The sequence below is a fragment of the Grus americana genome, chromosome Z (assembly GCF_028858705.1).
Source record: "Grus americana isolate bGruAme1 chromosome Z, bGruAme1.mat, whole genome shotgun sequence".
Classification (NCBI taxonomy): domain Eukaryota; kingdom Metazoa; phylum Chordata; class Aves; order Gruiformes; family Gruidae; genus Grus; species Grus americana.
Genome location: NC_072891.1, coordinates 12,682,269 through 12,970,626, shown reverse-complemented (window position 1 = coordinate 12,970,626; position 288,358 = coordinate 12,682,269). Strand labels below are relative to the sequence as shown.

The 288,358-nt window shown below is 40.6% G+C and overlaps 4 protein-coding genes and 1 non-coding gene across 11 annotated transcripts; 4 read left to right on the top strand and 1 right to left on the bottom strand.

Annotated features, from left to right (window-relative positions):
• Positions 1-110,654: 110,654 nt before the first annotated feature.
• SUB1 (SUB1 regulator of transcription) lies at positions 110,655-126,159 on the bottom strand. Of its 4 annotated transcripts, none has more exons than XM_054809916.1 (6): positions 126,085-126,148; positions 125,097-125,173; positions 124,083-124,155; positions 122,267-122,386; positions 115,962-116,070; positions 110,655-114,159 (listed from the first exon to the last, which is right to left on the bottom strand). In XM_054809916.1, the coding sequence occupies exons 3-6, from the start codon at positions 124,152-124,154 to the stop codon at positions 114,080-114,082; spliced, it is 381 nt and encodes a 126-aa protein (XP_054665891.1). In that variant the 5' UTR covers position 124,155; positions 125,097-125,173; positions 126,085-126,148; the 3' UTR covers positions 110,655-114,079. The 4 variants fall into 4 exon arrangements, with proteins under 4 accessions (XP_054665891.1, XP_054665888.1, XP_054665890.1 ...); XM_054809913.1 differs by having other exon boundaries at positions 126,072-126,125; XM_054809915.1 differs by lacking the exon at positions 125,097-125,173 and having other exon boundaries at positions 126,085-126,159.
• Positions 126,160-134,196: 8,037 nt separating this feature from the next.
• ZFR (zinc finger RNA binding protein) lies at positions 134,197-182,093 on the top strand. Of its 3 annotated transcripts, none has more exons than XM_054809680.1 (20): positions 134,197-134,273; positions 134,588-134,672; positions 153,011-153,293; positions 154,984-155,128; positions 155,941-156,159; positions 157,454-157,701; positions 158,659-158,850; positions 161,020-161,308; positions 162,201-162,394; positions 164,276-164,395; positions 165,343-165,488; positions 166,855-167,017; positions 168,620-168,825; positions 169,066-169,216; positions 170,475-170,616; positions 175,550-175,647; positions 176,464-176,559; positions 179,525-179,636; positions 179,747-179,844; positions 180,576-182,093. In XM_054809680.1, the coding sequence occupies exons 1-20, from the start codon at positions 134,237-134,239 to the stop codon at positions 180,753-180,755; spliced, it is 3,204 nt and encodes a 1,067-aa protein (XP_054665655.1). In that variant the 5' UTR covers positions 134,197-134,236; the 3' UTR covers positions 180,756-182,093. The 3 variants fall into 3 exon arrangements, 2 of the variants coding, with proteins under 2 accessions (XP_054665655.1, XP_054665654.1); XM_054809679.1 differs by having other exon boundaries at positions 161,020-161,320; XR_008574650.1 differs by lacking the exons at positions 175,550-175,647; positions 179,747-179,844; positions 180,576-182,093 and having other exon boundaries at positions 161,020-161,320; positions 179,525-179,560.
• Positions 149,620-149,755, top strand: LOC129199989 (small nucleolar RNA SNORA66). The gene has a single exon (XR_008574782.1). It is a non-coding gene; the product is annotated as a small nucleolar RNA SNORA66 (small nucleolar RNA).
• Positions 182,094-194,899: 12,806 nt separating the features above from the next.
• Positions 194,900-230,094, top strand: MTMR12 (myotubularin related protein 12). 2 transcript variants are annotated; one of them, XM_054809997.1, is made up of 16 exons: positions 194,900-195,091; positions 203,482-203,536; positions 204,712-204,848; positions 206,637-206,709; positions 207,919-208,049; positions 208,715-208,808; positions 211,376-211,499; positions 212,675-212,750; positions 214,512-214,618; positions 216,777-216,901; positions 220,513-220,591; positions 222,253-222,323; positions 223,355-223,527; positions 224,273-224,440; positions 225,313-225,474; positions 226,481-230,094. In XM_054809997.1, the coding sequence occupies exons 1-16, from the start codon at positions 195,032-195,034 to the stop codon at positions 227,063-227,065; spliced, it is 2,220 nt and encodes a 739-aa protein (XP_054665972.1). In that variant the 5' UTR covers positions 194,900-195,031; the 3' UTR covers positions 227,066-230,094. The 2 variants fall into 2 exon arrangements, with proteins under 2 accessions (XP_054665972.1, XP_054665973.1); XM_054809998.1 differs by lacking the exon at positions 194,900-195,091 and adding an exon at positions 195,414-196,543.
• Positions 230,095-252,246: 22,152 nt separating this feature from the next.
• On the top strand, positions 252,247-287,782 carry GOLPH3 (golgi phosphoprotein 3). The gene is made up of 4 exons (XM_054811173.1): positions 252,247-252,728; positions 274,450-274,581; positions 280,572-280,686; positions 283,845-287,782. The coding sequence occupies exons 1-4, from the start codon at positions 252,516-252,518 to the stop codon at positions 284,267-284,269; spliced, it is 885 nt and encodes a 294-aa protein (XP_054667148.1). The 5' UTR covers positions 252,247-252,515; the 3' UTR covers positions 284,270-287,782.
• The last annotated feature ends 576 nt before the right edge of the window (positions 287,783-288,358 follow it).

Below are 288,358 nucleotides of genomic sequence, written 5' to 3'. Positions count from 1 at the left end.
TGCAGCCCAGAAAGCCAACCGTGTCCTGGGCTGCATCAAAAGTAGCGTGACCAGCAGGTCGAGGGAGGTGATCCTGCCCCTCTGCTCTGCTCTGGTGAGACCCCACCTGGAGTACCGCGTCCAGCTCTGTGGGCCCCAGTACAGGAGAGACATTGAGCTGTTGGAGTGAGTCCAGAGGAGGCCACGAAGCTGACTGGAGGGATGGAGCACCTCTGCTATGAGGACAGGCTGAGAGAGTTGGGGTTGTTCAGCCTGGAGAAAAGGCGGCTCCGGGGAGATCTAATTGTGGCTTTCCAGTACCTGAAGGGGCCTACAGGAAAGATGGTGAGGGACTGTTTATCAGGGAGTGTAGTGACAGGACAAGGGGGAATGGGTTTATGCTGAAGGAGGGTCGATTTAGAAAGAAATTCTTCACTGTGAGAGTGGTGAGGCACTGGCACAGGTTGCCCAGAGAGGTTGTGGATGCCCCATCCCTGGAAGTGTTTAAGACCAGGTTGGATGGGGATTTGGGCCATGTGGTCTAGTGGAGGGTGTCCCTGCCCGTTGCAGGGGGGTTGGAACTAGATGATCTTTGAGGTCCCTTCCAACCCAAACCATTCTATGATTCTATGATTCTATGAAATTGGTCTGAATGTGATAAAGAGGAAAATGTTATGATCCTAATAAAGTCAGCTTCTAAATCTGTTTATTAAAGTGAGCTGTAGCTCAGTTTAACATTCATTTTGAGTTTTGATGTCACTACATTGTAAATATCTTGCAGTATAGGTCTAGCCTTTATAACACCTTACACATTGTCAGGGACTTTTTTATTATCACACCGAGAGTAACACCACCTGGAGAAAAAGAAACATGTCTTCTTGAAACAAGGGGGTATCCCAGGTAGTTTCACACAAGAGCCTTTGAAGAAAGAGCTAGGCATGTTTCATGTCAAGACACAACAGAAAACTCATGTTTTCAAGACACAATAGAAATACTGTGTGTCGTTCTCATTCCTCATGTCTGATACAGATGAACTGAACTAGAAGTGCTTCAGTGAAGAGCTAACAGGAGGATCCGAAAGAGAACATGGGAAACAGAAAGAGTTTTGTTTGGCTAAGTCTGAAAGGAGATAGTATTGCTGTCTGCAAACACACAAATAGACATCAGTGGTGGAAAAAAGACAACTTTTGCAGTATTTATACCACGACATACCAAAAGAACCAGCTGGTAAGAACCAGTAGTGAATGACTAAATCTAAACATTCCTCTTTAAAAGACCTTTTGGAAGAGCCTTTCAGAAGGAAGAATCAGGCAAAAAACTTAATTTCTAGATAGGGTTTGATTACATACTATTTTCTGCCCTTCCCTATCATAGCTAGTGAACTAGACTTCATGGTCCCTTCCTGCAGTGTCTTCATACACAACATAGTCATGATTCTCCCATTTAAAAACTTGGAATAGACAACATTTTCAGATGGGTTCAAATATTGATTTTATATCACAAGTTGGAACTTGGGAAAATGTTCTTTCCATATTTTAATTCACAGTTTCTGTCTGTTATTTTAAGTATCAGAAGATATACTTTCTTCTGGATCTACCATGATAATTTTCACCTCTCCATATATGTTAATGATATACAGGAAATAACAAACAGGATTATTTGTCTTCATACAAAGCCAAATAAAATGCAAAGGAAGAGATCAAGAGACTATTCAGACAAGACCAGCAATGTGACAAATCTTATCTAAAGACTGTTCCCATTTGCCAATGTAGACATCTCAGTCCCATAAGCTCATGCAAAACTTCAAACCAAATTGGAACACTAGTTTCTCCATAGAGATTCCAAGTCAAACAATCAATTAAACCCTTATATCTTAGGTTTTAAAATGAATGCTTCACATTCAGCTACCAGTGAAAATACAGATCCTAGCAGAAATTTGTTCCTACCTCTCTGTGTTTTGTTTTCACAAACACCATGTTTCCAGTTCCCACTACTACAATGCTTGTATAACAAAGTTCTCGCCATAGAGTGTATTTTGGCAATGACTAGTTCACCTATGACAGTTAGGCAACAGGTATTATACAAATTGCCTAGTGCTCTTGTGTCACTGGGAGCTTGTGTGCCATTTTGACCTGAATTGCAACAGTGGAATCAAGGTAAAAATGAGACCCTGAAAATTAGTTCAGCTTCAGTGCTTTTCTTCACTAGATACAGTTTTCAAAGGCATGTCCCTTGGTTGTTTAGAATAGTTTTCTAGTAGCAGATTTTAAACTTCAGAAGAAAATATTATGATCAAGTACTCTGACATTTCTGTAGCACAAACCACAAAACTTCATTTACTAATTCCTGCTCTAAGACCATAATTTGTGATGGAGCTAGAGCATTTGTTCAGTCAGTTTCAGTCAGGAATTCAGAATATCAGTTAGTTGCCCTCACAGCAAAAATAAGATCCAATCACTGCATCTTGCCATGCCCATATTAGTGTTTACTTTGTGAAAACTTGCTTTGCTTCTGAAATTCCTTTGTGAGTTGTGCTGTCTGCAAAGAGCTGTAGAGCAGTAACTCCATTTCTTTCACATGGCACCACTTGCATTTTTCTATGTTAATAATAAGGACTGTAAAAAAGTAAATTAGAATAAATTAATTTAGAGAATACACTTCATTTGGGAAGAGATGCACAAGATGATAGTTTGTTTGGGATTTTTACCTGCATGGATTTTATTACGTCCTTTTGTTTAGGTCTAAAACTAGATGGAAACTTCCCTCACACAGCTTTGGTGAGTTACTGGATATATTATAATATCTCAGAATCTTTGGCAATTTCCCAGAAAATCTAGAGGTTGGAGGAGATGAAACAGCATTAGCTGTAAATTAGCATGGCTTCTGCATGACATGATGTGGATGACCACTCCAGTGGAGCAATGAGGAAGCAGAGATTCACAACTACTGGCAAGCTAACTGGAAACGACATTCAAACACTTCTGCACACCAGTATCTGTGTAATATGATTTTTCTCACAGCATTAAACATTACAGAGCCATTGAGAGGAAAACGCACATGTGCAATTGCAAGAAAAAAAATTGTTTAATACATAGAAAATTGACCTCCAAGAAATAAAAATACTGTCAGGGCCAGCTAAGTGTCTGCAAAATGTTCTCAGGATAAGCTGTGAAGACAGGCAAAGACATCCCTCCTGGCCAGTTCAAAAAAGACATCCCTCTTGGGAACCTAAATAATAGCAATCTGGAATCTGCCAGATCCATGGACTACAGTATCTAGACTTCAGCAGCAAAAATCCTGATACATAAAGAAAAAAGAGATCTTATCACCTTTCCCTGAAAGCTTCCCCCTCGGTTATTTTGATGATTGGATGTTTTTTGTAATAGTTAAAAAGAAAAAGCTCTGACCCCTGTGGAATTTGTTAGTTCCCTGCAGCACAAAATGTAGGCTTTATTTTACCAAACTGAGGGCACTTATGTCAGGGATGACAATCTAAGTGGAATTCATTTGCAGAAACAAGATTCAAAAGTGGGCATTAGTCCAGAAGAAGGAAGAGTTCCCAATGGGAACATTTGCAACCTGATGCTTTTGCACATAACAAAAATTAACTCAGCTACCAGTAAATCCACAACCAGTTCCCAGCTTTGAGGAGGTGAAAAAAAAAAATCTCCCTCTCCAGACACTTCCCCTAGACATCCAAGAAAAGCATGTGGGAAATGCACAGAAACACCCACGTGCCTCATCAACACCATTCCACCAAACCTCAGCTCTCATGCTAATGTGAATAATTTCAAAGGATTTCAAAGGTTTTTATACAGATTACTGACATTGGGGTTATGTATAGGATAGGCAACTCTGAAAAAGGTGCCACAAATTACTTGATGCTTCATTTGCTGCTGCTCCTGCCAGGACTGTTACTCTGTTAAAACAATGGATAGCTCAACCCAGAGAAATAAACCATTAGCCACTAACTCAGGAGTAGAAACTAGTAGGGCTTTCTTTTGCTATACTGGGCTGTACGAGGGAACTTAAGGTGGGTTGGCAACTTGCTGTTGATCACACAGGTCACATTCACATCCCCAACTAACGAAGTCAAAACAACCTGGTATGGCACATACAAGGAGTGTGAGATGCAAGATGTGCACTGTCAAAGCCAGAAAGATAAATCTTTTCCACATCTTTCCTTCAACTGCACAAATGAGGAGGCCTTACTGCTTTTGTATGTGACTAAGCTGAGCTGGTTTAATCAAGTGAAGGAAAAGCTACTCACAGCAGCAAAGCTGTGGGCAGTGTATTCAGTCCTTTGGTTGCCATGATTATCAAACTCAGTCAAAATATTTGATGAAAAGTCATTAACTCTGAAGAGTGAGGGAGAATAGCTAACACAGTTACTGTTGAACAAAGATACAGAGTCTACTAGTTGGGAAAAATTTGCAAGTATAGACAAGATTGAGTAGTTGAAGTGATGCAGTGAAATATGTACATACAAGTCAATTTAACAAAGTCACATACCACATAAAAATCCTTTCCAGCACAGTCAGCTTACATGATACAAACTGAACCTTTTGGGCATTTTTGTAATCACAAGAGGGAGGAAAAAAATGGAGGATTTATTTAATTTTAAATAATGGTAAGATTACATAATTATTTAATTTTATTATTTCTGCATTAAAAAGATGCTTTTCAATAATAAAAGAATGCTTTGCCTTACCTTCCATATTATTGTTTTACAATGAGCTCTACAAACTGTAATATCTGGGAGCACTACAGGGCTTCACCTGGGAAATCTTAACACTGAAGGAATATTCTGTGTTGCTGGCACGGTGGCTGCAAAGGACAAAGATGGATTATAGTTATAACCAGGGGATTCAATTCCCATGATTACGAATCCACAGTTAATGATGCAACAAAAATATTCTGCAATAAGTTCCAAATAAGGAAAATCTTGGCTTTGATGCAATTCTAGGTAAAGCAAAGTGCAGAGACAAGGGTTTTCTACTCAAAACTCCTTGCCTCCAACATCTTGGAAATCTAGCACAGAATGCCTTCTGGTGTTATGGGGAGTGAAGCAGGGCTTGCAGAATAGAGTTAAAAATACATCAAGGAAGGCTTGAAGACTCTCTGTGTCAATAAAGTGGTACTAACTATTATTGGCCACACGGCTGTGTGAAAAGTCACCTACTAGCACTTCATTGGTGGCAAAGAAATGGAATGTTAGGTTGCCCCTGTTAGAAGAAAAAAATACAGTTATTGGTATAGTTACATCTGGAATCACCACTCAAGGTCAATTTAAAGAAAATCTACAAAGTAGAAACTTTATATAAATAAATCTTATTTTTAAAAAGAAGGAAAAAAAGGAAGAGGGAGTTCTGCCTGCTGATTTTTTCCTGGAAGACTATTGATGGCTGGAGAACAGGTGGGATTATCACCACAGCAGCATATAAGTAAAACTTAATTATTAGAGAGGGGAAGTGGTTTATTATTTGGACTGTTTAATGCTTTGAGTTATTTTTATTAACACCTACTTAATTCAAACACTGAGAGACACCAGGGAGAAATATCTAATCCATTTTGCATTTCAATGTAGGACTAAGAAAGCTCATAATACACATATGGGACTTCCAAAGAGCCTTTCAGGGACAACAGGAGAGATCAGATTTAATACAGCTGATACTTTTAAAAGGAAAAACATCCATGACTACAACACCCTAAAGAAGTATAAAAGACCTCACAGTTCTTTTTCCTTTTTCTTTTCAGTTCTTTGGCAGGAAGATTTGTAATGCAGGAGGAGCCAATGTCCTGACATTATCTCACAGGATAAGGACAGAGCAGACTGGTACACCACCACACCTACACACCAACAACTTCAGTATTACATTTTGCCACAAGACTTACGTTTCACAGAAGTGTAAGAGCTCACCCTAACTAACCCAGTAGCTGGAGACTGTCAACCAGTTAGATGTCTCCTAGTAGTTTCTAAACTGCCATGAGCATTTTGGTTGCAGGTTCGGAGTCACCCACACACAACAATCATTTCTGCAAGGCCAGGGTCAGGCAATGGCTGACAGCAGAGAGGAAAAAGGGGAGAAAAGGGTACTGAAAAGATAATGAAAGACTCTCAGTTGGCATTGGAGGAGAAAAATCTTTTAGTAGGATAGCATTAAACTAACTTGGCAAAGATGGATACAAAATAGTCAATAGGTTAAAGAACACAATGGAAATACTTAGTGATATTAAAAAAAACTGGGCTAAGGATTAAATCCAGGAAAAAAAGTAGAATAAACATAACTAAAACAGCACTCAACACCTACACATCACAAAACTTCACAAACACATTCTTTTGAAGGCAGAGATTCAGATATGAGACTAAACCAAGTCTCATATCTAATCTAATATTTAGTCTCAACTCAAAACCAGGCACAGGTTAGAAACTAAAATCTGAAGTGTGTCTATAAGTGGGGTAGACAAATACAATTAAGGAGCAGGTGATATGTTTCTGAAGACATTATTGTTAATATGTATTACTTCCCTTTGGCTGTAAGTTTCTAGTAGAAGCTACGTGCTTTCTAAAAGATGCACACAAGACACTAAATAAAATAACCTCCCAAGTTACTAGGATTGTTTCTCTAAATCACAGATCAAGACAGCATGAAGTGTAAAAGACAGGCACTACTACAAGGATAAAGATAGGGCATTACTGTCACCATTACCATTTTGCTCTTCAGAGTTTGAACACTGAAACTTTGCGTGAACTTGCTCTACAGTGAACTTTATTGGCACTGCAGATGAATCAGGCCAAGAGTTCAGAGCATCTAACAGAAAACTTGGATAATCAAAATCAAGTGTTCAAAACAATCCTGACACCAAACCAAACACAGAGATTTATTTACCAGTTACCTCAACAGGACTGCCAAGCAAGTGACTTTCTTCTCCCAAAGCACCCAAGCTGTTTCGGTAACAGAGATGGGCCAGCTTGGCAGCTTCTCTTGTTATTCATTTCTAATTTACAGGAAGTCTGGTGCCTACCAACATTCAGTTTTCTCAGTCTTTGTTTTATACCAAGATCTGTGAATTAACCCCAGAAACGGGTTTTGGGGTTTTTTTGCGGGATTTTTTTGTTGTTGTTTTGATTTTTTGAGTTTGGGGTTTTTTTTGGGGGGGGGGGTTGTTTGTTTTTAGGCTAAAAGCAGCCATAAAGCATTTCTGTTTTCTTTGTCAGAGAAACAGCATTTCCTAATCAATGTCCATTAAGGTAAACATGCCAGCTAGCATTGGCAGCTGTCTCATTTCCCAAATTTTTCACTTCGGACTCAAAATTTGAAAATGCTTAGTAAAAGAAATTTAACAGTCTTATATCATGACTTAAGAACCTTCCATGATTTACCTTTCACAAAGAGGTCATATGGACAAATGTATTGGCACAAACCCAAAATATACACACATTCAAAAAGCCTGCAAGTTTAAGAGAAGTTTCCAACACAGGTAACAGTACAATCATCTTAGATTTTGTATCCTAGTGTGATTTTAATGCTTCTTACCTCAAGTGTTACTTCCTTGTAATCTGTTCCTGCTTTCATACTGCTACCATCTTAACAATTTCATTACATGGATACTGTAAGTAGTCACTAATGTCAGAATCTCATTATGCTGTAAAACAAGACTGATCCTGAACAGCTGACTGTCTCCATACATTGGCTTATCATTAGCATCAATATCTCTAAAATCATAATTAAACCTTGCTTTTCTTAACTTATCAGCATTCACCTTCCTAAAATCCCATGCCTTTATAAGGTCTTTGCCACTGATTTCACCCAGAATGTATGCATGGTACGGTATGGGACAGAGAAGCCTTGCATTTTGTCAGTCCACATTCTTGCTCTTTGATGTTTAAAACAGGTGGAGTTTATGTGATAGCTATAGATAAATAGTGAATGAGGAGACATAAGTTCTAAACAGGCTATGAATATATTTCTGGGTGGGATAGCATTGGGACACCCCATCTGTGGAGCACAAACACCATTCCATCCTACAGTATTCTGAAAATAAATAAACTAATGGTGCTCACCCAAGAAGAACCTGTGAGGATAACTGTAATCACATCTTCAGAGAATAGGGTTCCAGAAGACTGAAAATGAGGATAAAGCAAGGTACTGAGTAGATTAGTTAGCACTGATTATCCTCTACACACCAGAAGAGGCAGAGTCCAGATGAAGGGAAAAAAAATGCAAAACATTGCCTGCTCATATATGTAAAGACTGTCCTACAACGAATACCCACAAGAGTACCAACCTCAGGTCTCATAAGCTTTTCTAAACCCAGTGACTGACTTTGCAACTTTACTAATTTCTTTTCCTGGAAATATCTGTGTGAACCAGCTAAGTGACCAGTAATGCTCATAATGGGAAGGTGAAGGAGAATAACAAGGAACTGAAATTTGCTTTTTAAGCAGTTCTATTCTTTGAGACAGCCCAGTTTAATCAGTTTTTCAATTTGACTGCATTTTACATTCACAGATACTTTACTAATGGTTCAGCAAAAAGAAAACATGAGAGAGAGTAATTTGGGGAGAACCCTGAGACTCAGTCCATTCAGAATCTACTGTGAAACTCCCACTGAGCAGCAATGGAAGAATTAGTTTCTAATTCAATGATGTTTATTTCCTGGTGTTTTCACCATCCACCTTCTACGTTCAGATGACTGCAATCTACCAGATGCCAGAAAAGTATCTTTATTAATCTATGGGGAAAGTAATAATTAAATCCTCAGATTTATATTTTACCCATAGGCATTTTAATATTTGTATCCACAATGACCTAGAGTCTTTCAAGTGACTCACTCATGCCTACAAGGAGGTTCTTCTGTCCACCACAGCTTTTAAGAGTCCTAGACCTTTCCCGAAGGAGCCATAAGAAGCAGCTGTATCTTTCTTCTCAAATAACTAACCCAGGCTCAGGCTTCTCTTTCATGATGTAGCTGGAAGAGAAAGCAGTATAGTAAGTAGAAAAGCACATGGCCAGAATTGTTACAGCAAGAAAGCCATTGTCTGGGAGGAAGGGGATGTGGAGCTGAAGCCCAGCAAGAAGAGGATGGATTGAACCTGGCCCTCTTCCACTCTCTTCCTCAGAATGTAACCTCTGTAACTTTACCACTCTGGGAGAAAGAAGCCGCTGCAAACATGCTCTGAGCATGGCTGCATGACCAGGAAGGAGATAAACACCATCTCATGCACTTCCAAGTAAACAGAGATGTAGTTATTGGGAAGTATAATATTAATATCTTTGGTTCCTACAGATTTTAGGCACCTACAGGATTAGGTAACAGCTGAATAGGGATTTTGAGGATCTAACTGTTGGATTTAGTCACCTAAATCCCACATCAACATCTACGGCCTTTTGTAGATCTAGGCCTTGGTCCAATAGCATCTACTGCTGGGAAACAGAGCAATGTCCTTTGTTAATAATAACAGTGAGGAGAATTATTGCAAAGCAAAGATACATTTTTTACCCTACACAGGATGTAAAGAGAAACAAATGTATTTTCCAATCAGGCAAATAGAGATTAATCTCAATCTTTAGATCATCTGTAGTGCATAGCTTGCTATTTTCTCAGGCCAACTAAAACAGAATGGAGAACTCCTCCAATCAGTTTCGCAATCAGGTTAACAGAATAGTCTTTATTCTTCATGTTAGCAAAATTCTTACAACCTCTGTTAAAACTAGTTTGTTGTTTCTTCAATTTTGTATGAGTCAGGAACACAAAAAATCAGTCTCTAAATAAATCTCAGAAACTAGTAAAAACAAAGCAAGTCCAGAGGGCAAAGCACTCATAAAACAACCAGACAGAACAAACAGGTAGAATTATTTTTTACATAAAGTAAGCCAGCTTGAAAGTTCTCGAAACTTAGCAATATAGTTTGGAGACATTCCCCTTAAATTAATTTTTAGTGAAATAAACCAGGAGAAACAGACAAGCATCTCAGTATGACAACAAACTGCTATCATTGTATTTATCCTAAGTTTCATATGTTCTTTTTTGGAAGGGTCCTTGCCCCCTGAGTGTTTACCAATATCTGAGCAATTAAAAGAATTATGAAAATTTAATATAGCTAGAGGGCCAAATAGATGATGCATATTAGAGTTAACCCTTCTTTTAGCTTTTCCCTGAGTTCCCCAGCCTCCAAGACCTGACTAATTAAATAAATATTTCCAGTGCATTTGGAAATGTGTTCATCAGAGCTCACCCTACAACAGTTTCTTTGCAGGGAATAATGACCAGGGATTTCAAAGTAGTTCAGCAGTCAGTTGCATTTTGAAAATAAGATCAGTGTGTTTAGGTGCCTAAACAAAATGTATTCTTTTACTTAGGCAGCAACCCTTTAAAAAGTCTAAGATGGGGCATCATAAAGGGATCCTAGAAAGAGATAGCCCCCCTAAAACTAAATAAGCCTGTCAGGACATGGGACATTACCCCAGACAGCTGAAGTTCAATGAGATGCATTCCTTTTGTTTGCCTCTGTTTCAATGAACAAAGGCAACAAAAGTTGTAGAGTTTTTCCTATCCTCCTCTGAATGACAGAAATACTTTTCTACCAAATCTGCTAAAATATATTTTAGGTAAGTTTCTTCAGACCCCTCTTGTTTCTGAGGAAAGGACCTTTTTCACTGTTTCAAAGTGATCAAATTTCTCAAAAAGATTTGCAATTTCTAAACAGAACTGTTTCTTAGGAAACAAATTGCTTCTGTACATACTTCTATTTTTTCTCCTGGAAAAATGCATTTATTGCATGAATAGAGCAAAAGGAGCACAGACCTTCCATGAACAGCTCACCACAGCTAATATGCATCACTTGCATTTGAAACATTTTGGAGAATCATTTCTCTCAAAAGGTCTTCTCTGAAAACTTCAGTAAATCTGCCCCAAAGATCTTTCTTTCTTCAGTTTAAGATACCTTAGATAAAACAGAAAAGAGAAGTGCTGGATTAGTCAAATGGCATGAATTGTTTAAATAAAATCTTGCAGGAATTTGTTTTTAAACAGTCAGGCTAGCTGATAAACTTTGTGGACTTCGTTCTGTTTCACTTGCCTTATCCAGAACTCCCCCTCCACAAACTGTACTGTGGTCTTTGTTTCTCTGTGGCTAAAATACATCTTTTATTTGAGAAAATAAAGAAAAAAAATTCTGGAAATGTTGGACATATATGTGAGCATATTCTTGATATTTGCCCCCCAGGTACTTGCCAAGTCTATTAAACAGTCAAATAGTGCCTTTTGCTTTTTCTGGAATTTGCAAATAGTAGGCATTTGTCATGTCTTGTAAGCCTCCACCTTCCCAGAACTGTCATACTGGAAAAGAAAACATATTAAAAGATGCATCTGTACAAGTTAACTTTAAAACAACTTCTAAGCCCACAGTTATAAAAATGGGAAAATATATTTCTCTGCAAAGAAAACTTGCAAGTTAGCTAATCAAACTTTAGCCTCAGGCATTCAGAGAGGTGTCACTTAGGGCTCTTAATGTTGCACACATAAAGTCAGCCTGCAAAAATAGCAGCGGCTTAAGCCATAAATCATAGTGTGACTCCTCTCCACCTTGCCCAGCTGCACATTCAGGGTATTCTGGACTCCAGACTCCAGCACAGCATAGACATACCCAGGCTTGCTTTAGATACACTGATTGAGGCATCTGAATCATTCCAGGCTCGGGAGCACCAAGCATGGACAAATCTAATGTACCCACTTAGCAGGAAAGAGGCAAGGACATTTTAACAGTTCCAGACTCTTTCCCTTCTATATAAAACCAAGAGGTGGTATCTTCCCCATGTTGAAAGAGAGCGCTGAAAAAAATGCTTCTGAAGTTCAGGGGCAACAGCTTTTAGTCCTGTTTTTTCTATACCCTAAGACTGGTCCTGATTTTTAATTTTTGGGTTGAATTGCCAAAGCAGTTGCAAAGCTGCCACAGCAGCCCAATTTCAAATGAGGACAGAGGCTCTGGTTTTATCATTTGTGGAGGGACTTTCCTCACCTTGGTTCAGGCAGCTCAGGGTTAGGCCTCCAACCCCTGGCTTGTTGCCAAAGGTGCCTTTTACAAGCCAGCACAGAGGATCTGGTACTTCTGGGTGGTTCATCCCCAGTGTCTAACTCAGGGGGAGATAAATCAGCACCTGAAGCTGGTGAGAAAATTATTCTGGAATGACTATTTCAGACATAAATAACTAAGTCTCCACAGGTACGTCTCAGACCCTGTTCGACCCAGCCATGTTACTGGGGAACCTGGTGGCTGCAGCTGCCTGTGCGGAGAAGGTGTCCCCCAGGGTCTGGAGGGCCTAGCTCTGGGGTTTGGTCATCGCATCCCCAGGGCAGAAGTTTCTTGAAAAAAAACTTTTGCCCTGCCACTGGCTTCCAGTATTTGCTATTTTTCTCCACTGAAAGGACACTTTTGTTACCATGATGCCAGACCTCTCAGCTGGCTGCTTTGTGTAAACACTTACCCCACACCCCAGGGGGCACTTCCAGGGCAATTCTTTCCGTCGATGGAAAACTGGGAATGAAGTGGGTGTCAGGGGGCCGTTAGAGTCCTGCTCAGCCCAGAGCAACCCCCTGGGGCTGAGGCGGGACATGGCCCCAACCTCCCCACTGCCTGTCCCAGTGGGACAATGGCCACCCTCGGTGGCCAGGGTGCACTCAGCAGCCAGACCCCTGGAGAGGGAATGACCGAGGCCCTGACACTTGTGTCCCCTCTCAGTGAGGGGCATTCCAGGGCCGACAGACACCTGTGCCCAGAGGGACTGAGCATGGCAGCAAGGCAGAGCCTCACCGGCCTCTGCCAGCCCTGTCCATGCCAGATGGGGCTGCTTAAGCTCTGTGGGCTCCTCCAAGGGTGTCCTTGTGCCCCCAAACTGGTACAGAGGCAAGAAGTGGGGCGCACTTAAAAATCCTTATTAAAAAAATCAACAAAATAGGTAAGGCAGATCCCAAAGATCCTGTGCTGCAGATAATCATTTTGCAGAGCAAGTAGCTTTCCTCCTGAATGCAGGCAACATGGCAGCAGGCTGTTCCAAGGAAAGTAGACGCTGGCCTGCCATGAGACAAATAAGAAGGTTTTGAGAAGGAATGAACACCAAAGAATATTTGAGGCTGCAAGATGGGTTGAGATTGTAAAATCAAAGTACCACTGTTTGCTTTGCATGCTCACCCAGCAGACGTGACCTTGGCACATTTTGGCTGGGACTTACCTTTCCTTTGCAATGAAACAAGACTCTGCTCCCTTGCTGAACCACTATTTTTAACAGAAAAAAGAAAAAATGGCAAAAGGTCTTCGTCTTCCCCACCCACCAAATTTGCCATCTGACTATGTTTCTTAAATGTTTAGAAGCATGAAACAGTAAATGTCAGGGATCAGGCCTTTCATATGTTTGTACTGGAGGCAAATCCCAGCACTTCCCAATACCATGTCCAAACTCAGGTTTCAAGTTTAAAGAACCTGGCTGTTAATTGAAGTTTTCACTTTTTTTAAAGGCCTGTATGACTTCAAATACACCATTTCATCATATATTATTTTATCAAATAAAATTAAAGATTGTTGTGATCTTAAAAGAAAAGGCACTCAAAATAGAGAGAACTCTGGTCTCACTGGTATGGTTTAAATTTTTAAGGATTCTAATGCAATATACAAGATTTCTTCCTGTGGGTTTGGTTTTGGGTTGGCTTTTTTTTTTCAGCAGACACCTGCTTGCATGCAGATGGACTAATATGTTCAAGATGTATCATATGTATTTGAGTACATTTAATGGCTGACAGATGGAACTGCTTTCCTTATGGAACATGTAATTTTCAGAAGCTGATTTACCTGTAGGCAGCATCAAAGGAAACTAACAAGGCGACTTCCAGTCCTTATGAGCTGCCAGAATTCATCTGAAGTCACTGAGCTGATGACAAATTACACCAGGCTCTGCAATCTTGATCTGAACACAAAAAACAAAATAGTGACACCTGTTTTATGCCTAGCTTTCCATACTTTTTATGTATTGCCAGCAGCAAAAGAGATTTGCTCTTATACTAAGAATCTGACCACAATTTGTGTAAGCATGCATTTTAATGTGCTGCACACTTCACACCAATACCATCTATTCTCATGTTATTTGCCCAAAATCTTTAGGTTGATTTGTCATTCAGCGACTATTACAACATTTAAATTTCTATATAATCCACAGGGCCCTTTATATCTGCCTTATATTTATATATTAGCCTGCATCATTTGGAGCATTGTCACACACACTGAGAGCATTTTTTTTTCCATGATGGGTTTAGTTATCTCAAAATCTCTGTCATGACTCAGTTTGGTATGACTAACCGTAGATGTACATTGCTAGCCCAAGTCAATGGCAGTATATTTCATCAAACCAATTGTCCGCTGTTTTCAAAGGTCTATGTTACCTCACAAGAGTTCAGTGGTAAACCTTCCAAAATATCATACTTAAATTCAGGAGGGCATGCTGTTGGTAACATCTACAGCTATACAGGAAGCTAGATAGTGAGCATTTATATTTACCTCGTTTACGATTAAACCATTCAGATTGATATAACTATTTAAAACAGTGTAAGTACGCTTGCAAAGAGATTATTAGAAAGCATAAAGATATGTGTGTATCACCTTTTCATAAGGAATTGCAAGAATAGTTTAAGCTTTAGAATAAAATACGAAAGAATTAGATGACTCACAATAAATCTGGAGTTAATATTACTAGTTCCTAAAATATCTGAATAGCATTAATATAATAAATGTGTATTAGTTGAATTGCAATTATCATGTTTTTTCAGCAAGTCACCACCTGGCAATTTCTCACACCATTTAACATGCAGATAGAGGCAGAACAAGCACACAAATCCGGTTGCCTTCTGATGGAATGTTGTTGCAATGAAGTTGGTAGAAAGGTCATTATTTAGAGAGAGAAATCATCTTTCTGTTGTGTACATGTATTGTGTCTAGACCAAAAAGCTTTAAATTATGTTTGGGGATTCCAGGCATCACCACAGAAGTAGAAACATTACTGCTTTGGCTTGTTGTCTCCAGAATGCATTACTTATGGCCTGATAAAAATTACAGTTTCTAACAGGGAAGAAAGTTTACCTGCAAAATGGTTGTAATGTGTTTTTTCTTTTTGTATCTACTATTAAAAAAGTCCTGCCTGTGATAGAGGTTGTTCCTACATTTCTGTGGGAAAAAAATCTTGCTGAAAGAACCCAAACTGCAACACTTATCATACATACCTTCCACAAAGATTGTATTTCTGACAGGGGACAAATAAATTTCCTGTAGATCATTGCAACCAAGTCCTTTGTTTTCTAATTTTTCACTCCCAGATGGAGTGGTTTGTCCATGGCGATCCCTGTGTAAGGACTACGCTAACAGTTCACACCCACACCTATCAAACAGAGATGTGAGCAACAACCCAGAGGAATCAAATGAAGAGTCACACTCACTTTCTGCTGTCTTATGAGCCCACATGTTAGAAAAACATTAGACAAAGGTGAATGGTACCTGTGCTGACATGTAAGGCACGCTGTTGGAGAACAGGAAAGAGGACCAAGCTCCATGCACCCTGCAAGCCCCTGCTCGCTGGCACGGTGGCACTGATACATGCTGCTCCTCCTTGCGGGGCCCTGGAAAGGAAGAAACCGGAGACGAGTTGTGCGTGCACCCTCCAAACAGAGGCAATGCTACGCAGTATGGTGAGCACTGCTTCAAGGTCAAAGAACATTTGTTCTGTGCTCCACTCCATGTGAGGACATATTGTTTTCCTTCAGCCCAGCTTGCGCAGCCTTAAGCAGAGGGTTTAGGGCTTACGTCTAAATGAGCTATTTACACAAAGGGATAACGTGTGGGTCAGGTTCAACAAGAGGCATTAGAATAAGCAGTACAAGACTGCCACGAGATTGAATAAATCCAAATATTACCATATTTTCTGGGAAGAAAATAGACACGACCCAAGAGAAAAAGTGGTCAGAAATCAGAGACGTGTCTGACCTGAGCTGTACATACCACGGTGTTGTTGCTCAGGTTGACATTCCCACCGAATCACTGGCCAGAACAACACTGCTGCTGAATTCAGTCACCGCACTGCAAACCCAGCCGTTACATAATGAGAACTCAGACAATAATCTTTCTAATGCACTGGGTTAATTTTCTTCCCACCCAACTTTCCTATCTCCCCTTTCACTTTATTATTTAAGGATCTATTACCACGGGTTTGTACAGCAATTTAATCATACAAGGCCTGATCTTGTGAGGTGCCGAATACCTTCAGCTAACACTTACCACACATCACTGGAGGAATGTTTTGTCTTCGGCTACATTTTCAGCCTGGCTGTTTCCCCTGTCTTTTCCACGTGTAGGGGTGCTACATGATCCATTTAAAGGGCACCTTCACTGTTCTTTGTATTCCTGATACACAGAATTATTAAAGTAATTGATTTAGTAAAGTAATTAAGCATGTTTATAATTTTAAAAGCAGAGAGTATTTCCACAGACTTCAAGGGAACTATTCATATGTTTAATGCTATTAATTAAATTAAATTCCAGCCAAAATGAGCTCTTTATTTTATTACCTGCTTATATCGTACAGATCCTGAGGACATGGCTAGCACTAGGGAATCACAAAGCTGCAAGGGAGCCTGTGACATCTATTATGTCACACAGCCCCTCTGCAGCAAAATAAACATTGCCGAAGCCAGAAAAACAAATCACCATTTTATACTAATAAGGCACTTCACAAGGGCTTTCCAAAACACTCCACAAAGCAGACGGATTAAATTATGGCATGTTGTTTGCACAGCCGCAAATACATATAATGAAGATCAAGTCCTTGTCCAAAAGAATTTATCACCTGAAACACAACTGCCTGTAGGAAGAACGGGGACAGCTCTTTAACAGCTTTGTGCATTTTAAATTCTTCAAGGACAGAGGTAACTGGTCAATCCATTAGATCTATAAATAACAATAAATAATACACATGTAATTCTGAATTTATTTTAATAAAGAGCTGTCTCATTTACCCAACTGTAACACTTCCATTATAAAGCTGCCAAATTTCATTAGCTTTCTATTTCCAGTCAGACCTGAAAAGGAGGTGCCAGCCACTCAGTAAGAATTGCCAGTTTTGGTTGAACAAAAACATGGGACTACAAGCCAGGTATTTCCAGAGATTAATGAGAAGGATACTGACAAGACACTACAACTGAGATGGGAACTTTCACTGAGAGAGCTAATAGCCCTCTCCAGCTGGAGAGATTACACAGGCAGAAAATCAGGGTTAGGCTGAAGTACTTTAAATGGTAGGTCTTCTGCTAAACTTACCCATTTTGAATTAAACATTACAGAGTTGCCGCCAACAGAGAGAAGGGAAGACAACAACTGTCTGCAGCAGGAGGGGGAAGGAGCAGCGCTGAACAGGGAAAAAGTGATTCCTCCAGCAAATGTGGCTGAAGTGTGGTCATCCCCTTGCTCAAGTGATCCCTTTAAAGCATGATATAACTCATCCACATTGTTCTCTGCAGCTAGAGCAAGCATCTCTTGCTCACCCCTCACCCATAGCTTTCCAGCAGTTATATCCATCAGTAGCAGTTAGTCACAGGTGTCACATTCTTCATGTGACCTTTCTCAGAGAAAACAAGACAGCAGCTCCCCTTATTCAGCGTAAAGCACCACTGGCCTAAGCAGATTTCAAGCAGTCAAGGAGCTGTGCTATGGGCTCTGCAAGCTACCATTGCCTTAAAGACCAAAATAAGCTCTTCAAGCTTCTTGGTGAAGAATTCAGCATCCTTAAAAAAGAAGTACAGTCAATCACATTTGCCAAAAGTCAGTGAAAGGATGAGCTGTTAAACTGAAGCTACTGCATACTAGGCTGGAGCTAGTCCTCAACATTCCCCCTTAGGCAAGCTACCAAGAAGTTTTATACAAGCAAGTGTTCCACTGACTTTGAGAGCCTTCTTTTGTGCATAAGACATCATACAAGCCAAAGACTTCCCAAGGTCTTACCAAAAGCTGTAAAATTATTAGCTGGACACACAGAGTAAACACTATGAATGCGAACAACAGTGTTTGTCCCTAGTTCATATGCATATCTCCTTCTGAGACCATGAAGAATCAAAACAAATCATTATTAAAATCAGAATTAGTGTGTTCTAGCCTCAGGTACAAGGAGATGTCAAGCTAACTTTTTAATTAAAATAAATTTGTGAAATAGTAAATGCTATGAGTAGCATAGCAGTGTTTAACCAGTAACTAATTACAGTGTCTGAAATTTGACCAAAAAATAATTCATGGAACAAATCTTTCAAATGAATTTCTAAAATGTCCGTTAATTTTCCTGGCTATAGTTAAGAAAACAAAATTTCACATTTACCACAGCTCAGCACAGAATCAGATTTTCCAGTAATATTTCTGATAAGTGATTGATGGTTTATATTGTTACCATATGCAGTAGTTAAACATTTGAAAAAGTAAACCTTATAAGAAACCATAGAAGATAATATTTAATTTCCAGTGGGAAGAATTTAAGACTTTCCAGATTAAAGTATCTGTATGCGGAGCGAGTAGATCATGTAAACATGATATAAATGTTTGTAACAGAGTGGTTGTGTAGAGCATCTAAAAGCTATCTAAAACAATTAGCAATGGTTGAAACTAAATAGTCTAGATTTACAAGTTGTAGAATGTTTAAAAATAATAAAATGACATGTTAAGTACAGACAGGAAATACTTTAATGTATTTTGAAAATGCAGACAAACAATGAAATTTTATTACCTGCAGTGAGTTTTATGAAGAAAGAAGTGTACAAAAAGTGCCTATTATCCTTAAACAATATTCTTTCTGGATTTGGATTCCACACAAACTGATTTCATTTCAAAAACTACAGGAAAAATTTCGATTGAACCTTTGCTTTCAACAAAAAGCTAATCACAGTACAGTTCAGTACATCACAGTTCAAATGGCAGGAGGAAACCCAAAGATTCACTCTTAGGAGAATTTTACTTTAGTTGTCCATAAACATTCAATATTTTCATCACAAGGAGGAAATCTTCTAACTTAATGTAGACCTAATCCTCCTAAGTCTCTTCCATCCAGTTCTCCATTTAGAAATAAAGACATGTAACATTTGTTACAACTAGAGGAGAAGCTGGCCCGGTACATGCGTATTAGATGGAATAATTGTGCACGATTTATCTAGCTTTTCTCTTCATGGAAAAGGTTCCAAATGTGCTCAGACTATGACCTGTTGTTGGATCCAACAGAACTGCGTGGAAGGAGAAATGTCAGATCTTCTTCTAATGATCATACATCACTGGTGTTGCAAACCATGTTCCAAGGGAAACAGAGCAGCATTTCAGAGTAGTGCATAGCTGAGTGGCATAACTTTAACTACCAGTCTTTTTAATTTACTCGATCCAGGAATGTTTTCATCTGAATAATTTCATCCAATAGCTTTATTCTTTTCAATATACTATTAAAGAACACAGAGGGCTATAAATTTCATTAGTATTACCACTGAACTTGCCTTTATTTGTTGACTCCATGAAGAAGTTTTGGAGAAAAATAAAAAACATTTTTTTAAAACTCTTTTATGCTGGGAAATGTCTTTTTCTCATAAGATATGTTCTATGGGGTACTTTTTATTCTCCCTCAGTGACACCTGAGTTTATGCAAATGAGCCAATCCTATGCAAGGTGAAACCTTGATTTGAATTGGACAGAATCCTATGCAGACACTCATCCCCTGGAGCCAAATGCTTATTTAGAAAAAAGATATCTTTATCTTTCTTTGAAGACTGGAGTGACGGGAGCACTGACGTTGATAAGGAGGGTAGGGCTGGGAGACAGCTGTTGGACTGACAAAACCAAATCAATGAAACTAGTTTATAAAGCTTTGCAGCCCCGTGCTCTTTCCTCCAATGGTGACAATGACACAAAATACCTGTTCTCTTCTAGGAAGAGAATGGAAACTTTTAAAAAAATCACTTTGTGCTAGGGCTGGCCAAATTGCTGTCTGGGCCAACGATGTGACATTTGTACAGATGAAGCTAGGAACTGGGAAGAAAATTACTTTTTATCTTTTATACTGACCTGGAAATTGATTTCTTTTGGTTTAGATATTCTGCATTAATCTCTTAACCTCAAAGAAAAGTTTCCAAAAACATATACTGGAAAACCAACTGCCTAATTCCTCCATGAGTGAAGCCAATTCAAATGTTGCTTGAGCAAAGACAAAACCCTCGAGATTTTGTCTGGGTTGGTTTCATGACCTGATCCAAACCTGATCGCAGCCAATGGAAGCAGCACCACCACGTTGCTCCAGGCTTCAATCTGCTTTATGCTCCTGATCACTTTTGGTCATCTAATACTTCCTTTACTGGAAGAAAGTGGACAGAAGTTTGGACAGTGGGACAATTCTCACCGTTTTTCCTGGAAACAAGGAGGCTTGTCCTTCAGGAAGAGCAAGAGCTTCAGGAAAGCTTCACAAAGCAAGGTCTTAGCATAGGTGCTGTGAATTGCTACCTGAAGGAACTCCTCTTACTCCACTGAAGGCATGTCAAGCCTGGGAGAGCAGTTTCTAACATAAGCATGGAGGGTAAATGCTGCCCATGACATCCTATATTTGCCTTTGCAATATTTTCACACTGGCGGGGCTGTTAAAAGGAAACTCTTTTTTACCTGTGAGCTGAGAGCATTTCAGCAGCAGTTATTAAGGAACGGGAGAAAAAGAAAAAAGACCAAACTTAGTATCACTGTCACCTTTTAGTTTCATTTTCAGAGTTGATCCTGAGTTTAGCAGTGTCACTGGAAACAATGCAAATAAACCCAGGACAGGAAAGGACTGTTTAATCTGCCACCAAAGTGGTAGCATTTGAATTCTTGTGTAAAACCTCTGAGATTTTAGTAATACTTAAGGCTTATCCAAAAGATATAAACTTTTCAAAATTCTTGCAATTTCTGTCCACAGTTAAATGATCTGCATGATCATAAGAGAAGGCAGAACTTGGAGAATACATTTTATCCTATGAAGACAAGAAATAATCTGCAATTTTCCCTGCTGAATGAGGTACACCTGAATTTCTGCCCCTTGCTTTCTTTAGACTGTACATTTGAACTCTTGCTAGCAAGAAATTTAAATAACTCAAGAACTCTTTTAAGTGGCACTTCTGGATTGTACTGTGTGTTATGGTTTAGCCCCAGCCAGCAAATAAGTACCACGCAGCTGCTTGCTCACTCCTCTCCCCATGGTGGGATGGAGAGGAGAATCAGAAGAAAAAGGTAAAACTCATGGGTTGGGATAAGGACAGTTTAATAGGACAGCAAAGGGAGAGCAAAATGACAACAACAATGCTAATAAAAAAATATACAAAGTAGGTGATACACAACACAATTTGCTCACCACCCAGAAGTCAATGTCCAGCCTGTCCCCAAGCAGTGACCCCTCCTCCCTGGCCAGCTCCCCCCTTATATACTGAGCTTGACATCATATAGTGTCATATATCCCTTTGGCTAGTTTGGGTCAGCTGTCCTGGCTGTGTGTCCCCGCCAGCTTCTTCTGAAAATTAACTCTATCCTAGCCAAAAACCAGGACACTGTGCAATTAATAAACTACAATTTATTATCACAGAATAGCCTAGAGCTTATATGGAACTGAGGTGCGTACACGCATACAACAGCAATGCTACAATCTCTGATTTGAGATGATTATGACTTGTGAATTTTTTATAAAATGACTTATGATGCTCATCTGTATCTTGTATGTAACTGCTCATGCATAAACCTGTATATTAATGACATTTAAAAGCCAAACCCTGTCCTTAGCCATACCTTATATGTAGGTACAAAGGAGTTGTGCTGTGAAGGTAGTGAACATCAGGTGGGACTTCTTTGCAGGTGGAAAATTTTCACAGCTGGTCATTCAGAAATTTGGCTTGCCAGAGGTAAAGACCATTCCTGCTGTCAAATCTAAACCCTGATGCAGAAAGATTCTTGACTACAGGTTTATCAATAAACGTTTGAGTAGACTCACTGGTTTGAATTAGGTATATCCTTAGGAGTATTCCTGGGTTGAAATGAAATGAATTTTAAAATTTTCTTTCCTTTTTTTATATATTATCAAATAAACTACTTATAAGATCATACAGTATTGGTTGCAAAGTGCATTTCTTTCTACAAAGATTCAGCATATAATGCTGTATACCAGTACAACAGATGTCAGTTATCTCAATTACTCAGAAGAAACAGAATAACTTGCAGGAGAAAATTGCAAGAGATTGGGATTTGCAGGCCTTAAGAGAAAGCGAGGTGATAAACATAATGCGCTTAACCAACTACACATAGCCAGCAGTGTGCCCCTGTGGCCAAGAAGGCCAATGGTACCTAGGGGGCATTCAGAAGAGTGGCCAGCAGGTTGAGGGAGGTTCTTCTCTCCCTCTACTCTGCCCTGGTGAGGCCACATGTGGAGTGCTGTGTCCAGTTCTGGGCTCCCCTGTTCAAGACAGACAGGGAACTACTGGAGAGAGTCCAGCGGAGGGCTACGAGGATGGTGAGGGGACTGGAGCATCTCTCGTATGAGGGAAGGCTGAGAGAGCTGGGGCAGTTTAGTCTGGAGAAGACTGAGAGGGGATCTTACCAACACACATAAATATCTAAAGGGTGGGTGTCAAGAGGAAGGGGCCAGACTCTTCTCTGTGGTGCCCAGTGACAGGACAAGGGGCAACAGGCACAAAGTGGAACACAGGAAGTTCCATCTGAACATGAGGAAAAACTTCTTCACTCTGAGGGTGACAGAGCACTGGGACAGGCTGCCCAGAGAGGTTGTGGAGTCTCCTTCTCTGGAGATATTCAAAACCTGCCTGGACGTGATCCTGTGCAACCTGCTCTGGGTGATCCTGCTTTAGCAGGGGGTTGGACTAGATGATCTCCAGAGGTCCCTTCCAACCCCTACCGTTCTGGGATTCTGGGATTCTATGATAACTGAGGCTACTCAGCACCTGTTTTCCCTGGAGCAGACCCAGACACTGCTCAGCACACAAAGCTGTTCCAAACCCAAATCGCACCTTTCAAACCTCACCTTTTCTTTTTGTATTGAGTTTGCGTGGCAAGGTTTTGGTAGCAGAGGGCTACAGGGGTGGCTTCTGCAAGCAGCTGCTAGAAGCTTCCCTCATGTCTAACAGAGCCAATGCCAGCTGGCTCCAAGATGGACCCACCGCTGGCCAAGGCCGAGTCCATCAGCGATGGTGGTAGCGCCTCTGGGATAACAGAGTTAAGGGGAGGAGGGTAACTAGGAGCAGTTTTTTCATCCAGAGAGAGGAGTGAGAAGATGTGAGAGGAACAACTCTGCAGACACCAAGGTCAGTGAAGAAGCAGGGAGAGGAAGTGCTCCAAGCACCAGAGCAGAGATTCCCCTGCAGCCTGTGGAGAAGACTGTGGTGAGACAGGCTGTCTGCCTGCAGCCCATGGAGGTCCATGGTGGAGCAGATATCCCCCTGCAGCCCATGGAGGACCCCCATGCTGGAGCAGGTGGAGACACCTGAAGGAGGCTGTGACCCCATGGGAAGCCCACGCTGGAGCAGGCTCCTGGCCGGACCTGTGGCCCCGTGCAGACAGGAGCCCAGGCTGGAGCAGGTTTGCTGGCAGGACTTGTGACCCCATGGGGGACCCACGCTGGAGCAGTCTGGTCCTGAAGGTCTGCACCCCGTGGAAGGGACCCACGCTGGAGCAGCGCGCGAAGAACTGCAGCCTGTGGGAAGGACTCACGTTGGAGAAGTTGGTGGAGGACTGTCTCCTGTGGGAGGGACCCCACACTGGAGCAGGGGCAGAGTGTGAGGAGTCCAGGAGCCTTTTGTCATATTTTCTCTGCCCTGTGCAGCTGAGGAGGGGAGTGATAGACCAGCTTTGGTGGGCACCTGGCCTCCAGACGGGGCCAACCACAACACTTCTGTAGGTCAGTTCAGAAATATTTTCTACAGTGGGAAGAGCCTGATTTACAGAACACATCCCTAGAACTTCTGCCAGTCTCATCTTCAAAAACTTTCAGATTAGTTATTTTGAAATGAACTATTTCATACATTAAATCAAAACTTCCCTTGAGAACATATCCATCCTATCCAGGTATATGAAGTGTATTTCTGTAAGAAATTACTGGTGCAACTAGATTTACTGCCATTCCCTCATCTTTCTCTGCACCTACCTTCTGTGTTAGGTTTGCTTTTTGATTCCAAATCTTCAGGAAAGTCTTTACAGATTTGGAGAAAGAAACCCAGTGTAAATATCAAATCAGGACCCTTCACTTAAACTTCAGTCCACTTCTGAATCGAAGCTGGGAAATACATATTTGAACCCAAATGGTCAATATTTCCAATTCTAGTAACCTGAACCTAGTCTTTGTAAGGAAATTGCTTTGTGATCTCACAACATTAGATTAATCACTGCTGCTTTTGAGATAAAATACTATGTAGAACTGAAAAACTTACACATTGATGTACAAAATAGTTTGAAATAACAATGTCAGTCTAGCTGGTTCTAAATGTATTTATTACTGTCTGTTTTTCTTTATAAAACCAGGTTCCACTAAAGTGAGCCTTTTGTTTACATATACGGAAAATTGCCCTGAAACAGTAAATCGTCCTTTTCCAAAAGGTTTCAGTTATAATCAGCAGTTGAAGGATGTAGTGTCTCAAGGCTATTGAAAGGTATGCTGGTTATTAAAAAGCCTGATGAGTTTTAAATCATTGCCATAATGGATGTGCTTTAGAAGATGCTGTAAATTTTTTTGATTACACTCATCTCCCATTTCAGACCACTCTACTCTCACTTTCTTAGTAAACAGGCAACACAGGAAGCCTGCTTAAACTGATCTTTTTCTTTGCAAACTATAATACCCTACTTCAAAACCTCAGGAAGGTGATTTCAAAACTTGTCAGCTGTTCAGGAACCTGGACTAATCCGCTGAAATCTACTGACCTCACATATGGAAAATAACCAAGTAGGAACTAAAGTGTATATCCTCTTTGAACTTCCTCTTACAAATTTCAGACTTAAGAAAAAGGCTGAAAAGGAAAAGCATTCTTTCCTATAAACATTAAGCTTTACAATACCATTTGCTTTCCGTTCTCAAATTAAACTGGAGCCCACATTTTGTTATGGTTTTAAATTGTCTGCAATAATAACACCTTTCCCCCTTCTAAAATGTAGAAGGCAAAGCATATCCAGGATCTTAATGTTTGGGGTTGTTTTAAACCACTTAGGAAGTCTGCAGAAACTGGACTCTCACAAATACTTTGCATTGAGAGGAGAATAGGTTCCCAAAAGGAACAAGAGGTCTTTGTTTTGAGTTGTTTAAGATGCAGAACAAAGGAAACACTTTGACAGCAAACAAGCCTTAACAGACCCTAGAAACAACCAGGGTTTTTAAAAAAAATCTTTCTCTTACAGGATATGAAAGAAACAAATTTCACTGCATTCCTCAAGCTTCCTATTTTTTTTTCCCAGGCACTACCTGACATGTTCACAAAGCCACAGAGGACTCCATCCTAATAGATGAGTGCATTCAGCCCTGGCCCGCTCCACCATATCTCTTAGGAATTGTTCAGAGCATTGCACACTCATTTCCAAAGTTCAGCTTCCTGGATATTGGTGTCCTGCTAACTCTCAGCAGACAGTTTTTATTCCATACTGCACAGCTTTCTCCTGTTAAGTGTGGTATCTTTTGCTGAATGCATCCTTTTCCAAACAGACTTCTTTCCCTGAAAGATCAAGCTTTCATTTGTTGTTTTTGTTCCATTCACTGACAGACCAGCTCAGTGTCCTGATATTTCCTCTTCATCGTATTTCCATTGTTTTGTAAAAGCCTTTTGCTGTTCTCTTGTCTCTGCGGTTGGTCCTACATGGCTGAAGTGAGTGGGAGTTTTGCCACCGAATTGCATGGGAGCAGAAACGGATCCTCAAAGCAAGGTAAGCTTGTCAAAGCCCAATTCAGTCTCCTTTCTGAACAGATAGTGCATTTACTCTTCATAGTAACTGATTTTGTTTTCAGCATACATTCTGGTTTCTAGTAAGCATACAATAGTGAAGTGCTGGGAAACCACACAAAAAATTGAACCTGGATAGGCTTTTCAAACTCAGTATCTTTTTTTATCAGTTAAATATATAATTTAAAATAGGGAATTCTATAAAACTATTCTTGACTTCCATCTCCAGAACAGTATTTCAGGCAAGTGAAGAAATCTGCCATTCACATTTGAAGTGTGTTTGAACTGACAGAAAGCTTTCATCCATAAATTCATCCACCATAATGCAAAATTCATCCCTACATCACCTTTGCTTTCTCTCTCTTTTTATAAGAAATAAAAAAGTATGTTTGTTATGAATAAACAGAACTAAGGTAAGCGACTGTCACATAAATGTGCTGGAGCGTGGAGGGAGCCATTTCCTTTATTACACTCCCCACGTCATGTACACGTAGCCGGAACAGATGTATGTGCTCGATTCCTCAGGTAACTACAAGTGTAAGCATGGCTCTGCCCTCCCAAAAAACAGCTGGCATTCCTTTTGACCTCCTCATCTCCTCTGCAAACCAAAAAACTGCCTTTCAGAGTATGTCTCAAGAGGCAAATTAACACTTTCTCCAATATCTGAAGAGAGGCAGCCCCAACACCTCTAGATACTTAAGGCCTCTTGCAGCCAGCCCTCACACAAGCACCTTTTTCCATTCATGATATATAAATAAACATTTATTCATGTGTTTCTTTTGCAGGGTCTGTGGCATTGATGGAGTCATGAGATAAACCCATCAGGAAAAGGCAAATCTTGTGTACTCTTGTCATGAGAGCTGCGTTGATGCAATGTACAGGGCAAAGGCTTGAATTTACAAAACAGGCAACGAGTGAAGGGAATGGGAGAGGAATGGCACCACAGTTGCCAGTTCTGTCTCCTGTACTATCAAGATGTCATGGGGAGTCTCCATGAAAAACACAAGCTATGACGGAGCCAGCAATGATGGACTGACAATGCATTTCGATTTTATGTACCATTGGTAAAATGAAGCCATGAAAAATTTTGCTATGCAAGACATGACCCAGAAAAGCTGCATCAGATGACATTGGAATGCAATCAGTTCTCTCAGCATGAAAGGGCAGCATCTGAAGGTCTTTGTACATCTCAAGACAAGGAACAAGCAGTAGATGGACAACACACAGCATTTGGAAAGCTATATGGTTGTGCATAGATGTGTCGTTTTTTCCATTGCTTGCCAACCTTACCAACTGCCTAGTAATTTTAGGATCATCTGATCATATCTGCATGTATGAGACAGTAACCTCACTCAGTAGTCTGGCTGTCATCGAGCTGGTGGGTTTGCATGATCTCACGTAATCATTTGCACTGGCTCCTGCAAGAGACTTGCTAATAATGAGAAGCTTCAAACTATATTTCCTGTTCTGCCACAGAACAGAAACTTTGTGGGTACAAGAAATGTAAGACTGGCCATGTTCATGCTGATTTACTGAGACAAAATCTCTTCAAAATCATGCAAATATTGGGAAATTTACAAGTTTGAAAATTGATGGGAAACTTGTGCCCAGCCAGAGCCAAGGAGTCCCACGGAGACCTGCTTCTTGGGATACTGCAGTCCTCTGGTCAGCATCCCACAGCACAAGTTCAGCATAACAACATCCAGTTCCAACCAGTGCATGCCAGGACTCTTCAAAGGCACAGTTCCCTACTTCTTCCCTTTCTATAATCATAATACAAGATTCTAAATACTAAAAACTACAGTCTGTGAACTAACTTCTCAAACCAAATTAACCCCTCTGGTGTCCTGCACCACCTGGACCTGCAAACAGTAGCAGATGGCAAAGTTCTGGGGCTCAAACCTTTCCTGGTCTGTCTAGCTACGACGCAGCCTGGACTCTGGGGCAGGTAAAGCAACCAGCTGGCTGCCCACTTCCCTTCCCTTGTGATGTGGACCAGGCAGTGGCAGCTCCCAGGACCCAGCATCACACTGGTTTCATTTTGCCTTCTCTGCCCCTCCCTGCATTCACAAGTCCCCAGGCTTGTTGACAGGAGGCCTTAATGCTGCTGCTGATGTTCAGCTCCTGTCAAAGAAAGCAGCCACGGTTAAATCCTATAATTCAAAATGTCCTTCTTGCGTGGATATAAGAGGAAGCAAAGGAGACATTATTCCCACTGCTATCGCTGAGATCCCATGTTACGTGACAGGGCTGTAGCCGACTGATGCACAGCCCTTCTGCCCTCCCCATCACATCCCATCTGCATATGAATTTTTTTTAACATGTTTGTCTCTCATTTCTTGGAAATTACAACCCAGCAACCTTTAAATAAAGTCTCATTTGATACTGACAGCTCCTTTTTAGAGTAAATAGGGAGTGGGAGCACATGACCTTCGCTACTCAGCCATAATGGCTTTACTTATTTCTGAGCAGTGACTGACAGTAACTGTCTATTACAATACACATTTTGTCAGCGTCTTTTTTTTTTTAGTCTGATTATGTACAAAATTTAACTCTAAAGTGCTTCACTGTACTTTAGTTAAATTTTGCAAAACTTACTTTTGTGGCTGAAGAGAGTAACTGTTTTCTCAGGGGACAAATCTGCCAGACTCCTCCTGACAATGGGAATAAGCCTTATCAACCATGAATCTCTTATAAGATGTTTTGCATCAGTGGGCAAAACCCAAATCTTCCTTGCAGTGATTCAGTGTTGGATGACCGTATGGAGAATGATTTGAACAGTGGCAAGGAGGTGAAAATAGAACCCTCATTATTTCTTTACTGTTTCAATTTTTCAACTTTCACTTGAAAAGGGGATTTTATGCTGACCTGTGATGGTATGTGGAATCTGCCCATACTGACTTTCACCCAGGAGCCAGGAAGGAGCATTCATTTTTCGCATTTTAGAGCCTGGTAACTTGGCAGTGACTGCACCATAGATTTGTTGGCTTTTATTCTGCAGTCACTGTCCTGATCTCAGTGGACCACAAAAACCAGTAGCAGCTCTGAATGTAGTCTCAGCAGGAGGAGCTGTCAGGCTTTACCCTACAGAGCCCATGAGGGCTGACATAGGCCTGACCTCCACTGCTTCACTTGTTGTATGGGTAAACTCAGCATTTCACTTCCAGTGCTATCAGACTTGGACTTTTGACAAGTATTTGCCTGCAATATTAAGGCAAGATCCTGTTGATTTTAGCAATTTTCCAGTCTTGTTTGTTTTGGCGTTGGGAACAAGTCCTACCAACAGTGGTGATCTGATACTATCTCTGAAACATCCCTCATTATCAGAGAACACTGCGGTCAGGGAATAGCAATCGTGTAAAGGAAAGGACTTCCTCTCCCTGCCTCCATTCCAGCTCTTGGAATAATTTTGATGCCAAAGGTAACAAGAGGATGCATGCACTGAAATGCATCAGCATTTGCCCATAGTGTTCTCATATTGTTCAGCAAACTATTCTCTTTGCAAGTAAAGAAACACTTTCCTAAATGATGATAGCAGGATGCAATTGCGTTTGCATGAGCCGAAGCTGCTTGCCTCAGCTGCAATATTTGCTACTACTTTGGCTAGCATTTGTTGCAAAAATATGTTTCTTCCTGCCTCTGTGTTTTCACTCTTTTTTCTTCATACCCCCCCTTTTTTTTTCTTTTAATAATGGTGTATATACACTCAGCAGCTATCATTTCATGCAATATGACCTTTTTTCTGTTTTTTAGCACATAGACTGAGAGCTGAAAATACAGCTAAGATCAACACAGTTTTCAGTCAAAAGATAGGAGTTGTATATTCTGCTTTATTTAAGCACCAAAACACACAATTTGTTTAGCTTCTGCCAAGAATGAGCCCCTGAGCCCCTATTCTCTCCACAGCTTTGCGAACATTTTGAGCTGGCTCTGTAACGTGCCATGGCAGTGCCTGTGTATCAGCCTCCTTGACTTTTGTGTTAAATCCTTGAGGACGAATGGGTAAAAATCCTGTGTTCTGGCACAGAGAGTTTGTGCTTTGTCAGTGTCAGGAGAGGTGAACAAAAATTGCCTTATATGTGAAATAGGAAAGAAGAGGATTTCAGTTAATTAGAGGCAGACCTACTCCCAAGCCTGCTCTCTGAGCTCTAGTGATTTCTAATTATAAAATTCCTCAAAAGATAAGTGTCCTGTATGGAACTCGGTGTGTAGTGCAGCCTACAACAGCCATTGTTGAAACACAGAACAGACCTTGAATTCAGGCAGGGTTTTGGATGAATAACTGTCAGGGGGGATCAGAGCAAAACCTTATAAATGGGTGGAAAGGCCAAAGGGAGAAGTGAACTTCAGACCTGGGAGCATGTGGAGGAAGAGATGTCTCATTATATAGTCATGACCTCAAACTATGTCTGAGGATTTCTTGCTTCCAAACTAAAACTAACTTCCTGCTTGTGGGTGAGGAGTGTTAGAGAAAAAGGACAACCAGCATTTCCTTCTTCTTCCCCCTTTCTGGTATTTCTGGACTTGAACTGTTATTTATTTTGGTCCTCCTTGCAGAACCAACAGGTAGCAAAGTTGAGATCCAAAAAATATAAAAGCAGTTCCTCCATCTCAGCTTGTATACTTGCTATTCAAAAGCTTCACCATCTTTCATAAGACTGCATTGGACAACAGAATGGCAAAGCAATTTTTTTTTTTTCTTCTGGAGAGATAAATGTTGCTTGACATCTGTTTTCTTTAGATTGCAGATAATGCTGTTAGCATTCAGGTTTCTTTGCTTCCTCTTTATTTATCCAATTTAATATATAATAAATAGTAGAAGTCTTTAAAAAATGAAGTTCACTGGTTTAAAATTGCATTGTTTCTTCTGCTTCAGGCTCAAACTCAGAATAGAAAGTTTGAAGGGGCAACTTCTGGTTTACTCAACACTTGTGTCATTCAAGCAATGACAGCAGGACCATGCAATGAAAATCAAGACAGAGTTTTGTAAGAAGAGACTTGGAAGTGACATAAGGTAAAGAAAGGCTTGAAAGAGATATTTTGGAGATTTTTAATTGTTTTATAATACAGCTGAGAGTTTTCTGAAACGTCTTGATTTAAGGCAACAAGACTCATTGCTAATCTCCAGAGAATGGGGAATGGACATCCTCAGTGTTTGCTCCTGCAGTGCAGCCCCAGAGACTCTCTGTAGCAATGACTGGCCCAACATCCACCATTTAAAAAGAAGATGTTTTGCAACAGAAGGGGAGCAAACAAGCCTTAATCTGTATTTTCTTCTAAGGCCTCCATTGGTCTGATGGAGAAACAAGATGTGTTCCCTGTAGACATGCTTCTGGGATCCCCAGACTTCCCTTGGATTTAGTTCATTTCCCTCCCACCCACTCTCTTTGGAAATGAGAACACCTTGTGAACTCCTTGGGAAAAATGGAGGAAAGCTGTTGTGAAGCTTGCTTGTCACAATCCAGCTTCTACATTGGAGAGAAACTAGGAAAAAACTCTCGAGTACAAACAGGTCTGATTTTAGAGCCTGAGCTTATCATGCTTACTTGAAAAAACTCCCACTGAGTGTGTACTGACCACAAAAATAAGGCCATTAGTCTGAAAGAGACAAACTACATTTTACCTCATTATCTCTGAGAATAAAAAGTTACATAGATTTTGGCAAACATAGCCAGATATTTTTTAATGTCTCCTTAAATCTTGCTTAATATACAAATGACACTTGAAAGTACTTTTTATTGCAGTTGGCATTTTACCTAAGGTCATAACAAGTTGCTTCCCTAGTAAAATGTCTTTTTTCCTAACCACAAGGATATAATTCAGGCTCTCAGATTTACCCAAAAAAAAAAAAAAAAAAAAAAAGGTTAAGTGTTAAAGCAGCCCTCTGGGAATAAGAAGTAGGATTTCCCATCGAAGAGAAAGCAGTCACTTCGGTGTGCTGAACTGGCAGGACACCAAGACCTGTAGTACTTCCTACAGACAACTTTCCGATACAACCCTTGAAAGAGGGTTTTTCACCCATTGAGGTAATCTATGATAACAGAAAACTATAAACAAAAGGAAAACAAACCAAAGGAAATCTCTCTGCTAAGACATGAAGTGGCACATTATTTACTGGGAAAGAGCAAAAAGAAAAAGGCAGCACATGGCGATGTACAAGTAGATAACAGGCTCTCCACGGTGCAGAGCCTTGTGCCTACATTTGCACTGCAGGACACATTTGATGCCAGAATAATTCCCAGTAAGCTTTCCATGAACAGTGTGCAGGAAGAAGGGTATATTTGTTTTGAAAAATGGGACTAGCATCTGGTCCCAGTAAAAAAAATTTAGACCCCAGGATTTATCTGTAAATAGAAAATCACCTTAGAATTTAGCCAGTTGCAATCTGGCAGCTTGTTTAGACCATTTCCTCCATGGGACTCTCTCCCTGCCATCAAAATCAAGTGGTGAATCTCAGTCTAGTTTTGCAATTGCTTTCTACACCTTACCACTGTTCCTCTTTTCATATTCTAGTTTGTCTTTTGTGTTTTAAATGTAAACTTTTAGCAAAGCAAAGCCAGTAGTTTGCAAGTCATAGAATCTATGGAGTGCCACCTGCACCCTGCACAAACTCTTCCAGTATACATACGTGTTATACCTTTTTTCTGCACTTATTTGAAGCTGCAATTTCTGCACAGGAACTGGTATACTTTGAACTGCAGCATGTACACTCAGGAAACTCTTTCTTACTGTGTATATGGATCTTTAAAAGTCCTGTGGTCCATATAACAAAGGTAATTAGGAATTGAAGCCAGTTGCATTATAGGCACCTGGCCAACACCAGCACTGTTGAAATCCCAGTTGGTGTTTATCTACAACCTGCAGCTCCTAAACACTTTTGTAATCTGGCGCTGTTTGTGCCAAGAATATTTTGCTGAAATGCTGCAAATACACTGGTTTGGTTCATAAAGGTGATGTACATATTGGGGTTTATACCTATTGTGTAGCTATGCAAGTTCAAATGGTGTGAAACTACTCCCACTGTCTGGGTCAGGAGATAAAGGGACAGGTTACAACGATTTAACCTACAAACACGCAGTAGCAGCTAGACTGGACACAGCCACACTCCACCGTCTTCACTGTGCCTGTGAAATCCAGGAATCCTGCTCCAGGGAAAAGCTGAATTTCACGCAAGCAGATTTTCTAAAAGAAACGTTTCAGAAGTGCCTCAGGCACAGACTCTCAATGCCAGAGCACTTTGGCCTTTCTGAATCCCCTGCAGGCAGTTGCTGGGACAGCGCACACAGTAATTACGCTGACCAGCACCAGGCAAACCACGAGCCTGTCCAGCTCCTGTTCAGACAAATTGCCACATGAAAGCAAGCGGATGAGCTGCAACCATCCTGGCCTCGTGATATACCTAGGGAGAGGAGGGGTCCTAACGTACTTCCCCTTTATCCTCTTTGCAAAGGTCAAATATGTGTTCCCTGTGCCTTTATAGGAGATTACTTCTAACCCAGCAGTTGTAGAACAAAATTACAAATTCCAGATTGTTTCAAACCATCAGTGAACCTGTCCTTGCAACTATTGTCCCAATAAGAAAATGCTTAACTACCTATAAAGCACAAGCTGAAAACAGTCTCTCCTATTAACATTTTTGATGCAATGCCCACTTGGAGTCAGGAGAATGCTGTATAATTCTGCAGACGAAGGAGAAACCACAATCATTTAACTCTGAATGTTTCCTTCTTCCTGTAGCTCTTGTGTACATTTCTTAGCTCATATCCCTAAAAGTTTTTGTTTTTATTTTCAATACCTACATTCCCCTTTACCTACTCTTCTCATCATGTAATGGTTTTCCTTTCCTAACTTCCCCTCTAGAGGATGGCGCCAAGAATGTACTCCCTGCAGAATTTGTATTGGCTTTTATTTTCTTTTAAGTTGTTTTTTTTTTTTAATCTTCTACAGTTGTACATTCCAGTCATATACATTCTTTACACCCCTTCATTATTTATACTGAGTCCCAGTTATTACTGAACATTCCTGTAATTCCCTGCCACGGGCTTATGTACGTCTGCTCTACTGTGGAAAAATTGAGCGAGCTCTTCAGAGCAGTTCCCCTGGATGGTCCAGATATTGCTTCTGTTCTCTCCAACATCACATTGGAATGATATCCTTTAGACTTTTGCTGCTGGGGCTTCACTTTGTTATAGTGGTTTTTTGACACATCATCAGAAGTTCATCTTCTGAAGATCACCTCTGAAAGCAGCAGTCTTAATTCAACGCCATACATAATTCCCTTTTGCCCTAGGATGCTTCAATCCGACCTGCAATTCTGAAAACCTATATTCCTGCTGACTGAAGTATTATCCATGCTTTGCCTTTAACTTCATAAGGAATTTCAAAAACCATTAATAAGCTTCAATTGGTCTAGTACAAGCACAGAGAATGTCAGTCTTAAGATTTTCAAAATTTATGATCCACTTGATAAAAATGAAAGCTAATACTGACATTTATGGCTGAAAAGGTCTTCTCTAAATCAGGCAAGTTGAGATCTGTTGTTAGCATTGGTCAATGAAATGGAATATATATCCTTGTATAGACACACACTGTCTCTCACAGAGTTTAATAGTCATGATTTCTTTCTACTAGAGAGAGTTGAGTGTCTTTGCAGTGTAATTCCTGCCTTCCTAACTCAGTCCGTCCTACACTTTGGGGGTAGGAGGATGTGGGTAGATGGAGTGATGGGGGAACACAACACTCCTTGTGCACTCTTGGCCCCAGAAGGCTCTTCAGAGGCTGAGTGTGCAAGTAAGTTTTCTACAGTCTCTCTCCCAAGATCTCTCCAGTGCTGGTGGAGGAGTTAATAGGGCTGCAACACAGCAAGAAGTAGATTCCCAGGAAAAAGGCAGGCATGGGAAACAATGAGCTGCAAACCAGATTCAGAAGGGGAGAACTAAATCATCCCCTATATAAAGTTTTAAAACTCAATATGTGTTATGTATTAGAATACATAAACATACATACATGTTTATATTCTTTTTTAAACTGTGTCTATGGGGAGTCTGTCTTCTGCATATGAACCTGCCCTGTCTGTGCCCCGTGCTCCTCTCAGCCACTTTCTTTATGTCCATGCAGCATCGTTATGCTATATCGCCTCTCCTCCTCTTCCAAATTTAACCAGCAGCACAGGGCAGATTTATGCAAGAATCACCAACAGCCACCCCAGGAATCATCAGCATACCCCACACTGTATTCTGCAGTAACCACGTAGGAGAGGGTCCAGACCCCATGCAGGTGGACATTGTACATTATACCTCGCAGTCCTCCTCCCTCTGTGGAGACCTCCTCCCACTGTGGCTGATTGGTCACCGTGCACCACGGAAGAGTAGTTTCCTTGGATGGAGGCCACAGAGCATCCAACAGACACGACCCCAATGGCATGAAAGGGTTTGCAGGATGCAGCTTGGGTGATGCAGAGGGCACTGGCCCACGATGCCTCAGGATTTTCTCGTTCTGGGGGCAGGTTTCCAGCAGGAGGGGCATGAAGTCAAACCTCATTGCATAGGAGGCTCTGCGGAGGACTCGGTAGGAAGGGAGGTCCTCCCTGAGACCTCTGGGCAAAACGTACAGTCTGTCCTCTGGCACTGAGAAAGGAAAGACGAAGACACCCCATCTCCCATTCTGACGTCCATGGTTTAATTTCAATGCTCATGTGTTCCAGGTGATTGTTATTCCCCTCAGTGCTTGTGGGCTTTAAAAAAAAAAAAATAACTAGAGAAATACTAAGTTAATTACTGTGGTTATTCAATATGCCTCAGAAGGGAACCACAGTCCCATCTCTCTAGTTCTTCTGGCTGCAAGTCTGTTCCCTCAGCTGCTTTGAATTTTCAGATGGTCTTAGCCAATTATGAAGATATAAAATGATGCAAGGATTGTAAATTCTTTTTACAGAGAATTTAATTGAAGTGCTTGTTTCTATAAAGCTAAGAAACAAACAAACATTTAGACACTTGCTTTAGACAAAATAAACAAATGAGGTACAGTGCATCAAGCCTTACAGGATTTAACTTATGTCTTTATAAGGTGTAAGCAGGACATTGTAAAGCAACTTCCCTTGCTAAAATTCCCAAGTAGGAATTTTATGTGGCTTGTTATTAAATGTTTAGTCTGAATAAGATGAAGGAAGAACTGAGTTGTCACATGTTCTAAATGAGGCCTGCAAAATAGTTGAATCATTTTATTTCTCAGGCATCACGAAGTGGTCAAAGTCTACCAAAAAAGGAGAGAAAAATCAGAGCGGAAACACTTAGGACAATGTTATAAACCACCCATCATTTCATTACAGAAACCTTTGATATATTACACACACGAGGAAAATGCCATTTGTCCCCTTGCAATCATATCTGTCAGATTCTGTTGCAATTATCATGATTAGTGCCTCTGCACAATCTGCTACAGAGACAGTTCAGGTGTCTTTCTGTGTAGTGAAGAAGCTGACTGAAATTCACAATTCTGCTTAGACTTGAACTTGGCTAAGTTGAAGGGCCTGCCTTTCCCCATCATTACTCTTGGCTCAAATGCAATGCTTTTGTGCTCCATCAGGGCCTGGTCTGGCAGATTTAAAATAAAATAATGCAAAAAGTACTTGCTTAATGTGCTGTTTCTCTGATTTTTTCAATAGCTGGGTGGCCATTTGTCAGTAGGAGGCAGCGGGAATGATAGATTGGTTTGTTGGGAGCACATTGTTTATAAAATGTTTTAAATTAGAAACATATCCAGGGATTTGGATGGATGTGATTACAAATTAAAATGCATGTAAAAAATATTATCCCATTTCTCATTTGTTTTGAGACTGGTTTTGTCCTCTACCAAGGAAGTTAAGACAAGGTTTTAAATTCTGGAATTACACTCATTGGCTCTGCAGCACATGAAATGAGAGAGGCAGCAGTACCAATGCTGTACTTAGCTAATAAGCTATAGGACTAATTAGCAGATTCCCAACTGGAAAGAAAAGATATGATCCTACTCACCAGCCTCTGTATTCCTAATTCTGTCAGTAGGTCACAGCCTTATGTCAGCAGCAAGCAACAAAGCCTGTGCTTTCTTGGTACACTTACCAGAAAAGAAAGATGTTGGGAACAAACTTCATATGAGTTTCCTACCGATCATCAGTCTTTTTTTTTTTTATATATATATATATATATACAGTTTTAAATATTAGAACAGCTTCTTCAAGACAACTGAGTCACAATCTTTGGATGGATTGGAGTGACAATCCCATCCTGCTTTCCTACAATACCCGCTGCTGCTGCACCCCAGTGCTGCTGGTGCCGATAGCCCAAACCATGCGTGACAGATCAGGTGTTTTGCAGCTGCTTCTTCAGCCGTCTGGCAATTTCTTGCTCATTAAGAGGCACAGATCCCACCTTTGCCATCACATACACTGTGCCCTTCTTGGGCTTCCCACTGTCACACCTGTGGGTACAGGTCTGGTGTGGGAAGCGAGTATAAATGACTAATGTAAACCTGTGTTTTTAATCAGCTGAGTGCCTATTCGATTAACACTCTCCTTTAAATACTGCCTTCCATGTTCTCTAAAGAAAACATCTTGTGGTTTGTTTTGAAACAGTGTTTTGACAGCTACTCTGCTGAAATGAAATTACAAATGCACATATATATATATACACGAACATTTTCTCCTTTCAGAGTAATCAAATCAAAGCCCCAGATCTACCTACAGCTTTCATTTCTGCAGTGCAGCTGGCAAAGAAAAGAACAAATAAGGCCCCCCCTTTCAGTTATTTGTACGCTTTTTAGATGACCTCCCACATGTAATTTATAATATTCATGAAAATTACCCTGACATTTTCCTATTCTTTATTAAAGCCCGGGAGACCATCACAGTTTCTAGCCATTCAAACAGAAAGTCACACCATTTCTCACACATTCCAAATGGAGCCAAAAAGATGCTGGCAACCCATCAACTACAGAGCAAGCCTGCGAGTGTATTTCCTACAAAATGTGTTTTCCTTACATTAAGATGGTGTGAAGATTTCTAGTTCTTGTAGAGAAACAAAAACAGTCTGTAAAAATCCAGCAACTCAGTAATATTTCAGCATCATGATCAGAGTCAAAATAAAATTCAAAAGGCTGGGCACCTTTCCACGGAAATGAATGCACCGAGCACGGTCTGCAGGGATAGTATACAGGGATCTGAAGAAAGGAAGCTAAGGACCAGCAACAACACCTGCTGTTTGAGGTACCCAGATGTAACACAGTCAGAAGGAATAACCAAATCCTGTCCCAAGTAATCATTTTCAAAGACCATTGAGAAATGGAACAGAATTATTGTACACACAAAAAACACCAGTCTGGCATCAGCAACAGAACTGTAAAAAGGCTATGGATGAATACGTTTTTTTCAGTGAAACACAGGCGAATACAAAGCAAATATCAAAATACTATCATCAAGTGGTGGGTAAGAGGGAGTTACAAAATACAGGAGAAGCCAGAAAACAAGGTCTGCACAACTAGCACACTGATAGGATACAAATCCAGAAATATGTTTTGACTCTACCATGTAAGACAGCAAGGAGGGTGTGAAAGATTTCTTCAAGCATCACAGACACCTCAAGGCTTTGTCAAAAGCTTGGGAGAAACTTTACTTTTTAGCAAAGATTTTTTTCTCTTCTACTTTTCCTGCTCAACAATACTAGTTCCAGTAAAGAGGAGAGGAACAAGTATTAGTGGATATAGTATGTCCATATCTAATGCAATCTTGCTGGCAAAACAGCCAAGAATGGAACATGGTAAATAAAAGAGAACATGAAAAATAAAAGGTATCATCTTACCCTTAAATATGACCATTCCACATCTTGGCTAAAGCACCAGAGCAGGACACTGTGAAGCGTATGTCCTGTGTATTTCTCTACTGTGTATTCATTCCTGCCTTTTGTTTTACTACTTATTGGGGACTGGTTTTCTTAGGGTCTTGTTGCAGATGTAGCTGGATAGACAGCCCACTGAAAAGAAGAATTACCAATTACTTTTTCTTGCCTGCATCCAAGCTTTCCTTTGTCTTTTGGCTTTGGCTGGGAAGGATTTTATAGCTTAAGAAACCACTCTTAAGGTCCCATGCAAAGGCCATTTGCACCGAGGGACAGGAGCAGTCATAAGCAGAACTTCAAGCACTCTTCCTACTGAAAGGCTCAGTAGTCTTTCCTTCAGCTGGAATATCAGCACAAGTTGTCCCCCTGGAAACATGTATTTGAGTGCTAGGACTTGTCCGTGCATTGCCAGCAGCGCTAAGATGATGCTTTTAGCAGAAAATACTGTCAGATAGAATATGTACTGTGTTTATTGAAGCCTCAGGGTTTAGCACACAAAAACCTCTCAAAATCACTAAGGTGCCTCAAAACTTCTTCATAAACCAGCAGAAGAATAGAGTACTGTGTTCCCAACATTATGGATGGAAAAACCTCCCAGAACAAAGTCCCAGACCTTATCACAATTGCTTCCTGAAAGGAAGCAAGGCTAAACAGTGCCCAAGGCCAATCGAAGCCTGCTTGGAAACCTTGTCTCTTGTTGCTCTAGGTATCAAAATAGGAAGTAAACAGCCCAGAAACAGTGCTGAGAATGATTTGGAGGAAGTACGGTTTCCTCTCCCTGCACTTGCTAAGTTCTCTTATCTTTCATGCTCTCAGCATCCCCCCTTCACTCACTGCAGCAAGCAAATGCTGCAGAGGCCTTGCAGAAATGACCTAGAAAAATAACATTTAGGCAAAAAAATCTGTCATGGCTCATGGCTCTGAGAAACCTTGCAATGCTCTGCCTGAGAACAAGAACTTGGAGAGCACTGCGTTAGTGGGGATATCTATTCATCACATCCCTCAGACCCTTTCCATTCAAGGCCCAAGATCTTCACCAAAGATAGACCTCAAGAAGGAGGTGATCTTACACCTTTGCTGAAGATGGAACCTGATTCTGATTTTCACCCTATTTATATACATATGATCACAATGGCTAAAACTCTTTGAAGTACATTATAGGCATCCCTTAATAGGAAAATATTATATTTCTTTAGTTTTCTTTGGATTTTCATTGGATTTGGAAAAAAACAATCCCCAATCTGCCTGATCTCTTAACTAGAGATATCATGTACCAGAGGTAACCAGAGATACGATGGTCTTTTCATCAAAGCTAGAGGCTTTTATGAAAGAATTGACAACAGTAGACCTACTAATAGGAAAGAATGAAGGGCTACACAAGTTGCCAAGGCACCAACCCTACATGTGGAGGCCAGACCAGAGCTGACGCGACAGTGTCACTGGTCTCAGGGTCCAAGTGATCCAAGTTATTACTAGTGCATTAGGGATTTTGGGGTGGCCTTTTGTTTAGAACAAGGAGCAAGGGCATGTTTTTTAAATGCACGTGTGACATTCACATTAGGTAGAGAGTGGTTCAGCTGCAGAGCTGCTAACAGCTCTGACATGATGAAAAAGCGTGATGGATGGAAAGGGGTTCCCAAAAAACTGGAAAAAGCAGAAATGCAGTAGTTTATCAGGGAGAAAAAGAGAAAAAGGAGGAAAGAGAACCCAGTCAGCTTCATTCCAGTTACTAAAAAATATAAGGACAAATAAACAACTGTCTCCAAGATAAGTAGGCAATAAATTACAGGCAACATGTAATTGTTGAGAACAAAGCACATGAAACCACTCCAGTTTTATGACAATAACAGGCATTGTGGGTGGAGAGAAGCAGCAAATGTCATTTATACTGATTTACACAGAACAGTGTCAAAACCCTTACTAGGCTTTCTCAGAAGTTAAGCAAAGAAACATTTTCTGGATGAGTCAATGCTGAAGTGGGTGCTAAACTGGTAGAAATCAGACCAGGTAGGTCTCCGTTTTTCACCGCACGGAAGAATTAAGCAGGAATCCCAGCCACTGTGCCATAGATGGGGACTGATTTGACACTTTCACAACTGATTTGGCCAGCAGGATATAAAACATCATTGTTATTAAATTGCCACTGGCTGGGAGGAGCGGTGAGACAAGCCGCCTGAGAGCCCCAAGGAATTCCCATAGGTAAGAGCGACTGACCACGCAAAGAAAGGAAAAAGAGGTCGCTTGTCCAGAGAAAAGGAAGAGCAACAGAAACGTGGAAATTGCCTTCAAATATGTGAAATGTAAATGCCATGCTGAAGGGCATTCTCCAGGCCTATTTGCCCTCTAGAACACGGATTTAGAGCCCTAAATTTCAGCACAGGAGATGTCAGCTATGGCTTTAGGAGGACTAGGCTAGAGGACCATCTGTGGGCAATTGATACTGCTTGGGGCGTGGGAGTGGCACAACACCCATCTCCCTCCTAGCTCGGTATTTTCTCTGATTTTAATTGCAATGGAACACTTCTGTAAGCCATAAAAAAAGAAGGTAAAATCTGAGGCAAATATGTAGAAGATCTACAGACATTTGGCTTGGACTATTACCATCTGGAAGTTGACTAGTTAAATGAGCAATGAACATTTTTAAAATTTCATTTCAAGTTTTAATTCAAGATCAAGTTTTCACAATGAATCACACAAACATTTGTGGTCAAATATTCCAATACAAAATTACCTATTTTGGAAAAAAAAAAAAAAAAAGAAATTGAATCTGAATGGCAAGCTGAACCAAACTTCCAAACTTTGCATGTGAGTAGTTTTATGAAATTTCACAAAGGAATTTTCATGTCCCACCACTTTTTGCTTTCACTGTTGATTTTTAATATTTAAAATTAAGATATTCAGAAAAACTGAGCTGATGAAACAAAACTTTTATTCTCATCTGCTGTTTCATTTTCTTTAAAATCTCATTACTTCAGTCCTTCTGCCAAACATATATTTTAATTCTGTTATTTTATTAACTGAACAAAACACACTACTGGACAAAAATGCTACATCAAAACTCCGCTGGCTGCTGTTAGAAGACACAAGAGAGTTTTAATGCAATCTGTGGAATATGTGAAATTTTAGCCTTTTCAATATTCTAGAAAATATGAACAAGATTTGCAAAGTATTGTATTGTTAGCTTTTCTTCATCAGCGCACTCACAGATTTTAAGATTTAACACTGGGAACCATTTGAGAATTACAGATTTTTTTATACCCAATGAGGAAACAAACAAAATACTTTTTAAAAGAGAGAAATGGGAACTACAACCATCATAATCTCTGGGGCGAGGAAGGATGATCATCTTCATTTATTTTTTTAAGGAACCAAACTAAACCAGGTCAAATTAAACAAAGAATAATTTAAGGGGAAAAAAGACCATTTTCAGAATACCAGGCCTTTGAGAAAGTCCTGGCACATTGAACAGGCAGAGGCTCATGCCAGTTGTATACTAAATATTAAACCCATATTAGCAAAATTATAAATTTCACACACATGGACTGCATCTCTAAAGACCTGCCAGAAACGAAAGCCAGTTATTCGTAAGGGGAACACGCTCACGTTCGTGTCCAGATTCATTTAGGAACTGGGGCATGCTAGGTACCCAGAGAGCAATCCTGGGACGCTGGAGTTTTCTGTCGAGCAGACATGAAAGGTGAGAAATTGGGTTTTTGCTGGGAGGAAATGGTGGAGCAAATCTTCGTTTTTTCTCCTAAATGTTGCTGCCCTTCTCCAGGCATGACCATGTCTGAAGGAGGAGAAAGAAGCATCCTACAGTCAAAAAGGCTTCATAAGGAGGAGATTTCATAACAAGCATGGAGAGGAGTGTTTTCCTCTCTCCCTTTTTCTCAAAAAAGCTTGAAATAGTATTGGTTTCATCACACTGTAGAAAAGGAATATGTTGAAATATTTAAAAATAAAAGGATTGCAGGATGGAAAAACAGTTTCCTGCCAAGCTTTAATTTTGAGTCCATTAAGTCAAGATATTCTGACCTCACTGTTTAAGTTTCGGATTTACTTGACCAGCCTCTGGGCTTTTGGATGGGAATTACCTACCCTGTGAAAGCAATGATCTGCAAAGCCTTCCCCCGAAATGGCAATGGCAGTATCACGTCAGGAACCTGACTTTGAACCGGGTCAGTGCTCACTGACAGTGGGAAGTTTGAGGGTCTTCAAAAACGCTCCTTTCTTGCAGTCTAAGCCCATGGTGAATACTGTCCTCTTCTTTCTAGGCTCTGTGGTCATCCTGTTGGAGCATACCTTACACAGTTTTATTTGCAGTTCTTTTATATGCAAGGGAAGTTCTTAAAGAAATGTAATTATTGCTGTGAAAGCCACAAATCTTGTGCTGGGAATCCAGGGATCATGTCAGGATTTCAGCTGTATAACAGTTTTCACCGTGCTTTTCTGATAATAAAGTAACTTTTACTACAGAATGGAAGTTGCCCTAGGGCAAAGTAAAATAAGTTATATTTGTATTATATAAAGTGTTTTGTGGTGTGACAAAATATATATATATACACCTTTTTTAAAAGGAGAGAAAAAACTCTTTTAGTTCATGTTTGGAAGTTTAGATTAAGTACCAAGCTTTGATTGAAGGGAGAGCTTAATTTGAACACCTGAACCAACAATGAATATTTCAGAATCCATCCATACATATTGCATTGCTTTTATTTGAAAGTTCAGAAAATAATGGTGGTAAGAATTTAAGTAGCACGTTAAATCTTCAGCCAGTCTTTCCACTCAATATATTTGTTAAAATAATGTGCTGAAGCAGCAGGAATTTATTATTGGGCTTTTTCACACAAGACACACCTTGAATTTTTCCATTCTAAATCTTTTAACAGATGCATAAAGTAGTAAAGTGCTTTGCAGAAAAAGCTTCATATATGATGTGACTTCAAACAGCAACATAATGAAGATATGAAATATCAACTATTGAACTATATTTTGATTAGTTTCAGATTTTCAGTCTAACATTTTTAGGTGTTTTTGACATCAACAATCCTATAAAATAAAACCTGCAACAGACATCAGACTATGGAGAAAAGTCAGTTATCACTAGCGTATATTTGGAGTAAGTTTCTGGTTTGAATTTTTAAAAATTGCTGGTTTAAGCATCACTTTTACAAATTCAAAATGCTGGTATACTAAGGATTTGGCCTAGATCATTTTAAGCTAACATCTCACTGTAGCTCGCCTTGCGTTTGCTGACAAACTGACAGCAGTCGTGTCTGAGACGCAGAAACATCCATTACTGTGACACAAGAAGTTAACTAAAAATGCTTATTTTGTCTGGACAGATGAAGTCAGATGACAACATAGAGAACCTGCAAACCTAATGCCTTACCAGGATAAACAGTGCCTTTGATTTCAGAAGTGTGTGTACAAAATGCCAGAACAGAGGTAGAGGAATCAGACACTCAGGCATGCACATACCGTCTGGGCGCTGCAGCAGGTAGCACTGGCACAGCTTGCAGGTTTGGCTATCACCGCTGGCGTAATGCGGCTGACACGGGAGCTGCCGAAATGGGTGAGATCAGACTTCCTCTTTTGCCTGTTTGCTGCAGCACCCTACGTTGGCTTCTGCCTTATGGGCGGCTTGCCGGCACTCTCCTAAGTACGCCCTGCCTCCTTCTTTACAGAGACAAATGCTTCCCGATGATCGTACACATCAGCTTTGGCTTAAAGACGATAACGTTATGTTACACTAAAAAAGGGCTAAGCTGTTGTGAAACTGCATTTAAATTAAAAAATGTAAGTTTTCTTGATTTTTCAGCATGAGAATTAGTTCTCTACTTACTTATTTATAATCCTGCCTTTCCTCCAGAAGCAGCCTATCATTCATTCTTGGACAAAGCGCATAGAATAACATGTAACTAACTCAGCGCCCACACAGATCAGCTTCCCGGATCAAATCTGAAAAAGGCAGACCCCTGTGAGGCATGTAAGATTCCGGTAATAAGTCTTGGCTTTTGAGATAATGCCTGATGGCTTTTGGTTTCATCTCATAAGTAAAGGGTATAAGAGAATATGCAAGCTGTTCATAAGGATACTGAAATAGAATTCATTGCACATTGAGATGAAACAGCTGTTGAATCAGTAAAGCTAAAAGTAACCTACAATCTTATAACACGGTTTGCAATTTTCACAGCCTATTGTATTGCACCTAGTTAGCTGGGCTGCATATGGTAAGTCATAGTATTACATCAAATTTCCAACACAGCCTCCTCGGCGGTGAAAGAACTGCTGGCTAAAGACTGATACAAAGGAATTACACTTCTGTAGTCTTTTGCATCATACTGAAAGAGTTGTTTTTGTGGAAAGAATAGAAAGAATCTTTTGATAAGGAAATAAGCTACACAGGCAGCAAAAAAAAAAAAAAGTGAATTACACTAATTATGTCACTATTATAGAGTGCTTGTGGAAGCAAATCACGGGGTTTTTTTTTCCCAGCAGGCTACATATTGCTGGGCAGAATCCACTGCCTGTGGGCAAACGGGAAACATTCCTGCCAGTTCAGGGCACGGTTTGCCATTTCATTTAACTCACTGTTTGGAAAAGAGAAACCAAGTGTAAGAAATGCAGAACAATGCTTGCACTCAATCAAGCTTAACCTTGCTAATTTTTGTGTTTTAACCTTGTCAAAGAATCTCTGCTTGAGCAATTAAAGTTTTGGTAAGGTGTCCCAGCTCTAAGAGGTGTTTAGAGTGTGACTTGAGCAACTCTTGGAGTATTTTGTAACAAGAATAATTAGGCAGTGAGGTCAGCATGTGTGAAAACAAAAAAAAAAATTGTTGTTGCATTGTTGCTGTTAAAAATCCCCAAGATGTAAAGATTGTGGAAAGGTTCATCAATCACATGAATTTAAGTAATCATTTGAGATAGAAGATCTGTGCTGCAAAGATTTGGTAGCAACGAGAGCAGATTAAGCTTCTTCAGTGAAGAATTGAACTCTCATCAAGCATGGGAATAAAGGATACTCTAGAATGCAGGTATATCCAAAATGACTGGAAACCTGCAAATGTGATGAATGTTTGATCTGGTTTAGCATCTTAGAAAACCAATGGAAGGATAAATGCAAGAGATCTTTGTTGAATCATTGGATAAAACTGGAGGAGAAAATCTGTGGCAGGAAATGGTTGCGTCTACAACAGATACTGAAACTGCACGAATGAAAAATGGTGCCGTTTTATTGCAGTTAGATTTAAATATCAATGGCTTCATCTGTGGGGGACAAGAAGTAGGTCTGCAAATATATGTTTTACTGTCATTAAAACGTGTACTCTGCCCCAAAGCATGGAAGATAGGTTGCAAGTCCAATAGACAGTCTGCAAAGAATGTGGCAACGGAGAGCAACAAACACTGAACAAAGGACCAGGACATCTAGAAGAACACACAGCTACTTGATTAAATCATCTGGGTAGATTAAATGCCTAAAATATGAGCATTTTCTGGCAAAGCAAATACAGTCAAAGAGGTTGATTTTTTTTAGCCTGTTTGTGCTAGTGCCTGTCACAGATGAGCTTTTAGCCACTGCGCAAGACTTGCTTGGGAATCGGTAAAGTCCCCAGTGAACTGCTTCCCCTTTCTCAGAAGCTACACAAGTTTGCCCTTTACTTAAAATTGCTCCTAAGCTAGAAGCCCACATCCTAGTTTCAAAAAACATGACTTGCTACTTAGGAATGTAAATCACTTTGCATCCATGGAGAAACATGTCAGCCCAAGGAACGGGAGAATGATCCTCCTTGTTCTGCAGCCTCAGGGGCCAGGGGGTGGGTGACCTCCACCCCACGAACAGAAAGCACCCAGCCAAAGGAGCAGGGTGGCGAACGGGGGCAGGTCATTTTGAATTGAATGTGTTTCATTTACACATTGCGAGGGCATGCCCTCCACCAGGCTGCTGGGGGGGAGGGGGGGCAGATGCCCAGACTACTTATAGTGCATTTCAGTTTCTCTTTCAAAAGAGAGCATTTAAGGGCTCTTTTTGCTCCTTTATTTCATATCCATAGGCACCATACATGCAACAGCCTGGCTTGCTGGAAACTCCTGGGGGAGGCAGCAACATTGCACAAAAGGGGGAGCAGAAGCGGTTTTAAAAGGTTTTATCAAATGTTTTAACCCACTAATGGAAAGAGATTATTAGAGTGCTGAAACAAACAGCACGTCACAGTAGGACAGGCAACGGTGTGATGCGCATCAGGAAAGGATGGGGTTGCTCTGAATCCACAGTAATACGTATCAGCCCCTGTGGATCTGTCTCAAACAAATTGTTGTGCAAATGCTGGCCTGGGAGGGCTCAGGGAGGTCGGATATATTCTCATCACCTTGCAAGCAGCGTTAGGGAAGATTCCGAGGACATTTGGTTCCTTGAGACAGACATCAGAAATGTGAAGATGAATAAAGGAGCACTTGCTGGCAAGGCAATTCACAAGGACTGGGCTACCTACTTTTCTCCCTACCACAATCTTTCCTTTTTCTTCTGTAGGCAGAAACATCCAGTTCCCTTCAGTTCTGGCCTGCTTGCCTGCATCTAGATGCAAAGTGTTTGTTGGGGTTGTGGGGGCAGGTACAGAGGCAAATTAGGCAGTATTTTGTAATCTTCTCACCCAGGCACAGACTTGTCCCATATTACTGTGAGGTCTATACTGGCACAGCATATCTAAGGGCAAGAGAATCTTTCGCAGATTTGTTGTGCATCACATAATATTCAAATTGCTAAACCAAAATGTAGAAGTTCATAACCAGTAAAAATTTTATTAAATTCAATAATTGTCACTCAACTAGTTGAAGGATAAATAACATAAGGAAACAATGGACTTAGCAATAGTTACTCTAAAAGAAAATGCACGTTCCCACTTAGCTCTTTCATACATTTGAGGACTGCAAATGACTTATTTACTTTTACTAGATAACACTTACTGATTCTAACAAAGCCAGTAAAACATGGACTGAGTTATGCAGCTGAACAAAGAGAAACAAGTGAATAACGAGTTGAAAAATATATGATTATGTACAACTGTACTATTCATATTTTGGCAATAACTACCAGTCAGCACTGTTGAAGTGTCTTCAACAATGTCAGTAAATAGTTGCTTAAAGCCCAAAATTTAAGTCAGGTATTTTTGAATCAACTGAAGTAGTCTAATCATAAAATCAATTATCATTACTACTGACATGCTTAACTCCATAAATGTGATTATGAAATTTTGCCAAAAGGCTACACGGCATTTCAAGTAAAATTCAATTCCATTACAGCAAACTAAGAGGCAACTTCATATTCAGATCTCTTAGACTAAAGAAGAGACTCAAATGCATAATTAGATCTGATGATAATTGCTTAAAATCTCAACATTATACCACATTAAACTGCTAACAATAGCTTTTAGGAGTCTTTCAAGGAAAGCCTATTCTAAGGTTAACACTAGGATTAAAAAGATAATGTCATATAAAAATTACTGCTCAAGGCTATGGAGTATTCCTATTTACTTGTGTAGATGAACATTTTGACATTATAGAAGTTAGAATAAAGTAACTCCATCCAAAGAGATCAGTACAGTAACATTACAAAATGAGACAGTGTTGCTCACACTGAACTTGCTGCACACACAAACTGGTTTTATGGGACAAAGGTTGGAATTTTAATTTTTTCTGTATTCTGAAAAGCTTATTTCTTTCCCATCAAGAGCATATATGTATTTATTTTGAAACTCAGGGAATTCCTTGTGGAATCTGAAGCAAGAAGTGCTGATTTCTCTGATTTCTCTGGTACTGAGCCAACTGGGTGGACCCCATCCACACGCCAGTTCTCTGAGTGGTCTGTGGGGGGCTGGTCAGAAGAAGAGTAGAGAAACTTTTGGAGAAGGAGAGGTTCCTCGTCTCTCTGATCTTCAGAAAAGCTGATTCTTTCCCAGAATTATTGACAGTTTAAAGGACTGTTTGGAGAAGCACAGTCTTTAGTTGGGGAGTTCATTCCCTGCTCCACAGCCTGCCTAAGAAGAGACTTTGGTTTTAGTTGATGTCTGACTGCTTGAGCCAAGTTCAAGATTTTGCCATGTCCAATTTCTCAAATTCACGCTTTTTTGAAATCTGAAGGTTAACAAAATGGATCATGAGAGAGAACCTGCTGTTGCAGCTGCTGCCCAGAAGCAAATGTCTTCTCCTTATATTCGAGTTCTTCTGTCTTCCCTTCACACATGGGAAGACTGTATTCCTCTTCTGTTAAACAAGCCTGATGTTCATTTTTAAGTATCACAACTATAATTAGTATACCCTAAATAGACTGAAACTCTGCTTGAAATGTCGAACAGCCTAGAAAATTTTGAACATATGATGCAAATGCGTCTGGTTTCTGACTAGCAGCATGTTCTGTCGTTACTTCTCTCAAGACAGAAAAGACATATTTTGATACAATTTTTTGCATTTGTAGCTGAATAAGAATTCCCAAGCAGCAAAAATATCACATAGAGAGAATAGTTGTAAAAAAAAGGTACCTATGCATTCATTTGGAGTTTCCAGCTTTCTTGCAAGAAGTAACTGCAATTTGCATTGTTTTGGAGAAACTGTTCACTCTTAAGAAGTTTCTGTTTCTGAATGAGAATTTCTTAGTGTGTGCATGGCTGATTAAAAATCTGTTGGGTTTTTTTGGGTTTTGGGGTTTTTTTTTACAAATCTCCTATATATATTTGCCTCTTTCAAGTCCATAGGAAACATTACAAACAATAAACACGGCAACGAGCTTGCTGATTGCTAAGTAAGGAAAGATTCTCAAATACTAAGCTTCAGTATTTCAGCAATAACAGTAAGTTCCTGATTGTAGCCTTCCTAAGAGAATCATAAATGTTTTTTGTCAGTGTGTAGTTCCACCATTTGCAACATGATGCCACATTCACAGTAGTATCAAAAGTTCAAATTGTAACACTCTGTTAGGAAGGTTTAAAGCAGTTCTTGGACTGCACTAAAGTATCTGTTTGGTATCAGACAAAAGATCAATCGTTTCCCTGTCAACTGCAATTTACTAACCTGATTTTCTGGATGGCACAACAGAAGATACAACTTACAGAACATAATTGCAGTCATAGAAAAGAAGGCAGAAGCAAATGGCAGTGCTGTTTGTTTGTTCAATTTATTTGATGGTTAAAGCAAGTAATGACATCCCTGCATGCACAAGGAATAGATCGGTGAGGAGAAGACGCAGCCACAGCACAGGAGATCGTAACATTAATTCCTGGTGCTCTGTGAACGCCTGCACAGCTATGACTAGAAAGCAGCATGTAATCCTGGCAGAAATGCTTTGTAGGTTGAGTTCCTCATTTAAAACTAAAGAAAAATATGCTGAGAACATTTATGCATGTGATGCTACAGCAGTATTCATGAGTTGGCTTCTACATGCGTTATCAAGTTCCACCATAAACACAGAACCCTCTTCTTCATATATAACCCCAAAATATTACAAGGCTGTTACATTAACTAATTCCCATCAGTTGTAAATCACTGTGTGAACTATGCCATAAAACTTAATGAGTCATAGGTACCACTCCTGCCTTCAAATCGAATGCAAGTCAGACCTGAACTTGAGTTTAAATGTTTGCTTTCAGATATTTTTTTATTGTTCCCAGAGTTATTGTTTTCTAAATGAGGAATTTTAAAGAAATCAGTAAAGTATGTTGTGAAAGAAGATCAGAAATGTGTGATCAAGTGTGAGAACTGGGATTGAATAATTTTAATGAAAATCATGCTTTTCTATCATTGTTTCTCAGAGGACAATCTGAAAGGACATGAAATTAATCCTCTTTGCCAAAATTAAGCAATGAAACTTCCTAGGGGGATCTTCAGTGGAAGAATATCCAAGCAGAAAAGCCGAGTGTATTTACAGTTCTCTAACCATATGGGAAGCTGTCACATAAAGTTTTATGAGCCTTTTTTGAGATGTTATAATAAGTCTTTGTTAAGCATATTGGAGATAATCTGAACTCTTGAAAGTGTTTTCTAAGTACCATGAACATCAGTGCCCTCCATGTTAGCATGAGTTTTGTAGAAATACAGCAGATACTTTTCCCCTGTTTATACATAAAAAGAAGAGCTCTTTCTTCACATCTAAATGGGACTGTGACCCTCTTCAGCACTGTGTATATTTTTTCAGCATCTAATATGGGTATATAGCCTCTTCACGGAAAGACTGAAACTTGTAAAGTTGAATACTTAGTGAAGCTTAGTGAAGCTTCTCCACTCTTGGTGGAACAAACAGGAATTCCTGCCGTTCTTACAGCTCCTTCCTCCCAAGTTTGTTTGTTATCTCCTGCTAAATTCAGTCTTTGACAAGATGTGAAGCAGATTAAAATCCCCCCTCTCAGTTTGTGATCTCTCAGAAGGTTAGAAGTTCATGAGTTCATTTTTCCTCAATGTTAAAAATACGCCAGAAGGGGAAAACAAAACAAAAAAAAAAGAAGAAAGAGAATACAAAGCTTTCTGACACCTTTCAGGTCAGAAACAAAAAACAAACAGAAACAAAAACAAGGAGAGCACAGACATGTTCATTATCAAGATTGACGCCCTCAGTCTGCCAAACCAGTGGCTATTTAAAGATCTTCTACACCTCATTTCTATGTTCTTCCCTGGTTGACCTTCCCCAGGCCATGGCTAGATAGGGAAAAAATAGTCAAGTGCAAGGAAAAGACCCTTTAATTAGCCATTTCCCTCTGCAAATGGGGTCACCAAAGCTATGAGCTTACTCAGCATCCACCAGTAAAACCTTTTGGTATGAAATCAAGCCATAACCACACACCAGGCTCCCTCTTCCCTTCTTTGAGTTTCTAGCCCCAACCACATCTCTCCCACAGGGACAGCAGCCTCCAAGAGTCCTATCCCAGCAGGGTCAACCCCAAGTCACCTTCCAGCCTGCAGGTCCCTGAGACAGCCTTGGCATTGGGTACAAGGAATAACAGCAGACAAGGACGGAAGTTCACACTGGCTGTGTCTATACTAGGGGGTGATCTGGCAAAGTGAAGGAGCTGGGGCTGAGGACCCTTCAGGGTGTCTTTACTTAGGACTAACTCTGGTCTAGTCCCAGGGACCAAATGCCTGTTTGTGCCTGCAGCTCACTTGAGGCTCTTTTGGCTTAGTATTACCTAAAAGGAGTGCAGTTCATACACCCTAAGACTGCTCCATGATGCAAACCAAAGCACAGTAAGTGGAGTCAAACAGGAAGTTTTCTTCAAAACCACTCTCCTGGTACCCACATCATGCCTAGAGCTCAGGGTCGACCTCTCCCAACAAGTACATCTGCTGTCCTGGGGCAGCAGTTCCCGGAGGGCTCTCTCACCTTCTAACCTCTGTCCTAATCCACACAATATAGCAGGGGGAGACTGACTGACACCAAGGCACTTCATTAACTTCTGTTCCTCATGGACTTTGTTTCTCTCATCCCACTGGGAAATCAAAGCCCAAGATCTGGTTATGCAGAAAAATATTTCTAATCCATTTTTCTCCATGCACCAGGGAGAGGTGGGGATCAACATTAGACAGATAGTTTATTTACTGCATATTGTTTTATCCCCTCCACTTAGCGTGGAGTATTTTGTATGTGAAGGAGAGAGGAAAAGAGCACTTCTCTTTGCTTGTGAAGCTACCATCTTCCAGCAAGCAGCAGACACTCTCACTACATCTCTTTGGGGTTCCGTATGTGAAAAATAAATTCATGGCAATGATTTACACCACTTTCACACTTCTGTTTTTCATTTTAGTCATTTCATTAGGTATCGGTATTGCATACTCTTGGTGACCACTATCTGCACAGTGGGATGAGAGCAAGACCCTGTGATGCCATGGCAGGTCTAGAGGGGAAGGAAGGGGCAGGAACTGTAGCGTTACACAATTATACTTTTTATATATCCACAGTGCCCAAAAACATCATCATCCTTTGAAAGAGAGGGACTTTCTAGGGGGAAGGTAAACAAAGGTGGGGTCTTTAAAGGAGGCTAATTTACTTCACAAACATTTTCAAGCCTTAAAAGAAGACCACCTTACAGCCTTTGGGCAGAAGCCTGACTACAGCAAAACAGCTAAAATGCATTTCACTGAAAGTGAACAAAACCACAAACCTAAGCATTCAAAATAAATCTTGAGAGCATAACATAAACCTTTACCAACAATCCAGTGTCTATTTCAATGACAATCTTGGGCTGCTGTTATTTTAAAGAGAAAATTTTCACAATATACAGTGATATAATACAAACACTGCAATAAGCTTTGCTTTAAATAGGAACTCTGACCCTCTCCATCCTGAAGGGAAAAAAAGGTCACATCATACTTGATCAGAAGAGAGAAGGAGAGGAAGAGTTCCTGGCCCAGGGAATTTGCCTTCTTTTAGCATAGTATGTGCAGACTGTATGTATAACCCTCCCTTTCTTCCAAAATACCTTGGTGACTTGAATGGAAATGCCCTTCTTTCCCCCAGGGACAATCCTGATACCATTTCCTTATGCATGATCTTTGATGTTTCTGCGTGATTCCTAGAAATTGCCCAGCTGCCTGCAGGATACTTCTCCTCTAGGAGTTACTCACCTCCAGGAGCAACACATCCACCTCAACCATCCAGCTTGAAAACATTAAAGCCCTGTTCCTGCACTCACACCGCCTTTCCCTATTTTCCTCCTCTTGCAGCCGCAGGTGCTGTGCAACGTGTTTGGAGTTGCACTGACGTACCCCGACAGACTGACCCTCTGCAGATGCAATGAAAGAGCTCCATGGTGAAAACAAGGGATGACTTTAATTCTCTTACAGTGGGAAATGCGAAATGCACTGTGACTCATACTGCTTCTTTGGCATCAAATCCAGCTGTTACAAACCGCTCTGGAGCAAATGACCAAAGTGTTGGCAAGAGCAGTCTTTGCATCCAATGGACAATTACCCATGGAGCTGTAGCCACTATCCCTTCGTATTCCCATTCCTTTCCCAACCTGTTCTGCCCCAGCATCAGCCTGAGAAACGTGTTTACCCATTCCTCTTCATTCCTAAGGAAATCAAGGGCGGCTGTGATTACCTCCACACAAACTTGTCAGGTTCAAAATGAGAAAAGGTACGACAGCAAAGCAAATCTCACCGTACATTCCTGCTGGAGCTTAAAACAGTTGCTTAGTGATATTAATAAATGCTGTTATTCAATCTGCATGTATAGTAGAAATAAAAAAACCCCAAAACATGAACACTCCACTTCCCCTCGCTACAGCTCCTTTTCTACTACTGTTGGATCAGACCAACATCTTTTCAGTGGGCTCATATAATTCCCTTGTGTCTGGTTCCTCAGAGCTGGGTTCAGTCTATGCACTTTCCTCCATTACCCCACAGCAAGGTTTTCTTGCCTATTGTATAAAGACCTGTGAAATACACATTTGCACAATATATGCAGAAAAACACCCATGGGATGCCTCACTACAAGGTTTCACCGATGACTTTTCCACAAAAACCTGCTGGCCAACTATTTCGCGTCTTGTGATTTCATCCATGGTTGCTAAGAGTAGGTCCAGATCTCCAAAATCTGTTCTGCTATTTCAGCACATATGCCTGGTCATGCTTAAGGCTTCCCCCATTACAGCTCCATCCTTTGCGGTGCTGGTCACCCTACCCACAGCAAACACACAGCTCCAATGTCAGACAGGCCCTCAGACAAGCAAGGCAGCTTCATAGCTTGCTTTCCTCCATGCTCTTCCTTTCAGCCCTTTGATGAGCTTTAACTAGATGGAGGGAAAGGTCAGCATCTCAATGAAGGTGATAGATTATTGCTCAGGGGGCAGAAAGTTTTGTTTCGTTGGGTTTTTTTAGCGTGATCAGCACTGGTGGCAACTGAAAGGAGGACTGAGAGGCAGAATGTCATTTAAACGAAAACCAAATAGCTTATCTACAAAAAAGAGACAACATTTCATGGAGCTGTCAGAATGACACAGGAAAGCAGACCTGTAAGTTAAACGTCTGTGGGTTCTCTCACAGGCTGGTCACTCTTTGAAAGTAATAAACAAAAATTTTGGTTAAAACACAAAAATAACTTCATGATGTTTTGTTGCCACATTTTCAACATGGGGGAGTCTCTGCAGGGTCTGATTGGACAAAAACAGAACTTGCCAACTTGCCTTTCTTCCAACCCTCTGATTCAGTTTCGCAGTATTAAAAAAAAAAAAAAAAGAAAGAAAATCATAATGAGAGGCAAAGATTTTTGACTAACAGGGTCTACATACACGTTTATCCTTTTTCTTCTCTGAGAGACGTCACAGTGATTTTATGATGCTGCTAAGGAGAACCTTTGGCTTGTATTGGTTTGGAAACAGAAATTCTTTGCATATCATAGTCATTAACTAGTCTCGTTAAGAATTACTCAATGTTAACCCTGACCTACATGAATTGGAAACAATTACCCCTTGATACTAAGAGCTTTTTCATTCAATAACCAGAAAAGTTATTTTTCACGCTGGACCACACTTCTAAAAAAAAAAAAAAACAAACCACAAACATGTTTTCCAAACCAGCCTAAATGCAAAAACGAACATTTACCCTAAAAGCAATCTGTTTAAAATGATGCAACATCACTTCTCATAATATATTTGGATCTATTTCAGCAATTGTTGGAGAAAAACAGCGAGTCTTGGAGCTCAGAGCGCCTAAGGGCTGCTGTGGCAAGTTTGCGCCATCCCATTGCTGTGCTCAGAGAGTGTTGTGTCATTGGTATGAGGTACAGCTGCGACATTGGAGGGCTGAGCACGTAGAATTGGGCTTGGCTACATTCCTTGCTGCCCCCACCACGGCACAGATGTGCACCCTTTTCCCCTTGTAGTAAATGCTTGAGCCACCGCCAGCAGCAGGGAGTTTCCCTCTTCAAGGGGAATCGTTCACAGTGTCTCTCTGGTCTAGTTAAGACAGCGAGTGAGGAGTCCAGGGTTTAAGTATCTTCATGTAAGAGATTAACACTACAAGAGCTTGGTGTGCAGAAACAGAAGTTTCAAACTGCATTTTTAAGTAACGAGTCAAGGTGCAGGATAAGGAAAGAGCTGCTGCTCACATCTTTCCAAAAAGTGCTTATTCATATCCGGGCCACATCTCTTGGGTATTTTAAAATGAACATTTTTTTTCTCCACCAACTGAAAGTGATAAAAGTTTCCTATGATTTAAATATGTAATAAGAGCATGACACACAGGATTTCTGGTAAGAATCTGTCTTTTGCCTTCCAGCTCAAACCACAGGATCTCATTCTGAGCTAAGAGATGGATGGATGCCACTGGATGGCAGGTGTCACTGACCAGGGCTGGTAGGACAAGAGGCCGTGGGGTTGCTGCTAGGAGGGGGCACATGAGCATCACTGCTGGACCTGAAACCGTGCGCAGGGATGTAGAAGTGCTACAGCTTGAGCAACTGAACCAAGGGTTTGAGTTTATTTCTAGCCAGGGTCAAGAAATTATTTTAGTCTAGATTAGAAGATTTTTTTTAAGCCTGTACGGGAGGGTTTCTTGGCCTTCTGGGGAGGAATGGTTGAATTGGGGGACAGGCCAGGAGGAAAGAAGCTGGGCTGCAGTAAACTGCAGAGCTGTCAAGGGAGATGTTTCTGAGCCAGAAGGGAAATGAGTTGTGTTAGAAGGGAAGAGTGAGGGTGAAGGAGAGAGCAAGCTGGTGAGGGGGAACTGCTCACATGTGCAGCAAGAGGAGGGAGAATGAGGATGTGGAAATGCTGCCTGCTCTTTGGATTTCACACCCTGGCTTACGCAGCTCTTTCCTAAGGTGAGGTAGCCACAGCAAATAAAACATAAGGAGTGCATCCCACTGCAGAGATACTTCAGCTTCCCCAGCTGAGACAAACTGCTTACTCTGTTTTTCCTTTTAATTTGACATTGTTTGCTAGCTTAGAACTGATCATGAACTTGCAGAAACTTTGCCTGGAAACTGCATGGAAAGGCAAGAGAGTCTTGGCAAGGGATGGCACAGTTGCAAAGCATCTTCCCCAAGTTCCCTAAGCAGAGCTGTGCTCCTCCAGATGCACTGCCCACGCTGTGGAGAGCAGAGTAATGACCTTTCTTCTGCAGCCTGGACCAGATGAGTTTGGGCTTGTTCACAGAGGGTTTGGGGGCACAAGGGAGGAAGGATATTTCAGTCTGTTGATCGTCACCAAGAAAATCTTTCAATAAATGCAAAATTGTTATTTGTTTGGTATTGGACCAGATTGCATCCAGATTCTTCCTCTGTTGGACCTCAGTTGTATTTTATTTCACTTGTGTAACAATCTTGGCCCTGTCTCAGAGGGGTGGATAATTGCCTGGTAAATGGTGGGATGGGACCCCTCAGCACTTCCCCATGCATTGTATGTAGCTTGTACCACAGGGTTTTTTTCCAGGCTTTTTTCAGTGGTGTTATGTCAAAGGGAAAATGTTACATTTTTCACAGTACTTAATACACTGTCACACAAAGACCATTGGGGTCTCATTTTGGCTTCATTCAGCCCATAATTAATTTCTTGCCCCTTTCTCTGAAAGCCATGGATGGGCAACAGTATTTTGCACACAGCAGAGGTCTCTGTGACATGGCTTATACTTGCGCTATGGGTGGAATTTCTCAAGTTAGAATTGAACAAAATAAGTCCCAAAAGCAAAGCCAAGGGTTGGGGGTTTGTGGGTTGGTTTTGGGTTGTGTGGGTTTTTTTTTTTGCTGGGGGTTTCTCCATGTGGGTTCTTTCTGCCACTGTCCCACAGTTAAGAAAAATAATCATCACCACAGTCCCTGAAGCTGCTGCAAAGCTCTGTAGACAGCAGTTGACTCTTTAAGGTAGTTCTCAGGGTCCTGAGGGCACCAGTAAGCTTTACTGACCCTGACCAACCTCCCACAGGACATTCCTGACACCCACAGCGCCCTGAGAGAAGTCAGGGGATGGAGACAAGGATGGAGGCCATTTTCCTAATATTGTCTTGCTTAGGAGGACCAAGAAGCAAGAGCTGTCCTATGGGCTTGGCACCCAGGATACACTTTCTTACTTACCGGGTTCTTCGCGGATTCTGTAAGTGGCTCCTGCTTGTAGCTCCCTACAGAAAACGCGTGGAGGGGATGAGAGTGGGAGCCAGGGGGCAAGTAGCTGAAAGAAATTGCAGAAGAGATTTGAAGAGAATGTAAGAGCACAGCAAACTGTGCTTTTCTGATGGTTACAAACCCAACATATAACAGAAATCCTCTCTTTGCTTCTCAGTCCAGCAACTGATCTTATTGTCATAGAGGTAATTTGTTAAACTCTCATGTCATGAACAGGGTCCTGACCTGACCAATAGCGTGACCCTGGGAAAGCTCAGTCTTGGGTCTGAAGCTCCTACACATTCAAATGGTGCCTGGATGGAAGGCAGTGTTAAAATGTTCACCCCCAAGACACTCCACATGGATGTGACTGTACCTAACCTCAGCAGACCAACGCAGGACTTCAACATGGCTGGAAGGGTCACCTGTTGAGTTTGTGAGCTATTGCTGTTACTCTGCTATTGATGTAGTAACAGCTAAGCAGAGATGTAAAAAGAAGGGCGGATAGTAACAGCTAAGTAGAGAGTAAAGATGTAAAAAGAAGGGAGGGACACCGTTCACCTCCCTCAGGTGGACAAAGCCAAATTTTTGTCCTTATAGCACCACAGGGAAAAAAAATATTTTTCACAATGGCATTGTCTCTTTTTAAATCTTTACAAGGCTTTTAGAAAACACTTGTGTTGCAAAAAGCACTGAAATGATTCAGTAAGGACTGGAAACATGGACCTGTCAGAGGCTGTATCACCAGGTCGTTTGGGATCTTTCTTGGTCCTGCTGAATCTTCTGAGTAAAATCCATCTTCTTCATTTTTCAAACCAAACCCACAGCTTTTAGCAAAAACAATATCTGGGCAAGCCAAGCTGAAAGCCTTTGCGTGGAGCGACGGTGGGAGCGAAGGCGAAGGGCGATAGAGCAGCCAGCGGTGCCATCTAGCTGCTGCGCTGCCTCCGGGTGATGCTCGCTGTGGTGGTGGGCCGTCAGCCTGCATGGACCTTACTAAAATAACTGCTGGTTATTATTCCTTCCGCTGGAAAACAGGTTTGTTTTCATTCGAGACGTGAGATAAAAGACTGGTGTTTCTGCACCAGTTGTGGTTTATTATAGTTTCAATCCATTCTTGTTTTATTCATCTTGCTTCCCTCCTTTCTTCTGATTTCAATCAGTTCCGATTTTAGTCAGATGCTGCTGCGATTGCCTCTAATTCTCTTTCCACCAGTACTGGAAATATTCCCCTCACCCTTCTCACTACCTGCACACCACCAGCCAGCTTTCCCCTCCCTTTGACCTTCCTGGTAATAAATATAACTATTAATTTCACAAAACAGATGTGAGCTCCTGTGTGGTAGTTTCCAGCACCTTTAGAAAAATAAATGGCCAGGGCCACTCCTCAGGCAATCCAGGTGGCCCTGGATTTCACTAACAGCATAACTGTACGTGTTGCCTTTGTCCCCTCTCTGATGTCCCAATAAGCAAGGGATGATCTATCCAAATTTTGGTATTTCTCTGCCACTATTCAAAAATAATATGTGAAGTAACTTAGGCAATTAGAATTTTTTTTAATGCAGATGAGGACTGTTACTCATGAAGGTTTCGGCAGTTCTAAAGAGGATTTAATTTTGAAAGCGTTCACCTCCCAGCAGACTCCATAAGCCACAGAAGACCTCCTGGATGCTCACATCATCCAAGGATCCAGGTTCTAAAGCCATCCAACACCTGTGCAAACAGAGCTAATATTACACAGGCAGTGTGCCCTGCCATAACATCCACCGTGCTGGGCTTCGTGCAAAGGACACACATCTTTCCAAGGGGATCCAAAAGAGTGGTGTTCAGTGATGACAGTGTACCTACATGGTGAAAAACTAACATAAAGTGATCTCAGGTCTCACAACAGCAGCAGAGGTTGCCCAAGTTTCTGCCATGGTTCATTTATCCTGCGGTACACTGAGCTGCCAGCGGTCTGGCCATGGGGGCAGACACTGCGTTTTGATTCATATATGGCAGATGTGAAATATCTGTAACTCAGTTGGAGCTCGTTAGCCACTCATGATTTCTCTGCCTTTTCCAGGAATTGATCTATGCCTGCAGAATATGGCCCGTGCATCTGCCATGGTGTGTGAAATGCAGCCCAAAAGCCAGGGACTGTTCTTGGCACTCAGGAAAAGACCAGCTGGGAGGGGGCTGATGGGCTATCCCTAGAAAATCACATGCTACACAGCATCAGGAGCCCCTTGCTCTAATTTTGCTTGGGGGTTGCCAGTGTCTATCCATTCATTCCTCCGGAACATGACAAAGGAGAGGTGGTGGTGGTGGTGTGATAAAAGAAGGAAATGGATGGCTGAGTTAATGGTAATGACAGACCAGCTCAACCATCCTGAAACCAGGATGGGGCAGGATAAGCTGTTGCTAACACATTTGTCAGAAAACTGAAAACCACATTTATTTGAAGAGGGTGAATACATGTAAATGTGGACAAGCAGAACTCAGAAATGAGCCCTGTAAACCATGCTGTCTGAAGCCCCTCTATGCTAGGAAACCCTTCTACATGACAGGCTGTTCACATTAACCCATTTCTTCAGTATTGATCCCAGTAATTTGCTTCTGGCCTGAAATGCATTTGGCCCTACCTTGAATGTTCATCACTGCTTTGTTTGCGGTACGGGTGATGAAGCAAGGTGTCGGGCTGTGACTGGAGGTAGGACTGGTGGCTTGGCCTTTCATATTGCAGTGAAAGCATGATCCCTTGCATTGTAAGACCCTATTTTCAAGCGCTTATAACGTTGCCAAACTATAACCATTTGGAATGAAATTTTCCATGCCAGGTATCTGCCTCAGGCTGAAGTTTCTGGAAAATATCCACAAACTCAGCCGTTTCCAATAACGAGGGTAAGGAAAAATTCTTTGTTTTGTCCAAGTTAAAAAGCAATTGTGACCTTTTCTTTGAAAAGCTCTGGCACTCCTCTTCCTTGGAGCAGGAACTTGCTAGAGGGTTGCCTTTCATCAGAGATATCCCTTTTGCCCTCCTGAAAATCTGCCCAAATTTGGCTACGTTATGTGCCTTTGGAAAGCTGAATTTGCGCATGCCCAGTGGATAACTAAGAGATTCCTTTCATTGTAGCAGTTGAACCCCTGAAGTTTTCATCCTCCCTGAGCAGATTTCAAGCTCAAGTCAAGCAGGACTTCCCTTGCAGCTTCAGCCACAGACTTCCACAGCCTACGACAGGGCCAGGCACCTGAAAGGAGAGGCAGGACTCCGCCTCTTTTGCACTCTTGGTGATATTCATTGGGGTGAGACAACATGGAGGAGAAAAATTCCTGGATTCAAACGCAGAAAGGACAAAAGCCAGATGTGTGGGTGGTGATGAGGGAGGGGGAGACTTGGGAACCTTCCTGACAAGACAAGCAGAAGGACAGGACCAATGATGGCTCGAGGATGTGGAAAGCAGCGTGGGTTGGAGAGCAGGGCAGTGGTGGGAGGCAGAGGGACATGGTGGTTATGAAGAATGGGTGAAATGAAGCAGGAAGGGAGAGGAAGAGAACCCTTTTCTTACCTGGGAACGTCATTCCTTGCAATGAATCATGGAGCCCAGGGCCAGCATTTTTACCTGCCACATCTAACATGTGAAATGCACAGCCTTGGCCCAGGCACCAAAATGAATATGTATCCTTTACATTAATCTTCACAGCAATTCAGTAAAAAGATAGTCATTTCCTTCACCTCTGAATGATGCTGTAAAAATGGAATTAAAGACCAGTTATATCTGAGAGCTCAGCTTTAAAGACAGAGTGCCATGGGGAAAAAGTGCATTAGAAAATCAATAACTTGATTTAGCGCAGAGCTTGAATAATGGGACATAATAAAAAGGTATTTTATAACAGAGGACAGAGTTGAAATTCCACAGCTAACTTTAATTCTAGCATTTCCTTAGCTGTTTGTTGTTAAGATGTCAAAGTCAGGTATTATGCCTGTAATGTTAACTTTTTTTAATTGTCTACTTTTCTTGGCAATGCTGGCATAGTCCATAGGCACTGACTGCGTGTGCCAGCTTGTGCTTCAAAATGCAGAACAGCAACAAGCATGGGTAGCAATAAAAATTGGGAGCTGGTATTTGGACTGGTTATTTAGACATGAAAAATCTGTGTCAGAAGTTGTTCATAGGGTAAGCAAGACAAGACTGTATCTTCTAGAAGGCTGATTTGGACTGAAGAAAAGAGCTGATTGCTCTGGAAGAGGAGGTGATCCTAGGAAAGTCTCCTCTCAATAGCATTTTCTTCAAGCTTTTTTTTCAAGGATACTTAGAAAGATACATCAAAGAAGCACAATTATCACCATATCATTAGATTTAAATTCACTTTACAGGAGTTTGTATTTCCACCAGAAAATTTCTAGACTCCTGCAAATTAAAAAAAAATAAAATTGAAAAATCTGACTGACATTTTTTGAAAAGAACTTTTGAGTCATCAACATGTGTATGCTAACACAAGGAATAATTACAGACCTCAACATGTATTTGCCTGAAGTTTTTTGTACTGTATTTGCTAAGCGCGTATGGCTCTGCCATAGGCACTTGCATTGTTTCCTAAGATGGGGTCAGGGGATGCTAAGGACAACCCCATGCCTCAAACTTGTGGAGACCCAGCTAACAGCAAGAACTTGTTAACATAAGAATGCTGATAGCACAGTTTGACAATAAAGAAACAATTTTATAATAAAGGGAAAACCTGGCATTTCAATGTTGTAGCAGTCACGTAAGGGGACTTTCTCATTGTTTCACTGTCCAGGGGATGCTTGTGTGTCCTACATCAGTGACTGGGCACAAAACTCCTGTCTTGAAGAGTGACCTCCATCAAGCCCTGCTACCTCCTGCAGCCTCCTGTGCAACAAGAATACTCTCAGCTGCTTGCTGCTTTTGAAAAAAGGCCCTCTGTTTTCATTCAGATCTCTTGCAGTGGCTACCTACATCGCTAGCCTCATTCATGGCCCAGATCCAGAGCCCGTCCCGCTGATGGCCATTGCTTTCTGCCCTTACAGACTTTCCCTGAAGGAGCAAGCATCTCTGTGAAGCCACTGGGCACTGTTTGAGGAGTCTGGCTTGGTGTCTCAAATCTCTTGACGAGACCTATAGGCTGACTCAGAAGTTCCTGTGCAGCCATTCTGCATGCTTTGGTCACTCAAGGTTTCTTTGAAAATCTCCAGACATCATTAGCATACGTTAACGACTGCTTAGCATATGCTAATAGTTCCCAGATGGGAAATGTTGCTCTGCATTGAGTGGGTCCAAAACAAGCGAAGATTTTGAGCGTTACTGAACGGCCTGACATGCATCCATTATCGGCCTAGACACCACAGAGCCTATCGACATGTCACCTAACTGGGTAAGCCAGAGGGAGAAATGGCAGTTTGTCAAAATATTGATTCAGACATGCACAGAAATAGGGAGTCCTGCCCTCGGCCATACTGGCACAAGGTCAGAGCCAGCCTGGAAGGCTGTTGTGTTCTTACTGGGCTGAGGAAACAACGTCTTTTTCTTACATTTATTTTTGGGTTATTTTTGACTGTTTGTGAGGTGCTCAAATATTATGTGATGGAACCTACACAAGCACCGAGGCTGAATAGGGGACATATTTTTTCTTGTGGGAGACATGTCTTATATATGCAAGAGTGGCAGTAATTACTAGGCAATTTTTACCTTAAACCATCACCACCAAAGCAGCCTTTGTAACTATTATTTCCCAAGAGGTCTCTGGACCTGGGAGGCTTTCACAGTTATTTGCATGCCGTTGGGGAGAGGACATTAACTATGCTGAATGTATCCTATCCATCAGCCTTTGAGCAACCATTTGTGCTTTTCTTTATCCAGCGGACTAACTACAGAGGGGCAATAGGGTGTTTTTTTTTCTCACTGTCCTCATTCTTCCAGAGTCAGGATAATTTTTCAAAGCATCAGAAGCTCAAAAGTGCAGGAAACTGCTCACACCACAGTCTGGAGTGTGGGTTCAGCTTGAGTGAATATTCAGATGCTTCTCCAAAGCTTATCTGGCCTAGCCAAAACCTCCTGAATTTACAAAATTGGGCTGGGCATTTTATGAGAACAGGATCTCTTACAAGATTTTCACTATTTCCTCTGCTGACTAGAAAATACCATGAGATCAGCTTGGAAACCAGAATAATTTATTTTGATTAAAAATGGATCATAATGTTTCCAGATCCTAAAAAGATTCAAAGTGAATTGGCTTGTAGCAATCACTTGAAAGTGGAGGAGGATGACTCCTTTTATTTTGCCCTCCTTAATCCAGTTTGCTCTTCTCCAATGGCATCCAAAGTAACTCTACCCTTGGCAGCCGTGTTTCCCATTTCAAACCCAACCCTTCCCTTGATCCGAAGTTGCCTTGCTGCTGCAGCACCTTCTCTTGAAATAAATTATTAACAACTTGTAAATTCTAAGTCAGCAATTATTCTCCAAAAGGTTGAGCAGATCAAATGACTTCCACATCAGCTCAAAGATTCTCCATGAAAAATTAGATGAAAGCACTGGCGTGACTGATCCTGATTCCAGTCCTGCGGCCCAGATTTCAAAGACCACCCTTGGGTTTTGAGGCTGAGGATGGGCAGTCAGATATCTTGAAGCTTTCCATCCAAAGCATTTTCCTATGAAGCTGATGGTTTATCTGCTCTTCTGAGCACATATGTCAGATCTTCAGCCTTTACACTCATTAGAGAGGCCTTTTTGCTGTGTTCACAACTGAGCTGGCTTTATCTCTGCAGCAAGAGCTGAAATGCCATCTCCTAGCAAAGCCTGGATGAAGCTTTGCTGAGAAACATGGCTGGCATTTTTTGGCTGAAGAGGAGGCACAGGAGCTACATCACACCACTCATTATATCTTCACCTGACACACACCACCCAGTCTCCTGGGGAACATTTCAATAGCAAACGTTACTTGCGGTTCTTAGAAACGTTCTCCCAAAGAGTTTGTTTTCCTGTTGTTGCCTGTAAGAAGGAACATAGCCACTCTGGTGACTGAAAACACATGAAATGTAGGTGCCAAATGTGGTGGAGATCAACCTTGCTGTGACCCACAGGCTGGGGCCAGGAAGTCTGCAGTGGCTGCTCATACCTGCTCTGTCTTCCTATTTTCAGTTTGCTTTTATTATTTGTTTCTCCCCTGGTGAGTGGTTGACTTTGATGACCAAGTTGTCCCTTTAATGACCTAGGAGATGGTCAGTACCTAATGGTCATCTGCTTTGCACACAGACTGTCACATTCCCCCATCAGTGCCAATGGGGGTTAATGAAGGTAATCAGAATGGGGCTGCTTTTGCTCCTGTATTGCCAGTTGGGTAAGCTGCAAGGAAAAACATGGATGCATGTGTGTACAGCCTCTTCTAGGAGGCAGTAGCATTTGAGCTTTTTTCACACTCCAAGGAAAGCCAAAGTCAACTTCGAAGAATAAAACACAGTGGCTGTGACTACTTCAGAGAAAAAGTGAGATCTGGCCAGGCCTGGACTGCATCCACACATCACAGCTAGAGAAGCTGCAGCACTGCCATAATGAGAAGCAGCAGCCACTGACCCCACAGAACAACTTAATGTGTAAAAGCTGCTTCAATGTTCTGCTCTGAACTACAGCTTTTTATTTTAAAAATCCTGCTCAATTTCCAAACCTGCAGAGATTAAAGAATTTGGGTGGGGAAGTCTTCCAGGAGCAAACAGATGAGAGAGTAAGTGCACTGGCCGCTTTAATGTATGCAGTAGAGAATAACTGTACAACAGCATTGTAGAGCATTGGTAGGTGATCTGCAATCCTTCTGCCAGTGGCCTCATCTGTACTGCCTGGTTTCCAAACAGTGATGTGTTGAAACCCAAACCTTGGTACCACACCAAGCCTTTGGGAAAACACTTAGATAAGGGATGGTGTTTGGTGTGGTGATTTAAGGTGAACAAGTTGCCATGGGTTTAATTCCACTCCCACATACGTAAATCAAATTGTCCTTTCCAGGGCAACATAGCTAGCTAATGATATACATATACATACATCTATATTTGTGTGAATATATAAAAATGGGGACTCTTTTGGCAAGAAATTACTGAAAACAACCAAGGAAGCTCCCTTTAGCCAGTGGATGGATCACTCTTCCCAGTGCAAATCTGAAACCAAGGAGGCTAACTCAGTTGTTGGATACAGAAACTACAACAGTGGCATCACAGTGACCTATTTTAGACACTGCTGAGGTCAGGAATGAGATGTTGTGTCACCTGCAACCCCAGAAAGATGATGGAATTGTATAGAAAAATGTCTGGAGAATGATTCAGTGAAGAATAAAGATCTTTTTGCTGTAAAATCACCAGACGAATCTATAAAGCCTATTAAACAGAAGGCTTGGGGAAACTTCACTGCAGTCTATAGCCGCAAGTGTTAAGAAGGAAGTGTGCATTTCAGAGAATGCTGTTCTACCTAGCCGAGACAGAATGAGATCCAGTTACTGAAAATAAGTATTAAATCAGCTTCAACTGAAAATGGAAATAAAAACTTAATGATGAATACAGCTATCCACCAAAGCAGTTATATTAGTGAGGTGGACAATATGTTCCTGGAAATGTAAACCAAAATTTACTTTCCTGTAACTCAGGAACACTATTCAAACCAGTTATTAATAAAGGGAATTTTAAACAGCTTAAAGTAAATGATTTCAACACTTTCTGGTCCTACAAATCTGCAACAAAGTTCAGCAATAGAAGATGGTCTTGGGTTTAAGTTGCCTAGTTAGCCCCTATTGCTTGAAACTGAAGCAATATCTTTGAAACTCAGGGGGGGTTATCATAGAATGAATCATAGAATGGTTTGGATTGGAAGGGACCTTAAAGCCCATCTAGTTCCAACCCCCCTGCCATGGGCAGGGACACCCTCCACTAGACCAGGTTGCCCAAAGCCTCATCCAACCTGGCCTTGAACACTTCCAGGGATGGGGCATCCACAACCTCTCTGGGCAACCTGTTCCAGTGCCTCACCACTCTCACAGGGAAGAATTGCTTCCTAACATCTAATCTAAATCGACCCTCCTTCAGCTTAAACCCATTGCCCCTTGTCCTGTCACTACACTCCCTGATAAACAGTCCCTCTCCAGCTTTCCTGTAGGCCCCTCAGGTACTGGAAAGCCACAATTAGATCTCCCCGGAGCCTTCTTTTCTCCAGGCTGAACATCCCCAACTCTCTCAGCCTGTCCTCACAGGAGAGGTGCTCCAGCCCTCTGATCAGCTTCGTGGCCTCCTCTGGACTCTCTCCAACAGCTCAATGTCCTTCTTGTACTGAGGCCCCCAGAGCTGGACACAGTACTCCAGGTGGGGTCTCACCAGAGCAGAGCAGAGGGCAAGAATCACCTCCCTCGACCTGCTGGTCACACTTCTTGTGATGCAGCCCAGGACATGGTTGGCTTTCTGGGCTGCAAGTGCACACTGCCGGCTCATGTTGAGCTTCTCATCAATCAATACCCCCAAGTCCTTCTCCTCAGGGCTGCTTTCAATCCATTCCTCGCCCAGCCTGTAGCTGTGCTTGAGATTGTGCCGACCCACGTGCAGGACCTTGCACTTGGCCTTGTTGAACTTCATGCGGTTCGCACGGGCCCACCTCTCCAGCCTGTCAAGGTCCTTCTGGATGGCATCCCTTCCCTCCAGTGTGTTGACCACACCACACAGCTTGGTGTCGTCAGCAAACTTGCTGAGGGTGCACTCAATCCCATTGTCGATGTCGCCGACAAAGATGTTGAACAGTGCCAGTCCCAGTACCGACCCCTGAGGAACGCCACTCGTCACCGTTCTCCACTTGGACATGGAGCCATTGACCACAACTCTTTGAGTGCGACCATCCAGCCAATTCCTTATCCACTGAGTGGTCCATCCATCGAATCCATGTCTCTCCAATTTAGAGACAAGGATGTCATGTGGGACAGTGTCGAATGCCTTGCACCAGGTCCAGGTAGATGATGTCAGCTGCCCTTCCCTTGTCCACCAACGCTGTAACCCCATCATAGAAGGCCACCAAATTTGTCAGGCACGATCTGCCCCTAGTGAAGCTGTGTTGGCTGTCACCAATCACCTCCTTGTTTTCCATGTGCCTGATCATAGTCTCCAGGAGGGTCTGCTCCATAATCTTGCCAGGCACAGAGATGAGACTGACCGGCCTGTAGTTCCCTGGGTCTTCCTTTTTACCCTTCTTAAAAAAAGGGGTTATGTTCTCCCTCTTCTAGTCAGCGGGAACTTTGCCAGACTGCCAGGACTTCTCAAATATGATGGAGAGTGGCCTGGCCACTTCATCCGCCAGTTCCCTCAGGACCCGCGGATGCATCTCATCAGGTCCCATGGACTTGTGCACCTTCAGGTTCCTTAGATATTCATGAGCCTGATCTTCTCCTACAGTGGCCGGTTCTGCATTCTCCCAGTCCCTGCCTTTGCCTTGTGTGACCTGGGCAGTGTGGCTCAAGCATTTGCCAGTGAAGACTGAGGCAAAGAAGTCATTGAGTACCTCAGCCTTCTCCTTATCCTGGGTAACCAGGTCACCCGTTTCATTCCGGAGGGGACCCACATTTTCTCTCATCCTCCTCTTATCACTAACATACCTATAGAAGCTTTTCTTGTTGTCCTTGACATCCCTGGCCAGATTTAATTCTATCAGGGCTTTGGCTTTCCTAACCTGATCCCTGGCTGCTTGAACAGTTTCTCTGTATTCCTTCCAGGCTACCTGCCCTTGCTTCCTTTTTGTGTTTGACTTTGCCCAGGAGCTCCTTGTTCATCCATGCAGGCCTCTTGGTGTTTTTGCCTGACTTCCTCTTTGTTGGGATGCATCTCTCCTGAGCTTGGAGGAGGTGACCCTTGAATATTAGCCAGCTGTCTTGGGCCCCTCTTCCTTCCAGGGCTTTGTCCCATGGTATTCTACCAAACAGATCCCTGAAGAGGCCAAAGTCTGCTCTGCTGAGGTCCAGGGTAGCTGCCCTGAGGATCCTGAATTCCACCATTTCATGGTCACTGCAGCCAAGGCTGCCCTTGAGCTTCACGTCCCCTACCAGGCCCTCCTTATTGGTGAGAATAAGGTCCAGCATGGCACCTCTCCTCATGGGCTCCTCTATCACTGGGAGGAGAAAGTTGTCATTGACACATTCCAGGAACTTCCTGGATTGCTTGCACTCAGCTGTGTTGTCCCTCCAACAGATGTTGGGGTGGTTGAAGTCCCCCATAAGGACCAAGGCTTGTGAGCGTGAGGCTGCTCCTATCTGCCTATCTGTTATGCTACTGCCTAGGTGTTAAGAAATCATGTAGGTGGATACCGAGCATTTATTCAAATTCCTTTCTGCTGTCCCACCCAAGCTGTTAGAGAGATGCAACATTCCCTGTACATGATGTTGTCAGCACATAGCAAGTAACTGCTGACCACAACAGAGCCTCAGTAAAAGAGCTGCGTACTTTCCCTCCTGAAAGTTGAGGTACAAGTGCTTTAAATATGTATGTCTGTCCTGCAATCGTTCCCTTCAAAGGCAAAGAACTGCCTCTCTCCAAAGAAATCTAGGCAGGGAAAAGGCAAAGCTTTGGCAAGGAAAGACAACTCAAAAGACGGAATTTTATAAAAAGGTGTTTTCTGCAGTTTCCCTTTCCATCAGCCCCAGAAGACCTCTTGCAGCAAAACATGAAGCCCATCTATCATCTGGGACAGCACAGGGCACCCCAGCAGTAAGCAAAGTTCAGAGGGCACAGAGGATTTCTCCTTAACCAAATTATAGTGGAATAAAAAAATCTAAAATACCTAGAAAAATACCTGCAAAACTCAAAGGGGAAGGGAAGAAAAAAGTAACTCAATGGAAGGCTGGACATGTGTTGTCCTCCCTACCAGATCTCTGTCTTGTGTTCTCCTCTCCCACATGCAGCATGGTTCACATTCCTGCTTCTCCTGGTCAGAAAACCTTGACAACAAATTGGTTGACCAGCTTAAGGATCCAGGTGAAGTTTTGGGAAATGCCATTTTTTGGTGCCCTCAGGTGGTACACAAACCTCATAGTTTTTGTGGTAATGTTTAACTGGGACCTTTTCACTGTGAGCTGATAGTTAACATGGATTTCACACCACCGAAAGAATGTGTGAAGTCTACAAAGAAAGACATTGTCTGCTTTGTTTAACAAATGACATTATTTCCCTTCTGCCTAGCAACACATAACAGGGCCAGAGGATTTGTAACGGGGAGCTAGAGGAGCTAGCAGGACAGAGCATTTCAAACTAGCAAATAGACCTCATGCTTTCATTGCACTTTATAGCTTAGATGAGAACTTGTAAAAGGATAAAAAAAGAATGGCTCTGTTAATCCAATAACTGTAAAAGAACTCCATAAACTCAAATGCTTACCATTTCATCAGAACTGTAAGAAAATATAACTTTCAACAGCATTTCAAACCATATATTTTTGAAAGACTAATTGCTTTGCATGTATTTCTGTGCAGACAGTAAGATCGTCACTTTACCATGCCTTTAATTTCCACAGTGAGAACTAATATAATAATGTGGTAATGTTACTGTAAACATTAACAGATCCATAAATCTGGGCCATTTTCTGACACTTCTTCACAGTCATCATAATTCTCATATTATGTCTCTGACATGCTGAAACTGAAAGAATATCTGCATTTTAAGGCCTCCTTATTTTATTCCTTGAAGTTATTAGGCTTGCTTACAGCCAAGCCATATGAGTCGGGCTATGTCATTTGTGTGGAGGGTACAAAGGGACGAGAGCAAGAGGCTGGTAGAGGATTAAGTCTGTCAGCCTGACCAGCAGCTGACTTGTAGGTCTGGTACACACAGTAGAGTTGGGGAGGGGAAAGGGGGACATTGCTATAACATAGATTTGTTTGTCAATCCAGAATGACCTGACGAGATGATAATGCACTGGTGAGACCAGAAAGCATGTCAGGGAACAGCAGGAGCGGGATGCTCTGCAGGGGACAGCAAGCTAGAGCCAGGGGTTACAACAAGGCCCGTAGGGAGGTGACAACACCGGCAGCCCTACCCCACAAGTCCATGGACAGTAGCCAGGGTCAGCTACAGCCCATGGATTGTCAGAGAGGTCCACAGTGATGAGGCAGAGCTAAAGCCAAGCTAAGAAGGCAAGTCAGCAGGCTGGGGTGAGGATGAGCAAGGTGCAAGACTGGGCACTGGCATTCCCAAATACAGGTCAGGTGGGCACCAAGGGTAAGGGCCTGAGCTTGACTGTGGCTGCTAGGCAAAGTGGAGGAGACCCCAGCCAGGCTTCTCACTGCTCTTTTGCGCTGACTTTTTTTCTCAGTGGTCTGATCCCAGGTTGTCCATTTGTATCAGGTGATAGTTGGCCATGAGCCCAGGCAGCCCAAGCCCCAGGAGATGGGGGACGAGGCTGCAGAGCCCCTTGGTGCATGCAGAGCACAGACAACACATATGACTGGATGCCTTTCCAGCTTCTTCCTGGGATGTAAGGGGCAGAGGCATGTTCACATACATCTCTTTGGGTCATTAGATTTGAAGACCTCAGAAGAAGCTCCTGTCAGTGAGGTTTAAAACACCCACATGGAAGTGGCGCTTGGTGCCCCCGCAGCAGATGCTGTGACACATGTGAAATGCAGCTCAGCTCAGGAGGAAACCAGGCAAGTACACAGAAGAGAAATCCATTGAGAGTTAGTAAATAAACAGAAAACACAGCCAGCTGAAGAAATTCCCAAGTTGAAGACAGAGGTTAGAAGGCTGCTCCAGGGAAGCAGCCTATTTGCTTTTCCTGGCTTTGCTCTTCCCTGTCTATCACTTATAGCCACTGCTGGAGACAGGATACTGAGCTGGAGGAGACCTTGGTCTGACCCAGGACAGCTGCTTTGATGAACTTCCTAGTCACACTAACGGCTCAGTTTGATCCCTTTTAAACACAGTTGTTAGAGAGAGATGAGCCTCAGCAAAAGGCTCAGCTGAGACTCATCTTCCTCCATTCATCATATAAAGACCATTCCCTCAGAGTCCCAGTGCTATGTAGGATGGATCTGGGTCCTAATATAATTTCCAATCTTACTGCAAAAATCAAACAATAAAAAATAATTTTCAAAGTCCTTATCTCTTTGAGAATTACACATAAAAGTTTAAATATCTTATTTTCTCAAATAATTGCAAAACTGGACACCTAATTGTAACTCCTGTTGTAAATGATATAGTATTGTAAAAAGCTCATCTGAGAAGACATCTAACAGTATTCTTGATAAGAACAATGCTTAGATATATAATTAAGTTATTCTTTGTACAGACAAATGTTCTTACTTTCTTACACAACTCATCTGATCAGATCACAAATTTTTTGCATAAATATTTTTGTATGCTGTAGACATATATTACATTATCTCCTGTATGTTACAGGTAAGTTCTAAACAAGCATGGCCCTTTGAATTATCACAGTCCCTGTTACTGGTACTGCTTCTTTTATTGCTGTGCCTGAAAAGGCAGGTACCTCATTTACCCCTGCCCAATTAAACAAACTTCATTAGGGACAAGCAAAACAAAGCCCCGAACAATTAAAAATCTCTCTACAAATGGCCTAGCACAGCACATCCCAGCTGGAGCTGCCTGCACCTGGTGGGTCAGAAGACATCAGATCAGATGGTGTCTGCAAAACAGCTAGAAAAACAATAGCGCAAGCACGCACTCACAGCCACACATAGGCAAGGTAACAAAGTGAAGGGAAAAACAAATATTAAATGAACCTTCAAAGCCTGGCCCAGCTTTCATTTAATTGTAAGTGAAAGCCATTATTACAATATAGCACAAGAAGGCTTTGAATTTTTTTTTTCCCAAAACTTGGGATCGTTCTGTGGCCTTTTAAGCACCACAATAAAATTTAAAACAAAAAAAATCATAATGTTCAAGTTCTCTTTTAAAAGCTGGGATTTAGAACTTAGATTAAAATCTAGGCAAGTAGTGCAAGCCCGGGTGTTTGATAATTAAGCAATACATTTAATTTTTTGTCATGGGTAATGCATATACAGGGATGTGGAGCATGCACATACATGCAATGTAGAAGTGAACATTTCTATCGCCCACATCACATGGATTCTGTGATTATTTTAACAGCAGCATTTGTTTTTCCTTATTTCCATTGTTTAATTGGAACAAAAACAGCCTGCAGCTTCATTCACAAAAATCATAAATCTCCCATTTCAGTAGTCTGTTCAGTCGAATTGTGTTCGAGCTCTTGGGCAGTATGAGAACTCAGGCAGTCCAGGAAGTGTTTATGCAGATAAGAGATTTGCAGAGAGAGGAGGGGGGCGGGGAAAGTACACGATTCATGTGGCATTTCAGTTATTGTGGGGCTCAGAGGGATTGCAAAGAGGCCTGTGGGTGCGATAGCACCATGCAACCTTGGTCCTCTTTTAGGGGCTTTCTCCCACGTGAGATACCAGGTAGGTGCACTGAGTAACAGGCTGGGAAGGTTTGGTCTCATGTGCACATCCAGACTCAGGACTGAGAGGCTCCCGGCAGAGCCGTTCACCTGCAGGCAGATCAACAGCGGCGCTGGAGCAAGCATCACGTCAAGAACAGTGAACAGGCAACTTGAGGAGCTGTGAGCACCTTTCATGTTGGCCAGAAAGTTTGTGACGGAAGAGTTAAAGAAATGCACAGCACGTTGTGTGCTGTAAAGTAAACAAAGTGCCAAAGTAAAGAAAAAAGCAATAACTTATCCCTCAGAAGTCATCGATTTCCCCTATTCTCACACTGAGTGCTGCAGCGTCAGGAATCTGTGTCTGCAGCCAGCACCAGGAAATCCTGACTCCTGGGGTCCAGAGCTCAAAGGGATCATTAACTGCAGCAGAATAGCACATAGGCAGGAGCATGGCTGGGAATGAGACAAGCAGGAACCTCATGTGGACAGAAGGAACCCTATAAAAAGGACAATAAATGAAAGAGGGCATCAAGCTAATTCCTCTGCTGCTTTCACACTGGGAAAGTGAGCCACAGCTTCAGAGGGCAATGGGCAGAGAGAGCTGTGAAATAATGTGTCAAGGTGCTGACAGTTTGAACTCTGGGGCATTGAGTTTATGCAGTTATATGCAAGCAGAGAAAAGAGGGGTCTTTCTAAGCTATTAAAATAATAAAGGAAAATTTAGTATTAAAGGTTTCTTGACTAATTAAAGGAATTCGCCACCAAAGTTTCTAAATTAATTTGCTCTGGGAAGTTTTTCAAGGTTGCTGAATCCAATGTAAGAGCACAGCAGTAGAGTGACAAGGGGCTGCCTTCCTACTTGCACACGGTGAGCAAGTAATTTAGTTAAACGCAAGTAATACAGGAAGTTTCCTCAACCCAGCCAGGGGACATGTTGTGATCCTGAAAAGGAAGGTGCTGAAGGAGCACAAAAATTGCATAAATTTCTGATTTCATGGTCCCTGCAAAAGTTGTTAAAAGCTAGGTAAACAAACTTATTTTCCCAGTAGCGTGAATGTAGTGGGAAGTGAAAAGATTAGTTTGATTTAACATGTGACACAACACTTACAAACCATGCTAAGGGCTTAGGCCATGCAGACGGGGTGTTTTTCAAATCATCAAGCTCTTGTAGCCATGTTGCCTCGGCTCTTCAAAACTGAAAATTTTTTAAGGATATTTCAGGATATGTGTTTGAAATGCCTGCCTGCAGATCTGCAGCTGTCACACAAGTAAGGCTGCCTGATGCCTTTCAACAATGAAGGTTGAAGTCAGTGTTGGTTGAATTACACAGATTAACTGAGAGGATGTGGAGATGAAATAAGAGCACCAAAGGACAGTACTATGAAGTCCTGGCCTCTTGATTTATGTAACTAAACAGCACAAATGTAAAAGCAAAGTTTCCAGGTTTGCTATTTGGACTTAGAAAATCTCTACTCAGATACAAAAGGATGTAAAAGTCTATCAAAGTATTTGGACCAAACAGCTATCAAACAGTCCAGAAGAGATAACTGGGGGACAATAAGGCTGGAAGCAAAAATTCACAACAGGAAATACATGTTTAAAATGCAGGTGCTGTATCTGATTGACCAGGGACACAGATAGAGATATTATAGACAAAGTCCTTAACTGAATGTACAGCTGCAGACAAGACTTGATTCTGAGCTTATACCAAAGATACTACACTTTCATATTTGAAGAGACCGGTTTTTAATTATCAATTTAAAATATGCTTTTAGGGGTCCTCATGCTGTCAATCCCATGTTATTGCTTTTCCAGAACTGCCTCACCATAGTTGGATCCTTTATTTATACAGCTCAAGTGAAATGCTGGTCATCCAAGACATCCTCCCAAGGTCCACCATGAGCTCCCAGATGGCTTCAGGTCCAACTGTGACTTTGAGACAACAGCTTGTGGAGCTGTCTATGCGTAGGCCTCATTTCACATAGTGAGAAAAAAAGGGTGATAAAAAGCCAGACTCTTACTCAGATGGTTTATAGTTGACATCATCTTCTCTAGACTGGCTATAGAGGCAAGGGCAAATGCACATGAATCATTTAGGCTACATGCATATACATTCTGCATATGCCCCAGGAGCAAGACAGCGTGCTGGTGGTTATAATCCACCACCAGATTTTCCCAGGCTTTGCCTTGCCTTGTGAAGGAACTAGATGCACTGGGGATTAGCAGGCATGATTTCCCTGTACCCTTCGTGCTGCTCCTCTCTGATAGGTGTGTGCAACTGGACACCCAAACCCTGTGTGGTGGGTTGACCCTGGCTGGAGGCCAGGTGCCCACCAGAGCCACTCTCTCACTCCCCTCATTCACTAAACAGGGGAGAAAAGGCATAACGAAATGCTTGTGGGTCGAGATAAGGACAGGGAGAGATCACTCACTCATTATCGTCACGAGCAAAACAGACCAAACTTAGAGAGGGAATTCATCTAATTTATTACTAGGCAAAACAGAGTAGAGCAATGAGAAAATAAAATCAACTCTTAAAACACTTCCCCCCACCCCTCCCATCTTCCCGGGCTCAACTTCACTCCCGGCTTCAACCTTCCCCCCCTCAGCGGCACAGGGGGACAGGGAGTGGGGGTTACGGTCAGTTCATCACACGGTGTTTCTGCCGCTTCTTCATCCTCAGGGGGAGGACTCCTCTCATCGTTCCCCTGCTCCAGCATGGAGTCCCTCTCACAGGGTGCAGACCTTCAGGAGCAAACTGCTCCAGCGTGGGGTCCCCCACGGGGGTCACAGGTCCTGCCAGCAAACCTGCCCTGGCATGGGCTCCCCTCTGCACAGGTCCACCAGTCTGGCCTGGAACTTGCTCCAGCGTGGGCTTCCCACGGGCCGCAGCCTCCTTCAGGTGCCTTCACCTGCTCTGGCGTGGGGTCCTCCACGGGCTGCAGGTGGAATCTCTACACCCCCTCATCCTTCCTCCATGGGCTGCAGGGGTCCAGCCTGCTTCACCATGGCCTTCACCATGGGCTGCAGGGGGATCTCTGCTCCGGCGCCTGGAGCACCTCCTCCCCCTCCATCTGCACTGACGTTGGTGTCTGCAGAGTTTCTTACATCTTCTCACTCCTCTCTCCGGCTGCAAAAGCTCTCTCTCTAAGTGTTTTTCTTCTTCTTAAATATGTTATCACAGAGGCGCTGATTGGCTTGGCCTTGGCCAGCGGCGGGTCCATCTTAGAGCCGGCTGGCATTGGCTCTGTCAGACACAGGGGGAACTTCTAGCAGCTTCTCCCAGAAGCCACCCCTGTAGCCCCCCCGCTACCAAAGCCTTGCCACACAAACCCAACACACCCTGCTATCTTCTTCACCCATTTCTCCTGTTTCAGTTCAAGTTGGCATCTTCCTTCCAACCTTTACCAGGTCCTGACAAGGGCAGCAATCAGCTTCTTGTTCCTCAGCTACATCTAACACACTAATCACCAAGGGTCATGTTTCCTCTGCTGCTTTCTGTTTGGAAAGTCTCCAACTCAGAGCAGTGAGCGTTACGAGACCACTGTCAGACACACATGCCTACGCTTGAGGTCCCACAGCCTGTGACCTGCTGTAGCAGACTTGCTGACTCCTTGCTGCTGGTTCTGGCTACTTTTCCCTATGTCTACCTTGGAGCTGTTGGGAGGTTTTTTGTTTGATTTGCTCTGTTTACAGAGCAGTCAGCATAGCTGTGCTCCCTTTCCTCACCTGCAGAACAGGAAATCATGCAGTATCTTACTGCAGAGGGAAGAGAGGTCAGTGTCTGTCCAGTGCCTAGAGAGGCTGAAAAGGTTGGACAGCAATGCCACAGCTCTTCTGTAGAGTTCTGAATAAAACCAGAGTCAGGCAGCTGAGCCCAGCAGAATGACTCATGTCATTTGTGTGTTAAAGAGCCTTCAGCCTGACTATCCAGGCAGCAAGGTGCTACTCCTGCCACATCACCCTGCAAATGACTGTGTTTGTTGGCATGCTCACCTGTTTATTTAGGTGTGTGACAGGCTTCCGTTGTTATTTGGATTAAACCTGCCTCATTATGTTCATTCCAAACACTGCTTGCGTGCTGTTTTGTAGACACCTCCTAAACGTGCAGGGCACCAAGGGGATTAATAACATTCATCCAAATGTTTTCCCAGAGGTAAGTGTGAGGAAGAAATATTCATATTGACCTCAGAGACTTGGGATACAGATAGGAGGCATTCACAACATGGAGAGACTTAGGCCTTGATGTGATGGAGGGAGAATATTACATGCCACAGGATTTCAAGCTGGTTTCCTTTTCTGGAGATTCAGTGTTACTCCCTCTAATGCAAGGCCTCAGGGGAGAACTGTTCTGTGTAGTTGCAGCCTACAAGGAAGGGTGTTTGACCACTGCCAAAAAAACGTTCTTCATGTGATGAGTCTCTTCAGAGTATCATCTTACCATCGTCTCTGATCCACAGACTGTCCAGTTCTGCTTATCTTTAATCTATGCTTATCATCTGTGACACCCTAGGTAGTAATACTGACACAGCTGTCCTACTTTGGGAATTCAGTGTTCAAGAGCTTGCAGCAGAGATATTAGGAACAGATGCCACAGATCTTAATTATCTGGAATCAAAAAGGATATCGCTTAGATGCTCACTAATAAGAACCTGTGTTGACGCTCATAATAATGTCAAATCTTTAATTTAAAAAGTAAACTAACATTGGAGGCTGAAGCTGAAAAGGAGGAAGATGTATGTGCAAGGCTTCAGCCAGGCTTCCAGGACCATCAGGACATTCCAGGAGCTGCTGTATTTCAGGACAAATGTTTAAAAGGGCAGTAACATTTGCTGGTGATTGGGTTCCTGACACAGGGACACATTTCAGGCTAGTGAGGACCCATCCTCCAGCCTCAGCCCTTTCATTGCCAAATGCCGAAGGGAGCCAGTCTTCCTGTCCCTGAGCACTACACAGCACAGTGTTCATAGAACTGAGATGCCTCTGACTGACCCCGTGAAGCCCACCTCTGGGGACCTCCTGAAGGCAAGGTCTGGGTTTTGCATAACTGTGTAGCTGGCTCAAGAAGTGGCCTGCTGATGGGGATATAGGAAGACTTGCTGGCTCCCTGCCTCTTGCAGCAGGGGATTGCCACTGCCCAGCACAGCTGACCACCTCCTGGCCAAGCCACCACTCGTTTAGAGCCACTTGTGGCTTCAAAGCCATGAAATTGCCGCTATGTGTGCCACGGAGGCCATTTCCATGCAGTGACTCAGTTACAGCCAAACTCCCTTTTCCTGACTTGCTTCCCCTTTTTCCACTGCCACTTAAAGCCAAGTTTACCTCCTGCATTGGAAGAACTGGACGGAGGTTTCTTCGTACTCCTGATATGGGATTCAGTGTCTGTCACCATGCCATTCCACTCCTTGACACCCTCTTGTGCACCCCATTCTCCCTCAAATACACCAATGTAGAATCAGAAACAGCATTCAGTATATGAGCAGATAAGAAATACATGTCTTCAATAGGTAGTCCCGTGTTATAGTACATGGCATACCTGTATCCGACTGCAATTTGTCTCCTTGGCACTTGAAGCCTTGCTCGTCCTGCCATCTATGCCTGGCTGCTCAGGAGCATCTACCCCAAGTTCTTGTTCTTGCCTGTTTGGCTTGAATACTTCGTTTTCCAGCTGAGAAGATACATCCTTGCCCTCTCCATCCTTGCAGGTCTTCAAGACTTGACTGCCCAAATCCCTGAGTAACCTGATCTAATTAGATCTGCCTAGAGTGGAGATTGGACTAGATGGCCTTCGGAGGTGTCTTCAAATCTAAATCATTCTATGACTGTGGTGTCTGAAATGAAGGTCCAAGAAGACTAGCATTAAGTGAAGTTGGATGATCAAGGATGGGGTTAAACATGCAGCAGAGGAGTGTGAGATACCCCTGAGGCCACACAGCCTGGGAAGGCAAAATGGGGAGGATTTGCACCTGGGTGGCCGAAACACCAGAAGGATGCTTAGCAGGCCATTTGGTGCCAAGAAGGGTGAGGACAGTCTATGATGGGTCTGGTGTCCCTGGTGGAGCCCATCAGTACCAGACAGGAAGTTGAAAAAGCAATCTGAGTATTTGAAAAACTCACCTGAGCATGAATGCAGGCAGGTCATGCGAAAAGGAATAAAAAATTTATCTTTAGTAAGTGCGCTTAAAATCAGCAGGATGGGTTATAAATTTAACACTGCACTTACTTATAAAGATCTGGAACTTCTCTGCTCTTGTTGGATGGATGCAAAACAGCAGTTCAATCCATGGAGAAGGAAGAAGCTAATATGTAATAAACACAGCACAGCCCACTTCCTCAACACAAAAGAAGATTAGACAGGTAGAGACAAGGATTTAAATATAGTTGACTTAACTCTTTCATACTTTGACCAGCACAGTAGTTGCTCACTTTACTTACTGTCTAAGTGCAATCCCAGGTCTGCCATTATCAACTCTAGAAGAGAACAAAATATTACTTACATTATACGGTCAGGTAAGGTTCATGCTATTTTTGGATGAAGACAGGGTGCAGAACCCATGAGTGACTTCATTAAGAAAATAAAGATTTACGAAAAAATTTACCAACATCTGAGTGACGACTGGAAGAGTGCAAAGTTACACTCCCAGAGCCAGTTGGGCATGGGACATAGGGAGATTTTATATGAAGGCCTTTTGGTTTGTTTCTAACAAGAAGTAATTCCATGAGTGGAAATCATGTTTATGACCCTTTTCATAAGCCTTTAAAGCCACTTGTTAGTATTGTACACTAAACAGGATTTCGGCAAAGGAATTACAAAGGAAGAAGTTTAACAATCAGTAAAACACACTTCAAGAACAGAATAAAACATATATACCTTGTGACAATTATCCATAAATAGATTGTTTCAAGCAATGATCCCAAGTGGCAAACATCTGCACTGACAGCTATATTAATGCATCTGCACTTAGATGAAGACAGGGACATGAGACCTTTAACTTCAATTTAGGTTACTTTCCAAAATCAACATTCACCAAACTCCTGTTGGAATGAGCAGGCACGGAGCCAGCATTGCATATTCATACTACTATGTTCAGCTCTTGAAGTTAATGGAAGATCTGACATTAGCTGAAATTGGGGTTTTTCACACACAGCTGATGTCTGGTGAGATTTGGGAATGGTATTTGAAACCAGATGACTCTGAATCTGGGTTGATTTGTTGTGTTGTTAACTTGCATTGTTCATGCTTTTGAAACTTAGTTGTGATAGCTGATAAACCTGTTTTGCTTCCTCGTTTCTTGTTCACCCTTTAGATACATAATTTTACACGTTACTCTAGTGTAATCACACTATATATTAACTGTGACAGTGTCATGCTTGAAATTCATTCCTGGACCTCAGCATTCCCAGAAAAGGCATACAATGGACTGCTTCTTCAGTTATTTTCGTACATCAAGCTGCATAAACTGGGGATGGGATTCTGAAATCAGGTACCTCTTCACTGCAGGACACATGCTTGGTCATCAGCAAAGCCAACCTTGTAGAAGTCCAACTAGCACATCTTCCTACAGGTCTCACCAATTCCAGCACTTAGCTGTCAAAGCTCAATGGTTAGTCTTGTGGGTAGTACGTTGACAGTCCCTGTCCCTTGCCTGCTAACATCCCACCAGCTGAATTTAATTACTGAAATGTAATTACAAGCTCCTAATCAATCTTCCTATTTCTTTGTTCTTTTCCTCAAGGGCTCACACATTTCAATACATTCTGGTCACAAAGTGTGAGGGACTGGGATGAGAAAGAGCATGGGAGTGAGGTAGTTTCGTCCTTCCCCAAAACTACAGTCACCTCAAAACATGCCATATTCTTTACAACAGAAATCGTATTCATCAGAACCCAGGAAAAATCCCTTTGCATGCTGCAGTTTCCCCTTCTGGCAACAATGTGAAAGCCTCTTCTCCAGCTGTGGCTCTAGTTCTCTTGTTTCCTCTTCTCTGGACAATATCATGGGTCTATCTCCAATCATCTCTGGATGGTAATCACCCCAGGTCCCTCGACTGCTCAAGCCGGGGAGATGCACGGTGCATGGTGAGAACAAATAGTTGATTGTCCTGCTCCAGACTGCAGTGATCATGCACAGGTCCGATCGATGCGGATGTCTCTGTAGAGCCCTAATCTGCTGCTTTGCTTTGCCTAAGTTCCTTTCTCTCCCTCCCACATAAAAAACCCACCCTGCTTTAAACTTTCCCCTTTGGTCCTGGCTTTACTTATTTTACACCCTTATTTTTAATTTCGGCCTTGATTAACAACCCCACTCTGCTTTTACCATCTTTCAGCATTCATCACCTAGGTGACCTCCCAATGTCTCCTTTCACATCTTTTGTCTAAAAGCTTCACTCACTATTGTTTTATTAGTTTAACCCCAGGTTGTATTGGTTAAGTGCTTTTCCTCATGTCCGGCAGTTTCTCTTATTGCTACCTCGTTACATAACCCCCCTGTGGATTCTCCATCCATGGAGGTTTTCCAGATTCAATAGTCCTAATCTAAGCAGGAGGCTGGGCTAAATCTTTGGATTACAGGACTTCCATAGGTCTTTCTCCGCCACTGTTTCTGTGATTCCTGTATGACAGCATCTGTAAGGATGCTTTCTGTCTGTCACTCTATATTTGAGATCCCTGAACTATAACATCATAGAGTCTTTGAACTCTAACTTTGTATAGCCTTTCTGCTGTCTTAGGTGTACTTGCTCATGCTCAGAACAAGATCTGCACAGGGACTAAAAGAATTAAGATTTCAATGAAAAAAAGTAGTTCTATAAAAATTGGTAGCTCCACCAGTCTAATGCCAATATGACACTCCTTTGGATTAAGCTGCTCCTTACACGGACAACCTGTCTGCCAGGGATTCGACTTAACAATGCTCTTCCATCACTAGCTCATGCGATTTAAAACTTCCAATGGGCTGTGTCCCTTCCTGCCACCACATACTTGTTTTGCTGTCAGTTCCAGGCTGGAGAGCTGGTGGAATGCATTCTTGCAAAGCCTAATCTTAAAACCATTTAGATTTGTACAAAGTATTGGATCAGTCATGCATCCTAATTCCAGAACTGAGCAGATGGCAGAAAGTGAAACGTATTCTAAGAGAACATATTGGAATGTCATAAGAAGCAATAATGAGTAAAATTTGTTTTCATAGTGAAACATTTAATATGCATGACATAGACTATACAATTACTCACATTCTTAAAATGAAATGCATAAATGTTTCCAGCAGGCATCATCTTCTAACAATTCTTTCAAGTTGATGCCAAAGGGGGAAAAAAAAGAGAAGCTAGTAAAATTGCTGTACAGAACATACCGATATTGTCTCCAAAGCTATCAGACATGTTTTCATGAAAATTAAAGTCAGGTTAAAAGGGAGGCATCCAAAATATATTTTTTCTAAGGGTGGGGAATAAGTAAGTGAATCACGTAAGACCACTGTTTCATGTAAGACATTCTGTTTCCATTAGAGATAGGGCTGTGGACAAGAGCTTCCAAACCTTCTTAATATGTATTTACAATTCCAATTTAGCTTAGGCTAGGTTCAAGTCTGATCAAATGTCCCGTAAGATGTGACCCCAAATGGCTGAATGTTTGCAGAGGAGTGTAAAAGCCTGAATGGTGTATTCTATTAGCGTGGCTTGCAACACCAAAATCTGCCCACATTTAGATAAAGTGCTTACCTCCCAGGTTTACAGAACCCAATGTGAAAAAGCTGACCATCTGCTTTCTGATCGTATTTACATTAATGGTCCCATCCTTGCATACATAGCACTTGAAGCAATCCCAAACACTCTCTAGTCCATAAGCCTCCTCATCTTCCCAGGCTCCTTTATCTGTCTTTTCAGCCACTACCTCTGCACCTTTTTCCAAGCAGTTTTAGAAAATTTGCTCCAATCTCTCTGCTTTAAGAGGTTTATGCTAACTTTACACTGAAATAATCTGTTGTTATTCCCCCACCCCTGCAGCTTTCTGCTTCTCTGTCTAACCGTGCACAAAAAAATATCATTTCTTGTTTATCTATAAAATGCCTGGCATGTGATGGACGCTGACACAAACTAATAATAATGTTTGGTTTGCAGGCTGGGATCATATCTAGGATTTACAAGTGAAAACAAGTTTTTAGATATTGTTCAATATTACTGCATCTACTTCTGAGCAACAGCAGTGATTTCAGGTGGCAACTTGGCAATATCTCAAATGCCTGGACCAGGAACCTTCAAAATGTGATTGACAAAGTGGTCAGTGCAGGTGCGGCACGATTGAGCAGCAGTGAACAAAGATTAAACCAGACCATCTAATGAGCCAGCTGCCTTGAATGCACACACAACCACGCAAAACTAGGCAGTGATGTGCAATCTCATGCCCTGGGCAGGTCTCTGGAAGCTGCAGACTGCAGTGCTTGCTGCAGATTCAACTCTGAAGTTCACGTATCCAAAGTGTGCACAGTGTTCTGTTAATTTTCTATAGGGTTTTTTTTTTTTTTTCAAGACTTCTGCTTGAGGCTGGTAATGATTTTTACTTCAGCAGTTGGTTTTCCTCCTCTGACTGCTATATTACTTTGTTTTTCCAAGGATGCTTTCTGTTTCTTCCACTTACATAGTCTTAATTTGCTCAGTCTTCCTATCATTTGAGATATCAATTGTGGTTGCTAGCTATTGATCGCAGCAGTAAGAGGTTGCTTGCCTACACTTCCAGTTGAACACAAGTAAATATTGTGGAATTAAACCATCTTTGCTCCATTCATTGGCCTTTTCCATGTGGAAGAGGTGGACACTGAAATGGCTGTAGTTTCAACTGCTTTATCCTACATGTCTTCCCTGGAGGGAGCATCTGTCATGGGTAGCAGGAGGTTTACAGCTCACCGTGGAGGTAAGGTGTAGGTCACCCGGACAGACGTCATGAGATGTCTGGTTCTGCCACACACAAATGAATACTAAAGCCATCTGCATGTGTCATACGTGGGGCTTCGTGTCATACCTCAAATCCTATTTAGGAGCAAATAGTAGGTTAATATGTTGCTGAGGTCAATAATTAGAAGGAGGCATTGGCCATGATATAAATCATGGTAAAAGAGCATTATCTCGTGCTGTAAACAGTTGGACCAGACAATCCACCAGCCTCATTAGTACAATTCTCAATGTGACAAATGGTATGTTGATAATGGTGGAGGAATGAAGCATCTATAATTTTCCTTTAGCTTTTCTCACTATAAAAATGCCATATAACATTTCTGCATTGTTTTCTGTTGCTGAGATGACTCATTATACACTAAATTGCCACATAAGTAACTGTGAAATGCTGACCCACTCTGTCTTTACTGCATGTCGTCCAGTCATGTTACCTATGAAGGGTTACAGCTGTAACATCTCCTTGACCTATGCTGTTCATGAAGACAAATGGTCTGCGCTGCTACAGTTCATCCCTAGTTACTCACAGAAAGAGCAGCAAAATGCCTAGAATCAAATAGTAATTGACAGTCTCTGCTGAAAACCAGATCACTACTTCATCATTACAAGATTCAGAGATAATTTCACAAAAGATATGCAAAAAAGCTAAGAACTTTGTTCTCAGGCACTTATGGTCAACCTGTTTCATACCTCTGTGTCTTTTTCTGAATCCTTAGCTCTTCCCTGCATGTTTTCTCCTTTACTCAGTCCAAAATTCTTCAGACAGGGACCGTCTTTCATTTCATGTAAGGAATGTGCCTACTGTGCCCTCAGCCCACCATCTAGCTTGAGGCTGATAAACATAAAGAAATAAAAATATTATTACTAAGAATAATAGAATAATGAGCTGTGGTTAGAAAACTCATTAATGTCATATGCCCCACTGTGTGTCCTGTTTTTGTCCCCTTCTTTGACCGATAACTAGGCATATGAAAGAAGATGCTTGACTCAGGGTTACCCTGCAGAGACTGGTTTGCTATTCTAACCAAGTTCTGGGAATAACAGTACATTTTTCATCTTGGAGAAACAAGATTCAATAATAAAGAATATTAATCAAAGATTGTATTGTGTTCTCATCTTTGGTGAGCCTGAAACCACTTTCCACACTAAAAGAAAATAAATAATTAATAAAGAAAGCTTTTTTTAAAAAAAGAACACAAGCTGAAAAACATCCTATTAAGTTACAAAGTAAAATGTAGTGTGTTTTTATAATAACCTGTGAAGTGTTTATAAATATTGTTTATTTTCAGTACCATGGACCACTGAGCATGCGATAGATGTCAAGGCAGTATCTGATTCATTTTTATAGATACTTTTCTCAGAATACTCGGTTGCATATTCATCCAAGCACACCACATGCCAATTCTTCTCTGTTTGTCATAGTAACCTCAGCCAAATGCCATCTCAGCTGAAGCGAAGTGTCCTGCGAAGACTGGAATGTATCACTCAACTCAAAAAAATAAGAGCTTGTAATGCCAGTGTGTTCACTGTTTTTGGAAGGAAAAGCATCATGTTTTAAAGCATTCAATACGTGCAGGAAGCATACTTCAGGATGCCTCTCCTGGTGTTTTTTGTTTCCCTTACTGCACTGCAGACAGCCCCATGTTGTTATTTCCCCTTTTTTCATATCCTAAGTGTAGTTTCCCTGCTCTAGATACATTCCAGCACAATGGGAAAAATATTTTGTCCTATACTATATATAGTAATTTCCTCTGAAATGCCCTCTCTTGCTGGAGGAAAAAGAGCCTGTGCCTGCCAGCCAGCACGAAGACCCATTTTCCAGCAGTCACACGCAGCAGACAGAGTGCTGCTTGGTTCAGAGACCGTTCATCCAGGAGGAAAGCTGGTGTTAACAGTGGGAAGGTAGCCTCCAGAGCGACACCAGTAAGCCCAGGGGAGCCCTTGTTTCCCATCCCAGCCAGAGGGAAATCAGCAGGTTATAATGTTATAATGCCCTGGTTATAAAACTCAGTCTTCTCTCCTTGGCCAGGCCTGGTTCAAGTACACGTCTCTACATGTCACAGTATATAAATACACAAATAAATCAGAAATTCTTGCTAGTATGACTCTGACTTCTAGTGACGCTAAGCCCCAACACTGTCCAAATAATCAGACACTTTGGCTCTTATTTTTAAGGACATTTAAAAGCCTAACTCTGGCTCTAATGCCCTTCATCTTTTGACACACTAAGCATCTCCTGCAGATCATTGAGCAACCTTAGATGGATTCAAATAGGTTAATTTATTTATTATGTGATCTCCCAAACAACAAGAGCAGAACCGTTCTCCAGGGTTTTACAGCACACTATAGTGAACATTTAAAGCTAAGTTAAGATTTTAACTGCTACACAAAATTCAGGGCAATGGATTATCATCTCCTAAATCTCAGCTTTGCCTTCTTGTGTCTATGTACTAGCCATTTGGCACAGGATAGAAGGTAAGAAAGAGAGTTTTGCTTTGCACAATGCATTTCTGTAACACTTTGTTAATAGGGTCTTAACAGTTTATTGAATTCTATGGAGTTCCCAAATTCCCTCCTTTTATTTGTTCTTCGCTACGTGACAGAGGTACACCTAGTGAAGGGATTCAGCAGCATGCTTAACTTCACTCTGCTCTATATCTGGGTTGTCCTAGAGTGCTCAGCCTTGGCTAGACCCTTCCTTGGATGGTGGGAGCGACCATTAACACGTGACAGACAAATTGAAGTGTAAATAGTATTACAAAGCAAAAGGTAGTAATAAACTTAGATGGACTGTGTGGAGAGTGGCAGATTTATCAGAATATTATTCTGATTCTGATATTATATTTCATTAACCACAAAAATGAGTAGCAAGTGCTCTGCCATGAGATTGCTACTAAATTGTCTTTCAGGGGACATGGTGACTTCCTCTGGGTGTATCCTCAAAGCAACCTGTTACAAGGTACTCAGAGGCTGCCTCTGGCCTCTCTCACACAAGTTCAAGTTGGCCATCAAGCTGTGTGAGCTGTGCTGGTAACCCTCCAGCCCCAATGAGCACAGGATGGAGCCCTGGGGCTTGAAAAACTAACGAAGGGCAAAGGCATCTTGGTCAGGTGATGATTAGTTGTATTGGACTAAACAATTGCACCGCAGCAGAACTGAGTAAAGGGTTCACTAGAGGCTGGTTTTCACCACAAGTTTAACTGCTTTAGCTGGCAAGGTATAGGACAGTGATATAACATTCACAGGGCAGTGAGCACTGCATAAATCCAAAATTGCAGGCAGCTGTAATTGTACCCAGATACACAAGAGTTGCCTTAGTGCAATGTCCCAGTTCCAGTGAGTTTGGACTGGGGGAGATGCCTGAACAAGGGAACCATCAGTAAGGCTCCCACCTTCAGCTGTAGCTAAGAAACAGCCTCCCTCTCCATAACCTGTGTAGTAGCCAGAATTTGGGACTCAGCTCTCAGTCTGTTTGGCCCCCTTCACATCAGTAATAAACACATTGCACGTGCTGTCTACCGCTATCTTGCTATTTGGCAGGAACTCTTTGGAAAAAAAAAAAAGAACATAAACACTCCAACAATACAGAACAATATACTTTTTGGCAGGTCCTTCTTAATCAAATGTGTCTAGGTCTGCAGGCAGAGGGCCCTCTGTGGCCAATGGACATCTTGTAGAGTTGGAGCACGCACCTGGAGGAGACCCAGCCTGCACACTGCATTAGGAGACAGATTAAATCAGTCTTTACTTGGAAATAACCATGGAGAAGTGGCTGGAGACACAGGTGCAGAGTGAGGGATGACAGGAGCTTCCACTGCAACCATAAATCTGGGGGAGAAGCAGATGCCTCACCCCACCCCCAAATCTGACTTTCCCTAAAGTGACTCAAGCCAGGCTGTGTCTCCTCTTTCAGATGTCAGAAAAACCTTCAGCTGCCTACAAACGGGGTACATGGTGGGAACCACCTGGCACTCTGAAAGAGAGGGAAGTGGAAGATTTGTGGAGCTGCAGACTTCCAGGCAAACTTCTTGTGCTTTTAAATTCTCCTCCCAAACACCGTTCCTTCTCTTCTTCTTTGCTCCCTCTTTCCTCCTTCTCCTCACTGGTGGGATGCACTGAAGGGGGAACAGCAGAAGGAGATGGTGGGAGACCTGTTGAGCTGCCCAACCTTTCCTACAGAAAGGTGTCTCACCAAAAAATGTTTCACCAACTGCTCTAGTTTCTTCTTTCAATTAGTTTGAAGAGATGAAAGGGGACCCTTGTCCCCTCACCATCATTCGGCAGAAAAGGGAAGGGAAATCAAGTTGAACACAATGCACACATGACCTCAACTATGAAATTTGTTTGCATGGTTTAAAGGGTTTGGGGGATTTCAAGGCTATCAGTCTCTGCATCTCTGCATGCTCTGGGATCACAGGCACCACCACAGGGCAGCCCTCCCTGCTCTGGGACAATGTCACTGCTGCATCAAGTGCAGTTGGAGCTCAGGTCCACTATTCCCCCTCTCACACTCACCTGTGCATTAGTACAGCTTGTGCTCCTGCTGAATTTCAAGCACAGACATGCCCAAGTTGATAACTTAAGGCAGAAATGATCCCAGATTCCATCACAACCTAATTCATTGATCTTGATAAGCACACAGGACACTGTCGGGCATGGCTTGCACACTGCTGTCACCACGGTATCAGCTATGGTGGAACAGATACCAGATAGACATTACAACTTAAAAGGGAATTGAAAAGTTACTAAGGACAACATAATAATATAGTAAAAACTCTGCCATGTGTCAGTACACCTGCAAGGGTGTCTGCAAACCTGTGACAGTTGTTGGCAATGTTTTCACTGTGCCTCTGTAGCAGGCAGGCTGGTGGGCTACCATTAGCCAGGATTGCTGTGCAAGCATTGCTAATCTGATCTAACTGATCTGTCCCTCTCCAGGCAAGTGTGGTGGCCTATGCAGGAGTGAGTAGCAATGTGAGGGCACATTGAAGCATGTCTTAGTTTTTTTGTTTCTTAGTCATTGAGACTGAAGATCTGGCTGGAGCATCTTGGTTTTGGCCACAAACTTTGGGTCTTGCATCAGCGCAGAGTTGAGATGTGACCGAAGCATGCTCCTGCACGTCAGAGTTCAAAAGTACATCCGTGTTCCCTGGGCCAAGCATAACCTGAGAGCCTCGTTTCCCAAGAAGGAGAACCAGGAAAGATCCTGTAGCCTGGGCTCAGGAATAAAAGGAAGAAGCTTGGAAATTAAACCTGTCTGGGTTTCTTGCATGGGAATACAATGCAATTCCAATGCATTAGCTCTAGTGCTGTCTAAAAGGCAATGCTACAGACTCAGGAGAGCCAAATAAATGCTCTCAGCAACAGTGATGCGAGCCTGAAGTAAGTTTAGTAACTACATTCTTCTGACAACTCAAATTACTCAGTATTTCAATTACAGTAACTGTGGTCTAATAATGATTCTCCTCTCTTAATAGTGTTAGCATATATATGGGAACAATATACATTTTGTTGCAGGTTCATATATGTAGGTAGTTCATATGCTGGACCTAAAAGAGCAAGCACAGTGTCAAGAGATCAAAGAGCTATAGTCTCTCATATATATATTAAATGGTAGAATAAAACTGTGTTCTGAAGGCAGTTTGGTAGAGTATGAAAGGCATTACAAAGGGAAAATAGCTTTCAGAACTTCTGTCCCGCATCAGTGAGGAGTTACTATGTCGTATTTTCCAGCACTAGTATTCTCTAAGCAATGAGACATGTGCCACACAGCTAATTATCTCCACGTCACAGACAGGCACAGTACAGCCATTATTTCAGAAAGCATAAAATTTTATCATATAAACATGAACCAAAGAAAGGTGTTTCCATAAATTTAACTTCTCATCAGGTCTCAGATTCCAAAGTAAAAATCCTCTTGAGTCTTACCAGCTGGGAAAAAAGCTAACATAGTCTGGACATGGTTAAAGTTCAGTCTAACCTTGGCTAAAGAAAGCTGAAAGTCACTTGAGCAGTGTTTCAGGCAACCTCGTACCCTTGCAGACACTTGTCCAAAGAGCCTGGTTTACTGTGCCCAAAGCAGCACCGAGTCCAGGGAAAACAAAATAATAGCCCACATGAGACACTGTCGGTCAGTGACTCCTGGAGATTCATGTAGCCCATAGAGATTAAAAACTGCTGAAACTGAGAAAACAAGTTCTTGTTTCAAGACCATTTGACCGGAATAGCTGATCAGACACCAGCTTTGGCCTTTCCCCCTGGAACTGCAGCAGATTTTCGGTTTCTTTGTTTATGTAAAACAATAGGCTGTAATAGGACCTATTTTCAAAGTCAGTAAGGTAACACTTGGTGCCAGAAGATGAACAAACAGCTCTGATCGCTGAGGAGCTGTTGCAGCAATGCAGTGTTTGAGTCATTTAAGTGGTGAGGAATCGAGTGTGCGTGGTGGGATTTAAGTATGAATTCAATGAAGCAGTCCTGTATGCTGAGTTTGCTGATTTATTTGAAGGAATAATATTATGAGCATCAACAGGAAATCAAGTAATTGGAGACTCATTTTCAGCAATGGGAAAAGCAGCTCTGATCCCATCAATTTTTACTTTGGAAAATATTAAGAAAAATAATTGTCTGTCTTTGCAGAGCAAAAAGTAGAGGGATAAATCCTTTCACTGGGATACAAACTCTAGACATGAATAAAAAGCTGCTGAAGACTATTCCCAATTCCTGTTTGCAGTGAAACCAGGTTTAAGTAGCACATATCTAAGGCAAAAAAGCAAAACTAATCATATGTGAATCAGTTATTTTACCGAATGTAATAGCAAATGAGGGTTGTAATTTCCAAACCAGACAGTGAATTGGATTCTGGTTTCCCAGTGAGCACCAGAGAGATTTGGGCAAAAAAGTTCCTTAAGGTCCTGTGATAAGGGAATTGAAGATTAGCATTTCAGCCTCTGCGAAATATCACATTGACCTAAGACCACCCTTTTAAAACAGTGTAGATGCTGTTACATGGCTAGTATTACACCAAAGTAATCTGCCTGAAGGAAAAGTTGTTTTCTTTCTCATCCCCACTTGAGTCCATGAGTGGGTTCCCACACATCTAAGGTGTGCTGGAGGTCAGTTACCAACTGTGCAGAAGAGGGAGTAAAAGAAAGGATAGTATTATTTCTCTGCCTTTTTGTATTTCACAAGCATAAATACATGAGAAAAGATTGTGACATGTCCAGATGCACATTTTTGCAGAGGCAACAGCACTTCAATCAGATATAAACAATCAAAAGGCTTTGTTTTCCAGGTTAGCATGTTCCTTCTAAAGGCTTTTATTCTTTTAGCTATTCAAAATATGCTATAACAAAGTCAGATTTTACCCATCCTTCATATTCCTTAAACTGATTGAACTTCAGGATGTGGTTTCATGATCAGATAAAGCCAAACTATGCCTACACCACGACCAAACCCAGTGATCTCACTCTCCACCCCATGTCCAGGTCCACATTCCTACTCTTTCCTTCAGCTTCCACGGATATATAGACAGGCAGATACAAGCCGAAACCATCCTAATACTACCTATCCTACCGCCCAAAATTAAAAAAAAAGAATAATTTTCATCTATATAGATTTAGATCTTAATCCATCATCCATTTCTTGTCTGTGCACAGGGTTTCTGGGTCACTCATGCAACCTGGGAGCCCACTCTTGATCCTGCAACTGCAGGCACAATGCTTTGGGACCAGCAACCCCAAACAGGCAGAGACAAGGTCAGAGAACACAGAAGAGGTGAAGAAGATGAGTGAGAATATGTATCACACCGGATGCAGTGAGCTAAGAAAAGGAAAGAATGAAAGACCAAGATACAAATCAAAGACAGTGCAAGAGGCAGTGAGAATAGGTGAGGGCAGGAACCTGATGATAAGGGGAAATGATTTGGCAGAAGGAAGGAGACACAGAGCTATGCACAGCATGCACAGAAATGAAGTTTGCTGAATGCATGAGAAGCAGAAGTGAAGAAAAGCAGCCAGCAAAGACCCTTAGAAGAGAGGTGAGGAAGAGCCAGAGAAAGCTATTTACAGCAGATCTATTTTACTGCTGTGGTTTAACCCCAGCCAGCACTAAGCCCCACGCAGCTGCTTGCTCACTCTCCCCTGATGGGATGGAGGAGAGAATCAAAAGGGTAAAAGTGAGAAGACTCATGGGCTGAGATAAAGACAGTTTAATACGTAAAGCAAAAGCTGCGTATGCAAGCAAAGCAAGACAAGGGATTCATTCCCCACTTCCCACGGGCAGGCAGGTGTTCAGCCATCTCCAGGAAAGCAGGGCTCCATCACACGTAACGGTGACTTGGGAAGACAAACGCCATCACTCTGAACGTCCCCCGCTTCCTTCTTCTTCCCCCAGCTTTATACGCTGAGCATGACGCCATATGGTATGGGATATCCCTTTGGTCAGCTGGGGTCAGCTGTCCTGGCTGTGTCCCCTCCAACTCCCTGTGCACCCCCAGCCCACTCGCTGGTGGGGTGGTGTGAGGAGCAGAAGAGGCCTTGGCTCTGTGTAAGCACTGCTCAGCAGTAACAAAAACATCTCTATTATTAGTAGTATCAGTATATTATTAGTATTATCAACACTGCTTTCAGCACAAATCCAAAACATAGCCCCGTACTAGCTACTATGAAGAAAATTAACTCTATCCCAGCCAAAACCAGCACATAGTCAAAAGGAATGAGAATACACTAAACATTGCTCAGCTTGAATAATGAACTTTATACTTATTAACTTTATTTGTAGGCAGAGAATTACATTCTCTTTGTGCTCTTTCAAAAGTATACACTGACACACACTGAGCACAGCTTAGTGCTTAAATTTTCAGTTGTGTCGTGAAGGGGAGATGCCACTACTCCTGGGTATCTTGCCAGAAAAGGCTGTGGCCTGACCAAGTCAATAAGATTGAAGTCAACAGGATTTTTGCCATTTAATACTTTTCAGTGTTTGACTCTTTCCATGTGAAGACTGATGGTCAACATTAACTAATTAAGAAATGCTGGAATATAAATAAAATGGTGCTGGAAGAGGAGGTTTTACCTTCAGTTTGATTGGTTTCAGGGAAGAAGAGAAAATAATTTAAATTATTAAGAGATAATGAAGATATTACCATTTAGACTAAATTCCTTCCCTTTTTCCCTTAACTTCAAGTCCACCATTTGGGAAAAGTAACTTTATAGCTAAAAGAGCAGTTCTCTTACCCAGCAAACTTAAGAGTGAAAGATGTTGGCAAATTGTACCTCCTGTGGGAAACAGAGGCAGCAGAACAGTTGTTAGAAAGGCTGAAAAGATCAAAAAGAGATCTGAAACATGCCTTGGAAGAAGGATTTTTTTATAAGTCTATTTCCCCTATGTGCAGCCTAGTCTGTACTCTGTCATGCTTATGCTATGTGATATTGTGATGAAAGGTCACATACTGGATGTTCAGTAACATATAAATCTGAAAGAGGAGAATTGACTGCAATTGTCACATTAAGCCTGCATATCCTGAAAAAACAGTGATCATTTTTAAAGATGTCACAAGGCCTCCTTATCACTTTTATTAATGCAATTACTTATTCCTGAATCAGAAATCATGCAAAATATATTATTTCCTTCTAACCACATAATTATTCTTCGCCTTCCTTTCAGCTTGGACAGGCTTGTGGTGCCCGGAAATTCCCAGCCTGGATCAGCCTGTTGACCTCTAATTCAACATCTTGTCTGAAATGCCAGCTGCTTCAAACACCTCTCTGATGGAGGACACCCAACTGCAAGGAAAGCTGCCTCCTGCCTGCATCCCTTACGCACTGGCCTGTGCCCTGCAGAACTATGCCTTTGCTGTCATGCTTGGATACAAAGCATCACCAACTGTCTGCATGTCCTTGTGATAGTTCTCCTATCCTGAGCACACTTAGCTTTTGCTCCACAAGGGAAAGTTGCCCTTTCTTTTCTTTTTTCTTATTACAACCCCTCCATTGTTGCCTTACAGAAAAGCTTGCTACCATTTAGCACTGACTGTAAAACACCAAGTCAGAGAGCATCCTTGTCCCACAGATTTTAAGGCTGATGAATGTCATACTTACATACATACAGCCTGGAAGAGTGTTGTGACCCTCCCAATTTTGCAAAAGTGATGTCGCAGCACTGGGAGCATTTGGGGTGAGCAGCAGCTACATGCTATATGCCCTGAGGTCTGGATTACAAGATGCACCACAAAAATAATAAGTTAGAGACAGAATTTTATACTTAAATTCCTGCTTTTTACTGTGGCACTTGAGGACCCAGGTTATTTAATTAAGTAGCTTCTGTAACTGAAGAGGAAGTAATTGCTCTTTACTCAATATTAAAAATTAATACAAAAGATCCACATGGATCAGATTATTACACAGCTAATAAACTTATTGAGAAAACACCTAAGAGTTATCACACAACTTAGCAGTGATAAAATTCCACAGGATCTGTGGATCAGCTCTGCACAGGAAGCAGGGTGAAAAGAGTCGGAGACACTTGGTCAAATTAAAAGAGATTTAACCTTGAACCAGCTTTAAGCAAAGCCACAGAAAGGCAAATATACATCTGAACATTATTCTAATATTTGTTTAAGAACGAACTAAGACACTGCTCTAGCTACAGCAGGTTTATATGCAGTCATATGTTCCTTAAGTTGCAGATCTTCCAAAAATAAGGAAAATATTATTAAAAGCTGAAAGAAAATATTTTAGAATTATATTTCAACAAGCTAAGAAAAGATACCCAGAGCCAAATTAATCTCTGTTGCCATCACACTGCCCACAACAGAGTCGCATTTGGCAAGTTTTGCATCAGCTTCACCAGCCATGTATCTACATCTTACGAAACTGGAAACTAATGCATGAGCCACATTTCTGGTGCTGTCTACTGTCCTGCAAGTTCATTTGCTTTCACAGGCACTCAAAAGGAAACTTTGCACTTCAGTTCTATCACTGCATAGGTCTGACTTGCCAGTTATCAGAAGAGCAGCCACGAAGCTGGTGAAAGGTCTGGAGCACAAGTCTGATGAGGAGCGGCTGAGGGAACTGGAGTTGGTTAGCCTGGAGAAAAGGAGGCTGAGGGGAGACCTTCTCGCTCTCTGCAACTGCCTGAAAGGAGGTTGTAGCCAGGTGGGGGTTGGTCTCTTCTCCCAAGTAACTAGCGAAAGGACAAGAGGAAATGGCCTCAAGTTGCACCAAGGGAGGTTTAGACTGGATATGAGGAAAAATTTCTTCATCAAAAGGGTTGTCAAGCACTGGAACAGGCTGCCCAGGGAAGTGGTGGAGTCACCATCCCTGGAGGTATTTAAAACATGTGTAGACCTGGCACTTAGGGACATGGTTTAGAAGTGGACTTGGCAGTGCTAGGTTTATGGTTGGACTCGATCTTAAGGGTCTTTTCCAACCTAAATGATTCTACAATTCTATGACTTTATGATTCTTACACATGAGGACCTTGCTTCTCTTCTTTATTAATGAGTGAAGATACAAGACAGGATCTGTAACAGCCCTGATGCTGTTATAAAACTGCCTTCTTGAGTCAGACAAATGGTCTGTTCAGTTCAATATTATTTATCTAGCAGTGGTCAAGAGAACATTATCTAGGGCATGGCTTCATAAGTGCACCACTTTCTGCTGTCAATTTCCCCATCCTTCCCCAGCATCCAGAACCAGGGATGTTAGTGAGCATGTCTTCCTTGTTTTTTTCAGTATCTCTTTAAGCAGCTGCCTTTGTCACATCCTTCAAACCTGCCTCCACCACTCCCTGTGGCTGTAGGTTCCAGAAGTACTTTCCTTCTCCTGTCTTAAAATTCTCTCCAACTAACTTCACCCAGTGCCACCTAGTTCTTGTGTTGTAGGACTTGGAGAACTGCAATCTTCCATTTCATTTATCCACCACCTTCTAGATTTCCTAAATTTAATCATAAACCTCCTCAGCCATCTTTCCACAGACTAGGGAGTCCCAGTCTTTGTTGGGGTCTCACACAGGTGCAGCAACACCATGGATCTGTCTAGATGTCCAAAAACGTTTGCCTTTGAATTAATCTAGTAAACTCCTCAGTTTGTGGCAAGAAGAAACAAGCAAGAATTGCCAATCAGCACAGTAAACGTATGTTCAGGATGAAATCAAGATACAGAGTAGAGACACATAAGGTTTGGTAGGTAATTATTTAAGATCTCATTGCATCTTTGAAATATTTTTTCTAATAGCATACAAAAAAATTCATCACTCCTAATTATGGACTTGCACTAAATGTACCAATATTGTGAGAATATTTATGCTCTTTGGCACAGACAAGATGGATTTTAGCTAAAACAGGAGGTTAGAACACCTTCCACAGAAACTCTGGGAAAGTTGTGATCACAAAACAGCCAGTGGGAATGGCCACCCCGTGCAGATCCTTTGAGATCCTAACCTGGACCTGGGTTATGCTGTCAAAGATGATGATACTCAAAGACTAGCCTTGCCCTGGGAGCAATCAAATTGTAATAAAATCTCTCAGTCATCACCTTGTCACATTAGGCCTTTGCAATTGGGCCTAACGAGGCATTCAGAACAGCCAGGCAATTACCAGCTAGGTAATGCAATCACAGTCACACGTAGTGTACAAAGGTCCTCTAACTGAAATTACCAGTTAGAAATTATCTGTGAGATTCAAATATACAGTGTAGGGATTGCAAAGTAATGAAGTCCACAGCATTTCTAAAACATGTCACAAATGTCTTGACAGTATCTGTGGCAAGGAATAATCTACTTTAGCTTAATGACAAACCTTAACAACATTCTCCACATCACAGGGCTTTTCTAGCGTAAAATACTATTTTGTAAAGCAAATGAGAAACCAGCTGATATTTTTTCCCTTCCAGATTCCTTGCAAAGCTGAGTGTCTAAATGATGCGCACTCACATTTCAGAAGACATCAGCCTCCCAGGCTGAATTCTTATCTGCCAAGTTTTAGCCTGAAAGGTATTTGGGAGAAGGGGACACAAGACCAAATCTAAATTCCACCAAGGATTTTAACAGAAGCACTGACAGCACAACATCATAAATGCAACTCTATCTTCCTGGATGATCCATAAAACCAGCTTTCTTTCTCAATTGCTGCTTTGCTTCTGGTTTGAAATCAGGAACTGCTGAGATGTGCCATTTCCAACTATTACTTGTGTTACTTGCACTCGATGTAAACTCTTCCCGAGGACTCGAGGCCCCATTCCTGCAAGCTGATGCATGTGACCCTGCACAGACTCCCATTATCTTCAACAGGGCTTTGCGTGGGTGTAAGAGTTTGCCTGAACATATCAGTTTGCAAAATCAAAACCTAAGAGACTGCACTTAAGTGCATTTTCATCTCCGTCTCCTCTCCTCCCTGCAGCTGGGCCTTAGTTATCTCTCCCCCTAAGACATCCCTCCTCTTCAACTCAATCAATCAAGGCTCATATCCCAAATTTCTCTTCACCAAACTCCAGACTTTCATGCTCCCCATCTTTTTACTCAACAGGCAATTTTTTCTTTTCCTGATTACCAGCCACCTCTTTTCCCCCATTAAAAGCTCCATCTGCTCCCCAGCAGATCAGCTTAGGATCAGCCTCAGCTCATCATAACCTTCACTCATGAATGAAGCCAGGCCTGAATCATAGCTGACATTTTCATGAACTAGAACAGACACATGATATTTGATTACTCAGACAAGGATTTGACTCTTCAGGGACATACGTTTATGGTCAAATTCTATTCTAGATTAGATTTCTTATGGACTCTTTAAACTTAAAAATACTTTGTTTTACTAAATTCCGTAAAATGCATTTCTAAAGAAAAACTATTTACAGTGTAGCTAGCAATACTGTTCTCTTTCTAGCTTGGCATAATACCCTTCATTTTGAACATTTTATTTCAAGGCCGAACTTAGAAAAACAACCGACTCTACGATACTGAGGATCCTTGACTCTCCATGGTTTCTGAGCCTGGTTTTCCCTCCCTGTGTTGCTGTGATAGTAAGAATCAGGTTTGTTTGCTGTCCTGATTCATAAAACTGTTGCTGGAAATGAAATATTTAGTAGAAATTCAGATTTGTTAAATCTTTCATAAGTGGCTTTTCTAGCCCCAGCTCTGTGCTCTACTTCTCAATGAGTCAATGTTTCACAGAAAGGATGTGGTTGGAAGGGATGTCTGGAGATTGTCTAGTCCAATCCTCTCCTCAAAGGTGGCAGCTAGAGGAGGTTGCCCAGGGTCATGCCCAGATGAGTTTTGAATATCTTCAAGGACGAAGACTCTACAAACTCTCTGGAGAACCTATTTCAGTGTTGGACCGCCCTTGGAATAAAAAAGATTTTGTACGTTTGAATAAAATTTCAAGTATTTCAAGTCTGTACCCATTGTCTCTTGTCCTTTCTCTAAGAGGAGTCTGGCTCTGTCTTCTTTACTCCTCTTCATCAGGGATTATACGCATCGGTAACCCCACCTCAAGCCTTCTCTGCTCCAGGCTGAGCAGACCCAGACCTCTCAGCCTCTCCTCTCACAGGACAGATGCTCCAGTCCCTTTGTCATCTCTGTGGCCCTTCATTGGACTAATTTCAGTAAGCCCATCTCTCTCTCGTACTGGGGGGGAGGGGGGTGCCAGCACCACACCCAGTACTCCAGCTGAGCTTCACCAGTGCGAACCAAGGGAGAAGGACCACTTCCCTTGACCATTTGCCATCACAAATAAAGCTGCTTGTCATCAGGAACAAAGCCACATAACTGAGCTGCCCTTCTGATCTTGGTTCCTTGCCCCTTCTCATTGAGACCCTGAAAATTCAGGTGACTGGTCCTACTGTAGAGTTATTTGCCAGTGCCTTTACTGGACTGGGGCACTCATGAGACGTTTGCCATTTACCAGTTAATCACAGATCTTGCTTCAATCCAAAGAAAAATCACACAAGTGTGCACAGCAAATCCAGAATGACACAGGGGGGAAGGCAGGCATCTTTCCACACTGGTTTCTCCAGCCTCATCCACTATTACTCACTTTCCTGAACCTGCAGCATTTTTGTTTCATAGACATTGTCTGGTTTTCCTTCAGGATAATGCTTAAACTTGTCACTATTTCTGATGGGGCATTTTTCAGATCGGTAATTTTAGATTATATTCTTTTTGCATTTTGTTATTTTTAGAAAACTGGAAAGACAGACCCAATACTGTCTGAGGCCTCACACTGGATGCAAGGTTTCCCTTTATCTCCCCAAATTCTGTACAAGCTGGAAAGCATAAAACACTCTATAATCATTGGGTTTAAAATGTGAGGAGACCCTGGTTTAGTTTTTCACATTTCACTGTAACAAGATAGCCATCTTTTTTCAGCTTCAATTCTCTGTTGGTCAATAAAGGCATTTGCACAGTTATCCTCAGCAGTTACCACTGCTGGAATTCCTAATTACCCAGAACACTTGCTTGCTGAAATGCAATAAGTACTTCTTTGACATAATCCTGATTAACTTAATAGGCAAAGTATGCTCCTAGATTCCCCTCTCATAGTAAAAAACAACTTCAGGAGTAGATTTATTAAAGAAACATGCCTTCCTACTTCTATTGCAGGAAATAGTCACCTGGTTTCTCTGTAGCGTTTTATAATCATCCTGTTTCCTGAAGCTTTCTGTAAGTATACATGGCAAGAGATACATTGATTTAGCTGGACAGTTGCAGGGCTTTTTCAACAAATCCAAGCAACAAAAAAATCCTTTTTCTTTTTTTTCTTTTTTTTTTCCCCAGCTGTCATCCATCAAGAATCACTGGAACTTCAGTAAACTAGTTATCACTAAGAAAACAGACGTACTTCGAAGCCCGACAAACAGTATCTCCTGACTACAATTTACCCAGAGAGGGGCCACACCTGGGGCACCCCAACTCCCTTTTGTCCATCTGCTCTTCTCCCCCAGGCAGCATGCCCACGTGCACCTACTACAAAAAAATGGAATTGCTTAGATATACTGTATCTTGGTTCTATATAATGTCTTCGTGCACCCTAGGGGAAGGTACATGCATTATAACTTCTGAGAAACATAAGAGGTGTAATAAACTCAGTAGGCTGAGGCACTTTCAGATTGATGGGGTTTAAAGTTCAGAGTAGGGATGGAGACTTTCAACATGTCCAGATCTCCCAGCTTTGGAAAAATGCTGAAGGAATTCTACCTGGAGGCCCACAGGGGTAGGAGGTAGATGTATCTCATGTATTCAGATCTATTTCTCTCCATCTTTCCTCCTAATAAACCTATAAAACTAAAAAAGATATTGCAATTTACTACAATTGAAAAAGATGGACAAATTCTGATTTCTTCCATCATTTAATTGGTCAAAGTAAAATGAATTATAATGCACACTTCGCCATTTTTCAGTGCTAATTTTTTTCTCTCCTTTCCCCTCCCAAAACAACAATGTAAATTATATGGGAAAATCTGCATTTATTTCTTTCATAATTACTTCTGGGCTGAGACCAAGTTTCTAAGTGGAAGCAAATTTTTACATCCAAGTTATAACCTCTGAAAAACAGTTTATAATGAGAATGCTGACACAATTTTAAGTGGAGTGACATGAATGGCGCCAATACAATGTAGTCAAAACATGTGGGAAATGAAGTATTTTGTTCCAGAAGTATATGAAATTCCCAACTCAGAATAGAGTATATGTCTGGTATTTACTGGATTCTACCAAACATAACAATTTTGCAAAACATACAAGGGCTTCAGGGAGTATAGGATTCAATCACAATTCAAAACCTCTTCATCTTGGATACATTTGAGACAAAGCAATTCACGAGCCACAGGGGCTAACTTCTTTCCTTCCTCCAGAAACTCAAGTGAGATTCATCCTGAGTGAGTAATGGTAATAGATAAAACAGGAGTTCAGCAAAAGATCTGCCTAGCAGAAGCATTCAAAAGCCCACATAAAATCCAAAATGTTATAAACCACTTAAAGTGATGAACTGTGTAGTAACTATGCAGCATGGGAACCATAACAATATACCAAAAAGGAAGAGAAGGGGAGTTTATGCATCCTTTGCAAATCAGCAGAGGTAGTTTCAACACTGACATGAAGCAGAGCCTGAGATGAGCTACTATCACGTTATTCTTTATTAGTCGTTAAGCACTGATGTTGTATTCAGTTCTTCACCAGAGAGCCCTTGTCCTGATGGATTTACAGTTGCAGGCCCTCTGCCATTTGTTCCAGCCAACTCTTAAGTCGTCTCAAACTCCTAATGTCAAGATGGATAAAGACATCTGCCAACACAAACTCAACGACTGCATGAAACAACACAATGAAGAAATGATACGAGGCTAGAAATAAAGAGTTAATTGCACTTTTACAAATCACTATGGGAAATACAGAAAAAGGAAATGATTAAAAATTATGTGAATGGGAAGAGATGGATTAGGGAAACAGTGGATTAGTCCTTTCCGGAGGACAAGAAAACTGGCAGAGTAGAGAACTGCAGGAGACACTTGTAGAGCTCTACCGAGCATCTTTGATAAGGCAGAAATGGGAAGGAACAGTCATGAAAAGCAAGAGGAGCAAGAGGGGGTGGAAATTGAGTCTTGTACAGGACAGGTAGGTATTGTGCCTCTTGGCCAAAGAGAGCAAACAGAAATTAGGAAAAACTTAATGAGTCACATTTGTCAAAATATGTTGCCCCTTTGCCTTTCTTCCTTCCAGTCCTCAACTGCACTGCCTCACCCCTGGTGCTGATGCAGGCACTCATCTGATTAGAGAGAAGTCATCTTCTCCCCAAAATAAAAATGCTTGCTTATTCCTACTGGCTTGTTTTTCAGCCAAATTAGCAACTTGAAGAGCAATGGAGAAAGGAATGGGATTGCATCTTTTCTGCATCAGTGAGCCATTAAATTGGTTTAGCATACTTGCCCCCCTAGGTGCAGCCCTAACCTGCACACAAAAGCATTCAGCTTTGCTAAGGGGGACTGTGATACAAAAGCATTTTTGCTGGCAGGGACCTGCCTCCCTCACCTCTCTGATAGATCTATGCTTCAATGCAAGTGCAACTCAACTTGAAAAGTCTTCTTATTGAATCTTACTTTGTTCTTAGCTGTTAGCAGTTAGCAATGTCTTTCTCATGAGGACTAAAATGCGGGGAATTATTAGGAAAATTCACCCTGGTATGCTGCTAGCAACATGGGTTTCAATGAGCATTTCACAAATACAAAAGCCTGCAGCCACTTGGCACTAGTTACCAAGTTTCATGTTGTCAGAAATCAACTTCACATTAGCACATTTTAAGCAGGAATGGCCAAGTGGCATCTCGGCTGCTAATATTTAAAATAATGCTGACATCTAGTGGCTGGCTGCACTCAAACACCTCTGTGCTCGCCAAAGCTATTTATTTTCTGCGTGTGTCCAGCATTATTTCTCACCCTTCGGAGGCTCCAGCTGGAAGTGTCACATCCCTCCCAGTCGTGCACTGTTCAAACAGAGAAAATGCATCCTAGTTTTACAGAGATCATAAATTGATTTTTTTTTTAAAAAAAAAAGGGGGCGGGGGGGAAGGAAAGGAAAAAAATATTATTTTTCCCCTGTTGTAGATGGAAATTACCACAGGATAAAAGAAATTAGAAGCCAGATGGTTAAAAGCTGATGGGGCCAAGACTGCAGACAACTGAAACCAAAGAAAACTAGAGAAGAGTCCAGACTTTCCCAGAAATATCAGGTGCTTGAAAATTATCAGATTTGATGCCAGAGTGAGGCACATTGAATAATAACCCAACACCGATTACACCTCAGTGTCTGCTCTAGAGCATCACTGCTCCTGGTCTGAGCAGGCCAGAGATCTTCTGGGTTGAGTGTAAGTGAACGCACCCAGAAGAAGCCAGACGTTGAGAGACCCCAAAGATAACCAAAGAGGAGCCTGAAACCTGGCCAGGGCAAAGATTAACAACATCTTGTCCTGTCTTATCTGCACAGTGAGCTTTTTGTTGACACACCTATAAGATAAAAATCAAATCAAGCTATACAAGGATGAACCTCTTTCTAAGAAAGTTCTGCAAAGACATTCGCGTGGATTTCATTTTGGTCCCGGACTGCAGCTCTGCTCAATTTAGCTGCCAGAAAACTGGAAAAAACTAAATAGATACATCTCCAAGAAATGAACATCACTGCCCTACACACCTCCCATGCTGCATTTGCCTCCTGATGTATTAACAGGTGAGAACAGACCCCTTGCCTATGCAGCATATTTAAATTTTCCAGTATAACTTAAGCATCAGGCTTTTGAAGATGAGACTGGAAAGCTCTGTATATATTCTCATGCTTAGGAAGGCTCTGTATATATTCACATGCTGACTAAACTGTGAGATGGCTTCTCTCTTCAGAGTTATGCAAAATTGGTCTGAAATTTTCTCAAAATGTTGGTTGTTAGAAGAGCACTTGATGATAGAAGAGCGTAGGCCAATCCTTTGTCTTACCCAGTGCAGGAGTAAAACAAATAATCCAGAGATGAGCAAGTCAGCCTTCCTCATGTTGGAAATTGACTTGTGCCATGTTCTAATGACAGAAGGCACATGTTCATCTGGAAACAAGTCATTGAACTAGAGATACACTCCATACAGCTGTTCTTGCATTATTTTTTTCCACGAAGAGTCCAAAGACTCTTGCTCTTACTGTTGCTGTACTTTGCAACAGTACCTTGCCTCATTTCAAAGCAAACTTTGGTGGAAGAAGGCTATTCTCCTATTTCCAGGTGCCAAGGAGTGATGGAGATAACAGGTAACAAAGCAGACAGCAAGATCTCACAGGTGCCATTGCTGTTGCTACCAGTAGCTCAGGACGTGTGTCCACTGGCACGGAGAAGCTGACGGGAGTGAAAGATAGTTTAGGGAGAATTACAAAATGTAGGACCATAGCAAGATTGATGATCATTCAGGAAAACCTGTATGTCATAGAGCAATGAATTCATACTTCACAAAAAATACCATATTTCAGTACCAGAAGAACAGATATGAGTGAAGCCTACCTCATCAGAGGACAAGCCAAGAAACCCACATGCAGTAATCCATCTTCACAAATTTTGCAAAGTTTCGTGTATTTTACAGCAGTAAATGTTCAGTGTTGTCTGAAACAGCGAAGTCCTGAGGCAATAGAGGCACTATGTGGCCTGTGTGATCTGTGCTGGTTTTCATCTTACTGCTCTGGCAACTTTCCTACAGGCTGAAACAAAATTCTTAGCAACAGTAAACACATATGTTATTCTAAATATCTTGAACAATGAACAATGTCTTGTTTTAACATATTGTTCAAAGTAGTCACACCAAGACAAAAATGCATCTGCAAAACATTGGCCAATTAAGTCATCAAATGGAATTGAGACAGGAAAGTTTTCCCTGAGAGCTGAAGACAACTGTTCTCTAATATCCTCAGTCCCATCATTAAGACAATAAGAGGGTGTTATTTCAGACAATGTTTTAATTTCAACACTCGTTACTTTGAAAACAATGACTCAAACCCCTGTCAAAGTATTGACTGAAGGTTCATGTGTCCAGAAGTGGAGGAAAGCCCTCCAACAGACGTTTCATTTCGAAGGGCTGCAACTGCCTCGGGCACACCTGGCAGCCAGGACTACAGAGCCCTCAAACAAGCTTTATTCACAACTATTTGATGTCATAACCCAACACTCTCTCTGAGCTGACTTTACTCTTTTCACAATAGAGTCCTCCATAAAACATGGAGGAGGTTGACCTCTAAAGACCAATAAAATATCAAGGAGGTTTAGAAACACTTTCAGAGTAAAGGATTCCAACCCAATAATGCAGGCCACACACATGTAGTTTTCCAATTCTACAACAAACACTTGCAATGACCTTTCTACTCTACAACATCCAAGAAATCCAAGTGCATGGATTCAGACTTAGTACCTATCACAGGTGATTTATTAAGAGAAGTCATGGTTGTGGTGCTAACTAAAAGGGGTTTATTAATGATTAAACAATGATCAAATGATAATTGATGATTGAATGAAAATGAAATGGTAATCAAATTGTGATTAAGCAATAATTGAGTGGTAATTAAACAGTGATTTGACAATGATTTAAGTGATGATTTAAACAATAATTTAGGCAGCAGTCAAACACTCTGCCTCTCACCACACTTCTAATAATTAAGCTATAGCTGGATATACATATATATACACACACATATATAAATATGTATATATAAATCCCCCTGCTGTACTGGAAAGCTTAACGGGCTTGGGGAGGCTACAGGCATTTATAGCGTAACGTGATGGACCCGTAGTCCAACCCCTCTCCTTTGGTGTTTGCGCAGCTGTGACAGTTTTAGTTTTGTCTAGTCCCAGCTCTGGCTGGTGCTGTTATCTCCTGATAAGACGTGGCTGAGACTCCTTGGTGCCTGAGAAGATGCAGCATAGCACAGTTCTCACAGTTTGTGTTGCTGTCAGCACAGAACTTGCATTTAGTAGCCACTTACACAGAGATTGGTATAAATATTTGTTACACGAAATATAAGTTACTAAAAAGTAATTATTAAAGTTTACCCAGAAAAAAAATCTCACCTCTCTGAAATATCACATACACTGTTGAAGATTTACTAACAGGTTGTCGAACTGTTTTATAGGAAGGTTTTCAATTCAGATCTTGAATAATTTTAAGGTGAAAAGCAGTGATATGAGCATATGCACTGTGCACACACCTGCAGGCCTATGACCTTATTGGCATTACAGAGACGTGGTGGGATGGCTCCTATGACTGGAGTGCTGGGATGGAAGGGTACAGGCTCTTTAGGAAGGACAGGCAGGACAGACGAGGAGGGGTGTCACCCGCTATGTCAATGACCAGCTGGAGTGCATGGAGCTCCACCTGGGGATGGATGAGGAGCCCACTGAAAGCCTATGGGTCAGGATTAAAGGGAGGGCAGGGGCAGGGGACATCATAGCAGGGGTCTGCTACAGGCCACCTAACCAGGGGAACCAAGCAGATGAAGCCCTCTATAGACAGGTAGGAGCAGCCTCACGCTCACAAGCCCTGGTCCTTATGGGGGACTTCAACCACCCCAACATCTGTTGGAGGGACAACACAGCTGAGTGCAAGCAATCCAGGAAGTTCCTGGAATGTATCGATGATAACTTTCTCCTCCCAGTGATAGAGGAGCCCATGAGGAGAGGTGCCATGCTGGACCTTATTCTCACCAATAAGGAGGGCCTGGTAGGGGATGTGAAGCCCAAGGGCAGCCTTGGCTGCAGTGACCATGAAATGGTGGAATTCAGGATCCTCAGGGCAGCGAGGACGGCGCACAGCAAGCTCACTACCCTGGACTTCAGGAGAGCAGACTTTGGCCTCTTCAGGGATCTGTTTGGTAGAATACCATGGGACAAAGCCCTGGAAGGAAGAGGGGCCCAAGACAGCTGGCTAATATTCAAGGGTCACCTCCTCCAAGCTCAGGAGAGATGCATCCCAACAAAGAGGAAGTCAGGCAAAAACACCAAGAGGCCTGCATGGATGAACAAGGAGCTCCTGGGCAAAGTCAAACACAAAAAGGAAGCAAGGGCAGGTAGCCTGGAAGGAATACAGAGAAACTGTTCAAGCAGCCAGGGATCAGATTAGGAAAGCCAAAGCCCTGATAGAATTAAATCTGGCCAGGGATGCCAAGGACAACCAGAAAAGCTTCTATAAGTATGTCAGTGAGAAAAAGAAGATGAGGGAAAATGTGACCCCCCTCCAGAATGAAACAGGAGACCTGGTTACTCAGGATATGGAGAAGGCTGAGGTACTCAACAAATTTTTCCCTAGTCTTCATCGGCAAGTAAGTGCTTGAACCACACTTCCCAGATCACAGAAGTCAAAAGGCAAGGACTGGGAGAATGAAGAACCACCCACTGTATGAGAAGATCATGTTCAAGAATATCTAAGGAACCTGAAGGTGCAGAAGTCCATGGAACCTGATGAGATGTATCCATGGGTCCTGAAGGAATGGGTGGATGAAGTGGCTAAGCCACTACCCATCATATTTGAGAAGTTGTAGCAGTCCAGTGAAGTTCCCACTGACTGGAAAAGGGGTAAAATAAGCTCCATTTTTTAAAAGGGAAAAAAGGAAGACCCTGGGAACATAGACCGGTCTCACCTCCATGCCCGGCAGGATCATAGAGCAGATCCTCTTGGAAACTATGCTCAAGCACATGGAAAATAAGGAGGTGACTGGTGACAGCCAACATGGCTTCACTAAGGGCAAATCATGCCTATCAAACTTGGTGGCCTTCTATAATGGGGTTACAGCATTGGTGGATAAGGGAAGAGCAACTGGTACCGTCTACCTGGACTTGTGCAAAGCATTTGACACTGTCCTGCACGATATCCTTTTCTCTAAATTGGGGAGATATGGATTCGATGGATGGACCGCTCAGTGGATAAGGAATTGGCTGGATAGACACACTCAAAGAGTTGTGGTCAACAGCTTGATGTCCAAGTGGAGATCAGTGACGAGTGGCGTTCCTCAGGGGTCAGTACTGGGACCGGCGCTGTTCAACATCTTTGTCGGCAACATGGACAGGGGGATCAAGTGCATCCTCAGCAAGTTTGATGACAACACCAAGCTGTGTGATGTGGTCAACACACTGGAGGGAAGAGATGCCATTCAGAGGGACCTGGACAGGCTTGAGAGGTGGGCCTTTGCTAACAGCATGAAGTTCAACAAGGCCAAGTGCAAAGTCCTGCACGTGGGTCAGAGCAATTCCAAGCACGACTATAGGCTGGGCAGAGAATGGATTCAGAGTAGCTCTGAGAGAAGGCTGTGGGGGTGATTGATGAAAAGCTCAACATGAGCCAGCAATGTGCACTTGCAGCCCAGAAAGCCAACCGTGTCCCAGGCTGCATCAAAAGAAGTGTGACCAGCAGGTCGAGGGAGGTGATCCTGCCCCTCTACTCTGCTCTTGTGAGACCCCACCTGGAGTACTGCATCCAGCTCTGGGGGCCCCAGCACAAGAAGGAGCTGTTGGAGAGAGTCCAGAGGAGGCCACAAAGCTGATCAAAGGGCTGGAGCACCTCTCCTGTGAGGACAGGCTGAGAGAGTTGGGGTTGTTCAGCCTGGAGAAGAGAAGGCTCCAAGGAGACCTTACTGCAGCCTTCCAGTACCTGAAGGGGCCTACAGGAAAGCTGGAGAGGGACTGTTTATCAGGGAGTGTAGTGACAGGACAAGGGGCAATGGGTTCAAGCTGAAGGAGGGTCGATTTAGATTAGATGTTAGAAAGAAATTCTTTACTGTGAGGGTGGTGAGGTACTGGAACAGGTTGCCCAGAGAGGTTGTGGATGCCCCATCCCTGGAAGTGTTTAAGACCAGGTTGGATGGGGCTTTGGGCAACGTGGTCTAGTGGAGGGTGTCCCTGCCCATGGCAGGGGGGTTGGAACTAGATGATCTTTGAGGTGCCTTCCAACCCAAACCATTCTATGATTCTAAAATTTTCATGGTGCTAAAGACAGTTTAGCATAAACAAACATATTTAACTGTATTTTATGACAATGCTAAAAAAAATAATATAAAGACATATGACAATTCATTGGCCTGTGTTACCATTAGCAGCTGTATCTGCCAACTATCATTAGGATCCAATCATTAAGATATTCCTTGTTTTGTGATAATATGAGTGTAGCCAGAGATGCTTACATTCCAAGAGATGGAATGATGCCTCCAGTCAGAATACAAATAATAGAGGAAATGCAGAAGGAACTGCAGATCTCAGTAAGGGATGGCAAATGGAAAGAAGAGAAAACAACGGAGCTCTGCAGAGCCCTTTCATGTTGAAATTGCTAACAAAACGCTTTGAAGATTACACAGGTCATGTCTACCTCAAGTTTGTTCTCAGTATCTCCCTCAAGTATGTTGTGTGATGATATTTTAGTGAATAGAACAACTTAGGTCGTTCCGTTCCTAAGAAGCAATGGGCTTTATTTTCAACAGACTGAAAATTATTCTGACACATTAGCCTATTAGTTATAGCATAAAACATTTAAACTTTTAAGGTGTGAAACAGTTCTTCTTTAGATAACAAGACAAGAAACAGGGTTATGTAAAATCTTACCATTTCTTTACTTCAGGAGTTTTTCTCTCATTAATTTCTGCCCAAGTGAACTGATAATTAACAGTAGTCTACTGGGCATGCTGGCCAAGGAGGCATAAAATGTTTTTATCAGCCTTATCAAATACACCTACAGATCTCCAAGAACTGCCTGTTCATTACACCAACTTACGCGGTTTTAAAGCAAGCTCTATTCATCCTGAGGCTTGAGAGCCCACCTCCTCCCAAAGGACGTTTTCAAAAAGTTGACTCCTCCACCCAACCTCAGTTCCTAACTCATTCGCCATCCCATCAATGATGAGTATATGGATATGCTGAAAGCAAGTAAGTAGTACAATGAAAACCAAATCAAGCAGATCTTACAAAAATTGTACCATTTTTGTTAAATGAAGCCCAATACCAAGGGAACAAGCTGTCACCACATTCTCAACCTTTAAGTTAACCCCACGACTAACAGCATGTCCCTCTGCCCACGAGGCTAAGCCAAGGACCATTTATTTCTGTTCTTCAGCAGGTGTTTTACATAGCAATATGAAGCTGAGAGCAGGGGAAGGCTTGATTCATAACATGAAAAACATTGCCTATCAGATTCCTCTTCCATACATAGTCACCAGAGCTACAGCTAAAGATCCTATCAAGTAAGTGGATGGCAGTAAACGAGAAACAGGGAGGACGTAATGACGTTCCATCAACCCCAAACTCTATTTCTTCCCTTTGAGCCAAGTAATTTCTGTTTCTGTAGCTATAAATTGTTAAACTAACCAAAATTACTGTTAGGTTCAGGGTTACACTCAGTTAATCCACTCCCTACAGATCAGTCACAGCAAACATGTGAAAAACAAACATCCTTCCTAAAGCAGCCTACACTGACCTAACTGACCAATGATAATAAATAAATGGGTGAGTAGGGGGTTTTTTCTATCTAATCTATGGTTACATTTGTTGTCAGATCAAAAAGAAACTCCACTGAAAAAGATAATCAACCATTTTCTTACGAATAGCAACTTATCAGGCACTTTTCTGTTTGATGTTTGAAAGTGCGTTTGTATCTGCTACTCCCATATTTACATGACATTTCTCCTTCTGTCATAGTGAAAAACTTCTATCCCTCTGGGCTACACAATCAATCCCCCACCTGCAAACATGGACCAAATATAAGATGATTAAATTTTCAAATTTCCAAATTACAACAGTTGAAAAATAAACAGCGGTTTCCATAACAATTTAAGAAAAAAACCCGAGTTTTAGTGCAGCTATATTTCTATTAAAAATAACGCTACGTCAACATAAGTCTTCATTTATTTCCAAGTGTTCAAATTGTTATTACACGTATTCCATTTAACTATTTTTTATTTGCACATTAAGGTAATTACAGTTGGAGGGGTCATATTTGCAGTGGCCTCTCTGCAGTAGATACCACCAGAGCAAAACATGAAACATTCCGCATTGTTAACAATATGACATTTGAGTTACCAGAATTACAATTTTTTTTTTCTAACAGATCACATAAGAAGTACGTAACTGGGGCATTTCCTTGAACAGAAATATCAAACTTAGTACTGCATTTGTTTAATTTCAATATGAACATCTCTACATAAGAGCAACATCATACATGACAGTTTGATTTATCACACATATGGTACTTTGGCAGCTCCAACTGTGATGTATTTTTCCTCCCAAGCTCCATAATAGGTTTAATTTATAAAACATATTGCTAATATGCCCTGCATAAACATAAAGAATCAAACGTATCTTTCTTTTGCCACTTCAATGGGAAAGGGAGCAGTGTTTTCAACTCATCTTACACAGCCTTCTCATACATGCACAATTTTCTTCCATGGACCCCTCTATGTGTTCCCTAACTACCACTTTGTCTGCAAGAAAATAATCTTTATTCAAGAAAATCTGAATTTCCTTCTCAAATTAGAAAGTCTACAGCCATAGACAATTACATGACAAATCACAACCAACTATTTATTTCAAAATAACATTGAATGTGTCAAATTTTTATCAAGTAACAAGCACATCAGTCATCTGAGGTGCAATGAATTCCCTCACAATTCAACTCACCCCGTTTGGAGTTCATTTGTGAAACTGTGGGTTATTTAGTTACCTTTTTTGTCAGACATTCAAACATATGTAAAAGATTGGCTCAGGTAAAATATATGATATGTTATCATTATTACAAGAAGAAATACAATGGGAAGATGGAAAACTACTTTTAAACACACAAGCTAATTGAAATCAAACTGCCCCAAGTTTTCTCAAGTAAAATGGGATAAACAGCTCCTGTAATTATCACCACAAATTCAGTAAGGGGGTTATCTACAATAGGAACTAATAGTTCCTGGTCAACAAATACTAATTTCTTTGAACACTTCTACCATCGGTTTCCACAAGAGAACTAATCACTATATTAAAGCTTTTTCACTTACTCTTCCCCAATAAAATAACTGAATTCTCTACCTTCCTGAACAGTTATATTGTACTCTGACACACAACTGCCATCCACTGACCTACTACCACAGTAATCTAAGTGAGCACAATGTTCCCTCTAATACAATCATGCACTTTAAAGAAGCTGCATGAAAGTTTTGAGATAAAATGGGAGAAATCTGGTTGCAAAATTTCAGATTTGATGGAAAAAATCATGTACACACACCACAAACAAAAAAACCCCACCTATGACCTATTGATAGTGATCTGAAGCAATTTATTGCATTCACTCATCTGTGAAATTTTAGCAGATATTTCATATTCATTCTAGTTGGTCCAAATATCCCTACATGCCTTTAAGTCACTCAAAAAAAGAATGTTGTGCCCAAAAATGCGTCTGCTACCACAAAACATCTCTTCACCCTTTTATTCACCCTCAAGCAGCTCTTAAAAACTCATGATTCCCTGAGCTATTGAAAACCAGATCTTAACTTTATTTGTAATATGTCAACAATGGGCAAGTTAAAAAGTAGGTAGAGGTATCTAATATTTAAATGAAATAATACATATGTAATTTGATGAAGTCACCCTTCCTCACCCTTCAATACCTATTTGTATTGAATTATAAACTCTGCAGCACAAGAACAGTCTGTGTGTGACACTTCCATGCATGTCTGCAATAAACAATTATATTAAGGTATTCCAAAATTAAGCAAATAGTAAATCCTGTTTGTCTACACAAATTGTAAAAATACATTAACATCAAACGGAAAAATTACAGCTGAACCAATTAAGTTGCACACTCACTACAAACTCCTGAAATGTCAATTTTCATGTTGTTTCACCTTCCTTTGATTAACTGAATTAAGTCAGAAAATGAACTCTGCTCCAAAACTTATATTTCTTCACTGAAATCAGTGTCAGCTAGCTTTGATCTTTCACTGTTACCTTCCATAGTGATGTGCCCCTTATCACTCCAAGTTCTACTCAAACATTATATTCTCCCTTCTTCGCTCCATTGTTTGTGACACCTACCAAAAGCCTTTCAACAGGGGCAGCACCTAGTCTAACAGAGCTTTGACCGGAGAGAAGCTTCTCTCACCAGAATAGTACTATGGTTGACAAGTGAAGTTTGTTAGAGTCCTGATACACTATGCACCAGTTCCCCACACTAAGCGCCAAGTATCTTCTGTACAAAAGGTCAAAGAGCTGTGCAAAGGTAAGCCACACAAAGCCAAGGTAAGTGGTTTGGGGAGGCAGTGTGGACAGGGCAGAAGTACAAGAGCCAGACCTTTGGGCTGGAGCAATTTTAACCCTGTTTGACTGTTTAACCCGTGTCACAGCATAGTTTAAGCATTGTTGTTTACACAATACTCTCAAACGAACAGAAGCCCTAAAAAGACAGGTTAACTGTTCTTTTTTACAGAATAACTAGTCAGGAGGTGTTCAAGAATGAATTTAATGCAAAGCTTGAAAAGGGTACCTAACTAATAACCACATCTGGAGCTTTTAAATACTATCTTACTTTGAGGTATATGTCTATTACTGTAGAAGTTTATGCATCACGTTCTAAAATCTAGGGTCCAAGAAAAAAGGCTAATTGTATTTTCTAAGTCAAGCAAGCTATAGAAAACGGGAAGAAATAGCACGTGGCTTGTGTTCAAGTGTTATTGTTTAGCATAACACTTCATGCAAGTGATGCAAAAAAACTATATACTCAGGACTGTTTACATCTGAATAAATAGGGTAGATTAGCAAATACAGCATTTTAAATTATCTACAAAAATGTGTTTTACCAGGTATTCACTGTTTGTATCAAGTCTTAAAGCAGAAAGCTGTCAGGGCAATACCAAAGAGTATGAAATAAAAGAAAAATAATTAAATGGAGGCATTTTAAATCTCCTCAGAAAACAAATTCATATTAACTGTTAACTAAACTGAAACTAAAACAAAGACTAAAGCTATCAGGTGGCCTTATCAGCAAACACCTTCAGTCAAAAAGCCATGAACAAGTATGCTTTACATATTATTTCATTTGTTTATTTTGCACCATGAGGTGAAAACAACACATTTTCTTTTAGTAAAGTATACACAAATAGCCTCACTCAGAATACACTTTTAATGCACATAAAAAAAGTATTCATCTTACAAATTGTTTTGCAATCCAAATATACAATAGCTTGGAAAACAATATTTTAGAAAACAAAAGCCAATGTAAAAAGACTGCTTAAAACAACTAAAATGATAAAAGTTTCTGTATGGCTCTGTCTTTACAGTTTTCTTACTGCATCATCAATATCAGAAATCTGTTCCTTCAGCTGGTTCCACTGTTCTGGATTTAAAGAAATACCTGAAATGCATTAAAAATAAACACTTAAAGAAAATTGTGGTGCAGAATCTTTCATAATTACTATCAACACTAGTTTCATACAAAATTTATGTCGTAACTACTAATGCTTGAGCTACTTCAACAACCGTCTCAGTTACAAAGCAAAATTACTCGTTTGGAACACTTCAGTTTAGCTTATCTCCAGGTAAGTTTAAATTACAAAGAAAATCAGTACAGTGTCAGAAATTCATTCACAAGTCTTAGGCTAAACACAGGAAGTGAAATACAGCTCTGGCTTTGATAGAAGGCAGCATAGAAGCCATGGGTGAGATGTAAGAAATTATCTGTATTCCTCTTAGCTCCTAAAAGCTGTATCTCTGTGGACTGAACTTCTATGCGCTTCTAAAGTACCGCAACTCTGTGGATTTTTTCCTCCTGCTTCTTAAAGCACTGTAAATAATACATACTTCAAGTAACATTTTGGAGAGACTCCATTCCACTCCCTAGCACTCACAAACCAACATGGAAGTTATGTTTTTCACTTAAAGTTCACTACAATTTCTAGTGACAGTTAATCCATAAACATTCAGTGCCCCACAATCCATCTCCTCACTTCTAAATTTGTACTTCAAGCTTGAGTCCAGACACGTTTCCTTTATGCTTTAGTCTCCTCATTCTTCCCCTACAATCTCTGTGCTGACTCTATGCAAGTACAGACTCACAGGCCTACCTCTCATACTCTCTCCAGCAAGGCTCTCCTACTATTTACCCCCAACTCTCCCCGCTCAGTGATCAGGCTTCCCTCATTGCTTTCTCTCTGTAGGTTGAGCAGGACCTCAAAACACAGCAGGTTAAAATCCTTACAAGTTGATCTTTTTTGTTAAGTAGCAACTACAAATCCAAAACAAGAAATACTCCTGTACACTATCAGTACACATGTTCATACAAACCTATTCTCAGTGGTTATTTAACAAATATTGAAAATACTTCTCAAACTTTCCAAATGTCTATTCACTAAGTTGCTCCTGGACATACCAGAAGTATGTAACAAACCTTATGCTGATTCGATATTAAATGTCTTCTATCTCCCAGGCAGAATGTTTCATACCTACCTCTCCCCTTGGCACAATATGCAAAATGATTAAAAGCAGGCTTTTCTAACAGATACAGCATGACATTAAGCAAAGCGCTACTACTGCGACAATCCTCACATCCTCATCTTGCAGGTAGTAAAGTTCTGATAATGGTTGGGTGAAGGCATACCATGAAAAGCAGGTATGGGGGTTGCACTTAAAGGTTCAATGGCTTATGCTGTGCTGCAAATTAGAGAATACTTGAAGTATTGTCACCTCAACTACAATCTTGACACATTTTTTACAAAAATTAGTCACATTAAATGTTTCAATTATTTTAACCTGAAATTTGATAGAAACAGAAGGACATAATTGTTTAAAGAAGTTAACTTTAGCAGAAATGAGTAAGTTAAGTCCTTTCAGTGAATTTTGAAATAAGAAATCCAATTGTAATAGAAAAAAAGAAATTGAGTTAATGGAGGTAAAAAAAAGTATGGCTATGTTTATAGTTCCCATACCACATTTGCTTGTATTTGATGCCTTGCTTTCCATAAATTTTCCATTTAGGAAAACAGGCCAACGAACCCAGCTTGCTTTTCTTTATAAATTCCAGATAAAACTGATAAACTATAAAAAAGTATTACTCTAAAAATATGATGTAGCAATGAAGTATAGAAATCTCATACACAGAGTTGTCCAGGAAACTGCAGACAATGTTTTAATACAAAATAACACAAAGCAGCACAATACCTTTTCTGCCAGGCTTCATTTCACCTTCTTGATCCATCCAATATTCTCTAATATCAATTAAGACTTTCCCTTTAAAATCACGAACACTGACGTACCTCATTTTGCCAATCTGCCAAAACACACACAAGGATCTTTTAGGTATTTACAGATTCACTTTTCCCCAGCAGTATCAGACTCAGATATGTGACCTTGCACACTGCAGCTTATTTTAGACACCAGAGAAACAACTAGATCAAAAGCTTAATCCAGGGTAGTCAGTAGGCTAATAAGTAATGACAATATAAATGGATGAACGACATAAAACGAGTTGAGCATTCAATGCTGAATACAAAAGTAGTTCTCCTAGAATAAAAATACTTGTAAGAAGTGAGCTTATAGAAGCCAATAATATACCGTTTTCTGAAATAAAATTTTGCCTGTATTATAACCATCTTTGCAGCAGTTATAAACAAACAAGGAAAGAAAGAGCTCTACTCCCAAATCTAAATTTTAGTCCATGCAATATGCATAGAAATCAAATTAGATATTCGCATGAGATAATCACAATTTCTATAGGTGCTTTTGTCCGGTTGGGGTTTTTATTTCTTGTTTTAAACACAGTAAATACAGATGGAAATGAAAGTAAGCCACCAACCATGCCTGTTCCCATGTCCTCGTGGCACTTCATTGAAGCTGTGATCAAAAGACTATCTCACTGTAACAGGTGTTCAGAAAAAAATTCCAAATCCTTTAAGTTTACCAGCATGTAGCATAGCATCAAATGACTTCAGAATTCCATAATTTCTGCACCATAGTGGCTCAACAGAATTACACGTGCTTTTTTTTTTTTTTTTGGGGGGGGGGAGGGTAGAGGGACAGGCACACTAATAACAACTATGCATTACACTACATATTGAGGCTTATTAAAGATATTTCCAGTTTTGATTAAAAAATTTGTTCACATAAATTCAAAGTATAATGTGAATTTGAGAATCAGAAATTAGATATAACACAATCAAATACAATTAATGTATAAAAAACTGTGTGCACCTTCTAGATACACTTTATGAAGAAAGAGCACATTCTAAAGTAAACAATTTTAAAACAGATTATTGCTTCCTGATAAAACACTAACTTTAGTTTTCAACTGTCTCAGTTTATGCGTCTTGATGTAATTTAACAAAGACCCAAACACATCTTACTAGCATTGTCTAACCAGAAAGCTTGAACAACTCTCCAATCAACTAAATCAACTAAAATCATCCACAGATGTTTTAAATCATAAGCTGTTATTTCACAAAATATAAACAGGAACACTTTATGTTTGCTTAATTTTTCTTCTTATGCAGATCATGCTAAATGAACTCTAAAACTGATTTTAAACAATTAGGATGTCTTCAGATAGCATAAGCCTGAAGATGTTGTTTTCCTACTTCAAAGCATCCTTTAAAACGTACAAGACATTACAGGGTTTTGATTTATTAAATACTTTCACAGTACTACAAATTTAACATTCAAAATAAGGTATGATACCATGGTAGCTTAGTTCTTTCAGACCAAACTTGGTACCATGCCCAAGTTTGTCAGCACTGCTGGCAAAGTATATCCTAAATAGCCTACACGAACAACATTTCTTCGTTGTACCCTTTAAGACTTCAGTGACTTTTAAGGCCACCTCTAAGAACAGCTTCAAGAAGTAGTACTCCACAAAATCATCTTTTTCCAGGGCTATTAAAGAATATTACCACATTGCCAAGTAATTCCAGATTTGCTCTACGAAATAAAATCTGATACAATATAGCAGATTGCAGCCGCAAATCAGTAAAAAGGTTTAGGATTTTAATTTTAAGGATAAGACTGTATGTCTTAATTCAACTACAGTAAAGCAAGGGGCAATAATGCAAAGTTCACATTTACTCAATCACTAAGTCTACCTTAAATGGAAATGGTTCCATATGAAAATGTTGAATTTAAGTTCGGTTTTACATCACTGTCTAGATTTCAGCAGAATGCTCACATTCAATCTTGAAAGTTTAGTTGAACTCTATGCAAAACAGTTGCCACTGCTAAAACCTTTAAATAGGCTTTTAAAGTACAGTTTCAATTACCATCTAAGGTTAAAAACCTCAACAAAAATCTACATTTAACTATTTAAGTAAATTGATGTTCCTTGATATTCAGTTACCTGCAGTTCTGGCACAGATTAACTTCTGAACAATTCTTTTTTCACACAGCAGCTGATAGTCCTAGAATAATTTCACTGATCTAAGACACCTTTGTATCTCGATAGCCACAGTAGTACTCCAAGGGTTGTATTGACTTACTGCAGCGTAGTTACTGAAGTTCAACTGTCATAGACAAGTTCATACACTTTTTATTAAATATTATGGATCCTTAGATTATACTATTTTATTGAAGTATATAAGTCAGAAGACATTAAAAGCATTATTTCCAGGTTTCTGTTTCTTAGAATAAAATGCAGTGAACTGTGTCTGGGTTCCTTTCACAACTATGCAACTGACTTCCTGTATGAGTTTCAGCAACCACCTTCACCACTTCCATTTCCAGTTTGTCATGATTAAACTGTATACACACTGTGGAAATAGAAACAGCAAAAAAGCATCCTTCTTTCTTAGCTGATAACTGTATGCATAGTATTAGAAGAAGCACAATAAAGAGCCCTGTAAACAGTGCTATCTGCAACACAGCAAATTGATTGTGAAATGCATCAGTGACCACTTAAGTTTCACAATTAACGTGCTAAACCAATCATTTTCCCAGAGGATCATAAACTTAAATATTTATCTACTTTCAGGATCCTGTGATATAAAAAGATATTACTAGGAAACTGAGGAACTTATTTCTCACAAGTCAAAAAGGAAATACAACCCAAACTTTAAATTAAAAAAAAAGGGGGTGGGGAGGCAGGACAACACACAGAAGGATGATTTCAGTGAAATGCACGATCATGCGAGACATGGTTCCACTCTGGATAGTCATTAATACTGTATCCTGACAGCATCAGGACACCTTATCCAAATCAGGCATAGGGAGATGACAGGATTTGTCAAACTTAACTAAAGCACATGATGCAGAGCTCACACTGGCTTGAAGCCATGGACAGGAATCTAACATATCAACCCTAAACCCTTCCATGTTAACACAAATAACGCTCATCCGTAGGGCCTCTAGTAATACATCACAAATGAGAGTAAGATAAACTTCTGCACCCCAGCTGCACTGAAACACTTCAAGAAATTCCAAAGCATACTAGGCTACCTATAAAACCTAAAAAGGCCAAGACAAGTAAATAAATAAAATACACTCCGTCTCTTATACTGAATTAATTCCCTCCTACTTACATTTATACTATTCTTCATAATTAGCTTCAAGGATACCATTACACTAACATTAGTCTCAAAGATAATAAAACATAGATCTTGATGAAAATGCTGAATCTTCTCAATACAGCTGCCACAACAAGCCCTGTATTAACAGAAGCTGTATACCTTAAGAACACAGCCTGAAGGTGTAGAACAAGCAGCCTTTAAGTTTCATGTAGTTTGCTGCCACTCCCACACACGACATGGACACCATAGAACTTCTGACTACCCTATGAATGCTTTACAGCCTGGTTTCCCTAAGTTGAAGCCACGCTTATACTGCAAAGTCAGTTGCACATCAGAGATCATTTTCTTGCCATGGGAAGGGCCCTTAGAGGAGGGGCCACGAAGTTGATCAAAGGGCTGGAGCACCTCTCCTATGAGGACAGGCTGAGAGAGTTGGGGTTGTTCAGCCTGGAGAAGAGAAGGGTCCAAGGAGACCTTACTGCAGCCTTCCAGTACCTGAAAGGGGCCTACAGGAAAGCTGGAGAGGGACTGTTTATCAGGGAGTGTAGTGACAGGACAAGGGGCAATGGGTTTAAGCTGAAGGAGGGTTGATTTAGATTAGATGTTAGGAAGAAATTCTTTACTGTGAGGGTGGTGAGGCACTGGAACGGGCTGCCCAGAAAAGTTGTGGAGGCCCCATCCCTGGAAGTGTTTAAGGCCAGGTTGGATGGGGCTTTGGGCAACATGGTCTAGTGGAGGGTGTCCCTGCCTATGGCAGGAGGGGTGGAACTAGAGGGGCTTTAAGGTTGCTTCCAACCCAAACCACTCTACGATTCTATGAAAGCAGAAAGGAGAGTTTTAGTATTATTAATAGTCCTAGAACAAACAAAACCCTATGTAAAAAATTAATACACAACTAGATCTTCTAACACGCTCTCCTAGGTAGGGAGGAGAGAGGGGAAGTATCCTCAGACCTACAGTGCTATTTCTACACTGAAACAGTTGCATCTTAATTACCACACATAAGCTGATGTAGCATGAAAAAACCTCACAATGCTTCACATAACACAATAAACAATCTAAAAAAAAATTTGTTGTTGATTAACTAAAGGGCAGGCAAAGACTAAGTAACACTGATAGGTCATGGTGATGTTCAAATTTTTTTTTCTTTAGCATACTCAACACTGGAAGAATCTTTTCTTCTCACACTCATAGGAATCCTCTACTGGCTGTTTTTAGCAACTTTTTATTATCTTAGGTCAAAAAGATTGAAAGAAATCAGAGCACACAAATATTTTGCTTTCATTTGAAAGGGTTTGGTTTTGGGGGTTTGTTTTTTTGGTTTGGTTTTTTTCATTGGGCAGCACTAAAAATTTTAACTGCTTTCCCCAAGGCTGGAATTTCTGAACTTACTACAAACATAGCATAAAACTTATACACAGGTGGGGTTTTTTTTTAATTCTAACTGCAGTTCACCTCATGAAGTGTAGAACTGTCTCATTTTTCCTACATGGTTCAAAGCATGCCCCAGCAGAACTAAAAATATTATATTCTTCTTTCAATGGGAAAGTCCAGGCATTGCCTTCAATTGAAGCTTTCCCTCTCAACTACATGTGAAGAGGAAAGTGAGAACTGACTGATGCATTAAAAATAACTGTCCTCTATTACAGTGTCAGTTAAGCAGGTCTTCTCTCTAGAAAATACTTTTTTTGCCGTATTACTTTGCACAGCTACAGCCCAAAACCATTTCTTTTGCCTAACTTGGTGTTGGGGACAACTTATTAGGCACCTCTCCCAGAATGGCAGGAGTTGGAAGGGACCTCCGGATATCATCTCGTCCAAACCCCCTGCTAAAGCAGAAACACCTAGAGGAGGTTGCACAGGACCGCATCCAGGCGGGTTTTGAATCTCTCCAGAGAAGGAGACTCTACCACCTCTCTGGGCAGCCTGTCCCAGTGCTCAGTCACCCTCAGAGTGAAGAAGTTTTTCCTCATGTTCAAATGGAACTTCCTGTGTTCCAGTCTGTGCCAGCTGCCCCTTGTCCTGTCACTGGGCACCACAGAGAAGAGTCTGGCCCCATCCTCTTGACACCCACCCTTTAGATATTTATAGGTATTGATCAGATCCCCTCTCAGTCTTCTCTTCTCCAGGGTAAACAGCCCCAGCTCTCTCAGCCTTTCCTCATATTAGAAATGCTCCAGTCCCCTTATCTTGGTAATACTGTGTCATAAACTTAAGAATGAAAGTCTCTTAAGAATTTAAGTTCCTTTGCAGCCAGCTAGTCAGAGACATTTAGTAAGCCTTGATCCACACCCCTAAAACAGGTCATTTTGAGTTATATACTTTCTTGCATAGCTTTCAGCACACACTGCTACTGCTTCGGCTAACCTCATGAACTGCAATACACTGAATTCACAAATGCATCTTGCTACCAAAAATGTACATTCATCCTATCTTAAAACAAAGAACAATGTCAAAAATTACAGTAGGTTTGGACGTTCAGTGAGAAAAACCTGCATCATAAAACAAAACAACAAGCAAAACTTACTCCAAGACACTGTCTTATAGTACAGGAGCCAAGTTGCCCTTGACCTAGTTAAACAGGAATGAAGAGCCCATACTTTGGTTTCTAAGAACCTTTCTTTCAAGAGCCCTGATTAAAAAAACATTTCCATGTAGACACAGTCCTGATCTAGTATTTACAGTATACTGATGGCAAGTGCTCTATTTACCAACAAAATGACTACTCAGAGTTCTCACAGGGAAAGACATGAGGGTTAGATCAATTCCTACAACTCAGATTCTTTTATTCTGCTGAAACCTGACAATGGTTTTTCTGAGCTGCTCATCTGCATGCTAGCATCGTAATCTCCTTTGGCCAAGGCTTCAGGAAACCAAGCACTATGCTGTCAAGACATTCAGATCACCTTGTAAAATTTATATTGAATATGATGTAACACATTACCTTAACCAGGCTCTAAGAGTCATCAATTTTACCTGAAACATATTCTCGTCTCTGTTACTGCTTTGCTTAGAAGAAGCTGCACCTTTTGAACTCTCACCAGTCTTTTGTTTCTTTACAGGTTTTTCTGGGGCTGCTTGCTTTTTCCGTTTTGCCTTGGAGCAAGAATAAAACAAGAAAAGCATGAACCACAACTTGTTGTAGAAGTCACAAAAAGGTTTATGCTCGGAGTCACAAAATACTACCATGCAATGCACATTATCACCTTCCTTCTGTAAAAGCAAGAATCCAATACTGTACATGTAGACTGGAATTAAAAAAAAACAAAACATCTTCAAATAAGCCTCATTCTGTTCCCAGTGAAGTTTACCATAATACTTTGGCTTTAAAGAGAACTGAATTAGATCAAAATACATTTCAAAATGCCTACTCTTTCTGTGCAGTAATACTGTTGGTTCAGTAGTTTTAATAAAAAATTTGAAGTCTGATGGAAGTTTCACCTTCCTTTCCTCCAAGTACAACAAAAATACACAGGACAGCTTACAACTCTTCTAAAAAAGAAAAAAATAAAGATGAGATAATGAAGAAAGGATCTGGAAATCACCTCTGTCATAGTAGATTTTTTTTAAATCAGCATCAAATCTCTGTCCATTACATATCAATTAAACATGGTTTTAAAACATTCAGACAATACCACGTGTAAATCAGATTACCTGCAGATACTAAAAAGTTACTGTTTCTACTAATGGTTATATAGTAACCGTGCCTGCCCCAGAAAAGAGTAATACAAAGATAGCAAAAATTAGTCTCACCTGCTAGAACCATGTTGTTGGTAACCTCTTAAAGACAAACAGTTTCAACAAATATTGGAGGTTACAACAGAAAAAAAAAAAGCACCTTACTGCCCACTAAAGCAGACTGTTAGACTACATCTTTTCAGGAATAAATTTCCCTATCAAAAAATCATCTGACCATCTTCTATTAAGATTTGACAGAGCATCTAATTTGCAAAGTGCAACCAAGTCACATTTGAAACAATTCAGTAAAGCAGACTGAGTCTCTTCACATACTACACAAAGAGACCCGATGTCTGTGTTACCACCTAGCATTTCTTAAAAAGATAAAATTCACTGGGGTTTTTTTTTCAGTTTTTGCTTGTAATATTACGACTGGTACAGCTATACAAACTTATACATTAACTATTAAAAATAAACGGGAACACTCAATTTATACATTTAAAACAGTCAACATGTTAAAATTAATCAACTCAAAGACATTCAGGTTGGCTCAGCTTTTAAGTGAGAAACTAGCAGGTGCTATTACAGTAAATACAAGAACTTGGAAGAAACAGAGAAGAACACTGTAACAAGATAAGCAAGTGGCACATGGAGGACAAAGCAAGCGGAGGTTTTTGTTTTGGATAAGTAATCCAGATATCAAAAAGCATGCGTGGGGGTGTTTGTCCTCAAAACTAGGCAAATTCTTGCCACCAGGGGCAGCTTACACAGAAGCCTTCTATCACTTGCCATAAAGCAGCAAAGAATTTGAGGAAACTTGTGGTTAGATATATCCTATGGAAAACCCTGAAGAGAGCAAAATGCAACTTCAGAAAAAAGTTTACTGCAAAGCAAAAAGCAAACTATTCACCCAGACTCCGATCTTGGGAGGTGGAGGGTTTTTTTGTTGTTGTAGTTGATGGAAAGGGTGGGAGAAGGGGGTCTTTTGGGTGAAGTGTCTGATAAATCATACGGAATGGCATGCATGTTGTGACACAATGCTCACCTAATTCCTTAACCCCACTCTGAAATACAAGAGTTAATACAGTAGTAATAAACTGCATACAATGTTCACCTTTTTGTCAACTTCACTATCTGAATCACTGGCAGATGAGCTTGAAGACACAAGTTCCTTTGACTTCGGCATTCTAGGAAGAGAAAAATAACATGAGAACACTATACAAGGATAACATCCCATTTCGGCTGGAAAGCCATCTTCAAACCTGTTTGCAAAGGCTCATCTTATTCAAAACCACCCTAAAGACTTGCCTGCCTTTTCATATAAGCTTTAATACACGTAGATGCAATATCACTCTTCCCACTTATACCTCTTCCCCTTTTTGCTGCAACTGCATTAAATGCAGTGGTTTAGTTTCTGAACTGTTTAAAAAGTGATCATTTTTCACCATTTTCATATACGCCCACATATGACAGAAACCACAATGTAAAAAATAAAACACAATACTGTCCTGTAATTGAATTTTTAGTATTACATTCGCAAATATGAACTATCAAGGCCCCAGCATTATCTATACTTTTATGTAGACATTTTGCACAGTTGGTTTGCAAGCAACACACTGCATAATCGTCATATGTGAAGCTAAAGTTCCCATCAATAATACAAAAGGCAGAAAAAACACCTCTGTTACAGTGAACTACAGTATTGCAATTAATATTTCCACTGCAGCTTCAACACATCAGTCACTAGAGTCTATTCATTTGCCAGACAAGTGGACATTCCAACTTTCCTTGAATGCATGCTACCAGGTGTGCTTCTACATCTATCTAGCATGCAAACATGTGGTTAGATACAGCAGTTTGCACATCGTGCCTGCTACTAGAAACTCTCTGTAATAAATAAATAGCTCATTTCTTCTGTCAGAATGAAAATAAGCATCACAGAGAGAAATTGTAAAAAATGAACTACAGCTAGGAAAGGCTAAAATTAAAGCTGCATATCTCAGGAAAGAAAAAGAAATAGCAGTGTTTTCAAACTGCAGTGAAATAAACCATATGCAAAGAAAATAGAGTCTGAATAATGCTAATGGATCAATGTGGTTCTAAAGTAGGATAAGTTCTGTCATAATACCTTGGAGCACAACGATGGAAGCTGTAGTACTGAAAATGAAACAGGGTATGGGGAAGCAGGATGGAGGCAGAGAAGAGCTGTAATGGGACAATGTAAAAATAATTACAGTGATGACATGCAATCGGGAAGCCGAACAAGAAAACACTTGATACGCGGGGGGGGGTGCGGGCACCAGCTGGGATAACCCCAGGGTCTGCATCAGGATGAGGGACTGACAATATGGAGGAAGGTGGAGGTGGAAACTGGAGAAAAAAGAAATGGGGGGGGTGGCAGATGCCCCTCGGGAGAGGCTGGCAGGCAGAACACGAGGAGACACCAAAATACCGGTGAGAGCGGGGGCGGAATGAGACGGGGCAAGCGAGGACGAAGGAAAGGAAGAGGAGAAAGACAAGCGAGGACGAGCTAGGAACACCAGGTAGGCGGATCCCAGCCGCCATTTTCCTCCCCTATTTCTCTTTTTCATGGCTCGTGTTGCCCCCCACAGGAAAGGGGCGAGGGCACGAACGGGGCGGGGGGGGCGGGCAAAGACACCCAGCTCCTCCCGGGGCAGAGTGGCAGCAAGAGCTCTGCAGGTCACCAGCGGCGGAAGAAAGAAAAAGCAGCACCAAAAAAAAAAAAAGGGTCGGGGGTCGTCAGCGGGCAGGGTCAGATCCCGGCGTGGGGGGAACGGTGCCGGGCGGTTCCCCGCCGCCATTTTCTCCCTCACTCAAATCCTCTTTGCCCCCCCAACATGGCAGCTTTTCCTCGACAGCGGCTCCTCCTCCCGCCCCAGGCCCACTCCACAGCGGGGCATCCCTCCCGCAGGGCACAGCGGGCACTCGAAGAAAAGGGGAAGCCTCGCCACACGGTTGCCCAGCGCGCCTCACCCGCGCCCGCCGGGAGGTGCCGGGAGGTACCGAGCCCCACAGAGAGGGTGGGGGGCGGATAAAATGGCGGCGGACCCGGTGGGGCGCAAGGGGAGACCCCAACACTCACGTCCAACACTCGCGTCCGTCTCGCGCGCTGCTCCTCTGCACCGCGAGAGAAACGGAAGTGATGCAGAGTGGAATCCCCGCCCTGTACCACGTGGGAGGGGCGGTGGGGAGGCATTTAAAGGGGACACGTCCCTTTGTTACTCGTTTCGGCCTCCCCCTGCGCGGGCGGGGCGGGGCGGCTCGGGCGGGCAGCAGTGATTGCCTCCCGCGGGAACGGTCCCTGTATCGCCGCCTCATGCCAACTGGGGGCGGCAGAAACGCGTCCTCCGAGGGAAGCTTGTGGGTCTGAGTGCAGGGTCCTGCCCGCATCCCGGCCTAGCCTGGAGCCAGGACCCCTCGGGGATGCGGCCCTGCTGAGGGGAGGCGCCGCCGAGGACGGGCCTTCACCAGCCGCCTGCCCTCGGCTGAGGGGCTGCGAGAGGGGGCCGGGAGCAGGGCCCTTCACGCTTAAATGGAACCCTTCTCCGTAAATGGCTGCCGCCTTTCGCACGCTGCAGACGTTCCTCGATCTCGATCGAAGCCGCCCGGGCAGCAGCCGCGCCCGAGGAGGCGCCGTGAGGCGGTGTCGTTGCGGTGGCTTTGCATAGCGAAACCGCAGCTCCGGGCGGCACCTGAGGCGCTGTTGAGGAAAGCGCCGGTTCCCCTTTCGTTCACCGGGTGACTTGGGCTTCCGTTTCTTCCCGCAGAGCTTTGCGGCAGGGGCTAGCGAGTGTTCGGGCTCCCATGTCTGCAGTGCGCTTGGGTCAGGCGCAGGTCTGAAGCGCTGGGGACTGAAGGTTAGAACAATCTCGGCTCCTGTTTTAAACAGCTACTTTTTAAAAGCCCTCCAAGAAAAAAAAAAAAAAAACAAAATACAAAACAAAAAAATAAACCGACCAAAAAAAGCAAAACCCCAACCCAAAGCCCTCAGAAATACCATCTGACAATCTTGCCTATTTCTGTAGCATGTCTACAACAGAACACCACCCTAGGCGCCTTGCTGATGCTGTCCCTTGCCTCAGGACTTTAAGAGGTGATGGCGGCTTAGTTCATCTAAACAACTATGCAACAGCTTCTCAGACAAACCAAAATGACACCTCTTTGGAGGGGAGGTGGGGATAGGGTCCTCTGACCCCAGCTTTGTGAAAAGAAGACTTTTGGCAGCCTTTGCAAACTGCAGCAGGCCAAGCATGGTGTTGGAGCACGAGTGGTTTCATATTGCGTCTTCCTATGTTACCTGTTTAAGCCTGTACTTTCAGTTTATGATGAGATTTATTAACATTAAAAATATTACCATAGTTGATACAACTTCACACAAAACTAGCACAGCCTGTTACTGTTCACTTATCACCGTTCGCACCAGTGGGTCAGGTAGGTGAGCTTAAGTGTGACAGGATCCCAGTGCTTCAGATACCCATTATCAGTTTAGTTTAGTCCTTTTCTCATTGTTATTACCTCTAGACATGTGCTTCTGCTACCCTGACAATGCAAGCTTTTGGTAAAAAGTGCAAGCAAACTATCAGAAATAGGAAATGGACTCTGGTCCCAGTCCTAGCTTCCGGATAAAGCTATTGTTGGTACAGGTGGAGTGGGGTGGTGGGTGATTGGCCTCTGTAGTTTCAAGAACAAACACCTATTAACAAAGGGTTGAAAATCAAAAGTATTGGGCGTTTTTCAAAATTCATTAACATGGGCCAGAAGGATAAATGTCATGTTTCAAGAGGGGATAATGCCCCATAGTCAGCACGAGCAGCTGCAAGTCCTAAGCAGTGTTTCTGAAAACTTGCCTGAGGTAGAAGAGGTTTTTTAGAAGGGATCCATGAGGTCTGTACAGCCCACAACATGAATTGAGGTAAACTGGCTCTCAGTATGACCTTTTTTCACTTTAGTAGCAGGAAAACAGGAAGTTAATACCAGAAATTAGCAGTGCACTCTTTTAACTAATTCTTGGAAACTGGCTGTTTCATAAGGTGGTTCTGTATCTTGCAAAATGGAAAGAAAAATAGAAAAATATACAGTTCTTACTACATGTATGACCTTTGGAAAATAAAACTATGATTTTTTATACAGAATCAAAGTACAGTAAACCACATGCATGCAAATACAGTAATTATCACCACTGTGCAAATGCTAGGTTTGTCAAGCCACCTAATTGTGCAAGATGAACAGATGATCTTTTAACACTTAATGCTTAACTCCATCACCACCACAAAAAATACTTATTCCACACAAGATAGCCTTCAGATGTGGAATATTAATTTGAATGTACATAGTCATTCTTTTCAAGGCTTTTACTAACTTTTCGTATTAGAATAGTAATGGTAGTTCAGGTCTTTGTAGCTGCTTTGCTTTCTTATAGGTCAACACCTGATACACAGAGAACGGTAAGGTTTTAGGAGCATCATATTCAAATCAACAGTTCTTTTTTCCCTTTTAATCAAGTCCTTGGCCTTGAAATAAATCAAAATGACTAAAAGAAAGAAATTTTGTTGCTGGATCTTAATGAGTTAACTTCTCCCACTTGCAGCATTTCCACCAAAGTAAGCACCAAGTTTATTTTTACAGCTGAATTCCCAAATAACAGGTCAGTGGGGAGAAGACAGTGTTTGCTACAACTGAGGAATTCGTGTTCTGTTTTTTAGTAATGATGGGTTTCTTTGAGAATTATTCTGGTCGTTGAGTATAGTGGCTCTTTGAGCTTTTTGGTAAATTACCATTACTATATTTTATTCTATTTAAAAAGAAGAAAGAAGATACTAAGAAAAGATGCTAGCTTTAGAAAAGTGGGGAAGGAGCCTTAATTTTTCCAAGGTAAATTTCTTGTATTACCTTCTGAATGAGTCATCTGTCCCCCCAAGGGGTATAGTTCACTTTCTGAGCTCTTAAAATAGATTATTGTAATGGATTTGTTCCCTCATCAGACACTTTCCTTCTGTGGCTGCCTTAAAAGGGCTTAAATTCTTCTAGTTACTGCCTGATTGCCTCATTTCATATCACACTTGTCTTTGGCTGAGAAGAATGTTGGAGCATTAGCTTTTTCTTCAAAGAGAAATTTTAGCCTGTAGATTTGAATAGGAATGCTGAAAAATACAAGTTCATGCTTCAGATTACTAACTGCAATTGTTGACTCCTCTAGTTACAAATAGTAGAGCTGGTAGGAAACACATTTTGGGCCAAGCAGAAGGGACAGCTCTTTAAAGTTCTCGTATTAAGTACTTACTAGTTTAAAGGGTGAAGAAATTGGCTGAGGAAGTAGTTACTATCCTGTAATATGGACACTAAGTGTCAGGAAAAAATGAGTAAGGGATGTTGTCAGGCAGTACTGTACTGTAACTGGTTCATTTATCATTTGCATATGATGTGTAATTTGAGTTTGCATTTGGACTTGCATAATTTTGTATTATGCTTGGGTTTGAGTGATGGGTGTTTTATGTTGCAATTTGGTATTCTAAACACCAATAACTTCCACCTATGATTTAGTAAATTATTTTATTAACACTTCTGTTGTTACGATCACTGTTCAACATCTAGATCTTGTTTTTAAAAGGTAACACTTTTTTGCTTTAATCACTTAAAACCTTGCTGAAAACATCTGGTCTTTGTCTTCACTGCTTTAAAAATGTAATTTCACTTTGAAATAAGAAGGTTGATAAGCTGATGAATGTCTTGTCTCTGTAGCTATCTGAAATAACTTCCAGGTGAGCATTGGACTCCTTACACTGATTTTAAACCTCCTGCTATCTAGGGCTTTTACAAAGAGAGCACTAAGTATTAAATTACCTTTTCGGGAAATAAAAGCGCAGCTTTTGTTAACATGGTTAACAAAACCATGTTAGGTTTTTTCCCCTGTTCTGTGTAGGAAAGCTTTAATCCCCTGCTACATCTGCCCTGCCCTCTGGTGGTCACACAAAGGCCAGATGGGGGTCTGGTTTTAAATAAACTGGAAGGTTGCCCCTGAGAAATCTTACCTCCATCTGTTACCAAAAAAGTCCATGTTTGCTCACTTTTAGTGCTTTACAGAGAAGGTGCAAAAGATTTAGAGTTTTGCTCATTGTGTTTCAACTACAGTTTTGCATTCCTGTGGTAGCAGCAGAGATGTGCCTCTTGGACGTTAAAGTAAATAGTAGGATTGGTGACACTGCGTGTTATGTGGTGCTTTGTTCTCACCATATTTTGGAGATCTCTTTTCATATAGATGAAATGAAGGTCACAGATTTGTTTTTCTGAATGCTACCTTGCCATTTTTGTCTGTAACATTTTTAGATGCATTGAACTTTGCACAAATAAAGTACTATTTAATCTCAAATTAAAGTTTTGCATTCCAGTATATGTTTTCATTCTGAAAATTCTTGGCTATTCTTCTGTAATCTTGATAAGAACAATGATGGAGAAGTTTCTTTTTCCTATTTAAAAAAAATATTTTGAATGGTTCACTAAACCTTTTCTGCCTTTCTCCCTGTGCCGCATAATTTGCACTTTATTACTCCATTTATTTTCCTTCCAGCTAAGGATACAGAAACTGGTAAAGTTAAAAATGCCCTAAAGGATCTAATCTGAGTTTTACTGTTTCGTTTTCAAGCAAATCTGATGCACATGTCTTACAGAGATGCAATCTTGTTTTATAACCCACTGAGGTTTTTTAAGTATAGAGTATGAATCTGATCCTGTGAGCATGTAGTAACATAAATAGATGTTATGTAATGGTTCACAAAGTCACCAGGAAGCATCAGGTTCTTATTAGGAAACTGGTGAAGGAAAGACTTGTATAATACCACTGGGGTTTTTTCCCAAGAAAATGGGAAACCTTCTTGGTTTGGGTTTTTTTTTTTGGTCACACTTAGTTTATGAGAAGTCACACTTACTATGTTATTATCTTTTTAAAGTGATATCTGCACTGAAGATTCAATATGCAAAATTCAGCCAGAAAAGTAATCTGAAACTTCTGCTGAAATTGCAGCTGAATCGGGCTGCCAAATGGCAGCTTATGCTCAGACATATGCAGGGCTGAAATCACAACATATAGGGTGGAATATCTGAATTAGAACTACTAAAAGTTACATGGACAAAAGAAATTATGAAACCTAAGACAGAAATCTGTATTGTGAGTAAGAATGGGTTTTTTCCTTCCCCAGCTTGTGGAGCCAAAGGTTGAAAAGAGGGTAAATATTTCAAGTTTATCTCATCAGTGAAGAAGGAATAGGCAATGGCAAGCCCACCCACTTGTAAAATATAGCTTTAGTGGTACAGTGTTAAAAGGTGTGTGAATGTCTATGTGTATATATAGATGCTTCTATTTTTAATGAAGTGTGTATTGAATACTGTGTATTTATCAGTATATTGTAAGGTTTATAACTGAAAAAACTCAAAAGACAGTGGAACAAAGAAAACTTCGATTTCCTTCTTGTCCAAGTACCATGATCTAGTGGTCCAATTATGAACAATTTTTAATAAAAATAAGGAGGGGAAAGTATAGATATCTATCATTTGCGCATCTTGAGTCCTGAGTCTGTTGAGGCTCTCATGGCAGAGGTCAAGCCCTGTAAGTTCTACAGAAGATTTGTGTAGAGCTTTCTCCTGAAGTACTCTTGTATATAACTTCAGGATTAGGGCTTTTGCTTTTATATGCAATAGCAATTAAATGTCTTCGCTCAATAGCCATTTTCTTCACAGAAAAGCAGTTTGAGTAGAAATGCATCACAGAGATTGGAAATTCATTCCCTTTCCCATGCAGGTTCCTTTTCCTATTGTAAAGTTCCTTATCCTTCTGGATAAGAAAGAACAAGAGGTACAGAACTATTTAGTTCCTATGCAAAACTAATAAGAAAGACCAACAAATTATGTTCAGTGAATTGGCAAGGAAGTTTGACATCTTAAGTAGCTATACTTCATATGCTGGTGCAATAATGTAAGCTTTAGATGAGCAATGACTTTCCTTTTATTTGTTTTACAGACAATAATATCTTTGTTGAAGACTTACTGCCTAACATGACTGCAGGTACTGCGGGAGAAGGGAAACCCCTGCTATTGTGAGGACCGTGGGAGATCCTAAGCAGGGGTGTTTTGAGTAGGTGTGGGTTACAGAAAACAAATACTTCTAAAATGATTGCTTTTTAATTAATCCAGAAGTGTTTTATAAGTCTTGATTAGTTTATGAAAAAGGCACATCATAGCACAGACAAAGTACAAAAATGAGATGCAAGTATTTAAGGATTTAAGTTTTGCTTTGTTCAGAGCTTTGAGAGGCATCCACCACTCAGAGGGAAGGATTGCCTAGAAGTGGAACAGAGTCGTAGGGGACACATGCAAATTCAGTCACTTTGAATGAGAGGTTGCACTGGCTGCAATATGCCGCCCAATGGGTTTTATGAACAATCTGATGGACTGCTGGTGTCTAGAAACTTCAGGTGAATGGGCTCTGCATGGGTGAGGCTTTGCCTCCTGTGTACAATAAGCACATGGGAACTATTGCAGAATTAATTTGTGGACATGCATCAGCTGTCGTGCTTTGGGGACAGGTCAGATGATGTGCACATGGTTTTAGTTTGACGACAGCGATGTTGCTCTTCATGTGCCCTTCATTTGCACAGGCTAGAGACCTGGGTGGATAAGAATGAAATGAAATTCAACAAGGGCAAGTGCAGGGTCCTGCACCTAGGGAAGAACAACCCCAAGCACAAGTACAGGTTAGGGGTTGACCTGCTGGGAAGCAGCTCTGCAGAGAAGGACCTGGGGGTCCTGGTGGACAACAAGCTCTCCATGAACCAGCAGTGTGCCCTTGTGGCCAAGAAGGCCAATGGTACCTGGGGGGCATTAAGAAGAGCGCGGCCAGCTGGTCAAGGAGGGTTCTCCTCCCCCTCTACTCTGCCCTGGTGAGGCCACATCTGGAGTACTGTGTCCAGTTCTGGATTGCCCCGTTCAAGACAGACAGGGAACTACTGGAGAGAGTCCAGCAGAGGGCTATGAGGATGATGAAGGGAATGCAGCATCTCTTGTATGAGGGAAGCCTGAGAGAGCTGGGACTGTTTAGACTGGAGAAGACTGAGAGGGGATCTCATCAGCACTTATAGATACCTAAAGGGTGGATGTGAAGAGAACGGGGCCAGACTCTTCTCTGTGGTGCCAAGTGACAGGACAAGGGGCAACAGGCACAAACTGGAACACAGGAAGTTCCATCTGAACATGAGGAAAAACTTCTTCACTCTGAGGGTGACAGAGCACTGGGACAGGCTGCCCAGAGAGGTTGTGGAGTCTCCTTCTCTGGAGAGATTCAAAACCTGCCTGGACGTGATCCTGTGAAACCTGCTCTGGGTGATGCTGTTTTAGCAGGGGGCTGGACTAGATGATCTCGAGAGGTCCCTTCCAACTCCTGCCATTCTGGGATTTGTGTGCAGTTGTGGTGGTGCAGCTAGGGCCCAGGTGAATCTAAAACTGCTTTCAAGTTTAGTCAAGTCCGAGGTCTTGCTGTGAACTCTGCATGCGTGCACTAATCGCAGCTGCTTTTAGCTCCGTGGCCTTGCAAGGGTGCTAACTAGGTACCTGCTGTACACTCCAGGCTTCAGCTGACCATGTGCATGCGTGGGAAAGCCATCAAATACTAACACACGCAGTACGTGTGTGGGGACAAACACTGGTACGTGGCAGGGGCGGCGGTGACCCTCTTCACCTGGCCGCCTGCCACAGGAGCCCCTAGTGCGCTGCGTTGTGCCTTTGCAGGCAAGACTGAGAAACCGTCCGGGAGTCGGCGGGTAGAGGCGTGGTGTGGTTTTGGGTGCGGAACAGCGGATCTCGGAGAGAGGACAGGGACAGGCGAGCCGTACGTGCAGCGCTCCGCCAAGAGCGCCTCTCCATCGCGCCTGGGCCTCAGGGAGCGGGACTACCGCTCCCAGGAGACTTTGCACATCCCGCGCATGCGCATGGGGGGACTCCGCGCCTCGAGCGCGGCGGCGGCGGCTCCCGCGGCAGGCAGCGCGCGGTTCTGCGGGCGGGGGGCGCGGCCACCGCCCAGACTACGACTCCCAGCGGCCCCCGCGCACATCCCGCGCGTGCGCACGGCGCCGGCCTGGCCGCACTTCGCCGTTGTCGCCGTAGGTGGGTGGGTGGGGGGAAGGGAGCGAGCGCGGCGGTGAGGAGGGAGGGGGGGGTGAGAGTTGAGAGTTCAGCCGCCGCTGTCGCTGCCAGCTCGGACTAATGATTCCCATATGCCCGGTAGTTTCGTTCACCTATGGTAAGTAACGGCGCTCCGGGGGTGTGTGTGTGCGTGTGTGTCCGTGTGTGTGTGTCCGTGCGCGCGCGGGGGAGGCGGAGGGGGAGGGGATGCGGCCCGCGGGCGGGGCGGGCGGGGGGGGGGGGGGGGTCCTGAGGCACTGTGTGTGACCTGGCGCTCGCGCGCTTTTTCTGTCTCTTGTCTGTCTGTCCCCCTCTCTTCCTTCCCTCCCCCTCCTCCTCCGCCTCCTTCTCCCCCCTCCTCCTGCTGGGCCTCCTGTCATGGCCCCGACCGCCGCCGTCGCTGCCGCCGCCTCTTGGTTATCGTCGCCACAGTGCCCAGCCGGCTGGGAGAAGATGCCAAAATGGCCACCGGCAACTACTTTGGATTCACCCATAGCGGGGCTGCTGCCCAGTATAGGTAACCACCGCGACCCCTCCCTGCCCTGCCTTTCCCTGCTCCGCCCCTCCCTCTGTCCGGGCCCGCAGACCCCTCTTCCCTCTTCGTCCCGATCCCCTGTCCCTGGCCGGGACCTCCCCGCCCCCTCGGGGTAGAGGGCTCCGGACTGCACCCATCATTCGCCCCCTACGGGGGCCTCTAATGCACCCCGTTCCTTGGGGATGGTTGTGCCTGGGACCCTTCTGCTGGCCTGCCCCACCCGCGGGTGTGTTTTCTTATCCTCCTGGTAAGGGCCTCCCCGTATCCCCAGTGGTATGAGGGTGAAGAGGTGGAGCTGGGCACCGAGGAGGAGAATCAGCAGCAGGATCAGGTCCCGGGGCCCTTAAATTAAAATGGCCACTTGCAGTCAGTACCACCAGTGAGTTACCATCTGCTGTCCCCAGGTCCTTCTCCTCCTTCAGCATTAGGGAAGATGGGATTTGCTCTCCCAGTCTCTGCCACTACTTATGTCGGTATGGGAGATCAGAATCCTTTTTAACATACATTAGAACCCAACCTAGGGGAGACTTGATGGATAAGGGAAGAGTTGAAGCACCAGAAAATGCAAGGGACTTCATTCCATTGAAGCAATGTTATAATCAATGTCTCTAAGAAAGTAGTGAAGATATTTTGATGGCCAGGCATCTTTTAAAAAGATTTCCAGCTTTGATAGATCTAAGACCAGGAGCAGGTCTTCTAGTGGAGCTCGGTGACCTGTAACTGTGCATCTTGTATAGACATAGTGCTGTAAGTCTTTCTATGTCTGTAGTGTTTGTGTGTCCAAATGGTGTATCAGTCTTAAAAAGTAATTGGTAGCACTTACTACCTCACATTTTCTGAAATCAGATTACTTAATTTGGCAAAACCCAGATAAAATCAGGAACATCTTTACAGTTTTGGCTTGCATTGGAATAGCACCTTAAATTCCACATTTGAATCTACGTTATTCATTTCATAAATCTTAAATAAAAACCTTCCTTGACTTCTAAGTCTTGATTAATGGGAAAACCAGAAGAATAAGGCAAATATATGAGAGTTTATTAACAAACAAATGCAGATGTGTGTTACTGTTAACCCGCAAATAAAAATTGCAAACCTGACATAGTTTCAGGAATATATAGTTTTATGAAGGTCTTCAAATGACTCCCAATCTGTTCTTCCTATTCATTTTTCCTGGAAATGGACATGAAGTACATTTACATTGGAGTAAATGATGTTTAATTAATAGTTAAAGGAGAGGATTAAACTTAGCTCATCTTCTAGTTCTTTTAAGATTAGGTGCTGACAGCATGTTTATGTTCTACTTGACAGTTATAATGAAAACTGAGTTGTCATACGGTATGAAGGAGTTTCTAAATAGGATTTTCTTTTTTTTTAAATATAAAAAAATTATCTTTAATCCATATTAATGAGGTCCATATGTCTGCAGTTTTGAAGTGAAAATGAATTTTTAAAATTACTATTCCTTTTATTGTGGAGCTGAGGTGGTCTCTAGACTTAGGAATCTGAACAAGTGATTTGAAATTTCCTTTTGAATTGCAATATAAAACCATGTAATTGGAATGGAATAATGTTCAAGTTCAGAACTTGTTTTCGTAGTTAATTCCAAATGTGTTCTTAAGAAAATGGAAAAACTGCTCAGAAACTTTTTTCTTTGCTATCACAAGTGCAAGATACCATTTAATTTGGTATCAGTAAAATACTTTACATCCTATAAAAGGTGTGTATATTTACCACACCTGAAAGTGAAGAGACACAGCAATCAAAGTTGAAGCAGTCCTTTCGTAAGAATGAATTTAATATTTTGAGCAGAAGACACAGGAGTAGCTTGTTTACAGAGTGCTACAAAATGTATATTCCACTTCAGTATATTTGAGAAAGATAGTGGTGGCAGGAAAGATAATAAAAGATTTAATATTGGAACAAGTCCTCTAAGATTGTTACTAGTATTTGAAGTGACAGTTAATAGACTAATAAAATTCTTTCATTCTTAGAAACCAGGATAAGAGCTCAACAAATGGATATTTATCTGCATAGTTAATACTATAAGGTGAGCCTCATAAATCTACAAAAGTAATTCTGGCCACAAGACTAATCCATGGATTTTAAAAAAGCTGCTCAAAACAGCAAGTTGTTTTAGGAGGGCAAATCAGACGTTTGAAACTGAAGACCTTAGTTCTTTGATATATGCTGTTTAGAAGTCCTAGTGCTGTAGTTTTATAGCAAGTAACAGAATTTTTCATAATTAACATGTTATTGGTCAGATTTTGGTGGTTGTTTCTTGACAAAATGGCTGTAAAAATTCTGACATATTGGGACAACTTTAGTCTGCAACTTTAAAGGATATCAGTGACTGCTCCCTAATGATAGTGTGTAGAATCTGGTTCATTTCAGCACTTAATTCAGCTAAGTGCAAAAAAATCTGTGCAGTTCTTTGTAGGATACATGCCTTTCTTGGAACATCTCAGGGTATGAAACTGCTAAATCTTCAGCTGGAGACATGCAGAAAAAACAACCCCCAAACTTTACGTCAGAAAGAAGAGAATCTAAATAGCTTCTGATAAATAATTTCAAAAAACAGAATAGAATGTTTCAGTTGGAAGGGACCTACAATGATCATCTAGTCCAACTGCCTGACCACTTCAGGGCTGACCGAAAGTTAAAGCATGTTGTTAAGGGCGTTGTCCAAATGCTAAACACTGACAGGCTTGGGGCACGGACCACCTCTCTAGGGAGCCTGTTCCAGTGTTTGACTCCCCTCTTGGTAAAGAAATGCTTCCTAATGTCCAGCCTAAACCACCCCTGACACAGCTTTGCACCATACCCCTGTGTTCTATCACTGGGTACCAGAGAGAAGAGCCCAGCACCTCCCTCCCCACCTCCCCTCCTCAGGGAGCTGCAGAGAGCCGTGAGGTCGCCCCTCAGCCTCCTTGTCTCCAAACTAGACAAACCCAGAGTCCTCAGCTGCTCCTCACAGGACATGCCTTCCAGCCCTCTCACCAGCTTTGTTCTCTCCTCTGGACACATTCAAGGACCTTCCCGTCCTTGTTAAATGGTGTGTCCCAGCACTGCACACAGCACTGCAGGTGGGGCCGCACCAGCGCTGAATACAGTGGGATAACCCCCTCTTTTGGCCGGCTGGTTTTGCTGTATTTGATGTTCCCCCCCAGGATGGGGTTTGCCCTCTGGGCTGCCAGGGCACAGATCTTGGCTGCCCGGATCCCTTTCTGCAGGGCAGCTCTCCAGCCACTCCTCCCCCAGTCTGTACTTGTGCTCAGGGTTACTCTGTCCCAGGTGCAGAATCTGGCATTTGCACTTGTTAAAGTTCATCCCATTAATCATAGACCGATGCTGCGATCTATCTAAATCCCTCTGCAAGGCCCTTTGTCCCTTGAGAGAGTCAACAGCACCTCCCGGTTTGGTATTGTCATCAAACTTGCTAATGGTGCATTCAACTCCTGCATCCAGATCATTGATAAATACATTGAGAAGTGGCCCTGGAACTGAGCCCTGAGGAACACCACTCATGACTGGTCGCCAGCCACATGCAGCCCCATTCCCTACAACCTTTGAGCCCTGCCCTTCAGCCAGTTCTTCACCCAGCACACTGTGAATCCACTCATCCCACAGTTGGACATGTCCAGAGGGATGGTCTGAGGCATAGTATCAAAAGCCTTACTAAAATCCAGAAAAACTGCATCCATTGCCTTCCCTTCATCCACTAAGCAGGTGACCTTGTTATAGAAGGATACCAAATTAGTTAAACAAGACTTACCCTTTGTTAACCTGTGTTGACTGTGCCTGATGATTGCATTGGTCTTTAAACGCCTTTCAGTAGCACTCAGTATGATGATCTCCATAATTTTTCCAGGAACCGAGGTTAGACTAACAGGTCTGTAGTTTTTGGAGTCTTCCCTCATGCCCTTCTTGTAAATTGGAATAACACTGGCTAGCTTCCAGTCAGCAGGGACCTCCCAAGACCTTTGGTAGGTGATCGAGAGAGGTCCTACAGTAACATCTGCTAGCTCCTTCAGTACCCTGGGATGAATCCTGTCAGGCCCCATGGACTTGTGAATATTCAGGTGGTACAACTGGTCCCTTACAATATCAGTGTCCACAAATGGAAAGCCACTGTTCCCACAGCGGTGGTCCTCCCACGCAGAGGACTCAAAGGAGAAAATCTAATGTACTAAGTGATATTTGAAAGGTGCTGGTAATAAAGATTTTCTGTATTTAATTCTAGACTTGCTGGAGACCAGTATAAATCCTGGTGGAATTCCAGTTTCTCAAAATTATAATATTCTAATTAGTAGAGAACTGGGCAATCACCACCCACATGAGGTTTAACAAGGGCAAGTGCCGAATTCTGCACCTGGGAAGGGGCAGCCCTGGCTATACATACAGACTGGGCAATGAGACGCTGGAGACCAGCCGTGCTGAAAGGGACTTGGGGGTCTTGGTCGACAGCAAGTTGAACATGAGTCAACAGTGTGCCCAGGCGGCCAGGAAGGCCAACCGTATCCTGGGGTGCATCAAGCACGGCATTGCTAGCCGGTTTAGGGAAGGGATTGTCCCACTCTACACTGCACTGGTGCAGCCTCACCTCGAGTACTGTGTACAGTTTTGGGCGCCACAGTACAAAAAGGACATAAAACTATTGCAGAGTGTCCAGAGGAGGGCAACAAAGATGGTGAAGGGTCTAGAGGGGAAGATGTATGAGGAGAGGCTGAAGTCCCTTGGTTTGTTCAGCCTAGAGAAGAGGAGACTGAGGGGAGACCTCATCATGGCCTACAACTTCCTCACGAGGGGGAGCGAAGGGGCAGGCGCTGATCTCCTCCCTCTGGTCACCAGTGACAGAACCCGAGGGAACGGCATGAAGCTGCGACGGGGGAGGTTTAGGTTGGATATGAGGAAAAGGTTCTTCACTGAGAGGGTGGTCAGGCACTGGAACAGGGTCCCCAGGGAAGTGGTCACAGCACTGAGCTTGACTGAGTTCAAGAAGCATCTGGGTAACGCGCTCAGTCATATGCTCTGATTCAGCTGGTCCTGTGTGGAGCCAGGAGTTGGACTTGATGACCCTTATGGGTCCCTTCCAACTCAGGATATTCTATGATTCTCTGATTCTATAATAGTAGTGAAGGGACAACATACTAGAACTATAGGGTTCAAGAAATAGCTTCTTGCAATCAACGACTGAAAAGATGATGAAGCTATTATTGCATCGAAATCACTGTGTTTTCCTTGATTCTAGTTTATGCATGGCCACGGTGGATCATTTAAATACATTCTCATCCTTCATAAGAAGGACAAATTAAAATTTGTCCAAGGAGTATAGTCTTAACATTAAATACTCATATTTGAAGCAGTTATAAAGACCAGATTGGTAGCTGCTCAGATGTTAGATCTTGGATTTTGGAAATTCAGGAGTAGTGTGTGCACGAGTTGATAATGTGTTTACTGTTGTAACAGCATAAGCAATATAGTTCCCTGAATTGAGTAGATAAGAAAGGGAATAATGTCTGTCTTTATTAGTTCCTAAATACTAGTTTTCACACAGCACGTTTGAAATCTTAACTTGTTTCATATTTAATCAAAGGCAGCAAAAGAGCTAAGTGCCCTTTAAACCTGTAAATAATGTATTAGAAGCATTCTTGTTCCTTTCAGTGTTGTCACTGCATAAAATTTCCTGCTGCCCCACTCATTCGAAATTCTTTGTGTGCACTACCCGGTAATAATATCATGACTTACTGAGAGAAGCATTAGGTTATGCAAATACCAACACAGGAAGTTTCTCTGAATATTGCAATACCTTTACAATTTGTGCTTTTTGCTAGTGGTGGTGTTACAGCAGGTTATAAATCTGCGTGCAATGCAAACTTCATCTGTTACTTATTTAAGTAACTGTATTAATCTATCAATTTAGGAGCCTGAAATAAATGTGGATTTGGTGATATTAGTCCTCTTTTCTTTACATGTGTGTGCTCTCTAAGTCACTTGAACCACTGTGTGTCTATTCAGTTTGAAACAACCAACCTAATGTTGGCTTGTCTTTCACCTGTAAAAAATACTAGCATTCTTGATGCGGTGCTGGAGAGAGTCATAGTTATTCTTTTATTCTAAAGTGGGCTGATTGAAATGTGGTGATGCTGATGGAGAGATAGGGGCATTCAGAATTATTTGGACAGAGAAATATGCAAATGTGGTAGTCTCGTTTAACTAACCTTATGTTAAGATTTTGGTTTCTGTTAAAAAGATAAACAATCTTCAAGTGTTTGAGTTTCATCTTAAGTGATACTCATACCATGTCCCTTGCTTTAATGAGACAGGTTACAGATGGGAGATTCTTGGGTAGTTAGGAGTGATTTGTTAACTTTTAATTGCCCTCAAGTAGCATGAGTGTGGTGACCCTTCACAGGTAAAGGCAATTTTAGCAGTTCAGGTCCAGAGCAGACCACAGTGCCTGTGAGTTTAGGTTAAGATGCATTCTTCTAGGCAGCCGTATGGAAGAGAACTCTTGTCGTATGGAAGAGAACTCTTGTCGTTATAGCTGTTTTGGAATTCAAGTGCAGTGCATGATGTTACTGGATATTCAAGGCTGGTACAGAACAGCAAAGGAAGGTGAAATGCTGTGAATGGATAAGTTGGCTGTTGAGAATTATTTGGGGTTGGAATGCTTTTTCACGTTTGCCAGTACTTCTAATTAACTTTCCTTTTGTCCTCAGTGTCACCCCCAGTTACCTCTTCTTCAACTAGATACTGGTTTCAAAAGTATTCAGTCTTTCAGAGACATTAGGGCTATAATTCACAGGCCTACTAGCCCAAGCTTAAAGTATCACTAAGCGTAATTCAGACTTGAACTGGTGGATCACAGGAAGATGAGGACAATACTGAGTAGAATTTACGGCTTATTCTGAAGTGAAAATGTACTGCTAGACTTAAACTTCTGTTTAGAAAAGCATTTATTCATCTTGCAGTATTATGTTACATGCACGCCATTCTAAAATGCATGAGGATTGAAAGTAATAGTTTTTTCATAGGATGAACGTATCTATGTCATAGTAGAAAAACTCCAAATATGTTCTTTCTACGAATTTTATGCCTGTGCTATCTTGAGTTCCATCATATCTTAGAGCATACACTTTTTTAGCAAAAGAGACTTCACTGAATATGATAGAGCTGCATGGTTCTGATTCTCTTTTGTTCAACCAATGTTAGTCTTCAGTCCTAAACATGCTCTTCTACCTCACTTAACTGTACATAAGAAGCCTCCAGTAAGCTACTGATGTTTATAAAAAGATTTTGATAGACTTACTTTCAAATTACTGAGGTCCCACCCTCATGTTGGAAGTATGCCAACATTAGAAAAGCAATAAGGGGCTCTGGGTTTGTTAATATGGGCTATATGTCTGTGTTGCAATTGACTAACAATGGGGAGACAGAGGAGGTGCTGGTAATTGGGGAGGAAAGGTGCCTCACTAATCAGAGGAGCCTTTGTCATTTGTAGGTGGGAAGTCTGCCAACTAGTTGAAATTTGCAGCTCATGTCTTCAGAAACAGGGCACTTGGGGAAGCATTTCTGTTAATGGTATAGTTAGGACCTTTGTAGTTGTAACCTCAAAATGGATTGATGGTTGTAGGCTTAGCTGTGGGGTGTTAAATTACATGTAAAATTTTGTCTGCTACTAAAATGCAACAATGGTAGGTTAAAGTATAGTTGCACTATTGGTACTAGAAAAGCAAAGTAATAGCTTAAGGCAGAAATACAGAATGTTTTAAGAATTTAATACAATTTTCCATACTAGTAAAGTTTCTTTTATAGAGAACTTGACAGATTTAGCATTTTTTCTGGTTAACATTTTCACCCTCTGCAAGTCTGCTGAGAACATAAAACTGGGAGGAGTGACTGATATGCCAGAGGGTCATGCTGACATCCAGAGAAGAGAGATTTCGATGGGCTGGAGAAATGGGCTGACAGGAACCTCATGAAGTTCAACAAGGGGAAGTGCAAAGTTCTGTATCCAGCAAGGAACAACGCCTTGCACCAAGAAATGCGGGGGCCACCCAGCTGGAAAGCAGCTTGGCAGAAAAGGACCTGGGGGTCCTGGTGGACAGCCAAGTTGAACATGAGCCAGCGATGTGTTCTTGCAGCAAAGGCGGTGAATGACATCCTGCGCTGCATTAGACAAAGTATTGTCAGCAGGTCGAGGGAGGCGATCCTTCCCCTCTAACTTGGCGCTGGTGAGGCCACAGCTGGAGTCCTGTGTCCAGTTCTGAGCTCCCACTACAAGAGAGACATGGACATGCTGGAGAGAGTCCAACAAGGGGCCCACAAAGATGATGAAGGGGCTGCAGCATCTCTCCTATGAGGAAAGGCTGTGAGAGCAGGGACTGTCTAGCCTAGAGAAGAGAAAGCTGAGGGAGAATCTTCTCAATGTATGTAAATACCTGAGGGAAGGGTGCGAAGAAGAGAGGGCCAGCTCTTTTCAGTGGTGCCCAGTGACATGACCAAAGGCAATGGGCACAAACTGAAACACAGGAGGTTCCCTCTGAACATAAGGAAACACTTTTTAATGTGAGGCCGGCTGAGCACTGGCACAGGTTGCCCAGGGAAGTTCTGGAGTCTCCATCCTTGGAGATACTCAAAAGCTGTCTGGAAGCGGTCCTGTGTGACTGGCTGTAGATGGCCCTCTTTGGATTGGACTCCCAGATGACCCCCAGAGGTCCCGTCCAAGCTCAGCCATTCTGTGATTTTGACAGGGAAAATGTTAGTAGTTGGTACTTTTTCAGGCAGATGTAACATCTCAAACTCACTTCTTTTTGTCTTGTGTGTTACCATTGTGAACATAGCTGTTGACTATACTTCAATGAAATCCATGTGTTGATAATGAAAAAAAGCACTATAGGCAATGAGCTGTCCATTGTATGCAACTAAGTAAAAGGAGGTAGATAGCATACGTTGCATCACTGTTAACAGACACTTGCAGTTACATTGTGATGTTATGTTTAGTGCGTCCAGTTCTGGGCTCCCCAGTTCAAGACAGACAGAGAACTACTGGAGAGAGTCCAGTGGGGGGCTACAGACATGATGAGGGGACTGGAGCTTCTCTCATATGAGGGCAGACTGAGAGAGCTGGGGCTGTGTAGACTGGAGAAGAGAAGACTGAGAGGGGATCTCATCAGCACTTATAGATATCTAAAGGGTGGGTGTCAAGAGGATGGGGCCAGATTCTTGTCAGTGGTGCCCAGTGACAGGACAAGGGACAACAGGCACAGACTGGAACACAGGAAGTTCCATCTGAACGTGAGGAAAAACTTCTTCACTCTGAGGGTGACAGAGCACTGGGACAGGCTGCCCAGAGAGCTTGTGGAGTCTCCTTCTCTGAAGAGATTCAAAACCCGCCTGGATGCGATCCTGTGCAACCTGCTCTAGGTGATCCTGCTTTAGCAGGGTGCTTGGACTAGATGATCTCCAGAGGTCCCTTCCAACCCCTGCCATTCTGGGATTCTGTGATGTACAGTGATGAAAACATTGCAGAATTTGATTGGATTTAAATCAGGTCATGAGACTGAATGTGAAGATTGATAAAGCAGTAACAGTGTTTTGAAAAGATGAGGATATTCATCTTTGAGGTGAGTTATTAATAGCATATGGTTTAGCTATCTAGTAGCAATCAGTGTTTTTTGTAATGGAATGATGCAAGCATGTTTTTAGAAACAAGGAAGAGGAAGGGAATCTCAAAATTGCTACAAAGAACTGTCTTTTTTTAGGCCATGCATAGTTACACCATAGAATACATTACTAGGAGTTGCTGAAATTCAACAGAATTCTAGAGGACACTGCACATTTGCATGCCTTCGGGTCTTTTTGGATTCTTACTGAATTGCATTACAAACAATATTCTGTTCACAAACTTGTGATGGGAAATAATTTTCATTGAAGTTCTGAAAAGATATATTCTGTCTTCATCAAAATTTTATGCCCATCATGAGTGACAGGCTCTAGAAAAAGAAGTAAAGGCACTTGTAAAGTACAACTTAATGTAGTGTGATACTTCATTTCACTATTTTATGCTGTTTATTGTCAAGCATGTTCAGGAAGAAAAAAAGGTTTTGTTTTGTTTTTTTTTTTACTTTGCCCAGGTTCCCATTAACTCACGTGAAACTTCATGTGAACAATTACTCAGTAGTGCCTCTTCCTAGGTTAGGATCTGAAGAAGCAGCAGATTGTAGTGCTTCCTTCAGTTTTTGTAGAGTTAGGTTATACTTGTTTCAGTCTTTAAGCTGAAGGAAGGTTGATTTAGATTAGATGTTAGGAAGAAATTCTTCCCTGTGAGAGTGGTGAGGCACTGGAACAGGTTGCCCAGAGAGGTTGTGGATGCCCCATCCCTGGAAGTGTTTAAGACCAGGTTGGATGAGGCTTTGGGCAACCTGGTCTAGTGGAGGATGTCCCTGCCCACAGCAGGGGGATTGGAATTAGATGATCTTTGAGGTCCCTTCCAACCCAAACCATTCCATGATTCTATGATTCTATCATCTTTGTACCCCTGAAAGAAAAACTGCAAAACTGTAGGTTTTGAGAGTAGCTTAATTATTTTAAGAGTAGCTTAAATATTGTGCTAAGCTAGCCTGAAAATCACTTCTTTAAATGAAAAAAAACCTGCAAGAAATATGTTTTATAAGTTCTAATTTCTGAGGAATCTAGTAGTTTGGGTAGAGACAAAATTGATTTTAGTCCTGATCTTAACTCTCTATCAAAATAGCACTCTTCAGAAAACTGAAACAAAAAACAAAAAAAATATGTTCTTTGCCTCTAGGAAGAGAGTTTTCAGTGTTTGGCACACTAAATGGAGCTGGAATAGCAACAGCATTAATCTGTGTGTTTGTTGATTGTTAGTACAGAGATGCACTGGAGATTAGCATTTTTGTTTTTCTTTGGCTTATGTGCATATGAACTACAATTCATTTTTGTTTTTAAAACAGTCAGTGTGATGAAAAGCAGGGCTTACAGGGAATCTTTTATGTTCTGCGTTTTCCCGAAAGCGTATTCCTCTGACAATAATTTCCACAGATACCTTATTAAGTTTGTTAACGCATTACTTACTCCACAAATATCTTAATGTGGAAAATAGAATATCTTACAATCTTAAGTCATCTGAAGTTATTACCTGGCAAAATACATAGCATTAGATCAAAGAGTTGTATTTTCTTGATGTCGTTAATGTGCAGACAACAAATAAAGCTTTCTACTTTCAACTTGCTTTTCTACAAAAAAAGCCTCAACGCTTCTTTACTAGAAAAGGCCAACAGCTGGAAATGATAAAGGACATGAGCAAAGTGTTCTATAGGAGAGAATTCAATATTTGTTTCTTAGTTCTCTGTCATTCTTGGGCTGATATTATCACAGGAAATCCAGACCTTCTATCAGTGTTGATATATAACAGTAACTAAAAACTGAGGCTTCTGCTGTATTAGATTTAATAGTTACAACACAAGTTCTCATCTAAGCTTTTTCTGTGAAAGAGTGTTGCTCATTTATAATCCTGCATTATATAGCTATATAAGTTAGACAAACCTGTGTGGTTTTGGAACTGGAGAACAATGCTTTACTAAGTGGACACCAATACTTAATTAATTGCTATTGATCAGCAATTTGTGCCTCCTAGCCATCTTCTGACTTAATAATTTAAAGTGTGCTGCCAGCTTTTTTGCACTTTGGAAGTCTATTATTTTTTAATATCAAAACCACTGCTAGTTTCCTTGTTAAAGATCTTTGCGCAGTTCAGAAAAGGTTTTTAATTGCTTCTTCAATATTATGATTTTTGACAAGGGCAATAAAAATTACCCACAGAAATATGAAATTAATCTAGTTATTTTAATAACTAATATAGAGTAATGATGGCTAACACCTTCTGTTCTGAGAGCTTGTTCTCAGGGTGTGAACTTTTTGTTGCATACACTACACAACAATATGGACAAGGCTATTTTTTGCTGTGGCCTTTGCTCTGGGATGAATTCGGCAAGATTGTGAGCCAGTGTGGCCCCTCACCCCCCAGAAAATTGGGCTGACATGGAATTGGAGATTAGTGTGGAGAAAGGTACATGGTCACAGCTCACTGCAGTCAGCCTTATCTAGGAGGTTTGATATCATAGTGGTATTTCATAATATACGGCACTTGTTCTGATACCAGTGCATCAAAAAGATTAGTATTTCCCATCATTAGTGTCAGTAGAAATTAGAATAGGTGTAATTCAAACATTTGAGTCAAAGAAGTTCTACAAAAAATACTTTTCTCATGCACTGTAATACAATAATTGTGAATACTTAGGTAGGACGTGGAAGATGAGGGCAAGCTAGGTGTACACTGGGGCATAAAACTTTTGAATAGAAGCAAGCTGATTTGGGAGGAGGAAGCAAAGAACATGAGGAAATAGCATTATGTAAGTAGCAGTTTAAAGCAGGTAGGGAGAGACAAAACACCTTAGGTAAGGTGCTGGAAATGACCTGCTGTAGTTGATTGAAAAATACGTCTGCAGAACCCAAAGCAGAACAATTGAGTACAGCATGTAGATTGTGGACTGGGTCTGGCTGGGATAGTGAAAATGCAGTGAAATAGTAATCTGAGCTGGAAGGTGAGCATCAAAGAATGTGTTTTCTTCCTAGAAAATAGAAATCAAAGTTAGCTTGGTGGGGAAGCACTGTTAATATTATGATCACCTAAAGAACTAGGTGTGGCATTGTCGTGGTTTAACCCCAGCAGGCAGCTAAGCACCACACAGTCTCTCGCTCACTCTCTCCCCAGTGGGATGGGGGAGAGAATCGGAAGAGTGAAAGTGAGAAGACTCATGGGTTGAGATAAAGACAGTTTAATACGTAAAGCAAAAGCTGCGTATGCAAGCAAAGCAAGACAAGGGATTCATTCCCCACTTCCCATGGGCAGGCAGGTGTTCAGCCATCTCCAGGAAAGCAGGGCTCCATCACACGTAACGGTGACTTGGGAAGACAAACACCATCACTCTGAACGTCCCCCGCTTCCTTCTTCTTCCCCCAGCTTTATACGCTGAGCATGACATCATATGGTATGGGATATCCCTTTGGTCAGCTGGGGTCAGCTGTCCCGGCTGTGTCCCCTCCAAGTCCTTGTGCACCCCCAGCCCACTCGCTGGTGGGGTGGTGTGAGGAGCAGAAAAGGCCTTGGCTCTGTGTAAGCACTGCTCAGCCATAATGAAAACATCTCTATATTGTCAACGCTGTTTTGGTTACAAATCCAAACTGTAGCCCCATACCTGCTACTATGAAGAAAATGAACTGTACCCCAGCCAAAATCAGCACAGGTATGAATAAAACATGTTCTTTTTGAAAGAAGATTTCTGGCAGAAGAGGTAATATAGCAGTACAGCAGAACATGATTTGAAGCTGCCAAGTCCTTCACCCATAACTTCTTAAATCAAAGAATGATGTTTATTTTGATAGTAAATTAAAACACTATAAGAATTGTAATATGAAGTTTCATTGAATTCAGTGGTCACAAACTGGGTTTGCCTTACATAAATGTTGGTCTAGAGCTCATTTGCTTTTGAAACTGAAGCTTTAATAAACTAAGCAAAAAATTCTTGACAGTGAGAGTGTTCAAACACTGGGACATGTTGTCTAGAGCAGTCATGCAATCTCCAGTCTTGGAGATGATGGAACCTGACTGGACAAAGCCCTTAGAAACCTAATGTAACTTTAAACTTAGCTGTGCTTTGAGCAATGGATTAGAACAGATGATCCTCAAATCTTTGTTTCAATCTAAATTATTCTGTGATTTTTAAGCTCCACTTAGTTAATAAAGTCAATTGAACTGAGTATCTTTTCATATGAAAGAGGTAGAATTCCTTGAACTCAAATATGCTAATAAGGATATTGGAATTTATTTTGGGGAAGAGAAGAATTGATCTACAAAGAAAACTAAGTTACCAGCTTCTCTGCTGTGCTGCAGTACCTGTTAACATGTCCTTAGCCCATACTGAGTAATTTGGTTCAACTTTTCCCCACTGTGTTGGGGGGTTAAGCTAAATTGTATTACTTTGTTGTGGTGAAGAACACACATGTAGTTTGTCACCATAGCTCAGCTGACATACTGTATTTCATTGTAGCTCTAGTAACTTGATCATGTGCCTGAATCTTTTGGAGTCTTATTTATTTGGACTAAGTTGAAATACTTGATGTGGCGCAGCATGGAAAACTATTACTTAAGGTAGAGATTAGTAAAAGAACTGTGGAGTACGAGCTGGTAGAGGTGTTTAGTAGAATTAGAAGAGTGATTATCAAATAGGGATAATTGCAGTGGAGTTCCCTATGGATTGGTTCTGAGTCTTAATTAGTATGTGTATTAGTATGGCATGTCATGATATTTGATGCAAGGAAAATATTGTCAATACACAGGTAACTTTACAAGAAGCTGCTCTGAGGAAGCTAGACTGTTTGGAAAGAAAGCACTCTCTGGAACAGAGCGGGTAGCACAGCTGAAACATCATCTGAAATGATGCATATGGTTCTTGTCATCTGTAGTCAAGAAAGAAGAATAGATAATACTAGGATAGGTGCACAGATGAACTGCAAGAAAGATCAGTGGAATAGGGAGTCTGGCAAAATAATCTAGGAGGAGGTAAGTTCATCTCAACAAATGTGATGAGGCACTAGTTACCAAACAAGGATAAAAACTCTTGTAAGTTAAATGAAGCAGTTGGCACAAAAATCCTTTTATGTAAATTAATTACATGAAAACATCTGGTCATCTTAATGTTAAAAGCTTTTCATTAGGACCATGAGCAAAAAAAGGAACATCATAAATTTAGAAAAGATGTCACCATGAACTTCTGTAACATAATGTAGTGTAACTTTTAAAAAGGAAGAAGCAGTCAATTTTAGAATATTTTTTCTTACAGTCTTGCAAACACTATCGCTAGCTCTGCATGATGTTGCAGAAGCAAGGGGAAGGGTTTACTGAAGTAAACATGGTCATAGAACTGTATTAACCTTAGAAATCAAATTATTTGGGCTGTTAATTCTATACCATGATAAAGAATTTTGATACAAAAAAACATAGAAGAAATGAAACTGTCTGTACCACAATCTTGTTAATAGTCCGGCTGATAATGATTGTAATCTCTTCACAATATTAAATACTGAAAACTGTCACGTAACTTTAATCATATATATTCTGAGAACAAAGGCTTTTTTTTTTTTGATAAACGGACTGGTACTGTTACTATATAGTGTGTTGTTAGCACTGTATTGTATTTTGTAATAATAACTTAAGTTTCGTGAAACTTGGAAGAGCCATGTTAATGCTTCCTGGATAGGTCCCTGATCTTTCTCCGATTCCCGTTTTTTTCCCCCGTATCTGCATGTGTAACTTGCGTGGGTTCTGGCACTCATCAGACTTGTTTTGTAAGCTCCAATGTTTCTAACATTTTTACCATGTTAAAAACAAGCCCAGCAAAAAAAAAAAAAAAAACCCTCATTGTTTTCTGCTAGATTAAGGAGTTAAATCAGTGCAGTGAGTATCTTGACAAGTAGGAGAACAAGCATTAGGGGTGGAAAGAGAGTGGCTTAACCAGGTTTGGTATATGGGAGGAGGGAAGAGTAAGAGTGGGGATAGGGTGGAGCAAGACTTTCCTTGTTGGCAGTATCGGTCTGTTGATGTGTTCAGCTGCGGTCTGAATTAAACTGTCTGCTGTCTGTTTTCTCAGACATCATAAAAATGTTTTTAGTGGAGAGATATATATATAAAATAATGATAATTACCTCAGAATTTGTGAATATTTCACACTTCTGTATTGGTAGTTGTGTAGATAATGCAGCCTAATTTTCTACAGTGTCATTCATTTTTACCATCATAAAATAGTCTTCCTAAACTTTCTGGTGGAGTCCGATTTCTCACCTTAAACCAACAAAATAGAGAATCTTCCTGTTTATGTCAAGCAGGAGGAATTGTTTCAAGCAGTGGTGGGAGCTGCACCAAAATGTTTTAGGTCTTTTCCTTCATATGCTAAGCAATTGAAAATAAAATTAAACATAATTGTGAGTACAACTCACAATTGAATTAAATTTGGATGGAATGCAAGTGGTCTTTTAAGCAATCAGGGGCCTATGATGGGAAGAAAATGGAGTCCAGGCATGGAAGTCCAATACTAATAAATTTTTCTCTATTTCTGCTGTAAGAGTGTTTCTTTTAATATATTGAAGTTAATGGGTTAATGGGTTCTGCTGTAATTAAAATTACAAAACCAGTTTTTCTTAAAAGAAATAAATCAAAATTACAAGGGACTTATGGAAATGTCTTTTGCAAAAATAATAGTATGTATGGTTAAAAAGTGCTTTGTTTCTGGTAGTTATGCCAGAGAGAATATTGCAAACTTTAGGAAAAAAATACTGTAACTTGTTGATTTTGAGCATAACCATACTGCAATCCCATTTTGCCACTAATGAGATATTTGCTTCAAATGAGATTTAATTTTTGTATTTTCTTCTGAAAAATAAGGGATACTACCTCCTTGATAGCCATGAATTTGAATTATCATAGAATCATAGAACAGTTCGGGTTGGAAGGGATCTCAAAGATCATCTAGTTCCAACCCCCCTGCCATGGGCAGGGACACCCTCCACCAGACCAGGTTGCCCAAAGCCCCATCCAGCCTGGCCTTGAACACTTCCAGGGATGGGGCATCCACAGCTTCTCTGGGCAACCTGTTCCAGTGCCTCACCACCCTCACAGTAAAGAATTCCTTCCTAACATCTAATCTAAATCGACCCTCCTTCAGCTTAAACCCATTACCCCTTGTCACTCCATGCCCTTATAAACAGTCCCTCTCCAGCTTTCCTGTAGGCCCCTTCAGGTACTGGAAGGCTCCAATTAGGTCTGCTTGGACCCTTCTCTTCTCCAGGCTGAACAACTCCAACTCTCTCAGCCTGTCCTCACAGGAGAGGCACTCCAGCCCTTTGATCAACTTCGTGGCCTCCTCTGGACTCTCTCCAACAGCTCCATGTCCTTCTTGTGCTGGGGCCCCCAGAGCTGGATGCAGTGCTCCAGGTGGGGTCTCACAAGAGTAGAGTAGAGGGGCAGGATCACCTCCCTCGACCTGCTGGTCACACCTCTTTTGATGCAGCCCAGGACACGGTTGGCTTTCTGGGCTGCAAGTGCACATTGCCGGCTCATGTTGAGCTTTTCATCAATCAGCTCTCCCACGTCCTCCTCCTCAGGGCTGCTTTCAATCCATTATCTTTTAATAGTTTTATGGAGATGTGAAACCCTATAGAGATTCGTAAATATTATTGAACAACAGTGCAGGATATTTACTAAAGCATTCAGAATAATCGCTCAATATACACTTCATATCACTGTCAGATAGTGATATTTTGCCCAGTTCACTATATTTGTTTAAAAATAACTATTCTCAGCTTGTAATCATAATGCAGAGTTACACATCAATATAGGACAATAATTCTGGTTTCTGTTCAAATAATTAAACCATTGAATCCATAATTTTTTACTTCCACTGTTAATATTTGCTCATTCTTAGCAAATAGCCACATATTACTGTCCTACCTGCAAATTTTAGAGAGGCAGATTAGTCTCAGCATATGCCTGGAAGATTGCCAGAGCTCTGGTAGCAGTCGTCTTGCTTGGTCTGGCTGTCTTCTTTTGATGCTTCGTGTTGTGAGGCAGTGGACTTCCGTTTGAGCAAACGGGGTCAGCGTTTATAATTCTAAACTTTTGCGGGAGAAGTCCCTTTTCAGAGGTGTGTATTTGAAGTGTCTCTGCATTAAATGTAAGAGTTCTGAGCTAATTTTCATGGAAATCTTTAAAATCTCATTACTTTAATATGGTTTACTGAAAAACTTATGCAAGTGCAGGTCAGTAATGAGCTCTCACAGAACGATAGTATTTTTCTTAATATGACAGGTATGTCAGTTTTACTGAAGAACTTGTCAGTCATAAAAAGATAACAGTTTAAGACTACTTTATTACTTTGAATGAAAGACTTGTGTTCCAATGCTTGAAAAAAACCCCAACACAAACGCCCCCTTGCTAAGGAAGTCATCAGCTGCATGCTATGTGTGCATCCACAGAAACTTCAAAATGACACAGCCTTTCTAATGGGGGTGGAACAGAGGCAATAAAAGCCATTAAACTCTATGCGTAGATAGATAGCTGCTCCGGGTCTGTTTGTAGAACAGACAAGTATTAATCAAATCTGGGATTTTGAAATGTGTAGGCATTAGCTTAGTATGTTGGAATAATCTAAGTATTTACTTGCTGTCTTTTTCCAATATAGCCAGCAGCCAGCTTCGGGTGTAGCCTATTCCCATCCGACTACAGTTGCTAGCTACACTGTCCACCAGGCACCAGTTGCTGCGCACACAGTTACTGCAGCCTATGCTCCAGCAGCAGCTACAGTTGCAGTAGCCAGGCCGGCTCCAGTAGCTGTTGCAGCTGCTGCAACAGCTGCTGCATATGGAGGCTATCCTACAGCGCACACAGCCACAGATTATGGTTATACGCAGAGGCAACAAGAAGCTCCACCACCACCACCTCCTGTCACTACACAGAATTACCAGGTGGGTTCAAAAAATATTACTTCTGTTGTATGATTTTTAAATGATATGTTAAAAGAAGGAGGCCAGTTTGGATAAGAGAATGTGATGATATTTATATTTTTTTTTCCTTCTGTGAATCACATTTTGAGTACAACTCAAATTACTTAGTAGTGAAAACTGATAGAATGTGAAGTGACTGCAGTCTCATATGATCCATATAGAGGATTATCAGCACTAGTACTGCAGGACCTAGGATATACACATTCACACAATAAGCAATGAACTGTGATTTTGTGAAACTACTGCTGAAAAGAGAAGTATTGCCTTGACTCAGCTAGCTTAAATGTTCAGTGGCCTGCACTAAACTGGGTCAGGAAACAGATGTAGCTGAAAAGACTGTTGGATAAAAATCTTCAGTGGAGGTAGCAGTAGTTCCCTTATCAAATTCCTGGGTGCCACAGGAGTTCTAGTACTAGATGTACAAGCATAGAAGATTGCTCTAGGAGAGGAACTACACTTTGGGTACCTGTTGTGAGATCACTGCCTAACCTCATGTGGCTATAGGCTTCTGCAAAAGGGAACTATTTTTCTATTTTCATCTTGGATGTTGAAATAGTATGTCTCTTGTAATTATTTTTTAAATTTTTAGTCCTAAACTTACCAAGGCATTATCTAGATTCTAATTAGTGATTTGTTTTTTTTAACAGGACTGTGTTATTGCTGCATGTTCTTAATTCTTTTGTACAGCTTTTATAATTTGTTACATATGGTAATTAATAGTAACATAGGAGGCTTTTCAGTAGTGTGTGTAGTCATGATTATGAGGTCAGTTGTTAAATGTATGCAGAGAGAAAAAAGAGTCCCCTAAACTAGGTAAAAATAATTCCAGTATACACAGGTTGGATGGAAAGGAGATTTTATTGTTATATTTCTTGGAAATAAGAAGAATTTTTATACATTAGTACATTTCAGCTATAATAAGTAGTTCATGCCTTGCTGCCCCTCAGTTGATCAACTCTTTATGCTTTACCATAACTATATGGTAAGCCACATATAGTGGCTTCCAGGCCCTCCCCTTCTAAGCTAACTAGCCATCTCCTGAGTTCTAGAGGTGTCAAAAAGGGCTCCTTGCCTTGCTGTTACAGACTACGTATGGTTCCCTAATGGACTGGTTGATGCACCAAAAAGTAAAGAAGACTTTGAAAGTATCACTTTCATACTAAAAAAATATCACCAAGAAGAGTATTGTTGATTATGGGATTTTTAAAGCCATTACAGGGTCATGTTTGCAAACTTGTGAATTTATTGTGGTTTGTAGAAATTGGTAATTTGTGGAGATCTGTGGTGGTTTTGGACTTCATATTTTACAGAAATGTAATTCAGTCATTATGAAAAACTAGTGAGAGTGGTTGTTTTTCAGTAACAAAAATAATTTGGTAAGCAAAGTGATTTAATAGCATGAGGTTAATTTCTATATTAAGTCTGAAAAAGACCATCAGGGTTGTTTTCAGGCCTGAAGTATCTGTAAAGATAAATTTAATTTATTGAATGCTTTTATTTTTATATACTGTATCTGTGAATGTTTTTTTTAAATCTACTTTAGTAGACCAGAAGAAAATACATTGTTTCTTTGACTCCACTAATGACTTTTATTACTCCAGATATATCCTTAAAGGAGAAATTTGCTGATTTTCCCTTTTTTAATTTTTAGGATTCCTATTCTTATGTTCGATCTACCGCCCCAGCTGTAGCTTATGACAGCAAACAGTACTATCAACAGCCAACTGCGACTGCGGCGGCAGTGGCCGCTGCTGCCCAGCCACAACCTTCAGTAGCTGAATCGTACTACCAGACAGGTGGGTGGCATGATTCAAACTGCTGTCGTTATACACAGTCTGCTTACTACTTTAATACCATAAAAATAGTTTTTGAATACTTCACATTATCCAGATTTATTTTTTTTAAAGTTTTGTCATGTAGTCTCTGTCAACGTGTAAGAAAATTTGCTGCACCTACAACCTGAATGTTATTGTGACATTGCCATAAGTAGCTATCTTTGAGGTTTGGGGTTTTTATGAAATACACTCAAAACATACTCCTAGGCAGACTTCATGTTGATTTGTCTAGAAACCTTGCTGAAGTAGGTTCAAATAGTCAGTGGTGCGTTCAGATGATAATTTGGTTAGAAAGACTCTCTTTTTTAATTCTTTAGTTACTTAATGTATGTAGTTGTTTAACTTTTGGTATCATGATGCTACAAAGCATAAATCCTCTTTACTTTTTTTACTTTAATTAGAAATAATAGGAAAGTTTAGATGTACTTTGGTTTAGTGTACTCTAGTAAAATCATTGAATGAGAAGGTTGTTTCAAAACATGACAGCACAGTTGAAAGTAAATAAATAAATCTGAGGCTTATTAGTGTGAGCTGTGACATGATTAAATAGTTGTGTGATACATGGTACACAATGCATCACCATGACTGTAGAAAAACCAAACAAAAAACCACAACACAAAAAACTAAAACCAATCAAAAAAACCCAAACAAAACAAAAAACGCTTATTGCACATTTATTCCCCAGCATATCATTAGGTATCACTTAACATTGTTTGCATTTCATTCAACTGAAACATCAATGTTTGTACACTTTTATTTTCTATCCTAATTAGCTCCAAAAGCAGGATATAGCCAAGGGGCAACTCAGTATACCCAAGCCCAGCAAACACGACAAGTGACAGCTATAAAACCTGCAACCCCAAGTCCAGCAACAACTACGTTTTCTATATATCCAGTATCCTCTACTGTGCAGCCAGTAGCAGCTGCAGCTACTGTTGTTCCATCCTATACTCAAAGTGCAACGTACAGTACAACAGCGGTTACTTACTCTGGTAAGAATTTTGCATATTATGTTGCTTGGATCTTTGCAGTTGCTACAGGAGAGGCTTTAAATACTCAGAATTTTAGCAGTTTATATTCAGTTATATCACGGTCTACTGAGAAGTATCAACCAGTTAAATCATTACAATGACAAAATATTTTGCTGTATCTTTAAAAGCGGTTTGATGTTTTTATGTGCCTGTTTTGTTACATGTGAGTATATACAAATCATTGGCGTTGCTACATGCACAGTGTTTTGTGACTTACTATAAGGTTTGGAAAGAACAGATGAGGGATATTAAAAGTAAGGAAACACATCCACACAAATATTACCCAGGGAAATTGGAAGGGAGCGTGCTGCCATCACACAGCAGTTACAGAGACAGGGAGGAGCAGTCCAATATAAATCTTGTAAGTTTGGGCTATCTTGACCCAAAATGGGAGGAGAATTGATGCTGAAAAAAAAAAAAAAGACTTTTCTTCAAACATTAGAAATCCAAAAAGTAGTTAAATACTAAAAGATCGCAACTTTATGGCCTGGTGGTAATCACCTGGCATATTATAGCTACCTTGAACTTTTTGTTTTGTTTTCTGTTTAAAAAGGGATTTTGAGACTTCCTTGAGACAGAGCCTGATCAGAGGTTTAAAATAGTTGAACCAGCAGATGTAGAAAGTTTATGGGAAAACTGGCTCAAACGTATGAAAGCCCAGTTTCCCTGATTTATTAAACTTTGATACTAGAAATCAAGGACTGCATATCCAGGGTTTAGCAGGCTCTAAACCCAGTTTAGCTTCTCTGCACTAAAACAACTTAAACCAGTGAGATAGAATGTAGTAGTACTAGCCATTCTGTCTTTCATGTTATTTTTTTTCCCCTTCCTCTACATAATGTCTGTCCCCCTTGCCATTTAGAAACTTGAACAGCTAATCTGGTTCTGGAAGACTGCTTACTTCAAGCGGCCTTTGATAAATCTTTTATTAATGTTCTTGTTACATCATACTTGGTCTTATCACATGTAACAGGGAATTTCATATATTCTTTAGGGATGCTTTGATAGATCTAACATAACTGTGTATCTGCAAAGATGTGTCTAAAATCAAATATATTCCTGATACAATTGGTAGCTATGTGTACTGTGAAACATCAAGAAAAATTCAGACCATCTAATCAGATGTCAATAAATCATTTATATCCTGCCCTGCCACCACCCCCCAACTCTGTTATGCTATGTTTTGAATTAGCGTATTATGTAATTGATACATGATGTACAGTGAAGTAACATTTATTTTATTTTGATCTTTGAGGTACCTCTTATTCCGGCTATGAAGCTGCAGTGTATTCAGCTGCATCATCCTATTACCAGCAGCAGCAGCAGCAACAGAAACAGGCAGCAGCAGCAGCTGCTGCTGCTGCTGCCACAGCTGCTTGGACAGGGACCACCTTTACTAAAAAGGCACCATTCCAAAATAAGCAACTGAAACCAAAACAACCTCCCAAACCGCCCCAGATCCACTACTGTGATGTTTGTAAGATCAGCTGTGCTGGACCACAGGTACCTGTATTATGTAATACTCTGCTGTATACTTCAGTCATAATTTTTTAGCTAAAAAACTGACCCCTTTAAGAATATTTGTTAATTTTTGAAGACCCGACTCTATACTTCTAAAGGAATAATTAAATGAAAATGTGCACTATTATAGAAAGAATTCCTGTGAAAAGACAAAAAGATACATTGCCTGAGCTTGTACAGAGAAGCTTCAGCTGTGCTTTGGACTTCAGAAATATTCTAAACTTTGAATATGATTTGCTTTTTTAGCATAGCAAACTTCTTAGAAAATACTTTTTTCAAAACTATGGAATTACATAAATTTTGTGAATGGTAAACCTGCAAATTTATTCTTCATTGTATTCCAGCATCCAAGTTTAGTTTCACAGTGGGTACAAGTGCATGTTTGTGTGTCTGGCTAAACAGTTCTTACTCTTCAGGTAAACTTGTCATTATTTCCCACCCTGTCTGCTCTCTAGATTGCCAGTGTGGGTATAGGAGCAAACAGCAACTTCGGCATTTCGTTTTCAACGCAGCTTTATGTATGCGCTACTTTCTTTTGAATTTTTTTATTTTACTTCTCTGCATACACTTGAATTCAAAATCAAGAATAATTCAATGCGGTGCAGGAAGCTGCAACTGAGTACAGTTTTCTGATCATATCAAGTTTTCAGTGGTAATATCTATTGATCAGTCGTTGGTTGAGGAAGTGAGAAGTTAGAGGAGAAAAGCCCATATTGTATTACCTAAAAGTGGAATCCTGATGGTGGTGAAGAAAATTTCGTGATTTTAGAAGTGGCCTGATAATGCCATAGAGCATGTTGTATGGAAGAAATATTCAGTGTAGGAAGTATTTCTTATACCAAGCATGTGGTTTATGCTATTTTCTATATTACATGTCTTCCTGTGAATGATGAACAAGCAGTACAAAGCTTATTGTGTGTGTATTGTTTATTTAAACAGACTTATAAAGAACACTTAGAAGGCCAGAAACACAAAAAGAAAGAAGCAGCGTTAAAAGCTTCCCAGAACACCAATAACAGCAGCACTTCTGCTCGTGGAACTCAGAATCAGTTGCGCTGTGAGCTTTGTGATGTGTCTTGTACAGGAGCAGATGCTTACGCTGCCCATATCCGTGGAGCCAAGCATCAGAAAGTAAGAACTCTCTCTTGTTCGCATTATACAAGTCGGTCATATATTTCTTCCCATCGTTTTTTCTCATCTTAGGAGAAAATATGCAGTAACAATACAATTAGAATTATTTTGTTTAAAGAAGTTTAGTTCTGCTTTTTGTTTCAAACTTACCTTTAAGCTTACTATTAGAAGGGCCTTGTTGGGAGAAAGGAGGAAAAATATTGCCATGGCATCAATGCGAAGAGGATATATTGGGGAAAGTATGCAAATCATAGGAAGAAGGTGTAGAGTAAGATGGGGAAAAGAGTCAGTGAGTACATGCGGTAGGATACTTGTGCCCCCTAACTCTTTTTAAGACTTTTCTTGACTTTTGTCTTATTTGTCTGGTGCTGTGAAGTTTTTGGTGCACTCTGAAACACTGTAAGCTGAGTCAGTGCCAAGGGACAGGACTATTACGCAACACTCCTTGGTATTTCTTGCAAAGATGATTGGCATATGGGAGCAAGGAACAATGTCTTGTAGTAGACTTTATAGAGAGTATGTTTGGAAGACCTTTAATAAGCATGCTTACTGTTTGGGTGCAGTTAGGTGGGCATTGTGGAGTAAAGATTGTGGGTTGCATTGTGAACCCCTGTGATGTGTTTTAACTTCGTCTGTACAATAATAAATGCATTGGCAGTGTAGAATGTTTGTTTAGGTATTACAGATTTTCCTTATAACTCTGGACAGATTAATGTCAATAACAAATACAGTATTAATATTGAACATTTATAACTCTTTGCATCTCAGAACACTGTACAAAGTGGCATCAGTAACATTCCTAGTAAAAAAATAAATCTCATAGTAGATTAAAAACAATTTTTCCAATATTATTTTTTGTTAGTACAAGAGCAAAAATTATAATTTAGATAGACTTGCCTTGTATTCTTTCTTTCTTTAGTAAGTCAAGCCATTAAATTTTTGGGTTGTGCCCAATAAAATAACTCTATAGGTATATATTATCCTTATATTTTCAGATGTTGCTTTCTTTTCCTCATAGATAGTCACTAACCATTGCTAATATAGGTTGTCATCAGTGTAAAAATGAAATCTGAAAGGACACTATTTATTTCTGTGGTACACTGAAGAATCTTGTGCCTTCTACTGAAAAAAAGTAATTTTGAAGACTTGCTTGAACTTAAATTTATAGTCTTGTGTGTCACTAGTATGTCTGTATTCTGATGGGGAGCATACTTAAAAAAATAAGAACAGAAACCAAGAAGTGTATGTATACAGTTGTGTGCATGTCATGATTGTGTACATGTGTTTGCATTAAAGGGCATATCTCAAAAAATTGTATGTTTTTACTGCTGTTTTCAAAACCCAGTCTTTAGTTTTCATTTTGCGTGTTTTGTTCCTACGGACTACATGCGTAGCTTTTTCAGGTGATGGGCAGCTGTCACCAAAAAGAAGTATTATTCTACCTCAAGCATGTTGTGGAAGGGCCTCTGCTTATTACTTCTAAGAATAAGCATGTACCTCTTTACTTTCTGTGAGATACTAAAGAGCTCTGAAATATGTCTCGCATCCTCCTTAACTGTCTCTGCAGATACGCTTTTTTAAAAACAAAAAACTTTTGTCTAAGGGGTCTCTTCAGTTCTGGTAGGTAACCTGGAAATTCTTTCAATATGAATACTCTTAAAATGTAGTGATCAAAAGAGACTGTTGTTGAATCTTAAATAACTCTTAGTTACAAATATTATTTGGGACCGAAATAGTTGAATGTACTACACTTTTTGGAGGGAGAGTAAAAAGCAACAGGCAACAAAGCATTCACATTGAAACAGTTGGAGCACAATGTTTCCTGGAGTTGTACTGGCTTGTGAATTTATTGGCTTTCTGTTCTTATCTATGTAGCTTTTGGAGTAAATTTCTAATGGAAATAAGCAATGTGAGATAACTATTAACTACTTCCTTGTTACAGATGACAAGATCTTTTACATGTCCATCCTTTTTTCTCTTTTGCCAAGATCACCTTTTGTAAAGAAGCAATACCTAACTTTTTGGTTATATTTATTTTATTTATTTTATTTTATGTTATGTTATTTTATTTTATTTTATTTTATTTTATTTTATTTTATTTTATGTTATTTTCCATTTTTATAGTCATCCTAGGGAGATCACATTATGAATTTCTCTTCATTCTTACAGGTAGTGAAGTTGCACACAAAACTTGGCAAACCCATTCCTTCAACTGAACCAAATGTGGTTACCCAAGCTACTTCCTCAACATCCACATCTGCTTCCAAACCAACTGCCTCTGCTTCAAATATAGCAGCTAGCAGCAGTACTGTGAACTCCTCTGTTGCATCCTCTGCAGTGAAAATTCTTACTCCCACGACAAACACACCACTTAACACTGCATCCAACAACAAAACATCTTCAACTGCTGCTAATATAGCTGTAAAGAAAATATCTACACCGAAAATAAACTTTGTTGGCAAGTACAGAAGTCAGTCTTTATTTTGAAACCTAACCTACTCTATAATTTTTTTAAGACTTAGTGCAGCAAATACAAATGTATTTAATTAATTTTATGCATGAGTAACTTTTGTGTTTAAAAGAAGTACAGATGGGTGAAAATAAGAATGTATATAAAAGTTTTGCATCAAAATTTATGGTGTTTTCTGCCTGGTTGTCTTCACCTGACCTCTCTTGGAAGCTTCTCCCACCTTCATCAGTAGTAGCTGCTGGCGTATTGCAGTTTATAGTCCAGTTGATCCTAATTTCAGTTTACAGCCTGGGCTGGTAAGGCAACGTACAGTAGTGGGCACTTGACAACTGGGTAACTGAAACATCCTTGTAACAGTGGAAACTTTTGAAATGAGCATGACAGAGATGGGAAGCAGCTGTTCCACTATAAGCTATCCTGCTCTTGAAGAAGAGACCTATGCAGTTGCAACACTGAGAGTATACTACCTTTGTTAGTACAAACATAAGAAGGTTTTGAAGTACTTTTTTTTGATCCATTTACCAAAAAATATATCTGATGACAAAAAAGAGATTATTAAAATACATTTGCTGAGTTGTTCCCATTCAGTCCTATCTCTTCCAAAAAAGCAGGAAAATGAGTAATGAAAATTGCTTTATATAAAGCAAAAGTTTTTCTTTGCTGTTAAAATAAACTGTTTAAATAACCTGAATGTTTTTAAACTTGTTTTTAAAAATCTTTAATTGTATTTAAAATACGTTTAAGTTTTAACTAGTTTAAAAAAACTGATAACGGTTTGGCCAGAACATTGATATTTGCAAATAAGGTCTTCAGTTTGCACATTATATGTAATCACATCCTCATTTAATGAAAGTTAATGATTTAATTTTTTGATTTGTAGGTGGCAATAAGCTTCAGACAACAGGAAGTAAACTAGAAGAAATGAAATCAGCTGAAAGTGTTAAAACAACTCCTGCTGCTCCAGTACAAACACAGGAAGTAAAACCAGACACAGCAGCTGAACCAGTGACTCCCACAACTCTTGCCGCCTTGCAAAGTGATGTCCAGCCAGTGGGCCATGACTATGTGGAGGAGGTATTATATGAAAATGTGTATTATTTTTAAACTATTTTAGTAAAAAATTGTTTAATATTGAATAGAATCACGGTGTGGTTGAGTTTGGAAGGGACCTCTGGAGGTCATCTGGTTCAACCCACCTGCTCCAGCAGGGCCGCCTTGAGCCATTGCCTAGGACCGTGTCCATATGGCTTTTGAGTATCTCCAAGGATGGAGACTTCAGAACTTCCCTGGGCAACCTGTGCCAGTGCTCAGCCGGCCTCACATTAAAAAGTGTTTCCTTATGTTCAGAGGGAACCTCCTGTGTTTCAGTTTGTGCCCATTGCCTTTGGTCATGTCACTGGGCACCACTGAAAAGAGCTGGCCCTCTCTTCTTCGCACCCTTCCCTCAGGTATTTACATACATTGAGAAGATTCTCCCTCAGCTTTCTCTTCTCTAGGCTAGACAGTCCCTGCTCTCACAGCCTTTCCTCATAGGAGAGATGCTGCAGCCCCTTCATCATCTTTGTGGGCCCCTTGTTGGACTCTCTCCAGCATGTCCATGTCTCTCTTGTAGTGGGAGCTCAGAACTGGACACAGGACTCCAGCTGTGGCCTCACCAGCGCCAAGTTAGAGGGGAAGGATCGCCTCCCTCGACCTGCTGACAATACTTTGTCTAATGCAGCGCAGGATGTCATTCACCGCCTTTGCTGCAAGAACACATCGCTGGCTCATGTTCAACTTGGCTGTCCACCAGGACCCCCAGGTCCTTTTCTGCCAAGCTGCTTTCCAGCTGGGTGGCCCCAGCATTTCTTGGTGCAAGGCGTTGTTCCTTGCTGGATACAGAACTTTGCACTTCCCCTTGTTGAACTTCATGAGGTTCCTGTCAGCCCATTTCTCCAGCCCATCGAAATCTCTCTTCTCTGGATGTCAGCATGACCCTCTGGCATATCAGTCACTCCTCCCAGTTTTGTGTCCTCAGCAGACTTGCAGAGGGTACACTCTGCCCCATCATCCAAATCATTAATGAAGATGTTAAACAGGACTGGACCCAGTATTGACCCCTGGGGACACTGCTAGTTACTAGCCTCCAACTGGGCTTCATTCTGCTGATCACTGCCCTCTGGGCCTGGCCATTCTGCCAGTTTTCAATCCACCGCACTGTGTGCTTATCCAGCCCATATATTAACAGCTTGTGGATGAGGGTATTATGGTGGGACTGTGTCAAAGGCATTACTGAAGTCCAGGTAGACAATATCAACTGCTCTCTCCTCATGTGCCAGGCCGGTCATTTCATTTCTTTGCAGAAATTTATCAAGTTGATCATGCATGACTTCCCCTTGGGGAAGCCGTGCTGACTACTCCTGATGATTTTCTTGCCCTTAATGTGCCTGGTAATGGGTTCCAGGCTAGCTGCTCCATCACCTTCCCAGGGATCAAGGTGAGGCTGAATGACCTGTAATTCCCTGGGTCCTCCTGGAAGATAGAAATGACAAAGCATTGAACCTGCACAGGCTTACGCTTATGTTCACATTTTTGTATTGCGCATGTTTCTTTTATGCTCAGTGGGACATTCTTCATGTGAGTGGTATGAGATATGTGGATGAAGTCTGATGTAAATTTTTCATGATTTATGTGTTTGTAATTATTCAACTTAGTATGTTAAGGCTTGAGTTTAAAGCTGTGTACTCTTTGGAATGGAAGAACTTTGTTCTTTATTCATTACGAAGCACAATGGGGTGTCGTGTCAGAATTGAAAGTTCTACTTTGTCTTCTTTCAGTTATTTGAACTTTTTCTCTTGAGACAAGCAGACGTTATCCAGTGTCACTGAATTAGATTAATTTTTACATCAGCTTTGTTTGGTTTTTTTGTAAAAAAAGAAAAAGAAAAGCCAAATGTGTTATAACTTTATTTTCCAGGTAAGAAATGATGAAGGAAAGGTGATCCGCTTTCACTGTAAACTTTGCGAATGCAGTTTTAATGATCCTAATGCCAAGGAGATGCACTTAAAAGGAAGGCGGCACAGACTTCAGTATAAGGTTAGTTGAAATGCTAATGCTTCTATCTGCAAATCCACCAGCTGTCAGCTGACTGATTACATGTTCTTACATTTAAAGACTGGACTTAAGTAGGTACTTTGAGTAAACAGCATATAAAAAAGGTAGAGAAATATATTTCTTAGGGAGTAATGCAGACTGAGAAACTGTAAATGGTTTGGGGTTTTTTTAAACATTTTGAACATTTCTTTCAGGCAACCTTTGCCACATTAAAATATGGTACAACTTATGCAAGCATCAGGAGGTTCTTTATGTTGTTTACCATAAATTTCAAATTGTGTAAAATAGTAGTGCTCCAGGCTTTTAGTAGGATAAACCACATAAACCCTTTGTGGAGACATTTGAAAAACAAGTGTTGCAGATTTTTTCATCATGAATGGAGAGACACCTGTACTGACATATGGTGTGCATTTTGATTATTGTGAGATTATATTGGAAGAATCTACTGTGGTCACAGGAGATGCAGTGGACCTGCATAATTATGAAAGGGATGAAAGAAGAGGAAAAACTGGCAGAAAATTTTATTCAGTAACTCATGATTATGCCCCTATATGAGGGACCCTTCAATAACAGGGCATCAGGAAACACACTGTGGTTAAGATGAAATGCTTTTCAGGCTATGGAGTATCCTGCTACAGAATGAACAGCAAATTACCCAGTATTTAATGTAACAATTTCATCTTAAATTCCTTTGCTCTCATATAAGCGAAGAGGGAATTCATGCTATTTGTAGTTGCTATTTCTTTCTTTTAAAATACTGGACACAGATTTTTCTTCTTCAACTACTCGTTCAATGCAGTTCTAAACCTGCATTTTACTCCCCTTGATTTTATTGTAGTGCAGTAGGGTGTGTTAAATATGTCAGAACTCTGTAACCTTGAGATGAAAAGAGGAAAAGAACATTTCATTTATTATTTTTTCTGAACTAGAAAAAAGTAAACCCAGACTTACAAGTAGAAGTAAAGCCCAGTATTCGAGCAAGAAAAATTCAAGAAGAGAAGATGAGGAAACAGATGCAGAAAGAGGAATACTGGAGAAGGCGAGAAGAAGAAGAACGCTGGAGGATGGAAATGAGGTAATGAGTTCCTTTTTGTCAATGAATGAGACAAAGCTGCAGTCAGATTATCTAAAACTAACTCTGTTTCTGTAGTTACTTATTTCGAATACTTGTTTTGGGAACTCTGTACTGTCTTGTTTTAACTTAAGTTGTCATTATCCTTCTGGGGTTTTTGTTTGTTAGTGTTCAATCCCTCTGAGGAATGCAGACTTACTAGAATTATTTTTCTGTAAATTCAGACCCACTTTCAAAATAACCATTCATTTTAGTTACCCTCAGGAGTTGTTGCAAGTGAAGGAGTTTGACACAGTTACAATTCAGTCAATTCAAAATTTATTAATAGGATGAGTTAAAGGTTGAATTTTAGCAGCATTCAATGATTGACTAATGTAAAGATTTACAAGTAATTCAGTTAAATATATTATGATCAAAACAGCAACTTAATTACAGATTCAAAGATGACAAGATTCACACTAACTTACTATAAGGTATCTTAAATCAAAGTTTATAGATACATATATATATATATAAAAACATAAAACATGCAGGTAGTCAGAGACAGAAATATTTGGGCCCAGCAATATATGTTACCCACGGTCATGAAGGCAAATGTGTGTATTTAAACACTTAGGTAGAGAGGTGGATAAAGGAAGCTAGCTTATCGTTAAGATTTCCCTCTTTCAGTTTAGAGTAAATACAACACATCGGCATTCCTCAATGGGTGATAGTTGAGACTCAAGGAGGCTGACTTCGCCCTGGCCTTCCGTTGGCAGACAGTTCTCAAGGAGTTTGTGCCTGACAGGTGTCCCAGCTCAGGGGCAATGCTGGTCACAGCCCGCTGCGATTCAGGAGAGCTCAAAGGGCCTCAGTAAGAATCACTGTTCATAGGATCTGAGATAATTGACTTTTCCACTTAAGCCCAGCTTGGATGGCAAAATATTCTGATACTTTCCACTAGTCACACAGATTCAGAACTTTTCTGGCATCACCCCCTTTTGGGCCATGACCCAGGTACACATGTACCAGGCTCTCCGTATGTGATTGATTGTCATTATTGTTCCCAAAGAACAGGGGAGCAAGAGCGTCATGGTCCAAGTACAGAGGTACTGGGCTGTTTCCATTCCCAAGAGAAACAAGAGCCCAGCACATTAAAGGGGTGCCTTAATGCTCTGGTGTGCTGCCCTGGCATGTGGCCCAGAAAAAGGGGGAGAAATTGCACCAAGTACAATTGTTCAAGAGGGGGATGTTGCACCACCACAAGAGTTCACTGGTATTTGCTTATGACTACTGGAAATGAATTAGTGAGGACATAGAACAATTAATTTAGAATAGTTGCAAATATTAACTGCTGTATAAAGAGAACTCTTTGATTGATATACTTCAGGCGATATGAAGAGGACATGTACTGGAGGAGAATGGAGGAAGAGCAGCATCACTGGGATGATCGTCGCAGAATACCAGATGGAGGATATCCTCACGGTCCTCCAGGACCTCTAGGCCTGTTGGGAGTTAGACCAGGAATGCCTCCTCAGCCCCAAGGACCAGCTGTGAGTTTCTTGAGAAAAAAAAAAGAAATGTTACTTGCCAGGTGGCACAGTTAAGAACTATAAATTATTCAGTGTTAGTTCAGTTGTCTCTAATAAAGTTTCTTAATAAAGGATTTGGAAAAGTGAAGAAGAAATTACTTGCTAATGAAACTGTGTAGGTGGACCTGTCTTCCAAAATAAGTCCACTGAAATGACAGAAGGATGCCTTAAAGACAAATACTGCTTCTTCTGAAATACAAGTCACTCTGGATTTGTGTACTACTTTTTATTTTATTTAGTTGCATTATACAGTATTTATCTAATTGTGGATAAACGTATGGATAAAAAGTGGTTGGATCATCAGTCCCAGAGGATAATGGTTAGTGGTGGGTCTTACGCTCACTACCTGGAGGTCAGTAACAAGTGCAGTACCACATGGGTTTATCCTGGAACTTGTCTCATTAGCACCTCATCAATGATCTGAAAAGTGATGGAGTGAGTGCACACTCATAAGGTGTTTGCAGCTGGCATGAAACTGAATCAATTCAGTGGCAGGGTTACCATCCAAGGGGCCTAGGCAGACTGGAGGAATGGACCAACAGAACTTTATGGAATTCTGCAAGGACAAATGCCTAATGCTGTACTTGGGAAGGAATAACCCTTTGCACTGACACAGGCTGGGGAGGGACAGGCTGGGTAGCAGCCCTGCTGAAAGGGATTTGGGGATCTTGGCAGATAGCAAGCTGAACATGAGTCAGCACTGTACCCTGGCAGCAAGGAAAGCCAACAGCATCCTGGGTTGTATTAACAGGAGCATAATCAGTAGATGAAGGGAAGTGATTAGCTTTCATTAGAACCAAACTGCAATACTGCATTCCAGTACAAGAAAAATACTGTAAACCATAGCAGGTTCAGTGTGGGGCTACCAGGATGGTCAGGGGTCTGGAACACCTGCCCTGTGGGGAGAGACTGAGGGATCTGGGCTTGTTCAGCCTGGAGAAGAGTGCGCTTCAGTGGAATATAACAGCCTTCTAATGCCTGTGTGTTATAAAGACAGTGGAGCCAGACTCTTTGCAGTCATGAGAGGGTGAGATACAACCAGCTTAAGTTAAGACAGAAGAGGTTCAGATTGAATACAGGGAATATTTTTTTTTGTTGCGCAGCCTCTATCTTTCACGGTTTTCAAGTACCAACTGGATAAAATCCTGAGCAACATGATGTGGTCTTATAGCTGACCATGGCTTGCACAGGAGCTTGGACTAGAGGACCTCCTGAGGTCCCTTCCTATTTGAATTCTGTCATTCTATGAAAGCAATCATGGATACTTTATTTTGCAGCAATACACAAGTATTTCCTAGTTGATAGAAAGACAATAGATATTTATGTTGGAGAGATACTGGGATTTCATAGTTTAATTTTGATACATTTCATGTTTTTTCAGACATGATTGATTGTGACCATTGTAAGTTGTTAAGGACACTTCATTTTATGTTTTGCTACATTTCAGCAATTTGAGGTTTGAATATTCTGTTGTTTAGCCACATGTTTGGGTTTTGGTCAGTTACCATTTGTGAACTTGGAAGTGTACCCAAATTTCAGAAATACGTTTTTTCATCTGTTTAGCCTCTACGTCGCCCTGACTCCTCTGATGACCGCTATGTGATGACCAAACATGCCGCTATATATCCAACAGAGGAGGAACTTCAAGCAGTACAAAAAATTGTTTCTATCACTGAGCGTGCTTTGAAACTTGTTTCTGACAACATGACTGATCATGAAAAAAGCAAGAACAAAGAGGGAGATGACAAAAAAGATGGCAGTAAAGACAGGTATGTTTTTAATTACTTTTTAAGAGTTTTATCATTTGTTTTTGAAGTTTTTCCTTACACTGTTACCAGTGCTTCCAGAGATTCTCTTCTCTTTGGGTTTTGATATGGTATATGTCCCTATGGCCTCAAACGTATGTGGAACACTCCTTTTTTATTACTTTTTCCCCACTTTTCTATCTTAAGGATTAATTTTAAGGTTTTTATATTACTTTAAATGCAACTTTTAATTATTATTCACAGAGCTTTGAAAGGAGTTTTACGAGTAGGCGTTTTGGCTAAAGGTTTGCTACTCCGTGGAGACCGAAATGTCAATCTTGTTTTGTTATGTGCTGAGAAGCCTTCAAAGACGTTACTCAGTCGTATTGCTGAGAGTCTTCCCAAACAACTTGCAGTAAGTAGAATTTAGATTTTTGGATTTGAATTTTTGTAAAAATACAGTAAATATCTGTCCTCAAGTCACATGTCTGTGGGACTCAACTGCGACACGTTTCATAGCTCAGGTTCAGTTTATTTCCATTTTCTGAGTATTTCCATCTGAATTCAGGGACTATGCTGCATGTTTTGCTTTCTGTACATTGTGTCCATACAATTGTCTAGGTGTTAACTCTAGCAGTGTAGTGTTAATCATAATTTAATAGATTTCATTTAATTGGTAAATAGAAATGAACAAAGACTATTATCCAGTTACCGACAGCGATAGAGGTAATTTGTGCAGTGTTACAGGAAGCTTGCTGTCTGAAGATCAAAGTTCTCTCTTAATGCCAGTCTGTTTGTACTTACATCTTGTTTCCTATTTGTATGTGTTAGTGCTTTGTAGTTACACAGATAGTTAACTAAATCTTGTGTGTTGGGCTTTTTTTAATTTGGTCCTTTAAAAAAAAATTACACACAGTCTTAAGACCATTTAGTGGAATTCATATAAACCATTTGCTCTATTTCCACAAGAAATGAAAGTGTAGAATAAAGTCTCTACTGTCTGCTGAACAGAGCCTGTCCACCATTGTTATAGAACACTTGTCACAGCATTAATATTTCAGTACTGTGTAGTAAAATGTTCGGCAGAATCAGTGGCAAGGTAGAGGCTTTAGCAGGATCAGATTATTTAGAAAATAATCCTGAGTTTGCTCTCATTTGAAGTAACTGAACAGAAGAAAATTTAAAAACTGCACATCTTCGTCTGGCTTTGTGGAGAAGTCACTTGTCCCTCTAGTTTGTGGAAGATGGTGACAGAGGTGCCTACAGCTTCCTTTTGAGGGTGTTTAGAATTATGCAATCTAGTTGCAAGAAGCAATTCAGAATAACCACCTTGTTAGTTACTCTTACGTTTTTTCCATGGTGTTTATCTTGCCTTTTGTTCTTATCTCAAACACTATGAAGGTTCTTGTTATGTTTCCTTTCTGGGTAGCTTTTTTCTTTTGCATGCTTGGTGAGTGCTGTGTATTTTCATTAACGGTTTGGAAACAGTATGCAAGTCCATAGATGTATCTTATCTGTGTATACTGTGGTTTCTTTGAACACAGAGGTATCTGCTTCATATAATTATACTGCGTTTCTGTCTTTCTGTTAAAGAGACTATGTTGAAATCCATTTTCTTCCCCACACTGTTGTTGGCCATATGCTAATGGAAATTTCTGTTTCTCGATATGTAGGTAATAAGCCCTGAGAAATACGATATCAAGTGTGCGGTCCCAGAAGCAGCAATAATTTTAAATTCATGTGTGGAACCCAAAATGCAAGTTACTATCACACTGACATCTCCAGTCATTCGGGAGGAGAACATGAGGGATGGAGGTTGGGAAGTTGTTAAAGATGTTACTTCTTTCTCACCTGTTTTTTAATGTTTATCTATTCTGCTTAAGATGGCATTAAGGTCCTGGAAGGCAACATGCTGGCACATGTATTTGATCGAAACCTTGTTTTTCAACAACCAGTCTTCGTAGACAACAGTTGGTTAAAATAAATGCTTATATGATGTGTTCATTTAATTTTTAAAATTTCTAACTCTATGTCCAACCTCAGCTTTCTGGAAAAGGTACAAACTTGATTTTTTTTTCTTGTCTTTTAAAATTATGTGGAAAACTAAGTATTTTATAGCAAGTGGCTGTAAACTGGCTTTCTAGAGCAGTCTTGCCCTAAGAGAAAGATTATATGGCTTTAGAAAATCAAATCACAGGTTTTTGGGTTTAAACTGGATCAGTATTACCATCACTTACACATTCCAAATAGCAGCGCCACTTCAAATGCACTTTTATTATACTTTTGATGGTAACAGTGCTTCTGACTTTAAAAGACAATGCAATTTTTTCCAGCTCTCTGAGGTTGCTTTTTGGTCTGGAGTGCTTTTTGAGTATATTTAGGCTCCTGGTATTACAATCAGTCTTCTATCCAACTGGCAAACCCAGACTAGTACAATATGAAATGGCTTTGTCGTTGAGCTGAAGCAGAAGGTGGAGCTTGTAAATCAATTTACATTTCTGAAGTCCACAGTTTCTCTGGTGCCAGCAGTGTTGCTTTAGGGTCTGTTCTGTAACACTTTCAAAGCTCCAAAAGCTTTTAAGCCAACAAGCATGATTAATGTCTGCAGTACATTGGTTCTTTTTGTTTACGGGTCAGATAAAATAAACTTTTGTTTCCTTTTAATCCTGTATTTTCATAGTTGAAAGAGATCATGGCAAACAGGGTTCTGGTGTTCAACAGTGAACCTATACATAGGAAATTTGAGGCTATCTTAACACTTCTTATGTACAGGTTGAAAAAAATTGTATGTGTGTATGTATACATGTGCTTGTGTATATACGTATTTATATAAGCCACAGAAGTTTTTTATTTCATCTCATCATTACATGTCCTCTAAAATACTTGAGGTTTTTATATTGCATTAGTAAATGTTCTGTAGCTGTGACTAGTGCTTTGTAAGCAAGCTGTGTTAACAAAGTCGTCCTACATAATCAGAAAGGAGAAGTTGAAGATGCATTCTCTGGTTTGGATGACTTCTGAAGAGTCTTTAAGAGTGCTTTGTACACGATTTTTAAGCTCTGCATATTATTCGTAGCTGTAAAGGCTTTGTACATGTACTGTCACACCCAACCAATTCTGGGTTTTTCTGACAATCTGTAACGTGACTCTTGATTTGTCTGTGCTGAATCAGACTTCATGTATTATTTAAGTTCATAAAGAATACTTTAGCTTAAAAGATTTGATTATTAAATTAGATTAATTATTAAATGAAGTTAACCTTAAACACCATGTTTATTCCTTAATGTACTGTGCAAAAGTGCAGTATTGATTCCTGCCAGAATACTCAATTTCAATTAAGTGGTTTCTGGCCTAAAATTCTATGATGTGGACTAAAAATAAAATAAATTTGGAATTACTACCATCAATCCCTTAATTTATGCCACCTAAAGGAAACAAATCTGTATTTTTGTCTGACCCACACTTGAGTTAAAATGATCATTGTGAGTTTATTCACTGCTGAATGCAGTACTGCCTTTAGGCAAGCAAAATCAAGTTAGATTTCTCTTCAAGACACTGAGCAGTATAAAATGGATGTGCAGAAAAGTTCACTTTTGAAACTAGAGCAAATAGAAGACTGAATTGCAAATTCTTGCAGCAAAGAAGGCCTTATTACGAAGACTGCTGCTTATTTGCTGCAGAATAACAGTATGTGTTTGTGTTTTTTCTTACTGCAGCTTCTCATGCTCTGTGTCTTACAATGGTTTGAAGTTTTCGGTTTTTTTAGCCCGCTTGGGGAGCTAGTTCAGGTGATAAGGAAGGCTTTACCGGAAGAACCAGTTTGAGTAAAGATGAGACTGAGGCTTCCACGTGGAGTAGAACCATGTTTGATGTGTAATAATACCATTACATGATAAAAGGCTGAAAAAAAATACAGTGAAATAAAATTGTTAACCGCATAGCTACTGTTCCTTACAGTATTGTGCGTTTGACAGTTTACCGAATCTGATATATTTGAAGTGCTCTAACCCCTGCTGTGGAATCTTTCCTTCAGCAAACAAAGTGTACATACTTAAAAACACATATATGCGTGCGCGTGTGTCTTTTTTATCCTTAGCTAACAGCCCCGGTCCAAAGCCTTCTAGCAGAGGGACTTGATTCCTGTCAGGGGTTGCTGCCAAGACATCGGAAGGATTTTTGACCAAGGTTTTCTAAAGCTCAGTGTCACACCTGCCATGCCTTACAAAGGAGGGGGTTTGGATGCATAGTCCTAGCATCTGCTGTTACTTTGTGTTGTTCTTTTTTTCTTTTCGTCTTTGTCTCTCTCCTAGAATTAAGCAGTGTTCACACTAGTCTTGAAATAGTTGACTGGGTAAAATGTATTTCCCATGATAAAACTAAACGAAATTTGTATACCTGTTAACTTTTAATGAAGAGGTAGTGTGGACACAGCATGTCTAACTGAAGATTAACCCCTTATATTATATTTAGGCTAGTAATAAATTCAGTTATATAGGGTAAGAATTTGTGCTTGTGTTTTGTAAATTAATTCATTTTTTTGTCTTAGCTTAACAGAGTGGCAGGTTAGGCATCTGAATTTAGTTAAATAGTCTTTAAGGGGTTAATCCTGAAATGTGAAACAGGTGCAAAAATCCACAGATTAAATATTACAAGAGTTTCCTTGATACATTTTTTCAGTCAATATACTCTCAGTGCAATAGGTGCCTTGGCAACTTCTGACTTTCAGACTCTTTTTAAGTTTCAAGGGTATTCATGATATCTATTAGTAGCACATTTTAGATCAACATTTCCAACACTGAGTAAGATCCTCTTCTGTGCACTTAAACTGTAACTCTTTTTAGTAAAATTATTTTTCAAATTGAAGTTTTTCAGAATTAGAAGTAATTGGAGTTTCAAATTATGTAATGAATTGTTGTGCTAAAAGTTTGCACAGTGTCACCTATTTGCATATTAGTTTTAGAAGAGTGTAAATAATTGGTTAGGCTACTAGGCCCAACAACACATATTTTATTTTCAATTTCTCAACCTTACTTTGCCACTTTTTCCTGCTGTGGGTTTTCTCTAAATGTACTCTTGTCTCATATCCAGGTTGTACTCATTTCATCAGTTACCTTACCTGGCACCTCTCTTGTACAGGTTTGGGTTTGGGGGTTTTTTGATTTTGGTTTTTTTTAAAGGAAATACCACTTTAAATGTCTTCATTTGCCCTGTAAATGCCTTGTTAGTGCAGCTTTTCATCTTTCCACTTTAACATACAGTCCATAAGTTTGAATATCTGTGTGAGAAGATACCTATGTTCTTCTCAGATTCGTTCTTATTTTGAAATCCTTCCCCTTTTCACGCAGTGCAGAGCAATGGGACTATCATATAAAAAATGCTCAAATCTGAATGTAGTACTTCAGATTAAATTTAATTACTATATTGCAAAGTTGTACTACCATGTTCATTCACGGCTTTTTAGCTGTCTGTATAGTAATGTATCCTACTATTTATTTTACATTTGTGTAAAATAGGTGGTTTCAAAGCTGTCTTTCTTCAGCATCCCTAAAAGCCTCTCCTTGCAGGCCTGTTTCATGAGTCTCAATATATTATATATTATACATTTATATCTTGCTGGAATAAACTATACTGTTCCATACAGCCAGCTCCTGTGAAATGAGTGCAATTGAGTGAGGGCTTTTTGTTTCATCTTATCTGGTGTATCACCAGTTATGTCACCAATATAATTTGTTACTAGTCTCAGTAGCCATTTTCATAATGAGTAAAACAAATAACTGTTAAAGCTGATCACTGCATTATATACGTAGAATTTTCAAGTATCCCGAGGATACCATTTCACATTGTTCAGTGGTTCCAGTTTCATTGATTAAACTACTTCCAAAAGGAGCCTGTAGTCTCTTCCTTTTTGGTAACAAAGCAATCAGCTTGGTAATTAAATCCCTTTCTGAACATTTAAATATACAAGACCTACTGTATTTTCTTTATCTTTCAGACATTCTGCTTTGTTTTTTAAACTATTCCTTGCTTTTCTTTTTCCTGCTGAATCTTAAGTAAAGCAGTCCCCTTTCAGATCCTTCCTTGCATCCAAAATGATATTGGAGCACATATATTATGGGGTGAGGAATTTTATTTATAAGAGTAAGAGAGAGGGTACTAGAAAAAAACAGAACTCTGTAATATTGAAAGAACATTTCATATTCCTTTAGTCAGGTTTTTAAAGCAAAATAATTTCAAGTTTAAGGTATGAGACAAATAACACCATTACTAAACAGTTAGTGCTTTTAAGATTTTTCTTTTAAAGAGTAGGTCCTAAATAACACATGACCATTAAAATTTACAAGAAACTAAGTCTGAATGTTTCTACTTGGTTAAAGTGGATTTTTGTGTTCCTTCTGTCTTGTGTTCTCTGTGCTGGTGCACTGTGTCCAACCATCCTTCCTTCAGTATTTAATTTTAGGGGATATGTGTTTTTCCAGTGTTAGCTTAAGTAAAGAAGTACTACGCATTGCATGATCTGCAATGCACTTGAAAATAACCTCAGAGCTAAAGTATAACATGCTCTTGGTCTCTGTACTGGGTCAATGCCCTGATCCTAATTGAATGACTTTTATTGAACATTTACATTTGTTGTTCAAGGGTTTAAACTTTAAATGGCATGTGTGACATTGAAGCTACTTTAAGGAAGTGTCTTGCTCACCTGGTCAAACACCCATTCCTCACTGCATTTTGCCAATTCAATCCATTTTAGATGTAACCTCGGGTATGGTGAAAGACCCACCGGACGTCTTGGACAGGCAAAAATGCCTTGACGCTCTGGCTGCTCTACGCCACGCTAAGTGGTTCCAGGTTCGGAACATCATTTTACTTTCTTCTTGTAGCCTTATGAGAGATTAGTTCAGTTGCAATATAAATGTTTAATTGTGTGAAAACACTCAGCATTGTTTCTGCTAATAATATTTTTTCTGGTCCCTAAATTTAAATGTAGAAAGTTGAGTATAGAGGAACTGCTTGCTGCAGTTATTGCTCATTTGACATTTTTTTTTCTGGTCATTGAGAAGGCGATGTTGAAAGCTTGACTCGCTTGAGGTGATCATATGTTGTATATTTGTTATATATTCCATAAGGCTGCAGAGTAACTTTGCTTTAAATAATGGAATATGTGTTTAAAGCTTTGTGTTTAGATTTAAGACTTTTTTTTTTTTCCTATTTCTTTAAGTGCATTAAGTGTAGGGAATGAAAGGTGAGAAGCAACTGTTTGGTTTAGTGACTTTGCATTCTGGCAAAGGCACGATAAAGAAACCAAACAGATTCCCTTGACCTTTCAGTCTCTATACCTATTTCTTAGATCTTTACTTTATCCTTTTTATTTCTAATATAGAAAGATACTGTATTTATTGTTACAAGTGAACATAGGTCAAAGTGTACAGGGGATCAAGAAATGTTGTTCTTGTATAACCTGTGCACTTTGACTTCTACAACCTTAAATTACTAACCCTGTATAAAATACTGCTGTAAATGGCAGCTCATGGAATAAAGTTGTAGAATGATTTGTTTCCATCTTGTATCTGAGCTTCCATTGAACAGTGGTGTTTTAGTCTTTCAACAAGTCCTAGTTGCTGTAGGTGCTGGAATTAATTAATTTGATTTTGTATTGCTCTCAAGGCTAGAGCTAATGGTCTGCAGTCCTGTGTGATTATCATACGTATTCTTCGTGACCTCTGTCAGCGGGTTCCAACTTGGTCTGATTTTCCAAGCTGGGTAAGTAATGTTCTTTTGAATGAGTCTTTTTAATACACATGGTACTGCAAGTAATACATAGGGAAGTGTTACTACAGTTTTTAAATGTAGACTTTTTCAAAAAGTAATGTAGGGTTTTGTTTGGGCTTTTTGGGTGGTTTTCCCAGCAAATAGGTTTCCCTCTAAAAATTTAATTTTCTGAGGTTTTGTCATTTGGAGCTGGATTTTTTTTTTTCCCCAAAGGAATTTTCTTGTTCTTTCGTATTATTTGTGGGTAGCATTCTTACTCCAGATTTTAGCATTTTTTTCCTTTACTCTGTATAAAAGAATCTATTTTTTTCTAACCACCTACTCTGAATTGCTTGGCGTTTACTGGAAGTTATTTAAAATAGTGTCAGCTGTGTTCAGATAGTTCTGTGATAACAGAAAGGCTACTTGAAAGAATAAATCACAGTAATTCCTGTGATCATTAAGATGAAATACCACAGTACTTCAGTACAGTCTGCGGATGTGTCACCATTAGCATTTTAATTAGTGTCACTTAGATCTCTAGGTTGTACCAGGTTACCTCACTTAATTCTTGCAGCCAAGTGTTCTTGGAGCATTCTTTTCACATCGACTATCTTGAGTGATGCTCTCCAGGAGTACAGCATGTGCTCCACATACTAACAGATGTTCAATCTGTGGACTGGACAAAGTTAGTCTGAAACAAAATCTCTGAAACATGTATAATGTGGAAGTAAACTTATCTCTGACTGTTTTGTTTCACAGACAAAATCCTGTTGTACTGTGCTGCTTCCTTTTCAGTTTTGGCAGGAAGAGCGCTAACATTGTCAAGACAGTTTGAGTGGTTGGCATTATTTCAATAAGAAATGTTTTAAAACTGTATTAAGCTTGCAGACAATTTTATTAAATTACTTATGATAATATTTATTGCTTCTGGAAAAATGTGGAGCAGTTGTTTCTGGTTTTTAAATATTTAAGATTTTTTTAAAAGTTCCAGTTTCTGTGCTGTGTTTCATGAAAGATACACTCCACAAATATAGCTTGAAAGAAGCTAAGAAGTATGTAAGTGCCCTTTTAATATCACTGTGATACCGAGTTGCCAAAGAATAAACTCTGGCATACTTTTAGAAAAGCATCCTTAGAACTCTTGTAACACACACCAGGCACATAGATGAAGAGCAAGGAATGTTGTTTCTTATTTCTCACATCATCTGGCACATCCAGAAGGGAAGAGAGGTGTGAAGCAATGTGTCAGGCCTAGCTGTGTCTCAGTTCTCTCCAAAAGTGATTCCTGGTTTGCTCCTGGTACTTGATGCATTCTCAGTGACATAGATCAACATTGAAGTCTATGTGGTCAGCTGTTCTTTTGGCCAGTTGGCAAAGTCTTACTGATAAACAATGACAGAATGAAAATGGTGATTTTAAATATATTTAATTTCTGCCAGTCAAAGATGGAATTTCATAGATTGAAGAAATACATTTTTCTGGATACAGAACTTCTAACTTGTACACTAGCATCCTGTTACAAACCAAAGAGATGCCAGAGTTTTCCAAAAAGAACCTAAGTAGTTGTAAAAATAAAAGATATTAGGAAGTCTGAATATGGACATTAGTAGCACCCTCTTTACCTAAATTGGAAGAATTTTGTCAAGTTCCAACAAGTTCCGAGCTATTATTCAAGGTTGATTTTTAAACTTGAAATCCAGCCTTTTGTGCATGTAAACACCAGGGCATCATAATTCACATTTTCCTAGGATTAAGTTGTAGACTCTAGTGTATTGTATAAGGATCCAAAAGAATTAGATCTGAGTAAATGCAAGAACATGATCTGCTTTTCTTCTTTCATGCTGTATTTTGCTCCATACTTGAAAACAACTAAAGTACTGTTGCTAAATCCTGAGTGATACAGTGAGAGTGTGGAAATACCATAATCAAGAATTGAAATTCATCAGTTAAATGGAGCTAAACTAGAAAGGAATGGGCACCCTTAGTGAAGAATTGTAATCAACACTGCCTGTAGTTACATGCATGCATTAGAATAGGTATTTACTCCTGGAAAGTAAAAATAGAAGGCAGTATTTGAACAACTGTAAATTCAGTGGGGAGGACCAACAAACAACGCCCCCCAAAAAACCACCAAAAAACAAGAGACACATTGCTTGAGAATTAAACTTGCCAAAGAGGTAGTATTGAAACATCCATTTAATGATGAAATAAAACTAAGGAAAGGTATTCTTTACTTTTGCAAATATCTTTTACAGGTTTTTCTGGAAAAAATACTGTCTAATAAAGGTAAACAATGGAAATACAGAAAAAACCCCAATATTTGAAGTACAGCTGAGCATTCAAACCATTTTAATTAATATCAAATATCAATTGTATCAATTTCAGAAAGCTTGTTTGTCATCAGTATTTTTTTTACACTTCTTTAAGATCTGAGTTAGTGTTAGCCTATATCCAGGAGAAAACTTGCTGTGAACTTCAGTTTTGCTAAACTGAAGAACTAGTAACCACTTAAATGTTTAAAGATCATTAAATTCAGGATGCTTTAAGTTTTTGTACTCTTGTAGAAAAAAATTATTTTTCTATATCATCCTGTTAATTTCATTAGATATACTGTGTGCTGTTCATTCATGTGGTTGACAGATTAATGTGACCCACCACGTTTCATACTCTCTCAAAAAATGTTTGGGCAAGTTGTGTACCTGCATACGTAGACTACTACTGTATAAATTTCTACAAAGCTTTTGAATAACTTGTGATGAGAAGCCTATCAGTATCAGTAATCAGTGTTGCACCAGCTTTCTTTCTATTCATCTTTACAAAATACCTGATTTTTTTTCCATTTTAACTGAAAGTGTTCTGTGATGAGTAAAGTTCTTCAAAATTCTGAATTCAAAAGTTCTGTATTGAACAACAGTAGTAGGTTTTTTCTGTTTTAATTTTCTAAATTGGCTGGATTTTCTTATTGTTGGTCTAGGCTATGGAGTTGCTTGTGGAAAAAGCAATTAGCAGCGCTACTGGACCACAGAGTCCTGGGGATGCACTGAGAAGAGTTTTTGAGTGTATATCTTCAGGAATAATCCTCAAAGGCAAGTTGCATTTGATCAGTGTCTGTATACTTATGCTTAACTACTGTAAAATCTGTAATCTTTGTTGAAATAAGGTAGACATGTGCTACTAATTAGCCTAACCATTGTAGGTGGCCCTGGCCTTTTGGACCCTTGTGAGAAAGATCCTTTTGATACACTTGCTGTAATGACAGATCAGCAACGAGAGGATATTACTTCGAGTGCACAGGTAAGGAAACGTACCTGTGAAGTAACTAAATTTGATGCTGCTTTTGGAGGTGATTTTGTTTTGTTTTTAAATGGAGTTATATGGTTGACGTGAATTTTCCTTTCTTAGAACATAGTTCAGTCTTTCAGATGATCAGTCTTAAGCTAGGCAATAAAAAGTCACAACAGAGGATGTATAATAGTGTTCATTTTTGCACTAAAATTAGCATATTTTCTAATATGCTAAAAATTTGAAGCCCTCCCATCTATGTATATCCATAAAGATGCTCACTCTACAGAAGTATGTTACTAGATTTCAAATTACATTGGCATTTAATATTTTATGAATAAGTCTGTAAGTTTAATTTTTCATGTTTATTGTATCCACTTGAGAGTATTGACTATTCATGCTTGCAGCTTAAGCTTACTGCCCCTACTTCTTCATTTGATCCTTTTGCTACAGATTACTAACATGTAATGCGACATGTGACAAGCCTTAGCTGCTTCAGTGCAAGTCCAGCAGCTAAAACACATGTACATTATCTTTAAACTGAGATGATGTACTTTGTACAGAAGCAGCAAATATGACATACACTTTTTATTGTGTTGACTTCGTTGGGGGAAGGAAGAGGAGATTATGAGAGCTAAGCATAATATCGTACACTGCTAATGTTCTTCATTAATTGTTTGACAGAGTACTCAAAATTGACATTGGTTTCTAACAGAAATACCTTATTTTTACCCTTTTTCTAGTTTGCACTGAGACTCCTTGCATTCCGTCAAATACACAAAGTTTTAGGAATGGATCCGTTACCACAGATGAACCAACGCTTCAACATCCATAATAATCGTAAAAGGAGAAGGGACAGTGATGGGGTTGATGGATTTGAAGCAGAGGGAAAAAAAGACAAAAAAGATTATGATAACTTTTAAAAATGATGTTTGTCATCACATCAAAGGTGATAAAAAGTCCATTTGTTGCCTTGCATTTACTTCATTCATAATAATGTCTGTTTAAAACATCCAAAACCAACTTGGGAATTAGATTTGGGAGAGTACAACCTAGCTCTTCTGTGAGATTCTGAATATTTTAATGGATGTACAATAACAGACAAATTATGGATGGAAAGACTGCAAATGGAAACTCTGTTGTCATAGGAAAAAATAGTTTTCCCTCATTGCATTTTCTTTAAATGTGTTGCTAACTTTAGTAACTTTTCTTCTTTTTTTTTTTGTCTTTTTTATTAACAAGTGCGTTGTCTTCTTATATTGACTGTATTTAATGCAGCATTTGTGCTTCCATTGCTATGTGTATTTTGACTTTTTATTTAGAAGGTTTTTTGTTTGCCTTTGACACTAGTTGTATAAGTTACTTTGTGTTAGATAGTATAAACTGTTACCCTCCCAATTAATATTTTACAGAACTTTTTTTTTTTTTAAGTGAGACTGCAGGATTATGGTTTTTTTCTAAATGTGAAGGGGTTACAACACATAATTATCCTGCCATTTGAGTGCTCGGAATTAAATGTTTTTGCCAATCTTGTGGCATTTGTCTCCTTAGTGTGATATAACGGTGTAATTAAGACAAATTTGTGTTAATCTAATCAAGTTTGCTGTTAGTTGTGCATTAGCAGTATAAAAGCTAATATATACAGTATGGTCTTGCAACAGTTCTAAAGCAACTGCATAATTGATCAAAGTTTTGCATGATGTTTTTGTTTAAATAGAAGGGCTTTTAAAACTATCATTTTAGGTTAATTGCGTAGGTCTTTGTATGATTGACTTTGTGACATAGCAAGGCCAAAAAATAACTTTCTGAATTTCTTTTCTCAACATACAAGCAAAGGCAGGCATTTCCCATTTAGACAAAGTTAGTCATTCTTTTCAGTCAACTTTGTCGATATGATACTAATGCCTCTCAGCCCTTAAAATAAATGTTTGTCATATCAGTGCCTGTGAGGTTATTCCTTATAGCTATTCCTGTATAAACTTTCTGTGATTTTTTCAATAATTCAAATTTTAAAAGTGAAGTATTACTGAAAAAGTGAAGGTTATCAAAGAAAAAACCCAGAAAATTATTTGATGTGGCCATAGTGTATGCTTATGTCTCTTTCAAAAAGCTAAATATAGCAGTGGTGTAAGTCAAGTTACATCATACTGTTGATGTATGCTCTGATACACAGGTGTGATTTGTTGTCACAGCACTACAGTGGAATACACAAATAAAAACTAAAATTTATTAAATGACTAAAATTCATTATACACTGAAAACTGAAGTTTCATTCTGTTCAATGTGTATTATGCTTTGTTACAAACCCATAAAAACCAGATTAACATAGACTAACATTCCGGCAATTACTTCATTGATGGCTGTAGGAGACTATCACACATTACAAAGATCATTTGTTATCTCTGGTACCATTTATTAAAAAAACCTTTTGTTCTATTTTGAGGTCGAATTTGTCTTTGACCTTTTTAATAAGTAACTCTTGGAGTAAGGGGATATTTCTGTTTGCAGCACCTACTGCTAGCGGCATGGGCCTGTTGAATAAAAATACAATATTTTAGAAAAATAGTTGGACTCTAAAGACTTAAAGAAAATTAATACACTGTTCTTCAAGCATCAGAGTGCAATTTTTAAGGGAGTGATTATTAGTGGTTAGCAAATAAAAGGAAAGCTTTCTCGTTGTAGGAAAGATTTCTTATTAATTTCACCATCAGAAATATAGAAAGCAGAAATGCTTTAAAAAAAAGATTACACTAGTTGTCCACCCTTGGTGCGTAGCTCCAAGCATGTGCTTGTTCTTAGCCTTTTTTTAAGAGGACATCTTGCTGCCGTGGTGTCTAGTTAGCCATTACTATTTATTTTGACAGCTACAGGTGCTATTCATGTGGCTAGTTCAACTCCATACCAAAGTTTCTTTCCTCATAAAGCAAATTTGTCTATTCAGGAATCTGACCCTAAAATTTAGGATTAAAAAGGTCAAAGATGTATTTTGGATTTCCTGTATTTTTGTTCTACTGGCTTTTAACTCTTAACCAGTTTCTGGATCTTTTGAAATATTGTATACTTGTAGTGATTCCACATTAAAAATGAAGCTGTGACTATGATTTTTGTGCTGTGTGGTGAAGAGTGAATTTGTAGTTTGTTTCTGGATTTCCTGCCCATTTTATTGGGCTATACATCTGGCTCTTGTTTTTCCATTCTTCATAGATTAACAAGATTTTAAAAAGTACAAAGGTAGCTTTGACTCTAAATATTACACTGTGCACTTAGAAAGACAAAACCAAAGACCAAGTAATCAATTTATGAACAAGTAATCATTTTAATATCCTGTATTTCAGCTAGCAGTTTACTAATAAGCAGTGTTCGCACTGTATGTTTAATCTCAAAATCCCAGACACCACAGTCATCATACACCAAAGAGAAACGTACATGGCAAGAGTTTTCCCTTCAGTGCTCCCCTTGGAAGAACAGTTTGTGAAAACATGAGCTCTTCTCTTCTGAAGCTTTTTCAAACTTTGACTTGTCTGCCTAGTCTGTAAGCGTGTCCTGTCTGTGAGCGGTGGTTTCACGTGGGTTCCTGTATAGAGGCATTGTTAGAAATTAGTCTGTTGGACACAGTCCATCAGCTTCTTGCCCTACTATGAAATGCTAGAAGAACTGTTAAATCTTTTAGAGCTATTGAATGTGATGGATTCATTTGCCGCTTCGATTTTTAGACCTATTTCACTACTCAGAAGTGATTTAATAGTACTTAAAATTGTTGTACCTAGCAAAGTTCTGAGAGTTGGAATCAACTTTCAATATTCCTACAACAATTGGTATGCACATTTAACATTCTTGTTCCTGGTTGAATACCTGCTGATCATTAGTCTGTTAAGCATTCACACAATGCCAAATTTATTTCTTTATTAAACAATTGAGACTTGTTTGGACAACCCAAATGGCTTTTAATAGCATACCATTAATAATAGAGGACGGAAAAAAAGTAGAAGGCACAATTTGCAATCTGTTTTTTTTCCACTTACATTGTAGGTTTACACAGTATAGTGATAACAAAAACATCTGTTTTCCTTCTGTTTGTTGGGGTTTTTTCTCTAAAAGCTGCAAGGCAAAGAGCTTCCTAGCCAAAAAAGGCTAGCAAATTAAATTTCTGTGAGAGATTCTTTTCTAAATCTTCTCAAGAGTTCTTTTTTCCTGCAGTGTGGTATTTCTCAGCCTTTTTAAAATGAAATAGACATCCTAGTCTTTTGGGGAGGAAAAAAAAATCCAAGGAGTGTCATCTACAGAGTTATCACAATGGTTTTGATTTACATCCAGATAAAAACCAGGCTTCATTCTCTAAATACCTGTTAATTCATATTCTCCCATTTTGATCCGCTTTCTCATTTGGATTATGAAAATGTATATATATGTTTCTAGTACTGAGAGAAATTTGCTGATGTTTATTAAACTGCTTTCTGATGGTTTACAGTTTGCATTTTAAGAAATGCTGCCCTGATAGCACTTGGCAAGTGTAAAGTTCCAAACAGGGTAAAGGTCTTTTTGTTTTTCATGTGTTCATGATTGGCAGCTGTTGCTGGGGAGTTTTATCCTGCACAGTGCAAGCTTTCCCACTTAACGTAGCCTTAACATATCTGCATTAGCAAGGGTCATCATTAAGAGTCATCTTCTTTAATATGTGTGTTTCCTTAAACTATTTTGCAAAGCCATGGCCATTAATATTTATTCTGAAACCAGTGATTGATTTGTTGCAGGGTAGGTTAAGGCCTATCAGCTTTTAGAGGCTCAGTGTAGCTTGAATACTTTCACATGTATTCTACAGCAATTCTATTTCAGGTTGTCCTAAATCCAAAGAAATACAGATTGGCATCAAGAAACCTCTATGGATTTTTGAAGTTTTCTATATTTAAAAATCTAAGATTGCAGCATGGAATAGCTGACCAAGAGAAAATAAATCACTTTTTCCATTTCACATTCCCAAATATTTGTTTCCAATAATATATCCAGTTTCAAGTTCATTATCATTTTGGTGGCCTTTTACAGAACAAAGGGCACATGCATTTTAGCAGGAAAATGTCCACTCTTCCCAGCCTTTTTCCCTTTGATGGTCAATCACTTCTATAGCTGCATTTTTCCAGTGAAAAGAAGTAATCTTTGAGTGAATTGACTTTGAGAAGAGAGAAGAAAGGGGAAAAAGCTCAAGAAAAATGCTACTAGAAAGAACAGAGCTGATTAAATGGGCCTAAGTGAAGAAATAAAATGAGGAAGGCCGTTAGACAGCTACAAATGAAATAAAAAATGAAAGAAAAGTTACATCAAGGAGTAAAACAGTCAGCTACAAACTAGAAAAATAGTTTGGGAAAATGAAGAGAAAGGCTCTATTTTGTGCAGAGAGAACACCTAGTCCAGTACGTGATTTGCTACCCATGCAGCAACTGCAGTGCTCCACAAAAAGATAGAAGAAAAAATAAGTGCCAGGTGATTGAGGAGTTTGAGACTGAAATGGTTTGGGCCAGGTGTTAATAAATTTTACATGAAATGTCACTGCAAATGCGCTGGGAGGAAAAGTGAAGGGAGAGATGAAGAGAAGGGACTGACCTTTCTTCCATCTGTCCTGCTTCACAGGCAAAACTGTACATCTAGTGTCCGTGCCTTGCCCCCTTACATGTGAATGAAGAGGACAATGTTGTTCCAAACACTTGGAAACCAAAATGGATGCTGCACAGCCAAAAAAAAAAAAAAGTGCAGTGTTATGCAGGAAATTAACAGGCTCAGCTGAGCTAAGATTTGAAACTTCCCTGTGTGCTCACAACAGCAGAGAGCGCTCTGTCATTAGCAGCAGCTTCCATTTGGAAAGGCAAAGTTAATTTTCACATTGCTGTGACAAGCACGAAGCAAAAACTGATGTTTCAGCTACGCCAGCATTCCTCTCTATTGCCAAAGAATGCATTTTAAAAGAATTTAAAAATAAATAATAATAAAAAAGCAGCAAAGTTGCCATGGCAGCAAAATCCAATATAAAAAATCTGTTTGTGCATAAGAAGAGACCAGTGGTTAGAAACACAATCGGGACTATCTCATGAATAAATTAGAAGGAAATACTTTTGGGGGTGAAGAAATGAAACAGTTCAGAGTAAGCATAGGAGAATGGAGAAGAGAGATTCAATTTGTCCAGAATCACTGGGGGGACTGCAAAGAAGAAAGGAGCTGTAGAAGGATTGCTCCCAGGAAAGGATTCCTGCTGAGGAACATGACCTGAGAGAGAGATTATAAAGGAAGACTTGAGAAAATGTGTGTCAAAAGAGTGTATCTGGCAAATAATTGGGAACAGAAGTAGGAAATTTCGGATGCAATTCTGCATTTCTGCTTTCTTGCATCCATTTCTTAAGAAACTTCTTGCAGCTGCTGCCAGGGGTGATTTCAGGGCAATAGATTCAGAATAAGCATTCCTCATATGGCAGTGGTAAATCATAAACCAGGATTCTGGATGCTTTAACTAATGTCCCCAGCATGTTCTCCGGCATATACAAAGGCATAAGATGTGCCAATTTACAAGCTGTGTGACCAATTCAGAGCTCCTATTACAGGATACACCAGGGCTGAAGTGTTTCCTAAGGAGCAATGAAGCACAGTGACAAAAAAATGACCTGAAAGCCAAGGGCTTGCAACAAAGTCAACACAAGAAATTTCCACTGACTCTCTGGTGCTTTGTATGTTGTCCTTGAGGAACACTCCCTCTACAAATGTCACCCACGCATCTGTGCTAGTTTTGGCTGGGGTAGAGTTAATTTTCTGGGAAGAAGGTGGGGGGGTGTTCAGAGTGATGGCGTTTGTCTTCCCAAGTCACCGTTACGTGTGACAGAGCCCTGCTTTCCTGGAGATGGCTGAACACCTGCCTGCCCGTGGGAAGTGGGGAATGAATCCCTTGTCTTGCTTTTGCTTTTGCTTTACCTATTAAACTGTCTTTATCTCAGCCCAAGAGTTTTCACACTTTTACTCTTCTGATTTTCTCCTCCTTCCCGCCAGAGGGGAGTGAGCGACCGGCTGTGTTTGCCGGCCAGGGTTAACCACAACAGCTTGAGAAAACAATGGAAGATTCAAAATTACTTATTTCCTTGAAAAAACCTTCTGGAGTTCTGGAAGTGCAGGTGAGGTCTGGTGAGTTCATTTGTCCCTGAGACAAATGTTTCCAAATACCCATCCGACATTCAGGTGTGCCAAATTCCTATGCAGACATCAGCATGAATATGTTTTAATTCTAGAAAGTTTGGTCAAGAAACTCTCCAAAGGTCTGGAGCTGAAAACCACAGCAATTCCAGAGAAAGTGTCCTAGCAAATCACACACAGTTGCTAACAGGGAAGAACACATGGGTTTATGAGATTTCTTTTACAAGATTTGCTGCTTCTACAAGGTTTGCTACTTCAAAGATTCATTTGTCTGTACCAGGTAAAGGTTTACCTTGCTTAGACAAAGGTCTTTCTCGAGTCAGGGACAAAAATGGAAAACTGCAGCCAGCGTCTAAATTCATGTTTCTGTTTTCATAGAATCACAGGATGGTCTGGGTTGGAAGGGACCTCAAAGATCATCTAGTTCCAACCAACCCTGCCATGGGCAGGGACACCCTCCACTAGACCACGTTGCCCAAAGCCCCATCCAACCTGGCCTTGAACACTTCCAGGGATGGGGCATCCACAGCTTCTCTGGGCAACCTGTGCCAGTGCCTCACCACCCTCACAGGGAAGAATTGCTTCCTCATATCTAATCTAAATCAACCCTCCTTCAGCTTAAACCCATTCCCCCTTGTCCTGTCACTACACTCCCTGATAAACAGTCCCTCTCCAGCTTTCCTGTAGGCCCCTTCAGGTACTGGAAGGCTCCAATTAGGTCTCCTTGGACCCTTCTCTTCTCCAGACTGAACAGCCCCAACTCTCTCAGCCTGTCCTCACAGGAGAGGCGCTCCAGCCCTTTGATCAACTTCGTGGCCCCCTCTGGACTCTCTCCAACAGCTCCATGTCTCTCCTGTACTGGGGCCCCCAGAGCTGGATGCAGTACTCCAGGTGGGGTCTCACAAGAGTAGAGTAGAGGGGCAGGATCACCTCCCTTGACCTGCTGGTCACGCTGCTTTTGATGCAGCCTGGGACACGGTTGGCTTTCTGGGCTGCAAGTGCACACTGCCGGCTCATGTTGAGTTTCTTGTTCACCAAAACCTCAAGTCTTTCTCCTCAGGGCTACTCTGAATCCATTCCCCACCCAGACTGTAGTTGTGCTTGGGATCGCCCTGACCCATGTGCAGGACTGTGCACTTGGCCTTGTTGAACTTCATGCAGTTTGCTCACCCCTCAAGCTTGTCCAGGTCCCTCTGGATGGCATCCCTTCCCTTCTGTGTGTTGACCGCACCACACAGCTTGGTGTCCTTGACAAACTTGCTGAGGATGTGCTCCATCCCACTGTCCGTATCACTGACAAAGATGTTAAACAGTGCCGGTCCTAGTACTGACCCCTGAGGAATGACCCCACTCATCACTGGTCCCCACTTGGACATCAAGCTGTTGACTGCAAGTCTTTGAGTGTGACCTTCCAGCCAATGGCTCATCAAATCCATGTCTCTCCAATTTAGAGACAAGGATGTCATGTGGGGTCATTAGTTTCTGCTAAACAGCATGTAGGTTTCCTTAAGGGGTAGGTTTGTGCCTGTGTCTTAAATTAGCTGGGCTGGAATTTTTAGTTACAGTAACTGTATGGGAACTGGGGATGACAGCATGAGCATTTAGCTGGATGGCTTCTGTCAGTACCCCAGATATGTGATTATTGACTCACACATGCATTTTTCATTAGGAAATCAAAGCCAAGAGTATGTCAAGGGCCTAGGAGGCAAAGTAAAACAAGCACATGTTTTACTTCAGTCATGTACTAGATAGAATTTTCATGGCTAAAGGAAAGAACAGAAGAGAGAAGATGCTGTTAGCAAAAGCTTCAAGTCTCTATGTGTACTGCAGAATGAGAAGAAGCTACTGTCTAGGCCTAATACTGAGTATTTCTCCCTACAGATACACTGGAACTAGAATGTTGATCTTCTCTTTCCTGAGGTTCATTCCAAGACATAGAGTCAATTCAAGCTCTTTGAAGTCAGGAGGACCATATGTCGATTTATCATTCTTGTTTTCTAAGAGCTCATGATCCTTTGCACCTCCTTTTGGACTGCAGGTTGAGAAGAACTGAGGGTGAGGGGTGAGCCCTGACTTATCTCTGCTTCACATCCAGCCATCGCATAGGCTTTCTTCTGATATTGATGGGCTTTGGCTCACCCTTTGGGTATTATGAAGAAGAAGCCTCTAGCCTGAAGTAAGTTGGATTCACAGCCTTTTGGAGAATAAAAGGAAGAGGTTCACCACACAACAAAGAAGTCTGTGTGTGCCCATGAAGAAGTAATTGTGTTTGCTTTCAAGAGAGCTAAAAAAAAAAGTGGGGAACTTCTCTAGCTCCTGTGTTCTTGTTTCTGATACCCATGCTTCCTTGAGTGAGTAGAGTTATTAGTTACTCACTTCCTCTTCTCCCATTTGTAGCTAAGAAAAGGAAGTAGTTTTGCTATTAGACGTGAGGTGCTTTGTTCCCTCAATTTTCACAGCTGTCATAGCAATACTTTGTTTTCCATCCTCAAGTTTAAAACATATAATTCCCAGCTGTGACTCTATGACTAAAGAAACACTCTGATCCAGGGTGTGTTCTAAGCAGTTACTGCCTCTGTCCTCCTCCTCATTATGTACTTGTTAATTTAGTTTTGCACTCTGCTGCATTCATGTTTTGGCACTATGTGCTCCAAATGGCAGATGAGCCTTCCTGGAAAGTGGTGGGATGCCCCCATGGCCGCTCTCTACAGCCTTTTACTATCTAGAGTATCACTTGACCAAGTCAAGTTTCAGTTTGCTCATTAGCTCTGGAATACCCTTGCAGAACAAAAACATTCAGTAATTAGGGGATGGACAAAAAATTGCAATGGTCTCTATTGCTACTGCTGAAGGAACTGCTGTTTGCCATCTGAGTCATGAACTGGCCACATGGGACCTCCCAGATGGCTTTACTTAAGAAATAAAATGCACCTCCTCAACCACCTTCAGGGAGGAACTGAGCACATCATGTCCCAAGACTGAGACACAGGATGGTGCAGGAGTCAGAGCTGGAGGTTTCAGCTGAGGAGAGCTGGTATAGAGCTACTTTGCCTGCACTGGGGCAGATTCACACAAAACCTCCCCAAAGAAATTAGGTTGTCACAACAATGAATAGAAAACTCTGCTTTAAAAATTGAAATGCACAATACAGTCAGTAAAGACAACACCGCAAGAAAGATAGAAGATAAAGAATTCATATAGGACAGCATTACACAGTCTCTGACCATATACTTAGGAAATGAGAATGAAAACAAATGGGTATCTTCCACAGCTCTAAATATGACCTTGGAGTTCACTATGAAGGTGCCAGACTGTAAAGGATGAAATCAGAACCAAGTTTGGAAACAAACTCCCAAAGGACACCTGAAAGTACCAGCAGATGAAAACGTCAATGTGAATCCAGTGCTAAAAGCACCATCTTAGACTAGAGCCCTTCTTTTATCACCTTTTTTTATAGAATTGTTTTAATTTGCATAAAGCTAACATACATAACTTTTAGTAGGAAATTATTTTAACCCGTGTAAAGCAGAGATAGCTGCTGGCTGTTTATAGGCAGACAGATTTGCTGACCTTTCCCCAAAGGATATCCCAGTACGTTCCTCATTTCCAATTTTTTCTTTGATAGTTTCCAGTAGTCTGACTTCCAGCTTAGTCTTGTCTTCTACATTTCTTGCATACTGATTTCAGCTACTTTAATGTCGTTTCATACTAAGCCCTAAACTGAGTTATTTAATTGAACAATACAAATAGGGAGTATCAGACCCAGCATGCATGGTCAATCTCTGCATACTCAGGGTAAATCCAACACTTTTGGGACACCTCCTACCTTCTGAGCACACACAGCCATCTGTGAGGCTCTGGGAAGTGTCAGACTAATTATGCATATACCAGAGAAATTTCCAGATTTCTACATGTAAAGGCAATTGTTCTGGTAATGCCCAGGCAAGCATAAAGCAAGAAAAATCTTCAAATTGTACCCAGGTACCTTTTCTGGATAGAAAAAGAGGATTGGGAAACCGTGACAAATGGTAACTGTGGGATTCTCTTTCCAGCTGCTACTTCAAAATCTTTACCTGTGTCATCACTGGAATTGCATTTACTAAGAGCAGTGTCCAGACACGGATCCAGCTGTGGTGCAAGGGTCACAGGGGGAGCACAGCTGCAGAGTCCTGCAGTGATTTACCACTCTGGGATGGAAGCTCTGCATGCATCTGTGCCTTTGCAGGCCTATGGCAGGGCAAAACCTCCCTTTATTTTCTTCAAAATGAGGAAATAGGGAGTAGAAATTCAGATGTAGTCATGCAAGTTTGCTCAACACTGAGCAATGGCTTTTAATACTTAATTCATTACAACTGCTCAACCTACACCAAAGCACCCACAACACACAGTGACCTGCACCCCTGCCCACCTGAGCACCCTTGGGACTCCCCAAGGCACCGAAGTTTACAAAGTCCCAGCTCAGAAAAGCCGAAATGTGGTATAAAGCCATATTCAGTGATCTTTGCCAACTGTGCGCTGGATACTGCCTTATCTGGGCTACTCATTTCCCAGAGCCAAAGCAATCCTGATGAGGACTGCCACAAAGGAAAATACGAGATACAACTCGTTGTAGTTAAGAGGATCCCTGAAAGAAAACTGATAGGAAAGCTGCAAACACCTCCTTTGTGGCTCCCCTCCATCAGCTGTTCCCACCAAGCCTGGGCACAGCTGAGAATTCAGCCCAAAGAATGACTCAAATTTATGGCATGTAAGTTTTTTAAACAAAGCAGTCTCTGTTCCTGGGAAGAGCAGAGCTGGTCTGTGAGTTTCTCTCCTGCAGACAGCTTTAAAGGTAAATAACATGATTATATTTTTAGAAAGAATGCAAAATATCAGGATAAGATGGGGGTGGTGAAATGCCATATGTTCTTTACCCACCACAGACAAACTAGAACTTGACTTTTGAAAAGTTTTACTCTTCTACATTTGCATGACTGTCATTGACATACATCTAAAATTGAACAAAAATAAATTACATGATTTTATGAGTTTTTTTAGGGTTTTTTTATAATGGACAGGAAGTCATTGGCAGCATGGAACAAGACTTCCCATTCAGAAGTAACCTGGGAAGACAGATCCTGTTAATAAACCATCCTAGGAACTTCAATTTGTTGCAGAAATTATATTTTAAAAAGTCTTTGTGGTGATGAGAACAATCCCAAATAATACAACACCGAACCATCTTATTTCCTCACAGGGAGGGGCTGATTCAGAAAAACACTACAGAGTAAAAATGCTGGAGGGAGAAGGCACATGAAAATAACAGAAAAGTTAATATATAAATACATAAATGAGAGGCAGTAGATGACTACAGGGGGAGTGTAAAGACAGAAGGGGAAGGGTGATCCTCAGAAAAGCCAGCTTCAGCCTGGCCAGGCTGATTTCCTGAGGTGCCCTGAGCCTTGGGCAGTCTCTTGAGGCTGTTTCTGAACAAGGAATTTATTTGGTTACCCCTGTTACCTTCAGAAGGAGCCTCTTTCCCTCCAGTCTGAAGGGGCAACCTACGGAGATGAGGTGGCTGGGCTGAAGTTGGCTTTTGTGACAGGCGCTCACAGACACTCAAGATTTTAACAAAGAGAGAAGACTGCACAGAGGTCCATCTGGGGAAAGGGAAGATAAGCAACTGGCCTTTTCAGATGCAAATGTACTTTACTGAGGTAAGCAAACGTGCACGTGTGATAGCTTTATTTCGTCCATTCCACTGATGAAGTGGGGATCCAAATCCAGCCCTTAAATTCCAGGAAAAGGGCTTCAAATCCCTCCTGCAATGAGTTCAGCCCGGCACATTTGGCAGCCTGGGGAACAAACCCCAGGAAGGATCACCCCCTGTACATTACCAGGGACAGGACATGGGGCCATGTGGATATTTTGCTGTTGCAGAATAGTGATTATGTTCCAATTTGGGGGACGTAGGGCTTTTTTTGATGAGATGTTGAAGAATGAATTCCCATGTGCTGTGTGGGAATTAAAGCTCCTTTTGCACTTCCCATTGGAGTTAAGACTGGCCTGGTGTCAAAACACCCCTTCCTCTCCAATATGTGCTATGCCAGCAAGTAGCTGCTTTTTGCCTTAGTCTGCTGTAAACTTCAGTGTGTGCTTGGAGGTAATCCTGCTGTTGCCAATGTAAATTCAGATGCTTTAAAGATTTTTTTTTTTTACAGTGTTATTCTCTTTCTTTGGGTATTTTAATACACTAGAGAGCATGGAAGTGCTGTCCCAATTTTCCCCTCACCCTAGGTTTACACCAATGTAATCTCATGGGCTGTACTTTTGACCTATGCAGCTGAAGTCAGATGCAAAGTTAAGGAATGATGTGGAAACAGCTGTGGAATGAAACGTGAGCTCTTCTGTGTGGGATCTCACACCAGAATAGCCTTTATTGTAAAACTAATAATAAAACCTAATCTCTGAGTTTTCTTTTTTTCAGGCAGAAGGTGATTAAATCTGAAAGACTTCTCATTCCTTAAGACTGAAAATAGGGACGTTAATTTATTTCTGAATTAAAACAGTTACTCCATTTTATTTTTATAAATGCTCTCTTATGACTCCAGGTTCCTCTTTTTCCTTCTCGTTTAGTTTTCCTAAGTCTGGGTTTGGAGCAAGGTAAATAAAGGAAAGTATTACAAGAAAAAGAGCGCGCAATGTGAAAAGTACTTACCATTAATATTTGAAGGAGTTATTGATTTTTACATCCTATGGTCGACTGAAGTTGGTAAAACATGTTTCATTTTTGTAAAAATATTTCCATAAAGTCTACTCTGTATGCAAATTGTCACCTGGGTTACCATTCATCATTTAAATTGCTGGGTAGTGCTGCTGCATTGCCACAGGCAGTTCACAATATTTGCATTGTTCTGTATCCGCATAAAAGTTAAGCTTTTAAAAGTAACCTAGATACCTGGTAAACCTGATGTTTATTTACAGCTCTGATTATACAGTGTCCAAAGATGACATTCCAGGGAGGCTGCAGCTGTAACGCTTTAATAGACATTAGACAGAGGACTTCTTGGGGTGTATCAGCAGTCAGGTTTTAGAGGACTTTTTAGAGGATTATTTTAATGGAGAGCCCATTTTGTGTCATTTTCTTCGCACACCTCCTGCTGTAAGTAAACCCCAGCATCTCAATGCATTGTTTAGATTTTACTTGCATGGATACAACACGGGCATTTCGCAGCTGAGTAAAGAAACAGTGCTGTGGGTGCTTAAACCGAAGTGACGACTCGACCAAAGAACTGGCAAGAGCGGGCAGTCTTTGCAGTGGTGCAAAAAATAAGTGGCTACCCTCAAATGAAAAAAATTCAGTGGGAACCCGTTTAGCTCAAGCCGTGCAGGACATAGCGTGGTCACGCAAGGGCAGCCGGGCAGGACGCAAAGCGGCGGGGATACCCCCGGGAGAAACCCACGGATGTGGCTGCGCCCCCACCGCCGCTCGTGTGCCGCCGCCGCCGCCACCCTGCGTGGGTACGAAGCGCCGAAAAGCGGGTGTTCATCACCTGCGCAGGCACAGGTGCTTCAACAGCACCCGACGCAGTGGGACACCGGTCCCGGCCCTGCAGCAGCCACCCCCGCCCCAGCGGGCCGCAGGCCGCGGCTGCCCGGCCGGGAAGTACCCGCTCCCCGCTGCCACCCCGCCTGAGGGGGTACGAGAAACAGCGGCCCCTGGCGGCCAGGCCGGGCCGCGCCCCGATTGGCCTCCACCTCCTCCGGCCACCGCCCCGTCCCCTCGCGACCAATAGGAAGAGGGCGCGCTCGTGACTGACAGCAGCTATGCCCAGTGAGAACGGGTGCGGCGGAGAGGCGTTGCCCTAGAAATGTCGGGCGGGCTGGCACTGGGCGAGGGGTGGGGTTAGTTACGTGTGCCGGATACTGCCCTCTCGCGCTGCTGCCGCCGGCTTCTCTCCGCCGCGGCCCCCTTGAGGAGAAGCCCCTGGAAGCGGTGCCGCCGCCGGCCGGTGCCGCCGCGGGCTCCAGGGGCAGACGAGAGGCGGCAGGAGCCATGTTGGGCAGCGGGGCCAAGGCGGCCAAGCCCTCCTTCGTATCCTACATCAGCCCGGAGGTGCGGGGCCGGGCGGGCGGGCGCGGCCGCCCTGTAAGAGGGGGCGCCGGCGGCCCCTGAGGGAGCTGCGGGGGGACGCCGCGAGGGAAGGGGCCGCGGGAGGTGCGGGCGGGGGAGCTGTCAGGCTGCCGCAGCGCCGGCACGCAGGGCGGCAGGGAGCCCTCCGCGCCCCGGCGTGGGCCCGGCTGGGGGTCTCGTTGGGGCCGCGGGAGCTGCCGTGCGCGGCCGAGGCGAGCGGGAGGCAGCTGCGCGGGCTACTCCGTGCTGCCGTTCCCCTCGCCCCTCTCTCGGGCTTCACAGCGGGAGTTTTCCGCGGGGAGTCGTGAAGAGCTTGGTGGTGCGCCTGTGGGACGGGGATGTGGCTGTAGGCAGGGCTGGTGCGAGGGTTGTTAGGTGTGCTGTTTCGGGGATTGCGCGTCTGGTGCCTTGAATGTGCTTCCCCGAGAACGAGGTGGAAGCATCTTGCTTGTTGCTTCTGGAGAGAGCCGATAAAATGTAGTTGGCTGGTCAACTTTAAGCTTACTATTTTTCTGGTACTTCACTTGAATTGCTTTTTGTAATCAGTGGCCAGATGTCAGGCTCTCATTGTGACTGTGCAGCTTGTAAGGTGGGGCTTTCCGAACCTGTTTTTCTTAATGTCCCTTAACATCGCTACCAACGTGTGCTCTTTCTTTGTAAGCTCATTGCTTTCAGTTCTGTCTATGTGAAGCCCTGGGTCTCTTTCCTTAACAGCTTGATGTTGAACTCTTGGCTATGCATATCTCTCATTGTTCTTCCTGTTGTCCTTTCACTTATTTATTGAAACTTTTGTTGGCAGTCTGATTAGACTTAATTTACTGAGGTCATGTTGTTAGCAGATGGTATTAGATCAGTGTTGTTATTCAGTATTCCTTCATTGTTATTCCTGGTAAACAGCTGTTTTCTAGGAAGACCAAACTTGATGAAAACTAGCCATTTGTGGAGTTGGGTTTTTTTGCCTCCATAGTTCTTTGTAAGCTATGTCAAACTAGTTCTTAATTGTTCAGTTCTCTTGAGAGCTGCTTAGACAAAAATTTCTTCCTTATCTTGTTAATTAGTACAGATAACACTAATATAGTACACTGATAGGACATTGGAGAATCTGCTGGTTTTATTTTTCACTGAATCTGAAATAACAATGTGGAGTTATTATGGCTTAAGTCAGCTGTGCTGTTTAAAATTTATGTTCTTGTTTTGTGGTAGCAACTCTGGTTTTATATGTTGTTCAGCCCGGTGACTTGTAGTTTCATCAGTTTACTTTAACAGTTTTCTATCTTCCTTGTATTTCCCAGTGAAAATGAATGTAAATGATAGGTACGAATATTTCTGGAGTCAGCAAATATATCTTTGTGTGAAGTCAGTCTTTTACCTTAGGAACACATGCTGTACAAGTATACAAAAATGTGTGTGCTCAAGGAACTGAATTTTGTGAAGGTAAGAACTTCACTTATTGGACTTACTGAAAGACATTTCACTATTTCAATGAGCATGCTGGATGATTAAAGCTTGCTGGAAAAAATGGCCAGTGCAAAAAAGTACAAGTCAAATATATGTAGCACAGGATGATACCACATAACAAAGAGTACTTTAACTTGATTATAACTACAGTAATGTAACTCTTCAAATACAGTCCTGATGGCTGCAGGAAGAATAATGAAGGTATTTAATATTAGAAGGTGAAGCTCTTAATGAAATATCCTGAAGCGCTAGAGCTTACAGTCATTAATTCTTTATGTCTTCAAGCTCCTTTTAACCATCTCCTTTATGCACTTAGATTTAAGACTTTCATGGGCTCTTGCAGCAGGAGTTTTGAAATACAGACTTGACTTCTGTCGTAGAATTTTGGACCTTCAAAAGCTCAGTGAAACTCAGATCTGATGGCAGTAGCAAGTAAAGCGAGTTTAACTCTTTGCTGTATTGGGTATTACTCTCTTTTTGACAGCCTATGACTGCCTTAATGGGATGGTTACACAGGAAGCTGAAGACTTTAGTGAGTTTTCTGAGGAATAAAAATACAACTTTAGATATATGATGAAACCTGTGAGGCTATTTGGGGATCTGAAAAAAGCAAGTTGATTAGATATCCTAAAATAAGCAGAAATGAGCATCTCTCAAGGAACTGTATCTTCTACATTTCTGAAAGCAAATTTGCTGTATGTATTAACTTTCATGTCGTTGGGTTTAAAAATTAGGACTAGACTGATAAAACAGTGGAAATGCTTTGATCCGTCTTATGTGGAACATAGTTTGATCAAGTGGGAACTTTCCTTTCATCAAGACAGTATAACTGCCAGATGCTTGGGGAAGAGTGTAGGCAGCAGGTGTGTTTAATGTCATGCTTCTGGAACTGCTGTTTCCCACCTTTTGACAGGGTCTAGCAGAGAGACTTCATGAGCTTGAGGTTACATCTAGATAGCATTTGAGTTAATGGTGGATTTGTCTGAACTTATGGAGCCTTGCCTTGAATCTGTTTATGCTTCTGACTTGCAACAGGATTTTCTAGCAACCACTCTGCAATACAGAGCAATATAGTAGTGTTATGCTGTAGTTGTCCTTGCTTGCAACCTCCAGATTCATTGGCTTGTCCTTGTTTGCCTGTGAAGTTGTCTGAGACCTTAAGCTGCTGCTTCTAGGTTAACGGAGCCCTGCAACAAGAAAATGCAACAAGCAGACCTGAATTTTGTTCTAGACTCATCTTGTTTAGTCCACCCTCAGATACCTGAGGGACACACCAGGTAATGTTAAGAAAAACATAATTAAGTTAGCTTTAAACTGCTTTGGGGATTTGTTTGAATACGAAAAGAAACAGGAACTCTGTTCATGTTAATATATGGCAAGATAGAAGTAAGGAGTGAACAGAAAATACAGTTTATTAAAGGAGCAGAAGTGATTTCCGCCGTGAAATCCCAGAATGTCTGGAAAAGCAGCGTTTTTGACATCCAACTAAATATAACCTAGTTATGCTCTGCTATATGGAACCACAGATCAATCAATGGTCTGTTGAGAGCAAGACCGTAGGATGTTGATGTTAGTGACACACTTCCCCTCAGGACAGACTTGGCTACCCTGCAGGAAGTGGGGCGAATACTAGGGTATAAAGTCAATGTTTTGACATGTCTGATCATAGACTAGGAATATTTGTCTATAGAGACATAGAAACAGGAACCAGGGAATTACTTCATGTTATCTAACTCTAATATTTCAAAACTTAAAACATTTACAAGACTAACAAGCTGGATCATATCTTCCTTAAAAATCTTAATTTGAATAAAAATGTAGACATTAAAACTTGATTTGAAGCTTAATGTTACTTTTGGTGCATGAATTCTTAAATATTTCATGTTAATTCTTATAGAATATTAGGTCTTGTATTAGCCCTTAAACTTTAAAGCTTCATGCTGCTTGTCCCTGAAATCTGGAGTGTACCTCAGGCTGTTGAGTTATCACAGTAACTTGCATACCTCTTGTGCTTTGTCTCTCAAGTCGTGCATTGCTATTAGCTCATAACCACTATGAATACTCATTGCTTGTAAATCTTGGTACAGTATTATGTGTTCTGTAGTGGTCACTTCTAAAATAGTATAATGTTCCTTCTTAATTGGAGTGATGGAATTGAAGGGTAGCATAAGGAATAGGAGTTACCAAAGCAGACAGCTGGACTCTGGACTGACGTGGTGGAAGCTGGGCATTGAAGTCAGAGGAGATGGACAGGACAATGTAAGGAAGGAGGAAAGGATAAAAGATGAAAAGGACATGGAAAACATGCGCTATGATCTAATGGGCTATTGGAGCCATGAAAGGAAGGAAAACAAGCATTTAGAGATTATTTTCAGCACTGTTATTAAAGTGTAGTAAGTGTCTCCTCTGGATTATATGGCATACAACATGGGATTAGGCTAGTTCGACCAAGAAATAGTCTTTCAGAAAATACAAAGTAAGTGTTGTGGTTCGTGTCTGAATACAAAGTATATGCTAAACATGTCCACAGGTATTTCCTTTTTTGCATGAAATTCCATTGGAACTGTTAGACATAAGTCTGATTTATTTTACTCAGAAATACTTGTTGAAGCACCACAAATAACTTGCAAATATTTCAGTATACAGTTTGACTTTTACAACTGATAAAGATAAATGTATAGTTAAGGAAGCTATCTCAGCCTATCTTTTAGTGAAGTATAAGTAAATAAGAAAAAAAAGATGTTCACAGCAAGCCTCACCGTGATGTAGACCTTTCCTGAGGAAAGATTGCTTGTGGAAAACTACGTAACATTAGAATATCCTGTGTTCTCATAGTGCTACTATTTGTTGTCAGCCTTGAAAGAATGTGTTTCACCCAGTGCTCTTGAAACCCTGGAAGTAATAACTGGTTCCTTCATTACTTGAATCTAATAAACAATGTTTTCCCCAATATGTTTATTAAAAAATCTTGTTTTCTATTGTTGGAATTACCTCTAGCACAAATATTCAGCTATGGATGAATGGAATCATTACCATGGGGTAAGGTAGGTTCAGAGCTTACAGCGTGTAATTTGCAGCAGCAGACTATGCATGGTATCTCTGCTGAGAGTGATGAGCAATGTCCAGTATCAATAGGCCTGTCTACATATTTTGGAATAGTGATTAAAAAACCCCAAACAGTTTCTCTGATAAGATTGGAGTAATGTGGATGCTAGCACACAGGGAATGTTTTTAGCTTTTTACTTACTTTCTGTCTACAGTTGTTTACCGCCCTGTGGAGTAGGAGGCAGTGAATTGCTCTCAATTGTGGCAAGGCTCTAGGAGAAAGAGCAGGAATCATTTGGGATCCCTCTTCTGCCCTGACTCTTAGTTAGGACCCTGTTAATATAGCATAATTGCTACTTGATCTTTCTGCCTTAATTCAACATTGCCTCACATGTGGTGGCTCTTGTGCTTCAATGCTTGGGAAAGAGGTGTCTCCCCAGACAGATTTGGGAAATATATTTTAGCCCCTTAAAATACATGTTTTGGGGAGAGCTGAATGTAGTCCCTGGGTATTGCAAACTGCAGTTGTTTCCTATACTCGGGTAAAAAGCAAGAAGAGGAGATCAGCCTTTCCTTAAGAAAAACAGTTTCTCTATTGTGTTATCTCTCCTCTACTGAGGCAGAAAATCTGCAAGGAGCATGGTGTCTCCTTTCCCTGGCACTTCATGGTTTCATGGCGCTATCAACTGAAGTCAGTTTGAACTAACAAGAGGGGTGATGCATTGTAAGTTAGTATGGTGTGACATGTCAGCCTGCAGTTTTGGTATGGTTTGGTACTCTGTACTGTTATAATTGATAATTTTGGGGTGTTGCCGTGTTGCATACCACTGTGTGATAACATGGAAAAAGGAAAGTAGTGCAAAGTAAGCACACAGGTGGGAAGCATCTCTGAGTAAGAAGTTTCTAAGGCCTTCAGCAAAGTTGAGGTCTTTGTTTCTATAATTTCTGAGGCAATCCAAAGTTAATTTTCCTCATTTGCATGGTGTCCTATGGGTATCTCCTTTTAGCTCTTGCTGGTAGTAAGGTTTCCTGAGTTGTATCTTGAGTAAGAAGTGCCAAAATGCTGCTTGGGGTATTTGGAACCCAGAAGCTATGGATGAAGAAGTATCTATCTAGAGGCGTGCATGGCTTTCAGTGGTCATATATGGAAAGTGCTTGCATGCTTAACTTTAACAAATGGTCAGAGGATGAAGTTTCCTGAGGTCTGAGTGGATTTAGTAGCTTGTTTCTGTGCTCATCTGACCTGTTGATGAGCCAATTCCACTAACAATAGGCAGTAACAACAAAGCCAAATGTAGCACAAGTTCGGCCTTTCCAGCTGATCTTTTGAACCAAATTACCTCACCACGTAGTCAGACAAACTCAGGAATAAAAGGAGTGGGTCGGTGAGTACAAACTGTGTGACTGATTAAAGGAATGTTGAGGCGCATGCACTTCAGTGTCAGCAGGCTCTGAAGATCGTGTGTTGCCCCAAAACTGAAATCCACTAGAAAAATAAAGTTGAAACAGACTAAAGATATTAGCTAAACTTTTGAGTTCCTACACAACTTGCACTGACTTCTGGTGAGTTAACTTTTCATAAAGACCTTTGCCTTCTGTCTTAAAAGAACAACACAAAATGTGACATTTGCAGAATTTAATATATTTTAATATTTAATATATTAAATATTTTATATTTAATATTCTTCAACAATGTTCATGGCTTACATTCTAGTTATCTCTAGTGCATATGAATGAAAACTGTCTTTAGAATACTTATGATTTTATTACAGGAATATAAATCACTTTCAAATAGAATTCTTCTGGAGGCTCAGCTCTTGGAAGTTGTATATTGTAGGAATTCTACCTATAGTAAGCACTTCAGTGTCTGTGGGTTTTTGTCAGCAAAGAGTGAAAATGGACTTTACAAGCTGGTCTCAGTGTTTGACTGAGGTCTCTGTTCTGCTCTGATGCTATTTAATTAAAATTCTAATTCCTTTCAGGAGATAACCAATTTAACTTGTAACCAAAACCCAAACCATGTGTTCACAATTATTTGCCTCTATACACCTGTTACAAAAGCTTCATTGCATTTTAACAAATGGAAGTAAGCTCAAAGAACTTCTTTGGGGTCCAGGGTTTTTGTGTTTTGGTTTTTTGGGGGGTGGTTTTTTGGTGGGGTTTTGTTTTGTTGGGGTTTTTTTGGTTGGTTTTCTTGGTTTTTTTCCTCAGGTCTTATCTGCCAACACTAGCTTAAACTGGTACTCACAGCAGTAAGTATGAACATTCAGGCAGTGCGTATGCACAAACAGTAGTTACTGCATACCTTAGATATCTCCCAAAGTAAAAGTTTTTGGGAAAACAACTAGTTAGTATACTGCTTTACTGTTCTGTAGCAATGATTGTTGGCATGTAGTCTGTGAGCAAACAGTGTTGCATTTAGTTGCACACAAATAGTGATAGAAGGCATAGCTATAAAGGCACTAATAAAGCCAAAGTTTAGCTTAGAGCTACCAGTGGTGAAGACAGCATTGGGAAAATGTGTATGTATTTCTTCTCTGAATGCAGCAGTGTTCAGTTTGAGCCATGTTTGCATAGTAACTTATTTAGCTGACAAGCGTGAACTTTAATTTAAAATTTACTTGTACAACATCCAGACTTAGAAGTCAAAGGCAGCAAATTGTGGTTTGTTTTCTGCATTAGCTGTCAGCTGTCGTTACAGATTTCTTTCTTTACACCATGACCACTTTCATTTTATAACCTTTGCCTCTTCAACCTGTCTTGAACATCTCTGCTGTTCTCATGACATGGTTTCCTGGTGGTTTTACTTTTTCTGTGCAGCCTTCAAATTTTGTTTTGGGTCTTCTGAGTGTTGAGAGCAAATGTTTATATGAACAGCAATGGGAGATTATTTTTGCACTCTTGAGGGCTTTTGTTTCTCTCTGTATCATCCAGCAAAACTGTTATTGCTTACGTCTCCTTTTGATTACTTGCCTTGATTTGCAATATCTGACTCTGGATGCTGGTAACAAACTAAAATTAGCTTGCTTACTGCTGTGGCCCCGGGGGGGTTTCCAGTTAACTAATAGTTTTCCAGAAAGACTCCAATGCATGTGAAGTGATTCGGACTTGGAGGAGGAAGTTCTGAATTGGCTGAGCAGGAAGGGTGTAGCATGTCCTCTAGTTTAACAGTCTTTCAGCTGGAGATTTGAGCCCAACTATCAGTGCCTCAAGGCTAGAACAAGTGATATTGAGAATTTTATAGATTTGGTTTGTGCAATTTGGTTCCAAACTAAAAGGTATTCTGTGACTGCTTTTACCTCTTGGTTCTGAGATTCTGAAATCCCTTTCCCTATAATCTTGGTAATACTGCTTAAGTAACTTCTGTAATTTGATTGCAATAATACATGTAAGAAAATCAGAAACAGATAGTGAAGGATGAAGCTTGAAAAGCTTCTGTGAAGGGTGCATTAGAAACAAATTTAAGTCATGTGTGGAAAAGCTTATGAATGAACTCTGGGAGATGGTGCTGTAATACTTAGTTTTGCTTACCCATTTACATGTAACTGAGAGAACTTAAAAAGTATTGCTAATGCTTTATTTCTGTCACTTATACAAATAATGCATTTCCTTTTTTGTGTTTACAACTGTATGTAACTGACACTGTAGGTGTCAAGCCACTGACTTAATTATTTAGCTAGTAGACCACTGACCTTTAGTGGAAGGAGCACATTTCAAACTTACTCTCCTTAATTTAGGAAGCTTTTTCCTTAATTTTAATTTGCCTATTTGCTAGAATGTGAGGAATTTAAGATGGATAGTGCTGGTGTTTACAGTGTGTGTTGAAAGAATGATCTTTGCAGAGTGATAATTACTCTCTCTCCCTTTAGGAAATACACATAAAGGAACCCGTAGAAAAGGAGATGAGTCCTCACCTATTACCAGGTAACTGCTGTATCTTGTATCATTAGAATTAAATAACAAAAAATAATGTAAACAATATTTAAATACTCCCATGTCTGCAGCAAACACACATGTGACATCAGTGTCCTGAGTAGTAAAATAGAGGTTTTATTGTAACGACCCACACAGGTTGAAATGCTTTAAATACCTGTATCGGCATGGGTTGTTGAAAAAAATTATAAAACTTTCAATTTTTATAGAGTACAGTATCTTCAGGTAAGCTGAATGTGGACAACTGTCTATACTTCATTTTGCTCTGTTTCTTAAAGTTGGGTGGGTTTTTGTTTGTGTGGGAACTTACATTTTGGTTGCTCTGCTTCTACTGTGAGTTGCTTAGGCCTTTTGATGCCTCATTCACTGTTAAAATTTACTTTTATACAATTCTTTCCTTTTAAAAGATGTTTTCCAAGAACAGGAAAGATGACATTACTAAGATAAAATACAAGTAAAAGCTTAGAATAAACTAGTATTGTTCTGTTGGGGTTTCTGCACTTTATAGGAAAGACCAAGCGTCTGGCTGATGATACCTGTTAAAACCTGTTTTTACTTTCTTAACTTGAAGTTCAGTTCCTGCTAATTTTAAGATGACAACTTCAGTGACCATTATTTATGCAAACTTGTGTTTGAGAACTTTAAAATAGCCCTGGGACCTGTAAAATAAGCAACATCTTCAGTCAAAGCTATGAGAAATTAATTATGATGAACTTGTAATAATCAACTTGAATGTTTCCGCATTCTTAGAGTTTAGCAATAAGAAAAAATTGGAACAGTTTTCAACTTGTTTATTGACTGCATTAACTACTTTTCAGTGGGTTTTGTTGTGGTTTTTTTAACACACTCGTATGGCTGCTCTTTGCAACTCCATGCATTGTACTCCTATACTTAGAGTAGGCAATGACACAGATACCTCTGGTTACAAAACTCGTAAACGTTGCAACTGAACAATGTTCAGTCCATCTTGAGTAATGTTAATAACCTGGAAGTCTCTCAATGTACTGATTCCAGGAGCTGCCTCTTAGTCTTTTTGTGTAACAGTGATGAAATATCTTCAGGCATACACTTATGAGAAGCTGTCAGGAAGTCAATGCTGAGTTTGAGTTAAATAAATTCAATTATAATTGTCAGTTATGCCGCAAGTCAGTGTTTCTTTCATACAGGTGAACTGCTGCTTTGTGAGGCAAACACAGTATACAAGTATATACAAGAAGATGGGTCAAATCGTGGCACCTATGGGAAACTTGTATGCACAAACTTCAAGATTGCTTTCCTTGATGACTCCACTTCAGATGATAATGTAGGAAGACAAGTCTTCTAATTATGACCAAACAGGGTCTAAAGACATATAGTGTCTCCGACAAAACAATCATATCTTTCCCTTATATAAGGATACAGAATGAATATAGATTTATAAAAAGTTTTAATGGCTGCAGACTAATTTTAATCAGTCTGCATCTGCTTAGTCTATTCAGATCCTTCCTGAAGCTCTAACAACTATGAGTAAAAATGGCACAAGCCTGTATGTGGACTCTTACATTAGACATAGTTTATAAATTTATACCTTGTGAAGTGGTAATTTTGTGAAGCTTAAGTAAAAATAATTTGTTGTTTTGAAAATTAAATCAACAGTTTAAGCCTGAATTCTGACTGCTTATCTAGTAGCAATTGCAAAAGTGTGAAGGTGAAACATACTTCTAATGTTGTATAACATCTGTCTGACTTGATTTTGGGCTACATCTGCAGAATCATTTCAGGGCTGCACAAGACTGATGTTCAGTGGAAATGCTCTAGATAATTGTGTGGCTCAGTAAAGAATTATTCCATTCAAAGTCAGGTGTTGACAGCAGAGATTTAAAAACCTGGTGCTATTGAGCTGGTGAACAATAAAAAAGCTAAAAATACCCCAAATCTTAGAAATGAGTTGAATCTTTTTTCCTTTGGTTTAGGTACTCAAATTGAGCTGTCAAACACAAATTGTAATGCTGCTCCTTTTTTGATGTGCTTAAGCATCTGAAACAGTCTGGTCCATTTAGGTGATAAAAGTGAAGGAGAGCCTAGTATATGGCTCTTGAGTGCAAGGAGATCATGACAGTGAAGAAGAATAAGAATATGATTTGACACACATTGATTGTTGCAAGTTTCTTGGGACAAAATTTCAGGGAGTTTAAATGTTGAAGTAAGGCTTTTGCAGCCAAATAGGGATTTTTGGACCTTCTGGAATTAATTGGGACAAAGCTGCAGAGCCCTTTCCAAAGATCACGTGAGTTTTGTGCTAAAGTTGGTGGTGACCATGCTGATTTCTGTTCCCTCACGAACTTTAAGTCTTGGGTTTATAATAGACCAAGTCAACTATATCTCTCTTAACAAAAGTTCAGTATTGGCCACCTGATTCAGAGTAGTGCAGACCTGGAAATAACTTCACATCTGTCTTTGTGTAAAATGTAGTTTGCTGATGTAGTGTACATCAGCCTTCTGGTAATAATATTTAACGTAAGGATGTTTAATTGTGGCATCATTCAAATGTAATTTTTAACTCTGAGCTCATGGAATGATAAAAGTGAAGGGACCCCCAAATCACTTCAAGTTTGGCAAAACAGATAAGAGAATTGGGTTGTATGTGTCTTCATTTTACCCAGTGATAAATCTGACTGTTACATTGGAATATTCTTGGGATACTTGCTCTTTTAAGAGACATTCTATTTCCTGCGAGGTTCCCATAGCAAGGAAACTTGTCATAAAAGGGCTTGGATTACATAAAGTTACTGTATTTCCTGTTTACTGTAATAATTCTAGTTTTAAAAGTGACTCTCAATAGAAATGCATGCTTTGAAGCTATTTTAAAAATAAAAACTCTATCTACATTTCAGGCATGGCTGAGACTTAAGTAAAGCTGGATCTACAGTTTGTAAACTATGCCTGTGTAACGTGCATCTATTTTTAAGAACTGTTCTTCAGTGTTCTGCCTTACACAGTTTATAAGAATAAGAAGTAATGCTGATATTAAAATAGGTACTGAATACATCCTTTACTTGAGAAGGTGCTACTGCTTAGTAGTGAGACTTATAAGAATTTTTTCATGTCCTAGGAGCCACAATTTAAGAATAAGATCGTAGGAGAAAATGACATAACCCTGCAATGTGTAGATCAAATCTATGGAGGTAGGTCAGCTTTCTCCTCTTTGTTTAATATGCCTTACACTTTCAAGTTTCTCGTAGTGTTGGTGCTCTTTATGTGTACATGTACATCCTTTTTAGAAAACTGAGACTTGTCACTTTGGAAACTGGGATTGGGTAGTCTGGGAAAAACAGCTGCAGTTATATTTAATGATGAAATGACAGATAAGACTGGATTCTGATAGATGTCTTATCCTTCAAGCTTGTCAAAGTTACATTTTGATTAATTGTTGGTACAGATGAAACCATTCTGTCAAAATGCCATGATTCAAAGCAGAGAAGAGTGTACTGTGAAAAGTCTCTCATTAAGATTGATGCACAAGGATCTTCCAGTGTATTAACTGTTTCTATAAATATGAATGTAGTCACTTCACTTGAGCAATAGCACTGCAGAGCAGTACAAGTACCAAATTCCCAAACAATACTTTTTTTTTGTCTAAGGGAACTTTGTTTTGTGGGATTCATGATGTCTTCAAAATATCAAAGGAGATAGAAAATGAGGCTTTAATTTACAACTAATTCAATGAGTCTTTTACAGCAGGGCTTACAGGTATGCCTGTATTGCTAAAAATGGTAAATGAGAATGGGGCTGTTAATTTGTAAGTAGTGGGAAGGTTTTATTGAGAAACCTGACTTTGGACTAGTGTTAGAGTATTGAGTATTTATGAATGGTGGTGTGTATTCATGATGGAGTGGACTAGGGTGAGACTAGTGGAGCCTGGTTATGAACCACTATTTAGTTCCATATACAATGGCCTGCCTGGCAGTGCTTCAAGTTGCTCTTGGGGGATCTGTGGCAGTTAAAAAAAAAAAATGTTTTTTTTAGGAACTTAGAATGATCCCAGTTGTTTGGGGACTTTCCCTCAGGCAAAACTACTAAGTTATGTTCTTTATGCATCTCAAAACTTTGAACTTACTATGCAGTCAGAATGTGAACAGAAATAATTACTGACCAGCTGGCTTGCTGCAAGTTTGGTTTCTACCTTGCAGGAAGTAGTCTGAGTGGGTTTTAAAAAAGAGAGTTGAGTGTATTAGCACAGAGCTTGCTAGTCTGTTTTAGGATCCTTTTTTTGACTTGCTACAACTTAGGCTTGAATTAATTTTTTGAGAATTTTGAAAAGCCAGGCAGGGATAGCTTTATCAACTGATGGCAAAGTTCTTGTTGATACTTACTTAGACTTTTTAATTTTGCAGTTTATGATGAGAAAAAGAAACTTCTAACTGGACAACTGAGAAAATACCCAGAGAAGCTAATTATCTACTGTAAGGACCTTAGAGTATTTCATTTCTGCCTGAGATACACAAAAGAAGAGGAAGTGAAAAGAGTAAGTATAGTAACTTAATTTGTTTTTCCTTTTTTAAGCTTAGTGTTGGGTGTTTAATTGTGGGGATGAGGGAAGGATGAAGTTCGCCCTGAGAGATCCCTTAAACTTGAAATGTTTTCTGATCATTCTCAATTGAGAGAGAAAGTAAGAATTGGATTTCTAGCTAGTCTTACTCATTAAACATCATTATATATAGCAGTTAAAAAGATCGGATGCACTGGCTCTTTGAAGAAAACTGGAGCTTGAGAGTCCTACATGAAATTAGCTTTAGCTCGTGCAAACTTGTATCACAAACAGAACAGCTTTACAATTTTATTACATTTTAGACTTCAGTCTTTTTCATATGAAAGCAGTTATTTTCCTGATAACTTGGGATCTTTTGACAAGTTCATCTGAACTCCAAACTAGGAGCCCACTACCTTTATTTAAGTAATAAGAGTCATTCTGGAAGTTTAACAGATATAATACTTTTTGTTAAGCCAAGTAGGTATAGTGTCTTGCAGACAACAGAGAAGGCTTTCTAAAAGTTAGTTTTCAACTGTTGGGGATAGAACCCATTGAACAGTTTTGTATAAAATCTGGGAGAGAGGGGTAAAAAAAAGTCATGGTTTTTACACTGACAGTCTAAGTCTGTGTTTGGGTGTTAATTTTTGGTTCTTTCCTAGATCGTCAGTGGTATAGTTCATCATAGCCAGACTCCTAAGCTGCTTAAACGCTTGTTTCTGTTCTCTTATGCATCAGCTGCCCCAAATAACACAGGTAAATGTTTTTCTGGTTTTCAGTTCTATTTGTTGCATACTATTAGTTCCTTAAAAAGTCTGGGACACTTAGTAGCCGAGTTCATGCTCGGCTTGTGACTCTGTCCTGCTGGCAGATAGCATCAGAAGATTTGTTTTTAGCTTGTGATGCATTGTTAGACTTGTTGCTAAAAACTTCTTGCTAGATTGTGTACTCCTGGTTTCTGTGTCCCTCAATGCAGTTGCACAGAAGTTTTCCAAGCAAGAGTAGAATCACTGGATTGAAAACTTAGTGAGATCAATATATGCAAATGCTTTTCATGTGTTTGACTAGAGTGCTCTCATCTAGAAAATATTTTGCTTATTTTATCAATGTGTTTTTTTCTGTACAATTGCAGTGAACCAAACTTCCTGCTCTTAATTCTTAAATTATTACATTTTCAGTGGCATCTGACAAACTATTTCCCTTTCTACTCTTATTTGCAAGCAATCTGCTTCTCCCAGGCAACTGCAAAAAAAGCATAGGTTTGCATAGCAACATTCCAGTGGACATCTGACTTCCTCTTATAGCTAACTTATTACATAATCTTCCCACTTGATCAAGCTTGGCTGAATATTATAGTAAGCTCCAAAATTCAAGATAAAAAGTTGTCAGTGCACTTTCTAGCATTTCAAACTTCAGCTGAAGTAATAGCACTGTTTTGAATTAGGAACCTGATTCTTAATACACCAGGAACACCTGTTCCTTTCACAGAGGAAGTTTTCAGGTACCCAAGGTATTAGTCGGACACTTACCAAAATGTCTTGGAATTACAGAATCATCGAGGTTAGAAGAAACCTCTGGAGATCATTTAGTTGCGTTCCTGTCCATCTCCCCATGTTCAGAGTAGGTTTAACTACAGCAAGCTTACCAGGGTCACGTCCAGTTAGGTTTCGAATATCTCCAGGGATTGAAACTCTGAAACCTTTTTGAACAGCCTGTTTCATTACTTGACTGTCCTCATAGTGAAAAAGCTTATTATTATGTTTAAATGGGATTTTCTGTAGTTTTATCTTGTGCACACTGCCTTTTGTCATGTCACTGGATGCCACTGAGTCTAGATCCATCTTTACTCCCCTCCCCTGCTTCTGCCCCCAGGCAGGTGTTTATACACGCTGTAAAGCTTTCTTGCTGCCCTGTGCCCCGCTGAGCCTTTTCTTCAGGCTGAATGATCCCAGCTCTCAGTCTCTCTTCATATCAGGTGAGGGCTTAGAGCCCTTTAATGATCTTAATGGGCCTTCACTGGACTTGGTCCAGCAGGCCCATGCCTTTCTTGTCCAGTGCTGGACTCCCCAGTACACAGCATGCCAGGTATGGCCTCACCAGTGCTGAGCTGAGAATAACAATCACCTCATTCAATCTGTAGGCAATGGTTTTCCTAATGCAGCCCAAGAATACACTGGCCACCTTTGCTGCAAGGGCATATTGCTGGCTCAGGTACTTTCTGCAGGCTTCATCTGTAACTGGTGTTCAGTTTGAACTACAAACATCAGAAAGCCTGTAAGCTTTTCCAGGTAGAGACTAAGCAAATGTGGGAGAAGCTTAATCTTTATAGGAACTTGGAAGTGTTGTGGCAGTATTTTTTCATATTGTAATAACTGTCTTCATAAAGAATGAGACCTAGCTATTTATTATTGAAGTTGTTACAGGACAGACCATGTAGACTTAGGAAACTGGGTTTTCTGCCTTTTATGGTCTGATACTTTCAAAATCTTAACTTATCCCTTAGAGCTCATCAATAATATTCTGTTTCCAGCTGTAAATATTTCATCTACCTTATCTTCTTACAGTGGAGAGTTTCAACTTGCTATTGAATCTTCTGTGGAAATTCTAGCTCTGTTTGGTATTTCACTGTTAGCTGATGTTGCAGGATACTTAAGTATGATAGGTGTCTAAAACAATTGGTCTTACTCCATAAATTATATGGTTATTATACAGGATCTGAGGCTAAATCAACCTGCTCTTGTAACTGTTGCTGAGGCAGCTAGATAGAAATACAGGAAAAGTTCTCAGCTGAACTGATTAAGACTGAATTGATGTAATCAATTTTCTGCGTTTATCAAGTATCTGAAATGTTCTAGTCAGTGCAAAACTCTTATCCATGATGAAAGAATGAGTTTTAAATGAAATGCAATATCTGAATTGCAGAAAGGCTTTTGGTATGACTGTTAATTCTACATGTAAGTCTATATTGTCAGATGCCAGTCAGCTGCACTAGTATACAATAGTATTTGCTGCACAGCATCCTGGGGTTTAGGCTGGATGTGAGGACAGCCTCAACTGTATGGAAGTTCCATAAGAACTGCTTAGTTTCTATAAGAGGAACTATTCCTGAAGTTATGAGTTAGAGCAGTATTTGACAGATGATTTGTTAAAGATCAGACAGAAGCAGTGTGTTGTACAAAGGCATTTTATCTTGGACTCAAGGCTTTCTGTACACAAGAGGTTTTGCTTGCTTACCTTAATGAAAACTAACTACTTGATTTAGGAATGCTTTCATGTTAGAATTCATGATAGTCTCCCAAGTTAACATTATTGATGTCTGACAGATGGCAGAAACCAAACTGTGATGTTTGATACTCTTGAGGACTGGCGTGATGAGTTGGAGCGGACCAAAGGAAATGTGAAATACAAAGCAGTGACTACCAATGAACGCTACAGAGTCTCTGAAAAGTAAGCTTGCCCTGGCTAATAGTGAACTTTGGATATACATTTCATTAAGATTTGCAAAAATCACTGCTACCTTTGATGCTGAGCATTACACAGTTTAGGATTTTTTTTAGGATCTGTTTTCCATTTTGATTTATGGGATACTTTGATTTGGGAGGTCATCTTACAGAACCCCTACTCAAGCAGGGTTAACTTTAACATTAGGTCAGGCTACTCAGGACCTTGGTCAGCTTTGAATAGCTCTACGGGCGGAGAGTACCATGTTAAAATGGAATACAAAATATGCAGGTCTGGTACCTGCACTTTTGTCCTACTTATTCGTTAGGACGACATTTTCTCAGTCCTGTACCTTTACTCGTAAAATTTCAAGTTACATGCACTTGATATTTTCTGTTGTTTTGGTTAGGGGGTTGGATGGGGAAAGAGTAACTGGTTTAAAGTATTTCTGCAAAATGTTCTGATGGAAGGTAAGTTGCATTGCCTTTAGTGGAAGGTTAGAAATGTATACTTCTATCAGTTTAGCCAAGTAGTACCTATTGGTGAACCCTTTAGGATGTATGCAAGGCTTTGTGTGCTACTGTTGTTCAATAGGGAAATCCTGAAAGGTTTACAGACCTTGGAAGCAAACACCAATTTTTAGAGAAGTCTTAACTATTTATTCTAGAACTCTCTCTTGAGAGACCCAAGCTGAGGTTAATTAGTTACCGTTGTTGCTTCTGTGGGCCTTGAACATAGCGTTGGCTGATACTGGAAATTCATGATATATTAAGTGACATCCTCGGATTGTGATGCAAACTGCTTACAAGGCATGGAAACAGAACTAGCTATCTAATAGTACAAGGGTATATTTTGAAAGAACAAAGAGTGAGAGAACCAAGGCAGTCCTTACAATCAGTCTTAGATGTTACAATTAAATGTAGGACTTAATTGCAGCCTTGGAAAGGCAGGGAAATGTTGCAGTGAAAATAATGAAAAGCTCAAGATTGGAAGAAAATACCTTATCCAGCTGAAAATAAAGGGAAGGTTGAGGATAACATAATTATCTCGTAGGAAGGATTATTGTAAGAGTGAATATGTAATTATCATGGGCTAGAACACTCACTATCATTAAAAGAGCTTGAACATTGTTCTTTGTTCAGTTTTTAAGTGCAATAAACTTCTTTTTTTTGTTATCTTAGGCTGCCTTTGTATTTTGTTGTTCCCATATGTGTTTCTGAAGAGAGTATCTTGAAGTATGAAGGCAGAGGCATTCCTGTAAGTATACATGCATGACTAAGGGTAAGAAATCTTATTGAGAAGGCATAACTTCAACAAGCATTTCAGATGTTACTGCGTATTATTTTTAGAAGTTGTTTTTAACAGCTTGCCCTTATACCTAGTCATCTGTAGAAGGAGAAGTAGATGCTGGAAGGAGAGGTGCTCGAAGTATTCTGTATTCCCCTTAAGCAGTGTAAAGCAAAATGGGGGTTCACAGCACCCATTTACTTAGAAGTCTCACGTCCTGTAGTCTTCATATATTAGTAGTCTGTGTATCCACCAGCCTGTTTTTCATGAGACTGAGTACTGACTGGCATCTACCTGGGGCAGGATGTAGGGCTTGAAATGCTATTTGGATATTCAAGTGAAGACCATAAATGTGCAGATATAGTTGAATACCTTTGGTTGCCTAGCTTGGGTACTGGTAAGTAGTATGATTGTGATGAGGCAGCATTTTTACAAAACCGAGTATCCTAGCTGAAAAACAAGTTCTACCAGTCTCAACAGAAAACGAAGTTAAATATACTGTTTTGCACCCTGTAGCAAGCTGGCTTTGGCTTCCTACCTCATACCAGAGTTTAAGTAACACAGAGTAAATTTGAGCAATCTAACCTCACTTATGAGGTCTTACCTAAGTTGCTGCATGTCCATCAAGTTTGCCAAGGAAAACCATATTCACTTCATGCTCTTAATAAGTCTGTGGAGAAGACAGTGCTGTACTGTGCTGCCCAGTTTCTCCTTTCAGATAGTGAAGTTCAAAATGCTTTGGTTCACTTTTTCCTCAGGTAATCAACCAGACAAATTACAGTGGCTGTTACACAGAAACAGGAGTGATGTACTTTTTTTAATTGCATCTTGAATTGTTCCAGAGCCCTTGTAGAAATCTCCTAATTACTTCCAAATTCTTTTTGGGGAGCTACTGTCAGAATAGCTTGACCATATTAAATCAGTTTGAGATGGCAGTGAAAGGGCTATATAGTAACTTTTTTCCACTCTTGATGATTGTGAGGTTTCTGCACCCATTAGCTACTGTAAATTGGTAGCAGAACTCTGACTTCCTGATTTGCCTTGTGTAATATTCCTGATGAAAATGATTCTGACTCCCAGTTTCAAAGCAAGTTTAAAGATCTACTTCAGAGCTTCAAGCAGTAGGTGTGAGTCATGAAATTACACATAAAGGGAAATAAGCTTTGAGGACTGACTTGATACAAGGAATACCTGTAACTATGCAATCTGATTTAGTTGTGGAGTTCTTGTTTAATATCTTACTTCATATGCCTGGATGAGCCTTTATGTGTAGCTCACATGAAAGGTACGACAGTATCTATTGTGAGTTCTCTCAAGGCTGAACTATAAGAAAAACACTATTATATCTGTGTGGAGAAACTGGTGGCTAATATGAGTTAATTACAAGAGCCATCTTGTTGTGGCATATCTTCCAACATAATTTGGCCATAGACATTTTGATGAATTTTTTTAGCTATGAGCACAGTTGAGAAAGTAATATAAAATGTCAGATGATATCAGCACATTTCCCTGTATAAAGCTGAACTTAAAACTTGCAAGTGATAACACAGTGTACTGAGGCATGTAGTTTTGGTGCAGGTGTAGAAGCTTGCTTCCACTGATGGGTTTGTTGAATGCACCAAAAATACAATAAAGCACAGCATAGAGAAATTTCTTGTAATCACTCAGTGACTTAAGCTTTGTATGGGACAGTTTACAAATTTTTATCACCTGGTGAATGTCTTTCTGCAGATTTGGTGTTGGTCTTGCCATAATGGTGCTGCTCTTCTCAAAATGTCTGCATTTCCCAAAGAACAGGATGACAGCACTTCACAAACACAAAAAGCCTTCTTGGATGGGTCAGTAATAGCTATTCTGTCCACAACACTTTGCTTGGTATGAACCTTGCTTCTCTTTTTCCATATATTCTGTATCTTTAAGCTTGCACGCATCAGGAAACAAGATCTAGATCTAAAAGTATTTTACAGTAGTAGGAATGGGTTTAAGCCCTTGGCCTAACAGCATTGGTCAATTGTGCAGAACTGTGACATCACTGAAGGCTTATTTCTGGAAATATGTGTATATATATATATCAGATGAATCTGTACAAATTGTGGCTCGTTATTAGGTAAAGCAGCACCAAAGCCAGTAGGTTAAGTACAGTTCAAGTATCATTAGCTGATGGGCTCAATTTTGTTTGCAAGTAAGTGAAGTCTAGGCTCCCATCTCCAAACGTGAATTTGCAAACAGTTTTAAATCCCTCTGAACTCTATTGCCTTCTCAGGACTAGATTTGTGTTCTTAAATAGCTTTAGATAAAGTGACATAAAATGACTGAGGCAATCTAGCAGTTCACTACTGCTACTTTCAGATGCGATGGCAGATGGCACTTTGCTTCAGCTGAGTTAGTGACCTGAATTAGCTCAGCAGTGTGAAAAAGTCAAAGTTTAAGGGCAAGAACTTTCAGCCATGCAGCTGTGCTTTACGACAAAAAGACTTGGTCTTTTTTTCTGGCTTCTTTTAACCTGTTGGGTGTCGTGGAGAGAGCTTCTATCTTAGCAGCAAGCTATTAAATCAGGCTAGTATCTACTGTTTGTACTGCTTCACTGCTAGCTCCTTTCTCCTTATAGATGGAGAACCTGTTAATCACACAGAACTAACAGAAAATAACTTGATAAGACTCTTAAAACCTCTTTTGTTTTTAAAATTAATTATACATGCATGGGAAAGGCTTTTGATCTGTCCTGCAGATCTCTAATATTTCTCCTCTGAAATGGAGAAGTTTACATGACTTACAGGTCTTTGTAATGCTGTTTCATAGTGTGAAAGTGACTAAAACTAGCAGTAAGCTGTAATAAAGTATCAAATGGTATTTTGATCTCTTGTCTGTGGCTGTCTGGACTTGGGGCAGTATTGGGGAGCTCTGGTGGTTAACCACTAATATTTAAAAATATATCTACAGATTGTCCATAAGTGTGTGTTAACATGGCATTGTAATAGTTGTCTGAACTCAAGTACACTACAGATATTTACAATTAACAGCTGCTTTTATTGTAAAAGTTGTTTAGAGCCAGATCTTCTAGCATAAATTGTTTACTTCAGTTTGGAAGAAGTATCGTAATTGACAAATGGTTGCTTTCCCTCAGTTCTCTTATCTGATGCAGCTTCCAGGAGGTCTAGTAACCTGCATTTCTGATGCAGACTCCTGTAGTTCTCGCTGAAAGCAGGCTTCTGTGCTACCACATAGAGGAAACAAAGTATTCTGTCCTGTCTGGGCACATGCCTGCAAGGCTTCACTTCTGAAGTATGAGCTAGAGCAGCTTTTCCTAAATCTTGACAATAAAAAGCCAGCATGACAACAGAGGTATTTACTAAGCTGATGTTCATCAGACCTCTGGAGCCTGAATGAGAAGGATGTTCTGGGTCCAAACCAAAGCTTCATCTGGCCTGGTATTTTTTCCTCTCCTCCTAGGGAAAAATTAGCAGATATGTAGGGAAGTACAAGGTAGGTATACTGTCTTGTTTGAGTCACAACTGTTTCTCTTTCTCACTTGTGTTTCATTAGCAGACCTGGCAGTGAGGTATCAGAATATAATTTGGTTGGTAAAAGTCAAGAAAAAATTTAAGTGTCTGTGGGGAGGTTTGGATTTTTCTATCCATTTCCTCTTTCTGGATTTATCTCTAAATTTGTAAAGTAATTTTGGTGTGTCTAGTGAAGACAATACTAAAGAAGCAGTAATAAAAATCAAGTAATGCTTGTAATATTTATAACTGCACAGATATGCACAGATACCATTTTCTTGGTGTAACAAAGCAGCAAAACTTGTCATAAACTTGTAGGCAACCTTCCAGCCAGTATGTAAAAATTCATGGAGGACATTCGCTTTCCAGGGTGTATATCTTTTCATTTTACAGCTGTTTCCCAAACCATGCCTATTACCTGTCTTCAGTCATAATAGTTGGTGCATTATTTGACTTGTGAAGCAGAACGCTTTAATCTCTTGATGATTTGATTTAGAATCTATAAGACAATTAGCAAACCTCCCTACGAACTCCTGAAGACTGATGACTTGTCAAGCAGCCTTCCATCTCTGCAAGATATCCAGACTGCATACACAAAATTTAAACAGCTGTTTTTGATAGGTAAGTCAAACTTTAGTCTTTTGTCTCTAAAGCAACTGAGACGCAAAGCATAACAATGCTCTTTTGTGTCTCATGAATGCAGTCCTTGTCCTGATAGGTGTCTTGCTTTTGACAGTGGTTAAAAGTGGACTTCTAAATACGAAACTGAAGACGGTGCTTATGACTGGCATGTTAATGGAGACTTGTAGTTCTTAGACTTACTACCTCTTGCTAAGCAGCCACAGTATCTGAAAATGACTTTTAAATAGAGTGACTATAGAGTTTAAATGTTAGTTGGATTGAAATTTAGGGGACAGATTTTTCAGTCTTCTGTAGTCCACTGAAATTGAATGTTAAATATTAACCTTTCAAGCCTTCGTGCTATGTCAAGAGCTGAGTCTAAATATGAATTAATTTTTGCCCTAGCTTTTGTTACAAACTAGTCAATACTCAAAACATGAAGCATGAGCTTGCTTAAAATTCTGTCACTCTGACCGTAGGGCTGAACATGACTTCTGTAAATAGTAAGTCCACTTAAAAAGAGTAAATATGGGAGCCACGTGAAAGTATAATCTAGGCCCTTAGACTGTTTTCTGGGACTCTTTAACTATTTTGTTGTCATGAAACAGTACTTTGACCTCACCTCTTGACATGAAAAAAGCTCCACACCACCTTGCAACTGTGCAATGGGCCATTAGGCCATTTTTGGACAGTGGGTCTTCTACAAGATAATGAGAGTAAATGTTGCAATAATCTCTGTCTGGTGGCATGCTGAACACTGGGGCAGATCACCTGTGGTGGCTATTGATGTTGGACATAACTGAACTGATCATCATTGAGGAACTGTACACTTGCAATGTAGCCTACAGCCAGTACCCAAGTCCCAGTGGTTTTTATACATGGAATTTAGGTGGTAAGTTGATATTGATTGCAAATGAGTGTGAAAGGTTTCTGTTAAATAGGTAGTAAAGATTTCAGTGACACTCTGAAGAGAAGCCTAAGATACATGAGATATTTGGCAGAGTTTCACATTGGGGATTTTTTTCCAGAATATACTGTCAAATCCACAGTGAATCTTAGGAGCTAAAACCAATTACCTATTTTTTTATGTAGTTTCTGGTAACTTACGCTTCTGTAGAAAAAGGCCAAAGCTTGAATTTAAGTCATTCAGCATCTCTCAGGAAATATTGCATGTTTCAGTGGTATAATTGTATAATTGTCTTATATTACTTGAAGCAAAAGGGAATATGTTAAAACTGAATTCCAGTAAATGTTTTTGGCTTACAGCTTTTTAAATAATCTTTGTTAGTAGACTGTAACTCACTGAATATAGCACTATGCAGTAGCAGTCTGAGATAACTGTTCAGGTAACTTCTTGCAGTATTAAGATCTTATAGGAACAGACTACCTTACTACTGTTTTTCAAAGTGTGAACACATTAACCATTATTTTTGTTCTAAACATGCCTAATTTGATTTACATAACTTCCACTTACATAACTTAAATTTCCTGAACACATGCCCAAGCTCAAGTTTCAGTTATAAAAATCCTAATTAAGCAAAGCAGAAACCACAATATTAGGCAGCTGCTTGAAAGAGGATTTTAATGGGGAAAGCTTGAATCCTCTTAAATTATTCCTCTTATCTGAAATGTTGCAAAGGCAGATCCTGGTTTTGCTAGACTGCTCACAAGTCTCATTGTATACCATTTCCCCACATACATTAAATGAGATTTTGAATACTTCAGTTCTCAAATCCTAGTGGAGTATTTCCTCATTGTCCTGGAAGATAGGGAGGAAGGGAAAGCTTGCTCTCGATTGTGATATTATTAAGCAAAATACCTTGATTAAGAGGTAAAACAAACTGCAAATGTGTTGCTGTGCCTTTGAAAATAAGTTCCAGTTTTGACTTGGAGATTACTTTGGGGGGCAAGAACTGCCAGACCAAGCAATTGTTTGTAGAGGCCTGCATAGAAGTGGTTGAGTCTAATTGTGGTTGAGCATGATTGAACAAAACAAACAGCCAGCCACACTTAATGTGGTTACTTACCTTTCTGGAGTAAAACTCTTCTATGCTATCCATGGTGTAAGAAAGGTAAAGAAAGCTTCAGTATGGAATGTAAATGTTAGTGCTATAGATGAAAGCCTGTTATTTCTACAGGAAAAAAGACAGAAATCCCTTTTCCTTGGTATCATGATTTTTGGGTGGTTTCAAAGGACTAGAAATTAGTACTATAAATTTGCCTTGATTCAGAATGGACAGTTTTTTCAAATAGTGATGACAGACTAAATGGAACATGAGATTTGGGTACAAGGGAATATTCTAGAATTCAGATGGAAAGAGGGTGAACTGGGGAGTAAAGGGTGTCTTACTTGAAGTACTGTAATGTACATGCTTTAAAGGGTATCCTACGTAAAGGCTTGATGCGAATTTGAAGATGTTAATCAGAAAAAAATTGGAGAAAACTACATCTGTGAACAGAACTGACTAGGGAGCTTGAAGATGCATTCTAATGCCTATTTTGTGGAGAACTAGTTTCTATAGCCAGGGTGAAATGACTCGGGGAAAGAAAGATTTTTATTTTTATTTTAAATGTGTAATGAACAGAATGAGGGGCACAAGCAGACATGGAAGCAGAACAGCTACAGGAACAAAATAAATAAATGCCTGTGCACGTGAGGATCATAGATGCAAGCTGCAGAAAACAAGACAGAAGTGAGTATGTGTTGTAGGTAAACATTGGAAGCATATGGAGAGACTTTAGGAGGTGAAATGAAGTTATACAGAAACATGCAGGATTGAAGCTATCAAAGGGAGAGTAGGGAAGGAGGGAGGTGTGGTGTATCTCAGTTGTTTCTTAATAGAACTGTCACAGACCTTGGGCTTCAACATTTGTCTCTTATGCAGGAAAGGTAATTTATTCTGATTTTAATTGACCATACCAGCTTACAAGAGCTTTCCAGTTTCTGAATACTGACTTTGGTAGAAATAAAAGCAATAGAGGTTTAGGTTGCATTTAACCAACTACAAAAATCCTAGTGAAATTCCTAAGTTTAATGACTTTGTGGTATTGTACTTGGCCTCCTTGTGTCTTAACTATTCCCTTTTTGATGTATTTTAATGCCTCTTCAGTTGCAGTGAAAACTGTTTAAAACCTTTTTCAGATATAGTCTTACATCCCATGAATTTGTGTAACCCCCCTAAAACCCACTTGTGTTTTTGGCTCCAATTGTAATGGCTTTCAAAATCCAGCCTCCCTATTAATCTTTATATGGATCATGCTTTAGAGTCAAGGCAACTGGAACTTAGAACCATCTCCTCTGATTCAACTCAGTCTCTTTTTCCTTTCCCATTTTGTCAACAGATTTATTTATTTGGTTTGGTTGCTATGAACCTACAGCAATTTTTTTCTAAAAGCTTGTGGTGCTATAAAACTTGACGGTTGTTTGTAGGACTACTTCACTTCCTCATTTAGTTATAAGTTGTTAACTTTAACAGTGATGAGGATTTACTGATTCCTTAGTATTGGCTGTTCTATAACAGTTTATAACATAAGAGTAATACAATGGATGGCTGTTAATTAGCACTACATATATGTGAACTAACCAGTTTTTGGTTTTGTTTTTTTTGCAGATAACAGTACAGACTTCTGGGCAACTGATGTGAAATGGTTTTCATTACTGGAGAACACAAACTGGCTAGAGATAATCAGGTTTGCTATATCTAACTTTCTGGGTTTCAAATTGTTGTTAAATGCTTTAATAGTGGCTTTTCTAGCTAGTTTCTTGAAATATGATGACATTCTTCATCTCTGGTAGGAAAGAAAATTAAGACAGACTCATGGTCCCATTTATATATCTTATTTCTACAAGAGAAATAAGTGAGACAGTATTTTTACAGTGCAGGCTTGTGTTAAGCCTCCCACATTAAAGGATGTGAGAAGCAGCAGATCATTCCAATTACAACTCTTCCAGCAAACCTATTAAAACTATAGATGCAGTAATTTCTCTCCTGCACTTAGTCACCTTCTTTCCAAACTGAAGAATCCTATTTGTTTCTTGCATGATGTGTCTCTGACTAGCCTTGCCGTTCTTCTCTGTACTTTCTACTTCTGTAATATCCTTTAGGACGGGATGAACTGCAGTGTTCAAGATGTTAGCCCACCAAAGATTTATAAAATGACAGTTGTTCTCAGTTTTGTCCCCTTCCTCTCCTGATTGTTCCTCAAGTTCTTTTTTCTTCTCTCAGCAGTCCACAGTGAGTAAGTGTTGGAATGGTGTTGGCTAACTTAAGGCTTGTTATAGTGCAATGTTGAGGGTTTTTTTGTTTTCAGTGTTACTTCGTGCTAACTCTATTGTCTGCCAGTTTATTGTGTGATCAGCTTGTTACCATGAAGTGCTGCTGCAGTCTTCTGCAGTCAGCTTCAGTTCTTTCTAGTCCTGATAACAATCAATAAATATTGATAGTTATTCATTCCTTAATCCGGAATTTAAATGTATGATGAATTAGATGTTCTAGTGAAGATTGTATGTTGGGAAATGCATTGACATAACCAAGATTACAAGTAGCTTAAAATAAATGCCAGCCCAAGTTCCTATTCTTATGTTGTTTTGAGACTGGTCATTTCCCTACTTGGATCCAGTTGTTTCCTGGATCAGCCTGTTCTTGGCTCTTGCAGTTAGTAGGAATGCCTTCTTAGCTATTCTAGGTGCTAGAACAAAGAATCTGACAACGCCACACTTACAAAATAAACTGTCAGCTTCTATTAGTGACCTAAGCAGTTGCAAGAATCCTAATTTGTGTGCACACTTTTTCTGAAAATAACCAATTTTATGAAGAGTTAGGTCTAGAAACCAACAGTGTTACTTCTGGTTTTGTGATCTTTAATTCCACTCAGTCTTACTTGTTTAGTGATAATCTCTGAATAAATTTTGTCTGCATGTTTACAAGATCTGATTGCTGATCCTTCCTTCTGCCTCTTAAAACCAGATTATGGGAGAAATGTAGTGTGTAGTAGAACGTAAGTGTGGTGATGTTGACAGGATAAAGATCTGGCTTCTAGCAATTGTAATACTTTAGGTTGTGTGTGGTGGCTGCTGTTGATCCAGAATAGAGTATTGTATTACACATGTACAAACATAACAACTGGAAATGCATGACTAATGGCCAAATAAAGATACCTCTTGAAAGATTGCTTTTGAGGCTAAACGGTTCTTCATTTACACAAGTTGAGCATGGTTTTCGTTGTTTTAAAGCACTAGTCAAGTTTCAGTAATATGACATTCTAACCCCTTTTAGGAGAAACTAATGTAAGAAACTGAATTGTAAAAATGGTATGAATATGTTCATTTATATCTTCCTGTACCACAACAGGCGAGTCTTGAAGAAAGCAATAGAAGTTGCTGAGTGTCTGGAAAGACAGCATACAAACGTTCTCCTTATAGGTAAGAATTTAATGAGATTATATTTTTTTGTTTTTTAAATTTCTTTGAATTTCTTTAGATGTCACTTAAGCTGTAAGTTTATAATTATGGTAGAGGCTGGTAAAATTCATAGAGCACTCAAAAGTACCAGACACCTAAATCTCACTCCTGGAAATGCTTCCTATAGTTGAAAAAAACATGGTAAACATAGTTCTAGGCTCAGGGAAATGTGTTGTGCATGAGAAAGCTGCTGATAAATTGGCAAGAGAGTCATGCTACCTTTTGTTCATGCATTCCTGTTTCTTATTTTATTAAAGGTCTCGTAAACCTTTTGCTGTACTTTAAGGGGGTGGAGGGACGCACCTACACAAAGAACACAGAGCATGAAAACTTTCTAAAAGGATGTTTTTATGTTCTAGATACACACTGAATACTCTGTAGTCTCTTTATTAAAAATACATGAAAGAATATGCTTATTGTACACATCTTGAGCTGTTTGTTTTCCTACATTGAGTAATGTAATCACATGGAAAACCAAACTTAATGTTAACCATTAAGCTATTTTTGGATTAGTAATTTAGTTGTTTTTTTCCACACACTGCCATTTGAGAAACCTAGCATGGGGAAGAGGTGTTTCTAGAAGGCACCTGAAGAGTGAAGAATGCATGTTGCATGAGGAGGCAATTTCACACCTTGTGAAAAGATGCATATAGGATAGGAAGGATAAGGGCAGATAGCTGGCCTGGTAGCATAGAGAAGAAGGGACAGTGTGTGCATTGTGGATACTGAAGGGCATATAAAAGCTTGATTTTTGCAGGTTTTATTGTCAAAGTATTATCCTAGTATAAGTGTACAGGAAATCTTACCTTTTTACAAAGGGAAGTATTGGAAACATGGATTAACTTTGTCTTATGCTACAACACTTGCAAGAAATTGTGTACTTCTCTGATCTTGAAATACAATTTTGTTTATGTGAAGCTAGCAGTACTTTGCTTTCTTACGCAAAGTTTTAGGAATAGCTTAGACAATGTGGTTTCTGTTCTCTTCTGTAGAAGAGAGTGCTACTGATCTCTGCTGTGTAATCTCTAGTCTGGTTCAAGTGATGATGGATTCATACAGCAGAACAAAGTCAGGGTTTCAGAGCCTTATTCAGAAGGAGTGGGTAATTGGAGGACATGGCTTTTTGGATCGTTGTAACCACTTACATAAAAGTGACAAAGAGGAGGTATGAGTTTTTTATTACTTTCCTTACTACTTAAAAGTTTACTTGGCATAAGAAGCGATTTAGATGTCAGTCCGGAAGTTCCAATTACTTTGAGGATCTTTAATTTTGTTTTGTTTTATGGGTTGATGTTTTGTACAGTGTCGCTATTTTTGCTGTTTAGAGTTCAGCAGTGTTATAAAGAGAACAAATGTAAAATTTTGCATTTAGTCTTGGAGTCTTTTGAAAGACCTGTATCTCATGTCCTTTTAAACTGTGTTAGGCGGTAGTAGTGTCCATAGAAATAACACAAGTGAATTGCCTGTTCTTGTCGCATCTAGAATTTAACTTTATGCTGTCTTGCTAAATGTTGCAGTCTCACCTCTTCCTTTTTGTTTATATTTTGGGAATAGATCAGATTGCTATACAGAATGGAAATAAGTGTAAACTGACTAGTTCTGATCAAGAATTGATATAAACTAGTTTTGCTTTGCCAAGTTTAAAAGGCTGCATAGCAGCAACTTCCATAGCAAGTTAATGTGTGCAAACTCAGGTTAAAAAGTGTTCATCTCTTCTGTCAACAGCTGGCCAAGGGTAGCTCAGAGGATACTTCTTCAGAGTTCAGCCAAAGTTATACGCAGCAGTTCCGTAGTTAACCAGATTGCTTTCCTTAAGATTTGTATTTGGAGACACTAAATACTATAAAAATAGTCTGCGTGGTAGAACATTTTTTTTTTCCTGAGACTAATGTAATATTTTCTCTTCTTAGGCTCCTGTTTTTCTGCTCCTGCTAAATTGTGTTTGGCAGTTAGTACAACAGTATCCTCCAGCATTTGAGTTCACAGAAACTTACTTAACTGTCTTGTCAGACAGCCTCTATGTGCCTATTTTTAGCACTTTCTTCTTCAACTCACAACATCAAAAAGACACTAATTCGGTAAGCTTTTGTTATTTTTTGGATGCAGTGCGTTGAACAGGTTTGACCAAGAAGGTTTGAAACACTCAGAATTATTCCCTAGCAGCATGTTTTTCCATACTTATTTGAAGGGTGGTGCCTTGAAGCATGAATAAGTGCAACTTTGGGTGTAAGGAGTCAAGTTCATGACTTAGGAGTTCATGATGACAAAAGGAAAACAACTCAAAGATATTACTTCTAATGTGTAACTATGGCTTCATGTTTATTGCTCTCCAATGAAAATGGAGCTCCTTAACCTGAGAGGAATATCCTGCTATTTCCTAAATGTTGATTTATGTTTGATTCATGCTTTTCTCTAGCCTAAGAAGCTGGAAGCAATGGGAGTATCCTCTGCAAGGCTGCACAGACCCTAAAATAAGAGTGAATATCACTGTCTTGCATATAAATAAAGCATTGATCATAAAATTTAAACTGGTACCACTGCATAACTGCAGTTAACTTTTGAAGTTTGGAGAGGTTATTCCACAATCCCAACATGCCCCATGTGTTTGAAGAATCCACGTGTCTATCTCCTACCTTACTTTATACTTCTAGTATTTTCAAACTTGTTTTTTTCCTTAGATTATTTAATCTTGTTTTCAACTGTGAAAGGCATGCTTAGTACAGTCTGACTGCAGTATCGAAATGAAATACCGTCTGAAGTTACAGACAATAATAGATAGTGTTTGTGTCTGTACCCACTCACATCTAATGTTCAGCTATTGAATACACAGAAATCATGAGTGGTGTTGCAACTCTGGCCTTTTCTGTGAAAAGACAGTTTCTTACTTTCACCTTGACTTGGTCAGAATTCCTTTCTAGCAGTATTAATTGTGACCTATTTGTTTTGGCAGAGCGGTGAAAGCCTCAAGACACAAAGCGGTCCTTTCAGATTTCTCACTGTGTGGGACTGGTCTGTGCAGTTTGACCCTGAGGCCCAGGCTTTCCTGAACAACCCTTTTTATGCAGAGAAGCCAAAACCAGATAAAAGTCAACGGAAAACTGCACGATTCAAAGTGAGATATGTGCTGCTTAACTATTTTTTGAATGATAAAAATATTTTGCACAACTCATAGTTCAAATGTACTCGCAGTGGAAGGGTTGGTGCAGAGTTTTTAAATTGACAAAATACATGTATACCTGAGAGTCATCTGGATATAGTTTACACCCACCTCAGTTATAAATCACTGTTTTACAGTTGCCGTAGATAGCTGTGAACTTAGAGGGTTTTTTTTTTTCTTTATACTTTTGCACAAGTGTAGTGGTAACTCATGGGACTTAACATCCAGGTGAGTTGCATTGACATGTTTGAAGTGAGTTTTATTTTGTCGTTCCACAGAGTACGTAACTGAAATACACAGCAGGTTTATAATTGCCTCCCTCATTTTGTTTGAGTGTAATTGGAGCATGTGTATGCATTTGGAGGGGGACCACCAACAAAAACTAGAGTATGGAAGATTATGGATGGATCACCTCATTACTGGAAAGTAGCAGAAATTCAGTAGGAAAAGTTTGTTTGGAGTAGCCTCTTTCAAGTGTAATATCCCTGTTGGTTAAATTCTGTTCTGTGCAAAGCATTCGTGAGTGAGACACTGTCAGTATCATCTACAGCATTAATCAGAGAACTCTTACGCAGTGGGATGCAATAAGGAACCACTAGATAAAAACTTGTAAATCAAGTGCTCTTTGATTTATGTGGCTAGCTTAAACTAAACGTGGAAGCCTGTAATACTTGAATGTATGTGAAGAATCATAGTTTTTCAAAGAAAAATGCTTTATTCAGTGTTACTTCATTGCTATAGTTAGAGTTTAGGGAAGGTATCTGGGAATACTAAGTATGCTGTGTGAAGTATTTGGTGTGTTAGCCATTGAAGAGTAATAGTTTTAGACTATATAGCAAAGCAGTGGCTGTGTTTAAGTGACTTTGCTTGTAAGTATTTTCTGAATACAGGTTATGCTTTTCTTCCTCTTGAGATGTTTTCTAAAGTCCCATCAATATTTTTCTTTTCTTTCTTCTTAAAGCATCAACGGCAACTTTCTTTGCCATTGACACAAACAAAATCTCCCACGAAGAGAGGATTTTTCAGGGAGGAAACAGATCATTTAATTAAAAACATCCTGGGTAAAAGAATTGGCAAGTTCATGAATTCTTCAGATGAACCTCCTAATACCTTCAGGGAATTTTATGATGGCTGGCATAGTAAACCTGTTGACTATCACGGTCTTCTGTTACCTCGCATTGATGGCCCTGAAATCAAAGTCTGGGCACAACGGTATTTACGATGGATTCCTGAAGCCCAGCTTCATGGTGGTGGTACAATAGCTACAGCTGCCAAGATTTTGGACTTGATGGAGGAAGTGCAAAGCCTGCAGGTGAAAATGGATGAACAGCATAGTCAAGCTGTTTCTGGAGATGTACATTCTGTTCCAATGCTGATAAATTCTCCCCGTTTGTCATCCTTATTTCCATTTGCTTTACTTCAGAGACAGTCTGTCAAACCAGCCTTACCCACTAGCACCTGGAAAGACTTGGAAGATGAAGATGACTTGGTCAAGAGGGATGACGAATTTGTTGATCTAAGTGGTGATGTCATAAAGTGTATATAAATTAACGTATGAATTGTATGTGGTGAAGCTCTGAATTTTAAATGTTGTGCTGCATCCTCATATAAGGAACTCACTCAAGCATCTGCAGCCTGTTTAATGGGTTTGTGGGGTTAAAAAAAACCCACCTTGATTGGAAAGAACTAGTTGCCATAATTAACAGCATATTTTGAACTTCAGTTTCACTCTAACAGTATTTATTGCAGAAACACATTTTTAGTATAGGTGTAATAAGAACAGAAGTCTAAGCTGGAGTAGCCATATGGCCACTTTCTTTAAAAAAGAAAAAAAACACCAAACAACAAAACCCCAGTATTTTCTGATGTAAAGGTGGAATACTAAATACACACAGCAACAATTACTATCACATAAAACCTCTTCCCCTTATGTTAAGAGTACTAAAGTAAGGTGACTAGGAGTTAAATAGATGTGCATTTCCCACCCATTTAATATAAACAGGGAAAAGTGCAACTAAATGTGCATTCACAAATAAGCTTTTTACAGCTGAGGAGTAAAGTTGTGGTCACCAGGGGTTTTCTGTCTACTGTGGCATCAACTGAAGTCATGTGCTTATCAACCTCATCTTTTCTGACAGTGTTCATCTTTGGCTTGCAGCACTTCACCTTGTGTGGTGTTAAAATAGCAGCTTGACTGCTCTAAGCCTGTGCATGCACTTAACTTAAGGATCAGATGCAAGAGCTTAACTACACATTTCAAGTCTTATTGTGTGGCTGCTGTGCTATATGCCCTTGCTGCCTTGGGATATTAAGTCCCATATGTTTGCTGTTAATTGTAAGAAATGGCCTGACTGAGATTCTAATTTGCCATGAGTATTTTTTTGCTCCTTTTAACAGAGTGAGACTTTCATTTTGATGTTCCCATTTATGCCAGTTGCCTTTGAGGCTTTCCATAGCTTGCACTGAGACCTTCCACATAGAAGGGAAAACTCTTTCTGTAATCGTGCAGTGAAGCTGGACTTGCAGTCTGTTGCCACTTGTCATGAGTTGGTGGTACAGCTTATGAATGTGGTGTTCATACCATATGAGCACTTGCATCCTGTTGCTGGATGTTATAACAGTACCTCAGTGAAAAAAGCCATAAAGAAATGCCTGTTGACTTTGATCTACTGTGTGTATGTTTATATATAAAGTATTTTTACTGCAAATAGTCATTCTTTGTAAAGCTGAATATTATTTGATTATCAAATCTATTTTGAACCCTTAAATTCTAGAATAGCTCAAGAATGGATACAAGTTATAAAATCAGTTACACTGAGAGGGTAGACATTGAATACTTTCTCTTTTTTCATACCAATTTAGAAATCCATGCTGGAAAACTTAACTTGTGGAGAAACTGTTACTTAAATTACATCAGGTTGGTGTAATCGGGGATATTAAGCTGGGTTACTGATTAATCACTTCACACTGAGTTGTATTAATATGTATAGCAAAAAACTATCAGCAGCCCTCTAAAAATAAGTGTTACTGTGTTAAAATACATGTATTAATGGGGAAAGGGGGACAGCTTAATGCAACTATGCTAACCTGAAGCTTCCCAACTCTCGATTGCCTTAAGTCTTAGTAGTGCGAGGACAATACTTGAGTTTGTAGCGTTTTATTTAAAAATACAATAGTACGTACACTTTCTTATGTGATGCATATGATCTTACAACTAGCACTTGCTAGAATGGGCTGTCCAGCACATGTTGTTCAGACTCTATTATTGTAGTTCAAGTGGCTCATGTATGCAATAATACTTTGCATGTTGAATGAGCAATGCATTTTTATGGCAAAGAAATACCTATCATTCTAAGGTCATTTGGGTTCAAGGGTTTTTTAAACACTGCCATAGAAAAAAATATTAAATGGATTTTTCTATGCTTTTGATCAAACTGTTATAATGTTTCAGTTGTGAAGATTACATATTTATATTAAAGAACAGATGTTGGACATCTTATTTGTACATAAGTTAGAAGTTTATATGGAAGAGAAACATATGTGGAAATGAACATGAGAACACTTCTAATGTAGAGTAAATACCATTGTTACTGGTTTTCTGCACTGTGGGATTGGAAATGTACTTAATATTTTTACTCCAGGCTTCTGTTTATACCTCCAAGTTCTTACACTGAATGCAAGCTAGAAGCTTTACAGTTTGGTTTTTTTATACTGTTAACTCTGTGTAGTGGGCTGTTTGGAGAGTGTCAATAAAATATACTTTAATGTATTTGTCCTGAAATGAGAATGTATGTTTAGGGTCATATTTTGCAAACGATGTTTTAAATCATAGCACGCTTTTGACAATCTGCAGTGGCAAAGCTTTTTGAGTTATATGCTGGGTTTTTATAGACTGTTAGAGGGAGGAAGCTGTGTAGTTTTGACCTGGTTGTACTTACTGGAGGGGTGCTGTCAGCTTAAGGAAGAGGAAAGTTCAATGCAGTGTAATAGGATGACAATGGAAGGTTACTAAAATGGTGTAGAAAGTGTCTGCTGAATTGTCAGTATTTGGGGGTTTATTAAAAACACTGTTTATTTTGGTCTTAGCAATGTACTTCCCCCATTTCAAGGGGGAACATTGTTCTTACAATGTTAAACTATGCAACTTCTTGAAATTGCTATAGTGGGGTATCTCTCAGACCGAATGTGTATTGAGCATGGATTGTGAGATGGTCAGTGATATGCAGAGTACAAATGAAAAACTTCAGATTTTTTCCAGAGATTACAAATTACTAACTTCTGTACAAAAACAGCACTAGTGCAAATCACAAATTACGAATCATGCCCCTGAGACTGTTCAAAGCCTGTGACGCTTGTTCTTGAAGTCTTATACAATAATAGCTCGTGCAGCAGCTGCGAAGTGCTGGGTCATGTTGTAACAAGGTGTGCGTCCGCCTCACCCACATCTAAAGATCAGTGCATGTACTTTGACCACTTGGCTTTGATTTAAGACTGTGTTCACTAGTGAAAATGTTCAGCTATTGATGTACACCATATTGGAATGCAAACATGTACTCTATAAAGATAATTACAGCCAACTCTGCCTCCTGATCTCTTGCTCCAGTTAACTTTTTCCATTTATGCTCAAAACATCGAAGCATAACTTCTTCAGGAGGTACTAGAATACTTTCTGCTCTACATGTCTTATGATGGGTTAGTTTTGTCACTCCAAAGGTTACTTTCATTCTAATCTTTAGTTGGAAACTTCATATTGAGAGCAGCCCTGAGGAGAAGGACTTGGGGGTGTGGGTAGATAAGCTCAACATGAGCTGGCAGTGTGCACTTGTATGGCAGTGTGTGGCCAACCATAACCTGGGCCACATCAAAAGCAGCGTGATCAACGGGTCAAGGGAGGTGACTGCCCTTCTACTCTGCTCTTGTGAGACCCCACCTGGAGTACTGTGTCCAGCTCTGGGGGCCCCAGTACAAGAAGGACATGGAGCTGTTGGAGAGAGTCTAGAGGAGGCCACGAAGCTGATCAGAGGGCTGGAGCACCTCTCCTATGAGCACAGGCTCAGAGAGTTTAGGTGGTTCAGCTTGGAGAAGAGAAGGCTCTGGGGAGACCTTAGTGCAGCCTTCCAGTACCTGAAGGGGCCTGCAGGAAAGCTGGAGAGGGACTGTTTATCAGGGAGTGTAGTGACAGGACAAGGGGGAATGGGCTTAAGCTGAAGGAGGGTTGATTTAGATTAGATGTTAGGAGGAAATTCTTCACTGTGAGGGTGGTGAGGTACTGGAACAGGTTGCCCAGAGAAGCTGTGGATGCCCCATCCCTGGAAGTGTTCAAGGCCAGGTTGGATGGGGCTTTGGGCAATGTGGTCTAGTGGAGGGTGTCCCTGCCCATGGCAGGGGGGTTGGAACTAGATGATCTTTGAGGTCCCTTCCAACCCAAATGGATCTATGATATCTGGTATTTACTGCCTGGTGCTTTCTTGAAAAGAGCTAGGCTTTGCATAAAACTCAGAAATTATGTGGGATGGACTTCATTTTCTGCAACAGGGAGGAGATGGAGCATAGAATTGTAGAATAGTTTGTGTTGGAAGGGACCTTACAGATCATGTAGTTCCAACCCCCATTCAGTGAACTCTTTTAAGTCTAAAATTAGCATTCTATATACAGAACTACATATGGTCTTCCAGGATTAATTTAGTAGTTGGGGGGGTGGGAGAGGCAAAATGCTTCTTGTCATGGACTTGAGTCCTTTATCTTGCTTTATAGTAAAGTTAACTTGTGACAGATACTTTTTGGCTGCCCTTGCAGGATGGCAGAACTCTTCCCTAGTGGGATAGTAGAATTATCTTGGAAAGGAGTGGACACAGAAGGTGAGGATAGCTGATGTTTGAGCTGGAGAAACAGTTTTGTGGGGAGGGCACTTCCATGCCGAACACAAAGGGAGCAGAAATGGGGTTGTTCAGGCTGTGCTAGAAGAACATGGTAGAGACTGCAAACAGTTCTGATTCCTGGAGAGGCTTGCGGGGGAGGTAAGTTTGTCTTTACAGAGTATCAGCTTTAAACTTGTTACAGAGGCTGAGAAGAGGTTGATAGAGGACTGCTAACCCTTTGGCAAGTGTTTGGGCAGGGGATGCTGGATACTGCTGCATTGTGGACTGCTGTGAAACCTCATCATGGAACAGAAAATGTGGCTGCTTGACTGCAGCATGTTACTCCATTTCCAGTGAGCATTTGGCTTCTCTACTTTACCTCAGCGATCCAGTAAAATGAAATAGATACTTCACTTAATGTTATGCCTGGATGCTTAAAGCAGGCAGGTAACGTTCAGCTAGGAAGTGCATTTGTTAATTTATTTTGTGAACAGCAGCACTATAGAGACTGATTTCCCATGGTGTTGACTTGTCCAGCCGTACCACAGTTCCCTCAACTTCATCCTTCCTTTGGCATTTCCCACCCTTGCTCACACCATAGCACCTTCAGTCTTGCCTCCATCCATCTCCTCTCTGTCACCTACTGTGCCAGCAGTTAATAGGTTTAGTTTGAAACTAAAACCCCTGTACCTGCAGCTCAGGCATGATTCAAATCTGCATTTTTAAGGCTAAAAGCAATGCATCTACCAGACAGGAAAGTGCTTATTTACAATCAGATCAGGTCTCCCAGTTTTCTCTGAATTAATTTTTTTTCTTTATCTTGGGTAATGTCTGGTTTTGTGTTCGAAATAAACTTTTCATTATATTGTAGGAGCCAAAATTCAGGCTAGGGACCCATTGCGTTTCCTGGAAATCAACTGACTTGTGTGACTTCTGAAAGATTACTTATAATACTTATTGTTCTTTTTATTCTCATCTGAAGAAAATTTCCAATTAAGAACAGCTAACACAGCTAGAATTAATGTACAGTTGTGCTAATTAAGAGTGTAAATCTTCAAGTATTTTATAAATAAAGTAAGCTTTTAAATGTCAGAGCTTTGTGGGCTTGCTAGCCAGCTCACTTTGTAGTCAGTGGGATTCACTTCCTCTTGTCTTTCTACAAGCATTGATTTAAAGCATGCTCATGCATGGATGTGATGACAGATAAGCAAATTTTATGCAGAGGGCGTAAATGCTCATTGCTTCATGTTTTGGTGATGACGCAAGAAGATATTTCAACTTTCACTATGACCCCAATTCACAAATCAAAACAGGATGTGCCTTACCAAGCTTCTTAAATTCCTTACACAGATGAACCCAATTTGTTTCCTGCAAGCCACTTCCTGCATTTTCCAGTTTCTCATCCTGGACTTTCCACTGTGGGTTCACTCTTAAAAAAAAAAAAAAAAAATCAATCTTTCCAGCCCTCTGATCAACTTCATGGCCCTCCTCTGAACTCGCTTCAGCAGCTCCATGTCTCTCCTGTACTGGGGCCCCCAGAGCTGGACGCAGTACTCCAGGTGGGGTCTCACAAGAGCAGAGCAGAGGGGCAGGATCACCTCCCTCAACCTGCTGGTCACGCTGCTTTTGATGCAGCCCAGGACACGGTTGGCTTTCTGGGCTGCAAGTGCACACTGCCGGCTCATGTTGAGCTTCTCATCAATCAATACCCCCAAGTCCTTCTCCTCAGGGCTGCTTTCAATCCATTCCTCGCCCAGCCTATAGTCGTGCTTGGGATTGCGCCGACCCATGTGCAGGACCTTGCACTTGGCCTTGTTGAACTTCATGCGGTTCGCACGGGCCCACCTCTCCAACCTGTCAGGGTCCCTCTGGCTGGCATTACTTTCCTCTGGCGTATTGACCACACCACACAGTTTGGTGTTGTCGGCAAACTTGCTGAGGGTGCACTCGATCCCACTGTCTGTGTCGCCGACAAAGGTTGAACAGCGCTGGTCCTAGTACCGACCCCTGAGGAACGCCACTTGTCACCGTTCTCCACTTGGACATGGAGCCATTGACCACAACTCTTTGAGTGCGACCATCCAGCCAATTCCTTATCCACCGAGTGGTCCATCCATCAAATCCATGTCTCTCCAATTTAGAGACAAGGATGTCATGTGGGACAGTGTCAAATGCCTTGCACAAGTCCAGGTAGATGATGTCAGTTGCCCTTCCCTTGTCCACCAACACTGTAATCCCATCATAGAAGGCCACCAAATTTGTCAGGCACGATCTGCCCCTAGTGAAGCTGTGTTGGCTGTCACCAATCACCTCCTTGTTTTCCATGTGCCTGATCATAGTCTCCAGGAGGGTCTGCTCCATAATCTTGCCAGGCATGGAGGTGAGACTGACCAGCCTGTAGTTCCCTGGGTCTTCCTTTTTACCCTTCTTAAAAAAAGGGGTTATGTTCCCCCTCTTCCAGTCAGCGGGAACTTTGCCAGACTGCCGGGACTTCTCAAATATGATGGCAAGTGGCCTGGCCACTTCATCCGCCAGTTCCCTCAGGACCCACGGATGCATCTCATCAGGTCCCATGGACTTGTGCACCTTCAGGTTCCTTAGATATTCATGAGCCTGATCTTCTCCTACAGTGGGCGGTTCTGCATTCTCCCAGTCCCTGCCTTTGCCTTGTGTGACCTTGGCAGTGTGGCTCAAGCATTTGCCAGTGAAGACTGAGGCAAAGAAGTCATTGAGTACCTCAGCCTTCTCCTTATCCTGGGTAACCAGGTCACCCGTTTCATTCCGGAGGGGACCCACATTTTTCCTCATCCTCCTTTTATCACTGACATACCTATAGAAGCTTTTCTTGTTGTGCTTGGCATCCCTGGCCAGACTAATTTCTATCAGGGCTTTGGCTTTCCTAACCTGATCCCTGGCTGCTCGGACAGTTTCTCTGTATTCCTCCCAGGCTACCTGCCCTTGCTTCCACCCTCTGTAGGCTTCCTTTTTGTGTTTGACTTTGCCCAGGAGCTCCTTGTTCATCCATGCAGGCCTCTTGGTGTTTTTGCCTGACTTCCTCTTTGTTGGGATGCAGCTCTCCTGAGCTTGGAGGAGGTGACCCTTCAATATTAGCCAGCTGTCTTGGGCCCCTCTTCCTTCCAGGGCTTTGTCCCATGGTATTCTACCAAGCAGATCTCTGAAGAGGCCAAAGTCTGCTCTCCTGAAGTCCAGGGTAGTGAGCTTGCTGTGCACCCTCCTCGCTGCCCTGAGGATCCTGAATTCCACCATTTCATGGTCACTGCAACCAAGGCTGCCCTTGAGCTTGACATCCCCTACCAGGCCCTCCTTATTGGTGAGAACAAGGTCCAGCATGGCACCTCTCCTCATGGGCTCCTCTATCACTGGGAGGAGAAAGTTATCATCGATACATTCCAGGAATTTCCTGGATTGCTTGCACTCAGCTGTGTTGTCCCTCCAACAGATGTTGGGGTGGTTGAAGTCCCCCATAAGGACCAGGGCTTGTGAGCGTGAGGCTGCTCCTACCTGTCTATAGAGGGCTTCATCTGCTTGGTTCCCCTGGTCAGGTGGCCTGTAGCAGACCCCTGCTATGATGTCCCCTGCCCCAGCCCTCCCTTTAATCCTGACCCATAGGCTTTCAGTGGGCTCCTCATCCATCCCCAGGTGGAGCTCCATGCACTCCAGCTGGTCATTGACATAGAGGGTGACATCCCCTCCTCGTCTGTCCTGCCTGTCCTTCCTAAAGAGCCTGTACCCTTCCATCCCAGCACTCCAGTCATAGGAGCCATCCCACCACGTCTCTGTAATGCCAATAAGGTCATAGCCTTGCAGGCACACACACGTCTCCAGCTCCTCTTGTTTGTTCCCCATGCTCCGTGCATTCGCGTAGAGGCATTTCAGTTGTGCCCCTGATGAGGCTGACTTATTGGCTGGGGTGGCTGGAATTCTTTTGATGTATCTTCCCAGTGTTACCCTGTTGGTTCCTGTTGCATCCGGAGCCCCTGGCTCGTCTCCTCTAGGCTTCGAGCATGCTGTAGTGCGTCCAGCACGTCTCTGAGCAGTAGGCTGAGGGCCCTCGCCAGTGCCCCGTCCCTCCAACCTGGGCACATCATCCCACAAGATGTCGCTGGCAAGCCTGATGTTATCCCCCTCCCCCTTTGAACCTAGTTTAAAGTTCTGTTGATGAGCCCCACTAGTTCCTGGGCAAAGATCCTCTTTCCCCTTTGAGAGAGATGAACCCCATCAGGGTTCATCAGGCCCGGTGCCGTGTAGGCCGCCCCATTGTCAAAGAACCCAAAGTTGTGGCATTGACACCAGCCACGGAGCCATGCATTTATGGACTGTGTCTGCCTGTTCCACCCAACATTGCTGCCCTTAACTGGAAGGAGGGAGGAGAATATTACCTGCGCCCCCGAATCCTTCAGTGACTGTTCTAAGAGCCTGAACTCCCTTTTGATCGCTTTCGTGGTGCATGTCTCTGCTTCATCCCCACCCACACGGAGCAGCAGCAGTGGGTGCTCCTCCATGCTGTTCTCCCAGCAGTGTTTGGGTTTGGGTTACCCCCGATGTGGGGTCACCGCAGACAGCTGCCAGAGGGGTCCTGCTGCACTCTGCCCAGCGGTGTGCTCACACCACCTTTGCTGTTAGTCTCACATAACCGCCAGCTGATTTTATGGAAATAGGTATTTTGCTTTTGTGGATTAGGTTTCTATCGGGTCTGCCTGGTGAGCCAAATCACCCCATGGTGGTGCATGAGGAAACAAGAGGAACAAATTGTTTGAAAATGCCCTTTTCAATAGGCAACACCCAGTTAGAGTGGACAAGGTGAAAAGGTGGAACCACAAGTGCAGTTAAGTCTAGCTCTCCAACTGCCAGGTTGTTGAAAAAGAGATAAATTCTGGGAACCACATCTAATGTGTGGCTAGTTGAAATGTTGTAAATAACACGCAGAGCTAACTCTAGATATTAAACACTTCTGAAAAGAAAAAAAAAAAGAAAGAAAAAAAAAGAGACAAAGAATTAAAAGCCACAACCCAAACAGCTTTGGTTCGAGGTTGCCTGCAGAAGGCTTACAGGGTGATTTAAAGAATAGTTGCATTGGGTCTGACCTGTGCGCTGCAGTAAGAAGGTAAGGTAAACATATGGTGGGTTGACCCTGTCTGGAGACCAGGCGCCAACCAAAGCTGCTCTATCACTGCCCTCCTCAGCTGGACAGGGGAGAGAAAATATGATGAAAGGCTCCTGGGTCGAGATAAGGACAGAGAGAAATCAGTTATCAATTACCGTCATGGGCAAAACAAACTCAACTTAGGGAAAATTAATTCAATTCATAACGAGTCAAATCAGAGTAGAGCAATAAGAAATAAAACTAAATGTTAAAACACCCACACACACACCCCTCCCATATTCCTGGGCTCAACTTCACTCACGATTTCCCTCCCTCCTCCCCCGCAGCGGCACAGGGGGATGGGTAATGGGGGTTGTGGTCAGTTCATCACACATTGTCTCTGCTGCTCCTTCCTCCTCAGGGGGAGGACTCCTCACACTCTGCCCCTGCTCCAGCATGGGGTCCCTCCCACAGGACACAGTCCTTCTTTAAATCAAATGGGCTCTGTTCTCCTAGCTGCAAACTCAGCCTGGAACTGGAGAACCGCCTTGGCACTTCACCATCAGTCATAAACAACCTACAGCCAAAACCAAAGCATGACCTAATCTGCACGACCCCAGGATTGTAAATTGGCTCTGATACAAATGTCACGTTTGAATACGTGTTCACTAGTCATTGTTAATATACGTTCAATACCAGGTGCTAAGTCTTTCTTACATCCTGGTTTCTGACAAATTACAAATAACTTTGTAACGCTTCACAAGGTCACATTGCTCTTAGCTATACCACTGCAATGGAACTACAAACCTGAGCAAATAATTTTTATGAAGGTGTACTCTGGGCTGACAAGTAGCAGGACTCAGTTTTGCCATTAGCCTGAGGAAATACGGCATGGAATATGCAGGAGGACCAAAAGTGTTTCAGAAAGAAGATGCCATTTTTACCACGGTCCGTTGGCAAGACCATTTTGGAAAGATACTGTAGCACAGAAATAATTTTGAAATTTGAAAATACATAGATAAAAGTACTTCAGAGCAGACTTTTTTACTATGTCACTTCAACACAGCTGACAAAAATCAAAAAAATTGTCAAAATTCCTAGTTCTGCTCTATCTGCCAGTTTCCTTTCCGCAGGAAGGGATCCTTCTTGATCTGGGCAGTTAGCCAGCTCCGAGTCCGATAGGTTACTCCAGTTAGGAATAAAGCATCTTTGATGCAGTTCAGTTTATTTACAAAAATATACAGCCCTGCTTCTTTGAGCACAGTATAAATCTAACAGCTGGAGGCAGTTGCTTTAAACACAGCTCTTCCAGCCAGCACCTGACCCAAGAGCCCTTTTGCAATGCTTCCCCTACCACTTCTCCACAGAGCAATACATTTCATGCTCCTCACCACCACCAAGTATGTCTCAAAATCTGATTGATACACCAGAGTTACCGATGCGCTGTTACGCGGCGATTGCCTGCCCCAAGGCGGGACAGGCTGCGTAGGCTGCCATAGCTCAGCAGTGAGGATGTGGTGGCAGCCAAGCTGAGATTGCTCGCTCATTAACGCAACGCGTACCTTCTCACAGCAGGCCCAGGGAGACATTCAGGAGACCTGGGAAATGTGAGTCAGTGGGTGATTGTAACCGAGCAAGATTCTCCTGCAAGTGTAGCTGTCCGGGTGGAAAACCAATAGTTGGACAAATTGAACAAAAGCCAATACAGATGCATGAAACACCTTTCCTACACCTTTAAAACTCAGCCATACCTAAAGGGCACTGAAAATCCCACCATAGAAGCTTTCCAAAAACTCACAGCCAAACAGATGCTGCTAAAGGGTACAGCTATGTAAGTGTTTGTGGTGGGTTGACCATGGCTGGCTGCCTGGTGCCCACCAAGCCGCTCTATCACCCCCTGCCTCAACAGGACACGGGGAGCAAATAAGATGAGAGGCTCATGGGTCGAGATAAGGGCAGGGAGAGATCACTCACCAATTACTGTCATGGGCAAAACAGACTCAGCATGGGGAAATTAATTGAATTTATTGCCAATTAACATCAGAGTAGGATAATGAGAAATAAAACCAAATCTTAAAACACCTCCTCCCACCCCTCCCTTTTTCCCAGGCTCAACTTCACTCCCAATTTCTCTCCCTCCTCCCCCGCAGCGGCACAGGGGGACGGGGAATGAGGGTTGGGGTCAGTTCATCACACGTTGTCTCTGCCACTCCTTCCTCCTCAGGGGGAGGACTCCTCACACTCTGCCCCTGCTCCAGCCTGGGGTCCCTCCCACAGGAGACAGTCCTCCATGGACTGCTCCAACCTGAGTCCTTCCCACGGGCTGCAGTTCTTCACCAACTGCTCCAGCGTGGGTCCCTTCCACGGGGTGCAGACCTTCAGGACCAGACTGCTCCAGCGTGGGTCCCCCATGGGGTCACAAGTCCTGCCAGCAAACCTGCTCCAGCCTGGGCTCCTGTCTGCATGGGGCCGCAGGTCCTGCCAGGAGCCTGCTGCAGCGTGGGCTTCCCACGGGGTCACAGCCTCCTTCAGGTGTCTCCACCTGCTCCAGCATGGGGGTCCTCCACGGGCTGCAGGTGGATATCTGCTCCACTATGGACCTCCATGGGCTGCAGGTGGATATCTGCTCCACTATGGACCTCCATGGGCTGCGGGGGGACAGCCTGCTTCACCATGGTCTTCTCCACAGCCTGCAGGGGGATCTCTGCTCTGGCACCTGGAACACCTCCTCCTCCTCCTTCTTCACTGACCTGGGGGTCTGCAGAGTTGTTCCTCTCACATCTTCTCACCCTTCTTTTTGGCTACCGAAACTGCTGCTGTTTTTTTTTTCCCCTCTTCTTAACACTGTTATCCCAGAGGTGCTACCACCGTTGCTGATGGGCTCAGCCTCGGCCAGCGGCGGGTCCATCTTGGAGCCGGCTGGCATTGGCTCTGTCAGACATGAGGGAAGCTTCTAGCAGCTTCTCACAGAAGCCTCCCTTGTAGCCTCCCCCAAAACCTTGCCATGCAAACCCAATATCAAACAAAAACAATTAATTCAATCTATGGGCATCAAACACACTTTGATGCTGTTTGGTCCTGTTGTTCCTTAGGCTGTGCTTTGGTTTGGACTGACAGAGTTTTAAATGCCATCATGCTGCCCAGTCTGTGATTAAGCAGTGATTGAGTGTGGCTGTGGAAAAGCAAAAGCATGTTCTGACTTGTAATCTGAAAACAACCATCACTTGGAAAGTGATTTTGGAATCCTGATGCATTCCTGCTTTTCTCTTCTAAGCTTCAGCCACATATAGCTAAGCTGATTGGTTACTCTCCTCCTGGCTCTTTTTAGTATGTTTTACTTACTTACTTCTTGGGTTTTTTAGATTTAATGCGAGTGGTGTACTTTGTCCTTATTCAGCCCATTATCTGTCTCCGGTGTAGGATGGAACTCTCTCCATTCTGACTGAGAGACCTTAATTTTCTGGGGATATTGATCCACCTAGTGTCGTTCCTGAGGCAGTGGCCCTTTTTATGATTCGAATTGCAGATGAATAGCTGTCTGGCAGAGATGATGATAAAAAGAGCTAGTTACCAAAATGAAATAAAGTAATAGTAAAACCATTACTTAATGTCTTGGTATTAAGTAGAGGCTGTGTGAATATGCAAAGCCTCTGGAGTTCTGTAGTTAATAATGGATGCTGGAAACAGCTGAAATACAATTACAAGGGACCCAGACTCAGGCAGCAGGAAATGACCAAACATAAATGTTTCTTCATACTCTTTGGATCTTATTAAAGTAATAATAGCCCTACTGGTGCTGGCTGCTGACATTAATGTTCTGTCTAGGCAGGTAGACATCCTTCCCCTTTCTGAACATTTTCCCTCTCAGTTGTTAATGCACAACCTGCTGCCTACCAGCCCCACCCTCACAAGGCAAATGTCTCTCCAGCTGTAGTGCGCACTGAGGAAAAATTGACTTACATCTTTCAATTTGTCAGAGGAGGATTGTATATGGCTATTCCCTCACCAAGAAATTTCTTTTGAAAAGTTATATTCACTTAGTTAAGTAATATCTGAGTGTGAACTAGAGCTGAAAAGGTAAATTTCATCACAGGACTGAAAAAGTAATTCTTAAATACATCTGAATTATTTTAAGTGAGGAAATAAAGACTAGCTCTTATTTCCATGGACATGTTGGGGGAAAGAAGCACCGTATTGGGTCTGGCAGGCTGTCCCCCCGCAGCCCATGGAGGTCCATAGTGGAGCAGATATCCACCTGCAGCCCATGGAGGTCCATAGTGGAGCAGATATCCACCTGCAGCCCGTGGAGGACCCCCATGCTGGAGCAGGTGGAGACACCTGAAGGAGGCTGTGACCCCGTGGGAAGCCCACGCTGCAGCAGGCTCCTGGCAGGACCTGCGGCCCCATGCAGACAGGAGCCCAGGCTGGAGCAGGTTTGCTGGCAGGACTTGTGACCCCATGGGGGACCCACGCTGGAGCAGTCTGGTCCTGAAGGTCTGCACCCCGTGGAAGGGACCCACGCTGGAGCAGTTGGTGAAGAACTGCAGCCCGTGGGAAGGACTCAGGTTGGAGCAGTCCATGGAGGACTGTCTCCTGTGGGAGGGACCCCAGGCTGGAGCAGGGGCAGAGTGTGAGGAGTCCTCCCCCTGAGGAGGAAGGAGTGGCAGAGACAACGTGTGATGAACTGACCCCAACCCTCATTCCCCGTCCCCCTGTGCCGCTGCGGGGGAGGAGGGAGAGAAATTGGGAGTGAAGTTGAGCCTGGGAAAAAGGGAGGGGTGGGAGGAGGTGTTTTAAGATTTGGTTTTATTTCTCATTATCCTACTCTGATGTTAATTGGCAATAAATTCAATTAATTTCCCCATGCTGAGTCTGTTTTGCCCATGACAGTAATTGGTGAGTGATCTCTCCCTGCCCTTATCTCGACCCATGAGCCTCTCATCTTATTTGCTCCCCGTGTCCTGTTGAGGCAGGGGGTGATAGAGCGGCTTGGTGGGCACCAGGCAGCCAGCCATGGTCAACCCACCACAAACACTTACATAGCTGTACCCTTTAGCAGCATCTGTTTGGCTGTGAGTTTTTGGAAAGCTTCTATGGTGGGATTTTCAGTGCCCTTTAGGTATGGCTGAGTTTTAAAGGTGTAGGAAAGGTGTTTCATGCATCTGTATTGGCTTTTGTTCAATTTGTCCAACTATTGGTTTTCCACCCGGACAGCTACACTTGCAGGAGAATCTTGCTCGGTTACAATCACCCACTGACTCACATTTCCCAGGTCTCCTGAATGTCTCCCTGGGCCTGCTGTGAGAAGGTACGCGTTGCGTTAATGAGCGAGCAATCTCAGCTTGGCTGCCACCACATCCTCACTGCTGAGCTATGGCAGCCTACGCAGCCTGTCCCGCCTTGGGGCAGGCAATCGCCGCGTAACAGCGCATCGGTAACTCTGGTGTATCAATCAGATTTTGAGACATACTTGGTGGTGGTGAGGAGCATGAAATGTATTGCTCTGTGGAGAAGTGGTAGGGGAAGCATTGCAAAAGGGCTCTTGGGTCAGGTGCTGGCTGGAAGAGCTGTGTTTAAAGCAACTGCCTCCAGCTGTTAGATTTATACTGTGCTCAAAGAAGCAGGGCTGTATATTTTTGTAAATAAACTGAACTGCATCAAAGATGCTTTATTCCTAACTGGAGTAACCTATCGGACTCGGAGCTGGCTAACTGCCCAGATCAAGAAGGATCCCTTCCTGCGGAAAGGAAACTGGCAGATAGAGCAGAACTAGGAATTTTGACAATTTTTTTGATTTTTGTCAGCTGTGTTGAAGTGACATAGTAAAAAAGTCTGCTCTGAAGTACTTTTATCTATGTATTTTCAAATTTCAAAATTATTTCTGTGCTACAGTATCTTTCCAAAATGGTCTTGCCAACGGACCGTGGTAAAAATGGCATCTTCTTTCTGAAACACTTTTGGTCCTCCTGCATATTCCATGCCGTATTTCCTCAGGCTAATGGCAAAACTGAGTCCTGCTACTTGTCAGCCCAGAGTACACCTTCATAAAAATTATTTGCTCAGGTTTGTAGTTCCATTGCAGTGGTATAGCTAAGAGCAATGTGACCTTGTGAAGCGTTACAAAGTTATTTGTAATTTGTCAGAAACCAGGATGTAAGAAAGACTTAGCACCTGGTATTGAACGTATATTAACAATGACTAGTGAACACGTATTCAAACGTGACATTTGTATCAGAGCCAATTTACAATCCTGGGGTCGTGCAGATTAGGTCATGCTTTGGTTTTGGCTGTAGGTTGTTTATGACTGATGGTGAAGTGCCAAGGCGGTTCTCCAGTTCCAGGCTGAGTTTGCAGCTAGGAGAACAGAGCCCATTTGATTTAAAGAAGAATGAAAGTCCTAAATTTGTTTTTTACATAGCTGTGTTTCAGAGTGGTACCATGCTTCTAAGATAGGGAGTGCTTTCTTTGCTTTGGCGTACTGCCTGGTCCTGCTCTCCTATTGTAAGCAGTGAGAAATCACCTTGCAGGTGCGTTTTGAGATTTAAGGCCAGTAAAAGCTTAAGTGCCTTCTGCTCCGGTGTTCTGCAGAAACAGAAGACTTGCATTTGCTGCTTCATAATGTAGGATATGAATAATGACACTAGTCTTAGTTTTGGGGAGTTTTTAAAGGATTTTTTTTTTTTAATTTCTCTCTGAAGGACTTACTGTGTAGCAAATAGCTGTTAATAAAATCATTGCTTTATTCTTTGGCAAAGAGAATTAAGCTGGTGCCCCAGTCAATGTTAGGGAAAACATTTAGTGAGAAAAGACCGTACGTACCAAAGTAGGACACCCTGATACAGATGGCTGACTCATCGGTGTGACATATTCTGTGTTCAATATGGAAAGCTCAGATGTCATTTGTTGTATGTCAGCAAGAGCAGAGAGAGATTTACTTTTTCTTTCAAAGATGACTTATAAACTAGACAGATCTTGACTGACTCTGTATGCAGGTGAAAATACTGATAGACTGTGCAGCTTCTCTCATTCCCCACTGCAGCCAAGGGCCTCCCTTCCAGATGCATCTGTGTTTCTCCAGAGGTTCCTGGACCACGCGAGGGTCACCTTCTTAGGCTGCAGGAAGTATTTCTCTTACCAGTCATCAGCTGGGTTTCTCCACTAAGTTTTTGTTTCTAACATCCATCTTAAATTGCAACTGGCCATAATTTAGCTGCTAATTCTTTTTTCTCTCTTCTCCCTGGGGAAGTCATTGGAGTGCTGAAGGTCTAATCCTGGCTTCAGTGGGATAGCTTTTTGCTGTGAGCATCAGACCACCTACAACAGCTGTGGGAGGCAGATTTTTGGGAGGCCCAAAAGTAAGGCTGTGTTTTGTAGCTAGTCCTGCAACTGCCTGCATCCACATGGGAAAGCAATCTGATGGGCACTTGCCATCAAAGCGTGAGGCTTTGAGGCAGAGGGGTATCAGTGTCCTGGCTTGAAGTTACAGTTTAGGTAGATGGATTCAAGAGAAAAGAATACTTCTCTCACCCTGTTCAGAGGTAACTTTTGCAACAACATAGTACCTTTAAAAAAAAAAAAAAAAAAAAGATGATAATGCAAAAGTAAGTGGCCATCAGCAAGACAGCAGTTCACATAACCGAACAAGTGGTGCTCACACTTTTTTTACCATTTCTTTCCTTTTCTCACAGGTATACAAAAGTATTTAGGGGAACTTTTCTTATGCCAAGGTTTTCAATGCTATTTTTGTCAGGTTCACTAGCTTTCTCCCAGTGCTGCTGCATGTCTGGGCATGCAGAGAAATGTACTCAGCTGCCAGTTCACTCCGGAGTCAGAGAGGCATTTGTCTAGAGAGTTCCCCCTTCCCCATTACAGGGTGCCTAGAAAAAAAAGCCATATAACATTTCCAGCTATGCTGAGTATTTCTGGTGCTGTTTTAGCTCTTTTTGATTTCAAGAGTGAAGCTTTAAATCCCCTTTCTTCTTCCTCAGCCTAATTTTCAGGGGAAAAAAAAAATCCACTAAAAGGCAGAAACATGAGCATGCAATAGATGTACAAGGCTGATTGATTGTAAAATTATTGCTTTATCATAAGTCTCCTGATTACTAGTCAGGTTTCTGCTCTGTTTGAATCCACTCTGATTGCTGCAAATAATGGTATTAAAAAACTGGAGACACTCTAGAATCACACCCCTCTGTGTCTCATGGTAGGACAGTGTACATCATCTTTACTGAGTCACGTAAGTTCTTGGGTTCAGTGCTACATGAGTACATAGCAGGAGTTCTTACATATTTATAGATCATTGATGAACTCTTAAATGCAATCAGTACTTACAAAAATGTACTTACTCAACTGGACAGCCACAAGTTTTTAAATAACTGGCTAACCTTAGAGACAACATTGTGTTTAATGCTCAAATGCTCGTCAATCTATACTATGCAGGTAATGTCCTAAATGGCCTTTGTCCCAACCATTCAAATTATTGCTTTGATGTGATGTGGTCTGCAGTATGGATTTAAATAAAAAATTCCTGTATGAAGAGGTTTCTGTTTGAACAACAGCTCTTTTGCATCAAGTGTATTAGCAGATGTTTGCATGGATGGTAAAGTGTTAGCCAGTGAAATCTCTTTAAATGCCACCACATAGAAATTATCTAGCGATAATATCATTTTACAGTACTGAAGATAGTGTTTGTTGAGGGATATTAGTTGTTTAATATAAATAAGTAGGGTTTAATTAGAATAAATTATGTAGTATTATAATAGGGTGTGATTTGTGCTGTTTGCTTAGCTTTACTTAGCATGAGTAGCTAGATTTGCTGAAGCCTTTAGGCTGCAATAGACGTGTTTTTCTCAGTAATTTTCCTAACAATTAGTATAGTGTTGTGATTAGTCTTTTAGTATGGGAAAGTGTCTTGATATCACACTGATGTCTCAGCAGTGTTTTACCAAGTCTGGGATTCTTCAGTTCTCCATGTTCCACCAGCGAGTGCAGGTGCACAAGGAGCGTAAACCAGAAGATAAGGAGGCTCCAGCCTTCGGGGAAAACTGCAGAAACTGCAAGTCAACAAGGTAAGAAAGAGCCTGCCTCCTCCAGAAGAAGAATCCAATTAGATGTTAGAAGACCCCAGACCAAAAATCACCATCGGACTAAAGGATGCGTGGACAGCACGTGAAGGGCGCATGAGGGGCGGGTGTACGGGACCAAGGGTGTAATTGCCCCCGGATTTCTTTGTTCTGGGTCCCCCTCTTTGGAGGCACCCAGCCCAGACTGACCCTGCTGCTGCACCTTCCAATTAAATTAATTACTTTATAAAATCCAATACCTGAGACTCTGCTGCAGGAGACCTAGGGTCGAGCCTGAAGAAGGAGGAAGCACGCCCAAGAATGTGTGTGTGTGCGCAATGCCATGAATGGAGTGTGAATGCTCAGGCAGCAGCTACTCCTTTAACAGTGTTAATTCAGTGCAGAATTAACCATAGAAAATCAATCCACATTTGGCTTGTTTTAACCTTGTGGAAAAACGTTCACAGGATAATATTCTCAAGCTTTCTACCTTGCAGTCAGCAGAGGCACCTGGAACACAGGTCAAAACAGAAAAATGGCAATGCTGGTGAGGTGTTTTGCTGCTGAGTGAGCAGTCTCACTTATGAACTACACCAGTTAAGAGCAAGTGTGTCCCCTCCAAAAAAGTCTTCTAGAATTTTCTCACTCTGTTGTAATAAAATCCATGTTTGGTGTCTAGCAGGTCAGGATGGCAACAACTGTGCAAAGTTCAGAGCAAGACAGTGGGACATAGCAAGACACTTGACTCACACAAGATTTTATTCTTCTGTGTTTTGAAAGCCAAACTTAAATGTAACAACAGTTTGTTACATACACTTGCTTCCATCCTGTTTTGACTCTTGAATGAATTGGGGAGAAGCATATTCCAGAGATGTCTGCATGTTTAATCTACAAATGTTTATCAATGTTTTTTGCTCCCTGGATAGAAGGTATTATGGAAGGTATCATTACCTGTGCCAAACTTAGAAACCTTCTGGTGTGCACTGTGATCACACAACGTCCTGGCTGCCATCAATAAAAACCATGCAGGACAAACAGGGTATGCAGCCTCTGCCAGAAACAGAACAGACATTTCAATGCACCTGGCTGATTTCTCGGGAACAAGGTAATACAAAAATGCAGCTTTATGTCCTTTACAACAGTCTTTACAGAGGCTCAGAGATGGCTGTTGACAAATATTTCTAGATTTTTCTTCCATTTCCCCTGTCCCAGCTGCTCACACACCTTTGCTGAGTTGATAGACCACTAGCTCCTGGAATCCTTACTTTTCTCCCTGACTGACCCCATTGCTCAGTTTGCCACTTACTGTGTTCTAAAATTACCACTCATTGATTCTCTTTTCTTGGGTTTTCGGTCATAATGAGAGGGCGTAAACCTACCAAAAGTAATCAACATGTATTCTACACACACTTCTGAATGAACACAAGTACTTTCTAATTAGACAACAAGAATACTGTTCTAATCACTATTTATCTTGTAAATTACAACTCCATGGAAACATTTTCTTTGCGCCATCTGGCTCTATGTATTTTTTTAATGAGTTGATGAGTATTTATATACCTTAAAAGGACCAAACAGTAAAGCATTTGTTACCTTAGGAAGTGAAATAAAGATTTTTCAAAACTGAATTTACATAAAATTCATTGCATTGAACATAGTTCATTTTTCCAAAATACCAATGAGAGTCAGTTTTGGTGGAGGCTTCACAGGACTCATTTTACTCAATGAACATCTGTCAAGAAAGCTGCACATTTTTCCTAGTGATGCTGGCTGAACTGGACCCCTGTGTAGAAATGAAGGCCTATCTTCATTACAAACAGCACCTTGACTGACACTTTTGTCTTATGATTTCAGCACTGTATTTGTAATATTAAAATAACCAGTACAGATTATTGCTACTGAACAATATCACTCAGTTACAAGGAAGAAGATGCTATTACAATACAAAGATTTTGGGAACTGGCAATCATTTGAACTCTGCAGGCGATGAGAAAATGAGAGGATCTGGAAATACTTGAAATAAAGAAAACCTTTTTGAAATGAGTAAATGTGAATAACACCTTTGCATGTCTACCTTTGGTCTTCCTAAAATGCCTGTCACTCTATCTCTAAAAAACCAAGTTATTGATTTTTTATATACAAAAATTAAAAGCAGCACTAAATTTTTAACTCAAAGCCCCTTGAAGTTAAAAGAAATCTTATTACTGACTTAGTGGCTGCGTCTGATTTTGTATGATCTAGTTGTTAACAGCTGGCGCTATACCACTGACAGTAGTAATTATTCACATTTTTGAGAAGCCTGAACCATCATCCTTAAATCACCCCAAGGGAGAAGCTTAAAAAGAAGGTACTGGAAAAGATATGTTGGACAATTTTGATTTTGTAAACTAATAATTTAAACAATGTCTAACTATTGGGCATTAAAAGCTGCCAAAGTCAAGGGTTTGTTGTATGCACAAAGAGCTATATCAGTAGGTGCTTTTAACTTAGAAAAAAATGTTGCTAGTGTTGGACAGTTCATTCCTAAACACCACAAGAAAACCCCAGCTGGTCTGCACTGGCTAGCAAGGGATTTATTTAGTAACCAGAACAACGGTATGAGTAAAACAGGTGCAGCTGAAACCGAAAGAGAGAATATCACATGACCACTGTGTAGCAGACATGATTTCTGTGGTCGTTTGTTCGATAACTCTGGTTTCTTCCCACTTACCGTATCACACATTAGTCTGCTCAGTTCTCTTGTCCCATATCTCTCAGCTCCTCCTTCTCTCATCACTGTACTGCTCAGCATCTGGATTCTTACTGGAAGTGAAAATCCCGTTCTTGGAGATTATGCTGATAGTATCGGATAGAACAAATTTCAAGATATTTGTTCCTTCCAGTTTTTTTCTGACATTAATGTCTACTCTAGCACTCAAGCAGCATGTTTATAATCAGCATGGTTTTAAAGATGGTTTGGCCTTAATAAATTCCTGCTCCCCTGTGAGCTCAGTGCTCTTTCAGTAATAATATGGTGCCTATTTGTGAGGCTGCCCTGTCAGTAGTTCTGGGAAATGCTACAGGTAAACATGACCTTTTTTTTCGACTGTTAAGTTAGATCCTTACAGGGATTCAGGCCACAGCTCCACCTGACACTTGTTTTTAGTGACATAATTGGGAGTGGCGAACTTTCACTACGAGGGAATGGAAGACATTGGCAGGAATGTAAATGAGCTTGACTGGTGAAACCACGGGATGGTGAAGCTGTACCAGAGTCAGCAGCCGCCTTCTAGAAAACATCTTCTGTATTCTTGCTATCAACTTCAAATCATGCACATGCTATTAATCTAATCGTCCTTCAAGAGAAAAATCTGCCCAGCAGTATATTGTTATGATGCTGTGACAGTAGCACTAGGATTTGTCCCTACATCTTAAGTTTCAGAGCCTGGCACGTCTGTTAGGTTCCACAACTTCTTGCTTTCACCAGCTGTATGTCATACTCAGGATATTCAAGTTACAATACACTTGTCAATAGTTAATAGCTGTTGACTTCCTGCTTCAGGTCTTTAAATAAAGTTACTCTCTGCTTGACCTGCTGTCCCAAAAGACATTTGCACTTGGTTTCTCAATCACCACTTCTGCTGACATCACTGAGGTAAGCCCTGCTCCCATGGTGAAGTAATCCATGGCAACTGCAACTAGCACAACACAAAATAAGAGTCTAAGATCCATGCCTTTGCTATTTTCCCTTTTATTTCAACTTCCCAGTGGGCTAGCAGCAGTTCAAAAAACCTAGCTCTTTTTGAAATCTACTGCATTTAGTAAAGATAACTTAGACTCATCAGCAACTGTTAACAGAAATTCTGCCAGATATGGGCTTAATAATAAACAGGGATACATTACAAATTTACTGCAAGTCAAACAAAATTATTTATAGACTACAGCCTGTGGTTTTGCATTATTACTTTTCATTATGTTTGAAAAATTTACAGCCTCAGCTCTCAGGCTGGATGCCACTGGCATGCGGGTGGGGGGAGATAGGGGAGTCTGTACCCAGTGAGATGCCCAGTGACAACCCAAATGACATGAACCACACGTTGCACCAAACAGTGCCAAACACAGTGTCAGGGGTTACAGCCTTCTGAACTCCTGCTAAAGACACGTATGACTCAGAAATATTTTTCAAATACAGCTTGGTACTGTAAAATAAATTGCAAGTAAGAAAGTCGTGACATGTACATTAGGATCTCCTAGACGGAGATCCAACAAGCCAAGAGGTCCCTGATAACACACCAGCTCTCAGTCATGTAGAAAGGATCAACACCAACGAAATCACGTGCTGAAATGTGTCTTGTTTGCTATCCTTTTCATTCAAATTTTGGTTTTGGCTATCAAAGTTGTGCTGGTATAGAAAAAAAATTGACTCAAAATTCAATTATATGCATTCTTAATTTTTTTCACACTGAGCTTATTAGTTTAGGTTCATTAGATGAAGAATCAGAACTGAAATTAGTAATGAAAAAATATATTCATTTGAAATTATACCATCCAATTTGTGCAGACACCTGAGTTTCTACATCAGAAAAGTGACTGTCAAATATAAGGAACTTCATAGTATGCATCACCCTAATAAAAATTAAATTGATCAACAAAAGTAAAAATTCTTATTAACCTTCAAGTGATCCTAATTTGATCACATTTGTAGTAAAAAAACAGAAAAGTGGGCAAATCAATAATATAATTAGCTACTACTTTTAAAAAGTGATTTCCACAAAACTGTATATAACAATGAATCCTTTGAGACCCTTGAGGAAAGGACTCAAAAAAAAAAAAAATAATTGGAGTTGCTAATGAACATTCAGTTTACCATTAAAAAGTAATCATGACAAGACCCAAACATAGTTAAAATGCCAAACTAGTGTAGTGGGAAAGCGAAAATAAACTTAACAGCCTGAAGAGTGCATCGTATTGATAAGAAAGAAGATAATATTGCTTTGTTAATTAAATCTAAGAATTAAAGAATATGTACGTGACGATGAGAAATTTTTGCCCACAGAAACAGGGTATTGAATGTAGGTGCATGGCAAATTCTAACAATGATATTACTAAAGAGAAATGTAAGAATTGTTAACAGTGCTTTAAAAAATGTGCTCAGTAAAGAGCTTTGTATTCTGGGGAAACAGGTAAATACTATCACACAGGACAAAGATTAAATACTTTCCACTGACAGTGTTCTTTAAGAAAAATTTAAACGGCAGTAGTAAAGCTAGGTAATTTGTGTCAGTAAGCATATAGGTTCCATACAGGTTTTTAAAAGAGCTTTTTGGAAGCTCTTTTTGATCTCTAATTATGAGTCTCAATAAATCTTGGGAGTTCCAAAGAACAGGAAGAAAGCTAAGACAGTGACTAGGTTAAAAGAAGGTAAAAGGGACAACTCAAGTTACATCTTGATTGTAATCCTCAGCAAAATATCCAAGTGGGTCATACAGGAATATATATATGACTATATATTAATGTATATATAGGACTATATTAATAAATATTTCAGTATAATTTCTACTCAGAAAAGACATTTCAAGAAAACAGATACTGTAATGCTATTGTGGTATCTCTTCTTTATGCAAATGCTCATTTGATAAAAGTAACAGTGATGTTGTATCCTTAAGCTTTTGTTTGGCATTTTACCTGGTACAGCAAAACACTTCGATTGAAAAATCAGAAAGTCACACAGTAAACAGACTGTAATTGGCAGGCCTCAAAACACAGAAGAGGAAGGATCAGCAAACACTTCCATGAATCATTCAGATCCTCCAGGTATCAGCTTTGTCTGTCTGCTACTCTTTCTTATCAATGATCTTGAAGAAGCTATATGATCACCAAGTCACAATACCAGATAATGCAAGAATTGGGGGTGTGGGAAACAATGGAGTCTAAAGTCACTTACAGAGTGACTTGGAGCTCTTAGTAAACTGGGTGCACCTTAAAAAAAAAAATCAACCTAATTATATACATATTTTATGTATATCTTGGATATATATTTTATACATGTTTGTATCTATATATCTCAATATGGCCAAATGCAATATCTTAATTGTGGACACAAAGTACAGGCCATCCTTGCATCATAAGCACCTTTATTCCGCAGTAAAATACAGTACCTGGCAACACGTAGGAGATTTAACCCTGATAAGTAGTTTTTTGAGGTTTTGTTGTGCCACATTCAAAGGGGCTAAAGGTTTGAAAAGGCGGTCATCGACAGCGGAGCGGAGGGACTCCATCTCCTCAGTTTGAAGTCAAGACTGTTGAGAGCTCACCTGAGCTGGGTTGATGAGTACATATAACATATGCATATATATATGGAGATATATTCCTGCGGGGCTGCACTAGCAACCGGACACGGTCTTGTGGCTAAAATGAAATCAGGCAGACCTAAGGATGTAAAAAAGGCACTTATTTAAAGAAAAAAACACATTAATTTAAGAGAGTGCAGTATGCCGCCGCTGGGTTATGCTACGGCGGGCACCGGCCGGCCCCTCTCCCGGAGCGCCGGATTAAGCGTTCTCCACAGCCCCGGGTAATGGTCGGTAACGGCCACCACCGGCCACCACCACTCCATCCCTCCGCGGCTGAGGGTTCGCGCCCCCAGGGCGCCCCGCCCCCTGCCCCGCGGGGGGCCCCTCCCGCCCGCGGCCCTTTCCGGTGCCCCCCCCCGCCCGGCGCTGCCACATCCTCCGCTGACATCAGCCCGCGACGCCATATTGGAGGAGAAGCTGCCTCCGCCAGCTCGGCCGCCGCAGGGGGGGACGCCGGCCCCCGCTGCCTCCGCCTCCGCGGCCGAGCCTCGCTCCCCATGACTCCCCTCGGCTGGCCGCTGCCCCGGTGCAGATAGGGTGGAGGCAAAAGCGGCTCCTGTCACTTCTCCTTCCCACCTCCCGAGCTGTCGCCGAGCCCCTCTCCCCGCGGCGGGCCTCTGCCCTCCCGCCGCCTGCAGCCATGACTTCCCTGACCCAGCGCAGCTCCGGCCTGGTGCAGCGCCGGACTGAGGCCTCCCGCAGCGCCGCCGCCGACAAGGAGCGAGGAGCGGGGGGCGGCCCGGAGGATGAAGGCCGCCGGGACGAGTCCGGCGACGACGAGAAGGGCGACTCCAAGGAAACACGGCTCACCCTCATGGAGGAGGTGCTGCTCCTGGGCCTCAAGGACCGTGAGGTGCGGACAGGGCCGTGGCGGCGGGGATGGGGCGGGCTGAGGTGAGGGGCGCTGGGCAGGGGGTGGCTGAGGAGTCCCAGTGGTGCTGGGGGGCGGGGGGGGGATGAGGGCTGGGGAAGGGGTGCCTGAGGGAACACCAGTTAGGCGGGGGCTTATGGAGGACGCTGATGGGAAAGGGGAGCCGAAGTGGTGCCAAGGTATGGGTGGGATTGGGACAAGGGCGCTGCTGGGTGAGTATTGCTGCGGGTTTGGGGCAGAGGCGTTGCTGAGGACGGGGACTGTGATGTTGCTGGGGGTAGGGGCACATGCTGGAACAGGGTCGGTGTTTTGGTGGAGGTGGGGAAGGTGCTTGGATTTTGGGGAGGGGGAGCCTGGCAGAGAGTTTCCATTGCCCTTTGGATGCAGATTTCACAGAGAGGCACTCATTTGCAATGTCTCAAGGCAGCATAGGGGTCAGAGACCTGGAGATGAGGGCCAGGGTCTCTGGTCAGCATTGGTGGTTGACTTGGAGGCCTGGGTAAACCTGTGATATTTATGCTCCTACAATTTACCCGTGGCTGTAACGTGGAAGACTTGTTTACTTCTATGTATTTTGCCAGACACAACTCTGTGGTACTTATGAGGTTCTCAGGCGCTTTAGGATGCGTAGCAGCCCTTTCTACTAAGATTTTCCAGACTAATGCACATGAAAAATGTCTTAGAATTGTGGGAGATACATATGACAAAAATAGGCCTTAAGTAATGAGAAGTGTGTCAAAATGAGGAAATGGCACTATTGTATAATTATGTGTTTTTACTGAATTTATAGCTTAATTGTTTGTCATGATACTGTGAATAACAGCGATTGAGGAAGGTGTACTTCTACCAGTGCATCAGATTTTTGTTTCATTTGAAAGAGTTAATGAATATACAAAGCATGCATGCTGCAGAAAGTCAGTCCTACTGGGGAAACAGTTTAATTTGATGTGGTGTATGGTGAAGAATAATATGCCTTTGTTTCAGATATGAGTTATAATATAGATTTAATTAAGCAATCTATGCTTTTTTTGGTGGTAAGTAAATTAATGAAGCCAGTTGATTGATTTGGGTGGAAGTCTCTTAAAACTGTGCATGTTCATATGCAATAATAGGGGCAGGAAGCTGATAAGTTACATGTTCTTTGACAGTGCATTGCATCTAAAATAAATTTGCTGGCTGATAACGCATAGGTTAGAGAGTAGTTTTCCTGGTTAACATTTGTTTTTTAATGCGTGTGGGTATATCTGTGTATATACGTGCCACAATAACATATTTTATTTCTCTCTCAGCTTGTGTATTTTAGGCCATATTCTTGTAATCCCATTTTTTCAGATGGACCTTGCCATGGCATCCTGATAAACTCAGTAGATATTCACAGTGATGTGTGCTTCCACCTGTTGAATGGAAGACTTGTGCATATGCGCATTTGTCTTTCTACACACCTGAATAGTTGCAGAAAAGTAAGTTAGGTGTGACAAGAGAGACATCTGGCAGGATTGCCTAGGAGGTCCTGCCTTGAGGAAGGTGGAATAAACCAGGTGATCTTTCAGCTCTTTTTTACCCGGGATTGTGTGCTAAACCTGCTAATTTACAGGCCTTGGGCTGTAAAGATTTCAAGGTAGGGACCATTCTGTCTGTCTAGAAAGAATATATGGTGCAAGTATTCCTAGTATATCAAAGGTTAATGGTTAACTTTAGGCCTAAAATTCCAGCTTTGCACCGGTGTGCTTCAAAATTATAAATCATCTAGCTTAGTTTAGTGCAGCAGTGGCACACACTGCAGATAATCTAATATTCCTTTGTATGGAAAAAGGAACTGATTACAGTGTTACGGATATCCATAATTCCCTTGGGGTTTTGCAGTTGAGACATCAGACAAAGAGAATGATAATGTAATCTCTAGGCTGGGGGGCTTATGTGCAGAAACTGTAGCATACACTGTTTCTGAGTTTCGTTAGACATGAATCACTAGGGTTTGTATTTTGGTTTTGGGTCTGCTTGTACCCCTGTGTACGAGCTACGCTATGTATACTGCTTTGTCTTCACTTTTTTCCCTTTTAAAACTGGAAATAAAACTATAGACTCGTTTTCAAAGATTTTTTTTTGTTCTCTATTGTTCTAATGATAAGTAAGCAAAACTTATTTGCTTTACACATCTGGAAATGCTTTTTATAAGGTTTTTACTTCCAATAGAATTGATTTCCCATGACATGTGTGAGACTTTCTCATAACAGCAAGCAGAGAAAAGCAATATAGGGTCTGTAAAGCATAATTGTATTGCTACACAGAGTGTAAGGAAAAGGCAAAGGCAGGTGTATGAGCTAAAAGCTCAATTGCAAACCAGTAAATTTAAACTGATACTGTCATTCCTGTTTATTCCAACAGGATAAAATAACTTAATGTTGAATTTAAAATAAGTAAATAATATACAAAAAAGGAGTCTGAATTGGCCAAAGAATATGTTTCCTTAAAAATAGTTTCTCTCTCAGAAAAGTCACCAATAACTGCTTTGGTAACTTAGCTTTCAGGTTTTGGGGTATTTTTTTTTCTAATGTTAAACACTGGTGAATATGGCTTAACACCTTCTAAATTGTATACAATATGCTTCTCATGTAAGGAGCTACCATTTATAATTTAAGTGTAGATGACAGAGCCTTTACTCTTAGAAGAGAGTTTTTCAATCAGTGATGGATTGATGAGTTCAGTATTTGTAGGAGATTGTTACATATTTATGTGAATCCTGCTTTCAGGATAATGTGATGATTGTAACAACCACAGCAAAACTTTTGAGTTGTTGCCTGGTTGTTGCTGCAATACGGGTTTAGTGATGGGAATGTCTGGCTGCCCTAAAACAAATGCAGCACACCTCAGTCCCATTCTTAGTGCTGGAACACAGTTAACTACATTCACACATGCTTCTTGGACATTTTTTTTTTCCTCCCCTTCTGCCTAATTAAATTATACTGGCTGTACATGTACTGGTTACTCTTTTCTACCAATGGTTCCTCTTCCATTTGTATCTTCAGTGTATATTTCTGTATTCCAAGGTCAGGATAGGTTATAAGGGATATGTGCTGAAATATGCATGCTCACATAACATGACAGATGCAGTGTCCTTGGAGGAGCAGGTAATACATTGGAACAAAATACATTACCAGAATTCTTTGGGGAGCATCACAAGAACACGTATGTTTATTTGGAAACCCTACAGAAACATAGTTGGAAAAAGGAGTCATGTTCATCCACTTAGAGTAGAGCAGCCTGTTGCTATAGGAATAAAAAATATTCACTGAAATAAAATACTTTGTAGTATTACGTTAAAAATAACATTGTGGTAGGATATGTCAAAGCCACACCAAAAAGGAGGTTGTTCTGTAGAACTACTGAAGCGTCTGAAGTCATCACTCTCAAAAGAAGGGAGTGATACATATCAAAAGTTAGCTTATTTAGAAATGACAGCTGAGATGAGTACAGGCCAGTTCATTACAGCTCTTCCAGACATCTTGTAACTCAGTCCCATAGAAAACCGAGAGGTTGCTAGGTGGCTGTGCTCTATAACTGTTGCTCCATTTAAGTTTTTTGTACTTGTAGGTTTGGTTTTTTGGTTTTTTTCCTTTTCCTTTTTGAAGTTCCCTCTAGGTACACATTGAGAATCTATTCTTACACAGCTGCTCCTGTACTCTGTACAATGTGCCAAAACTAAACAAATTGAAACAGCTATAGAAATGTGGCACCTACTAAGATAAAATATTTATTTGATCTGTAACTAATTTCTTATTTGCTGAAAGAAAACTCCTGTAAAGTATGCTGAAATAATCGTCATGTACTGCAGTCTTCTGCAACAATAAATATTTCTGGGTTTATTTACTCTTACTTTGGTAAGACTAAAAAGTCATTTGTGAGAGTGAAGTAATGTTAAATCACTTTGTTAGGTACAGAAGTTATCTTGGATCTTTGCTATTCATATTTGGCCTTCAGAAACTTCATTTATTGCTGAATATTTAATGTTGCAGCATAACTTTTTGTCCAAATAGTTCATGTGAAGGCCTACAGCTTATAGTTTTCATTGTATTGAGAGGAGTTATTAGGGAGCTAGTTTGCCTGCTTCAGATGTGCTGTTTTGTGTCGTCTTTGTATCTTTTTAGTCTTTTTGTTTTTTCCCTCATTAAAAAAAGTTTCAGCAACAGCCTGAATGTCAACTCAAAAGGTCCCAAGTTTTGCTGGAAAATTTCTGAGACAAATAAGTGAAACATGAAGAGGCGTCTACTGGGAATTCGCATTTCAGATGAAGAATGATGTATGAATGTGTTAAAACCTTGACAAAGACATGCTTTTTCTCAAATGTTCATGGCCTAATAACAACAAAGTTTGTAATGTCTGTGGTGAAAAATTCTTTCTTTCATAGTTGCCTACCTTCTTGGTCCTTTTTTTTTTTATTTCATATCCATACATAAATTACAGGCTAGCAGGAGATAAGAGGTGTAGGAGGAGTACCACCCAAATTCTGTATTGTACAAGATGCAATGAAGTGCCTCTTTACTGTGCTGCTGAGTAAATCCTGCTTTGGGGCTTTTTGAAGAACATGCTGATTTGGAAGCAGCATTTTGGATACAAGTTGACTTTGTGTTGAAATGGTGTTTATATTTCATGGTTCTGCATGCAGCTAGTGTGGTTACCCCTGCTCTTATAGCATGGCTAATCTGTACAAGTGTAGTCCCTTCTTTCATGTCAAGCTGTCTAGTGTAGGACAAAGACAAGCCTTTCTAGTGATGCTTCTTGATTTTTCAAAGTGCTCTTAAAAAAACAAAGCTGTAACTCTTCTTCCTCTCCCTGTAGCAAACTGTTACATTTAAAAAAAATTGGATGAAGTGTATTTAAGAAAGTATTGCTGTTAATTGCTAGAAGGGAAGTGATCATGGAACTGAAAACAAACATTTTATATTAAGAAGTGGTGGTGGTTTAGGTGTTCTTTGATCCTAAAGTAGTTCAAGTGCTGCAGCATTTATCTCAATTAGTTAAGCTACAAGTAACAGGTCTTCTTTGCAAGGCTAAATTGACCAGGCTAAGTGTTGCAGACAGTATATTCAAGAATGGCTTTCTTACTCACAGAGCAAATAATTACTACAGCACGTACTCACTTCTGTGTTTTATTACTGGGAAAAGGGGAGGCTAGTCTGGAATAAATGTGTGACTTAGTTTCCCCTGCATAGACAACATTGTCAATCTGTTTTCTCATAGCTTTTAGCAAAGAAAGAAAAAAATAGTCAGCTTGTCATGTGCCACTTTTAATGGGGTTATTTCCCAGCTTGCAAACAGGTCTTAGATTAGTTTCAGTATTTTATTTCCTTTCAGAAATATTCACGAAACATAACTGCAGAATGATTTCACATACGCTTTTCACACTTAAAAATTACAAAATTACACATAAAACAGTGCACGACTGTTCTCTTCCTCAGTGCACTGTACATAAGTCTGGATGAGTAGGAGCACAAAGGTGTGTGGTACTGTGACTAAGCTATTAGTCTGAGTGCAAACCAGTATTATGCATGTCACATCTTTCCCACCTCCCCCCTACAGTATTTCAAGTCTTTTTCTTTTTCTTTTTTTTTTTCTTCCCTGTTTGTGATGGACCTTGTAAGTGAGATCTTTGAAATTGGAGAGGTGTTACATGCATAGCCTTTCTACTGTTTGTGGCTGTTACAGGATTTATTCATCACACCAGGAAATTAGTCTGTGGGGCATTTTGCCTGTCTTTCTGTCACTGATACTCTTTTAAGCACTTGTAAGCTGCTTATTGCTATACACTCTACTCATCTGCCTTTATGGTCTTACTAGATAGCATCATGTAATACTCTGTTGTATTATTTAGAGTCCTTAACTGCCGGGCTAGGTGTCTTTTGTGTATGGGCTGTACCGTGAGGTTTCTATTTAGCCAATCATTCTTGTACAGCTAAGCACATTGCACTTCAATTTTTTACTTCAGTAGACACTTGATTTTACTTTGGTACTTCCACATTCAAGTGCCTCTACCACGAGAGGAGCATTCCTTGCGTATTATATTGCGATTTCAGTATATCTTCTACGTTGCACAGTGGAGAAGGCAGGTATAACGTTTGTTGGCTAGGTTGAGGTAAATGCCAGGTGGATTTACCACTTCGAACTATACTAATCACTTAGGAAACACTTATTACAACTGCTTTGCCTATGCTGGATATATAAATAGGACTACTGCTTTAGCAACATCTGCAGCCTGTGGCTGAGACTTCCAGTTTACAGTTACTCCCTGTTAAGTACTAAATGGAAGAACTTGTTCCTGTTAATGTGAGACAGTGCAGTGACATAGTGTTTTAAATTGTGACCACTGTAGAAGAAAAGGTAGAAGAGAGGGATAGCTGTTCTATTTGGAGGCAGATACAGTATGTACATAAGTGTGGAGCAGGCAATTGTAGTTTTAATGTGGCCTAGTTAGTCAAAGTTAGTGAAACTTCCACCTATTATTTTGTCAGCCAATATTGGACTTGCTTTGTTTGTGTTAGAAGGACATACCATGTTAGGTTTTTCTTACTGTTTTTAGGAGAACAGTACTGGACCTGTCAGGGGTAGAGTTCATTTTCTTCATAGTAGCCAGTATGATGCTATGTTTTTTATTTTTGACCAAAACAGTGTTGATAACACAAAACAGTGTTGATAACACACCTCTGTTTTATCTGTTGCTGAAGAGTGTTTGCCCAGTGTCAAGGCTGACTCTGTTTCTCACTCTGCCCACCCCCCAGTGAGTAGGTTGGGCTGTGCAAGAGGCTGAGAGCAGGGACAGCCCGGACAGCTGACCCCACTGCCTGGAGGGGTATCCCATGCCATAAAGTGTCATGGTCTGCAATAAAATATTGGGGGTGGGGTGGGTAGGTAGTCATTGCTCGGGGACTGGCTGGGAATCAGTCTGCTTGTGGGAGGTGGTGAGTGAGTGGTTGGTATCACTTTGGTTTGGTTTGGTTTTTGGCTTTTGCTCTTCTTGTTCTCTCCCCCTGCCCTGTTCTGCTGGGGGCAATTGGAAGGGCAGTTATGTAGGACTTAGTTGCCAGCCAGGGTCAGCCCACCACTAGGAGACACTAAATGTGTGCAAGGTTTGTGTTGGAAGCTTGTGGTTGTTCTATCTAGGCAGGATGGGAACTGTTTTTCTGATCCTGCTATATTTGCTTACTGCTGTGGGAAGACTTGTTTTTTGAGTGAAATATCTGATGTGAAGGATTTAAGCACCAGTTCTAATTAAACATTTCTTTCAAATGTCAGATTTTATACTCAGTGACAATAGCCGGTAGTGTAGAAATAAATTTGCAGGTTGTGGAACAAATTAATCACATCTTTTTTTGCACCAAATGTGGAGAATAGAGGTTGGACCCTGATGGAAGGTGGCTTTGCAAGAGCGATGCAAATATTTGAGGTCATTATCTGCATGTGTATAGACTTAATCATGCTGAAAGTTAGGCTTCTAAGTTTGCCTTTTCATTCCTAAATGAACAGTCAGACTCTTAAGTGTTGATTTTTCAGGGGTCTCGTAAGGGTTCAGCAGTGCGCATGTGTTAGTTGCCTCCTCTTCAGCAAAATTACGTTTTTCATTAACTTCATTGTAGTGAAGAGATGTGTCTGTGTAGCGTATGCCTGTGTATGTGCTTGAAAAGCTGAGCAATAACATTTGGCTTTAGTGCTTCCAGTAGTTGACAGCAGTTGCTATTTGTTTCTTATTATTAAACGCAGTGGCAGGTTAATCAAATACCTGACAAGTTTGATGTCAACGATACTGTGCTTTCTAAAATACGTATGGTTGCTTTCTGAAAATATTTCTAGTGCTTGGCTGTTGGAACACTTGAGAAATTTTCCTCCCTAACTTACCTTCTGTGTATAACTAGACTACAATTTAATGTTCCAGTAAAATGGCTAATGATTTCAATTGCATCAAAAGAGGAGATCAAGTGAGATTGCAGTCAGACATCAAAGTCCCCACATTGTAGTATTCCAATAATAAGCACTTCTGCACACTGGCTTGCTTTTCTTTCTTAAACAGATCCTAATTTTCAAAAGTTCCGTAGGTCAGGTTGTATCATTAGATGTTGCTGCAACCTTCTGGGTTGAGAAGGTGATGCCTTACTTGAAAGGTAAGATTTGCAGCAAAGAGCTAGCTAGGTATAGGTTGGCATAGACCCTTAATCTAGTGTGAAGAGGATGAAGAGGAATCTAGTTTAATTGCAAATGACTTGAAGTTTAAATATTTTCCCTTTGACACGTGAAAAATCCAGAGTATTCCTCTAGCATAGGTTTCACTTGAGTATTTTGAATGTTCACAATTTCTGGGCATATTGTTCTTATCTTTTTATTATAATTTTGAGGGATCACTGGTAAAAGGGATGAATGTCTCCTAAAAATATTTTGGCTTTAGAAATGTATTTCTATTTTTTCAAATTATGTAGATAGATAGAACTGCATTTCTTTTACTGGATCTGAAATTCCTTTGTACCCATTTAAGAGCTACCTGAAAAATTAATCTCTCCATTTAGTTATTACATATATTATATGTCTATATAATATATACAAAGTAGCCTTCTCTGAATGTATTCCTGTCAGGTGAAGCTGGTTCATGTCTTTAACCAAATACATCTTAAAACAGATTGGTCTATAGAAGCAGTGAAAATCAAAATCCAGCAGACAGTAGATGTGAAAACAATTCTATAAGAAAAACGGAAGGTTTGTCTCTGTAATTTTGCAGATAATAATAAATTTTATTGAATCTTATTGCTGTCAATACCAAAAATCAATTCTGCGTTTTGGGGTTGCTTGTTGTTTTAAAACTTAATCACAAGAAAAAAATGTTGAGTGTGTTCTCAGCTTACCATCATTCTTGTGTTCCAAAATTGTGGAGGCTTTTCTTCTTATTTCTTGTCTTATAGGTCCATAGAGGAGAGAAGAAATTGAAACTATTATTGAAGAGTTATTAAGCAAGACTCTAACCCTGAACATTATATTTTCAGCTGAGTGTGAATAGGTTGGGGTAAGACCACACAGTTCCTTGCCAAAGGAAATGGATTGTGGCCTTCCCAGAGAACGCTGCCACAGAAGTTGAATTTGGTTTTGTTTTTTAATCTGCCTGGCATTGTACAGTACTGTAGTGTCATCAAGTATAAGATTTTCTTAGAGGTAATAAATCTATAGGTATTAGACTTGATAAATTGATATATGTGTATTGAATGTATATTAGAAAGTACAGAGAATCTCTAGGTCATTAAAGCACATGCATAATTAGACCATGTCAGCTTTTCTTGTTTGAGACTTACTGTCAGCTGCAGCATCTGTACTGTGGTTACACTCATGTTCAGATAGATTGCATTACAATAACATGCACTGGAAGGAAAAGAACAGATCTTTTTTGATCCCCTGAAGATGAAAATGTATCAATTCATATAATAAGATACCTGTGGTGAGATTAGCAGCCTAATTTTACCTTGAGGATTCAAATAATTTTGGACATTCCAGCCTGTCTTCAATGAATGTTGCAATGAAGCTTTTCCTTTTTCTTTTCTTTGTCATTGTCTTCTATTGTTTGCATTTTCCCCCAGCTCCTTATAAGTATGTTTAGTTATGCTGGTAAAAGGACTAAAAGTCCTTTGGTTCTCACTGGAGTTTAAGGTGCTTTATATGTTTACTGTCTGTCTAAGGTTACTTGAATAGCTGAATCAGAGCTTTATAGAAATCTGTATAAGGACCTAGTTGAGGAGGAACGAATGCTGACTGGCTGCACAAGAGAATCTAAGGGCTTCAAATTATTGGAATAAATATACACTTAGTTCTCCAGCTTTTTCCATCTGTTGCTGAGAACTTGGAAAAGTTTGTGGATTTTTTTTTAATTTTTGTGTTCATTTTTACAAGACCTGTTAGCATATTTTTATGTATGCTGGAAGAAAAAACTTAGATAAACTTTTTTTAAAAATGTATCTTATTTCTAATATAAGAATTCCCTGCTCTGAAAAAGTATGTGGTTGAAGTTCTTAGGTTTGACTAAAGTCAGGTATCGGATTTGTTGGACAAATACTTTATAAAATATGCTCAATATTAAATTAAGCATGTATAGCATCAATCGTGCTGACTTCCACACCCTTCAAGAGGTCCAGAAATTGTATTGGTTGTTCCTTATAGAATGATGATGTTCCTAAATAAAACACTAACTTATAGGAGTTTTTTGTATCTAAAGAATCCATAAACTTATTACAGTAACTCAGTTACTGATTTTGATCTGCTTATAGTTACATTATCACAAAGAAGAGATTTATTTACCTGCAACCATGGCAGGCATTTTTTCTTTCTTTCTCATCAGCAATTTTACTTTCAGCTAAAAGGTTAGGAACCACAGAATGATGTACAGGTGTCAGAAGCTGATGTTCACTTATTCTTCTTTGTCTTCTCCTACTGCTGTCTGCTGGTATTTCCATTTAATTGTATGACTTTATGTGAATATCCAAAAGGATGTAGTGTTTCTGTTGTAGAAGAATACTGATGATAGATGCATTTAGAATTCATAAAATGAAGCTTTTGGGTCAACAGAAAGGATTGAAACTCTATGCTTAACACATAATTTATAATAAACTAAGTACTTTCATTATCCTTTCTATATACATACTGCGTATATTTTGTATTTTGCCTCTTTGTATTTGGGAACAGTTCTAAGGAGATGCGTTACACAAGTTCTTCAGGTGATTCCAACTGCTTTCAAAAATTCAAAGTAGTATTATTAATTGTAGAGAGACTACATAAAGGAAACAGTATGTTAAAATAGTTCTTGTATTTTTTTGGGAACATGACAGCCCTATGCTTCTCAGTCTGCTAGTATTCTTCATTAGAATGAAAATGCTTAAAACCAGTGTCATCAACATACATAGCTGTGAAGCAAATGAAAGTTGTAAAGTTGCTTGCAACAGATTCTTATGTTGGAGATAGGGTGCAAGACAAAGGAAACAGCCATATTTGACATGAAAACTGTGGCAGGTCAAAATTCTCATTAACTTTTAACCTGCTGCAGTGCACCTGGACAGCTTATGCTATTATTCCTTTCCCCTCTGTCCTCTCCAGCTGTCTTTCTGTAGATCCCAAAATTACAGCTTTAGAGAGGAACTCCTTGATTAAAACAGTGAGAATTCTGTCACATTTGTGATCAAGTCCATTATGAAATAAAACTCGCCACAGCCCATATCTTGAGATAAATGGTCTCTGCCTGTCTTTTGCAGTAGGTTTCAAATAGGTGATGGATGATGATTTGGATTATTATGTTCTGTACGTGCTTTGTGCTGGCTAATAATAGGCTAGTAGGCATGTCTGAAAGAGCTTGATACTGCTTCAGAGAATTGGAAAGGGATGCCATTGCTGGCCTGTGAGATTTGAATAATATAACTTCAAATTTATGATGACCAGGGTAATCATTGCTGAGATCCAAAGTAGGGAGCTGAAGGTAGTGATGAATGTAGTGCATGATACCTTAAGCATTAAGCATTTTATATTTTCAGAGCAGATTGTGCTCATGAATGGCTTCAGTATAGGTAGCCCAATAATATAAGATATTTTTTTTTTTGAGCTCTTTATCTCAAGTGACTAAGTGAATAGTTCTAGCCATAACTATTCAGGTTGTGAAAACTTCAGGTTTTGTCCGTTGAAGTGTGGGCTGTCACTGAAGGGGATACTCTTGCCTTTTGCTATATGTTCCAACCATGTTCCTTGCCTTTCCCATGTCCCCTCTGAAGTCTGTTCACCTGCTCAGTGAATCAGGTGAAGAGATCAACCATTAGCTTTCAGACAGACCACTTCCTGAGCTGACTACAGCATTGCTGTGGGCTCAAGGGAGAGACCAGCGATGTGCTTTGATGGAGTGAAAAAATAGACACTTTGTCTTCAGCAGCAGTTCAGGTTTTGTTGGACTGCATTCCTGGGTTTAGCCCTTAAATGAATAAAAATTAAGACATGGAGGAGGATGTTCTCAAGTTACACAGTTTTGTGCAAGGTGGGATTCTGTGACATTGATTTGAAAGGTCACTAAAACTGAAATGAATCTCTCTAAGGAATCATAGAATATCCTGAGTTGGAAGGGACCCATAAGGGTCATCAAGTCCAACTCCTGGCTCCACACAGGACCAGCTGAATCAGAGCATATGACTGAGCGCGTTACCCAGATGCTTCTTGAACTCAGTCAAGCTCAGTGCTGTGACCACTTCCCCGGGGACCCTGTTCCAGTGCCTGACCACCCTCTCGGTGAAGAACCTTTTCCTCATATCCAACCTAAACCTCCCCTGTCGCAGCTTCATGCCGTTCCCTCGGGTTCTGTCACTGGTGACCAGAGGGAGGAGATCAGCGCCTGCCCCTTCTCTCCCCCTCGTGAGGAAGTTGTAGGCCATGATGAGGTCTCCCCTCAGTCTCCTCTTCTCTAGGCTGAACAAACCAAGGGACTTCAGCCTCTCCTCATACATCTTCCCCTCTAGACCCTTCACCATCTTTGTTGCCCTCCTCTGGACACTCTGCAATAGTTTTATGTCCTTTTTGTACTGTGGCGCCCAAAACTGCACACCGTACTCGAGGTGAGGCTGCACCAGTGCAGTGTAGAGTGGGACAATCGCTTCCCTAGACCGGCTAGCAATGCCATGCTTGATGCACCCCAGGATACGGTTGGCCTTCCTGGCCGCCTGGGCACACTGTTGACTCATGTTCAACTTGCTGTCGACCAAGACCCCCAAGTCCCTTTCAGCACGGCTGGTCTCCAGCGTCTCATTGCCCAGTCTGTATGTACAGACAGGGCTGCCCCTTCCCAGGTGCAGAATTCGGCACTTGCCCTTGTTAAACCTCATGTGGGTGGTGATTGCCCAGTTCTCCAGTCTGCCCAGATCTCTCTGCAAGGCCTCTCCACCCTCGATGGACTCAACAGCTCCTCCCAATTTGGTGTCATCTGCAAACTTGCTCACAGCACCTCCTAGTCCTACATCCAAGTCATTTATGAAAACATTAAAAAATATTAAAAAGCAACATTAAAGGAAGAATAATTGAAATGGTGTACAGAAAGTAGGTGGTTCAAGAGAGATGGTTATGCAGGGAAAAACACTGGGATGACATTTTGTCCTTGGTTTCTTTTCCTGCTTTTTGCTCATGGTGTTTCTCTCTTGCCACTTTACCTCTAAGAAAAGATAGCTGAATTTATGTATATACAAAACATGAGTCTTTCTCAGTATTGAGATAACTACTGAAAGTGAGCATGCAGGTATTCTAACTTCATGACACATGCATGTAAATGTTAGAAATAAGTAGGCTTTTTGCTAATTGTGCTTTGCCATGTGAAAATCAAGTCTCGTGTATAATTTATAGCAGGAGACTACTCAGTTTGCTTTGTCCAATGCTACAAATTACTTAAACTGACTTTCAAAGTTGTGCTTTTTTTTTTTTTCAAAGGTCCACGTAGTTAGGACTGTCCACATATCTCAGGCTGTGTATCTGTTGACAACTGTTTCTTCTTATTCTCATCTTAAAAGTGGAACTGAACCTTGTATGTTTCACAGGTCTCCAAACTGTATTTTTATTATGCTGACATGTAAATTTGGTGAGGATAACTAATGACACCTGGAGATAATTGCCCTCAGTAACTTCCCCTGATGCCAGCAAGCACAGAATGTTTTTCAGTAAGCTTGTCATCTGTGGTTTCTGAGAATATGCCATAAAAATAGTCTGTCGCATATCAGAAAGAATAGGAAGAAACTGTTGTTTAGGAAAGCTAGATGCTTGTTTGTGTATAAACAAAACAATAGGTTTATATCTCAGAGCTTTTATATTGCTACTATCAATACTGTATTTGAACACCATCCATGCAGAAATAAAGAAAGTAATAGCAAAGTCTAGCAGAGTTCAGAAAGTTTAGTTTTTCTATCTTTCAGCATCCAAGTAGAGCTGGTTGAAACTTTTCCTCTTAAATACTCTTGAAATGGAAAACAGGCTACCTGTAAAGTCAGAATTTACTGTTTGCTAAAGTGAAAGCTTTCTTTAACCTAAATTGTGCCTCCTAGCTGAGAAACCCTGAAGTTAGGGGTTTCATGTCTTCTTGATAGACTGTCAGATATATTGCCTTGGAGCTAGGACTTTCAAACTCCTCAGGAGCTGTAATTGTTGTTGATCTTGGCTTTCTAGTACTTTCCATGTTGGCTGGCTCCCCTTCTGAGCGTTTTACCATTGCTGAAAAGGGTTAAAACAACATTTTATTTCTGCTGTCTCTAAATTAATTTTCAGAAATTGCATTCTTTACTGAATTTTGAAGTCTTTGTGTCTGTCATAAAAGAAGAATCTGGGATTTCCTCAGAACAGGAATTCAGGGATTTAGGTAGCTCTAGTGATATTTCTCCTTCAGAAGCTTCCCCTTTAATTGTTTGGCTTATTTTAGTTTTGTTACCCTAGATCTTTTGTTTTGCTTTTTAAGTATAGGGTGCTGGGTGAGGGTTTAAGGAGTACTACTAAGTCTGAATATAAAATGAAAAGGCTTTGGAAAGAGAAGTATAGACTGGGCAGTATTACATGCATTATCCCAGGGAAACTGCTGTTGTGGTTCTTCATAAATGTAAATGGAGTCTGAGTCAGGGCCAAGACTTTGACCTAACACTGACCTCTAATATTGAATATGAGTCTGTGTGTATCTGAGGATGGGCCTGAGGGGCCTATTGTTGCTAAAATAAAGAAATATTTTGGGTTTTGATGAGCAGACTATTGCATGGCTTTATGATGCTTTTTTAAAAAACTTAAAATGCTGATTTCCATTTACCATTGCTCTGTGGTCTGCAAAATAATCTGTAATAGCTTGAGACTCACTGGGTTAGATCAGGGAATGCATTGGCAGCTACAGTCTATGCTGTGCTGTAGGCGGTTCTGTAAATAGGTGGTCTTAACCAAGTAACTTAAATACTGTTTTTTATTTTATTACCATGTGTGTATCTTGAAGCCTTAGAGTTGGGACTCTGCAAGTGCTTCTTTTCTTTTCCTGTCTTTTGAATCTGAGAGATTTTAATGGATTTTATGAAGAAATTTTTTTTTTTAAACTTCACTCTGTAATTCATTAAAGAACACCTCTGTCAATATTTTGAGGTAATGTCTATAAATATAAACTAGCACCTGCAATTGAATTGAATTGGTTTTTTTGCACTGCTACTGCTGGGTGGCTTTAATTTGCACTTGGGAAACAGAAAATATTGTAGTTTGTTTGGGTGGGGATTTTTTGGTTGGCTTTCATTTCTTTGCTTGTTTTAAATAGAGCTACAGTGACAATTGCCTGGAAGCTGAGTAGAGCAATGTACGAGGTAACTGAATGACTGCTCCATGAAGGTTGGCTGTTCTGTGCTTAAGTGAAATGTTTTGGAAGTTTTGAGCAAGTTCATAAAACAGCATTGATTGTGTAGAAATTGCTAACATACTTGGCACTGATCCTTACCAAATATGTTCAGGTGGTCTGGTCATGTTAGGATCTTCTAATTTTTTACATACTTAGTAAATTATAGCTGTCACTACTGCAGTGCCATTTTGGATCAGAGGTGGAGAAAATGTTGTCTTACCTGTTGTCTTTTAAAAATTGTTTTTACAAATAATCTTTGAATTATAAAATCTCTTGCGTAACTTATGGATTTTAAATATCCATAAATATAAATTTTGTGCGTGTTGAAAAATTGGAAATCAGTGTGTTCTGTAGAAGTGTATACTTTAGTACTTCTGCAGCAGCTCTTATTCTGTCATAGAATCTTTCAAGTTGGAAAAGACCTTTAAGATCATCGAGTCCAACCGTTAACCTAGCTCTGAAGCACCACATCTACACGTATTTTAAATACCTCCAGGGATGGTGACTCCACCACTTCCCTGGGCAGCCCGTTCCAGTGCTTGACAACCCTTTTGGTGAAGAAATTTTTCCTCATATCCAATCTAAACCTCCCCTGGCACAACTTGAGGTCATTTCCTCTTGTCCTGTCACTTGTTACTTGGGAGAAGAGACCAACCCCCACCTGGCTACAGCCTCTTTTCAGGTAGTTGCAGAGAGCGATAAGGTCTCCCCTCAGCCTCCTTTTCTCCAGGTTAACCAACCCCAGTTCCCTCAGCTGCTCCTCAGCAGACTTGTGCTCTAGACCCTTCACCAGCTTTGCTGCCCTTCTCTGGACAAGCTCCAGCACCTCAATGTCCTTCTTATAGTGACAGGCCCAAAACTGAACACAGTACTTGATGTGCGGCCTCATCAGTGCCGACTATTGTCCCAAAACTAGAGGTTCGTTTACCTGGTGTGCAATATGCCAGTATACACATAGAGCAGAGGTATTTTATTGCATATTTGTGCAGATAGGGGTGTCTGTCCCAAGACAGCACACCATAGCTCCAAATCAGTGGTTATTTATACATACAACATTAACATATTCATCTTTCTAATACATATGCATTGTTATTCTATTAAATGATTGGTTTAGATTTCTACACCTAGCATGCAAACTAGAACACATGCTCAGTTCTTTTCTCCGCCTTTATCTTTTGAGCAGGTGGTATAGTTGGGGTAGGTAGTCCATGGGCCGGTGGTTGCAATTGTCCCTGCTGGAATTGCCTTCCCCCTAGTTTTCTGGTACTTTTGGCAAGTCCAAATAGTTTGTCATGGTGTACTGACTGAACTAGTAATATATCACTTAAACTTCAGCTTTTAACAATCACAATCTACTTAGCAGACAAAGGTACATTATTTAGATATTTCTTGCCTGGCCTTAGACCAGCAGGGGTAGGGCTACACAACGGACCTTTGCAGCAGCATGACAACTTGATTCATATCACGTTTTACATTTGGTTTTACAATAGCGTACTGAGTACTTAAAATATTTGAATAGCCACCAAATTCAGGATCCTGTGGTGTTGTCAGAGCTAATGTATACATGTTTTCTCTTTATACAGTTTGCCCACCTAGCTATGGCTTTATTATAGCATAAACAGATGATCTCATTGGGTTTTTCACAGTTGGGGTGATAATTTTTGAGTGGTTGAATGACGTTATTTCTTTGTCTATGCAGGAAATCTCATAATTTCCAGCAATACTTGTAAATGCTTTTTTGCAAGTCCTACAACCCTATTCCATTTTAACTATAACTTTGTGAAGTTTGAGAGTAAGGGATGTTGGAGGTAAACTGGGAAAAGGTGTTGTTAGGGAATAATTTAAGTTAAAGTTTTAAGCGACATTGGTAGGGTGTTTCCACTTGGGGTCTCTTCCCTGTCCCTTCCTTCCCTGAGTATACGTGTGAACCCTGCCTGCTGTTGCACTCTGCATGCCAGCATCTGTAGGAGACTGGGTCCTAGTATATGTTTACACTGTTCTGTATGCGGATCTGAGCTGGGGTATTCCTACAGTAAGTAGGAAGAAGCTGCAAGAGCTTGTGCTTTGCTCAGCAAAGCTAGACCCAGTGTATTGGTAAGGATTACTTGTTCATATGTCTGCTAATACAGTCAGGTGGCTTTGTCCCTCTCTTGGAGCAGACACACAAATAAGATTGCTACTCACCATATAAAATGTAAATACTTTGCTATCTTTCTGCACCATCTGTGTGAACTAAGGATCTAAAGATCTAAGGAAATCCATGAAGGTCACAGAAATTCAGATCTTTATAAATCTGGAAGTGAAAAGTTACTGTATTACTTAGATGAGGTGGGGAAGGGGGCTGCTGTAGGAGAGAGGGTGTCACAGTTTGATGATGGGGAAAGATAAGGTAGGTTGGGTAACACCGAGGCACGGGGCCATCATTAGTAGATGGACAGGTTAATAAGTGAGAGTTTCAAGTGTTTAATCGCTAACTGAACAGGAAGACCTGTGTGAGGTGGAAATTTGGTAAGGGGCATGGGAAGGAGGAGAAAGCAAATAAATGTTGCGGCAGGTGGTGGGAGAGAAATGGCCTAGTGAACACGGATTTTTGATAACTTAAAGCAGAAAGAGGATCTTAATCTTAGCGTTGTGCTTTGCCATACCTGAGTGGAAAGTCTGAGCTTTCAAAGTTTGTAACAGAAACTTGTTCGTATATTAACTTTATTCTCATTTCCTTGTAATTGTCTAGCAGCACTAGTTTGTACCTGAAAATTTCTAGGTCAGCTCTGATGAAAAATGCTTTTGTGCTGTGCTTGTGTAAATAAACATGACAGTTGTAAACATTCTTTTGATCTTTGAATCAATGTAGATTTAAAATTTTGTCTTGCGAGATATTCATAGCCCGAAGTGCTGTTCTAGTGCGATTGCTTGCAGATAAAAATAATTCCCTGCCTTGTAAGACTTCCGACTTCCCCCCTGCCCCCGCTGATTAGCAACTTTCATGAAATAGTATTTTGCTGAGTTAGGATGTTTATAAAATTGTAAAAGACTTGTAGGAAGGTGGATAAAGTGAAAATATTTGGTGTTGTATCTGTGAGAACACTAATGCTGTTTAAGAGCATTAAATAGTGGAATGACTTGCATCTATAAATAGTGATCTTTGATCTTCAATCTAAGTGGTTTTAGACTGTTAGATATCTGGAATAACAGTGAGAACAGTGTTAAAAGGTGAAACCAAATCCTTATCTTGTTCCATAACTTGTAACAAGCAATGACGAGGCCACGTTCAGTGAGCGGATGTGCACAAAATGACAACTCCTCCAGTGTACGCTGACTTCAACTAGGTGGGAGCTTCCCAGACCATGCGTGACTTACAGATCTATTGCTGTCTGTCAAACTTCATTATCCGTCTCCTATAAATTTAACTCATTTTTAAAGGTGATTTTTTTAAACTTTTGCTTTTCTGTAGAAACAGTTGAATAGAAAGGAAGTTGGCCTTTGACTTTTCTAACCTGTGAGCTAGCTTCATTTACCACCTTTTAGTCCTTGTCTGTGGAAGAAGAAAAAATAATTTTCCTGTGCAAATAGTACATTATTCTGTATTGCTATTCTCTCTCCATATATTATTATTCTCTCTACTCTTTCATTCCTCTCTTCTTCAATGTCCATCTATAGCCCCTTTAATAGGCAATAGTTCTATAATGCTGAGCATTAGTGTTCTTCTTTTGAGCACCTTTTTCTAGTTATGCTGTATGCCATTGAAAGTAGGTGTCAGGAAGCTGTTTGCAATGCTGAAGATAAATGTCTGGTTCTACTGATTTTCAGTTACCCCGGGAAGTTTGAGTTAATTTAAAGGCTGATTTAGTTAGACTGTTGTGTGCTAAAGTGGCCTTTCTGTGAAGGTTCCTTCAGTTGTCTGAGGTCTTTGCAGTAAGTGCCAAAAACAATCAGTCCATCTGCCTGAGCTACCTGGAAAGATCAGTGTAATGGTTTGAAAAATGATCTGAAATATCTTCTTCCTCACTGTGTTCATAGCAATATAATCTCTGTGTATTGAAATATGTTCCTTCTCTAGTGGATCACCTGCAAACTTTGAGCTTGGGGGGAAAAAAAAAAGAATAATTTTTTTCTTAAAAAAAAAAAAAAGATGATGAGTCAGTATACATTCTCATTACTTTAATCTAACGCATGAGGGCAAGCAGTTCCATTGATGAAGACCATAATTTTTTTGAGCTGCCTTTCATGATCACTTGATTAAAAACTGTTGAATGGTTGCGCAGTCTCTTTCAAGACTTGCCTGAGTAGAACCCTGAGCAACTTGATCTGACTTCATAGCTGAACCTGCTTTCAGCAGGAGGTTGGACTAGAGATCTTCTGTGTTCTCTTCCAACCTGAATTATCCTGTGATCCTGTATTTCTCTGCACCCCACAGCCTGTGGCCGTATACATTGAATAACTGCTGGAACAGAGGAGTTTACATCTGGTAATTGCTGCCAGGAGTGGTGTAGTTAACATCACTTAATTGAAAAACGCTCTACTTTAAAAAATGAATGCAGCTTTCATTATTAAACAAAGGGGGGGGAAATTAGCATTTTCATTGTTTGCATAATAATATAACACTTTTTGTGAATAGAAAGAAGTGTATATTTATGTACCACAGCTGTAAGTTTGTGCGATAAGGTTTTTTTAGTTTGCTTATGTGTTGTCTGATTTCAAAAAATACTATGTAAAGGGGCTATTAGATTGGAAATAGTAGAATGTAGGAGTCATCTCTCTCTTTTTTTTTTCTTTATCAAGCAAATAGTGCACTCTATATTACATGGTTTTTGGCAAAGAAATGTCTCGTACAAACCAAAATCGTAATTTATGGAATGTCTTGACTTTGCAAGTATCAGCTACTCTTGTAAGTATCAGCTCTGAGTAGAAGACAGATTAGATAACTTCTCAAATCCCTTTCCAACTTTATGGCCTTTTAAATAAATATCTGTGACATATTTCAGTAATTACTTTCTAGAGATTCAGAGCTTTTGTAAACTTTTCAGAAGTATTGGTCATCTATATAATACAGCTCTTGAAAATAGCTAAATGGAAACAAATATTATAATGTTGCTGGAAATCTCTATTTAATGGCACACATTAATTAGGGACTGGTTTTTAAGTTTAGTAGACTTCAGATGTATGCATCTTGTATCTCTATACATTGGCAGCCTTTATTTGTGAATAGAATAAAATTGAATTGCTCTTGATTTAAGCTAGTCTTTGTTGTTGGTTAAGAAAAATTTTATGAATTGGAATGCTCTCTTCTCCCCCCCCCCCTTGTTTCCAGAACTTTTCTTCTGAAGTGTCCCAAAGTGGATGTTTTCAGAGATGCATCAGTAGAGGAGTTTTGGAAGGCCTTTCTGGATCATACTAAGTGTTTTCGTAGTAGTTTCTCGAAAGACAAAACATTTCTCAGAATGATTTTGTTTTGTCTTAGATACTTAAAAAATATACAAGAACTGTGTTGGCTGCTCTGTAGGTAAAATGGAATCCTTTTGATGAGATTTTTTTGGTAATAATTGTTGAGCAATAGGGTACAAAAGTCAATGCATATATTTCTAGATACTGAGTAAATGTCTGGGGTCCAAAACTCTGTTCTTTCATTTAAGCGGACAACTATCAATGCAGAAATACAGATGAAAATGCATGGTAGATGTGGTTTGCAGTTTTGCAGTTCACATAAGAACGGTATGCATCCAGCTTTAAAAATGCATGTTTTCAAAGGATTTAAATGACAAAATAGTAGCTATTCCAAATATTTACTTGAAAACTTTGGTTCTTTGGTTTACTATATTGAAGCTGGAAAATCTGTTCTGTGGTTTGTGCTTGCCACATTTGTGTTTCCACTATATTCCGTATTTTACTTAGTATTGATTTTCAGATCATTATCAGTGCCATATCGTTTATGGATGTAAAATCATGTTAATATTTCTCAGAGAGCTCAGATGAGCCTGTGTGATGTCAGTAATGCCAAATGCTTCTTGCTTTAAAGATGTACTAAGTTTCTTTTGACTACATACTTTGTATGTCTCTTTCTGAGACACTTTGTATCTCACAGGTTTTGATATTTTAGTGTTTCATTTTGTATCACTTCGCTGAGGTTTCCCTGCCCTTCAAAGAGCAGAGACAAAGTGTCAAAACTAATAGAGAATGAGTGTTTCTCTTTCATGTTTTCAGTACAGGAATGGAAGTTGATTAGTGATGTTACTTCAAAAGTGTATGAAGGCAGGAGAACTGCTTTGACACTTTGCTTTCAGGTGGAGATGGAGAAATCTTATTGCCTTTCATTCTTCACAGGGTTACACATCGTTCTGGAATGATTGCATCTCCTCAGGATTGCGTGGCTGTATGTTAATCGAATTGGCATTGCGAGGGCGTCTTCAGCTAGAGGCTTGTGGAATGAGACGCAAAAGTCTTTTAACAAGAAAGGTAAGTGGAGGAAAATGGTCACATTTACTTTTGTGTTGTGCTCCAGGCAATAGCTATAAATTACAACTGGTTGCAAGAAAAAGACTTTTTTTTCTTTCCATGGGGATAGAGATTCTGAGTAGTGATCTAAGTTAGATGCACAAGAGGTAAAAACATTTAAATGGTGAGCTGAAGTGCCTTGGAAAAATCTTTTTTACTTGTTCTGTGCTCCTGTTTGTTCTCTTGACATGTTCCTGCTGCTGCTGGGAACCTTGCATAAACAGTTGGCTGTGGCTCTGGCCAGGGCACTGTGGCAGCAGTTACTGCTGAGAGCCAGTAGCACCAGTTGTAATCTGCTGAAGGAACTGGCTTTTGCAATGTTGGTGAGATGTGGGCTGGGACTGAAAGGAATGGGTAACTGACACCCTGCCAGATGTATCCTGTAAGCCACCGGTTTAACTCTGGTGTACACAGTGTTGCAGTTTGTGCTTGCAATGCATGGGAAGGAAATGATCTGAGCACAAAACTGTATCTGCTTTAAGCAGGTGACTGGTGTGTTAAATTTATTGTACTCACCTTTAAGACAGGCAAATTTTTAAGCTCCTTTATTGAATTAGGCTGAAGATTTGAAGCCTTAATTTATTACTTTTACTGCTGTTTTTTCCTTAGTACAAAATGTGCAAAGTCACACTGTTCGAAGAATTTTTACTTCATCAGCATTAGAGGATACTTGTAAAATAAGCTTATTGAAAACATGGTCAAATGTTGTCTATCTGCCACAAATAAATTCTCTTTTATGGCACATTTCCCTGTCAATATTATCTTTTGCTAAATTTTTTAAAGGAAAGCTTACAAATTCCTCAACCTTCTCCCAGCTTCCTCCTGTTCTGAAGAATTGAACCTCTGTTCTGACAAACAGCTCCTACTTCTTTTAGCTTCATTTAGGCATATTCAGCAGTGGTTAGTTTGCACAATTTTTTTTTTTTTTACTCCAAAGCTTATGGCTCCTTAGGCATTCAAGAATGTTCTCTAGCAGTTATTTTCACTCTGTGCAAACTTTGTCAGCTCTACCTGAAATTTTAACTATGGGTTGGGGTTTTTTTTGAAAATGGAAAAATAATCTGTGCATATGTTCAGTAAAGAGTACAAGCAAAATTGTTATCATATTTGGTGTGGGGTTTTTTGTTGCTTTTGTTTTGTTAAACTTTATCATGTGGTTTTGTGGGTGAGTTGATGTGTTTGTTTCTATCCCCCTCCCCCTTTTTGTTTAAGGAGATCTAAAAGCTATCCAGTATTAAAGGTTTTGTTCTTTCTGCTGTTGTCAGGCAATCGAGAGATTTCTTTTTGCAGGCAGGATTCTAATTTAATTTAAAATTCAAATGAAGATTGGTTTCTGCTTAGGTAATTTCTTGCAAATAAAATCCCTGACTGCTGATATACATGAGATTTCTCCTCCCCTTACACCACCTCTCTCAATTTAGAAATCATTCTCATGAATGACTTGTGGTGTTTTGTACCTTATTTGAAGTTTTGCATTAACACCAAACTTCCGTTTTGTTCCTGTGTTTGCTAGATTTAAGTGTCTCAAGTCTACCAAGTGTCCTCCTCGTCCCCCTTTTTGCAGCCTTTGCTCCCCTTGCCCTCAGCTTTTGCTGTGAATTAAATACTGTGCTTAGTGAGAGGAATGAGCTGTCTAGTTGCATCCAAGGTTGTGATTCAGTGGCAATACTATTTTTTATAGCTTCTGCCTCTGGGGGTAGCCATTCTTCCTCCTTGCACTAAGTCCATCCTTGGATTTTGTGGGAAGGTAAAAAACCTCCTTAAAACTCAAAACTTTTTGATTTGTGAATCAACCCTGTATCTTCAAGCCATGTTCTGAAGGGAGGAGTTTAGGCTTCACTCACTTTAGCCTATGTTGCCACTGAGTATAGTCCTGTCTTTGGAGTTTTTACTGGGTTGTTACTAGCATTTTGCAGCCTTGTCAGGCAACCCGTCTGAAAACTAATTCACTTCTTTGATCAGTTTAGTTTTTACCTGAATCGCTTTCTTGATCTTGTCAGGTGGGGCACAAGTGAGACTGCTGGCACAAGCAATGGGGTGAGAATAAGAAGAGGGTAGAACTAGTTCTTTGGGCAGTAGTATGGATTTATAACCAGCTAACTGTGGCCTTGGTCATACAGCTGACTTGAAAGATTGCTAGCTACAAGGATTTCCACTTCAAGCCTTCAATCAGGTGAATCTTTGCTGATAAATTTTTGTGATTTCTAAGACAGAACTTCAGAATGGATCAAGATGCATTAAATACATGCTTGCATGCCATAGACAAATGAGACTGAGAAACTGGCAGACAAGGAGTTGATGGACATGAGCAAAGCTTTGAAAGTCAATATGACATTTTATGTTGCAAAATCCTTGTAAATTTGGCTTAAAATACATTATCATTGCATCATCCTGGAGCTCTATCTATTGGTAGCAATTTAGAAGCAAATAAATGGATGTTGAGTTTTATATATAAATAAAATAATTTCTAAGACTAGTGGTTATTGAAGATAGAAAATGGTATTTCATACTGCCTTACAGTCTGAGAAAGCAAACCAAATCTTTAGAGTTCTTAAAAACCAGAAGAAATCCCCCAAATCCTCAGGAGATTAAATTCAGTATTTTATAGCTGACAATACTGAGTGAATTATGCATGAGTGAATTTTTGTATTAAAACTAAATAATGAAGTTTACTTAAAAATCAACACAAGAGGTACTTAATCTTTAGCATTGCTTAAATGCAAAGCTGCATTGTGGAAAATGCAAATTAGATATTCCGTGTAATTGACATTTCCTCAGCAGTTGGATACAAAGCAAATCTAGTACCTGATAAATCACTGAAAAATTTGAATAAATATTTTTTGCAATAAGGCTAAGGATCATCATCTCTGAAGACCCAGGATCTTAGCTTCTTTCTCTACCTTTGCTCATCTATTAAAGAGAGGAAAAAACTCCCCCTTGTGGATGCTTCATCTTCTGTGATGATTCAATTCGCAAGATCCCCAACCCACTCGATTTCCCACTCTTCTTGCATTGTTATGACTTTGAAGAGAGTTAGCGAGGAAGCATTCATTGATAAATCCTTCTTCAAGAAAGAGCAGATCCATGAAGGTAGGAGAGAGGTGGCTGTGCTTCCACTGTTGCCTGTCTGCATGTGCTGGGAAGGGGAGGGGAAGAGAAATACCAAGTGTGAACCAAAATACTTTTGTTTGAGGGGAAGGATAGTCAGAAGAATCTGTGAAGTGAATATTCAGTGTAACAGAAAAGTGAGAAGAAATGGTGCTGTATGCCTGCCTGCAGAGAACAGTGAGCTTGGAGACAAAATTGCTGTGCGTTGTGGCTTCACAAGAGCTTATGGAGTCCTGACTGAGTTGAATGGGGAAGTCTATGCTCCTTACAGCTCTTTCCTCTGAATGTGTGTATGTTTAGGCTTGTACTGTCATGGTGCATTTTATTCAGGCTAGCTTCTTAAACTTCTTTGCAGTGGTAGAAAAAAAAAATCTTAAGCCCAAATAAGCAAGGAAGGCTGTTTTCTAAACTTGAAAAAAACCCCACAAACTTATATCCTAGACTTAAAAGCATTTTTTATCTCTTCAGTGAGGTTTGTTTTGTGTTGGGTTTTTTTTAAATAATAAAACAGGTCAAAAAAGATGACTTCACATCTTACCTTGTTAAAGTGAGGTGGTAAGTAGTACATTACCAACTGCAGCAGGCTGGAGAAATCCAGTTTAACTAATGTTACTGTGAAATTAATCATATGGGACACTTCAAAGAAACTAAAATACTGCTGAAATGTCAGTTTGAGAAAGAAGTAAAGATAAATAAGTTGGGTTGTTTTAGGCTAATTACTAAAAGAATATCTGAAAAGTGACTCTTAATAACCGCGATTGAGCAGCTTAAAACCCTAACTTGAACTATCCTCTTGTAAGTTAGAAAACAGAAACTTCCAAAAATTCAGAATCTTGGTATAAAACTGGAAAGTATGTAATATTATATATGTTTAATAGAGGTTTTAGTGCAAGCTTGTAAATCAGAAAGATAAACATGCATTGTTGTGTGTTTAGTTTCAAATAGAGATTGTCTGGATTAAAATGCAGTTGTGTTCTTAAAATCAAGTATCTGTGGTTTATGGTTAGAGTGATCCCCAGCTCCCAAAAATGGAGACCTGGACGGTATGTCAAGAGACCATTTAATCTTGAGGCAGTAACAGATAATGAAGTTTTTCTGGTCCCTCCCTGGCAGACATTTAGTCTTAACATTCTCCATTGACTGCAATTCAACAGTCAATTCCTGGGTGTTTAATTTGCCTGTTGAAGTTTTTGATAGTACATCCTGCATCTTCTGTATTTCCAGAATAAGCTGGTATCTTTTATTTTTTCCAGAGTAGGCAGCCTAAACTACTATTTATCTCACATGCTTTCATTTTAGATCTAAACAAAGTTTGTTCTTTTTAGCCTGGCATTGTGGACTGGTTCATTCTTGCTGATTTTATTAAAAATCTTAGTTTCTGTGCTTTATATATACACACCATCTAAATTGGAAATTATATTCCCGCTATGACCTGTTAGCTGTTCACAAAGATCTCCCCAGCAATTTTGCTTTTCATTTCATCTCATTGACTTTGTACACACCTCCAGGTTGGGATCATCTGGCCAGTATTGAAGCTGTCTTACCATTGCAACTCATTTCAGTGTCATCTACAGACTTTACAAAAATGTGTTGTACTGCTCTATTGTTTGTAGTAAGGATTATTAGAACTATGAACAGAACTAGACTTGGAATGTATTTTAATAGGACACGTAAAGCTTTTCCAGGACACCTTTCTGACTATTGTGAAGCTTTATGAAAAATAAGAACTTTCACTTGCTGCTTCTCTTGTATATGTGGAATTGTGGTGTTGTGTTAGTGTTTTTGTCAATTGCCTGTTATCTCTTTACCTGATGCTTATAAAGCGTTAACTTGTAAAACTATTTAAATTGCCAGATTTAAGCTTTACTTTCATAACTAGGTTTGAAACTGTAGTAATTCTCTTTTCCTAAGAAAAGGTAGATTTTATTGTTGTTATTTTGTTTTTGTTCAGATATATTGACTTGGGCTAGTTTAATCTGTATGTTTTCATTTGCTCTTGTTTTACGAACCAGGAAAAGTGGTATTTATACATGGTTTGTATAACTTGTAAACAAGCAGTTACTCAAATTTGTAAATTTTACTATGTTAGTGTGAATTGTTTTTGTTCTCCTTTGCTGTCTTGAGGAAAGAACTCAAATAGTTGTAGAAGTTATTAAATAACAAACTTAAATGTTACTGCATCTGTTATTGCATATTAAGGGTCGTCTTAGTACATACATATTTTGCCTAATACATGTGTTTTAACTGTTAGTGAATGGAATGGAATGCTGCTGGTCAATGTTTTCTTCAGAGCTGTAAAACTTACAGATGATGTCTTGAACCTATTCTTATCCATCAATATATGGAAGAAGACAACCAGTTTTCCTGCTTTTTCAGTTTTGTAATTTATTTCTTAATTTCACATAGCCTAATTTAACTGCAGTATTTTGAATAAATTGGCTTGAAGCAGTAAAATAGATTGCCATCAGAGAGTAATTTAACACTTTAGTATACTTTGTTTTGTGGAGGAAGTGAAGGACCTGCCCAGGTTAGTGGATTATCGTCCTTAAAAAATTAGGTATTAAGCATGTTATTAATAGTATGGTTTTTAGTCAATTAAGGTTAATTAAAGTTATAGATAACCTAAGACTTAACATAGCTTTGTAATTAAAATCCTAGATAATTGGTCGGGTTTTTTAACAACTAGATATTTTTTAAACTTTTGTATTCTTAGAGATGTTTCCTTATTTTTAAAAGAAAATTTCCTTGGTTTTGATAACAGATAGATTTTTCCGGTTTGATTGGTAAACGTTTATAGTATTTGAATTAAGTCAAAATACTGACTGCATTTTATTCTATCCTAGGTGATTTGCAAGTCAGATGCTCCTACAGGGGATGTTCTGCTTGATGAAGCTCTGAAACACATAAAAGAGACCCAGCCTCCTGAAACAGTACAAAATTGGATTGAACTGCTTAGTGGTAAGCCTTGGACATAGTGTATTTGTCTTTTTTTCCCCCCAATAAAGCTAATTATCTGGTATCACTAGAGATTATACTGTAAGGTTTTTGGGGAGAAAGTATGCAAAAAAGTAAATTAGTCTGTCCTCTAGGGTAGTCTCTTATTGATTGTAGCCCTTAATCAAATATAAGTAACTGTTGCTTTTGACTTAACTTGGTACAGAAAGGATCTAGATGGAAGTGTCAGAGGACATCTCTACTCTGTGGAAGAGGTGTCTTCCACTGACACTGAAGTAAATCAGGACTGCACCCTGGAGATGTAACTGCCTTTCTCTGTAATTGGAAATGAGGGCTAGTGGAAGTTTGGAGTGTAAATGTATGGATTCAGTGTTCAGATCTTTTGCTAAAGAAAGGAGATAAGCTTCTCACCGCTCAGATGTAAAAATTGGGGATTATTTGGCCACTAATCATTAAGAAACAATAAACAGTCAGGAGTTCTATTTTTTCATTAACCAGGAAAATGTAATAAATATTTTCAAATATTAGATACTTGTTGTTCAAAGCAAAGTCTTCAAGATGAGAGCTTTGCACACAGCTCTTCCTGTAAAGCTAGTAAGTTTTTGCCAAGAAAATGATAGGTAATCAGATTTCATCTTTACTATTGCAGTTAACATTTTTCATATGCCTCACCAACAGTTGTATCCTCAGGATACATAAACTGAAGTTAACAATTAACATCTTTTAACAGGTAGTGCTTTTATTGTTTTGTTGAGGTTTGGTTTTTTTCTGTAGCTAGAATTCATCACCAAGGCTTGCCTGTTTTTACAAAACACATAAAATGCAGTTTCCTTGGAGCAGTTCAGAGCCATACTTCAGTTGTGCAAACAGTGCAGGAAAAAACCCCACTGTTTTGTCAATGCTGTGACTCTGGGAGGTGTGGGGTAATGAGACTTGAAGTTGTGCGTCTAAATCTATTTGTTACACGTAACAACCAATAAGTAAGAGTTTCAAAAACGAGCAAAATTTCTCCTCCTTTCTCTGCCCTCTTGTTTTCATTATGTTCTTCCCATTCATCTTGTACCACCTTAAACAGCCTTCCTTGCACATCTTAGTCCTGTCCTTGCCATCCCTCCCCTCTGGCTCCCTGACTGTCAGGCAGAGGGGGAAAGAGAACAAAGCAGTCCTGGTCAGCAGGGGGCATGGCTGCTGCACAGCCTTGCAGTTCAATTCTCCTTCGCTCTTACAGCCTGCAAAAACAATTCATTTTTCTTGTCCCAAATACGTAATTTGTGCTGACATATCACCTTCTCTCCCAGTGCAGAGCACATCAAGTTAGTCCCAATTCAAAAAAGGTCAGCTAATGAATGAACAATGTTGTAGGTTTTCTTTGAGCTAAGCTAAGGTTTTCCTGATGCTGCTGTGCTTTGGCTCTGGGAAGACAGTTATTGTCAGTGCTGTGGCTAAGACTTGGATCAATCATTTTTACATGCACATGGTTATTAACTGGTTCTTGGATGGCATTAGGGTTCTTTGCATTTCCCTTGATTTAGAGGGCTGGCCTTTGAAGAAAAATATTTTGGTGTTTTGTTTGGGGTTTTTTAATAAACTCTTTTAGAATTTAGCTTTAGGGCCTGATCCTGGGAAAACAGCTACTCTATCTGTAATTGTCAGCAATGCGAAGAATGCTGCTTTGCTGCTTCAAGTTACAGTACGTATGAGTTCAAAGCTGTTGTGGAAATATTTATATGGATGTGTAAGGCAATGTTTACCAGGCTGATGTTGTTTCTAAGACAGCCTCTAAGGGAAGCAAGTGTAGGGAATATGGAAGTTTGGATCAAAATGTCAGGTCTTCCTGTAGATGTAATAAACCTCTGTCTGTGTTCGGGCAAGCGTTTGTGTAGTTGAGGAGATTGGTCACAAGGTGTCAGCACAGTACTGATTTTTATTATGGTGTGGCCGCATCCACCTAACAAATGTAGAAAAATCTAGGAAATACCCTTTGCACTGTGAAATGCTTTAAGGAAACTACTTGTGTGTAGTTTCATTCATGGTCAAGCTGGGGAATCGAATGCAATGAGGTGTGGGAGCTATAAGGGACTTGTATAGTTCAGGCCTGGGTACGTTCTCTGCCTTTCACTGTGTGGCTGGTGTCACCTCGCTGGTTTACTTAACTTGGCTGTTACTTGAATATAGTTTATGTTACCCTCTATCACATTGGGAGAAACCTTAAAGTCATCTGTGGTTTTTATTATTATCATTGTATGTTAACCAAAGAAATTTTAAAAAGCTCTCTGATATAGAAACACATTGATACAGAAATTCTCGTATCATTTACGGAAAAACCCCATCTGTGTAAGAAATACTTAATGCTGTTTCTTCCCTTGCTTCTTAAAATGCATAGACTTTTTTGTATCAGGAGGGGATTTTAACACTTATGATAAATACTTAGGCTGGACTTAAAATTTTTAGCTTGTTAAGTAAATTCTTCAGCAAAGGCGAATTTCTCAGGACTTAACAATTTTAGCTTTATCAGTAGCTGTTGGTGCTGATCTTGTGCATTTTAAATTCTCTCCTATATGCACACACAGTCACACAGTCAGGCACTCTAAAGGGCCAGATTCACCTGCCTTAACAAAATGATTAGAAACAATTTTTATAGAAACATTAAAGCCCCTGCCCAACGTGTGCTCCTGTGTACACATGCACTCCCATGCTAACACGGTGCATGGTCACTGTTTCACCTGGTGGGGGCAGGAAGGCAGCGAAGAATGAAAACCTGAAGAAATAGAGAAATACACAGGGTAGGTGAGCATTAGCTTGTCTCTGGCAGAAAGGCAATGACACTTCTTCCAGTCTCTGAAATGGTAAAAGGCTGGAAGCAGACAAATGTACAAGGTTGGAGGAGCAGCTTATTTTTATTATTAAAAGTAAATTCTTTCTTTATGACTGGTTTGGTGTAAGTTTTTTTGTGTGGTTTTTTTTTTTTTCCTCCCAGGGTCTGTGTCTGTGCCTGTATCTGGGTAGGTCAGCGATCAGAGAAATGCTGACATTAGTACAATATCTTAGTATGAGAAATGCTGACATTAGTACAGTAATAGTCAGTTATATGAATTTGACAGCTCATTCTGCACCACAGCTTAAATTTTGTCTGAATGTTGGGTCTTTTGCTTGCTTTTTAGGTGAAACATGGAACCCTTTGAAGTTGCACTACCAACTACGAAATGTCCGTGAACGGTTAGCTAAAAATCTAGTGGAAAAAGGTGTACTGACAACAGAGAAACAGAACTTCCTTCTTTTTGACATGACTACGCACCCTCTCACCAACAACAATATCAAGCAGCGCCTCATCAAGAAGGTTCAAGAAGCAGTTCTTGACAAATGGGTGAATGACCCTCACCGCATGGACAAGCGCTTGCTGGCACTTGTTTATTTAGCCCATGCTTCAGATGTTCTGGAGAACGCTTTTGCCCCCCTTTTGGATGAGCAGTATGATTTAGCCACAAAGAGAGTGCGGCAGCTTCTGGATTTAGACCCTGAGGTTGAATGTATGAAAGCCAATACGAATGAGGTTCTGTGGGCTGTTGTAGCAGCTTTCACAAAATAACTGCATTCAGACTGAAGTGTTCTCTCTTCTTTCATGTAAACCAGTTGTTTCTCTTCTATTGACTATTCATGTTTTCTGTAATTTGTACCTTCTCACATGATGAATTGGCTCTTGTTTAATGGGAATTATAAGTGGTCTATTCCCTCCTTCTCTGTGTATCTGTATACAGGATTCTGCTGGTACAATAGAGCTTCCTGTTTAAAAACAACAGAAAAAGGTTTTACTGCCATATTGGCATTCCATTTCCTATTCATTTTGAGTTATCTGAAATACCTTTTTAAATCTATTTTTCATCTTACTGTTATTGAAGTGGTTTAACATGGAAAGCACCTCAAGGAGGAAATGTGCATGCAGTTGGACCACTAGTCTCAGCTGACACAGATGTGTGCATACATCTTCTGCAGTACAATTCACAACAGATTAAAAAGGGCCTTTTTAAATCACCAAAGCTCCATGTTGAAGTGTCTGTCAGGACATTTTATACACAGATGCTGCTTCAATTCTATCTAACAAAATTACTTTAAAAGCAGAAATGCCATTAAACAGCTTTGTCAACAGTTCCTATAAAATGCCCCATAAATTTTACTTTTCATGCAAGTCTCTTGTGTACTTGTATTTTCATTAGAACAATAGCTGAGTTATAAGGCTAGTATAGAAAGGTCCAATTGTTTCATAAACAGTTTTGGGATGGGATGCATTCCATTATATTGTGTATATATAGTTCCAATTGTATATTAACAACTGTCCCATCTTAGTATTTTGCAAGATCTACTTAGTTGTACACCTGGTGCCCCTTATTTGCTGTCAGCCATTGCCGTTCGATGGAAAGAAAGGCCTCCTGTAAAGAGCATGTATGTGAAAGCTGTTTGTTTCCAGTGTCTGCAGACTTTGCCATCCAGGTATTCTCAGTCTATGCATTGCCTTTGATAGTGTATGGAAAGAGACCACTTTCTGTCATCATTTGTACTTTCCTTCCCCCCCACCCCCATATGTACGAGGCTTGTGACCAGTACAATTCTTGAGTGCAATTTTTACTTTTGTACACAAATTAATGTTTGTCCCTTAAACTTCATAACCTATTTTACAGTTTAAAAACAAAAAGTCAGTCCTAGCAGGTGTTGCATGTAAATGGTTAGCAAGTAATGACTGCAGTTCAGATGATTAAGATTTCTGTAATGGGACGCTCTGCTATATTTTTTTTTATATACAATTATGCTGATTAGCACACTATTGTAAAAAAATATATAAAACTTTGGCTTTTTAAAATTTATTGCCTCTTTGCCACTGCTTGTTATCTCCCATTGGTTTCACAGTGTAAATATTATGCATTGAACAAATTAAGCATTGATTATTTTTTTTTCCTCATAACAATACAGATTTATAGTGGGGCTTACAGGTGTTTAGAAACTTTTTTTGGTTAATGTTCAGAGCAAGAATACTAGATGGTGTATAACTGTAGAGTTGAAATTTAAGGGATCCCGTAATCTGTATACTAGCTTTTTACCTACAGTAAATAAACTATGATCTTGAAAGTGCCTGAAACAAAGCAAGCATGTCATTTTTATTTTTGTGTTGCTAATTAGGTTCTATTGCTTAACTGAAAGCTTTAGTTAATATCCTTCTTATTAGAAAGGGAGAGTTTATATCAAGTAGATAAAACTGACCTAATCAGCAGTGTGGCTCAGATCTGCAGGATTCATGGCTGAGACAGACTGAGTTAGCTTGTGAGTGTGCAGCTGTGCCTGCCATGGGTAGTCCTTTTCTAGTGTGAGCACAACTATACAGCCTCATCTGTGACTGGACTTCCAATTTTGCACTTAATTTTAAATCATTTAGATGCTTAAGTAGTTGACTTTAAAATTCAACTTGGATTCATCATAACTATGACATTTTTTAATAAAGGTTTTTAAAATATGGTCCTTTAACATTTAATGGCATACTGTTCTTTCAGTTCTTAAATGCTATTTCTTTAGAAAAATGAAATTAAAAGTATACTGTAAGATATTTCAAACTCTGGTTTACATATAAAAAGACAAACAGTGTTCTTAGTTGTAAGATGCTGTGTTTAAGACTTTGAGGAGCTTGGGCATGAACTTTGGACATTTTCTTTTAAACATTTCAAAATGTGATAGCTTTAAGTGGAGGAAAAATGAAAGCTGCCATGTTGCTCTTATATTTGACAGCTTATAGAAAACTTTCTGTGCTTGATAGTATACACTAACTCACTGCTTTTATTGTCTCTCACTCCTGTGATCTGTTTCCTCATTTTGTGTTGCTCTTTGAGAGAAGAAAAAAGCAATTAGATGGAAAGGTCAAAAAAATAGTGGTGTATGTAGGAGCAATTTCAGTACATAAAACTTATTTTAAAATAGCTTTGAAAATCTAAGCTACTTGAAACATGCTTCAGACTGGAAGCATCTTTCATAGTCACTTTTCTGTCCTCTCATCTTCATTCTGTGAGTATTTTCCGTGTTTCATGTTAGGTTGTGGAGGATGCTAGGGTTTTGTCACCCTTACAGCCAACATGGTTTAAAAGAAGCTACCCTTTAATCCCATTCAGGAGGAGGTTGGGGTTTTTTTTCTTCCTTCTCTCCACATAGAAGATAAATACTGTAGGCAGTTATCAGTTTTATTCTGCTTAAAGATGGAACCTGTCTATGATGGGGAGAGTTTGTACTGGGTGTGTCAAAGAACTTTGATGTGAGTAACGAAGGTTTTATGAAGAGCGACAGTGTCTTTTGCTAGACCACCTAGTATAAGCCTGGATGTGCAGGGGAAACAGATGAGCTTTTGGAGTCTTCAGTCCTATGTTGTGCTTTAAAAAAACCTAAAGTCTCACGAGTGCTGCCAGACCTTATGTCTAACAAGGAAGGTAAGTTTGGTAGGTTTACAGGGACTGATTTAGCAAACATCCTTGCCTTCATTGCTATTTCAGGTTCTAATAAAATGGTTAAACATGGGAGACTGCTTTGTTCTGCTGAGATTCAGGTACCCTTCTTCCCATTAGCTGCTACTGCAGCTCACGGAGACCTTGAGACCTGGGTTTAAGGCACTTCTGGTTGCTCCAAGTCCTCAGCTCTCAATGGCTGCTTAAAGTGAAGACTGCTATCTGTAGCTTGAACTTGAACGTGTGCCTCAAGGAAGAACCTATGCTATTCAGGGATGCATTCTTTTAAAACAAACTTTAAAGTTAATGTCAAAAATTATTTTGAAAGTTAAATCCCCAAGCAGTATATATATAGTTTTACAGTCCTTGAGATTTACATCCTCCTCTCCTGTGTTTCTAGAGATGATGTTACAGTGCTCCTGTATGGGATGCTAGTGAAACCTGTGTGCCATACATGATGCTTTCGAGGTGAAAGTTGCACAAATTGGCTGTAATAGGCTGGTGACTGAGTGCTCATATGTTCATGCCCATTTCTCCTACAAAGTGAAGATATGTATTAACTAATGTGTTCTCTGTGAACTGGACTGAATCTGTACTGAAACAAAATAAAGCACCCTTTCAAGCTATGAGCTGCAAATGGTTACTGCGTATCACATGCAAGACGTAAATGATTTTATTTTTTTTTAATTTCATAAATAATTTCCAGTTTCTCCTGAGACTCTGATCTTCACTGGTTTAGGAAACAGAGCTTTTAAGATTTCCATCAAAGTCTCAGTTCTGCCTCAGCTGGGCTTTGGGCACTTCAGGTACTCCCAGTTTCCCCTATTGTCCATCTATCCTTCTATGTGGAAGGGGGTTTTCCAACTTCAGAGAAGTGCAAATTTCTTGAAAAAATAACAAATGTATTCTGTGGTAATGCTTAATGTATACAACAGTTTAATTAGGAAATGAGATGCTGTCAAGTGCTTTGTAAGTGCCAGCTATAAAGTGTGATTTCAGGTGCATGTAGGAGGGAAGGATCTTTGGATGGGAAAGAAGCATGGTCAGACCTGCCGCCCCTGTTAATCTCTAAATAAAATCTGGAGTTTCCTCCCATTGAGTCTTGTTTTCTCCTGCCTACAAAGCAGCAGCACAAAGCCTGTGAAAAGCTGATGGTAGGAAATGCCTCCTGAATCAGGAGGAGAAAGCTGTAGAAACTGAGA

Bases quoted from the DNA above. Each gene is read 5' to 3' on its own strand.
- SUB1 (XM_054809915.1), bottom strand. From the start codon at position 124,154: ATGCCGAAGTCAAAGGAACTTGTGTCTTCAAGCTCATCTGCCAGTGAT. The intron at 116,071-122,266 runs GTAAAATTGATG...GTGTTTTGGCAG, and splicing joins GAGACGAGAATATGTTTCAG to ATTGGCAAAATGAGGTACGT. The intron at 114,160-115,961 runs GTATTGTGCTGC...AATGCATTTCAG, and splicing joins AATGAAGCCTGGCAGAAAAG to GTATTTCTTTAAATCCAGAA.
- ZFR (XM_054809679.1), top strand. From the start codon at position 134,237: ATGATTCCCATATGCCCGGTAGTTTCGTTCACCTATG. The intron at 168,826-169,065 runs GTATGTTTTTAA...TATTATTCACAG, and splicing joins AAAGATGGCAGTAAAGACAG to AGCTTTGAAAGGAGTTTTAC. The intron at 179,845-180,575 runs GTAAGGAAACGT...CCCTTTTTCTAG, and splicing joins ATATTACTTCGAGTGCACAG to TTTGCACTGAGACTCCTTGC.
- MTMR12 (XM_054809997.1), top strand. From the start codon at position 195,032: ATGTTGGGCAGCGGGGCCAAGGCGGCCAAGCCCTCCTTCGTATCCTAC. The intron at 206,710-207,918 runs GTAGGTCAGCTT...TTAATTTTGCAG, and splicing joins TGTAGATCAAATCTATGGAG to TTTATGATGAGAAAAAGAAA. The intron at 224,441-225,312 runs GTAAGCTTTTGT...TTGTTTTGGCAG, and splicing joins ATCAAAAAGACACTAATTCG to AGCGGTGAAAGCCTCAAGAC.
- GOLPH3 (XM_054811173.1), top strand. From the start codon at position 252,516: ATGACTTCCCTGACCCAGCGCAGCTCCGGCCTGGTGCAGCGCCGGACT. The intron at 252,729-274,449 runs GTGCGGACAGGG...CATTCTTCACAG, and splicing joins TGGGCCTCAAGGACCGTGAG to GGTTACACATCGTTCTGGAA. The intron at 280,687-283,844 runs GTAAGCCTTGGA...CTTGCTTTTTAG, and splicing joins TTGGATTGAACTGCTTAGTG to GTGAAACATGGAACCCTTTG.